The 288,358-nt window shown below is 40.2% G+C and overlaps 1 protein-coding gene across 1 annotated transcript; it reads right to left on the bottom strand.

The window, feature by feature from the left end:
* Positions 1-76,501: 76,501 nt before the first annotated feature.
* Positions 76,502-285,583, bottom strand: AGBL1 (AGBL carboxypeptidase 1). Its single transcript, XM_032994199.2, has 22 exons — positions 283,994-285,583; positions 264,059-264,122; positions 262,570-262,716; positions 259,796-259,927; positions 257,298-257,391; positions 234,327-234,364; positions 223,023-223,231; positions 216,832-216,997; positions 215,800-215,873; positions 212,939-213,055; positions 211,333-211,934; positions 209,252-209,335; positions 208,074-208,160; positions 207,556-207,704; positions 204,151-204,238; positions 195,999-196,143; positions 192,372-192,525; positions 164,362-164,542; positions 124,730-124,859; positions 119,796-119,927; positions 115,573-115,749; positions 76,502-76,798 (listed from the first exon to the last, which is right to left on the bottom strand). The coding sequence occupies exons 1-22, from the start codon at positions 284,042-284,044 to the stop codon at positions 76,502-76,504; spliced, it is 3,318 nt and encodes a 1,105-aa protein (XP_032850090.2). The 5' UTR covers positions 284,045-285,583.
* Between the last annotated feature and the right edge of the window lie 2,775 nt (positions 285,584-288,358).

The following is a 288,358-nucleotide window of genomic DNA, read 5'->3' as shown; positions in this document are numbered from 1 at the left end:
TTATTGATGACACTCAGCAGTCTAGCCACAGTAATACAGAAAGATTATTGGAATCCTTGTAATTGCTTTTGGGTGCTTCTAGTAATTGAGACATTGGCACTGTAGGAGGGAAAGAAATGTGGAAAGATTTTGTCTTAGATGCTGAAAATTTGTACTGCTGAGGATAAATAATATAAAGACATGCAGGTTCTCCTGGGTTCGTGTTTCCCTTGGTGCTGTTTCATATAATTCCACTGACTTCATCCAAATTTTGTAATTGATCCTATATATTTAATTTCAAAAGTCTAAGTTCCATATGTGTATATATATCCCTTAGTTCTCTCTTAATGATTTAAAGGAGGTAGGATTTTTAAAGCAAAATATTTTAAGATGGCCAAAACATGTCTAGACTGTCTTTTAGTTACATATCTGTTTCATGTACAGGGTATTTTTGGGGTCAGATAACTATGCATGCAAATATTTTCTTGCACATCAGATGACAGATAGACATTTAACTGCCTGACTGAACTAGTAACTGCTGTAAATTACTAAATTCTAACCCTTATACCCCTTGGAGGAGAAAGAAACCTCTTGGTTACTAGTTTTCCTTCATGAGAATCTATTTTTAGATGATAACCACCCTGATGTGTCAGAGACTGTATCTATGATAGAGGTGTATATGTGTGTGTATATGTAAATATGTCTCTACAAGCACACAAAGTAGATCACCATCCCTTATCTATCTTTCCTTAAAGACAGATAAATAACAGATACACATGTGTGTATATATGCATACACTCAGACACCCAAACACCTACGCATCCACACAACTGCATGGTTTGCTCTGTATTCAGAGCACAATTTTCATTACAAGACATAGGAGGTCTCAGGAGATACTCCTACAGCTAGCTAAGAGATAACAATAGATGATCATTGAACCTTGATGCTATGGCATTCAAGTGGAAGCAACCTCAGGGAAAGAGCTGGCTACTGACCAGGGCAAACCAGTTCTTTGACTATAATCTTCAGGTGAGTGTTGACAAAGCAGCAGGTCATCTGAAGGGGGATTTAGACCATCTGGGTAGGACTTAAGATATATTAGGATCAACGGGAAGGCAGAAATGGTTGTCTAAAACATAAAGTGCTATCATGAGCTACTTGAGAGCTTAAGCTAGAAGTTAAAAGCAATGCTCTGTGTCAAAAGTAGAGATCTTGGATTCTCAGTAAGAAAATATGGACATATTCCGATTCCACATTGAACCTGATTCATTCTTGTACCTTTTAAAGTAAGGAATGACTATTTTGGAAACCCTTCTGCATAGCCCTTTTTTCTTTCACAAACACATGTCTTCAGATGGGTAAACAATGACCAAGACTGAAAGTATTGAGCTCTGGTAAAAAGAATGATCCTAGTTCAGGAGTGTCCAGGGAGGGGAGAGGGTATGGCACCATGAGGGGATTCAACAACTGGTGTATCACTGAATTCTGCTTTTATGGAAAACCTTCAGGCATCTCAGATTAAGGGTCACAGAAAACAGTTTCTGGAGCATACTGAAAACAATTAATTTAAGGTCAACATGATGGCAAAGCACTGAAGCCTAAGAGGTTCCAGCTGATGGACATCAGTCAACATGGTCACCTCTCAAAGTAACTTCATCTCTACAAAGCCCTATGTTATCAAGGGTTTCTTGAAATGAATCAAAAACAAATCTGCAAATTCATAATCCCCTTAAAACCTATGCATCTCATTCTAGGGATGTTCATCATAACTGATCTCAGAAACTTCCTGTACTGTAAAAAGTTCTGAGGCTAGTATGAAACTTTTGTTCTCTCATCCTTCCCTGCAGAGAACAATCATGTTTAGTCAATATTATAATTAGGAAAAAGAGAGAGAGGTTCTGTGTGTTTGTGTACCCATAAGAGTAAAAGGCAGAGAAGGCAAGGACAGAGAAATCTATCTTGCCTTTAAAGCAAATTGAAGTGGAGTTTATAGCAGAAACATCTGATGAAGTATGTGTGATCATAGATAACCAATAATGGATCCAGGATAAAATTTCAGCCTCTGCCCTCATCCTAAATCTTTTCTCAGACATAATGAGATTCAGATAAAACAAATCTGAACGTTCATGCTCAATATATTACAAAACATTCTGATCAATTACATTTTTGACACCATATGGAACCAAATCCAAAACCTTGCTTAACCTCACTCACGATGCAGCTGATTTGCATATGTTTTGGACTCCATTAAGGACAACAAAAAATGTCAGCTACAACATAAAAGTAGTAACTCTTGCTACTTCCTTGATCTTGCCAAAGTCCTGCCAGATGTTTCATGAAGAATAGCCAATATTTCATTATGTTCTCATTGCCTTCTAAAATTTATCTGTCAGAAATTGCAAGGATGAATTTTAGTGGTTTAGCACACCAGAAAAACAATAGGCAAGGATGGCTGACACAAACATGAAGCACCATCTTCATCTTACTTCAGAACTCAAACAGTGTTTAAAGAGATTCTTTGTGCCAGAAGGACCTACCAGCCAGGAACATATGATTCTCAGTAAACAGAAGAAAGAGGAAAAAATAACAACCGTTTGCTCTGATCTAAGGAGACAGCATCGCCTTGCAAAAAGAACACAGTAAAGCACATATAAAAGTTGCCATTGCTGTTTGTTGCACAATAGATCTCCTAATGCTTTTCTGTGTTCCTGTTGTAGGTATTTAATAATGTTTCACCTGTATAAGTGAGATACTGTTTTCAAACTAATCCATTTGTAGCTTGTAGCATCTATCAATTCCCAGCAGGGAACAATTTTTAAAATCGCTGTTAACATGAGTATTTCCTGAATATTTTATAAAAATCAATTTTCAAATGCCTGACAAAAATGTTCTATGTGTTTTACCTGGAAGTTGCAATTACATTTTCCTACTTTTTCTGTATGTGTATGTATATTTATATATGCATACAAAAATTCCCACTAAAATTCTTAAAAAATCCTAACACATCACAGAAGCAAGCATATTCTGAGTGAAAGCTGAAGCAACATAAACTGACAAAAGTATTAATTTAATCAAAATAAGACATGTATTTGGATGGATGGGGCAAATTAGAGCACAGCGGAACAATCACTTCATAGAGAACCACCCTGAGCATTTAATGTCACTCTCTGATTTACAACAAGAAATGATAAAAGGTCAGTTCTTCTGTGCAGAGTAAGTGACTGAAAGGATATGTCAGTGTGCATCAAGGGAAAATTGAATCATGAGGTTAAAACACTTGGGTTTGAAAGATACGGGTTCTACACTCGATGGGCTCACAGTCACTTTGAGCAAACTGCTTTTCTCTATGTGCCCCAGTTCCCCAACAACACGGACCCAGAAGATTCCATCACTCTACCTGGCCGGTGAGCTCATGGTGTGGGGGGAAAGCCAGGTTGTGTTTAAAGCCCTCCATTGCCTGTCTAGTCTGAATGAGGGTGCAAAACTGTAATTGCCTCTTCCATGTAAATGCCTTTCTCTTTACTGAAAGCAGTAAGAAAATAGGTGCTCAAATACCAAAACCTCCTCTCAGCAAACCAAGATTTCAGTAAAGAAAATAGCAAGTTTCCATATCCATTAGGGAAAGAAGTGAGTGTTTATGATTCTGCCAGGCAGGAATGAAGAATTTAGCTGGAGGAATTACGAGGATGCAGGACTCCTGCTGACATCAGGGGAGAGAGGTGCTCAGTAATACCAAGGATTAGCTGCCAGATCATATTTCAAAGAGCAACGCTGTAATTCTTGCAGTACTGAAAACAACTGAAGTCATAAAAGCGAAGGGGAGATTATTCAGATGGGAAAGAAATTTTCATGACCTGCCAGATTATCTGTATCCAGTCTGGCCTCTGATTTTAAACTGTCCAGCTAGCCTGTCTAGCAGAAAAAGCCCTCCACGCAGTTTGAGGAAACAAAGGCTGAGGACTTGTGCATGCTGGTTCCACTGAACCTGAAAACCTCATTAGTCAGGAAACCCTGTATTTCCTGGCATTTGCCTTTGTATTTGTGTTTTCCTAGCTCCTCATTTTGTCTCTGCTTCAGGAATCTGCTTATTGCACCGAAATAAAGTGACATCTGCTCTTCTCATGGTGGATTCTTTCTTCCAGGAACTGACACACCAGGAAAAGACCAGATCGTGAGTTTTTCTGGCTCATGAATTGTCCCCCAAGGCATAGAAAAAGCCCACAAAAATTGTATTTGCCAGTACAAACAGCACAAATTCAAGCGCTAGAATATATACGCATACTTTACAGAGGGAATGCATTTAGGAAGGATATATTCATTAATATATACAGGGTTCCTGACTGCTGTTCACTGTGATATAATCTCTTTTCTTGTTCCTTCTTCTCCATCAAATTGTGATGGTATCATTTTCTCTCCAGGCTGCATCAGCTTTACATAGGTACCCCTGCAATAACATTTCTAGTGTCCATGACACACAACTCCTTAAAAAGCATTGTATGTTGCTGAAGAACCCAGGCTCTGGGAATAGTGGAGGTAATAGGATGGTAGAGAAGGGGCAGCCAAGCCAGCCTGTCACTGACTTTACTCTGAGTTTGCCAGGCTTATGCTGGACTTTCTCCTTTTCTGCACAGCCAACCTGCAGATAAACTGTGTCAGATTTAATGGTGCGTGGTACAGGCAATTCAGTATCAAGGCAAAAAACAAGCATCTCTGAGGTAAGATGGGTTATCAGCTCAGCTCAGAAAGCAGCCTATCAAGAAACACTGCCAAGGCGATTTCAAAAATCTGTAATTTAGATGTTACCTTAAGCCTAAAACTTTGTTTGAAAACTTCATGCTTCTCACAGGCAGACTAGCAAAGCCCAGAAGGATCAGATCAGCTATCAGTCCAGATGACAAAGTAATACACTTAGTTTGTATGGAGTGCTGTACACATGAAAGGTACCGGAAGGATGGCAACATTATACAGTTTTATCCTGCAAGGAATCAAAGCTGTTATTACACAGCAGTTTTCTCAGGGCTATTACACTCCATTGCTTACCCACCAATCAGCTTACCTTTCTGGGCTTCCCAACAATATGAATCACTTTTAAATAACAATGCATTTACTTTACATACACGCTTTGCAGCCTGAAACACCCCATACTGCTTTCTGAAAGGGAAGTGGTCCGATGATTTATCAGGAAAAGGTCTGCTGATGTGCATGGAGCTGTACCAGCGTGTCCCAGCTGGGCAGCTGAACTCCTGAACAGCATCATTCACCACTAATTTTGCAGCCATTTCTGAGGCAGGCAACAACACTGCTTTAAATCTTGTTGGTTTTAGAACAGAAAGTGAAGAATTCTAAATTCAGTGAACAGCCAGTGCAAAAATTTTAAGAAATGAAAGATATAAGAAATATGCCCTGTGTCAAAACTTGGCAAAAGTGCAAGGCCTAGATCCCTAATTCTTAATACTCAGAGCATTTTCAGGTTTGCTAGTGAGTAAGGATTGCTATGCAATGACAACCATTTGATGATAATTACAATGGCAGTGTGAGCCTGTGGCGCTTTTCACATCAGCCTTACACACTTACTTCACAGATGAGCACTATGGCAAGGCATGGTGAAATTGCAGGCACTCCTGGAAGAGTGGTGCCTGCTTGTGTAGCTCTGGGAAAGCATGGGGCCGTGGAAGTGGCAGAGCAAGGTCACAGAGGCTGTGTGTGCTGATTCAGAGTATGCCTTAGGCAGCCTTTTTCAGCCATGTTCCCAGCAACAGGTCTCAGTGAAAGCACAGATCCTGCTGGTTGCCTTTCTCTGACATACATATATTTACTGTAATTGTCTCCTATGAGTTTAGGAGAAAAAAGCACAGAATTAAATACAATCACACAATTAGGGTCATATTAACCTAAGTTGCTGAGAGTGAATTCATTAAGCAAAATGGGTAAATTATATGCCCAAAGATCTGTGATGACAGAGGAGCAATGCCAGGCATCACAAACCAATAGCTCTAGCTTCAGAGAGATGTTTTCTTCCACCTTCTCATGCTCTTCTAGATATTTCCAATGCAAGAGAAGTCTGCGGAGAGACAATCAAGGAAGAAGAAAATTTCCTAAACTGCCTAATCCCTTTCTGCTTTCAAGGTCTGCCCCCTCAGAAGCTTGGCATACCCTTCTCCCTCGCTATTCCTTATAGTCAGGAAATGCCTAACATTTCACTTTGTACAGAGGGTCTCCTTTGAGGTGGATTAACCTCCTTAAAATCAGACATATGAATTTCCTCTGTTGGAGACTCTGGATTTAGATATCTTTGCTGTACTGGAAAATATCCACTGATAACAAGCAATTATTATTACAAGATATATCCTTAGAGATAGAAACTGGCTGCTAGGAAAGATTGAAATGAAGGGGAGAGGGGAAAACCAAAAATACTATTCTCATTTAACTTGACAGGGTTTTAATCACTTTCCCAGGATGTCATACCCAAAAGCCCTTCGACAACTTCCCGAACAAGACTCAGTTGACACGTACCATGTAAAGCACTTGATTCTCTCACAGTGACATTAAGCATCATTACTGGAAATGAATGATAGAGTTCAATGTTAATTTCAAATGTAATTTAGTGTTTGAAGACATTATAAACATATATAATCTCCTCTTCTCCCCACAAACTAATATTTGGGCCCTGAAGACAACATCCTTAACAAGCTGATAGACAATTTACAGAGTTCTTTCTGGGAAACTTTAAAAGTGTGCATTAGATGGAATGATTTATAAAATGTATCTAATGTAAGACCTGTGATAGCAAGAACTGAAATCAAACAGTTTGTGCTTAGGACTGTTTTAATGCATTAACTGTAGTGGGGAGGAGGTGCTGTAGGAGAAGAGCAGAGGTTAATGTGCTTGTCTTTCCATCACTATGGACCTGTATGTTCAAGTCACAGAGGAAATGAACTGAGCAAACCAACTCTGGCATATACCGGAATGACTTTGAGATGCATCATAATCTCTCAGAGGGTTCAGAGCACGGGTGGACTGTGCTGGACAAGCAGCATCAGCAGTAGCCTGGAGGTACCTACCAGCGTCCCAAGAAGGAACTTGTCTGCTTCAAGGGCAGTGTGATAACACATCCTAAGCAGAGACCAATAGCCCCAAAGCAAGCACCCCTAACATGGGGCTGAGCAATCAACAAAAGGAGAGATCCTACAAAGCACAGGGTAGAAAGGTGGTTACGGAAGTGAACAAAACAGAAGCTGGTACAGAACTATTCAGTGGGAATACTGAAAAACCTTAGTCTAGAACACAGCAAGGAAATGGGTCCTTTGTAAGTCTCAGAATAGGCCTGAGGTGAGGTAGGACAGACACAGTGAGGGTGGAAAGATGTAAAGCCTGAACATACATTTAGTCCTCAGACACCCTGTACTCTCACAGTCCTCAGGACTACTGACCACAGGAACCATGATGGGATCTACCACCCTGGAAAGCTCTCAATTTGGTCAGCATCTGTCAGGTGTAGGAATAAGCCTGACAGCCTCAGCAGAAATAGGCATCTGTGTAGATGGCAACTCTTGCTCAAAGTCTATTACAGGAGAACAGGATGTTCGGCACTGATGCCAGGACACTCAGTAGCAGGACTTTTGACTGCTCGCTGAGGTCAATAAAGTAGCTGATGAGAGCTGGGAATGGAGCTCCCTACAGGGGCTTCTGGGGTTATAACAACAGCACGGGATGGACAAGACCATAAGGTCAGGCTTGGGCCAGCGTAACATAGCAGTGGAAATTATTTTGAAATGTGTCATCCCTGTTGAAGCCTGGATACAAAATGGGAAGCTCATACCCAGATTGTGGCCTATTTCTAATTCTGAAATCCAAACACTGCATTTTCCCATTTACTTATTCAATGTTGCTTCAGCACTTAATTGTCCACCTGCTGGCCTGGCCTTTTCTGCCATGCTGTTGCCAGGCCATCAATGTGTCCATCAGGGTGAAACGAGCTTTGAATCAGGTGATAAATTGCTGGTTTTGCTGCAGCTGCTAACATCTCTTAAATGTTTAAACAGTATGAATACACACATATCCAGTAGCTGCTTGGTTATGTTTATTTTGGATAAGGTACTATGCAGTTTCTTAGATGTGTGTGTCAAATATTCATAGATGGCAGGCTACTGAAATATCTTTCTGTAGTATTTATTTATAGAATTTATTTATCAACAGAATCAATCTTTATGTGCCTAGCTGCAGCATTACTCGTTGCTTTACCCATTTTTCCCAGACAGTGTCTGTCTATCTAACATCCCTCTTCCTGCAACATCTATTCACAGTATGTCTGTACAAGGTATCTTCCCATGTGTACTCATAGTATCTATCTCTTTAATTTTAACTATATATCCACTCCATCTGCTGCTCGTCATCTGTCTGAAGCACTTGCTGTAACTCTCCACACCATCTCTTTATCTAGTCAATGGTATCTGTCTCTCCATAGTGACTCTCTATCCCTTTCTCTTAGTCACACACAGCACTAGAGTGTAATTATGGATTTTGGACCACAACAATAGTTTCTGTGTTTTGCCAAATTGGGCTCACAAATCACTGATTAATTTATTTGTTCTAATGGAAAGGCTAGATGTGAGAAATGAGCTCTGGAAGGGTACAAGCACCTTTGGGTCAAAGACTCTTTCCCAGGCTTATTTGTTTCCCTGCTTTGTGTGAACTGTTCACTGCTGCGAGGGAGGGGAGCTGCACTAAGCTGCTGTTATATGAGAAACTCATCTTCAAACAAAGATGCTGCAGTGACTATTGCCTCCCTGTTCTCCTCCCATCTTTCCTATATTCCCTCCCCCAATGCTTTGCATCCATTCCTCTAGTTTATCCCTTCCCTTCTTTTGTCCACTTGGCATTCTAAGGATGACAAGTAAAAGTCCCTCCCTATTAAAAATTCACTGCCAAATAAATATTAAAGCAGGGGAAAAAATCCATTTAGCTCTGTGTGATTTATTGTGCTCTGCAACGCAAGCCCCAGCACAACAGGTTAAATAGGTTTTACAGATTATTTACCCACTTCACAGGGGTATGAAGGACTCAGTGACCCTCAGCTCTTAGAAAGCCTATGGGGGGGAATGATCTCTTCCCCAGCAAGAGCACCAGTCTGAATGAGATGGAGAGGGACACGCTCTCTGGGCCAGGAAAGGAAGGACAGTGAAAACTAAAACCTCTCCTTGCTTTTTTTCTTCCTACTTTTTTCTCAACCAGATCAATCATGACAAACAGTACAAAAGACGGTCAGGTCACCTGGAAGTGATCAGAGAGTCTGTTAAAATGTCAGGAGCATCCGAAAGAAAGAAAGGGGGGAGGAGGAGGGGAAAAGAAAGTAAGCAAGCAAGCAGAGCAAACTATGACAGAAAAGGAGGGAGGGGAAATCTTCTATGTCTCTGGTTTTGGTTCTGTGAGCAAAGACTCCAGCAGTTCCTAATTTTCCTTCAGGCAGGTCCAGTATGGTTCAATGGCAGAATAAAATATGCAGTAATTAATAAACAGCTTCACCATTTTATGGATAGGTTTAACTCTTTGCCTTGTTTAGAGCTGCTGGAAAAAACAAACAAACAAACAAACAAACAAACAAACAAACAAACAAACAAACAAACAAAAAAACAACAAAACAAGACAGATACAAAGTAAGGCAACATGAATTTACTGGCATTGACATGGAAGGAGCAAATGATGTTTTCACTGAAGTCAGCAAACTTGTTAACAGCTTATGGACTTCACAGGGGAACCAGATTTCACCCAGAGAGTAGAGAAACTCTGGTGACCATCTCCAGAATTGTCCAAGGGCAGTGACAGGAGATCCCTAAATGGAAGCAAAAATATTTGGGCCCCAGTGATAGCTGTCAGCTGAGGCAGTGGTAGAAATATGAATTGCCTGCCAAGGGCTGGCACTGTGTTGGACTGGACACCACTCCTCTGCACCAAAATGCCTAGTACACCTCAGAATTTATTCTATCTGTCTTTGTAGAGGGTCATAAGATTTCTCTAAAAGATGTTTGAGATAGTATCTGTATCTAGATATGTGATATATGTATTTCACAGAGTCAAGTGGAAATACTCAAATTTGTTTCAATTCAAAGCAATGTACAGGCAATAGGAAGAGAGTCTCAAGTAACAGACCAGAAAGGAATATTTTAATCTCTGCTCTTTTACAGACTCTTATCCCAGCCTAACCACCAGTTTGCCATGTGTTTCTGGCAAATTGCTGTGCATATTTCCTCTCCCACCACAGACTGCCGTGTCTATGTAGACTACCAGCTATGGTTAGTTGTCTGTGTCTCAGTTTCTTCATGGTGAAGGATGGGAATAACTGTGCTCTCAGAAGTGGCTATCAGCCACATGATGACTAACCCTTAGGGAAGAAGATGAGAGGAGGCAATGCAGCCCTCAGATGAGAAAGCAGAAGAATAACCTATCATTCCTCATTCCTATTTTATTTGGAACTGTTTAATAGTGTTTTAAGTGTGCAACATCCATGAAAGGGCTGAGTGCTATCATAATTAGAGTGCAGAAAGTTTTCATTCAGGAGCAAGCCACAAACATATTAATAGGTCCACAGCAGATGTCTGATGTTAGTGTTTGTCTCCTAAACAAGCAAGCTACTGCCATGCCAAGACTCATGAAAAGAAGCAGCAGTAGAAGAGGGAAAATGGTGAGTGATGAGATTGGGGGTCATCTGCTCAAGAGGTTTTGCCCAAATGTCTCTCCTCGTGTTCACCTAGATCATGGAGTGAAGACAAAGTATGTACTGATCGAAACAGGATGTGGAGCCACTCCAAAGGTAGATCAGAAAGAACAATCCATCTTGTCTGACTGGGCCATATAATTTACTCATTGTGAGCAGATGGGTTATGAGGTCTGCCATCAGTGATGAATTATATTCATGATAAGTCATTCCCAGCTAATGAGGATCCATTATCATTAGCTGCTAAGGAAGAATAACGGCTTGCCAGGACAGAGTGGGGCTTTCACAATTTCCAGGGAGAGAATTCTGGGCTGGTAGCCACCTGGCAATTGAATTTTTAGGAAACTGCAAACTTTCCAAGATGGATACCTTCTGCTTACTTCAAGCTTTGGCTTTTAATTTCCTTGGGCAAGTTCAGGAGAGGGAATGTAAGAGGAGGTGGAGGAGGAAGCGAAGGAAAATAGTAGTAACCATATCTGATAAGACTGTGATTAAATCAAGGTCTCACTCTAATTACACTGCATTTAAATAAACTTTGCCTAGTAAGTAATTGTAATTAAACTGCAATTAAACATGTATTTATATCACCATTTCCTCCCCTGCACAGCTGTCTGTTTCCACCTCCTGTTGTTGCTGCCTACCTGCCAAAACCTCTGAATTTAGCCCAAGGGACTTTACATTTCCTTGGACTTCCCAGAGGAGATGTTATGGGGGACAAGGTCTGAGAATCCCCCCATGCTCCACCAGTGCAATCAGCTAAAAGGAGCTTCTGTTTCCAAGATGTGTGTGGGAAGGGAGATCCAGCTGATGCTGTGATAAACTAGATCTGAGGAAAAGGTTGTGAGGGGCAGAGATATGAATAAAGGGAAGTGGGTGTCTCTTTTCCTCTCACAGGAACTCGAAAAGGTACATATTTCCCCCTTTTTGAAATTTCTTCACATTTGGGCTAGAAATGACGTTATCCTTCTTGCCTTCTATGGAGCACCTTTGATGCAAATACATATTCTAAAGCCCTAAATCTCTTGTTTACTGCATCATGTTTGTGCTTGTGCATTGTTGTACAAGACATGAAGCAAAAGAGCTCACTTACCTACACAGTACCTACCGGTGAGAGTCCAGAGCTGGGACAACAAGTCTTGAGCTCTGTTTTCAGCTTTCTAGGAGTATTTGCTAACTCTGCGTCTCAGTTTAATTTATTTGCAGCACTGAGCTACCTACACATAACAAGTCTACAGGTGATCTTTTAAAGTTTACTGCAGTTCTGAAAAATTGGGTTAGGGAAGTCTGTTATGGAAAACCAGGAGGTTCCAGCTATTTAAAATGGAAACTAGTTCTAATTAGGAATTTGAAGGCGGTAAAGAAGGGAAAGGAGTACAGAGAGAAACAAAAGAAGAAATAAACAGCTAAACAGTGCAAAGGATGCCTGGGGCTAACAAAAACAAACCAGCTTCTCTGTCCTACCTCCCTCCTCACCAGAGATGATGGAAAACATCTCCATTTGTGCCTCTGCTATCACATAGCTCTAATTAAGGGACTGGAGAAATACCACTGTCACCCTCATCTATTTGTGTTCAGTTGCTGAAAGGACACCATGCATCTCCCTGACAGCTAGTCATTACAGCTTCGTATGAGCACCCCTCCTTCGACCAGAAGTATTGAGCCCTCTGTTAAATATCTCAGACAAGACCCTTGCTACATTCCTGTTACTTGAGGGAGGTGAGACATGAAGCCCTTATCATGGGAAATCACTGCCAGGAGGATAAGGGCATCTGATAGAGGAGAGACTGAATGCTAGACATGTTGCTTCAAAAGATACACAGCAAAAGGAGAGAATCCATATGTATACACGTCGGGTGTCCAGAAGTGCATATGAGCACAATGTAATGTAATAATAAAAAAAATCCTTATTATCCCAAAGTAATCGAGTCTATTTTGTTGTTGGCAATTTCACCATGACTGCTGTGTTATAAGCTGTATTTTCTCCCCACCCTATCCTTCAAACATTTCTATTTTCTCCCTGAATAACTGGTCTCTGGAAGGTCCATATGTCAGTTATTAGTGAAAAAGGACAGAACAGGCATCTTAGCTTGATTTTCTGATGTGACAGTAGTCAACCTGATCTGCTGTGATCTGTCACGTCAGATAATATAGATCCCAACTCTGTGACTCGGTATTTCATTACAAACCTTTCTTTAACCTATAAACCTTAGTTCTACTTCTAGAAATAGAAGACAAAAGCAATACTCCTGGAATGACATTTATCAGAGAAAGGATTGGATGTTTCTTTCCCTGCAGACTCTTACTCCAGAATCACTATTTATTTATTGGTTAGTTCAGCAACATCATTCACTCATAAACAATCTGATCTAAATGGTACCCTTTCCACAAGTTGAATCCTCACTTCCTAAATCAAAGGGGTGAAAACCCCCAAAGTCTGTCATCACTCACAGTTCCCCCACATAGCTCTGTGGGTCAGATCAGGAACCAGTGAAAGAAATGCCACCTTTTTAAGGTACGTGAACTGCTGCCCTGTCGCCCTTTGGTAACCTGCAGCCCACAGAGATATACTGTTGAGTCCATGATTACTTTCAGTTTGATTCAGCTCAACTTAGAGGTGCAGTCAAAGGATGCAAATGACCATCACAGGTCAAAGTCCAAGCCTTCCCTTCTCCTTAATGGCTCTGTGAGTGCCTCGGGCTTTTGGTTTTTAATGGCAGTGATCTCAATTCCGCCAGTAATTTTGTTCTGCTATTAGGCAGATGGAATAATGTGAACAATTATCAGCTCTGTGTGCATTCTCTATCTTTCTATTTTAATATAAATACATCTATTTGCAACCAAGGATGGCCTTCAACCCCCTTAGGAGATACCCAAGACAGATCTTTTAGGAATGAGGATTAGACAACAGTCTTCTGAACACTTAGGACCCAGTGTCCAGCAGCATGGATGAAACTGCTTGTGTTAGTGCAAGACTTGACTTTCCTGTGTCTTTCCGTGCCTGTTTGTCACACATCCATCAGCCATCAGATCCAGGCTGTGCACTGCAAGTACTGTGTGCCCAACTGCACACTCATTCACTTCCAGAAGTGAATATTTGCAATGAATCCTCAATCTCATATTGGCTTTGGTTGACTTATTGGAATCAAAATGAGCCGTGGGCAGATTAAAAATACCAATGAGTACAACATCCCTTCCCTCCTGCATTCATTTGCACTGGAGTGGTAGACAACAACTAACAAAAACGTTTCAGTGCAGGGGCTATTTTCTTCTTAATGGCCTGTTAGACTGGTGATTTTACACTCTGGAGCATGACCAAGAACTATTGATAGAAATAAATGTTTTGTTGTTGACTTAGACATGGAAGGAATAAGGATGTAGTTACTAGAAAAAGCCAGATATTCTCTCTGAAATCCCAGAGTAGAGGAGAGCTGTGAGGAGGAACCGGGAAAACAGAACAGAAAGTCTACAAGGGTAGAGGCAGAAGGCTATGAGACATTATCCTTCATTCATCATGCAGATGAGTTTGCCAAGCAGGAAGCGAAATAGAGAAAAGGTATCTGACGCATCACATGTCATCTCTGCTGTCACTCACATACTTTAATTACCCTTAAATCAAGTGCAATAGCTTCCCCAGCCCTGAAGTACATGCTGTCTGTCTCCTTATACACATAATAAGGCCTGCAGGGATTTCAGAGACTTTTGCCTTACGTGTCTCATTGCTCTGATCCTCAGGCTTCTTTCAGCATAAAATCAGCTGAAAAGCATTGAAAGGCACAACACCTTATTTTTATAAATCCCTGTTCTTCTTGCCAAACCTAGCTGAGCCAATGAATGCCCAAGATTGTTCTTTGGATTCTCTTGAATAGTGTATATTTGTGTACTGCTGTTTCCTTATGTCATCATGTACTTGTTATGCTGCTTATTACTCCAGTCATATCTAGCCAAGGATGAACAACAAATGGTGAGCATGAAATATGACTGCTGACCTCCCATATGTACTCACAATAGAGAGTAGAAGAGATTTCCATGAAGCAGAGGAGGCAAATCAATAGCTCGCTTATGATGTGGAAAGCAGTCTGGTGTGGCTTGCAAGAACTCACTGAATGCATAGGCTAAATTCATCATCTGGCAGTGTCATGCTAGGTATTGGTTCTGAAATGCCGTCACCTAAGCACTGCACATGCCTACCATGTATATCAAATCCTCTGGTACATGACTTCAATACTTCTCATTTGTCTCTCCTCAAAAATGCTGAGCACAGCACATAAAATCAGCAGGAACAAGGAGTGCTCAGCAAATTTAAAAAAATGCCACAGGTAGGTAAATATCTGATGAAGGAATGAGCTGCCAAAACATCATCCCCTTGTTTCCTTTGAATATTTTTTTTCTTATTTTTACATATTCACATGCTGTAAAGCCTGTTTATCTGTTCTCTGCTTGCTTGATGAATCTCCAAAGCCTCCTGTGCCCTAGCTATGATTCATTTCTGAATAATTTCACAAAAGGCAAACAGCATGTTTCCAGTTCCACACACTTGTCTGATATTGCTGGGCACTTCATCATTTGGACGCAATTTTTTCTCACTTGTCTCAATCTTGCCTTCCCTTCCCCTTTCCTCCCTGTGCATGTAAAACCACTGCCCCTACATTCTGACCCCTCAGAGATTGCAAATCATTTTAAGTGGAGGAAAAGTTGAGCCCCAGCTTTGTGCTTGATGCATTTTGTTTAACTTGCTCGTGCTGTTCCAACATCTGTCATATCCTCCACAGCAGTGCAATCAAACTGTCAGGGCTGAGTGAAGTTTTGCTGATCCAATCTGCTCCTTCTGCGATTCCTGTCAAAAGCATCAGGAGGTGGTAGATACAGTTGTGTGCTCTTTAAACAACAGATCTTTATTTTTGCACATTAGAGGAACTGTTATTGTTTGTTTCTCTTAGGCTCACAAAGCACTCTCTTTGCTTGCAAAGTGTGTTCAAATGTGGTTACAATCACAAGCCATGCTGCATTTCCCAGATTCTGCTGCCTTCCTATGGCTTCCCAGTTTTACATCCCCTCTTCCTATGTGAAGTCAGAGCACATAAATATCTCTCTATCTTGCTTGTGTCTGCAAATCCACAACACATCTTGGAAACACCCGGGAGGAAGTTACTGTTTGGATCCTGCATTATTATTAATGAAGTAATTAAGCCAATGGGTTGTGGAGGAAGGGGAAGAGAGTCATATTTTAATAAGCTCCCTTCTGGATACTGCACTGTGAGTTGCCACATGAATGTTATTCCCTGTTAACGATAACAATAAGATCTGATACTAATTGATATTATTGATACTAATATAACTAATCACCTTGCCTAAAAGGACAGGATGTTCTATAATCATTTAAAAAGCATGTACCTTTGATATAATATAATAACTGAAAGAATTAAGAAAAAAATTATTCCATTTGTGCTCTGTTAATATGCAGTATGTATTTTTAAACAGCTTTCCAGCATGATGCACCTTTTTGCTTCTGACTGAAGCCTTAAACTCTTGCTGTGAAATGGAAACTTAGAGTTTTATCATTTAATAAAAGGAACCTGAATCTGAGGTGAATAGTATGGCTCTGCCCCATTTCTGTGTTGGCCTCATAGCCTATGGCTTTCCCATCAAGGCAGAAAGTCTTCTAATTACAGCAAAGCACCAATTGAAAATGGAACTTATGATGCCACTGTGCCCTCTTCTCTGATACTTATATTGGCTGGTGACTCCCGCTGTGATGAAAAAGCAGGTTCAGAAACACTTTGATTCATTAAAGAAAAAATGTTTAAAAAAAATGAAAAACCCTAAGATAACAGACTTTGGTTCCCTAATACATTTGCTTCTTTAAAAATTTCCATCTCCAAACCTAGCTGGTAGGAAAACGTTCAACTTTCCATGATCTGACTTTACCCTCTTCCAAAGCATCCCAGCCAGGGGACTGGATTATTCTCCCTTGAACAAAGAAGAAATCTGAAAGCCCAGGCAGAGGAATCCAGTTATGCATATGGGAAACAGAAAGGATTGGATCCATCTTCTAGGTTGGATACTGAACTTTGATACACGCACACACCAAATAAAACCATAGATTAATGACAAATAAACTCTTTTCTTGAGTCAAAATATGCAAGGCTCAGAGCTATGAAAATCCCCCTTGGTATGTGGCTGTCATCACTAAGAACTACCTTTTTCTCTTATACCTTTTTTGACTTCTACCATGGCTGTTCTCTAGCCCACTCTTTTCAGTTGAAGTTCACAATGTGAGTAAGATAGATCCTTAGATGACAGTCTCCCAAGCACTCTATTGAGTGAAAGGAATGGGCACTCAGATTGTGCTTCTGAAAATCTGTTTCATATGACCTAAACACCTATGGGAAAATAAGGAAGGGGATAGAAAAGTAAATGGCAGTGCTTCCATGAGACTGAAAACTTAGCAGGTTGGTTCTACCTGGGAGGGCTGTTGTAGCTACTGATTACACATCTTCTCACACTGTGTTAACAACTCATCCTGACTCCAGTTGATGTTGAAATTTCTTTTGGATTACATCTGTGTTGTGTGATGGAGTCCAACTGTGAGCTTTTTGGCATCTGTACAGAGTACTAAGTATCCACTAATTTGAATTCTTCTCTGAGAGTATGCATCTTTGGGGAATATACTGCTTGCTCATCTCTGAATTCAAGTTGCATAGCCCACATAAGAACAAAAATGAAGGATGGCTTATAACAGAAGCTGCAAACAAGAATTTTGCTGCTCACAGGACCTCTCATTATAAACAGGACCCATTAGACCAGCTGAAGTGAAAAAGTAGTCAGAGAAAAAACTGTTGCAGTCTCTGAGGAGTAACCACCCTCTGAGGAATAAAAAAGTATATTAACAATTTTGACTGAAACAATGAGTTCCCAACTGTTATCACAAGTTGAACTTTGAGCAGTGCACCCATCTTGCACTTTAAAGGAAATAGAGTTTGGAAAGTGAAATAGAAAATGGGAATCTTTGACTGGCAAGGACTGGGAAATAAGAATATCTCCACTATTTTGTTTTGTTTTGGTTTGTTTTTTTTTTTGTTTTTTTTTTTTTTTTTGTTTTGTTTTGTGTTTTTTTTTTTTTTTTTAGTTTGGAAAAAGAGGAAATTAAATCTGAGTTGGCCAATTAGTCCTCACAATCCCCAAAGGCAAGACAAGATCTTTTTGCAGGAAAGCCTTGAGGTGAAGCCAATTCAATTAGTTTCCACAGCAAAACTGTCAAGACCCAAAAAACTAGGTGGAATAATGAACTGATTAAAACCTGTAATTGCAATTCAATGGAGGAAATCATTAATCATGGAGATGGAAACATTCTCTCATTTCCAGACTGTGCTTGGATGAGTTGCCAATAAAAGGGACTGTAGGAATAAAGGGCTAATGTAAAGTGGGAAAGGAGCGTCCTGGATAGAAATTCATCTGGTTCCATGAGTAACCTGAGGAAAAGAAAAACTTTCTCTAGTCAATAACAGAGTGGTAAAAAAAGTTATAAACATTTTTTTTTTTTTACTATTCTTAAAACCTCAGCTCTCAGTGGTTAACACCACACATTAGAATAGCTCATGGCCTGAGTGTCACTGATGCATTGGACCACACTCAAATCAAACTGAAAGTAATTTCTTATACTGTTAATTTCTTGTGTTTCTAATATTTTCTCCTCTTATCTTTTTCTCTTTCTTACCCTTCCACTACAGGTGCTTTTGGTATCATTTTCATAGTGGTGACAAACTGCTTGTGATGTTCCCAAAGCAGTTAGTACCTGAAAGAATGGTGTAGCCACTTTGCCAACTGGCAGTTCCTTCAGAAATATTTAGACACCACAAGCATCCATAACCTCTGCTGATTTCTCAGCTGTTGTAGATGCTGTCATGGCACATGCTGCATTGCAAAGGGAACCAGAAAAAGGAACCTCACTTCTATTTGAACAAAAACAGTTTTTAATCAAAAGTAATATTTTAATCTAAGCTTTTGGAGCCAGGTATTTATGCCATGGCTCTTCATCTTCAAAACCTTCACCCAACACATTTCTCTCCTGTTATGCCTTCAAGATTAAACCATCTTGATTAAGCTCAAGAGGCCAGCAAAGCCAGTCATCCTCTCTTTTGTCAGCCTAGGTTTTTCCCTTAGCTGACTCCTCTATATTCTATATCTAAAGGGAAGGGTTAGACTGGGGTCACCACTAAGCCGCTGAAAGTGTCAGGCCAGGCTGAAATGAGAGCATGCAGGACGATTAAAAGAAATGGAGTGGTGACAGAAAGGGTGAGAAGAGGTCTAAAAAGCCAGTATTGCGTCAAGTGTGCGTAGCATATAAAACTGATCAGGAAATTAAATGCAAAGCATGATGGGAAAGGACTGCTACATTTACACCAAACCAGAATGAAACTTGGCAGAAGAGTTAAAAATTAGGCGTTACTTCATTTTCAGAACTGATTTGTCAGCTTGTAATATTTTCTGATGGTTGGATACCATTTAACCTAAAATTCCATTGAACACAGAAGGTGTTGTAATTAACAATGTTACCACTAAGTGGCTCTTTTACAAACAAGGAAGGTTCAAAACAGGGACATGAAAATTGTCCTTCTGGAAAGAAGGAATGTGAAGAAATAGGGTGATAATGAGTGAAAACTTCTCTTAGCCTAGTTGACTCTTCCTCCGGAGAGCTCTGAAGAAGAAAAGCTTAATTAATTGTAGCACCACTGAAGCTCTGCAAAGAAAAAGCTTATTAAGTCATGAGCTCCATCCTTCAGAATTCAGTCCAATTCCCACTGGGCTACCCAGGATAGTGCTCAGTGTCTCTAGTGACAAGGTTTCTGGGAATACTAACTCACTGAAGCAGTTGTGTATTGAACAGCAAAAGAGCTCAGATAACTTTGGGAAGGAAAAGGCAAATCTCATCGTCTGCAAGACCCTTCTCCAGTACTGGGTCTTTGCTTAAGGCATAAGGTAGAAGACATAGGAAAAGTAGAAGGTGGAAGAAGGAAGAGGGGAAGGTGGATTTTCACCTTCTCGTTGGCCCCATCTAAATTAATTCTTCTCTCTAAAAATGTGTTTCAAATCAGAAGAGTGACCTCCAGTTCAGACACGAGAGCTGTAGAGAGTGGTTACAGGTAGACTTTCTGTCTCTCACAGATTATTGTAGCAAGCAGAAATGCAACTTATTACAAACAAGCAAGATCTGAGCTGTTTACAAAACTTACATGTCTCACTGGAGACATGCCGAGAAACTCTGCCAACTACCTCACTTTAAGAATGAATAAATACAGCCTTGAATTAATGTGATGCTTTAATGGACTGGTTTGCTCCCTCTGCTTTCTTTTTTTTTTTTTTTTATTATTCTGGAGGCCAGCTGCAACTTCTGATTCTTGCTCATTATATGTATAAAAATCCATAATTTATTTATTATTAACTTATTTTGCCATTAATGATCTGGGTGGAGGTTTACCTGTCAACTAACCCATGTCAAGGGAGGAAAAAAAAACACCAACTTGATTTAAAGGCTGCAGCTTCTAAGCTGTGGGAGAAATGTGGGAGTTTAGAAGTGGGATACTAGCTCCAGAGACAGTTTAGAGGAATGAGGTTTTTAGCATGAAGTGAAGGTGAATGTATTCCTTTGCCATGGGGAAATGAAGAGCTACATTAAGCAATCCATACTCTGGACACAAAGATGCTTCCTGAAAGACCAGATGGGAGGAAAAAAAAAAAAATAGATTCACTCATTTCCATCTGGAAAGAGTCTTCCAAGCATTTCACTGAGTGGAAAACTTGCTCCCTCCAGGCTGCCTTGAGGTGTGATATTTTCAAGGCTCTCTGAATTCTTAGCCCTGTTATACTGAATAATATCAATGGGATTCTCAAAGTAAGCTCCCAACAGCCTCCTATCCCACAAAACTAATCTGATCTCACTTCCTGCACAGAAGCTTATTTCAAGCCTTCATTTCTTCTGACATTACAAGAGTAGGTGGGAACAAGCTACCTTATGTTCATCAAGGACAAGAAGATACACACAGGCAGTACCTTGACACACTTATGCTGAAAATCCACTGTCCTGTTCACTTGGCAGAAACTTGTTCACATAGCTAGATTGTATGGGGTACAAGTAAAGGGACCTGTGAGGTTAGACAGGCACCAGCATAATTCCAAGATAGCTGGGGAGCATATACTTAGCACTAAAAGATGAAACTACAGCACTGAGATAGATCTCTGGGGCTCCCAGACCATTTACACACCCTGGACTATCCCTGGCTTCTCTATTTCAGGACCCTGGAAAATCAAACAATTTAGAAGACAGCCAACACCAAGATCCATTTTTGAAGTCTCTAAACTCTGCTGTTGCTTTCCTAGTGACCTCACCAGTCTTTCTGAAAATTCTAACACTCCTCTGGGTCCCCCAGAGATCATACTGGCATATGTTTACACTGCCTTTCACTTTTGCTTTCAAGACCTTGCCCATGTTTATTGATTTATGCTTTGTTTCACAACACTGCATTTCTGCTGAAGGTGCCCTGTGTCTCCCCAGACTGGAGTGTTACTCTTTCGAGGTCATGCTCTAATGCCTGCCTGGCTCCTGTAAAACATCACTCTCTGAACTGCTCCTGATGGATCTTTTGGCCAAGAGTTCTGCTTATAACACATCAAACATGGTTCGAAAATGCGCACAGACTGCATTGATGAGGGGAAGCTGGGATTCTGTCAAAGTTCTTTGTGTTTTAAAGGTCAGCACATCAGCTTCTCCAACTGGCTTTCCTATGGCTGTAATTTGCTCAATGTAATCAAACAAATATATCTTGAAAAATCACGAGTTGGTGAAAAAATATCTACAGAATTAACATTAATGAAATGGAACTTTCTGCTTTCAATCACAGGAAGAAATCACCTTCTGCCTTTAGAAATCAGATGAATTTGTCATTTCTCAGCTCTACAGATGCCTACTGGCTACTGATAGAGCTCCACTGGAGCCAAGCTTTTAGAGAAAGTGTTCCTACAGATAGGCCCAGCAATTGATATTTGAACTCTTGTATTAAGCATGACAGACATGTCACCTTTATGTTTAGCATTTAAAGTTGAGATAGGACCCAAAGTTTATTCATCTGAGTCCAAGACGGACAGCAGTACTGTCCAGCAGACACCACACCTCAAATACCACTGTTACAATATGCCGTACATATACCCACTTCATACTTTTGACATCCTAATTCCTGTTTCTGAAAAACTTTTAAAACTAACTTAAACTTTTCCTTCAGTCATCCAAGCCATTGCTGATTGTGCTACTACATTTAGAAAGTAAATAATTCCCTTCCCCGAACAATTTGTACTGTTCCCTGGAAGGTGTTTATAGACTTCAGTCATATCCCCCCAAGTTCTCTCTTTTCTAGACTACATAGCTTTAGTTCTTCACATCTCTCCTCCCTCTGTTTCTCTAATCCCTCCAGGGCATGGCATTATATTTATTTTTTTTCTAGTTTTTCATATCTCTCAGAAACTGTGTAGGGCGAGAATCACACACTATTACTAAGTGCTACAAAGAAAGGCAGAGTAGCTAACAGTGCTAAACAGTGTCTATGTTTAGGACAGTCTGAATAACAAAAGGCAAGGTATTCCAGCAGTATAAAACAGTACAGTCCTACAAAGACAAACTGTCTTAATATATAACAGCAGAGGACCTGGACATAAATACATCTTTATACATCCTCACAAAATTTCATCATATGCTTTGCTAAGGATTGGGTGGGAATTCATGAAGAATGACACTGTCTTATTTAGAAATTATAGTAGAGAAAACAGACAGGAGAACAGGAAAATCCAATCTGGATTTTTCTCCCAGGGAAAAACGCTTTGAAGTATAATGGAGTCAGTGTGTTTGAGTCACCATTTTCATAGAGTAATGTAACACTGCATGATAGGATTACAGTGTTCATATCAACACATGACTTTCTGAAGTGATGTAGAGCCATCAAACTGCAATGCTGAGTCATGTATGCCACGGTGAATGAGATGTATGTATCTGTTCACCTGATAAATGGAAAGAAAATAGTACTACTTCACGAGTTTGTTGGCAGCCCTCCATGAAATGCCACCTCTGGCTGAGTACAGATTGCTAGGAGGAGACCAGGCCACCAGGCCAGGCAGACACTCAGGAGGGATGGAGTTGGCATGGATCACCAATTCCCAATGGGCATTGTCCAATACAGTCTTTCTTAGATGCATCTGCTTTTCTTCATAAAAGGAAACAGCAAACTTCACCCCCCTCATATTATCAGAAATGTTTTCAGTATTTATTTCTACAGGCTAGAGAGCTGTTTAATCTCCAAATAAGATAAAGTTTATTTATTTCCCATATTTAATAACATACATAAACTGTCAGCATATTTCTGGGATTTTGCATTTCTTGCATAAACTGACCAGATTCAGATTCTGCTCTGCAGATATTTCATCCTGCTGCCAAGATCACCAATGAGCTCCTGTGTCTTTGCAGCCATCTGAAAGTTTACCAAAATTGTCTCCTGAAGGCCCATGATATCTGATGATCCAGGCATCACTTTCCCAGTATGCCCCAGAACGTTACTCCATTTCTCTCCTTCCTTGAGAAATCACTCATATTTATCAGTAGCTCCTAAGGATTGCAACACCAAACAAAATGCCAAAGGAAGAATATGAAAAAGAGACAAGACAGTAATACAGATAACATTCTGCCATTCTGTGTAAAAGTAGGTTTCATCCTCTGCTGGAATAATGTGCTCAGGTTTAGTCACTAAAAAGGCCAAGCAGAAAGAAACACAGTGGAGTGCAGCAAAAGTAGATTGCATTATTATATAGGGGGAAGAAAGTAATCCATTAGAAGGAAAATGAAAAGCTTTGTGATGATGAGGGGTAGAAAGTAAAAGAGGGAGAGCAGATATATGAGAGAGCACTGCAGATAATATCTAGAAGGGCAATTACTTGTTCCCTTTCTCTCTACTCTTTCCCATAACACAAGACCCAGAGGGCAATTTGCAACTAAGGGCCACCTATTGAAGATGGACAAAAATGAAACACTATTTAACATGTAATTAACCTGTGGAACTCACTCCCACATGGTATTCCATGGACAAAGAGCTCAGACAGACACCAGGAAGGATTAGACACTACTAAGAAGAGGTAAGATAGCATTTCACGTTCCACCAGTTTGGATAAAAATAAAATAAAAAGAATATCAATCCTCATGCTTCAGGGCCTAAGTTGTTCATTGTGATCAGCAGCAGGTAAAGCTCAGCAGGATGTGAAAGATGCAGTTCTGCCAATGAAAGCTTTAGTGCACTGCCCTTTCCTATGTGCTTCTTGTTACTTATCTCAGATGCTTATATGGCTCCCACAGTTCCAATATGTGAGTTCATTACAATCAGTAACATATTCATCATCACAATAGCCTGAGAAGGTACAGAAGAGCTTTTCTCCCTATTGTACAGACTGTGAACAAAGACACTTAGGGACATGCTGGAGGTCACACAGGAGAAAGGAGCAGAGCACTGTATGGCACAGAACATCTGCTCCATGCATCCATCCTGATCATTGGGCCCTACTGCACCCCAGAGCAAAGAGCTAGCTGGGAAAGAAGACACTAGCTCCATTGTCATGCCCCTTTCAAACACAGGTGTCCAACACTAAGCACAATGGTAGTTTAATTAAACAGCATCCCTAGCAGGATCAATACAATATTTGCATCAACCAAACAGTGACCACTGTTTCAGGGACCCAGTCCTCAGGAGGTACCTCGCAGTAGGTTTCTCTGATCTTTTTGATACCCAGCATTACCCCAGCAGTTGGTTTGTCCTTTGGGATGAATTCCAGCTGGCAGTGTTGGATGGTATAAGGTCTCAGGATGTGATGTTTCCCTCCTGCTGTGACTTATCTATACAGTTTTTAGTACATGTAGCCCACTTAGGGTCAGGCTATGCAGCTGCTGCATGTTTTTTTGCCAAAGCAGTCTCAATGAGTCCAATGGAACTACTCCCATGGGTTGCACAATCTGACAATCTTTTAAAATGACAGATGTACAGAAGGTGTGACTTTCCTCCATGTGGAGATGGGTCACACACCTCCTTTTTCAAATAGTTGTAAGCGTACTATACCTCTGTGTCACTTTTTATATTATATTATTTATATACATATCTTTTTTTAATATACATTTAACAACCAGAAAGATTTATCAGTCAATCTCTGATAATAATAAAACTACAATATTCCTTTAACATTCTCATTTCTTTTTTTTTTTTTTTTTTTTTTTTTAACCTTTTCTTTTCTTGGAGCAGTTTTGTCCCAAGATAGAAACTTAAAAGGTCCACCATGATCTTTGCGGGAGAAAAGAGTCCACTTTGAAGCTGTGATACAATGAATACACAGGTCATTTTGAGAATAAAACATAAAGACATACTAACCATGAAAGTTTTATTTCCTTCTCAAGTGATAAGCATGTATGAAGGAAAGACTTTTTTTTTTCTACTTTTGGCCCGTTGTGGATCACTTGTTAAAAAATGATCCTTGATACTAATCTCCAACTGGTGTTTCACTTATCTTGAACTCTCAAATGTCACCAGCTTTCAACTGGTGCTGTGAAAAGACCTAACTTACATATCTATAAAAGGAAGAGCTCTATTTTGATCAATACTCTTTATTTCTTCCTCTCTTCTTCCTTTCTTTCTTTTTCTATTCTGCCACTGTGTTTCTGTTTTGATTTTTATATCTAATACAAAAAATGCCAAGAGGAGCATCTATACATTATACAGAATAAGGCTATTCTTAATTTGGCTGAACCCCCATTAAACAAATACATTTTCACTTAATCTGATGCAGCACAAATCTTTAACCAAATTTAGCTTGTAACAGGTTCTTCTACTTCACCAGGGACACAGCCAGCTTTTCTGAACTGGCTAGTGGATCCTGAACAGATACCAACAGCACCCTACACAGGTGAAGAAGGTCCTTCCTCAGAAATGCAAAGACATGGGATGGGAAGGGAAAAGTGGATGCTCACAAAGATTAGGAATTAACAGTTTTAATGTCACCTGTTCCAATGCAACTTGCAGATCAATACTGAAATCTTAACATAAACAGAAAAAAACCTGTCACTTACGCTGCATATGTCATGGCTGTGAACATGATATAACTTCATTGAACAACAAATTTCCATGGTGTCCCATTCCAAAGCCAGGTAATACAGGGGATTGGGATATGCTTCACAGAAGGGAAGCATCCAACAATCAAGAGTCCAACTCAGGATGCTACTGACAAAGATCAGTAGAAAATTGCTTCATTAAGGGATCTTGTTACAAATCAGTAGATCAAAAATCTAATTAAGCACATTCCACAACTCACATCACAGGGAGATCACAGGCAAATACAAGTTACAGATTGATTGATCATTGGGTTGATGGGCACAAGAGATGCACTGCTGAGTCATGCAGCTGAACAGATGGATTCAAGGATACTGACAACATCACCCCTTCGGGAAAGAAAGGACTCAAATTCCATGTTCAGCAAGACTGCCAGAAACTGTCAGCACTCCACATTACTCCTTAACCTGAATCAGCATTAGATTACTGCCTCTAAAGTTCACACTCTGAAAAAGTAATCTGGTTCATTAATAACACATCTAAGTACAGCACCAGTGAGCCAACATATTATAAGAGGATAATTATATGGGTAGTTCTTGCCTTTCTACTAGTGTCTTATCCCTTAGATCTAAACAGCGGACACACTTGCTATAGTACTGCTCATCTGAGCATATCAAAGTGCTTTATAGACGTTCATTATAAGTAATTACCAGCTGGCATGTGTGAATAATTTACAGGGTGGTAGAAGTGAAATTCCTACTACTCTCTCACTTTGTTTCTACTCCGCACTTTTTACCCTTTCTCTTCTTCACTCTTCCCTCTTTTCCTGGCCACTGTAAATTAGAAATGTCAGTAATTTGAATATCTTCTTAAATCACATCTTTAGGCGCCTATACCTACAAATACCCGGCCCTAAATTTGGAAGAAAATCTAAAGCAGAAGCCTGAGACAGAGATCCCTTCCCAGAACCCTCTGTGCCAGTGGAAGGATTTCTGCCTCCAGCTGCTTTTTGCTTACATGAACTGCTTCATCAGCACTAACTCAGCCTTTTATCCAGGTAAAATTAAATGGTAACCAGTAAGTAGGTGTGAACTACACGGCAGTAAGTGGGAGAGAATCTGACTCTGAAATACACCCCATTAATATGTTGAGAAAATCAGAGAAATTAACAGACCTGAACTCATTAAATTCAGTTAGAGTCATTTCTGAATGCGTCTCATTAAGTCAAATACAGTTTAAGCATCTGAAGATCCTTTAATGATCAACAGGAAAAAAAAAAAAAAAAGCTTTATTTTCAAAATTGTTGGGGGTTTTCCTCCACTTTATGCAGAGATTTTAAACAAATCTGTTCACTCAGTCTTTGAGTTTCATTTTACTCAGTCAGCTTTGGGATTCTGTCTCCCAGGGCAGTCTACATTTAACAGACATGAGCATTTAAAATGTAACTGTGAATTGTCATAATTGTCATTTTGAGCAGAGGCTGGGATTTCTGGGTTTTGTCTCTTTTTTCCTTCTTTATTTTTTTTTTTCCCTACAGGATCTTAATTGCCTTTTTCATCACAGATTTTAAAATAAAGTTGATGTTTGGGGGAGTTTAATACTTAAATAAGAAAAGAATGGTGACCACTCTCAGACACTCAAGAAAGGAAAGCGACTCAAAGAACCAGAAGTAGAAAGGTGTGGCAAATGGCTAAAGGTGTGACACAAAGCCCAGTGAAGTACAATGGCTGAACACAAAGGAGCAAGGAAAAAAATACAGCAGCTGTCTACCAAGCCAATATGAAAAGGTTGAAATGTTAAATAACCTGAAAAGAAAAAAGGAAGAGCTTTCATGGCAGGAAAAAGAAGGGGCAAAAGGGAAAGAAGCAGCACAATGACAATATAGTCTTATGCACACAAGAGGGAAAAAGAAAAGTGTCCAATGATAGAAGATACAGACAAAGAAAAATAACCCCGACCACGGATGGATAGCCAAGGTAACACACAGAATGAAAACAAAAATTAAATACAAGAAACTAACTAGGCAAATTGCTTAAAATCTCCACAAAAAAATTAAAACCCCACAACATTTTAGAAACAAGCAAATAACCTTTTCCAGCTTAACAAAAATATTCATTTTCTAAACAGGCCATTTTCCAACACAACTTTTCCCATTCAGCTAATATTAACCAGCTTTAGTTATGTATTGCAATCCCCCAGGGCAGAACATAATCTATCTGTGTTTGAAACGAGAACATCTTTGTTCAGACCTTAGGCCAACAGCAACCAAGGGACCCATCAGTGTTGTGGAGAAAAGCAACAGGAAGCGAACAGTAGGGGAACATTTGAGCACGTTTTGAATGTCAGATAGTGCCCAAGAAGTCAAGTATACCTGAGTCAAATAGTCATTTTTAATGTCCATAACTCATTGTGACACCTTCAAAATATTTCAGAACATCTTCTTCCATGCTAGCTGCTACAACAGCTTCCACTGGAGTAAGCTCAGAAGCTTCTCCAATATGCAGCTGTGTAGGAGCTGCAATGTGCTGTTTTGTAGAGCCCTTCAAGGATTTCCAGGTCTTTAGAAAGCTGATCTCTAGCGGATCAGCCAACTCACTGCAATGAGGAATGCATAAGCAGCCGGATGGCAAAGGTTCAGTGTTTCAGTCCAGCTCATGGAAGGCTTCACCCAGGTGAGACTTCCATCGCTATCACCATGATTGCTGTTTCTGCTCTGTACACCAAACCAGCATTCCCTTCCCAAGAGCCTGCACCTGACAAGGCAGCACAAAACATGCTCCGTGCACTGAAACACTCGCCCAGGAGAATGGCTGGAAATCTGGAGAACACTATACCATTTCACAGATTTGAGTGCAGGCTCTTTTTTTCTAGCTACCACAGCTGTGATTAGATGGAAGTATCACTCTGTAATCAGAGCCGCCAAATGGACAGATCAATAGAAAGCTATCAGCAATTAGCACCACTGTAACTGCCTGCCACATTTTTTATTTATTGAAGCGGGCAAGTCAAGATGCCTGGGGGATAAGCAGTTTCTGGTATATACAGATATAAGGAGAAAGGGAGAAAAGGGATAGCATTGTTCATATTGGAGACTACCCCTTTTCCCTCCCTTCACTGCTCTCACAGCTTCGAGGCACCTGAGAATGTGTGCATTACATATCATTACAGAAACACCTGATTTGTAGCAGAGGCCAGGTGGCACAGTGGACTAATGCATCTCTCTTGCACCTTTGGAGTCAGAGATGTAATAAGTTTGCCAGTCTCAGGGTATTCCCATGTGGATTTTTATTTGCTTTAGACCTGTATGTTCACTTCCCTCACCCAAAGGAGTTTTCACGACTGAAAGAACTGGCAATGTCACAGTCCAGGATTTAGTAGAAATGAGAATTGCTAGAGGGGCAAAACTGGGGAAAACAGATATAAATCAAAGACTTGGATGTATTAACAGAGCTACACAAAAAGGCTGTGATGAGAATGGCAGGAAATATCCAAGTTTATATTGAGGAGAAAAAGAGCTGGAGAGATCTGTGGAGTCCTGGGACAAGAAGTTGCCTTTCAGAACTGTGAGGTAGAAAATTGCTGTGGCCTCTGACCAGCAATATCACAGCTTTTCTTCACCTTCATAAACAACAGGAAAAACACCAAATATTTCAATAATAAAACAAAACACCTTAGAGCAAGTGCTGATTTTTAAAATATGGTTCTAACTGTATGATCTATCCCAGTTGGTTTTGCTCTGTTGGTATTAGCTGTTTCTTGAGGCACGATTGCTTCTAGTTTTGGAATGCTCTAGTGTTCAGCTCAGCTTTAGGGATCATCCTACAGGAGAGAGGCCAGGTGAATTTTTAAAAGATCCAGATAGTATTATTTTTATACTAGCAGTTACTATTCTTGCTCACAGGAATATGTTCCTGCTGGTACTGCTGATCCAAGACAGCCCTCACCCTGAAGGGCACTCTACTTCTAGTTTGCACTTCACATATAGCTGTAGAAGCTCAACCATGAAAGAAAGCAGTAGGCACATCCTATATCCTAGCTCTGCCTCTCTTCTACTTCACCCAGCTGGAGAAGTTTGGCTCCACTGTGCCCTGACTGAATTAACCCAGGTTCAGGCAAGCTCAGCACGTCTTCTCAGTCCCGATAATGAGGCCAGAGGGAATGATTTAGGATGCTGTCATTAGTGCAAACACATAACCTCTGAGTTCTTGGGGGTAATTTCAGCCCTGTTTCCATAGCTGATAAAGACTCTATTGTGTACTGACTCGAGGCAATTGCAGCAGGATATTTCAAGTCAATCTCAACTAAGTCTGGTAACTCCTCCACCTCCGCTTCCCTTATTTATACCCAACAACTGGACATTGCAAGTCAATGACCATTGACAATATGACACATGGATCTACAGACCTAGCAAGTCTAATATCAACTGAACTGACAGTTCTGGATACCGGATACCATCAGAGGAGAGACAAATGTTCCAGCTGCCAATAGATATGCCCTTTCATTGACCTTGTGTGAAGCACCCTGTCTGAGGGTGCAATAGAATTCAATTAAAATTCTTTGGAGTGCCAAATTCTCCATATCTTTCAAGCAGCTTCCTCTGCTACAGGTAGACCACTAATCAGAAACCCTCTTATATGTGTTTATACAGCAAACAGCTAAAGCTTTAAGGAATTAACAAGTTGGTAGGGTTTTTTTGTTTTCTGATAAAATCAGGGATCTCACCTCTTTCTCAAAACCCATAGGACCAAATGTTTGAAATCTTTCATTGATTCTGCAGTTTCTTTTTCCAGTCTTGTTTGCAAAAAGCTCTTGAAATTTCTCCTGCATTTGAAGAGGGCATTTATAGTTGTCACTTTTGCCTACTCTGAGCATTCATCCTCCACAAGAACAGCTTCTCCCTGGAGTCAGAGAGGACATTTGATACTTTCCAGGAGGCGGGTTTGCAATAAGGATCTGCTCACAGGGGAGGAGGAGAGACTGAGAAAGCGCACTCCAGCCATTCTGGCCTGCTTAAATGTCCCTTCAGTGTGCACTTCAGCTGACTGAGAGGAGCTCTGGCCAGACCATAGCTAACCCCAGAGCCTAGTGCTACCATTAGACAGAGGTTTAGCACAGCTGAGAAACTAGCCTCAGGTCCCAACACAGCATACCCCTACTACTCTCTAAACCCACAAATGTCAATTAGTAGCGAATGCAGACAATGGTCTGCTTGAAGCAATCAGAAAATGACAGATCATTTCCTACAGCCCACCCAAAAGCTACAAAACACCTACACTTTTGCATTAATGTGAGCCTGGCCTGCAGCTGAGATGACTGTCCTGAAGTGCAAAGATCCCAGATTTAGCTCTAATGCTTCAAACCATGAAACCTCCCATAATTCACTTTGTAGAATAGCAAATTAATTGTTCAGCCATGGGAAAGCACTGTCTTACCCCTTTCATCTTCCTAGAGTCAGACTCTGAGAATAGGGAGCAGAACATGGGAGCACTGTGAATGTAGACTGCACAATGGGACAAAATGCAAAGTGAGAAGAAATCTGCTCAAAATAACAGTAATAAATCTGAAAAGCACTTATTCTCTGTCTACATAGTTAGTGGTATCGACAAACCATATCTCCTTTGCTTTTTCCACAATTACACTATCAACCAGACTTCTGGAAGCAATAAAAACTCTTTATCTAGTATTGGTATACACTGAGATTTGAAATTACTTTCAATGACAAAATGCAAGTTTGAGTGCTCTCACTGGTATATAGTAGGTCTGAGACATTAGCATCAAGAAATGCTGTGAAATGTGTCGCAGTCCTTCATTGCTCTCAGAATAGCAGACAATCTCTGTTAAAAGGGCACTGTGATTTGCTGGTCAGAACCTTAGCTTAAAAGGTACAAAGTAGTCCCAAGTTTGAGACTGGCTTGTTTCTTCATTACAAGCTCTTCACCCATCTTCACAGACAGAGACATGTAACTAATGACTGCAACAGGCTCACCAGAGACACTGCAGAATTTGGTGTTTTAGCATAACAGCAACTGCTCATCGCTGAGCAATGATTATCTTGTCACACCAGCATTTCCTTCTCTTAGGCAGAGACAGTAAAGCTATCTGGAGAATGCCTAAAACACACGTTTTCGAGAGAGAACTGTGAGGTGATGGATTATTGGAGACTGCCAGCATAGGCACTGGAGCCATTAAGACTGACTGAGGTCTGATTACAGTTTTGCATAGCATAAGGGCGCATCTGAAGAGGTGTAATTTAAAGGCTCATTGCTCGCTTCCTATCCAGCGTTGTTCGAGAAGGAAAAACTGCGGGAGTCTAGTCCATTTGAAACCACCTGTTTGTGTTCTACTACAGCATAGTCTACAAAATCTCATGAAATACTAAGCAATGAAAGCACTTGGCTCATTCTGAATTGCTTTAAAGTGATCAGGCAACAATTGCAAAAATAGAGCTGGAATTTATGGAACATTCCCTGATATTTGCTTTTTGTAACTCCCCTGAAGTAGGAAAGCCTGCATTTCATTACTCTCACCTTCCTGAAGAGAACTAGCTATTTTCTTATGTGTTTCCTCATGCCGTTTATTTTCTGCCCTGCAAAGCTACCACTAGTGCGTGCATGTCTTGCAATACAGGATCTCTATAAACCAAGAACTGGATTAGGAAAATGAATGTCACCTTCTGCCACTGATAGAGGCTGGAAAGAAGCAGTTTTTATTTCCATAATGACCCTTGTTTCTGGCTCTGCTCTACTACTTAGGAGCAAACTCATTCAGACACAGCAGCTAGAACTGGCAGAGCATGTTTTTCCTATTAACTTAGATGCTGGCTCCATTCTGACCCAGATAGATTGCTGAACAGCTGATTTAGGCTTTCTGAGTTTTCACACGTGCGGGCCAGCAGGCCCTTTGGTTTAGCAATATATCATGAGGCAGGGAAATAGCTGGTTTTCACCTCGAAAATGCAATTCCTCACCAGGTTGTGATGATGGCTTGGGGTGGTTTTGAGGTGTTTGCTTTGTGTTTTTACTGGTGAAGCTCTTGTTAAAGAGAGAGACAATTTTTATTCTAACTAGCTTCCACATCCCAGTGCCAAACAACACCCACTCTGACAGCATTGCTTTCTTTTTTCCCACCAGGATCTACCTGCCAGTCTTTGTCATGTTGCTGTTCATATTCTTGTCTTTTGAATCCCTGAATCTCTTTTTTTCATTCACTACTGTCAGACATTTTGAGCAGGAAGCTGCAGACCTCCTAAAAAGACTTCAAGCCTAAAATATATACACAGCCTGGTCATCAGGAATACTACTGCACAAATAAAAGAAAACTGTCTTCAGCCACAAGGAGTAGGCTGAGTCCCATAGCCATCAATTAAAAAGGCAGACTGATTATCCTGGGTCAGTGTAATTCACGTGCAGACACACAGCATCATCCATTTGCTAGACAAAGTCTGTGTTTGCATGAGCAAAGCAGAAAAAGCCTCAAACTTTGTGACAATTTGTAAATTCAGTGAGCACTTGAAATCCTTGTTGAGGTGGCAAGTATCCATGGGACACTGGCGAGGCTTTCTGCATCCTGCCCCAGCTCACTTTGTCTTTCTCCGATTCGAAATCCAGCCCAGGAATCTGGAAGCATTTGCTCTCTTCCCCACCCACACAGTACAAAGTCAGACTCATTTCTGGACCACCAAAAAGAAAGACAGTTTCACAATCAGGGCAGTGATATCTTGACTGCTAGGCCAGGTAATATGAATTTTGCTTTGCAGAGGGAGCTGGTCCTCGGAGGTGATCAGGACCTCGCAGTGGCCTGGGCCACAGCAGAGGTGCTGGTCCTACCTGTTGTCCATACTTCAAAGATGGTCCTACAGCGGCAACCTTGGGAATACACAAAGTCTTCAGTCTTCTTGCCTGGCAAGCCCCTGCCTCTCAGCAGCAGGATATTCTCTAGCACTTACAAAGGGGTCAAAGAGGACTATCAGATTTAGAGTAAGAGACTAAATATTTTAGGGTTTTTTTGTTGGTTTTTTTTTTTTTTTTTTTTTTTTTTTTCCATGAAACACTGGATTTCCTTTATTTTTCTTAAACTCTAGACTTCTTGGCTGTTTGGAGGTGGCTGACTAATGTAATGAGAGAAAGAAACAGTAAACAGGTATTTTAAAGGTGCCATTAAAAAAAAATTCTAAAAATACACTGTGACTGGAATCATGCGAGTGCTGTTGAGATCAAGTGGAACATGCATCTAAAGAGGCTGAATGAAGGGGAGGAAGGAAAAATAAAATAAAATTAAAATAATTTCATATGGGGTAACATTTTCCTTAAAAAAAAACAGAAAGGCTGGGAGCCATAAAGGAAACACCAGGCAGTTTTGCATCAATTCCCACGGGAGTTGGTTGCTTTCCTGAGACTTGTAATTAATTATACATGCTAGTGAAGAGATATAACATGGCTTCAAATAAAATAAAAAAAACAAAATTTGAAATGAAAAAGGCAGGAAGAGGGAAGACAAAATTATTTTGTTAATCTATGTTTGAACTAATTTCACTTTAATCAGAAGCTGACAGGAAAATATTAAGCCCTACTGCTTGTCACATTCAGCAGAGATGTCCCCACTGTTTTTAACTGATAAAACATTTCATTGCCAATCTCCAGTGGGAGGAGAACATTTTCTTTAATGCTGTTGAGTGCAGTTTCAACAGATCCCGCTACTTATTACAATCTGTTCCATGGTCATCACTCCATCAGCCTGAACAAATGGGATTTTTGTGAGTCTAAAAACTTTTATTTTTTTTAGGGGAGTAGGAGTATCCGGCTCTTAAAAGCTGCAGTGACCTCCAAGACAAGGCCAGCCCAGGCAAATCTGGGTTAAAAAAATACTTCTGGCTCACCAAAACAAAAGTGAAAAATCTTTTCAGTTACAGTAATTTCAAATGGTTGAATATCAGATTTTTGTTTAATCTCAAGTGTTATGATCTATGGCCCTGAGTAATGTATAGAGTTCACAGAAACCATCTCCATCCTCTATATGGCCTCTTCCCCTTCTTTAGACCTTCTAGAATGTAGTCCGCAGCTGGTGTTCATTTATTGAGCTTTATTTGGATTTCTCCAATAAAACAAAACAAAACAAAACCTGGTTGACCTTGACTCCAGTTATCAAAACAAAAATAGAACTTCAGCATACCCCCCAGAGCCAAAAGGGCAGAGGTCCTCCCAAGCAAAACATAAAAGTCATCATACAAGCAATTCCCTCCTGTCCACACAGGCAGATGTGCTGTGTGCCTTGCATTCTGACAGCAAGTCATAATCCCAGCTACATCGGACCAAGGATAGAAACTTCTTCCACTGCCAAGGGCCCTTTGCAGAGAAGGCTTTTCATGGAAGCTTAAATGCCTCCACTGAGCAGAGCTCAGGTAATAAAGTGCAAAAAGACTGTCTCTCTCTTTTCTCAAGTAGGATATTTCAAACAAGATTTCTAGTGAGAGGCAATCTTTTCATTGAATCTGAATATAAACAGACAGGCAACTTGGGCCCTGGAGCACACATGATACAGGCTGCCATGGAAAGGGATACCGTCTCCACCGATGTTGATTATACTCTTTGACCGCATGTTGATGGCCTATGGGGTGTCCTACAACAAATTCTCACTGAAGGGAAAAAAACTAATCCAAATAATGAATCATCAGAACAGTCATTTTTAAATCTAAAACAAATGGTAACGATACCTAGCTACTATCTCTCAACATGCTGCTATAGGTTCATATGCCAACAACACAGTATTCAACATCCTTGTGAGACTGAGTAATTGTGATTTAGGTGGCAAAGACACCATCTTTTAATGGATTCCAGTCCTTTCCATTTATACTAGGGCACTCTATCTTCTGTCTTTATTCTATCAAACACTTCTTATTTAGGAGTCAGAAGTCACTTATTTTCTCCAAACACCACCAGCTCCATTGCAGGTTTGGTGGATTTTCAAAGAAGCATCTCTGAGACCCACCTCAGACTTACAAGGACATTAAAGACATCCTTCAAATCCCTCATTAACACTCCCTTTTGCTGTGATGGCTTGTGAAAATATGGAAATGACAGGCTATAATTTCTGACTATTTTCCTGATTAGTATTGGCAAATCACTTCCTCTCTCTTCCTTTTGGACCCACCAAAGGAGGGTAAGGCTCTCTTGCCTTACCCATAACCTATGAGCTTCTTGGGGAAGAAACAACCCTTCTGTTACAAGTTTGTACATTTCCTAGCAGAGCAGAATCACAGTTCACAACTCTAAGATGCTACAGATACAACCACTAACAACAACAGCAAACACAACCCATTTCTGCTCTGGATCACTTGCATCTGGTCTGAATGTCAATATGGAGCTGGCATGTTTGTCCAAATCCCATTTTACAGGAAATCTAGGGGCAAGAGTCGTCTCTTATCTGCAGAGATGTGATCTCTCTTTTCCCTGCCCATTTCCTCATGGCATAAGACCCTGGCTGCTCTTCACCAGTTGAAGACAAGATGTGCCACTGGTCTGATGCCAGTTGGTAACTCTTATGTCTCTGTAAAATAAGGACACTGAAAAAAGCCAGGTTAAAACCAAAGAGATTCTCCAGGACCAACTAGAAATAGGGCAGTTGGATACGAACAGTCATGTAAGGAGAGATGGATTGAAACCACCAATTAACCTCAAGTAGGTCAAAGAACTATTGTTGGCTAGCACATTCTAGTCACAGATGACAGGGGCTGAATTTAAAGCAATGGCCTAAAAGAGGAACTCATTGTAGCACATGCCCAAACTCCTGCGTCAATCTGCCTTCAGAATTAAGTGTTTTAGACTCTCTGTTTTTATCAAGCCATATTTCCATGCACAGCACTGTCTCTCACTGTGGGATCACAGACCTGAGATCTGCAGTTAAACTTCACTTTTTCAGATGTGTGCAGAGCTGTGCATTGCCAAGTATGAAACCTCTTAGTTTTCATCAATTATTAAGAACAATGCTGCTTTAACTTTCTTCCAACTCCACAAAAAAAAACTGATTGTCTGGATTACTGTTGCTAAGCTAAATTTTATAGTATTTAATGTTCTGTCTTAATAACTCTGAATTTGGATCTTTGCAGATGCACCTCCAGTTGTCCTGACAAGATTTGGGTTGGCAAAGCCATTTCTCCTTACAAAACCACTTCAATCTTTTTTCTTGTTTTAGAATAACTTTTCACTCTCACATTTATGGCTTTCTCATTTAAGGTACATGCTATAGACTGGAGCTCTCCGAGCTTTTATTACCACCAGCTTTTTAATGCACAACACACCACTGTTTTCTTCCTTTGTGTTTTGCTCAATGTACCAACATTAAAATATACACTGTGGGGTTTGTCTGCCTGTTGTTTGTGGTCTGTAAATTGCAACAGAAGAATTGTGCTACATGGCCCCAGGTATCCACCAGGACTGGTGCTGCAAACAATGTCTAACTGATGTCTAACACTTTCTTTACCCTGCCATCGCTCTACAGATTACACTATTTAATTTTAAAAATAACAACTCTTCTGCACTTTTCATAGTTCCAAATCCATCCGGCACACTTTGAAGAAGATGTCTATTGACATGTAGTATAGTTTCAGCTAAAGAAATAAAATCCTATAAAATGGGGGTTTTTTTGTACTATACTCAAAGTTAATGTCACTTCTCATTTTTCCAACAGGTGAATGAAACTGATGTTCACAGGGTTGGTGAAAACACATAAAGGGCTGGAACAAAAAAGAACCAAAAGACCAATAAATAAATGTCTGCTGTGTCACTCTTTTCCCGGTAGAGCTATGTGCAACTGCTTGTGCAATTCTTCTCCAGCACCAATCTCGTCACTCGAGTCAGCTCCACAGCTGTCTCATTTTGCACATGATGATGCCAGGCCAGTCACTGCAGGAACAGTGACAAGCTCTCTAGGTGACTATACAGTAGCACACAGAGAAGACTGCCCATTGACAAACACAACCGAGCTCCCTCCAAACCAAAAACAATGAGCCAGGATATTATTTTCTCTTCCCATTTACAGCAAGAATAGAAGATTGACAAATGCTCTGATGTTGTGCAGCCCTATTCCTGTAAGAAGATTTCTTCTCTCTAAAATAGAACATGGGGGCAATCTCTGCCAAATTTCTGTGCAAACCACAAGCCAGATTTACACCTGTAGAGTACACAGTTTCATTCAAATTTCTTCAAGGCTCCTTCTGCCTTTGATTCACATTCTGGCATCTTTTTCCCAAGCTGTCCCTAGTAATTCTGAACCTGTCAATAAGAGTTTTTGCTTCTTCTTGCGTGGCCTCTATTGTATGACCCTTGCATACCTGATAACGGTGTCCCGAGAGAGAAGGAGAAGGCTAGGAGTATAATACAGACTGTCATGCACAAGAGCTATGTTTTGCTTCCCACAGCTCAAGAGAGGTAAAAACCAGAGTCAGGACAAAGCTAAAGCTAGATTGTGTCTGTTGAAGAACAAAAAGTGCAACAGTGATTTACGGCCACTTTTACTCCAGAATCCCACACTTCAACTTCTAACACGGGACCAAGATAATGAGAAACACGGAAGAGGTTCCTGAGGACAGAAGCACTCTTCTTGAAACAGTTGATAAAAGTCAGGTGTAGGCTGTCATTACCTTCTATTGCTCAAAGAACCCTTTTCAGTTCACCAAAGCAAAATGGCATCAGGGCTAACACACAGGCACATTTTGATTGTTCTGTTTTATATTTCTTTCACTGTCTGACAAACAAGATGTTACTCCTTCAAGTATATTCTCTACTTATCAGCCTGGTTTCTTGTTTCATTGGGTTTTGAAGACACTATACTTTAAGGAGTCAGAGTGTGATGAAGTGCCAGCTAATGCTTGAATAAAACTGTCTCTGAATTCAAAGATGAAATGGAGAAAAGGAAAGATGTCTTGTACAGATATGTCAAACTTTATCCTCAAAGTGGTGTACTTCCTTCTGGGAAGCAGCTAGAATACATGTGAAAGAATTTTCAATCTGCTGCTCACAAGAGGAAGGGGTTGCTACTCCAGCTTTTCTCCACAGGCATTAGGTCACATATAGGGAAGCAAGGGAAATTTATATCATTTGGTACACTGATTCAACTCTCACAAACACAAGTTTCTCCTTTAAGAGGGTAAGGTAGGTTAGTCCATTTTCAAAACATAATAAACTTCCTTGAAGTATTTGTAAAGTAGAACTTGATTTTAACACCCACTCCCTGTTTTATAAGCTTATTTCTGGAACTATCCACCCTATATTAATTTGATATCAACACCTTCTCTGAATGCAATTAATCTCACCTGAGATTCAAATTGTGCACTTGAAGCTCTTTTTTCTCCACACCGACTGGACAGCCTGTTAAGGAAGCAATTAATTCTCCTACATATTCCTGTCATGGGCTTCGTGTTAGGTAGAGGGACACCAGAACACTGTAGTGCAAATTCACACAGAGCTGACTGCATCTTGCCTTCTCCATGCAGAGGTATCCTTAAATCATCCTCTGTTGATATGTCCAGACTGGGATGGGAAAGTGGTAAAGAAAACTCACAGGGATGCATGATAAGGAGCTGGACACAGTCTTCTTGTCAAATGTGGGCTGAACAAATTATCCAATAGTTTGAATTAATGATGTTATCAGGTTTTGGGAAGCAGAGAGCAGGGATTAAACTGGTCCCTCTGCATGGGGACAGGCTGGTCAAGGACATTTCCAGTAAAACACAGAACTGTGGACTTGATGTCTTTCAAGATCATAAGAATTTATCTTCATCTAAAGCTATATTATTTCACAGAAACTCACAGTACTTCCAACATGATCAGTATATAGCTCATACCTTTACAGACACTTCTTTCCTCTGCTAAAGGTTGCTATAGGATATTCCATGTCAGAGGCAGTCATGCTGACCACCAGTTAATGTGATTAGCTATACAGACAGAAAGTGACAGATGTGATGTCTAGAAAGCAACAGGAGTTTGACATGGGAACATTTCCTAGAAGCTGCAAACATGCATGCAAACAGATCAGCTCATGTGAATACATAATAAATAAAAAAGTACTTTACTAAACCATAGCTTACTTTACTAAACCATACAGTTACCCCAGAAGCTACAGAAAAATAATAAAACACAAAAATAATTCAAAAAGCATTAACTATAGTTCTGGGAAATGCACTGGAACTGATTTCTAAAGCTATCTCTTGCTTTCAAGCCATGGCAAATGTGGGAATCTGTACAGAAGCCTGGATTGCACAGGGCATCTGTGGACTGGTGGGCAAGGGACAGGGGATGAGGTGAGAAATGCAGAGAGGTTCATCACACAGCTATTCAAGTTGTCACATGGATAGCACACATCCACAGATGTGCACACTCTCCATAGCTATATGTATGAGAGTCTAGGAAACTGCCACACTAAATGTATCAGTTAATGCAAAGGGAGGTTAATAAAAGATAGCAGATTAACAACCCAAAGCAGAAACCCTAGCTCCACTGCAGTCCCCAAGAAAAATCACAGTGACTCCCTTAGGGTGAGGTTTTCATCTCAGTTGAGTGTGAGAGCTAGTTTCTTTCAGATCAAATAAAGAACTGGCAGTAGAAGATGAAGTTTTGTCTTAGCTTTTACAACTAAGACACACAGTTGAGTTATGGGACCTTTGTGATCTATGATATGCTGGCTGAGTAACACTAGTTTCATTTGACCTGAATTTTTAGCAAATAAATTGTGACCCAGTTTTTCTTTGGTGCTACTTAAGTGAAAAACTTAATCTCTGATCAGTTTTGCAGAAATTGGATCACAACAGCAGATTGTGCAAAAAGCCATGAAATCGACAAAACCACAAATGAGAACATACTGTAAATCTAATAAAAAAATCTTATTCTTGTCCATGTTACTACTAAATCTTGTGTTTCTTTTTATTTGGTGAAGGGGATAGACAGCCTTCCAGGCGATAGGTCACTTGTCTTTTAACTTGGTACATTTGTAATCGAGAGAGAGAGAACCTACAGGCATAAAGAAAAGAAAAAAAGAAAACAAACAAAAGACAGGCACATCCTTCAGCCTTTTGTTTCCATAACATTCACTGATATTTCACTACTACTGTGGTTTTTCACTGCATTTAGAAAGTCATTGAAAAACGTTAATGGCCTGGTGGCAAAGCAGCCATTGGGAATGAAGAATGAGCCAGTGATGGAATGAGGGTGTGCAGCTAATGATTTCCTACATGAGCTGATTAAACATTGCCCTTCCATCTCTTGCCACCTAATTCCCTCCACCATTGATTTATGGAAAAAACCCCCACCATGTATGGTTCCTGCAGTTTTATTAGCCAGTAACAAATTTAGCGTCACAAGAGGCATTTTCCCAGTTTCTGATTTTCTTATAATGAATAAGAAAAAAAAACCAAAGAGGATGGAAAAAAAAAAAAATATTGCAATGTCTTTGCTTAAAGAGTGGGGGGAAAAGAAGTGAGGGAAGTTAGTCCAAAAAACTTAATAGAAATATCAGAGGGCAACAGGTTCAGCACTTGGGATCCTGTTTATGATGAGAGGATCATTACTTCACAGAAGTCATTATCCTTTTCAAGGCACAGAAGAAGACAAGTACAAGTTCCTATAAATGGAATCTGTCTGGTGCTATTTCAGTGGGTTTAAAAATAGCTCTATACCTCATTTTCCCTAATACAGCAATGCCTGTTGCTAGGCCCTTTCCAGCAAAAGATTCATGACATTCATTTCTTGAAAAACTAAGAAGAGAGGATAGAGAAAAACTGCCTTAATTCTTTTTATGATTTTTAAGTTTGTCTTTTTCAACATTAGGTCCAGTTCTAGCAAGAGAAGGGTAAAGGCATCGCACTGTAGCTGCACTCCTCAGAGGAGCAGGAGTAGAGACATGGGGTATCCTTTGCACATGAGAGGCTGGGTCATTGCAGGAGTTCAGGAGGTACTGGGGAAAAACTGCACTGTGATGTCCCTGTGATTCCAAGCTGGGGGAAGAGATTTTTGTAGTAACACTTAGTAGAAAAGGATTTTCCACAGGTTTCTACCCTCTAGGAGGAACTAGAAGCACATTAACAAGGAGTTTACTGCAGTTCAGATACTATTTGCTCAGCAAACCTTTTGGCACCTTAAAGTCAGATGCTCATTCTAAGCTGGTCAGTTAGGCATCCTCTACTTTAAAGAGAAAGATTGATCTCACCTCAGACTGGTTCCTCCTGTTGATCTCAGTGGATCCAGCACTCGGACACTTCAGTGCACTCAGCTGGCAGATAACTACTCACTTTCTTTTGATTGGGTGGGTTTTCTGCTTCCCTGTCATGCTGAAGTTGTGAGAGTCAGTCAAAAGCCAGAGCCAGCAAAGGAGAAGAGGCAGAGATGTGCATCCAGGAGTGGACAGCAGTTAGATTGGGAACCATCTAGGTATGAGTTAATGTATCTCAGGAATGTAGGAAATGACGTACTAGATCAAACCCATACTTATCCTATCTCTGACATCAATCAGTGCCAATCATTTTAGAGGGAAATTCAAGATATCTCCTTTAGTAAAAGATTATTTGTTCTGCCCTGCTGATTTTTTTCCCATATTAATGGCTGTCTGGGTTTGCACTGGGGAAAAAAAAAGTATTATTTAAGCTCCTTCCTAAATGACTGGAAATTTCATATAGATTATAAAAGTTCTATGTAATATCTTACTATTCACTGTGTGAATATTTTAGAGGCACTGCAGCAAAGTTATTAGCGAAAAGTTATTTCACCAAAGTGAAGGATGCAGTTTGCATAGGTCACTGTATAGCTACTGCAATGGAGTAAACTTCAATCAAGTTGATTTAAATTCAAGTTCTGTATTATATTACTGGTATGATGAACTTATGACAAGAGCTGATGGAATGTTTCTCAGAAATTAATGTACAATTGAACTGTGGTACCTAAGGAGGAGACACAGAAAGGAGGGAGAAGAGATAGAACAGGGAGACAGACCTGGTGAGAGCATGGACTGAAAAGCCAGGCTGGCTGTACTAACTGGTGCCTTGAAGACAGAGGGGACAAGCTTTTGTTGGCTTCTGTGAGGGCATGTCACACCCCAATACCTTCCATGTGTTCAGAAAGCCTAGTTTTCCCCTGTACTTCAAGGAGAAAAGGAGTCCAGGCTACTTTTTCCCAGCAACATCTTATGCCAGGCAACTGCTGTGCTGCCTGTGCCTAGAGGTGGTCTCTGATTTCCTGAAACTCACTTAAAGTGATGGACTTTTGACTATGTAGCATCTGAAAACAGAAGACCATTGGAAACCAATCAACATTTTTGTTGCATTTGAGTATAATAAAAAATAATCAACATTCACATAGAAGCAAATCTTCAGGATTGAACTGAGTCTCACTTAGATTTGACTAGTAGCCCAACAACAGTGACCACTGAGGTCACTCAGTGACCTCAACTGAGGACTCTTTTTCTAACCATTCCAGTTACTTGGAGAAAGCCTTTGTATATGGATTACACTCAGTACAATGACTTTACCTTGGCCAGGCCTTTAGATGCCATGGCTGCAATGAGCCAGATCCTGAACAGGGAGAAATCAGAGAATTCCGTGAAAATCCATGGAGATGCATCTATTTAAATCAGACTTGAGATTAATGATTTCAGAAGATCAATACTGAGCTGTAATTGAAGACCAATTCAAGAAGAGAGGTAGACTTTTCTCTGATTTCCCTCTTGAGATCAATTGAGTATATCTATTTGAATTTTCAGAAGCAAGAGAAACAAAGTCGGCCTATCTATCTCCTCAATTATGGATGCCAAAAAGTAGTTACCTATACCCACATACTTTTTTAAATTCTTCTAACTCTCCACACACAAATTTTTTCTTTCCTTGGAACAGACACTGACACCAGAGTCCATCATTCTGCAGAAATATTTCCCAGTCTGCTTTTTCTTCCCCAGACATATATACAGATGATGCAATTTCCCCTGCCATCATTTCAGAATAAAAAGCTTTTAAAAAATCTCAAATTGCAAAGGCGTTTTTCCCTCTCATTCCCCCTGACTTGTACACTGAGAATATGCTACAGCAGAATGAAATCCAACAGAAAAAAGAAAATGTATGTACGGAGGAGAGAGAATGATTTAAACAACAGAAAGGGCACAGTCAGATTTCCCTAGAGTTCAAAAATTCATGTTGACTAAAAGGTCATCTTGGCATTGAAGGAAAATTGAAAAGTTCTAGGAGGAAGGCAACAAAGAAACTGTTTTGCATGAAGATACTAATTCCATTAATAATTATGTATTGAAATAAAAGGTGAAAAACTGTTCTATAACAAAAGACTCATGCTTCATGCACAGTATGCACAGAGCTTCAGGGAATCATGAATTCAGAGTGCAGTGTTTGTCTTTATATTTATATGATGTCAGACTATGATGTCCCCAAATCTTAATTGAGGTCTGCAGGCCCTATCATCATCATAATAAAAGCAGCTATTTAAGTCACAGCAAATAACATACATTAAGTGTAAGTCAATCAAAAGCCTTCTCAGCTCTGTATCAACAGACTGTGTGCAAAGGTAAAATGAAAAAAACGCATTATATACTTTCCTGGATCTGGTCCTGCTCCCACTGAGCCCAACAGCAGAAGTCTTGTTGACTTCACTTACAGCATAATAGTGTTTATAAGAAAGAAGTATTATTTCCCTGTTGACAGTTCAGTCTTTGGGCAACACCATAAATAAAAGCTTTGTATTCTCTTCTATGCCTTTTACCCTGTTGCCCAGAAAACGCAATTCTTGGATTTATAGTCTGTACAAGACAGGAGAAACATTTCTGGCACAGAATGGTACAAGCCCACAATTCAGATTATGTACAAGTGACAGGCCAAATGACAGGGGAACAATTTGCACTAGCAAAATTTCATGGGCAAAGTAAGGTAAGAAAGCCTTACTTTGGCATGTAAAATTGCATGAAGGTTCAAGAGAGCTAATCAAAACTCCAAATTTCTAGAATTTCACCAAATTAGAACATACAATACTGTGATTTTTTTTTCCCCAAAAATAGATATTTAATAACAAATTTCATATTCTGCATAATGAAAAATGGAGAAGAAGAATCAAAGTAACAGAAAATGAAATTAAGTCAACTCTTTTCTTAAAAAAAAAAAAAAAAAAAGAAGGGATTTCTAAAAGGATTTGTGTCAAGAAAATATCTGTTCTAGGCAGATTCTTGGAAACCAATTTGATTTCCTGAAAAAGATCCATTTTACTAAAGCTGTGTTTTCTCATGGAAAATGGTTTCAATTAAGTTTTCCTGAACAGCAATATGTCATATCCCATATGCAAGCTACAGCTGAGCACTAGTGATTCCCATGTTTGCTTAGATATTTATGGCATCATTTATAGCTACTCCATTATGGTGAGAAATATTTTGACTTTATTCTTTAGATACAGCGCAATGGGGCCTAGACAGCTGACAAATGACAAATCGCAGCTAGTCTGTACTTACACCTAGAATCTTTTTAGGATGGATTTCAACCACCTGGCTGCATTGCCTCCTCTGACCTGCATGCTGCACAAGGTTGCTAGTAATCATTAAAACCACAGGGCTAATCTGTAAACCTGAAAATCTCTTGTGACACAGATGACAAATATCAATTGTATCAAAACCCAATGCAACAGGCACTATGTAAATCCTGGCCTAGATTTCCAGCATGTCATTAGAATGTATTTTGATCTTCATATATCCTTCACATGGTTTAAAAAGAAATATTATGCTATTGTTTTCATAAATTGTACATCTATGTCAGTTTACAGAAGATGCAGCATTGCCTTCCCCTGTCCTCAAAGATCCTGTACCAGGTGTTCTTGCAGTCTTGAGTTATACAGTGAAAAGTCTGTAGGACATCCAGATTACAGATTCTTCCTCAAGTAAAATTTCCATGAATCAATGTGATAATGCTAATTACTTATTGAGATTTCAGAGAACACCGTGTTCAGAAGTGACTGCTGCCCTTCCCTTCATATATGCCTTACAAGAGTATTAAAGGTCTTTGTTGCAGTCAGCAGGTTTCTGCTGGCCTGGTTTGAGACACACTGACAGCTGGGTCAGGATCTCCAGCAGAAACCCCATGTGTGTTTCTATTTCTCTTATAAGTGTTACCTGTCGAACAGATCTTTCTTCTCCCTTTTCTCATCCTTTATCTCAGTGCAGCAGTCCTTAATCACTTAGCTCCTGGGAAAGTTTTGGACCAAAGTGGAAGTGTGGCTGGAGCAGAGAAGGTACAATCTGTGCACTCTGCTGTTATCTCTTTGGAGGGAAGTCTTAAAAGATCTCACTGTGGAGGCCAGGATTTATTATTCACATTTCTACAGACAGCAAAACCAAAGCACAAAGATGTAAGAACCAGTACTTTAGGCACTTTATAAAAAATGTACAAGTTACTGGCTTCCAGTCATTGGATGTGGGAGAGAGCTCAGCCTAGAACAGCCCATTAGTTTCATAAAAGATCATTGCCGAGTAGTTTTAGTAGCATTTTTTAAATGGGTAAGATTTAAAAAAAAGTTTCAGAAGAAGCAGGACTAGCAAATCCCAAGTTCCTATTGATTCATCTAAGCCAGTTCCCTGCTCTGCAGCAGCCCCAGTTCACCAGAAAAATCCTGCACGAACACTAAAGCATTGGAGAAAGTCCACAACAATCTGTAGGTTCACAAATATCAATATCCAACTGGCCAGTCAGCCTGCTGCTGTAATCAGGACACTTACTAGCCAAGTTCTGCCTTCCTTCACTACTGGGGGGTATGACACGGGGTCTCTCTGCTCTATTTTAACACCTGCTTTCAGTACAGCTTTAGGCACTTAATAAAATTTTTACCTCCTCTTCCACATTTGGTTGCAACTGGATGATGCATTCAAATGTTATCGGGGAAGATGAACATCACTGTCACCAAGATTTTTTTAAGCAAACCAAGTGATCAGCAATACTGCTGACAAACACCAGTAGCCCTGCTGGTTAGTAAGTCAGTGTGCAACAAAGGACCTTTTGTATTCTGATTTCGGAAACTGGTTAATAAGACTCTTGACTGAAGACAAAGCAGGTGGTGCTGCCCTGATTTAACTGTTTCATGTACCAGGAATTTAGCCTGTGGTATTTTCAGTCCCTACTTTCATTAACATTTGTTCAACCATTAACAGTAGATTCATCAGCATTTCCTTTAATTTACAGAAGCATACAGAACTCCAAACCACCGCTTCATTTACGTATCTATAATATGTCTGCCAAAATATGCAGGAAATAAAGATCAGGAGAAGAGTGCATTAAGAAACAAGGAGTGCCGTGAAATAAGGACAACTCGATGCTTACAGCTTTCTACTTAACAACACACACAGCCAGCCCAGGGGTTGGCCTTACTGCTTTTAGATCTGGCACTTGGGTTTTCTTGTCTCTATCTAGCCTGAATCTACAGGTTGAGATACTCTGCCAAAGTAGAATGATTGATGCTCTTGTGTTCTATCATAATTTACTGCTTAGTTTTTCTTGAACTGTCCCCTGATTTATCTGTTCTGTGGTTGTGACCCTCAACTGCTCATTAGTTAGGAAGGTCACTTAGGAAATTTTTCTGCCAGCTTCCACTATGTATCAGCTCTAAGTTTTCCTACTGCTCAAAGAGAAAACCAGCCTCACCTTCAGCTACTTGTCTCTGATAATTACTAGGTAGAGACATGCATATATATACATATATAATGGTATTTTTCTTAATATTATTTTGCAGTAGAGCTTAGCAGCCCGAGAAAGCCATGAAACCCACTAAGATAAAGTACAGACATGGAGAATTTTGACAGAAGAGCAATGTTTTCTGAGGAAACACGCTCCTGTGTTCTGCATGTGTATATGCCTGATTAACACTTGGTGGTACATGCAGGGTACTCTCTCCCTCTTTCACCAAAGAACAGGTTCTTTCATATGAACTCACCTGCACTAACACAACACTGTGTTCATCATAGAGCAGCAGATGTGTTGTAATTAGCTGTGTTGTGTTGATGTCATATAACAAAAAAATAAGAGAGGTATCTCCTTTCAAGCTCCCAAAGTGATCTTCTGAGTACTGTACACCTAATTTAGTTTTTGGAAGGTGAATATAGGCAAAGCAAATGCAGTTTTGATTAAGGGTAGTAAACCATGTAAAGAACTAATAATTAATACAGGATGGCCTTGTTTGTTAGTCTGTACTGAAACAGTGCCCAATGTAGATGTTTTTTGGATACGATATAAAATCAAGGTCTTGATAACCCTGTCCTTTCTTGCAAGCACAAAACTTTTAAAATCCAAGATTCTGGCCAAATTCCAGTTAAGAAAATTACACTCTGTCTACATAAAATACTACTGTTGTTTCTTTCTTCACCTGTTAACAAATTTGATGTAGTTCTTGATGGAGTAGAGCAGTTGCTGTGTTCCACCCCAGAAGTGTTGCATTTCAGCAGGGAGTGAGCAATCTTTTTGTATGCAGTGAGAAAAGCCCTCTGGGATTCTTTCAAATGAAAGGAGCTAAATAAATCTCAGTTATTACTATTATGACTTTCTCCAGCATTTATCCACAGAATAAATGGATAAGTAAGTTGATTTTCAGGCTGCTCTTCATTATTTGCTGAACAAAACTACCTGAAACTGCTTCACTATTACTTATACAAAATTTAATTTGGTGACTAATAGAGCCAGGCAACTAAAGCAGGCAGAACTCTATAATCAACATAAAGAGACTTGTATTTATTAGGTGTTGACTAGGGACTCCCAGGGACACAAAGATTCCATGAACTTTCCCAACTGCATACTGGGTTTTTGTAAGGTTCCCAGGACTCATCTGAATTCACAGAACTTTTCTTCCTCTGTAACTCATGTTTCATATGGTTAGATCCTAGTCACCGCTTTGACTGCCTTTGGTGTACAGGAAGAAATCCAATGCTGGCTTCTCTCATACCTGGCTGTCCACTCTTACAGATTTCCCATAAGGAAAAAAGTCTAAAGAAATAGCTTGTGCAGCCACGATGTCTTTATGGCCTCTGTTGCTTAGCTACCAGAAAGGTCCTATATGGCTACTGATAGCTAGCACAAATATGAGCAGCTTGACACTGCTTTTTTTTTTTTTTTGCAGTGGGGGCCTGCTGGATATATTCTTCACCCTGCTGGTGTTTTATTTATATTTCACTGGACTTACCCTTCACTCCTCTTCCTGGCTCCAATTCTCAAATGCAAGTCAGTAGAAAATGTAATCACAGATAGCCCAGTTCTAGCCGTAGAAGCTTCAATCTTTGAGACTATCCAGAGGAAAACAAACATGCCCCTCCTGCTTAATACTTCAGGAGAGGGGTTGAGAGCACAAGCCAGGAGAAGGATCATGTTCACACTACTTCTCACGCTTTGTCCCAGCAAAGGTAATAGTAAGAACATTCCAAAACCAGAGCAGTAAGGTTTTTGACAGTGGGATCAGATTACCAGAGATTCAACACTGGCCTTCTGCCAGACCGTGGGTAGTCATCCTTTCCCAGCTATTTCATGCCTAGCCCACCAGTGTTCTTTTCACTGTATGATAGTTTGCAGGATGCAGCTGACTACTGTAGCACAGTAATATCACTCTTTCAGACAAGAAGTCTATTTTGACCCAATGAGAAAGGATACTTAAATCAACTGCTCAAGAGAGATGCTTTCAGATCAGGTTACTTACTGCAGAATCACAAGACGAACCTCTAAGGAAAGTAATTTTTCTACAACCTGATGATCATTTATTACATACATTCCTAACCCCTGAAGGGTAATCCTTGCTGACTGAGTCTGTCTTTTCAAATACTCATCCTAGCATCTTTTGATAATTGGGGTCCCAAGTAAATCCATATTAATAATCCATGGACAACCTGCCCTTCCACATTAGATGCTCAGATAATCTGGCATGGGGATGAATAAAGATATATGTAGACACCCAAAGGGTGTATTCATTCTGTATTCATTCTGAATACACTTGGACTACTGAAATGTTAGAGTGATTTTCAAAGGTCTGGTGGACCTCTGCACTATAAAAGTTTATAGTATGTCTCATAAATCCTTGCCACAGAAGCAATACGCTAATATTGCAATGCTTACTTTACAAAGCCTGCCTGCAACTCAGTTACTGACTCAGGTCAGGTAGCTATCTATATTGATTAAAGAGCTCATGCAACTTCACTAATTAATTTGCATAATTAGCAGCTACCTTTTAAAAGTTTGTCTTACCTTTACAGCTCTCCATCTCCCTAAACAGCAAATAGGAGACAGAAGTATTAAGCTTCTATGGAAAAGGGCTTCTTTTATAGCCTTATCTGGACTAACCAAATGGAAACAGACTATAACAGAAACCTGTAAAACTTCCCCTTAAGTGTGGTGCTAAATTATTTGCTACTTCAAGTCCTTTTGTCAGAGAGGCAACCATAATTCTTTGTAGAACTAAACTTTTGAAGATGGTTTTCTATCTTGTTCTCGGACTGGGAAGTTAGAAGAGACCAATACGCCCCTCCTCCCTATTGGATTTGATGTCAAGCTGTTCAGAAGAAATCAGGCCTTTGTACTTCCAGGGGCACATAGAGATCCTGACCAAGTACAAGAATACAAGGCTTTAGGCCAAAAGATAAATATGAGCGAATCATTGTAAAGGGATCCACCATGACTCTGTTACAGGTAGAGCGCTAACTCCAGAGTGGTGATGTACACAGAGGGGAGCTTCCACCATACACACTGAGCCAAGCAGAAGGAAAAGGAATCACACAACATGAATTGTTAATTTGGTGTTGAAATCTGAAGCTGAGAAGTCTGTGAATTTAATGACTGGACACTAGCCTCTGTCACAACAACTAAAATGACAGCCAGTAGATGGAAGAGGTCATAGTTTAATCAATTCTCTCTCTCTTTGTTTTACATAACCGAGGGTGATAGGCAGCTAATACATTTCACAGCCATGTGATAAATTGCACTGTCACCTGCACTTTGTCTGATACTCCTTCTTTGTCAAGACTACTTCCACCATCCCTACTCTCACTCCAAAAGTCACAAGTGTGTCAACTTCTTTTCTCTGACAAGTGGAATTTTTCCATCAGTCATTCTTGTGCACAAGATCTAGGATGGGGTACCTGTAGTGTCAAACCATTGAGAACTTGCATAGTCCCAATCAGGAGCTCTGTTAGTGCAAAAAGGAATGTCTCAGCTTTGCCCTATGGCTGGCAGTGTTTGTTTCTTGTTTCAGAAGGGCCAAAGAAGCAGAGTTTACAGCCATGACACTTTTAAGTAGAAATAAAAATATTTGGTGGTGGTTTTTTTTTAGTGCTAATTTTCTCTTTCCCTAAATCTTGTATAAGTCAGATTCTTGTTAGCCAAAACATTCCTTTTTACAGGCCATGTGACAAAACAGTTGCCTGACACTTGAAAGTTGACTTTCCATATTCATTCATGTCTCTGTTATGCATGATAAATCAGCTACCCACAAAGCAAAACTAAAAATCTTTATAGTTAATTGAGATTCAATTTTAGCTCTTAACAGCATAAGCTGTAGGGATACTGCATGACAGGTGTATTGCCTGTAGTCCATCAGCCTCCTGGATCAGTCACTCTTCAGGGACATGGCTTCTTTGTAGCCCTTACTCATGGATTTATGGAAACAGGGAGTGTTGGTACATGCAAACACTGAACTGGTACATTGCCAGGGTCCTGAAATTTAGACATATCCATATAGAGCGGAATATAAACAGGAGCAAATTCTACTTCCACAAAGGACAATAGTCTACTTATATATTTGGTCAAATCATTACCTTTGACACTGAAGTAATAAATCTCAACTGTCTCTATAAAATAAAGTTCCTAAGCACTGAATTAAGCTTGATTCAAATTGTGGATGAGTGCTGCACTATTTTTCTTCTCTCTGGATTCAGTCATTGTGAGTAAATATAGCAGCAGCATGATTGGAAAATTGCCCTCAAAGGTGATAAAATACGGGATTTATCAGATTTTTATATGTCCCTGAAAATGGATAGTTGTCCCCTCTCACTTGGCAGTCTAGAAGAATCAGGGCTTGGAGACACACTGCAGGAAGCAGAATATATTCCTGGAAGGTCAGGAATTCCCACTTAGTTTTCTGCAGGCATCCTTCAGTGACTCCTGATTTCTCTCTTCCCTCAACTGCTGTGAGGTTTTCCTTTTTTGCTTCTCCTAAAAGGACTCCAAAGAAGGTGTTCTGCATTGCAGCTTTAATTAGAAGCCAAGGTACTACAGTCTCATTTCACAGAAAGTTCATCATCAATATGCTCAGAGTGTGAGCAAAATGCAAAGCTAGAGAAGCACTCTGTCAGAGTAGGGCAATGCTGTGCAGAATGAAGGCAGGCAGTTTCTATGCATTTGCTTCTGTTTTCAGAGTTTTGTTATCTCAGGGCACCAAAACCCTTCCCCCTCCACCTTGAGTGGAAAAAACTACAGTAAGAAGGAAAAAGTCTTTTTGCTTTACTTTGATTATTCTTCAGTGAACTTCCATGTGGTAGGAACAAGAAAGCTCTAGGATGGCTGACACTAAGAGGAGATGTCAAGTGCTTGCCATTTGATATTCAGAGAGGCATTCAGAGTATCTTTAACAAATTGTTCCCCTTCACACAGTCTTTTCTTAGAAAAATAGACATTCTTAATATTTCTTGATCTAATCCTTTGCTGAAAGAAAATATATTAACAAATATGATGGCATATAGATGTAGGGGAAGATCCCTTCTCATTAGTCTGCTTTTCCTAATTGCACTAATCTTCTACCCTTTAAGATCTGGCTAGAAATAGTCTCGATCAGCCCCTCTGCACCTGAGAGGATATTCCTCCCTGGCATTCACTAAGAGAGATGCTGAGTCCAGTTATGAACACAACACAACTGAATCTGTTGCCGAAGATCTGCTGAGTTATTTTAGTGCAATTACGTATACAAACATTCTATTGGACTAAAAGGTGATTTAGCTAAATTGGGAAACAGATCAATTTCAGCTAATTTAATTTGGATCACTGTTATTCAAGAATCTGCATTGTGCCAAAATTCCAAAATGGGCTACAATCTATGATTCTTATTTATTTACTTAACTTCTATCAGAGTTAGGGCATGGACATACTTCTGTAAAGCTGGAACAAAACTTTATGACCAGTTAAGCTAGAGGAAATAATTTTAGGTCACTAAATAGCACTTTCTAAACCTCAGAAAAGGAAGAATGTCATAGTTTTGTGACTCAGAAATGAGGACAATGCATGAATATAACACTTTTCAGGATATTGGACACAGCTGTTATCAAGTGCCACTCACCATCACCATTCCACATTTAAACCATTCCTTTTGGAATGATTCTTTCTACACTCAGAAAAATTACAAGAAGTAATAGTTTATCCTGCAACCTTTACCTCTTATCTGTTTGCAAAAATCTGGATGTAAGACTGAATTTTCTTCAATGTTTTGCCATATGTACTTGATTCACGGAAGATGAGCAGCTCAGCCTTCAAAATCAACAACGCGCACAACCGCAAGCTCTGTGTGTCCTTCCCCATGCCTGCTCTATAATCTGTTCTTCCATCTCCCTCTGTCCCAGGTCACCCCTAGCCAGGATGCTGTCAGAAAGCAAGACAGAAGGAATGCAAAGGTGGTCAAACCAAACACAAAGATTCAAGCCTGTACTTGTTGGAAATGTTTTGCAGTATTTAGCTATCTTTTCACAGTCATGAGACAAAGCCCTGGACACTGGGCAGATAAATACTAGATGTGGTGACATTAACACCATCAAAACAGTGGAAATATATTATTTGGTTGTAGTTCTTTACATCAAAAGCTCAAAGGCATATACTGTTTCCTTTGTATCATGTTGTACAGAAGAGGGAAAGAACTAATTAAAGCCATTTCATTTTGCTGGAGCTGCCATGACACTCATATAAGTTAAACAGTTACTTCACAATAACAGAAAATTCTACATAGAGGCTTTTGTTTTCATTTTCTCTATCGGTGTAGCAGCTAAGCAAATAGCCTGTTAGACTGAAAGATCTAAAGTAGTCCTCCTGGTGCCAGAGGTACCTACATTGAGGGGAAAAAAAAATCATCCTTTGATTTGTAAAGTGAACAAATTGGATTTGGGCATCATTGACAGAGATTGAATATGACACTCCACAAGGTAATCTTTGCTGCCACTTTTCTGAACTGTAACTATACTTTAAGCAGGGGTAAAAGGCAAACAGAAGTCAATGTAATAACCAGAACTCCACAGAGGTCAGCACTGTTCTGGCTTTGTCTCAGGCTTATCTGAGGGAGCCAGGAACTATTTTCTATTCTTATTTTAAAACTAATCTCCTCTTTGGTATGTATTACAAATGCAGATTAGAAAGCCTTGGCTTCATATACTATGGCCGGAACAGAGGGGAAGAAAAGAGACCAAAACCATAAAAGAAGAGGAAACCATTAGAAACAGGAAGCTGTTGACATGGAATAAAGAAAGCAAGAGAAAACAGAAATAAATACTCCAGAAGCTTCCATGTTGCATTCTCTGGAGTTTTCCAAAAACTTTTGCTTCAGAATTTATCTAAATTCTTGTACCAATCCTCCAATAATACATGTACTGGACAAAGAAGACAGGTTCTCACATACACAGTAATTCAATACAGCAATCAAGCCCTTGTTTCTCAGCACTATTGGATCTATTATCTGTTCCCTCACTAGGACACAGCCCTAACAATAGCATAGGGTTCAGAATGAATCAGAGTCCTTGTTTGTGCTTTCAGGGACAGGATGATGCCTAAACATAATCAGCATGTGCCAGTGTGAACCTGGAGCACATACCATAATTCTAGTCTAGGGCTGTCAAATAACTCTGCTAATGCACTCAGTCTTCAGCTGTTATTATCTCCCGTTTTTTCCAGCCCTGCCTCACTTCCCAGCTGCAGTCCTCTCTGTCCCTGTACTCACTCCCAAGCCCAAGCACAGCTCTCAGTGATTCACACAGAAGTTCAGCCTCAAAATTAGTTTGGAGTATATGCAAGGTGGAAGATCTCATTCATCAGTTGTGAAATGAAACAAACTCTCTTCTCAGAGTATCTGATGGACCTTGTAATTTAAGAAGAATACTTCTAGGTTTGCATAGTACTTCATACCTAACCCTATCCCTTAGTGCACGACCAGACCTGAGGAAATTTATTGTGAGTAGAGGAAGAGCAGTAAGGGAAAGAAAACAGAAATCCATATAAAAAAATCACGTTGTTTTATTTTTCCTTTCTTATTTTTTTTTTTCTTCTCTTCTCCCCATCTTTCCTAAGGTTATTTTTTGTTTTAAAACACTGAACCTTCAAATGTGTCTACTACTTCCCTGAAGTTCTAAAAACTAAGATCCCAAGAAAATTATTTGTCTGTTTTTCCTGTTATCTTCTTCTCCTTCTTAACATTCAGCTAAAAGGCTGTATCTCAGAAATAATTATTATTCTCCAGATTGCAGGCAGGACATCAGAGCGCCTTTGCTCAAAAAAAAAAAGATACAAAACATAATTAGATACAAATGTGATAAAAAAAAAATATGAAAGTATTGAAATTTCCTTGTTCAAGGCTGTATTCTCTCACACACTGTGCACTTGGGATCTGATTCAAAGCTCACTGAATTCAATAGAAAGACTCATATTATATTCAGTGGGCTCTGAATCAGCCCCTTTCACCTCATACCCACCTCAGTCTAAGTCTGTAATCACAGAACAGTTTTTGCCTCTTTGGCCAGACAATGGCATTTAGAAATGGTGGAAGCTCCTTTTCTTCTTTCTACCAGTGCAGGTGAGGTGTGCAGTTCAACTGAATAAGTGCTAAACACAGCTGGAAAGGACAAGTCCCTGGGTCACAAAACTCCACCTAAATTAACATCACCCCACATGGCATGAATTAAATACACTTGTCCCCCTTATTCTGTAACTGAAGTAGCCAAAAGTTTTGGGGTTTATGTCAGAATTTAGCTGCGTGGTTTTAAATACAACCACTTTAGTTAAAGACATCAAGTGATGTAAGCCAAACTGAGCACCATATAAAGCTGTTCTTACCTAAAATAGCACATACTTGTGTTTAAGTTCATACCTCAAGTGAAAACAAGGCAACTTTGTGTGTGGACAGTCTGGAACAAATAGAAGTGCTCAGCTGATCCTGCACACCTCTCAGGATTTGGCTGCCACTCAACTGGTATGTAGTATCAAAAATAAGGCTGGTGAATACTGTTAAATACCAAGAATCCAAGCGGCTGAGTGCCTTACCTCCCAAAACTTTGATGACAACCAAGAAATACAAAAGCATAATGAATTGCTCAGGACTCTGAAAGATTAAACTTGAGATTTTATTTAAGAGTTCTTATTAAGGAATTTAGAATCCAGTATATAAACCTATGCATTAATTAGGTTTATCAAGCAGTTTGTCCTTTAAACCCTCTTATGAACAGTTCTGGTCCACAAGACTCTGGAGCAAAGTGAATGCAGGTATGACCACCGTGTACTGAAATATTTCCTTGTTCTTTCAATTTCTCCCTTTGGTTTATTTATTTAAGCTCACACTTTCCTCCTGTCTTCCTCTGTAGTTTCCCCAGTTCAGATAAGGTTAGTCTTCATTTTTCATTGGTGTCTGTCCTGCCATATAATATTGCACATCATGCTTTCTGTCCTATGGGATACGCACTCTTCAGCAAGCTATAAATCAGCATGAGCTAGAAGTTGCTGTAATTAGAGGAGACACAGACCCAACAGAGTGCAGCTACAGATTTCAATCTTCAGATAATAAACACTAGGGAAAATTGGTAATACGCTCCAAAACACTGAGGCATGCACACTCCCACACCTAAACACACCCACCTCCATATGTACACACAGAGATGCTGTCTGTTCTATCCCAGTAAGCCTATAGTCTTTGCAAAAGAAATTTTGAAAGTTTAAACTTCTTGACTGAAGAGTGTGCTAAAGCAGAGAATTCCTACAGGGAGTCTAAGAGGCCTTCATTGGAGGGAGCAAACTGGCTTTGTGGACATGAGACACTCCCTGACCCATCACTGTTGAAAAGTCTTCTATCTACAACAGTTCTCAGAGTCTTCAGAGAGTGACTAAACACTCAGTGCTCTAGACCTGACCCCCATTTTCACCAGAAGTGGTGGAGAGGGACATCAGTAATCACGTCTTCAGCGTAACATTGACATACAGTTCCTAGGACAAAGTCTGCTGAGAATAAACCAACTACTGGATAGAAAAGAAGTGGGCTAATGGTCTTTGGAGGCAAGCAAGAGGATAATTCATGAGCAGCATATGAATATGAAGGTGTACAGCTTTTTCAGAATGGACAGTCAAGGTAATTAGAGGCTCATATGTTAAGGCGTTCATGCACTTCCTCTGAAATACTGATTCAAGTGGTAAGTAGATTTGCTGACACTGCTTGCATGATGATTAAGGACATTAAGTATATGAGCACTGTGATGATACTGGTACCCTGTATCACCAGTGAGATCAGTCATGAGGGCCTGACAATAAAGCTGCTTGCTTTTGAATGTGTCATGTTTAGGCTCTGAACAGTGCAGAACACCCATAAAATCATGAGGAAAACTTTAAATGTTTATCACATGGAACTAATAGGTTAGTGTAATCAAAATCTTAGCAGGGTAGCTGACAACCCTCACTCCAGCACAAGGTAGGGAATGGCCAATAACAAACGAAATAAAAAAGTACTTACATGTCAGTCAGCAGGAAAAAATAAATAAAAATATTTGATGACACTGACCAATGTCAACACTATTGAACTTACTGGATTACCCTAGATTCTACAAGGTAAACCAAGGGTACCCAGCAAGAGACCTGAAAGTAAATCTTCATGGGTTTATAGTCATCAAGCATCCAGATGGTATAATCAGATGATTCAGTAGGCTAGTTCTGGGTTATTATAGAGCATCAGCCAGACTCAAGGAGTGTCAAAACTCCAAAGATTGGAGTCTACCTCCAATCTACTTTTAATATCTTCAACTGACCAATTTTAATACCTTCAAAGAATGAAGAGACTTCAAGAAATAGAACTTGCAGAACGAGACATAAAGCCAAGGTCTTTAGATAAGATGAGCAAAGGTTTTGATTGTCATTTTGTAATGACAAGCATGTGATGAAATTTGCAATCTATGTTCGAGCTATACTTTAACAGAATAATGTGGGTTTATTCATCTTGTAACTTTGCCTGACTGCACGTATGATTTCCAGGCAAAACTGATTCCGAAAAGGAATTCTGTTTCCTTCAGAGGCAATGAACCCTGATATCTAGCAAATTTTCTCACTTTTAAAGACCTTGTCAACCCAGCATAAGACATGCAGTTCTTTAGCATTGAAGTATAAATTCACATTTTCCTTTCAAGCAGTGTCAGAAGAGAAAGACAACATAAATTCCAGAACCACAAAAGGTGTTTCAATAGAGGAGCTTCACCAAAGCTTAGTGAAAGAGTATATTGAGCAGACAAGGCTTTATGTAAATCTTCCACAGCAGAGAACTCAGTGGAGATGGATGTGTGGGGATCCTTAAGAATTTTCTTTCTATAAGAGACTTAAGAACTGTATATTCCTAAGAAAAATTACGTAAATGTAAACTATGTTATTACCAAGAAAGATACTGAAAGTGTTAAGAGACCAACCTGGTCATACCACATTCTTAATTACTTTAAATGCATGACGAAAGTACAAAGGAAGCTGAAAAAAGGTTTAATACTAAGGAGTGTAAAAGTACAGAAAGAACAGTTAGGAATAAAGCTTGAAAAATTAATGCACAAAGTGAGGTTAGACTGGAAAAAATTTCACACAGAAAAGGATACAATTCTAAGCTTATTAGTAGCATAATATAGCATAAATTTTTAGTAGACTTTCCAGAGAAGGAAAACCTATTGACAATAAGACTGAGAAGAGTGATTTTGCATCACTTTTCATAAAAAGGTCAACTGTGATGAATTAACATTGTTAAGAACCAACAAAGGAGTAAAGGAGGCCTAAAACACAAAAGGAATAGGTTAGAGATGTTACACAGCTTAGATCTTCCCAAACGAGCTGAATCTGCTATATTCCTTCTGTAGCTATAAGGAACTGACTCAATCAATCTCAAAGCTGTTAACGATTATTTTTTTAGAACTTTGGAAGGATTGGTGATGAACTAGATAACTGACGCAATGTAGTAACTATCTTTTGAAGACAGAAAAAAGGAGAAGACAGTGAACGATAGACCTGTCAGCTTAACTCCACTTCCTCAGAACAAAGAAACAATTTGGAAGTACCTAGGAGAAAAGAAGTGGGTATTGGTCAACACAGCTTTGTCACAAACAAATTATGATGACTCATTCTAATTTGCTGTGAGAAGGCATCAGGGGAATACCCATTGGACAATATGTCGTATAATAAAGTTTTTTAAAACTATGTCAAGTTCTCAGAGCAAATAAGCAGAATGGTCTAGATGAACTATTGTGGTGTAAATATATAAACTGTTCAGAAAACTGTGCTCAGCAGTTCTCAGTGTTTCACTGTCAAAATGGATAGATGTGTTGAATTAGCTTCTGCAGGATTCAAGTCATGGACTTGGTACAATTCTGTATTTTCATTAAAGATTTAGATGAAATAGGAAGTATGCTAATTCAATTTGCAGCTGAAAACAAAGTAAGACAAAGGTTGTATTAAAATTCAAAATAATTTTGACAAACTAGGAATGTAGCCTGAAGAAAACAGTAGCAATTCAATAGGGTCAAGTACAAGTTACTACAATTAGACAGGAATAATCAATGGTACAAATATACGAATGAGGAGCAATGACAAGGTAGCATTTCTACTAGAAAAAAACAATTTACATTATTGAATATTACTAGCTGAACATGACCCACCCATTCCTTTCTGTTACAAAAATGTAAATACAATACTGGGTGTGTATAAAGAAGGTAAACTGGCAACACATATACATTAATCTGTTCTCTCTCGATCTAGCACTATTAAGATCTTCGCTAGTGTTTTGCTTCCAGTTTGGGCAAAACAATTCAAGGAGAACTTGGCACAACTGAAAGGGGTCCAGAAGGCTCACTGAAAAGCCAGTAATCAGTTCTCTATGCCTAGGCTGGAGAGGGCAAAAAATAACTGGCCAGGACTTCCTGTATCAAGACAGGGCTCAAGCAAGATACCTGGAAGACATAAGGGTAATGGGAGCTGAAATGAGTTATTTGGAGAGAGTCTGGTAATTCCGTTATTAGAGCTCTTTAAGAAAATATTTGGTTAACATATCAGGAATGATACAGGTAAAGTTGATCCTCACTGGGGGAAACAGATGACCTGTGGAGATCCCTCCCAGCCCTTAACTTCTCCAATTTTATGCAAACATGAATGAAGAAAAAAGTTCTTTCCCCACAATGATAATATAGGAGGAACAATCTCCATACTAACTGCCAGAGCAGAGGTAAAGGAGCAGCAGGACTGTAAGAGGTCAGGTCTGCTAAAGCAGTGTGAGTTGACTTTCATCAATTTCCACCAACACAATCAGGAATAGTTTCATATCAGAAATGGGGTGCGCTGGTAAGATTGCAGATGGCACCCAAACCAGGAAAATCAATCACCACTGGAAACAACAGTATTTAAAAGCAAATCACTGTAAGGTCAAAAGGCAGGAAGATGAGGAAGTGCAAGTCTATATCAACATACATTGATTGAACTGTGCAGTGTTACAGGAAAGCTTGAATAAAACTTGTTCATGCTATAGCTAAACTTAGGGAGTATTGCAGGTCACTTTTATTGCAAACTCACTCGTCCCCACAAAAAGTCCATAGAAGATCAGAAGGAAGGGAATTAGAATGAGCTTTCATTGATGAGCTGTTAGGCACAAATCAATTAATGAAAGTTGTGTACAATGCATCAGCAGCAACCAGGCTTGGCAGGGCTGTTATCACTGGGTATTAGTTTATAGCAGTATAGATGAAGGAGAGAGACCACTCTGGGCAGAGCTGCCATGTGAATCATAACAGATCAGGACCAGAGGGCTTCCCTTCAGAAGGCTGAGCTGGCAACATGGTGCTGGGAATTCTTTTTCTTACCAGTTACATCTAATCTCTGCTTTTCTCTCTAAATCCTTTTTCTTTTCTAGGCTTTGTTTATCTGGAGCCACTTGCAACATTCCTTTGTTGTGACTGAAGGAAGGAAACACAAGAAGTGGCGAAGTATTATGACGTGTTAAAAACACAAAGAAGAAAAGTTTTGCTCACTGAATGTGTACTCTGCATTCTTAACTGCCCTGATCCAAAGCACAGTAAAGTCTTCAATTATCTTGGGACACATCCACAGTATAAACTAATATTTAATCAGTCTGGTGTGGATTATACAGAACTGAATTATCACAGCATAAACTCTGGATTGGATTTTATATGATCTATGGACCGGATATCTCCTTTCATATTCCCACCTGCATTTTAGCAAGGTAGTGGGTCACTTTCAGTAGGGTTTGAGAAGATGCATTTCCAGCTTTCACACTCTGATAGGAAGAGGTTTAGACTCTAAAACAGAAAGGAGAACAGATTATAGCAGTAAACTATGCCTTCTTTTTTTTTTTTTTTTTCTTATTCTTTCCTTGTCCTCTGGTGAGATAGCCTTCCGTGGTTAGTTATTCTGATAACTGATGGAAGGTGTGTAAGACAGATGGGATGAATTGCTCTCAATGTCTGTAAAGAAAGCTTGACAACTCATGTAGCCAGATTCTTAACTTTTAGGTGGTTAATAAAGTTGTTGAATCCCATTGGTGGGCCTGAAGGACTTTGCTACAGTTTTTCTTTGTGTGTACATGTGTTTACCTCAGCACTACCATCAACTCCAACTTTAAGTGTAATAAACTTTACCATGACAAGCTATAGGTGAGTAAAAATAAAGTGTGCCTTGTCTTTTCCAGAAATTAACTAACTCTGGTGCTATAAAATCTATCCTGTTGCAATTAAAGGCAGACTCCTCTAACACTTTATGCACAGTAGAATTACACGCTGTTGCTGCTGGGCGATTTATTTGCATTACAACCAAAATACTTTATGTGTTTAAAAACAGTAAGTCCTTTGGTTTTTACCTCATGACATCCTCAATGCATTAGCTTTTCCATCCACAGACTAGAATATATTAGGAATTAATACGGCTCAACAACTCAAAACACACAGATTGTCAGTCTCAGTAATCAGCCTGAAGAATTTTGAGGACAGTTGTTATTTACAGAAAGTGATAAGAGACCCAGAAGAACACTTAACTCTAAATAAACAATGTGGAAACTTCACTTCCAGAAAGTCCTAAGTGGCAAATAGTCATCTCAGACCTTCCCGAGTACAGTTTGATTGCATTCATGCTGAGAGATAGCAAACCCAGAAGATGGGAAAGGGTAAATCAGAATGCAGGGGGCCTTTCTCCTGTGGATTCACTCTCATTTCATCTAGTGTTTAGCTCTGGTTTGTTAGTTCATTAAGAACACGTCACAATAACCAGTCTCAACACACTGATCACCAGCTCTGTTGTGTAGCAGCATGGCACATGTTACAGCACACAGCTTGGTAACAGGGACCTTCCAGCATCTGGGCAGCAGCAGGTCCCGTTCCAAATCTATGGCAGAGCCTGGGAGGAGCTGGCAGAGCCTTTCTGCAGCACAGAGTAACAGGTAACTGCAAAGTGAGTTCTCCTCTTTCCTTCACCAGAGTATCTGTACTTGGCAACATGAAGGGTGATATTTCACTTGCATATCAGGCAAGCTTGTGGTAAAATGCCATGAACAAGACAGGCAGGAATCTTGCTTTAAAAAGAACACTGCTGTGTGAATCCTAAATTAACCCTGGGTCCAAGCTGCAGCCCAGACTAAGAGGGGATTGTGCAGAGAAGCATCCCATTAGAATGGCAAGGAGACCGCTGCCAAACCCCTTCTTCTTAGAAACATGAAGTAACTTACCTCCATCCCACCCTGCCACTGTGAATTTGAACAAAGAGGGCGAGCTGGAGGTCAGGAGAATTGAAGGATGGAGGACAGTGGTTTCACAGTTCACCTTACTTAAATCTGCATGTGGTTTCTGCTCACCCTCACACTGGAAAAAACACTCTCCAACAAGCTGCTGCTATTCACTCAAGGACTTGCAATTGGGCTCTAAATATAGCAGGGTGGCACAATAGAGAGGGCTCCCACACTTCTGTTAACACCATGAACCAGAGTTGAGCAATGTGAATGGGCTGATAATAGCTTCTATCCTTGGGCACTTTGCGGTTAGACCTTGCCAGCTGCTGAATTCCTTCCAGCAGCTTTTTTGATATACCATTATAACCAGGCAAATGTTGGGCTAAAATAAAAACTGACAGAGTTCAGAAATAAAATCGTATGCCTCCCAAGACCAACCTTTGCTGATCTTTGAACTCGGTTGTTATCTTGAAGGAAACCCTCTTATGAACTTTGGTATGAATCTAATTAATGAGTTAATTCCCTGCTAATCTATTCTCTTCTTTGTGTCTGTTTCATGATTAATTTAGTTCCAGTGAATTTCCTTTACTGACTGCAGAGTAGAAACACATTTCCTACCCTATTAATCTCCACTTCTGACCCATACACAGGGACTAAACAAGGGCATATGCCTCCATGCCTTTATTTTCTAAATCATTACAGAGTACAGGCAAATTCTAGAAAAGCAAGGTGTGAACAAGTAGGGAAATTCCCCAGGCATACTTGTTTCACTACTATAGAGGAGATTGAAGTAGGTTGGACACCAAGAAGGTGCAAAGGCTGTGAAGTAGTTGAAATCTCTGTCTGATTACATCAGCCACACATCTAGCTGAGAGGACAGTCTAGTAAGGCTGCAAACTGCACAGAGACATCACTCAGTGGGCGAAGGATCAGAGAAAAGTTCAGGGCCAAACTCTGGAAAAATAAATCTCTGTTGAGGGAGACACAGCAGAGATCTGGGTTTCACTACTCCTGAAGCTCTGAGGCCCCCTGTTATACTTCCAATATTATTTTCCTGTTGTGGAAGGGAGGGTCTTGTTTGGAGGATAGACACACTTCTCTGTGTCCCTCCACCTTCAATACTCTTGTTAAAATAAAATAAATTTAGCCTGTTCTCCTTCTACCTATTCATGTAATAATTACTCTTTCAGCATTTTAAAAAAATTTTAGAATGGAATCCTCACCATAAAAACAAAACACACATTATTTGCTGTTCAAATAAAAACAGAAAAAAAGAAACTGCAGGTATGGGAAATGTTACCTTCCTGGGATCACAGACCTACTTTCACAGCTCACATATGCCCTTCGGGGACACATTTTAAAATAAAAGAATTAAAAAAAAAGAAAAAAGGAAGAAAATCCAAATCACCCCCTTCCTCAAAAAATAAAATGTATTGGGGCTCTCTGTGCAACATTCTTGGTGGAACAGTGCTGACAACAATTAACATCACAAACCTTCCTTCTTATGTCACAGTGTGTCAAGGACATTTTTAATGATGGATCAAGGGCACCACTGTTTCTGAGGTGTCATGTTTAAAATGTTTTAATAGTAGCTTTCTTAACATGCAGATCCAGCATCTCACAAGGAATGCAGTGAAGGCAGGAAAGCACCACAAGGCAGGAGAGATCTCTATGCAAACAGGTATGCTGTTTTCATGGCTGTTCCTGTCATACCTGCAAGGGAAATAATCTCTGAAGTATCACAAAACACCTTTCTATTGCTTCTTTCCCAACAGCTGGTGACCTGGAGTCACTTTGTAACTGGATGAAAATGCCAGAAATGAGACAAGAGGAAAAATACTCTGAAAAGGGCAGAGACCTCAAGTGATCCTATCCCTTACCTCTTCCCTCAGATAAATTCCAGTCCCTCTGCCAGAGTTTTCCAGTTCTGAGAAATTTAAGGAATTAGTAGATGCTGCATTACAGAAGAGTCTGACACTAGTGAGGATAATCTCCTGATGAACCATGGTCACCAGGGGACCTCAGCTAGCAAAGACAATGAAGATCAAAAGTTACTCAAAGACATGGAGTACACTGCTCCCAACTTTGCTATATCGCCAGGTGCTGGGTCATGCATGACTAGATTTCCCAAACAGACTAATACACAGCCAGCAGCAGCACTGTGGGCTTAGCCTTCAGGCCTTGCTCTCCAGAGACTTTCTCTACTTGGAGAGGAGTCTTTGATCCTGAACAGTACATTTGCACAATAAGGGCTTGGGCATAATTTTAAAATGTGAGAGAGAAAAGTGAACAAAAGCAGTGCTTTTGCATCTCAGGTCTCCAATCTGCTCCTCTTTGAAAGGGGCAAAGACACCTCAGAGATGTTGTCATAGTGCTTAAACCAATTTTTCGAAACCTCAATGGCAAGACACATGGACAACACTGAAAATATTACAAAACTGTTACTTTAACAAATACTACACTTTCCCCAGCAAAACCATCTTGAATTCTTATCTTCCTATATCTTAAGTGTCGCCACATAAATAAGTAGGGTTCCAAAGCAGGTGGTAAAGGTAGCTAGAGGTATAAGGACACTAAAAATACTGAGCATCTTTCATGACCGGATGCACAAGAAGTGAGGTGATAGTTGTTTACAAAGTAACTGGCATTTTGGGCAATCCCAATTATTCTCTGTTATAGCAGAGGACAAAGATGCATTTGCAAAAGGGAAAGACAATCTGATGAATGGAAATACTTTCTGTATAACACACAGCTAACCTATAAAACTTATGACATAGCAGGGTGAAGGCAGGAGATCCATAAGATTCAAAAAGCACTAGGCACTTATGTAGAAAATGAGAGCACTGGAACATTTCATTAGATAGGATTATTGTTATTATAATTATTCAGAAAGGCTACAAATTCTTGTGTTTCCAGGTATAAATAAATCACTGTCTGAAGATAGAAAGGCATTCCTCCAGAGGGTAGGGGTATTCTGTAATTGTCCACTATGGCAATTTTTTGCATCCCTCTTTGAAATCTCCAATGCTGATCACTGTCAGAAAGGACAACTGACTGAATTAATGTTTTACAGTGGATCCTCTTTTCTTATGATTCACTTATTCATAGATGAAAACAAGTTGTGTGCTAGAACAAAAAAGTAGTATTAATACTAGGGAAAGCCTGACAAGATAAATCCAGGTAGCGTTACTTTACCCAAATTCTTGGCTGCCCCCTGCAGTTCAATGGAAGATGAAACACTGCTGTATTATTTGAATTGTGTGTTTGCTTTCTTTTTGAATTGGATTGGACTTTTATCTTTTAATGAGAAGCTGGTGCTTTTTGGAGGATGCTATAAAATGGTATCTTCAGAAACAATTCTGAAGTACAGAGTGTGATGTAAAAGCTTGTTGGGTAGACTAGACAGAACAGATTAGACAGAGAAATAGATAGAGAGCAGATGCTTTCTATTCTCCTCCTTATTCTTAATTTCTGATGATACTGGCCTGATAGCAGAACCTTCTTCCGGCATGCAGCTGTTTCTATTGCTCATTCTGCCTTCCACGTCCAAATCCTCAAACTCTAACTCATGTTGAAATAGGGATTTAAGGTAGTAAGTAACTGTTAACACTTAAAAGGAAGCCATTATAGTTTAAATGGAGAATAATGTGCCATAGATAAAGCTGCTGATTATGTATTTTTAAATGGTTAAGGATATATTTGAAACCATAATGCATGCTACTATTACTTTAAAAATTAAATTCAACCTTACAAAAATTAACTTTTCCTCCATTTAAAACCCACAAGTTTTAACAAGAACAAATGGAAATAGGAATGGGAGGGGTGCAGCAGGGGGGGAATATAGAGAGAATATCCCCAAGCAGATGCAAAAGGAGTGTTTTTTTCGTCTTTCCTCTTACACTGCTCTGAGTCTGCCTCTCCCTCCTGCTCCAATAGCATCCCCTTGCCCCAGCACATTGGCTTCGCTCCATACTCATGGTTCAGATAGCAGCTGCCTGAACCCTCAGTGTCTACCCACAGACATGAAGGCACAAGGAAGCCATAACCTTTCTTTAGGAAAGTTCACAAGAAAGAGGGTTATTTTGGCCATTGTATCCCAATCAAATTTTTTAGGAGTTACAATTTTCCACAGAGTTCAGACAATGCATCTCAGCATCCTTTCCCACTTCTCTACCAACACCCCAACCCCTATGTGCACACTGAGTACTTCCAGCACATCACAGGTTCATCTGCACTGTTCCAGGCCAGAATCAGTCCCACACCTCTTCCATTGTAGTGTGACAGTGATGAGAAAGTGGCAGTGCTCTGTCATAACTTCTCCCAGAGAAGATGCCTTTTCTGGGATGCATTGCTAAGTGCTACAGACTAGCCAGGGCTAAAAAGGGATGGGTCTCCATCTGTACTTGAAAGTGAACTTTCCTCACATTCATGGGAGTTGGATCTGGGATTTTAAGCTTGCGAATATTTCTGCTCTGCAGGCAAAAAAAAAAAAAAAGGTTAAGTATTAATTTCATGTGGATCTTCCCTCTCACATCCTTCTAGTCTCAGCTCCAGCCTCATTCTCACAAGTTCTTTTTGCCAACATCACATTTAATCTATACATCCTAATAAATCCATATGGTTTCTAAGAGAATACAATGAATTATCAGAAGCTACAGGGACTGGCTTTCACATTTGTACCTCTATGCATGAGCACTCATCCACACGGGTACATGTGTGTGATGAGCCCTGAAAAAACAACCTGCACATATTTATCTCATGTCTCACACAATACCTCTGCCATGTCTCTCTCTACAATATCTAGTGTGGCAGCAAGAGGCAGGGACTGTGTGTGAGTCACAGCCACAATACATTGAACAGCCGGAGCCTCTGACAGAATATATAATACAGCTGAGATGTCAGTGGAGGTGGTTTTGGAGTACTTCAAAATGCTGTTTAAGTGCCAACTTTCACCTCCAAATATGACACTTTGCTCGCCCACCCACTTTCCTTCCAGGCTCTGTGCTCCTTTTACTGCAACTCGACAGTTTTAATTATGAATTTCTCTGCCTTCTCTATCCCTTTAACTGTTTAGTCTCTCATTTTTCTTGCTAGGTTTTTTGATATGCTCCTAGACTCTGCACTGTCACCACAGTACAAGAGGCCTGGTCAGACTCTCATTTGCAGGCTGGGCACCAGACCAAAGGACTTGCAATATGCTATTTGCCTTGAAAGCAGAAATCTCTGCTCTTATGTTCCCTTTGCAGAGAAAGGATGCAGCGATGGGAACACAACGTGCCTAGGAGCATCGTTATATCAAAACCATTTGGCTTTCCTTAGCTCTTACTCTCTGAATAACTTATACCAGTACAAACTTCTGACCTGGTAAAAAACTGGATCCCACTGGTGGTTTTACAGAGAATTCAGCTCCTTCTAGCCCTGTATTTCACCCATGACAGGAAATCTACTTTAGACAGTGGCAGTGTATGCACTACTGTCACCACCACTGCTGTGAAGGACTGTGAGGATCTGATGCTGCTCATGGGTGGGAAGACATTCTGCTCTATCCAGTCTCACAGACCACTGGCATTCATTTCAGTTTGCTTCTAAACTCTGTGATCATTGGACATCTGGGCACCTATGGTAGAGCCAAGAGGTGAGAATTCCATATGGTGAAGCATTTGATCCAGATAACCCATATCAAAAAAGTCTCTTGTTCCTGTGATCTACGCCCCATGATTAGCTCTGCAACACATGGGAGAGCAAAGCCTGTTTTGACCCTCAACAGGTCTAATTTTCACCTGCATGAGTATGTTCCTCAAGAGGCTCTGTTAGGAGCTGTGGACAGATTAATTAGAGGTCACCTCAAGTGACAATTGCAATAAAGAGAATAACTCATCAGAGGCAAAATACATTACTTCCACAAAACTGTGTTTTCTTCTAAAGGTTTGGAAGTACATTTCACCTAACTACCATTCTACTCACTCATTCCATTGCTTCTCCTGCCTGAAGCAAGTTGCTGTAGTATGTATTAGTATGAAAGGTCTGTTTTCTGGTTTTCACAAGCCTCAAGTTCTTTTGGGACTCTGGGAACACCATTTGGAGAAGTTCCACAAGGAAACACTAAATCATCAAGATCCCTGAAATAGCCTCATTGTTTATCCCTGGTTCCCACCAATCCAAAAACACAAGGACTCCCACCACATTTATGCCTTGTTCATCTATATCCCCTTAATAATGTCAAACATCTGAAAGCAAAGGACAGAGATCATCAGTAGAGTTGCACTGACAAAGTTGTCTCCTTCTGTTACTGTGCCAGAGCCCCAAAGCTAATGCAACTGATGTTTCAGCTACTGCCACAGTATACATATAGACTATATAAGGCTATACATAGTCCTCTGAACCTGCCTCTTGAGCACTAGACCCATGACATGTTCAGTCTGAAATCCCACTTCTACCTGCATTCAGTATGACCAATAGTCTAAACAGACCAATCCTCTCATCGTCCTTTGTACCCTATTAGGAAAAATCCCCATCTATTCTGTTCCACTGTCAGAACTATCCTGGTCTATATGAAGGCCACCTCAGAGGATAGCGTACATCCCTCATAATGCATTCCTTTGGGGGACACTTCATAAATGGGAATAACTTCTGAACCCCCGATAGCAATCAGCTTTATTTTTCTATCCCAGCATGTGAAGGGCCCCAGTAGCTTTCATATTTCAAGTTAGATGTAAAGGGAAATGGGCTGCACCACAGAAATACAGATGCTCCTAATCAATACAAAAATGTCTAATACCAGGCAGTACTATAGCAATATGCCTCACAGAAAGGGTAATGCAGAGCCCATTTGTTCTGCTGGATATATACAAGTTCATTATCTGTAGTCCAGTCAGATCTGTACATGTATGGTAATTTGAATAACCTCAGACAGACAGGATAGCAAGCAGTGCTTTTGTGTATGTTTGAAGTTCCTTCTGTGATCTCTTTCTCTTCAATTTGCTCTTCTCCTCTTCTTCGTTTCTGTTGCTATTTAAATTGCTATTATTAGCTACTAAATGATAAATTAATTACCACTGAAATAAGCATGAATAATTGTACCCAGCCTGGCATAGCTGGGACTGGCATTTGATAACAATCAACAGAAGCTGTGCAGCTCACAAGGTATTTCATAATAATAATAATAATAATAAAAATCAATAGGAGGAAAATAGGGACAGTTCCAGAAAGTGTTAATGAAAAGTTGCTGAATTACAGTGGCTCACCTGTGAACAGCTACATGAAAGCCTTCTGAATACCAAATATATTCATTATATGCTGTATTGCTTGGCTGAACCTCCAAAGAATTCACTGGATTTGTATTCTCACAATAACAAAGGAGAGATGCTGAAGAGTGCAGGATAAGAAGGATGAAGGGGTGGATGGAAGATGGTTCACATTCTTATTTAGAAAACATGATTATCAAGGCATATAATGACAGAAAAATCTAAAGCCTGTAACAGATCCAAACTCAAAATCTGTTTGTTTTTGTTTTTTTTTTTTTTTTTTCTCTGAATAGCAGGAGCAGCAATTCTTTAGGTCAGACTCTTCCAGGGCAAGAAGATACCACTCTTTTGCAACATCAGTGTGAAAGATCACTGGAGAGTATTATAAGACAGTCAGGAGTTAAGGCATTTCCTGAACTCATTCTAAATGGTTACAGCAACATGAGACCACTCTCAAAGCCAAAGCCCAGCTTCAGCTACTCTCATACCTATCACATTTCATTAAAGTTAGACTGTGCTCTCACAAGTGTTATACAAAATAAATTAGAAACTCCTTTTGCCCCATGTTCTGCACCACCCAAGTGACATGGTAGTTTGGCTTAGGTAGGTAAAGACATTTCCACCACACTTTAATCTCCAGCCTCCAAATACAGAAATATTACATCTAGAGATACTCATAAAGCAGTAGAAATTTCAAATTCCTTTACCAGCAATAAAATCTGTGACTAAGCTAAAAAATAGAATCAATAAACGACCTCCTCTTCTGAAAGCTGCCACAATGTATTTAATGTCTACAGATGATCAAGGTTAAAAATGCACCGAATCTTTACTTAAAGAAAAATGAAGCTTCAATCAAATAGAAATCTGAATCAAAATGGTCAAATAATTCCTGCTGATTTTTTCTCCATATGAAAAATGATGAAAGAACACTTTCATCTTCATTGATATATCAGGGGACTCCCCAGAGTCCAACTGTCCAATCTGCCTCAGAGGACTGGATGCCACAGCTGCTTGGTACACCCTAATTGTGTATTGGGGTATTTTGCAGGTGAAACACTGTTGCATTCAAACCCTTCATTTGAAATTTGTTCCAGTTTGTATTATCAAAACAAATATAATGGCAAGGAATGACACCTGCATCACCTGTATGTATAGGAAGACCCAAAATACAAAGCTAGGGAACCATTTCCCATCACTGCACACAAATATAATGCTACATTTCTGATATTCAAAGATGCATTAAAGATGCCCCAAAAGAAGCAAGCATAGTTTGATCCATCTGTATTATTTTGTTGTTTGAATTTTCATCTTTTTTGTCTGCTTCATCTCCCCAAATTCACTTTAGTTTGATCTGAATCACATTTTGGCCACATAACTTAAAAGATGAGTGGAAATGCTTTCACAGCCATAATCAGAGGAAGGTACATTATAGTGAAAAGATAGGAAATCCAACAGTTCAATACAATCCAGGATCATGACGGTGCTTCAATGTGATATAGAAGAAGAGCAAGCGCAGTTCCAAACGATCTGCAAATCCTTCCTGTCAATTCTTGGATTTGCCATCGATACGCTGACCAATCTAACTCTGCTCAGTGTATGGAAGATGAACAGATTACATCTGGACAAAGGACCAGGGATGTGATTAAGCTTTCTGCTTTTGATTAATAGCAGAGCTAGACATATTTACCATCTGGGGTAGAGAAAGATTCGGCTCTGCTCAAGAAAGGTAAGAAACACAGGAGATTAATAATATCTGAATCAGCAGAAGATGCGTAACGACTTCGCAAAAGCCTGTCTCAACATGTAAGATCTGTCTCGTGAACAAATGGCTACAATTGCTGCAGTGTATGCAAAAAATTTTCTAGTGCAACCTAGAGGGCAGAGAAAAAGAAAATGAAGGAATGTGCCATCAGCTCAAACCATGAGGAAGAAGGGGAGGATACCTATAGTGAGGGTTGCACTTGCTTTCCCTCTTTCTCAAACCTGCTTTAAGTGAACAGTCATTTCCCATCCTCTTTCTGGTCATGACAAATGTGAAGCTATCTGGACAGCGTTTACTTAAAACCTAATTGCTTTTACAGCAAATGAGGCATGAAACATATTATCAAAAAACAAGATGTCCGAAGTACAAGCTGGCATTTCATTTTCCCAGCGGAGAGTTTCTGAATGCCAGAATTGACTACAAGGCACAGCAGGAGGCTGGAAATGCGGAATTAGTGATTCTTCCTGGGGCACGGCAGTACCATGCTTGTGAGACCAAGTTTGAGACGGCAGAACAAAGTGCCTGTATAAACAACTGATGCATTGTTTTGTTTTTGAAGGTGGCTGCAAAGTCCAGAAAATTCTCCACATTTTTGGCCTTTCACCTTGGCAGAGTAGTCCATAAAACCAACACTATTCAACACTGGTGGAAAAAGAGCTATCTGATGCAGAAAAAAACACCTAAATACCACTTGTGAAAAGAAAAGCCACAAACAATGAAGTCCCCAGTGTCCCAGGAGCAGAGGTTGCTAATTAAGAGATTGGCTAATACCTGGAACAATTTAATCCCTCCTCCTCACCATCACACACTGTAGCTCTAATGTATCTTATGTGTGTATTGCATTTTATATTTTATACACCTTTTGGCATGTTTGTGAGACAGCTGCCATATTGACATGTGGACAACCAGTGACACAGTGCTGTTAGGCCAACTTTCTTACGTCCAAGGATTTCCTGGTTTTAAGGGAAATACACTACTGTCCTACTAGAAGTTCAGCCCCACTGATCTAAGTTCAACCCGCCCTTACTTATTCTCAGATGCAGCCACTTTGCTATTCTGCCTCTGCTGCAAACCTATTCCAATGGTTATGCCACTCATGCTTGTAAATGTCTCTGTTTACAGTTTAGGGGAAAAATAGGCTACAGACAGGAAGAAATCTTTGCCTCTGTACCAAACCGTATTCAGTTAGGTCTGCTGAAGGTTCCTTCCACCTCTCTCTGACTCATTGGAGACAGTACACTGAGCACAATGGACCTGATCTGATGTGAGAAATCTCCCATTCACACAGGATGCCTCTATTAGACCAGTCACTTCCCCGACAGCTATTACCTTGCTCCAATTTGCTAACCACTGATTCTGATAGAGCTATATAAAGTGCACAGCAAATAGTTTATTCCAGGGAAGCAGGCAGGGTCCAGCCTGCTCCTTCATCCCTTTCACAGCAGTGATGAAAGAATAAGTCTGCAAAATACCTAGAGCAGAAATAGCCTGAAGAGGAAAATTAAAAGACACATACAGTTATAAACCTTGACAGGTGAAAACGTTTGCTGTCAGAGAAAGATGCTGAGATGCCAAGTCAATGCCACAGGCACCAGACACTGGGGCAAAGAGAGACAAATGCAGGACATGAACTGCAGGGATTTCACAACAGAAGAGACCTGTGGCTCCACAGCCTTTGATCTATGTACCTTTGCAATGAGACATTTCATCTGGGAGTCACCTATATCCAGTGTTGGATTAACTTCTTGTTCTGTGGCTTCACCTGTCACGCAGGGTACTACAGAGATAGGCACTCAGAAACACGTACTTAGAAAACACATTAGACCGAGATAGACTTATTTAATATGAGCACTGCAATTCATCACACTGCTTGCAGCTTAATTTCAACTTGATTTCTGCAAAACAAAACCTTAACAACTAAATAAAGCTTGCACTTTCATCAAGTTTGGACTATACTAATTATTTTCTTTTGATACTGGTGAATACTGCTCTGATAAGAATCGCTCATATTTGTACCTTTTTCTAGACATGTCAGCAGGACAGTCTGGAACACATTTTCCTTTGCCAAAAAACATTAGCTACAGTCAGAGTCATTGCTTCCCACTTAAATCCCTGTCACACTTATCATTTCCCAGGACCAGGACAGCAAAGGCTTCTGGAATAGAGATAGCCTGCAAACTGTTTAAAGCCACTGCTGTTCACAATGTAAAGTATACAAGAAAAAAATTGCACAAGGTAACCTCCCAGATTTTTCTTGTGTTGCACCTGAAGGATCCCCAAGTGTGACACTACTTTGGCAAAGGTAAACAAAAATTTGGGTATTTTCATTCACATCTACTCACGCTTTCAGAAGCAGTATAGAAGACATTTAACGATGCTGTGCATTTTTGTGGTAACAACAGAAGAAAACAGAGCTAGTTTTAAACTACAAATATTTAATTCTCCTTAAGCCCATAAAGATGGGTCTAGTCTAGGAAGAAGCAGAGTATCATTTCCATTAATGTAATGATGTACCACCAGTAAGTTGCAAGGCTCTGATTATCTTCTTGTGCTACCTAAAAGAGCTAGATTAGACTTCATCTTTACATAGTAATATTAGACTGAGTGGTACCCCTCAGCTTCCTCCAGAGAAATGTTTTGAAGGAGAAACATTTTTTTTCCAAGGTTGGTTTGTTAAGAGCAAGGTGTAGAAATAGTTGTCCTCCTGCCCATATCAATGTGCCTCTGTATTCTTCATTCCAGTAGTACTGGTTCCAGTAGAGTTCTTATTCCCACTAAAATCAAATCATGAAATTCTCTTGGCTAGACTCAAATAAACCCAGGAGTGAATTATTAATTTTCTGAATTGGAATCAACATACTGCACAATGATTTTACATTAATTATTTATTTTTTAAAAAATAATATGCTAGCAAACCCTTCGGTCCCTGCATCTCCCTTCCCCCAACAAGCTCCTGAAATAAGACATATCGAGGTAGGATTAAACATTTCAGTTGTTTACCTGGTCTGCAAACGGTAACACATTGCACCTAAGCCCCTAAAATTCCACAGATCTGTAATTATACCCAGTGGACTGAAAATGAACAACTGCCACATTGCCTTTTAGCTGTGATATTACATCCCCGGATGCCATGGAGGTACTCACTCATGCTGGGCAGATTTGAAGGGGTAGAAGGCTTTGCTTTCTGCTGCCACAGGAACATTTGGAACATTATGGCAGTTTTACAAAGTAAGAGAATTTTATTTTTTTTGTTAACTTCTTTAAAAATATTTGTAATTAGAGAAATTCTTATTATTATTTTGGCACTGATCAACTGCCACGTACAATATTAGGAAAATTGAATGAATTCCCATTAATATAAAACCAACTAAAGGAAAAAATAACAGAAAACTACAAAGATCAGGGGAAATGCTCACTGAGTTACTGTGACCTTTCTTTCAGTGTCTTTTTTTCAGTGTCTGAGGCTATTTGGGGTACGAAGTTTTTCTTCCAATAAGAGAAGTTATTTTCATGCAAAGGCCCTTCTAGCTTCAGTTCAAAAGTGAGAGTTTGATTTATATCTCAAAACCATCCACTTTGCCAGGCTTCAGTAGTTTTCTCTAATGATATACCAATGATTTGTTGGATGGCTGTCCACAACATGAATGGTGTTTAGCATACAGCTTAATTGCTTCATTTATATATTCACATGTACAAGAGAACACAGCTAAGCCAAAGGAACGTCTTCACGTTTTAGTCCTCTTTTTTCATTGTCCCTCATAAACATTAAAAACTGAGAACAAGCTTGTAAGAATGGTTTTCGGCATGAGGAACAGGTGGTGGTAATGTCGGTTATGTATTCCTGCAGGGGGAAGACTGGAAGCCTGCTATAAATTATGGGAGCATTTCTGCAACTGAAAACCTTGCTTTTCATTGATGAAGCTGAGAGAGCTCTTTGATGACAAAGCCATTGGGGACCTTCAAATCATATCACATCACTAAGTTTTCTTTCTCCATTTGTCTTGGAAAAACGTTATTGCAAGCATATGTGCTTGCACATAGCACTAACAAGTGATGGTGTCCTAGAAAGAATATATATATATATATTTCTGCTTCATCACAGATTCAAGCAGAAGGGTCCCATACTCTGACACTTATCCAGGTTAAATTCCCCATATATTTATAATGGGTCAACCTCACTTAAATACATCCTATTGAACGTATGAAGCAAATAAATTAATTTTGGAATTTGGAAAAACAACTCCTAAATAATAAGTGTGATCATGACTTCTTCCTATGCATCAAGAAGTCACAAATCTATGCTCTAAATGTCTGCAGGACTCAACTCAGGAAAAGAGAAATTTCTGGGAGTATCCTTGCAGAATCACAGGCCTACATTTTCTAAATCATGCTGCCAAAGTCCTTTCCTAATCTGCAATATTTGTTCCCTGCCCTGCAAATCTTGAAGAATATCTTCCTTGGAAGAGATCCTCTCCTCCATGGAGGATCTGAGGTGGACAAAACACCACCTGCCAATTCACTGAGCAGAAAAATATTTCCTGCTCATACATTTTTATGTGGCAGCACCATCATTATGTTTCAGTAATCAGTTTTGATAGGAAAATGGAAATTCACTGGAAAATAGAAATCAGGTTCTTTTCTTTTACCTTTTTTTATCCACACAGATAGCTGCAGGGCATGGAACCACTGTTTTAGCAGTTTCTTTGGAAGTCAATTGTATCTATTTCCAATTACTCAAAATACACTCCAATTCCCAAGATGGAAATCTCAATCATAAGGAAGGTCTGTTTCTGCAGATTTAAACCTAAAACATATCTCCACCAACCTGTCCAGCAGGAGAACTCTCTGAATACTACTATCACTGACCTTTGTGCCCGGTCTGTTATCTCCTCCTCCAGATCTAGCAGGAGTGCTGCCTGAGCCATCACCTTCTTGCTGCAGGGCAGAGATTTGAGGTGCAAAATGAGCAAACCAAGGCAAAACTTGCTTCCCATTTCCTCCAGTTCTTGAGTTCCCAGCTGCAGGCCCTGATGGAGAGAGGGAGAAAATTTCAGTTGTGTGTATTTCACAAGTAGATGGAAAGGGTCAGGCTTCCTTCACAGAAGGACAACTCTTAGCATTTCTTCTTCCATTCTGAATTAGGGGTTCATTAAAGTTTGCTACATGTGGACATTTCTCCTACAAAATAATATATAAATTAAATGACAGCACTTGGTCTACAGAAGCTATTTTAAAATAGCCTCTATTTTAAAAATGGGGAAACAGAGGCAAATACTTTAACTGCCTCAACTACATTTGCAGAAGTAGTCATTGTAAGAATTAGACTCAGATCCCAGGAGGATCTGACTGTAAAACCACTTTTGCAAATCATTAAGACTCATTTTTGTTTTCTTTCTGTAGGCAGGTCATCTCCATTTTTCCTAGTGGGGAAAAAAAAAAAAAATAGGTACTCTGATTGTAAACACCAGGCAGTGCCAAAGATAAAAAAGGCAACTGTGGGGAGGGAAGATGAGGAGGGAAGAGGGGAAAAGATCTTTAACAAGCTACGAATTGTTTTTTAAGAAAAGCAATTGCAAAGAAACTGCAAAATAACACACACGTCTAAGTAATTTCTCTGTCTATTAAAAGCTGATGTCTCTCTAGCAGAGACAGAGAAGCACAAACAGGGTTTGGATTATCAACATCATCTTTCAAGGGATGGCTCCTCCAAGCTGTGGAACCTCACTTGGAAGAATTCTGATTATGGATAGCCTGTGTTTTTTCCACTAATTAAAAAAAATAAAGATCTAACAAAGAAACACACCCAGGGCCTGCATAGGAGTAAGTCAATGTGATAGATGGCAGTTTGATGCAAGCGATGAGAGGGCAGGAGACAAACAAAGCTCATACATACCAAAAAGAAACAAAGAAATTGCAAAATCCCTCATCTTTGGCACTTAGTGACCACATCACGTGTACTCCTTAGTGCTAACACATCAGGGGTTGAATCAATCACTGAACAATTGCTCCCTCTGCCAATATCAGCCCTATGCGCTTTTGCAGCACAAACCATCACTGCAGCCAACCTCCTCATGAGCTCCAGCTCCATTTTCAAGACTGTTTCCTCAGCAGCTCTCAGAAGTCCACGCTCACAGTCCTGGTGCTAGCCTTATGCATGTTGTGAGCTTCATGCCAGCATGGCCTGCACTTGACTCTCTATTAGGTATTTGTTAGTGGACATCATATGGGTAATGAAGCTGTACATGTTCTGGTAATCCATGACAGGAGGCTGAGCTCTGATCTCATGCTGATATTTTTTTTTTTTTCCTGTATAAAGTTGTTCCATTTGAAAAGTACTTTGGGATCCTTGAGTCTGAGCAGCTCTGTAGAGCTGAAAGATTATTTATGAGACAAAACACACGCAAGTGGATGGAAAAAGAGATTTCTCACATAAACTCCTGCAGCTCTCCTGTAGAGATTTTTTTTGTGCATTTTTGTTAGAGGACACAAGCTACTTGGACAGGGTGAAAACCACCACTTCATCTCTAGTGAGTCTAGTAGATATGAATATCATATGGCATTACAAAACCCTATCTGATAACAAATACATTTCCTACATTAAAGACGACATAATTCTGTTTCCTTCCTGAGATTCCATGAGTGAAGCATGAATCTATAATTATGATGATGAACATGAGCAACACAAAATAATACAGAGCTCAAACATATACAGAATAGCCAGACAACTCGATAAGCAAAGGACCTGCCTAGGAGAGCACACAGACAATCTGAGAAAACATATCCTCAGTGCTAGTCACAGTCTAAGTTCTCTGGAAATTTGACTTCTGCTCTCAAAACTGTCTCTTTAATTATTCTTATCACAGTGGACAAATCTCTGACACTGTTTCTTCTCTCCGTGCTATTCACCTCCACTGCAAGCTTTGCCAAGCAAGATCCAGATACAATGAACTATAGTAATAATTAATAATAGTAAGAAAACAGAGGGAGAGGCTTATGGGAACCAAGGGTCATTAATGCAAAACAAGGAGAGTGCTTAGCAGTTCTGCATAGATTCCTAAATGTTTTACTATTTTACCTAAGATATTTTAGTGTGGCAGAGTTACAATCGGCAGGCAGAAGTGACATTTCTGAACAAAAATATGTCATTTCTACAGCAAAAGAGTTATCTTCTCAGGGGCAAAAAATACAAAGAACATCTCACAGGTTTCCCTGGGGTGCATCTCAGGGTCTTGCTTCCAAGATCAAGGCAACATACTAAATACCTATCAATCCAGGAGATGCGAATAGTGAGTGTGCTAAAACTCAGCCTGTGGCTTTATGATTCCCTGGAGCTTTATTCAGGATATGAAGAGGCCTTAAGAAACTATGAGCAGAGAAATAATAAAAATAAAACTATAATATACCTCAGAACCCTCAGACAGTAATTGCTCATGCACTGAAGTTAGCTGCTGTATGATGGAACCGTATTGCTTTGATACCAGACAGCTCAAGAGTAACAGCTGGAAACCTCAGCTAGAGGATTACTTGTTAACATACTTTATTCACTTCAAACACAGGCAGACTTTTATTTTTTAACTGGGATAATTCTCTCCTCCTCCTTCCTCCCTCCTCAGCTCTCAGCAGACGGTGGAGCTGGAGGTGCATAGCATAACTACCATTAAATTGAAGCTGTTGACAGAACTGACATATCAAACTAATGTTGTTGATGACATCTGCCAGCAATGCCAGGAGCTGGTGTAGTGGTTAATAATCAGTCCCACTTGCATTGCTGAAAGGGAAACCTTGTCTCCAGGCAATTCCCTTGTAGCTGTGCAGCACACACAGTTGTAAAAATTTTGAGACTGTGCTTACAACTCAAGAGTTGTGAAAATATTTCACAAGAAATGAAAGAAAGAAGGATAGAACAGTAAAAGTGGTGCACCTTGGTTTGGTTAAGAAGCTGGTAGGAAGCACAACTCCACGGCAGCAAAGCTGTCTTGCTTTTACACGTAGCAACAGTATATGGTCTGTTTGTCCCAGCTGTACAGGAGGAAGCTGCTCTGCCTGTCAGCACCTCCCCTGAAGTGTCCTGCCAGTCTGGATTCTCAGTGACCCCATCTTTCTCTCTAGCACAATGCTTTACAGCTCGGTTCTCCTTTGGGCATGTTCATGTGAACAATGGAGCATAGTGCAGTCTTCCAATATAGCAGAATCTAAGCAAATTCTGAAACAGGAAACTGTATTGCTGCACGAGAAAGTTACAGACAAGTTCATCAGTCCTAATTAGTCCAGCCTTAGAAACATGCTAACAAAATTATCCTGCTTTGATGATCAGCTCACATCTCTGCACAGTTTCTGCTCTCTGCTACATGAAGGTACCAGTCTGGACCAGCATCAACTTGATGCATCACACTCCACTGTGCAATACAAATTGGTCCCATGGGCCCCATCTTTTGCAGACATCATGTTAAAGGATTACAGGTTAATTGTTTCCTGGCTATTATAGAGAATAATGGAGTTAAACAACTTTTCCTAATATTTTTTCACATTTTCATACTGCAACAGACAATATGGGACGAGGTGACACTTAATAGGAGTCCAAGTTTTGGAAACGTTTATTTTTCATGGGAAGAAACAAATTCCAGAGGTAGGTGACATGGCCAATCAGATGAAAAAATCAGACACTTAGTCTATTGACTCTTAATCTAGATAAACCAATTAATTTCTTGCCTTTTCTGCCAAAACTGTTGCTAGCATAACTGCTGGGATAGCAGGATGCTCCCCTACATCCCCTAATTGGCACTATCTCTGTAATAGGAAACTGGGGAGCTGGAAAAAAAAGCTATTCCTTGACTTATTGTTAGGGCAGGATGTTGTCAATACACATTTTCCTAAACAAAATTGATCAAATCATGCTAGAAAAACAGTTCATTCATACTCAGCACCGATGCATCAAATAAATACCCACAACTAAATGTTTCCAATATCTCTCAACTTGCCCTCAAAATACTTTGCAAGCTAAATGACAGTGCAATGGAAAAACTGTTATTCATTACTCATATGCTTTAAATACTCCCACAGCCAAAGGCAGCAATAGTTTCATAAGACAGATATTGTTGAAGAAGGTGGAAGGACTCCAGAAGTTAAATTAGAAATTTATCCACAAGGGTAACTAGAGCTTACAGTAAAATTAGAGTTGGAAGATACTAATAAACACAAGTAGACAGGAAATTTCAGAGGGAAAAATTTTTTCCTAAAAGGGAACTTTGGCATGCAGCACAGCCACTTCAGTGGCCTCTCCCACTTTTGGTCACTGCTCAATAGTTGGGGCAACAGCTTTTACCTGCAAACTTGCTTCCAGTCAATACAGACACACTTACAGAATATTCTCTGCATCTCAATAGCTTTACACATGCACAATGGTTATGCCCTAAGGCTGGATATAAATAAATTGACAGTCTGGTTTCTCACTAATTCCACCAGTGAGCTCTCCCTCAGAATACTAATAGAAACCATTTGAGGGCTCTAGATGGTAAACCAGGGAGCTGAATGAAACATTTGGTGCCTGGCGTCTGCAGCTTTCAGCTTGGGCCAGCCCTGAAAATTACTGTCCTTTCGACCCCTGTGAATTAAAGGATGCAGGCACATGCTGGGGAACTGGCTATTTAGACAACTAGGACAGCAGGGAATAAGCCAAGTTTTCTCATGTCCCACAGATCCCTAAGCAGTAGGTATGGCATGCAAAAGAGATGAAGTGGAGGGGATGGGAGTGTGGACCAGAAGATTTCAAGATGATTAAGCAAGTGGAAGAGGCTGAAGATACAAGAAAAATATAGGCTAACAGGAATTTCTAGATAGAATTATGAGAAGGGCTGGAGTTAGAGACAGAAGATAAAAAGATGGGAGAGATAAAAGGATGAGAAAGAAGGAGGGGTTGTTGAGGTCATAGGACGCTTATACAGAGAAATGATAACAAGAAGAAAGCTAATGGAAACTTCTACCCCTTTCTTATCCTTGGAGAGATGCGCCTCTCTCTGAATGTCTGTCCTCATTACCTCTGGTACTTTGGCCACCTGGCAAGGAAACAAGGCCTAGCTTGTTTTGAATCCTTTCACAAAACTTTTGCTGAACTCAGCTGGTGTTTTGGCTGAGCACACTTCTCAGTACAGAAGCAAAGATGAGGTTATTGCTTTAATCATTCAAATAGAATCTTTCCCTGGTTAAAGATATGTATGTTACAGGGAACACTTTTCAAGGACTGGAGTGAAAGGGATCCCTCTGATCTGCTGGAGAAAGTGTCCTGAACAACCTGTTCATAGCAGGACTGGGGCTTTAGCAAACAAAAACCTGTGGCCAAGTTCTAAAGCAAAACAATTATTTAGATTACGAATTCTCCAAGTTTACAGTGGGGAAGGGTTTCCTCCTTCTTTCCATTGTGCTGACTATCCATTTGTCTGACACTCCCATCTCCATACCTTTCCCTCACAGTATTCCCACAGTTGTCTTCCTGTCCTTCTCCTCCATCTTTCTCTCCCTCCCTTTTTCTCCTTCTCTGCTCCTCCCTCAGAATCTGTTCTCCCTTCCTTAATCAGCTGCCATGAATAACTCCATCCTTAGTATATGGCAAGCTCATCATGTGTTGGAAAAGCCAAAGAAATGTTACTAATATTGCATTTATCAACCTCATCTAGCTACTTTGCTTGGCCCCTCCATCCCATACACTGCTACCTCATGTTTTGTGTCAAAAGATTGCAAACTATCCAGGATGGGGAAAAGGGTGGATTTAACTTCCCACATCCCCAAAGACTGCACACATACGGAGAGGTACTAGTTGGATAAGGAATGCTTCCACATCCATTGGATGTTGTTCTACCTGTTCTGCATTACTGTACAAGACTGAAGGCAGTACAGGGTACCAGAAAGTCCAGCTTTGTCAGACTGCTTCTTGAATTGTATAGGGACAGACTATACTTTATGTGGGCCATAATTGTGAAGGGTGGTCATGTCAGGAACAAATGATGAACAAAAAGAGAAGGAGAAATGAGGATATTTTTCACCTACACAGATAAACCATATAGGAAGATGTTAATTTTGCAGAGTTCTTGCTTTCCAATATAGTTGAGTAGTACATTGGTTTTCTGTCTCATTCATTACCATGTGACATGATAGGAACCTATTTTTAGGTTCTGGATGGACCTGGACTATCATCAACATATTATCCCTCTCTTTACAGACACTGAGCAATCTTTCACCTTGTCTCACAGTGTCTTTGCAAACAGAACTGAAGAAGCCAAGTGAATGATATGCCAGGCCAGAAATGAGCTCTTTGGAGGAATCTGCATTGTTTCACAGTGATGGGGTCAGGAGCGTCTCAAGTTCTGATGTAAGGACTGTGGAAAATTCTGGGGAGAAGAAGTCTGCCTGCACTATCCAATGAAGAAGAGTGTCTTGGAAGTGACATTTCAGAGGGCCAGCTTTTGATAGTAGAGCTAACAAAAAACAGGAGTAATGCTATTTTTTTTTTCTAATTAAAAAAACCCAAACCAACCAAACAAAAAAAAAAAAAAAACAACAAAAAATCATCCACAAAAAACCCCAACACACTAATTCCTGAAGCAAAATTAATGCTGCTCCAGGATACTTAATCCTCCTACTTGGCAGACAGGGAACAGAACTAGGAAACCATTCACAGTCACGTAGGGATTCTGAGGTAGTGTGAGGAAAGCAAGTGATTACCTTACATTCGTAACAATCAAGTGCTTAATTCAAGAAAGCACCTTTCTTCCCCATGCTCCCAGTATTTGCAACAGGTTAACTGGTATCATGTCATCTGATGGTGCCTTGAAAATTCATCAGCAGTCTATCCATGACTTTCTCTCACATACATACTTTTTCCTTTTATCTGATAACTGTGGAACCTGAAACAAGTCACAGACGGGTAATAGCCTGAGGTATCTGGAGATTAAAAGTGAGGTGGGGCTCTAAGTATGTCTCAGAATCTGTGTCAAATGAATTAGCTCTTAAAAGCAGTCTGGGAAAGCAAGAAGCTGAAATTTTACAAGTCCTAAATTGACAGCCTAATCCCTCGATCACATTTCTTCCCTCTCTACTTCCACTTAAAAGTTTGCCTGTATAAATAACTTCACTGTACAGAAAAGCAACCAGACTTGTGGCCCACCCAAGCCTTATTTTCAGTTATGAATTTATCTGTTTTGGCCATATTTCATCATGGGTGTGAAATAATTTTCTAATCCTGGCTGGTGATTACCATATGCCTTGGAACAAAAGGATTTATGATATTTATAATTTTATTCTGGCTAATGTAAACGCAGATGCTATTCATAAAGTGTCTATACCAGCTTTAAAAATTCTTAATAAGGTATTTGTCTTCATAATTCCATCCACTATGGGGATCCCCAGGTTAATTATGTGTTACATAAAGAATCAATTGTTGCATCTTAATTTTGTTAAATGGCCACATATGTTTGTATTATATTACACAATTTATTGGTTTTTTTCTATGTGGCTTTAAAGTAAAGTATTTAAACTAACAACACTAGGAACTTCCAAATTAGGTTTTATTGTAAAATTCACTGTCGTATAAATTGCAATGGAGGAAACCTTACAGACTTTCCCTCTTACCCCAATAAAATATATGCTATTCTTCCAATCACAGTGGTGTTGAAAATATATATTGCCCAAAGTGACAGAGCAAGGCTAGTGTGATTTTATTCCTCATCCAAAATGAGAGCCCAGGATCATGGTACCTCTCACTTTAGCACCAACACAGGTACTGATGCGCTAGAGCTTTACTTAGAGCTTAGTGAGAAGCCAATGCAGCATGACCCAGACATCGCCCCTGTTGCTCCAGCCTTGTAACACTCTGCCTTACGTTATCTCTGGCACTCTGCTCCCCCCACACGAGTGCATTATGGACACTAGCAAACCACAGTAAAACTGTGTCTTGGCCTGGCAGCAACGTTACATAGAGGAGAATCCAAGGGGGTGGAGGGCCTGCTTCCTGCTACGCTGCTGCCAAGCATCCACACCACTGCAAACCCTCTCCCCAACACAGTGCTCAGTGTTACTTCTGCACACTGCTGCGCTCTCTGCACTGTAACGCTTTATTCCTTTCCTTATAACTCAATAGCTCTTGTATCCCTAATGCTTCCCCCGTATTGAAGCTGCCTTCCAGGCCACTAAACACTTGCATCTGCTCCCTCTAGTTCCACTTTATCACTGTTTTGTCTTTTGCAAAAGAAATGACCCATAACAAACACAGTAGTCCGCAGGAGGTATCGCCATTCACAAATGTAGGGATATTATTACATTTTCCAAGTCTACCTCTGTCTTCACACATGCAGGCATCTTATTCACTTTTTTCTTTATTGCTGCTGCTGCACATGGCACAGACATCTTTATCAAACTGTCTTTATAATAGCTACTTATGTTTTCCTGAATGGTTAGAGCTAATTCAGAGAACAGCTATGTGTCTGGATGCTTTAAACTATTCCTTCAAACATGCTTTACTCTGCCACTGCCTGTGTTTCATCTTCCACTCTAGTACCCACAACCTTTCAGTCCTATTTCCTACTGTATAATTTGTATCAGTTACAAACAACAAATCTTATTCTCTTACTGTTTTCCTTTCCTTCCAATCATTACAAATATAAATATTGACCGGCACCAATTCACAGAGTGGTAGCTGGATCCAAGTTACTACCAATTTCTTTCCATCCCAGGGACACCTTATGTATCTTACTTATTTTGTCCAGCCTTTTAACTAGATTTTGACTACACAAACAGTCCTTTTGTATCTCACTCCATAACTCCCAAATTTTTTGATGCTTTTTTTTTTTTTTTTTTTTTTTTTTTTTTCAGGAAGCTCTCTTTTTATCAGCTCTGGCTCATCTAGGATGTCCAGCAATCCAAACTGCATGAAAATTAGTCTTGGTTCACCCTTGAAAGCCATGGTTGAAACTTCATATACCATTTCTCCATCATCCTCCAATTCTCATACCTCCTTCAAAAAATATTCACCGTATTATCAAGGCACTATTAACACTCTCAGTCATTGTGTTTCCTCATCCCTGTGTTACTCTAGTGCTTGTGGCTCTGTTATTGGTTGTTCTCTCATCCCATGGAGTAAGTTTTTAAACAAGATGAATCATAATTAGCACCTTTCAGGTAGACTATCTAGTCAGCTGGCCATTTTTAATTATTTCTTTTTAGTAGTTCAAATCCTCTGCTCCTCAGTTTCCTTATAACTCTGACAGAAACAAAACCTGGGCTTCATCTGATTCTCTGAGTTATAATCTTAGACAAATATAATAAACAGAGCAGACAACATGTAAGCATTGTCTTCCTGTATAAACCAGCCAGCATGGTCCCACAGCATCCCGCTCTGTTCTTGTCCTGGCTGCCTACCAGCTCTGCCAATGTACTTGTGGCTCCAAGGCAGCACAAATAGCTCCAGAATTCATCCAAATCTCAGCCTACACAATCTCTTATTATTCCAGTCCTGAGAGTCCCATATTTTCTTCCAGAGACTTTTGATCATGCCTTGAAGCATACTTCTTTTTTCCAGATCTAACCCTGCTTGCCACAAAATCATTAATTTCCTCCAAGATCTTCTGCCAATGGCCTCAGAGCACAGCAGCTTCCACCTGGTGGTGGTTTTCCTGCCCAGAACACATCACATGCCAGCTTCTATGGTGGAATAATTATGCGCATGTGTTCAGAAGAGATTATCCCAAGACTCTCTGTGTTTTGGCCTCCTTAAAAGTTTATTTTAAATAGGTCCTCACACAGAGATCCACAGGTGAGAGGTAAGGACACAGGGTGATCTACAGCTCTGCACCTTCCTCTCGCATTTCAATTTTCATTACCCAAACCTTTCATGCACTCTATGTCCATCCCCTTATGCTGATACAACTCAAGAGCTACCTGAGACTTTTTCCCCTAAATTATAAATTACTTCCCCCAGGCTAATTTCTTTTCTTCCTTTTCTTCCTATCACAAATTCTCTTTGGTTATCTTCAGCAGGCACCATCAAAGCTGCCTCCCCACCTATCACTCCCCTACAACCTCAGGATCAGTGACAGGAAGCAACTATGGTTCTACAATTTATTTTATTAACACTTCTGAAACAACAAAAGAGTCATTGATTTTCCAAGCCAAAGGTACATGGGAAAGCACAAAAAACATCTATGACCAGCTCGGGTCAGAGAGGAAAGAGACACTGTATAGGAGAGGGCTTTCCCCAGCCTGGCATCTGCTCCCTTTGAAGCTGAAGGATGGGATTACAAGCAAGGAGCTCGTTGGCTGTTTTCTTATAGGTGTCAGCATAATCATTATGACACAGAAACCTTCTTGCTGTTCATCACATTTAACAGAAAAATGGACAACAACAGTGAAAATGTGACTTTTTTTTTTTTTCTCTTTCTTTTGAGTACTCTATACTAGCCACCTAGAGAATGGCTGATAACACTGAGGGTAATTCAGGCAAAAGTACTGCAGGACCCTCTTTGATGTCTGCTCTGATTTAATGCAGGTTCATATAATGAACATGTAATACAATAATATCATATAAAGAGTTAAAGAATACATGAGAAAGCTGGGTCAAAGGGAGATTTTACCAGATGACCCAAGGGCAAGTCACTCATCTTTCCATTAAGAGGCTGGGTTAGGAGGGACATCCTCCAGTGAGTCCAGTCAGAAATCAAACATCAGGAAAGTTTTTTCAGGTGAAACAGCTGCCATGAACTGCTAACCAGGGTTTACATGTCTGCAGAGTCCAAAGGCTCATTTTATCACCAGCCCACATGTCCAGTGGTACAAAGTAAGCTGACAGCCACTAAATTGGCTGATGGATATTTTTACATTAATTTTGGCTGGAAAAGTTATTATTAAAAGGAAAACCAAAAATGGAGATCAAAACTGAAGCTCCTACTTTATTACAGGAGAGATGAAACTGTGGTGCTTGTCCATGAGGAATCAACCAGCAGCATGCAGATGATTTTAGACATTTGGACGTATTTACCAAGAAGAAGTATCAGTTAGACTTGGAAGTTGGATGCAGACTTTTTCAAACCACCTATAAGCCTTTTCCCCTATATAATCCCACCAGCACAGGCTCAAGTTTAACATCCCCACTTAATGTGCTTTAGGAGAGAAAGAGAAAAAGAAATCAGGTCTTTGAAGACTGTAAGGAACAGACTGAAGAAAGGGAGACAAGATCAGAGAGACAGAGCTAGGGTGAGGGGGAGGCAGCTATCTCTAGCAAGTGGGATAACTGATGTGACTCACACAAAAGCATCTTAAATTTCCCCTGGTTCTGCTGTGGATACTTCCACACTGGCTTTTTCAGAGATGAAGACAAGCAGGAAACAAATACATAGCAGCTGATAAACGCTTCACCTCCTAGAGAGGTGAGAAGCATACAGGTCTTGTAAAAATTAACTACAAGTCTCTGAGTCTCTGAAAAACTACTGACCATTCACAGCAAAGCATGCAAACCTTTGTCAGCAGAGAAGATGCTGACTCCAGATTACAGGCTTTCAGGATTTCTAATTTTGCAGCTGTACCACCTGAGAAAATTTGCATAAGAACAAGCTGCCTTTTTCTTAGTAGTCCTTTTCAACCTGCTTTTATGATTCCTACTGAAAATGATAATCCTCTGTTTGTGATATTGCAATCATTTCTACTACAATCAAGAGTTCCATCCAAAAGAAGGATTACTGCTTCAGTTTAGGGAAGTGTACAGAGTTTCAGAGGAACAAAGCAGCTAGTTTCCAAGCAAATGACCTTGGTAATAGAGAACAAAATAAGACAAAGATATAAAAACAACATCACATATGATCAGATCTGCCACTTCCAAGAGGCATCTGGTGCCCTTTAAGTTCATAAAAACTGACGTTTCCTGTAGATGTTTCTACAACGGAGTTGGGAAAAGTGGCAAGAGACATTTCTCTTTGCTGTGCCACTCCAACATTCAATCAGATTTTTCCTTTGACAAGATAGCAGTGTTTTAAAACTAAACATCAGACATGCATATATAGAAAATGCACTGCAATGCATAACTCCATTCTTTTAGCAGTGTCCTGTGAGAAGGAACATTCCTGCACATGCTGCTGAATGTCTAACAACTGGTTTAAACCTGTGACTATTGCAGCTGCTCTGAAATCCAAAGAACAAAGAGTTTAAAAAAAAAGCCTTTGGGTTTTTTCCTTTTTTTTTTTTTTTTTTTTTGCAAGAACATAATTTAGCATGACTCTCCACAGAAAAATTTGCATGGGATTACCCCCAATGAACTGCATTATGGTAATACACTTCAACTTCTGATGCATATTAGACTGACAGCATTAAAAATTTGTCAAAGGATGATGTAAGACAGGACAGTAAACATTCTACATTTGTGTGATTTGCCAAAAATTCCATCTAAAATTGTCCTGGAAAGAGAACAAGGGTATTGTTCACTCAGAACAGCTTTAGGGAATGTTCCCAACTCAAGCAGAAAACAATACCTGACCGAAACACAGATGTAATCATGAAGGAATGGAAAGTACAACAAACCGGAACTAAGAACTGAATAGAAGATAAGGGGATATTTTCTTAATTTCTTTGATTTCCCACTGGATAGCAACCTGGAGGGAATATTCCCTCTTGCTTATCCAAGGATGGTTTGGTTTACTGCTCTTCACCACATGCATTTGCTCACTCCACCTTCTGCTCCTCTCCAAGCCCTGCTTCATCTTCTGATGCTGGTAGTGATCCCTAATAGATCATGGACACTCTGTGTTTAAAAGCAGCTGTCCCAAAACACTGAGCCCCAGGGCTATATCAGCCACAGAATCCAAACTGCTGGCATCTCCTTCCTGCAGTCACAGATAGCTACTCAACCTTTCATCAGGCTTCACCAAGGGAACAAAGACTCCCTAACATTTTCTAGCATTGGTCTTGTACTTTCCCATAGAAAATAGCCACAGGAAAATAGTATCAAATTTAACTCTCCTCTTCAGTCAATTCCACCCACAGTTTTCCTAGTGATTCAAGTAATTGGATATCACTCCTCAAATCCCTAATTGAGGGATAAGTCTGTTTTGGTGTCCAGTGAAGAGTCATTTAACTGGCCAGGGGACTTTTCTGCAAAGCTCTCAGACAAGCAAGGGCAAAGGATGACAGGGCGGTAACTAAGGCATAGGGCTGGTTGAGGGGAGGAGATACAGTAAGAAGCAATATTTTCACCTAGGTCTTTTCATTAGTTGTCTCAAAGGTAAGTCAAAGAAAATAGAGCAAAACAAGGGACGAGGCCAAATTATATTTGCTGAAGAGGAGTTATAGAGATTAGTGTATTAATTAATCAAGACAATGATGTCAGCAAGGGCTTGACCTTTATTCCTGCCCTAGTAATAGTTTTCTCCCTGGTGACTTTCAACTTGCATGCTAAAGTCGTTTAGATACATTCCTCAATTAATCGCAGGATACCCTCTGGGAGGTAAGAAAACAGTACTGCAAGCAGGGATGCTGAATCAGAGGAGGAGTAACCTAGTCAAAGGCACCTTGTCAAGGGCATTGGCAGAGGTAGGGAGATAGCACAATTCTCTTCACCTCTCACACTTCACTTCTCACAGATAGAAAAAAAAATTGTTTGAGGTTATTAATCTGGAATTATGCCATAGTTTTTTCCTAAATTAAAAATCAGAGACTAACAAGAAATAAAGATTAAGTTTCAAAAAACCCCCACCCCGAAATCAAATAAAAGAGTCTATTTTAAAAAGAACTTGTATCTTTTTTGTAATGAAACAGCAAAACGTGAATCTCAGACAAAATGACAGATAGATGCTGAGAGCCGGACAGCAGTAGACCTTTAGTTACCCCCTGCTTCTCCCCTTCCTCCTGAGACTAAGCCCTCAGGAGGATTAGCTCCCTCAGGCAGATTAGCTGCCCATCTCCATACTCTGGGGAGCCTGGATTCCTTTACTTAATGTCTGTTGTACAGCAGGTTCACTCTCAGCTTCTTGATTACCAGCCTGAGGATAGACAGGTCCAAGAAGCCTCTGAGGGCCACTGTCACTGTAACAAAGAACCTCCAATCTCTGTAAGTGCAGCTAGATGGCAGAATACAAGGTGGATAGGGAGATGCTGCTAGTCCCACTCAGCAGAGACAGGGGTGTAATCTGGACAGGCTCAGGAAGATGACACAGCCACAGGCTTTTGGACAACAGGAAGACTAAAAAGCTGCATGAGTTCAAGAGAGAGTGGTGATGCTCAAGGATAGCAGCAGATGAGCACAACATTGGAATATGCCTGCTTCTATCAGAATAGATGTTATTACAGCAACTGAGAACCTGAATCTGTTTTTGCCTCTGAAGCAAAAGCAACAAATGTATCTGCCCATCAATCTTACCCACAGGCCTCATCAATCTGGACTCTGACAGACGGACTGATTTGCTGGCTTCACCTCGGACCTGCCTTGTCACTACGGACTTACCAGGCTATTTCTAGACTGATCCCAGTCACCATCACTGAACCTGATTCTGATTCACTGGCTTGTGTTCCTGACTTGACCTTGGACCCGCATCATCACCATGGACTTGTCTGATGACCTGGCTTCTTGGTTGAACCTGCCTATCCTTCACAGGCCTGGCCTGCTCACCTTTCTCAGCAGCAGTGGACAGAGCCTTGGCTGACAAGGAGAGATATCTGGTATTAATTCCATTTCTCCCATTGCTGTCACTGACCTTAATTATTTTCTCAGTACAGGCACTCCAAACTGTCCATCTCAGCCCCAACTGACCAATAGTGCAGAAGTTGTAGCTTGGACAGGAGAAATTAGTCCCTCAACCTGCCTATCTATCACTAGCTGAGCTGAACCTACCTGTCCCTTCCACTTCAGCTCTATAGTCCTTCACATTTCATCCCAATGTTGGGGAAATCTCAGACAAAAAGAGGCATGATGTTGATGGAGGCTGCACTGGCACACAGTCAGCTTTCTCTCACACTCCTCAATATAGAGGTTACAACATCCTAAACCACAGCTAGATTAAGACCAACTTCACTGCATTACATTACACTCGTCTGACACCTTCCTGTCCATAAGTAGCTAACACATATCACCTATAAACTATCATATTAGAATTTGGTCAAAAAGATTTCCAGTAAAAATAAACCTTTCAACTTTAGGTGACAAATTAATTTTTGTTAGAGCCAACAGGGTTACCTCATGTTAGAATCCAGCTACCAAAATAGATTTCTTCTCCTCTTCCCTAGCTATTGTTGGCAAACATTAGTTCTAGTGAGAGAAGATATTTCTGGACTTTTATTGGCAAGTCTTATGTTCAGAGACTAAAGGAATTGGCTGACAGTGAAAAAAAAGTTAGACATGATTTTCAAGAAAAGCCAGTTTCTGCCAAGCTCTTATGCACATTTCTCTGGAAAAACAAAACAAAAGAAACCCAAACAAAACAAAACAAAACAAACAATAGACCCCCAAAGACTTCATTAACTGCTGCTACTAGAGGTTACATCTGTGAGGATCAATGAGAGAAAAAGGCACATATGGAAAGTTCTCTGTCTCAGACTGACAATCAACTGCATGGTCACTGTTACAGATGCTCTTTTATACTCGTTTCATTTGTGACTTTTCTTTTGCAGAGGAAAATCCCCTGCTTCTTAGTACAAAATGACTTCTAAAAATGATTAAGGTGAAGTTCTTAACAGATTTTTGTACACCGTATTATCTCCTTCTTGGGCTGATGTGCACTCTTCAGACATGCTCATACCTCTGTGCATACACACAGATACACATGATCACAGATGCACAAGGACACATTCCTAAGGCACAGCTATCATAACAAACAGCACCCATTTATAAGTACACAAAATATGTTCATCAGACACACCAGTGCACATTTGTGCACGTGAAGGTCTGAAAGAACATGTTTTGGACTAGTTCCCACACTCACATACATGTACCTGCTTTCAATCGTAGTCTTCCACCAACACACTTCCAAGTTTGCACTCACAAATACTCACTGCACATAGACACCTTATCAGTACAAACACTCATGTAATGTGTGATTCAGGAAAATGTAGGCAGGTAGCTGAATGGAAACACACAGATATTCATTTCTGTTTCTCTTGTAAATTGTGCACATGGTCTTCATGTGTTTACTAACACCATGCTAATAATTTCTAGTAATTAGTGGTATAATAGGAAAATGCAAGAATGCAGATCTTGGTCCTTTATAAGTGAATTAATTACAACCAACAATATCTGTCACCCCCATTACATGCAGAGGGATAGCACTGAATTAATTTTCTATTTCCCAGGCACTTGCTTCAGTGTAACCGGGACTCATCCATCAATGAGCTAAGAAATAACATAATAAAAACAGCTAAATGGAAACATAAAAATTAAGCCGTTTTACACAGAGGCAAGTTGAGCACTACTATTACCCAGACTCCTAGTGAAAATAAAATATGATTAGCAAATTATTTGGGAAAAATATACCTTGTTCTTTTTCACTTCTTTGTCTGTGAACTTAGTACATTTGTCAGCAAGCAATGGATTATACAGGCTATAGTCATGCATAAGCATAAACCTGTGCTGTGCTTGCTGTGACTTTGCCCCTAACCCTGCCCCGGTCACGCTCCTCCCACCCTGCAGTCTCTGCCACTCCAGTTTCAGACTCGAAAATGCAACAGACCCCACCTTCAGCAGGCACAGCTCCACCACTTATGATTTTCCCCCTAAAGTCACGCCAAAGCCCCTTAGTCTGGTGTCAGTCTTAAACTAAGGAGTGAAAATACAAATATTCAACTACTGAAAACATTTAAATCCACCTGTGATTGAGCACATCCTCCCCTTTTGTTCTGCCCAATTCTGCAGCCTCTTTTCTGCATCTGAAACCCACTAAGGATTATGTGCAATCAGTAATGACAAAGCCTTAATTCAGTCCCTACAGGTTCTCTTACCAGGTCTGTAAGAGCTGTGGGCACATCCATTCCCAGGGACAAAACATTCACTCATAGGCAAACAGTAAGCTGGAAGAAGCAGGTTACACAAGTTATATGTGGAATTATCCTCTCCATGTGCACTGCTGATTTTCCCACCAAATGAAAAGCAAATTCTATAAAATCTTATAGACTGAGTTCTCTATATTTAACAAGTAATTTTGTGCTGTTGCACCCGAAAGTAGCATGCACTGTGGAGGAAAAAGATCTTAAGGCTTTTTGTTTTCTTTTCTTTTTTTCTCCTTTCCTTTTAAATTCAAACACATATACATAAATTAGATGTATTTTGGGGTTATGCCAAGCCTCTGTAGTACTGACACAGAAATGTTATGGGTAAAACACTTCTGGTTGTCTTGGGAGCATTCTGGCTGTCTCAAAGAGAAGGCCTTCAATTACTGATTCTGCCTTTTTGGAAGCTCTTTAAGGTTTAGATTTTGGATGAGGAGTTAGGAGATCTCACATTTAATTCAGTTTATCATAGCTGTATGCTCTCAAATGAAATCAGTGGAACTGACTGGAAAGAGTAGCATACTTAATGAAGCACCTCGGGGATTGAATTATCTGTTATTCAATGTTCATGAAATAAGCCTCTGCAAAATTTTACCTTCCCTTATTTCAAGCAGTCAGGATCTCCATCAATGCCAGCCTGAACTTGAATGCCATCTATATTGTACTTATGTATTCTGATCACAACTAGAAGAACCACATGCTTCTCATTCTTGGGATGTATGAGCAGATAAGAAGCCAAATCTGTACCACAATGAATTTCATCTTTCTTTAGGCTGTCCCTCTCTTAAGAACCTTTTCACATGAATTCATAAACCTACCTGAGCTTTTTCTCTCCCAAAGAGCATCACAAAAGATTATTCTAAAGAGACATAGAAAATACCGATTCTCCTCCTTTCTAGCAATGGACTCACAGAAGATAACATTCATCCTACACCAGTCAACAGCAGAGACACTAAAATACTAGCTGAATACCCCAATACCAAGTTTCTGCCCTTATAATTAGTATCAAAAGCATGAATAGTAAATCACCATTTACACATCTATGGGGTACTGACTATCTCTGAATCAACAGGTTGAGGGTACTTAAATGGGATCTGACTCCACGTCTCCAGTTGAAATGTTCTTGCTTGGTCCTGTCCTCCTCTGCCACAAAATCCATTCATGTGGTTTTAAGTTCCCAAATGTTTATGCTGAGAAAGACATTTCTAAAGAGCTGAAGATGACCCTAGAGAAAGTGGAGAAAAGTGAAGTAAGATACAGAACATTCCTTTCAAGTGTTTGATAAACACTGGATGAACAGTAAGGAGAAAACATTGCAAGGGATAAGCCATTTCCCCCTGCTCTACAATGCAGCAGGTAAAATCAGCTTAAAGAAGCAGTACTGACAGGCATTGCCTATGTTGGTTTGCTTTCTGCCACCATGGCACCCCTCACGTCAATAAGGTGTCACCGAACTGGACTGCAGAGTGTGAGGTGGCTGCCCTGCCCTTCTGATCCAATCTCAGCTGGAAGAAGGGATGGGACAGGACATCAGAAGGTATTCATCTCCTCTGCTGTCCTGTGGGCTACCATATGCAAACAACATATGCATAAATGCCAGTGTTGTGAGTCTGCTGTCCTTCAGCAGGCTTTCCTGCAATCCTAAACACTGCACTCAACACCCTCACTCTAATTAGTTACAAATGTAAAGGAACTGAAAGACAGATTTCCCCCCTAGCTTTGCATTTACTAAAAGGTCACTAAGGAAGTGTGAATTTTTTCCTGTGAACAGAGGTATCAGAAGCTAATGAAATCTGAACTCCATCATCACTGTGTGCATTTTTTTTTTTTTAGTCTTCATTTAGAACTGAGCTCCCTTTTCCTTTCACAGGCTACTACAGACTCCCACATGCACTATACAAGAAATATTTAGCAGGAAGGCTGAGTGTTATGCATGTCACATGACAGCAGTGTTGCACAGTCCATCATCATTTTAGCTGCACCTAGTCTAGTATAGACACAGAAGTAGCCCCATATGCTATTACACCCATACACACAAGATACACACACTCACATATTCCAAGAAATACTGATGCCAATTACATACATTTTGAGCTCTGCCTATAAGCAGAGATAAATGCACACTCACACACATGCACAAACCCTTGTGCTCAGCTTCTTCCAAACAGAACATACAAACACATCCCCTAATGTGCATATAAGCACACAGCCAACTACAGCATATACAAATCCACTTGAAAAGAATAATCATGTACATCCTATTACTCACCAGTGCTAACATGCCATTACAAACTTGCATGCTCATGTCTGTACTCAAATACCCACCCTTCTTGACCCCCACCTCTAGGAATGCAAGAAATCTGGGAATCAATAACCACTTACAGCCCTTCAATCCAACACTGTCAACTTTGTTCTCCCCTGTTTACAGTGACAGACAAGCAGACTAAAGAGATAGGACATCAGTATGCAGAGGAGGAGAAGTGGGCACTGTATCAGCATAAGAAGCAGGCAGATGCTGAATCCAGTAGAGGCTCTTCTTGCCTCCTACAACCAACTGAGCAGAGCTGCCACTGTTCCAGAAACCTTCTGCTTTATTCCCAGGACATCAGTGCAACCAGACAGAATAGAACAGGCCAATAACAACTGGCCATTTTCCTGAAATAACATAATTGTACATAGGAAGATTCAGAAATAATCCAATTCTTACTTGTTTCCAAAGCCCAAGCTTGTCTTGTCCACATAACGATGTGCAGTATGACCAGTATCACACCAAAACAACTTGTTATCATATCCTGCAGAGGAGATGTCATGAAACTAAATACAATTCAGGCACAGCAGATCCTTTAAAATTGTCAGGGTGCTTTGCTGATATTTTATAGTAAATGAGCATGCAAATGCAGTGCACCTGAGAAGGTCAATACCTGTGCCAATGAACTCCAACCAACTTTGCAGCATCCAGAATAACCAAAAGACTGTCACTATTCCTAAAGTCTGACATCAGCTCTAATCATGTACCTTTGTCACAGTCCACAGCCTCACCTGCACCACCAGCATCTGAACATCCCAGAGCTACTCAAACTCAGCCCACAACATGGCCTCATTCTCACAGTCCTGGGTTTCTCACTTTATCTATATTCAGAGATCTCACTTCTATATTATGAACAAATCCTATTATGCTAGACCTGAATCTCTCCTGGACAGAGCCCAGCATTAATATAATTATGGTTGTTTAATAAATGTACGTCTGTCGATCTATCTTGTTAAATTAACCACAGGAGTGAATTTTGCATTAGTCGTGACAAGGCCCATTTTCAAAGCTGACATTTAATACCAGGCCCCAGTACAAATTATACTTCAGGGTACGCAAATCAAAGGATTTGGTGAGTATCTGCAAGGACTAAGTCTGTAAAACCATAGAAGTTTTTGTGGCTTGCTGCAGGTATCCAGTTTATGCAACATATTTACCTAGAGCCAATCAGTCAGATAAGAAATTCAAGTAATTTTGGTGCATGTGGGGGGTTAGTGTGGTTATTCTTGATCCAGAAAAAGCTTCAATACTTTGAACCCTGGAAGCCCTTCCAATCACTAAGCATACTAGCTTGATCAGAAAAGTGACCTTTCTGTAGCTCTTTTGGAGCCAGCCTGAGCTCTGCTTTCAGATCCCATTTACTTCATTCTCCCTCACTGGAAAAGACAAAAGGGCTGCTCTTAAAGGTCATTGCAAAACTGGTGTCCAGCTGCCTACTGCAAAATCCACATGGACCATCAGATTGCAGGGAACATAGAGCCCATCACATAGCACACATTCATTGCTTTAATCTTTGGTGGAAAAGATCCTTCCTGTAGCAAAGGCTACTGTGTTGACTTCAGGTGCCTGTTCAACTGCGTGCAGGCCAGCTGAAGGTTGTGAGAAAGGTACCAAGTTACTCAGGCTTGTTTATGATGTACTATAGGGTTGTCTCCCTTCTTCCCCATCATTGCCAACCAGTGAGGCATATACGCTCTGGGCCATCATGACAAGGTTATACAGCCCTTCTCCCTAACCCAGACAACAGCCAGGTCCAAGCCTATTATTTCTCAAGGCTAGGAAGAAAAATATGAGAAAGGCAATAAAAATGGAATTGAAAGTATAGTATAATGGAAAAGGAGAGTGGCAAAGTAAGTGCCTTCAGAAGTGCTAGATTCCTCCTCCACCGTTTTCATGTAGAGATAGCATTTCAAACCAAATATTCTTCTCACTCGACTTTCAATTGTCTTGCAAGACAATATCATTTTATAAACTAACAGCTTCCCCTCCAAATCAAAGCAAGTCTCTGCAGTTGCAATCTGCTGACCAACAACTTTTAAAGGAATGACTACGAAAAACACAGTACCTTTCACTGAAATGGAAACTGCCCTTCTGATCCTGTGGCAAAAGCAAATCTGTATATCTATTTTAAACTATATTTTATAAAATAAATGGTCTCCATCAGGAAAAAGATACCATAAAAATGGACAACATTTCTGGTCTTTTTTAGCCCTGGTTGCACATAGCTGTACTTCTTCCTCAAACTCATTAACAATCATCTTTTTCATTGTTGATTTGTATGAATCTCTGATTCAATTTTATTGTGGAGTTCAGTCATTATTTCTAGCACCCCCAAAGGAAACTTTCTGTTTTATTCCAAAAGCTAAGAGGTGGGACACAGTGAGAGATTCAGTTAGAGTTCAGTTTTGAGAAATCTGTTGTTTTTACCTAAGCCAAAACTTCTTTGTGAGAAAATAATTGGTTAGAGGTGACTTTTCTCAGGAAGAGCCACTCAGCTCTCGGATGCCATTTTTGATCAGACCCCAAGAGAAAGATACCCTTTTCAGTTGAGCTCCCCTCTTCCCTATAAACAATTAAATATTAATTGAAGCCATGGTTGAGACTAGGGTGTTCTATTTTAGGTAAGTACCATTGCTACTAAGTTATAGAAATTAGTGTCTTTCTGGCTCAAGGAATATCTCATTATTTATACAAAATGTAACAACTGTTACCTGAAAAGCAGGAACAAGTTCAACAAAGAACCTTCTGGTGGTTTAAGTCCTTGTTTTAAATGAAGCAGACTAGAATCTGAGCTTTCTTCAGCCCAGATGAGTGTAATGATATATTCTGTGATCAACTGTTTTCAATTTTTACAAGTTATTTTAAAAGGCAGTGTTTTCACCCTAGTGCAAAATGGGAACATAGGCTTCAAATATCATAAGGTCTCAAAGACAACTATATATTGTTATTTTTCTCTCCTGAGATGAAAGGTGCTGAGGAAGCATTGCCTATGGCAGTGATTATGATGACAACAGAAAATGAGATAAATCATATTTGGAGATATATGTAAGTCCTATTATCAATTTGGTAAGACTTCAGTCTCTTTAAAACTAATCCCTAAAGCAAAAAAAATTGCTAGGACTAAGTGGACACTCAACAGAGTAGAAGATTTCTCATTTCTGGGGCAGAGGGAACAAACTGATTAGATATGTCTTACAAATGACAATCTATGGCAGATACAAAGAGTTGTCAAAAGGAACAGTGTGTTCCCTCTGCACCTAGCCCCATGACCTAAGAAATCCCAGAGGAAGAAGTGATAATCAGTGTTTCGCATCATCATTATAGAGAGCATGCAGACTATAACACACCATATTTGGAAAGACTAACAACAAAAAAAAAAAAAACAAAACAAAAAGAAACACCACTAAGAAATTTAAGGTATGACTTTAATAAGTATATCTGTTTAACTATACTATCAATACAATAATTCCTATAATAGTGTTCTAGAGCTTATTTTCTAGTTCTGGTACCAGATGCTTTCTTAGTGTTCACAGTACTGACTGCCATAAAATTTTACTTTTTAGCTTCTTAGATCCATTTCCCACGTTACATTGGCTGGTATCTATTTTCCCTGTTTTCTTTGTTCAGTGATAATAAATCTATGCTATTATCCCTCAGAAGATTATTTTCATCAGACACATTTAGGAAAATGACCTCTACTGTTGTTTACTCATTACATTCAGAAATACTAGTAAACAATTCGTGTTAACCAACAAGAAACCAAGACTGAAATAAATCTGTCTTACTATAATCAATCTATCATGTAGATTTTTCATCAATATTATGATTCACTGTCCTCTACACTCTAATTATTGCCTTCTCTCTTTGCTACTAAAGCATGATTGTTTTTTAACTGAATATGTCTTCAATTCTTGATTAGAGGATTGTGCCTTTTTGGATATGTAACAAAATCCTTTGAAAAAGGGACTCAATTTTTGATCATAACACTTCTGTATACTTTTTTCCCCTTGTGGTCTGCTTTACCTATAATATTTCCTCAGCTCTGGAAAATCAGCCCTTATTAAGGAAAAAAATATACAGGAACACATGTTAATAGGAACACTATTCTCTGCCCATATTAAGTGTAATTGGGTCATGATCACTGGTGTCTAGGTAACCACAAACTCCCACACCAAAGATTAATTCATCCTTTCTTGTTACAATGTAGTCCAAAATAGAGTTACACTGGATACTACATCTTTTGTGTTAGAAAATAGTCATCTCTAATGTTTGGAATCTTCAGTAGTATTTACTATTTACTATATGAAATTAATCCTCCTGGGGACTATCACAAATCAAACGAAGCACATGGTTGGGAAAAGCCAGCACAGATTCATGAAGGGCAAATTGTGCTTGACAAACCTGATTACCTTCTAACAAAGTAACATGCTTGGTTGATGTGGGGCAAACAGTGGACATTGTCTAACTGGATTTCTCCAGGGCTTTTGATACAGTTCACCCCAGCCATTTCCTAGAGAAACTGGTGTGTTACAGCCTAGAGAAGTTCTCTGTGCTGTGGGTGGGGAACTGGCTGCAAGGCCACATCAAGAGGGTGGTGGGAAATAGCTCTTTTTCCAACTGGTAACCTGTCACAAGTGGGCCCCCCCAGGGATTGATATTGGACACAATGCTGTTTAGGATCTTCATAAGTCATGGGATGATGGGATCAAGTGCACCCTGATGAAGTTTGCTGATGAGACCAAACTGAGTGGACACTTCAGAGGGAGAGCCACCCTGCGGGAAGACCTGGAAGAGGTGGCTAACAAGAACCTTATGAAATTTAATAAGGACAAGTGTAAGGTCTTACACCTGGGAAAACAAAATCCAGGAGTGCAGCACAGACTGGGATCTATCCATCTGAGGAGCAGCTCTGTGGAAAGGGACCTGGGAGTCCTTGTGGACAAGCAGCTCGGTATGAGTGGCCAGTGTGCTGCAGTGGCAAGGAAAACCAACAGGATGCTGGGCTGCATCAACAAGGACATCACCAGCAGAGATAAAGAAGTCATTATCCCATTCTGCTCAGCACTTGTTCAGGCCACACCTGGAATACTGTGTACAGTTTTGATCCCTACTATACAGAAAAAGATGTGGACAGGCTAGAGAGGGTCCAGAGAAGGACCACAGAGATGATCAAGGGACTAGGAAATTGCCATATGAGGAAAGGCTGAGAGAACGGTTTGCTCAGCCTTGAGAAAAGAAGGCTTAGGGGAGACCTTATCACCATGGTCCAGTATTTAAAGGGTGGCTACAAAGATGGAGACTCCCTTTTTACAAGGAGTCACATGGAAAAGATGACGGCTAATGGGTACCACTTATTCCTGGGGAGATTCCAACTGGACACAAGAGGAAAATTTTTCACAATGAGAACAATCAGCCACTGGAATAATCTTCCCAGGGAAGTGGTGGATTTCCCAACATTGGATACTTTCAAGATTCAGCTGGACATAGTGCTGGGCCATCTTGTCCAGATCATGGTTTTGCCAAGAAAGGTTGGACCAGGTAATCCTTGAGGTCCCTTCGAACCCAGTATTCTATGATTCTATGATCACTGCTGCCACATGAAATCTCAGGTGTATCTCATCCAAACTGAAATCCATAGCTACACTTTTACCTTTTGTGTATGGAATACAAGTACTTATGAAGTAACTTACCCTTTTTTCTAGTTTGATTCAGTGTGACAAGCAGGCTCGTTTCCTAAACCGTTATCAGCATGCTTGCAATATTTAGACTTGAATTATCAGTAAATGAAGATGTAACACACTGCCATTCCCCCCATCCTAGTCACACATGATTTCTGTCCTCCCCCAGCAGGGCATAGACCAGGACCTGGAAATTCTGAAATTCCAAAATTTTCCTAGCAGGTTTCAGTATAACCAATTACATTACACTTTCATTTGATCTTGCTCATTACTCAGATGCTTAGCAGCAATACATAGACATTTGGGAAATATATTCCTTCTTCATTTTTTCCCACACTAGTTCAATTTCTTTATTACAAGCTTGTTGAGCTTGTTTTTTTGTTTTGTTTTTTTCTTTCTTTCTTTCATTTTCCATCTACTTCAGCATTATTTTATTTTGCTTCATGAAAGATTAGTTCTCTTCCTCTGAAGCACAAGGCTCTCTCATCCATGTGTTCCCCATCACCATTGGAACATGTCTCACTTCTCCAAAAAAGGTCTGCTGCTTCACATTCATTTATGCAACCAGTGGTTATCTTTCCATCTTTCCTTCCTTCTTTTATTTACAGTTTTTAAAAGCTCTCTGACAAAATCACCAAGATTTCCTTTTCATCAAGAGCCTTGAAGAATCCTACAATGTACCACTCCACGTATTTCTCTGCCATGTGTTTCCAACATGCATCATTCAAACCTGTCTTTGCATCTTACTCTTTTGCTCTAGGCAGATAATGCACTGTCACATTACTCTTTTGTTTACTCCTGTGTCCACTTTTCCTAAATGAGGGTCATTTATGACAACTACTTGATTTAAAATATTTATTTTTTTTTATTTGTTTGTTCTACACCAAAAAGCATTCAAGAATACCCTTCTAACTCTATATAGAAGTACCTGTCTTAATGAGTATCTGAGAGAAGAATATCACACATCAGCACTAAACATGTCCAAATTCTTTCTTCTCTTGGCTATGAGTAACCAACATCTTTTTTGACTTCTACTATCTCCATTTTCCTCGTGTCTGATCCTTCTCAAATTATGTCATGTGTGAAAGTGATTTCTGTATTGTTCCTGATACCTGTATTTCCACAGGTTGTATGCTGTGCTGAGATGTCTCTTTCTAGACCATGCATCTTCACTTGTAGATTTCCCACCATGTGGTAATGCATGCATCAAAAATTTATTCTTCAGACAAAAATTAGAATATAGCACATCCAATCCAGATCACAGCAGTTTTTTTCTTCATCATCCATATGCAGTATGCAATATAGAGTCTTACCTAAAGATAAACGATAAATCTCCAAATTCCAGATGAAACTCTCCTGCTAGGCATACCAACTTCTGTCTCAGAGTTCATCCAGCATAATCATACCCTCACTTTACAAGTAACAAGTTTATCACATACAGAAGCACGTATTTCTTCTCTGTTATTCAGAATTAAAGTGTTTGCAATTCAGTTTGGCTTAATTTACTTCAGAAATGAGTTAAGCCAAATTTAATTAAGGCTGTCTTAATTCTGCTTCAGTGTTGACATGTAGCTTAATATGGTTTAGCACAGGACTTTCCACTTGCACTGTGAGGTAATTCAGAAGCACTTTCCTCCATGTTCTGATACAGAAAAACTTTTAAAGAATTCAGACTGTTTAATTAATTATCAAAAAATATTGAAAGGTGACTTGGTTGCATTGCGTAAGTACCTTTAAGAGAACAAACTGCAAGTTACTAAAGATCTCTCTAAACTAGCAGAGAAAAATAACAGGAATGCAGCTGAAAACATCAGGCAGATGAATTCAAATTAGAATAAGGCAATAATATTTAACAGTTACTGACCCCTCTAACAAAATATCAGGAGACTTAATGGATTTCCAATTATGTGATGTTCTCAAATCCAGTCTGAGTGTTTTTCTACAAAATATATTTACACAAACACAAGTTACCAGGCTTTTTACAATGCTGCCTAGGTGAAGCCCAAAGGCTTATGATATATAAGAGGTCAAATCAGAAGATCTAATAGTCTCTTCTGACAATTAAAACTCCATGAATCAGTTATTAAGATTCTAGTTTTAGCATCTAATACCGTTTCCAGGAACTGCAACCTTCCCTGCTACTGGACAGGCTGCATCTGGACATGGCAGATGAGCAGTAGAACTGAGTCCCCTTTGCTCTTACTATGACACTGGAATATTTGTCAAGTCTTCAGTCCAGACTTGAGGCTTCTGAGTCCTGCTTCATACGCCACCACATGTATATATCTCATACGTGTGCTGTGCAGCATGCTGGCCTCTCTACTACTGTTGATTTGGGATCCCTTACCACCTTCTCCCAGTGTCTGAAGTCACAGAAAGGGAAAGAGGCTGTGGAGCCTCGTATTCAAGGAGCTAATGATAGAAGCAGAATCTCAAAGTGTGGGGTCATGCAATACCCACCTTCTCCAGATGGAAGACCTTACTCTACTCAAGGACAAGCCTACCACATGGCACAGACTGCAGACATGCATGTATTATTTATGGTGTTTAGAGTACCAGGCGAGCACACATATTATGATTTAAGTAAAAAGAAATATCAGTAGTCTGTCAGTGAGGAAAGAGTTTAGTACTCTCAATGCAGAGGAATAACAGTCAGTCCTGGTATATTGGGTAATTTGAAACAAATTTTGTGGTAGAAAGAAAAATAGAGAGAAAAGAGAACATAATTAGTACAAGAGTTTAACACACCTGAAAAAATAAATCTGGATTGGAAACGAAAGAAATTGACCAGAGACACAAAAACTGAGTGGAACCAGGATGTATATACAGATTTTGAGACTGGAGAGAATGAATAGACTATCTAATTTGATTTTAGAGGAGACCAGACCAGAGGACCTGGGAGTAGATGATGGAAGCATAAGGATGGCAGTGAACATGGCTAGAGAGCTGACAGACTAAACAGACTGGGAACTACTGCAGCTGTGGTAAATGCATCTTACAAGGATATAGAAACCAGTAAAGGGACAGAATGGAGAAAGAAGGGAAATCAGATTTCAATATATAGTTTACGTTTAATGATGGAAAACATATACATATTATAGGCATAAACTAGCGGAATTCACTGCTACAGGAAGTCCTGACTGAGAAAAGATTATGAAAGGAGATAAAGTTCCGTAATTATTCATAGAGAATGTAGATCATTATTTCCAAGTTTTGATAATGATAATCAGGCCTCATGCTGCAGTGTATGAAGTTGAAGAGAGGCAGGTCAGGCTGGTAGGATTATTTCCTTTCCATGTTTTAGTGTAATTGAATCAGTTGAATTAGAGTCTGGTTTTGTTTTCTTTTGAGCCGTGAGGAACCAGCCTCTGTATAAGGCAGGATACCTGATTATATGGACCAGTGGTCTGATCCAGCATGGCAAATGTTGCTGTCATAAGAGGAGCACAATCAATCTCTGCAGAAAATCCTGTGTGTGAAAGACTTAGAAATTTAGATGCTTCTAAAAATCCATGCAGAGTGAAAGACAAACATGGCTCTTTTAGCCTTTGCTTTTGCCACCTCCCCATTCTTATTTTCTATGCCTGAGGGGTTCATGATTAGACTAGGAGCTTCATCAAAGGGCAATTTTCAGTTGCCAAATAGATTTGTACAATAAATCCACACGGGGCCAGATTAACAAGCAAGAGAGACATCAGAAATCAAAAAGCTAGCTGCTGTAATTCAGCAGAAAACTTTAAAGGATGATGTGCAATGATATTTGGACATTTAAAGGGACACCATTCAAATACTGCAGTTAGTTTTCATTAGGAATGTTGCTTCTCTACCCCATATCCTTCCCAAGGATTTTTTCTTAAGCAGACTGCAATCCCATTGTCATTCAAGGTCATGCCATTCAGGATTGCTTAGCGGGCTTCAAATAAAACAGTAACATTTCATCCAGAAAAATCACACACACGTGTGTGACTGCAATTGTCTGATTTGTCACACCACTATAATATTTATAATAGAAAATTTAAAATAATCTTCAAACATCTAGTTTGTTTCACTTCTGTAGTTTTCTGTTTGCTCTAATAATTTGTACTGTGAACGCAGCTAAGACTCTAACAAATCCACATCTGAAGTCAAACCAGGTCCTCAGCTATACTCATAAACTGAATAAATACAATTCAGAGATCAGCCTGACCACAAATTGTTAGTCATTTTCAGCCTTCTGGCACTACAAAGGACTGTTTGACTTCTGAGCATGGCAGCATTGATTTTAATAGTAGGAGAGTTTGTTCCTCCTTACAGCACGTGGAAGGACACTCTCCCTCGGTCACAAGGTGATAGAATTTGTTGGGTTTATGTCTCTGCATGAGTACACCGCTTTTGTGTGTTTTCAGATGAGGCCACAATAACAGTATCTTGTCAGCAGGGTGAAAACATGGGGGTCATCCATTGATTCATGTCTTGTTCTCTCACAAAATGCAATCTCTTCTCCATGCAACTGCAAGTGCAATTGTAAATGGATATTTTGCTTCAAGCATCTAGGTTGTCCAGATGCCTAATGTCAAAACCTGTGATTCTCCTATCTAATCCTGCTTTCTCTAATTCTGAAAGGTGGGTATGACAGGATACTTGCACTTCTGATTCTATGTAGTCCTGTTGCTCATTCTCTTTGTAGAGAAACAGTTGATAACCCCTGTCTGTACCTATCACTTCCTTTCTTGAGTACAGCTTTGGAATATGGAAAGACTGGGATGCAATCAAGTATTCTAGGGAAGTGCAAAAGCAGCTGAGGGAGAAAGATCCCATAAAAAAAGCAGAAACATCAGTTGTTTACAATACAATGGGGAAAAAAGAAATCTAGATGAACATCAGCATTCAAGACAGGAAAGAATCAAGATAATGCCTGTTTTCCATTCCTCAGCCCCTAGGAATTTGCTATGTCCCTTGGTTTAGTAAAAAAGCAAACTACCAACAAGGAAACACTAACATAATTAGTAAGTGAAAGGAATGTAGGAGATTGTAGGGATTTGTTGGAACAAGCACTCCAAGGCTGAGTCCCAAACAGAAGGTGTAAACAGCAGAGCTAAGGCAACTGTTTCAGTTGTATGATGGTGGAAAAGGGTGGGCCAAGGAGTTTGTTCATGATTGCTCTGCTTTGCTATTCTGCATGCCAACCATGTCCACTGAACCTCAACAGAACTGGATACCTCCCAGCTTTGCAGAGTCAGATCCATTATGATCTCATCCCTGTCATCATTCTTTATTGTGCTGTAATTTATCCATATGGCATGGGACCTATCCTCCAGTTACACAGCCAGTCAGCACCCAATAATCTATCAACAGTAGAGACAAAGGAGTTGATTTAAGATACTACTTCTGCCAAAAGGCTGCAGATTGGGCCAGGCTGTCTGCTTAGGAGCTGGATAAGCAGACATCCCCTTAGTGTCAACTTTGAAATTGGTTCCAAAAGGCAGAGAAGCTAGCAAATTTTTCACTTCCTTGTGGTTCAGGGCCATATTTTGCTCCTTTTGTAACATGCTTTTACCAACAAAATCTGGGTTACAATATAGCATTTATGTTCTCTGACAAGCCATGATTTGCATCCTATTTCTTATTTTGAATGACTAAGAAGGGGAGATAGAGAAATACGATTTGCATGATTCTGAGGTCCTAAAGTGGGACCTAAGATCCCATCTTCTTCTATCTACAGCCTTTTGTCTATTCCATTTTATGCCAATGTTATCTTTAGGACTCTTGTTTCTGCAGATATATAATGGGGTGTCTTTACATCGAAGGAGAAGGAAACTACGGAAATGTCCATGCACATGAAATGGCATGAAGAAAACACCCCTGAGTCCTAAATTAGCTGCTAGGACAACTCCATGGCATCTTATAGCATCACCCTGGAATGCCTGTAAAGATTTCTCATCCAGGACTAACTCATTTGATTCAATACAACCTAACAGGACCAGAAAACACAGGTTATGTGGCTACAAAAAAAAAGACATATAATTTCAGCCTAATTAATATGATGTTCTAACAATTAATTATCACAAACCATGTATTTTAGAACTGTTAATAGGGCTGCCCATTTCCATACAATAAAGATTCATCACTCCTGGGTGAAAATGCTGTGTCAAAAGCTAGGTTTGGCATTAAAATATATGGAAATGCCAGAGATTAGTACTAACCTACACTATACTATCCTTCGTATGCAAGTACTAACCTTGGTGGGAAAGTTCAGAATAGGATCACACAGCAAAATTAAGAGAGTAGTGCTGTGGGAGTAGACTGTGATATGACTTCCCTGTCGCTCATTCCCACCAGAGATGCCTCAAACTCGGGTTGAGATGTGTTAAAATCGCCACTGCGACAGCCCTTCTTTCCCTTCCATTTTCTTTAACTAAAGTTAGAATAACTTACCAACAAGTACATGACTTAGGATACAATCTGGTGCCTCTCCTGGCTTTTATCAGTAACAGAGCTGGCAAAGGCACATCTGTTTCCTTCCAGACAGGGTCCAAGAGGGAGGGAACACATTCACAAGCTATTCCCAGTGCACTGCTAACATGTCCTTCCTTCCAAAACTGTCAAGGTGTCTGGAATATCTTTCCAAAGCTAATTATCCAAACCTACCTTGATATAACACCACTGAACTCAGTAAGTCAGGGATACATCTGGCTCAACATCTCAGGAGAAATAGTCAAAATAAACCACAACAATTTAAATTAGTACCTTCATCCATGATCCAGCTAGCATCAGTGATCATCTTTTGTCATATATATATAAAAAATTCCAATATATTGTTCCCTGGGTATGCATCAATAATAAAGAGTAAAATACTGTTGCCCAGTGCCCTCGACAATTCTTGTGTTGGGTTTTAGTGCTTCCCAAGTGCTTTGGAAGCAAGAAGGCTAAAGAAAGCTACGTGTCCATTCTTCTCCATTAAGTGTCAGGAACAAAAAAAACCTGGCCTGATGGCCTAAGCAACAGCCAAAACCCACTGTAGAAGCTGCCAGGGAGGACTTTTTCCAAAATTGGTTTCAAGGCAGCATTCATGGGACACCTCAACAGATGGACTAGGGCACAGTATTTGGCAGGCAACCACTTCTATACTAACTTCTTGAAAGAGGTGAGGAATTATTCAGTCTCCTTGAAAAAACATTTGTTTATACAGCAGAAAACTTGGTCTATTGGATTAAGAGACCATTGTTTTTCCAGAGTCATTCACAAAATACCTACATTTGGCAGACATTGGAAGAGGGGCTGAGTGTTCTCAGCAAAAAGCTTCAAATCAGTCACCCCAGTGTCAGAAAAGGGCCATCCTATATAGGGTTAAAAAACAAAACAAAACAAAAAAAACACACACACAAAAAAAAAAAAAAAAAAAAAACAACAAAACAAAACAAAACAAAAAAACAGAAGTTCCCCTGCCCCTCAAAATCCCAAACAAATAAGTAATAAGCCTTCTTCCGAAATGATGACAAGAATAACCCTACTCAGCTACTGATCTTTTCAAGGCTATACTGACTGTAGAGTTGTTCGGAAAATGGGAAGACAAAACATGGAGCTCTGAATCACCTCCTGTCAAAATTTACAGAGTTTTAACTGCACATAAATTGCCCTTCCATATGACAATATTGAACACCTTCAACAAAAAATTAGTAAATAACAATAACATGAATGACTTGGGAACAGAGATGATATTTACATCTCGTGTGCTTTTGGTCGCACTTGTCTTAATACAACTGTTTTATTACACATCAAGAAAGACGAGACCAGCCAGGATAGTCCTACTGACAAACTCCAGTTTTCCTGGAGATATAAGGGCCAAGGAATCCCTACAAAATTCTCCCACTTCTGTGATTTGCTCTTCCAAACAATCTGAGAGCACCAAAGTCAGCACACATTCAAACTCCTATTGTTTAATGTGACACAAACCAAACAGATCTGAGCACAGTTAAGCATGTTATTTCTTATTTAGCATTCTGTCAAATAATTAAAACAAACAAATTAAAAACACCTAATGAGGGAAAATCTCAAAGCATTTCATACAAAAATCTACAAGGAAGACAAACACCCACCATATCTCCTGATTTGTTTTCTCAGAAACCTTTTCTTTCCTCTTCCCCCACACACCTTTCCCCCACTTCCTAAATGCCATTAATACTTAGATAGTTTTATGAAATGAGTCCTAAAAGCCCAAAAGGTACAATTAAAATATCTTAAAAAATGAATCACCAATCAATTAGTGCAAGAGGTTGGAGGAAATAATAGAAGCAAGAAATAAAGCAAATGGAATGCAAACTTTTGCCTTGAGTAACAACTTAAGAAAACAGAACAAACAAAACCCTGAATTTGAACCTTCAGTCCTTAGATTATTATTAGATAACTATTTTTTTCTATACTTTTCTTGCTGTTACAGCTGCTTCCAATTTAAGCCACTTTGGACCAGAACTGGAAGCAGAACTATCAGAAAGAAAATCATTCTTTCTTATTCTCAGCATCTGCTTTTGAATAAGATTCCCAGAGCACTGAGGGTCAGCTAAACACATACATTTTAGAGATTACTTTTTTTTTAAATAAACTTTTTAATGCTTTTGAGACTTACCCATACATAGGAAAAGTGTAAGCTCTGGGGGACAAAAGAAATAAAAAAATGAGGAAAAGTCTGTCAGACTTGCAAAGATGATGTAAGCATTTTCCAGAAATGTACACCAGAAAGCATATATCCTATTTCTTTACTTTTTCTTTCTGCAAGTTCTTATCTAATATGCTTTATGTCAAGAATATTGCTGAAACCATTTTTGTTGGCGGCTGAATACTGGCAAGATGCCAAATTAAAATTATTTGTAAGTTTGTGCACCAGACTTCCAATTACAAGGACAATATATATCTTACTGGAGAACAGAAGCAGTAGCATGTGACCCGCAAAATCCATCAAAACAACTCAGTTTCTGACTATTAAGTGTAATAAACTGCTTATGAATAAAGCATACATAAAAATTCCTCACAGAAATTTGGTACGTAATCTTCAATTGTAAGGAAGATGAAGAAAATATTTAATTGTCTACAGATAACTATAAAGAAATAATGCTGTAATTCAATGGGTAAATCATATATTGGTAACAATTTTGCTAGTGTGGACAGAAACAGGTCAAACCGGAGAAGTCCACCTCGGAAGGACTAGAAAGAAGAAAGACTTTCATCTTGGAATATTGCTTTAGTTCAGCCACACTTCCATGGTAAAGCACTGATTCATCACTCCTTTTTAAATATTTCAGACCATGTTAGCCAGGTGAAAAGGGGGATGGATATCACATCTTCCAATTAGAGTAACTCTCACCACATTTATTCAACAAAGACATTTTGAACAACTGTCAAGAATGTCTTATGAACTATTTGGCCACACTGCATGGTATTGATCTCTGTTTCCAGTGTCTCTGCAAATGGATGGCGTTTCCCTCTAACCAAGACCGATGAGAAAATTGGGGGTTTTGAATTCTTCTGACTTAGAAGCATTAAACTGGATAGAAAAAAAAAAAAAAAAAAAAAAAAAAAAAATTGTTCTCTGCTATCCCAAAGGCTTTCTTCAAAGAGGGATCCATATCACTAGTAAAATGTCCTTCAAAGGGCACTGTCAAAATATCTACAATAATTTTAAAACTCATTTGTTACTCCTTGTTGTTTAAAATCCCTTTGAAGCAAGAAGCTAAAATCTATTTCCGTTAGTACTACCTCTCCTCCACCAGGCACAACATGCCAAGGAAAATGCTTTTCCAACATAGCATGTACTCACAGAGCATGAAGCTAAACTTTTTAGATTCGCTATATAACCAAGACATATGGAACTCAGCTGTATACCAGGGCACAAAAGATATTAACTTGTAGGATGATAGATACAGTAATGAATGGAACAGCACAGTGCAATACCCTAAAGAAGTGTGTTAATTAGCAGGCTAGAGGTAACAAGGAATCAAGAAAAATTGTGATAGTGTAACATGATAGAATGTGGTAACAGCAAAGGCATATGGAAGTTTAAATATTAATCATGCAAGAAACTTGGGAAAGTATCAATATGTGTTACTGAACATTTGTTTCTTTCGGGGTCATGATTGTATCTGACTGTACCTGTATTCAGCAGAACTTATTACAGTACAGCCTTGTTCAGTCTTTTGAAAACAAAAGATGAGAAGGGGCTCTACAAGCCACAAAAGAGAGTCAGCAATAAAAATCACATGGTAAGCTGGAGGGATAAAAGCTCCAACAAGGGAACAACACAGACTGCATTCACATAAGCAAAGAAATATTATGCATGTCTGGGGTTTTTTTTATTGTTTTCTGTTTTGACCATAGGGTTGTAAACTGGCAGGAGGGAGAATTCCCTGCAGAAATGTGTTGCTAGGCTTTTAGCAACTTTTAAATGGAGACACTGCTCCTCTAAAACTAAATTGGGCCATCCAGACAAAATGATAAAGAGTTTGGATATTTTTTCCCCTTCTTTTCTTCTTACTTGAAGAAAAACCCAGGTAAGATCAATAGTTTCTTTAGTTTATGCTTTGCTTCATTAAGGGTAGTTGGCTAATTTTGTTTCCACTGATCACACAGACAGGAAGATTCAAGAGACAAACCACCTCTTATTTCTGCCCTCTTCCCCATTTGAAATTAAATCATTTTTAAACGAGGCTGGGGTCACTATTCTTCCTCATTTACATATCAATAGTACCAAATCCTACCTTATCTTTCAGTCACTAAACTATTTTAAAAATGAAATCTACATTTCAAACCAAGAGAGAACACACATATTCATTGGAAAAACTCTCAACGCATCTTTTCTGAACTCTTTATCAGAAAAAACTAGGTTCTGGTTTACCTCAGCCCTTCCTCGTCATGTGGCAAGAGGGGACACACCTACCAGCCTTGTTCAATTAATATTTTAAACTCTTGCAGCCTCTATAAGGCTTTCTTGTTCTTCCTAAATCCTTTGCACAATCCCTACCAGATATCTCTGTGCAATTCCAAGCACTGTATCTGTGCTTACAGCCAGCAAAGCAGCTACTTGAATGAATTACTTTCATCAGTTACAAGCAGGAAGAAAGCTAAAGCCCAGGATCCAGGTCTGCTGCGCTCTATTAGAACTTTGACCACTGATTCACTGAATGATGCTGGACTTGGGAGCCTCTGCTGAATATAATGAGATGTTTTAAATCCTAGCAGCTGTTTGTACTGTACTTCAAGGTATAAAAGTATCAAAAACATAAAGGCATGCTTGTCTGGGAGAGATTCTGGATATATCCCTACAGGGAGATCAATCCTGTGCAATTAAGAAACTGCTTCTATTCACAGTTAAACACAAATCTACTAATCCAAACATCAGAAAGCTCTAAATATAGGATGCTGACATCTTCTGACTGAACATTAGTCTCAGTCTATTGTTTACACACACATCAACTTGAGAGTCCAAGAGTGAAGAACTCAGGTTGAAGTCTCTAGAAAAACATGACCTCTTATGTGATTAATTTCCAGTTTACAGGAATAAATTCAGGGCTTCCAGATACTAATGAAGTAGTGTTGGCTTGATAAATGGAATCTGAGTATTAAATGGTATTACGCAATGAAATCTTCAGGTCAGCCTGTCAAGTCCATACCTAAAATAATTCACTTTTAAGAACAAGCAAACAAGCAAGCAAAAACCGAGAAGCAAGCAAGACTACTAAAAGAAAGAGGAAATAGCCTATTAATATAAATCATTTGAAAGCGATAGTTTATTATTTTATATGCAGTTCCAACATAAATGTCAACATAAGAAATTATATTCTGTGTTGATATTAACAAGTTGGGTACTTAGTGTACTTGGAAAAAATGAGTGGAAATAGTTTAAAGCTGCCTGAATCAGAGAAACTGCAAAAAGTGTTTGTATTAACTTTATGATGAAGAAATGCCCCCTCCAGGGAATATTTATGTATCCTCCATCTTTGAGATGAATAATAATCCTAAACAAAGAAAAAAAAAATATATATGTGACCTCATAAAAATAACCCAATAATCCAACTGGGACTCAGCTTTTCAGGGTGTTCAGAATGGAAATTGCAGAACTGCTTTACAGATTACAGACTTCCTTATGGGCCAGGAGAATACTGGATTCCGTTACCAGTCACAACCCCTCATATGTCAACTTGCTCTTATCCTCAGTGGCTGTCTATAGTCCCGATCAGTGATGAAAAAGAGGACAAGAAAGAATGGAGAAAATAATTTGACACATTTTAAAGGATTCCTTTAAAAAAAGAATCCTGAACCATCTGTGTTAGGTATTTCTGCTTATTTTTGTTATCTCTATTACATAATGCAGGGTCCCCGTGGGTGGCACAGTGCTTAAATGTAACATCTGAATGTGGCATTTAAAGTTCTATTCTTACTATTTCAAGCACCTAATGGCACGAATTAAGCAAATTTGAGTTAAAGACATCACAGATGCTGAAGAACAAATCATTAGATATTGATACAATCTGATGCATCACTGCTTTTAAGTCTTACTGCGGTTATCTAGGAAATCAGTGAAATCCTCCTCTATGGAGATCACTAGGAGTTATGTCACTGACTTCAGTTGAGGTAGATTTTTCCCCATTGTCTAAAAAAGATTCAAAACCTGTGTCTTGACCTGTGGTGCCTATTAAAAAAACATTATCTCTTCTCAGGAGTAGGGAGTGTTAGGTGTAATGCCCAGGGCAATAAAATTCTCATTCTTTAAACTGCTGTTTTTTTCTTCTGCCTTTCCTGTCTTGGAATTGATGTGTGTATAGTAGAGCGTGGCTAAAACAGCAGCTGAGTACTTCCTGGCTACATTCTACAGAGAGGTAAAAGAATTGACATAGAGCTTCCAAAGATAATAATTTGAATGTCTTATTAATTGTTATTTGTAATAATGGCTCTTTCCTTAAGGGTCTTTCAGAATCCTTAACTGCTTATTAATGCTGCATAGATAAGGATTGCTCCCTAGTGGGAGAAATGAAGTGGAATATGGAAGCCTTTCAATGAAAGAAACAGGTCTGGGAAAGGAACAAGAAAAAGAATTCACCATTTGAATGAATGGAGAAATATGGTCGCTCAAATGCAATTACCAGATTTCATCCTCTGTTCTTAAAAAGTGCCAGGAGATCTCACAGACCGATGTCTCTGATGCATTCTGTGTGATTAAATCCCTTCCTATCAAGACTGGAACCTCCTTTGGTGTGGAATTCAGGCCTGTCTAGATCACAGTCACAGGCATACCTTGAGCTCATGGACAGCTGTCAGAAGTAGCCTTAGATTAGCTACCTTTGGCTGTCAGTAACAGGCAACTCCAGATGCAGAATTCTCAGTACAGGCTCTTAAATTTAGCCAGGTCAATGCTCAAGGAGTTAGACTGTACCAAAAAGCTCGGTGCCACTAGTATTCAAGTTAATTACCTTAGAACTAGGCTCAAAGATGCTCATATGAACTACCAACATATTTTTTACAACTCTATGAATGATCTTATAAGGATACATGCCCTGTATCATCTCAAAATCACTACTTCCTGCAGCTCAATCCTTTTGGCTCCAGCCTGAAGTTTCTTTTTATTTCACTGTTGAATGAAACATCAGAGCATGGACAGTAAAAGAGTGAGAGATCATGGAAAGATTTCACTGAGATGAAACTCAGAAGCATGGCAACGAGGGTCTGGAGAGAGCAGACAATGCTAACCATCAAGACAATAAGTATCTCCTCTGCTTTACCCTTCCATGCTCGAGACGTGCATTGGGTGGAGGGTGGTACAAGGTTCTTTGAAAGATTTGCTTACTTTATAGAGTCCATGGCTGCAGCCGCAGTACGTGCTCTCCATGGTGTAGCTCCTCAACACACCCATTTCCTTCCATACCACCACCCGAGCTGTCGACTCCCGGGACTTCTCCACCAGGAAGCTGCAGCTGTTCATGACAAATGCAGGGGCCACTTTATCCAGGATTTTAGGAAGAGTCTATGAGAAAATATCAGCAGTGATGAGAAAATGAATTGAACAGATGCACATGTGTTTATATCATACACACATACACAGAGACACCTGTGTTTTATAATGTGTATATAATCAAATCTATCTGTAGGCACTGTTACTGAGATCTCCAACCAGTGCATTATGTCCATCCCATGTGAAATCCTCAGATTCTAACAACTGTTTCATCCAAAAGACTAAAATGCAAAATACCAAGTACACTTGGTGTATCCCACTCAAAATCAAACATTTTCACACCCAGTAATTTGGGACTGCTGCAGTCACAGAGTTTTGTTTTCAAGCTGCTTCAACATTAACCTACACCTCCCTGTTGTGCTGAGATGACTGCAGTCACAGTTCAGTACCTGATATTCCCATTCTCCCCTCTCCAGCTATATCTCCTCCCATCATGCATCCACAATTTGACAAGGGATTCAGCTATGGGAGGAGTTTTGTCTGAAGCTAGCACTGAGCAGAGAAAGGGGATGTGTATTCTCATGGAAGGTCGCACATAATTATATGAAAATAGACCTCAACATGTAACTAACTTTCATTGTGAAACAAACCCAAACATTTGCATCTGAGTCCAAACAATATATTTTATACGCTTCATTTAGAGAATCACAATAAAAAGTAATCATGAAGATCCAGCAAAAATTACATCTTAGCCCTGAGTGATTTTCTTATTCTAGAAATCATATTTCCTGTCAAAGTATATAAACAGTCCTAATACACTGCAGTATCAAATATTTCCATCAGTACAGAGGCAACACTTAGTCATTACACAGTGATAAATGTGTTACTTCTACACTCTGTAAAAATATATACTAGATGCATCAACACTAGGTGTGCTCTATGTAGAAACTGGACCTTTCAGTACACACTAAATTTTGTCTAAATTTTGGTGCTGGTATATTAACCATAACATAGGCCAAAAGCTCATTTGATCCATCTAGAGAAGAGCAAGTAAAATGAGGACTTTCATTATTTCTTTGACTACAGCTTTCTTAAACATCTGAACTGAATGGAATCATATAAAAGGAGTTTCCACTTACTGCTAATGGTATTTACTCTTGAATTTCATTCAGTTTGGGCGGAGAAAGCCAAGCAGATAATTTTACTTCCCAATAACAATCAGTTTCACTGACCGATTCTGAGTAATTGTAGTTCCATGCTGTTGAGCTTTACTTCATAGCACTGTTCAGGAATACTTGGTTTCATTGAAAGTGAAAGAATAATGTCTTCTCTTAAAACATGTTTGATGTGAATGATAAATCTTTGGCCTAAACTATTTTGCAATATCTTCTGTAAACAGCTTAACCATACATATCTCCATAACAAAAAAAAGTAAATTTAACTTTTCAGTATATTCTGGCTACAGCTGTCAATAGACTTTACCAGTTCTATAAGGTATAGACCTTAAGTTCTATTAAGGTTCATTTTTTCAGATTAAAAAAATGAGGGGGAGAAAACAGGAACAAAGCAAGAGATTCCATTTTAAATCAGAGACGCACTCTTAAGTCAAGATCTCCAGCATGCCACTAAGGGCTACAGCACTCCCTTTCCTGTGGGAGTAGTGAACTGAGGAATCTTCAAAATTGACTGTTTGCCCTAAATGACACAGCCAGCATTTCTGGGTTCCCTTCAATGTGTGACTTGCTGCATGGGGATCACAAAATAGTATACTTTTCATGCAGTGCTTTCAGGTTTTCCTTGTTTTGGGTTGAACAGGAATTAAAAAAATGCAAAAAGCCATATCATCCAGATGTTTATAAGCCTCAGCACAATCATGACACCCAGTTAAACTGCATTTGAAGGTTCAGATTAGTTTTTCTTTCGCCCTTATCTGAACAAATACACATTTTTTTTGTAAATACGTACTATCAAATACAATAATCAGATCCCTAATCCAGTTTAGCATTTTAAAACAATTGAAATTATATGCATAATCAATCTTTTATATTTAATTAAATAAAAATGGTGGCAGGTAATAGTAATGCCTCTGTACGCAGAAGTCATTTAGGGACATTAGCAAATCTTAATGTAATATTCTTTTCATTTTACCAGCGTTCACTAGATTTCACAATAATAGTTCTTTCTTCTCTACTTATTCTTCTCATTAATTATCTTTCAATAGTACATTATGAAAGAGTGAAAACACACCCTTTAAAGGATACTTTCATGACAGTGCAACAGTGTGACTGTGTTCCCTCTCACTCACAGCTGGATTTAGGAAGTACAACAGCAAAAGAAGCTACTTCCCTCACACAGGACCCTGTCCATAAACCTCCAATCCCGTTAGGAGAGAATGGAATTATATTACTTTACTGATGTCCCTGCAGAGATTGCTGTCAAAGGGGCCTGGAATGGCTATCAAAAGGACAAATCTTCAAGCTGGGCTTTGCAATGACAATGCTGTGCAAGTCACCCAAGGCCTACAAATATTAGAAGGTAATGAAGATTCTTACTCCTGTATATTGCCAAGGGCTACAGCTGAGTCTATGACCCATGAGGCAAAGGCTGTTCCAAAAAATAACATTTTCTTGAGGTATTTGTTTCCTGCTCCTGGGGAGAAAAATCAATCACAGAGGCTGGATTAATCTCCAACTACCTACAGGAGGCAGGAGAGAAACCTGTGCAAACAGTGCAAGGAAGCAGGTCTGAGACAGGGTGATTATCTGCTGCAGCTTGCAACTGCAGATGTGCAGATGTCCTACATACCTAGTTTCCCCAGCCTAAGAAGGAAGAGGGTGACCCATAAGCAGGAACAGCAGCAGGCACCCATCTCCTGTTTTGTGCAAAAGAGAAGATTTGAACCACAAAAGTCTTTCTTATAGGCCACTGTAGAGTATTCTCGGACAGTCTGTTCATTGCAGATTCAAGGCAGGCTCCAGATGCTGACAACAGCATTTGAATTCTGTTTGTGTAACAGTGAACTGTCCTCAGACTTTTCAAGCCCTCTGAATTCAAACACAGCAAAAGATGTCCTGACTGTAAGTACCCTCCCTGCTTTCTTAGTGAAACAGCGTGTTTGCCACAGGGACCCCTCTCACAACGAATGCTGGAGCACTTTCTTCCAGTAATTTTGGTATGCTGTGTACAATGCCATAAGATGAACATGAAAGATGCAGCACCCTTATGGGAGGATAATTAGTAGTTGTGCTGAAGTAGTGAAAATTATACAGAGATGTAAACTGAGACTTTTCAATCTTTTTCAGGTTGCAGTGAACCCAGCTATACCTTTATAATCTGTTCAAGGCCACAATGACTGTTTTGTGAAATTCACATTTTTGAGACTATAATTAGAGCTCATAAGATTCCTTTTGTCCATATAAATTTGTCATATAAGAGAAAAATGTCATCCAAACAGATGCACACACACACACACAAAAAAAAAAAAAAAAAAGAGATGGAGGGGAAATGCAGAGAAAAGTTTGATGAATGAGACATTCACATGAAGTAGAAATAAAACAGATTTTAGTATTTCTCCTTTCTAATTCCAGAAAAATTTCCCTAGCTATGACACCAAGTACTTGCTGTGGAGGTAACTCCATTACATTAGATCTGTTTGACAACCATTGAATTCTCTGGTGTTTTCAGTGGGACCAGAAGCTTTTTTGTGATGAAACAATTGAACTGAGTAGGACAGTGGCACACTGTCATTTTCTCAGCTACCATTACGTAATTCCTATTTATTTTCTTATTATGGTGGAGTGAGGGGACAAAACTGTATGTGTATTTAGAAATTATAAAACACACAAAAATATAGCTGTCCTATTAGTCTGTAGACAAAGATTATAACACAGCATCTTACTAAAGTGAAAAAAAATAGGGACCCATCTACTGACAATATTCTTGCTAATACGTGGTGCATGAAGATACTATGCATGATTTGAAACTCTCTGAACCATTACTCCTCTGGAGTAAGGGAAGCTTACACCTACCTCCAAAGTTTGTGAGCTGGCCTTTTCTTAGCTAGCTGCATAGCTGCACATATATGCCAGTAATTGCAGAAAGGAATAAAGTGGACCTACCCTGTAGCCAACATCTTCGGTGATAACTGCTGTGTCAACGATGCAGCCTGCTTGCCACAAGGTCTCCTTGATGCTGCAGCCATAAAGAAACACGTTCTTTTTCTGAGAGTGTCCGTGGTAGTCACAGAATACCTGGGGGGGGGGGGTGGGGTGGGGGGGTGTCAGGGGGAAAGGCAAAAATCTTAAACACTGAAAAAGAAAAGGTTCCCTCATTCTTAATCATAATAATCACTATAAGACTATAGGTGGGGTATATGTTTTTTTTTTTTTTCAAGTCTCTTCAGAGTAGCTTAGACTCTGAGCCATGCCCATAACCTGTGTCAAACTTTGTTAGTCAGTTGTATCTTGCTTTATTTATTTGATCTGACATGATCTCAGGGATCCAGAGTCAAGACTAGTGCATTTTTCTCTGCAGCTGAAATAAACGTGACATCTGTACAAGAATCCATGGTAACTCAGGAACCTAAGGGTTCATGGTAACTTATGATACAACAACAGAGCAATTTGTCAGGTTCTTTGTACTCCTAAACTCCAGCTTTATCCTCATGAGATTTTAAATCTATGCTTTCCCAAGCAATTAATCATCACTTTGTCATCTTTAAATTCAAAATGTGTGCTACACAATTTTCAGAAAACTGTAATTGTGCAACTGTATTGCACAATGCTGTCAGATCTTTGCATGAATTCCGGGGAGCCAAGCACAGAACATGACCTATCTTCATGGCAAATAATCTCATTCCACACTAATCTATCTGTCTATCTAATCCATCTCTCATGTCAGCTGTCAGATAAGCTAGGCACAAGGCACATTCCCAGTTTTAGCAGAAGTTTTGATTATCTTTATAGGCAGATATAGAAATGAAAATCATGATTTAATGACCCGAGGTAAATATTGACCCAAGTCTTAAAGAATAATCAATCTCAGTGCCCTCTGAGATATGAAGTCGATATACACACTGCTGTTACATATATTCTCCATGTCTTTAACAGGAATATTCAGAAATCTGTCAATGAAAAGACAAGAATTTCTAAAGAGAAGGAATTGGTTCATTTTAAACCAATATTCACCACTGAGTATAAAGGAGCTTCAAGATTTAATTGAAACAGTTTTCCATGGCTTATGTTGGAGACAAAAGAATGGGTGTAGGATGGTAGGGAAGAATTATGGATCAATATAAAGAGAGATGAGGGAGAAATATGGGGTAAAAAAATATACATATTCTTACATAAATACATATGCAAGAAGGGAGAAACAGATGGAGTAGATGAGCTTCTTCCACCAACTGTTAGGGCAAGATCTAGCCTAGTATGTTTATTTACCAGCTATACAGTAATTAAGTTTAGCTTCAGCAAGTCAGGAAGTTTAATTAGCTAGGAATCGAGCATGTACATACTTTCAGCTCCTCTGACAAAGAGTAGGTTGATGTACAGGAGAGACTAAGGCACAAGTGCATAAAGAACCATCTCACTGCTCTTAATTAGGTGGGCAATTATACATGTCTCGTAGCCTATATGCTGCTACTCTTGGTTTCTGACCTGTCAGTTCTCCTTCCTGCACCACCACTCAACTCCAGCTCTCTTTGTAGGGCCCTGAGTCTGCACATCCCCACCCCTGCAGCACACACTTGCCTCACCTGAAGCATGTGAACAGCAACCTACCCAGCAGCAACTGCTCCGACTTTACTTACACCTTTGCTACCCGGCAAAGGCAGAAAGGGGAGGACAAACAGGGCAGTCTGAGAGCTGCTCATTGGTGCAAACATACAACCAGCATAATTTCCAAAGGGAAAAAGTCAGTATTGTACAGACCTCAGTGACTCAGCTCCCTCAGGCTCTGTGCATATTTTGCAGGATTTGTGCAGCCCCTGCACTTGATGTAACTGTCTGAACCACGTGCAATTATCCTGTAATGTCTCATTCTGAAGAGTTGCGTTTATTGTTTCTCTTAATGACAGGCATTTTTCCAGTTAATGTTTCATCTAAGCTATCAACAATACACAACTATAGCTTAGGTTAACCACAGGTACCACCCTAGAATTTATTCCTATGAATATCAAAGAGGATTTTATAGCTTTCATTTTATTTCAAGGCAGAGAACCCAGCTCAATTGGGTATCAATTACCTGCCAATTCACAGAATTACCAGCACACAAAAGACACAATACATTATTTGTCTAAATTATTATTTTACTTATCAGAAACCACACAGGGATGAGCAGATACTGGGGCTGCCTGATCAGCAGGTCTATGATTCCGCACCTCAAGAAACTTGCAGATGAGTCTACAGTGATAGATCTGGAATGAGACTTCTTCGTTGGTAAAATATTGTCAAAGGTTCTGTAATACGGCTGCTGTTTCAGGCCATGGGAATTTTCACTGATTGTCACCAGCTTCTACAGTAGAAGCATCAGTGTTACTGGAAATACTTTTATTCTATTTGTAAGTTGCACAGAGCTACATTTTAATTAAGTTTGCTGGATATTGCAGTCACTGTGAATGTTTACACTCAATTATTCGTTATAATACATTGTTCTGTCTCACTTTCACACTATAGGGTAGCTTATGTCTCACTATTCAGCCAAGGCTAAGCTATATTTTGTAGATTGAGCACCCAATACAAAATTCTTGCTATGATATGTCTGGGCAAACACTAAGCAAACTTGGACCCTACCAGTCCTCTTTCTTCAGCCTATCCTTCCATATGATTAGGACACTAATACACACAATCTAGTCAAACTCCCAAGGCTTGCACTCACTGGGATATGACTCAAGACACACATGCAAATTTTTATCTATTTAAAGTTGTGAGCACTGATCATCCTTACCATTCTAAAGGTAAGGTTTTCTAACTAAAAAACAACCCTCCCCATGAGTCACAGAATCAGGCACCTTTTAAAACAAAGGAAAAGCAAAATAGAAAAAGGAAAGCAGGAAAAACTGTTAGAAAAGAGAGCACTAGAACAATTTGAAATTTTGTGTGTGTAAATTCTTATTTTTTTCCATAAAAGCATTGTGACAAGAATTTGAATCTCAGGGTCTTGAGGTAGACACGCCTATGTTTTTTCCTCACAATAAGCTACATCCACGCAGGCTGATGCTTGTTTCCAAGCTTCATACAATGCCTTTGAATGGCAGAAAACTCTGCTCAGTGCCTTGTTGTCCCTAGGAAGTACTTTCTGTCCCCTCCAAGGGCATCCTGCTCTTCACTGCAGCTCCGACTCTGTCCAAGCTGCAGGTTCCTTATTGAGTGCTTCAACAGCATCATCAACTATAATATCTAAACCATAGCAATTTCTCATCACAAATGCTCAAGGAGAGAGCAACTTCCCTCTTTCTATCAGAGACCTGGCTGCTCCCAGACAAAAGGTCTCCAAGACTCCCAACTTTGCTGCTCTCAGTTGAATGGAGATCTCATGCTGCAGAGGGTTGCGATGCCACGGTGCCTCCAGTCCCTGGTCTTATTAGGGGGTTCCCAAAGCCAACAAGAGAAGTAAAAAGAAAAAAGCACTTCACAGGTTGTTACCTATAGAACTAACCAATTAAAATGGCTTTGGTTTGAAAGGCTGTTAGCTTTAAAGTTCTTTCCTTTTCTCTTTCAAGAAGCTTTTCTTTGCTTTGAAGAAACTGCTTGCGCATCCCCAGGATAAATGAAACTAAATCACTTCAGAGAAATCATTTGGCTATCAGTGAACTCTGCTCCATGAGATCTTGGAGGTAAAAAAAAAAAAGGGGGAGGAGGGGGAAGAAAAAAAAGGAAAAAAAGAAACACAGCTCTCTTCTGGAGGAGGGAAAAGGCATTTTTGAGCATGTATAAACTAAAATCAATATACTCTTCAAAGGAAAAAAAAAAAAATCAGTTTACTAAGTCTGACATGCAGCCTGTGAGTGAGTGAGATGATAGGATCAATAGTCTGCCTTCACTCGGCAATGATGAAAACTTGCACTGAGTGTTCAACTTTATGCACCTAGATATGACAAGGATGATTGTGTATTTAAAAAAGCCAGATAGCAAATATCAGGGTAAAACAAGACTGATTCTACACTGCTCTGAACCAAAGGAAAAGGTTGGTGAGTAAATACACAACTGTGAAGTGAGTTTCCACAACATTCCTTGTATTGCAGATTTGAGTTTCAGAGCTGTTGGCATTCCCACAAGAATTCACTTCAAGTAGCCCACGGACATTTTCACCTTGTCCAGGCCTTTTCTCAACAAACCCAGAGCTTATTTGGTGTCTTTGGGCATTTCCTGCATGACATCATCAGCCAACCTGTCAGTCTGTGCATCCACATCTATTCATTATCATTTGAACCTCCCCATGATTTTTCTCCTGAGGCCTCAGAACTATCTTTTCATTCTGCTTGGCAACAAAATTGTGCAGATAGGGTGGATCCCAGCCCTATCCCAATTGAAGCTTTGACACTAGACCAATTTCTCATGAAGTTCTGGTATTCCCCCAAAACCAGCCATTTTCTTCCCATTACTAAAGCATCATGGAAGTTCAGACACTTTGAGGGCTGCTTCCTGTGCTTCCCGTGTTTGTGTAATTAGATGGATTGTTCCAACATAGGCTTTTGCACAGTCCATTCAGACTAAATCTTCATGGAATTTCTCCTATCATTGCCATGAAGATAGCAATAACCTACTCATAATATTTAGCTTCGTTGGAGCACTTCAAGGATATTAAAGAGCTTTCAGGAATTCATTTTCTCATTTGTATTCCAGGTGTGCAGAGATACTGAAATGTTGAGTTGTTGGTTAGAAGATTCAGTAAGTAATAAATATCCAAGACTTTCAAAACACTTCTGTAAGATGAAAGCATAACAACTCATGATGCTTTCCAAATCACTCTGGCTTTAAAACAAGACTGGTTTAGACACAACTACAGTAAACAATCCACGTAAAGTAACTCACAAAAGATCCTGGAAGAGACTCACCAGAGGAGCCCGGCCAATGCTATGCAGATAATAGAGAAGACCTTTGGTGTGGTAAATAGTTGGATGGAGCTGGGAACTGGGTGTCAACCACTGTCTGTTCAGATCATCCCCACTCAATGAACAACGGTGGCTGAAATAAGAAAGCAGCACATCACCAACTAGCAAAACAACAGATGATTCCAAAAAGTTTCCGATTCTGGCAAGCCCTGTCACAAAAACAGGGAATGTCAATTACAGCACAGATATACAGGTTTTGAACATTGGGCTGGAATGAAACAACAGGCTGTATTATATTTCAAAGGTGTTTATATAGTATATGCATATAATATCCTTTCCTTCCAAGGTTCACATAGTTGCAATCCTGAAAATAAAAGCAGTTTTTCCTTTACCTAACTATGTACAAATCAAATGACTGCTTACAAACAAAAAAATCTTCTGAAATGTTCTAAATGCTGTGCTATCTATGAAATTCACCCAGTTTACAAAGAGCACAGGCTTCTCAAAACCTCCACAGCAAACAAGTCCATCCAACTCCTACTCATTCTAATTGAAGACAGGCACTTGAATCTCTTCGACCAGTCTGAAATATGAATGCACTTAAATGAGATGAGCTGGATATCTCATTTAAGCTTCTCCACTCACAAGAAATGCCGCTATCGAAAGCGCATCAGGAAGATCTTGATGCATGCTACATCATTATGTAGAACAATTACCTAGCTTCACTGCAAAGGCTGAATAAAAAGCCAAATAAGGATCTCAGATTAGCACTGAAAAAAACATTTCCCTTAGTTGGTTTGAACATATTCTGTTACTGACTTAGTGATCACTGGGAGATTGTGCAGGATATTTGACTGTATGGATCAGTACATCACTGCACGGTTTTGAAAAATCCAGTTACTCTCCCTTGTTAGTGATTGTGTGTAGATCAGAGCCCACTCACACTCCTCAAATGATTTGCTGTAATTTGGTTCATGATTTAAAAATCACAGTGTGCTGATAAAAATCAGGAATCAACCCTCCAGTATATGAGATACTGTGGTAGGTCCTCATCACCTCCATACTATCCAGTTAAGCACTAGAATGATTCTGGTGGCATTTTAAACTTGGGCTGGCTTGTGCTTAAAAAAGAAAAAGAAGTTCTCAGGTGTGACAGGAATTTCTAGCTACAGTGTTGCATCCAGTTTTGCTCTTCCAGCCTCCTAGAACAAAATAAAATACATATGTATTCATGGGGATGTGGCCTGTTTTATTGGCAGAGCCTTGCACTGCAGCTTGTAACCTCTCTGGCATTATCAGTGCCTTGCAAATGATGCTTGAAGAAAAAGGATCATAAAACAGAAATGCTTTAAAAAAAAAGTATAAACAATGGAGAACTGGTTAAGAATGGAAGACAAAGAAATAATAAGTATCACTAAGAATATTTCATAAATTTTTAATGTAGAAAAACGAAGTCTCTAATGCCATCTTGGGGTTTCTAACAACATCACAGGATCCATTCCAAGTTTCCTCTAGTTTCACTGTTATCTGAATTCCCTTCTTTCCTCATAATCCATAGTTCCCATGTTAGTCATTCAGTGAATCAGAAAACATTAGCAATAGCTAACACATGGGAAGTCAGCAAATGTTGCTGTGATGCTTCTGCCAAAAATTCTACATGAAAACATGACAACTTCGGTTATGTTTCTTAAAGGATCTTCAGATAAAATTACCTTTAGGCTCACCTCTCCTGATCTTCAGGACAACAGCTGCTCAACTGAGATTAGCAGCTGCATTTCTGCCAAGAACTTGTGTTGATATTTATTGTCCAACATAGAAAACTAAACATGCATGGGAGCAGAAATATGACAACTGAAAACTACTCCTAAAAGGATTCAGTAAACACAGAGATTAATATCAAACCAACCCCAAGTTCAATTTTTATTTCACTATTTCTTAGACTAATCTAAAAGCCTCTGTAAAAAATTTTCTTATACCTTCAGAATGTATAAAGAAATCCCATGATCTGTTCGAAAAGCATGTATGAAAAACTCCTCATCAAGTCTATTAACACACATGAAAGCCAAGTAGACAGTGTGACAAGGCACTGGTGTTTCCTGCTGTGGAATCTGGTTCTGTTGTGGCCCATGGACTGCAGTGCATTACTTGTATACGAGCATTTCACACAGCATGCCAACATCTCTGCAGTTCACAGCACCCTCACTCTTCCGACAGGTTTCACTCTGCTCTTAAGACAATTTACCAACTCTGTTGCTCTGATGCAGATTGTGATTTTCCTTAGAGGTGACCCTATGACAAGCCAATCCCGTCCCCTGCAGTTCACAGATGAGGCTGGTTGCTTAGTATTGGTTTTGTAACTGTAATCCAACTCTAAAACAATAATTTGAAAGCTCTTATTTACTGCAGGGCAGGAAGGTAACGTCTCTGCGTGTTGACAAGAGCTGGAAAACAAAGTTCAGCTCTGTCCCTTCAATGGTTAACATCTCTGCTCATTTAAATGACCTTTAAATATTAGCACTCAGACTGGCCGCTCATATCCACAGCTCCTAAGGAGATACAGAAGTTTAATTAAATTATGAGAAGCTGATTTTTTCCATCCTGCTCCCTCCTCCCATCAAACTGTTCAAGTCTGTTTACTTTTGTAGATACCAGTTCCCTGCCAGGCCTGTTCCCCCTTATCCCTTCCTTTCTTCTCTTTCTTTCCTAATAGCGATGACATTCGCAGATAATGGTTTTGTCCGTTATGCTCTGCAACCAAGGGTGAAGGTAAAATATTAAGCTGATTTCAAGTGCTGATAGCAAATAAAGGGACCAGGAAGCTGAGACTGGCTTTGAATGTTTGGCAGGATTTAATGAAATTCACTGCTCAAATCAAAGGCTTTTCTTACAACACAGTTCCAAGCCATTATATTTGCTTTAAATGTTTTATGTCTCTTTTCTCCTTTGCAGCATTAGCAAGACTACCTGCCACCTTGCATGGGACCAGTAGCAGCTTGAAGGAAATTATGAAAACATTTGCCAAAAATAATTCCAATAAGAAAACCCCACTTCTGTGTCTCTATACAGATTACCTGTAATTCTGCTATTTGTTATATGTCTTCAGCCCAGATATATTCAAAACAATTAAAAGGTATTCCTTTTGTTCACAAGCCCGATGCTTTTGTTATAGCCCTGCCTCCTCTTCTACCTTTACACAGACAGGACATTCTCTGATGTGTATCAGCCTATGGGATAGCTGTCAGCTGTTTCTGGGGCAGTGCATGGCTACCAAGTAGAGCACAGTAAAATGAGACAAAAAAGAAAAACCAAACACACATTTGACCTTCTCCAAGCAGATCCTGCTAGTATTTCCAAAGTTATTTGTAGAATGACTCAAGAGAAGCTATGGAGCTGGTGAAAGAAGAGATCCTTTGACCTTTACCAACTAAACCTTTCTAAATGGACATGGACAGAAAACACTGACTGTCGCAGTGATACAGGGCAAGGTGTTCAGCACTTACTATTGCCCAAGTAAAGAAATACTTGGGCAGTCTGTGCTTCAGATATACTCCAATAGTGTCATGCAGTACAGCAAGATGAATAAAAACAAAGCATTCAAGCCATCCAGTCCCTGGAGAAAAGATAACTCATGTGACTGGTTCCAAGCAGAGTAAATTCATCCTTAGGTAAATTTGTTGTTGAGTGCTAGCTTCAAATACCATCAATATATGCCACCAAGAATGCTCCTATTTCTATGCAATCTTCAGCTCTAAAGACATATAAATGCAGGTAGTCATGTAGGAGAACTATTCTGTGAAAACTGGATCCCTGGCATCTGAAGTTAATATGCCACAGACAGAAAGATCAGGTGAGATTCCCCTTCTGAACCCATAAGAGATAACTGAACTTCTAACTGAAGCATTAGAATCTTGATGTGAAGACAGTGACATGTCACAGGGAGTTAATGAGAAAGAGGTTAAGTAGATAAAGAACAGACTTGTTCAGTTTAAGACAGAATTGTATTTTAAATCTGTTTGTACTTTTAAGATCTAGCTTTTAATCTTGTACCTCAAAGCCTGACATGAAGTTTTACTAAAGATGTGTTTTCTCTGTTGTCTTACTCTAAAGCCTGTTTGGCTTTGAGGTCAAATTAACCTCAGATAATGCATTAAACTGCACTAAATTCTGCATGAGCCATGTATATGGACAGAGAGATGGTACCTGACCCTAATCAAAGGCTTGATGAGGTCAATGGAACCTTTTAGTTGACTGCAATAAGCCTGGATCAGTGCTCTGCACAGGTACAAAAATGGGAGAGGTGGGGGAAGAGAGAGAGAAAAACATCAATACACAGGAAAAATAAAACAAAAGGGAACAGAAGGTGCAGAGTAAAGAGATTGGGGGATAAATATAATGCACAAGATATTAGACAAGGAAGAAAACAAGAAATGGAGACAGAGAAAAGATACTTTTTAAAGAAAATATGTTTCTGTACTTGGAAGATAAAATGATTCAAAGTCTCCTGTCCATTACAGATAAATGGAAAGATAGGGCCCATCATATTGAATGAATGATGTCAGGACTGATAAGAACAGCACCTGGGGCACAGGGGACTATAAAATCTAAAGAGATGCATTGTGTTTTATATGTAGAGAGCAGCATCACTATTCACTGTGCATCCTAAAAGCAGACAGCAGTACTAGCGTAGGATAAGAATATCTATATAAAAGCAAGTAGGTACATGTAAACATCAGGACACCACTGAGCATCACGAGGCAGCCTCAACCAGATACAGTATGATGGACTTTATAAATAACTACTGCCTAGGATGGAAGCAGCAATATTTACATTAAGATGTTTTGGTCTTGCCATTCAGAAAGCTCAAAGCAACCTGGAGGGGAAAAAAAAAAAGGGGATCAGGGAAGGGGAGGAAATCCTTAATTTCTCTTGATTTTAAATCTTTTCAGAGAGGAAGACTTGGTGATGTGAGAAAGCAGCAGCACCAGCAAAACCCTCCTTTATAATTTAAAAGAAGGGGTCAGAGATAAAACCATTATTTTCTGTCTTTGTTCAAGCCCATGTGCTGACACTATAATGACTATCACGTCCATTCCACAGAGATGCTCATCCAACGTCACCCAGGCACTGCATCATGGCATTGCCCTGTGATGCCAGTGATAATTTCAGAAACAAAATATCACCATAACAATGTAAATATTGGAGGCTTTACACTGAGAGCAATCCAAAGAAACAGTATGCTTATGTAACATAAAACAGTCTGCATTTTAAGTGTTTGGATATTTTTCAGAAGCTTTAGAATGACAGCTAACTAGTCTTCCATCCTCTGAAATTTCTGTGTCTTAATGGCCTAAGAGAAAATACCAAGTGCTGAGGACCTCTTTGTAAAGCTCTTAATTTAATCTATTTCATTTTATAGCAGACATATATACAGAGTTGTACTACAGCACTCTACAGCTGGAATCAAAGATGGGGAGATTATATGGCAGAATATTTTTCTTTCTGTGCTCTAGACTGCACCGTTAATTTCATGGTGGAGTATCTTTCCCACCATGAAAGTGGGCCACTTAAAGCTCCCTCTGGGACAGCTCACTTTTGTATGTAGGAAAGCCCCAGGGTTTCCCTGTGGTGAGGTGATCCCTTCACCTGGTTACTCCAAAGAATGCAAAAGGTAATGTTCTTCCTTTGTTCAGGGTGTGAAGTTATTAGATTTTCCCCTGTTTATCATGAAATACAGGTGAATAGCTGCAAGGCATACACACAGACACTGATGAATGAAACAGTTCCCATCAGCATTACTGCAACTAAAAATCAAGTTCTGATCATTCACTCTTTCCTTCTGACTGCGAGCAAGATGAATGCTAAAATGCCTATATAGAACAAAGATCAAGAGCATTTTGCCTTCCCAGCGTAACCTAATCAGCTGGAAGTTCAGGAGACAATTCCTATTCTATATCTTTCTTCAAGTGTGCATTTAATTCCTAAATTGTATTTACAGTCCCCTCCTCACTTACTTATGACTTACTGCAATGTTAATTGCCCTCAAGACTCATTTGCACTGCATCTATTACACCTGCTTTCATTATGAGTAAAGGCCACAGATGGTATTAGAGCACCAAGGCAGGCATGCACTGGTTAGCTAGATGACAAAAACCAAGGCCAGAAAGTCAACATCTCCTAAGAGATCCCCATAAACTTCCAGGCAATGGTGATTTTTTGATTGCACTAGGAACCCTTACTGCCTAGCTTATTTTATCTCTAGGCCTTTAAGTGGAAATTTTTTACTGCTTTCTTCTCTTTTTTATTGCACCTTAACCACACACACAATGCCAAATTTATCTCCTGAATTACACTCATGCTATCTGGATGCCAACCAATTTAAGGATGCCATTGAAAGGATCCATCTCATTTCAGACCGTGGCTGCTCTGCGACTCTTCCCTCCTAGCACTGACTAATGAATCTGTGATGCATAATGCTTCCTCTTGGGCAAACTGTATCCTGAAGTATCATTCTGCCAGCTTCTTCTTGCCTCCCTGCAGCTGAGCACTGATACTAATTATCGTAATGAGCCTTCAGTGTTTCACTTGCTACATCTGACTGATTTTGTCACAATGGACAATCCTTGCTTCCCAAGATAAATGATACAGTCTGTGCTCTTCCTGTTCGATGCATGTAACTGTGTCTCTATCCTTGCTCAGCTCCCTCTGTTATAAGGGTTGATTTTCTCTCTGTGGACACATTTCATTAAGTCACATTTGGTTGCAAACCAGTTCAAGATGCAGGATGAGATCTGGTTCACCCCGTTAATGCTGTCAATGTCATAATCAAATAAGCCAGGAGGTTCAGACAATCTACTGAAAAGCGGAGTTAACAGCATTGTCACAGATAAGCTAACCTCCCTCCCAGTTCCATATCAAAGGATGCCCATCAGATTTCTATTTTTCTAGTTGCAACAACAGTAACTATTAAATACCAGATAATTCCTTCACCTGCAGTTGCCCATACTTTGCATTGTAATTTATGAGAAAAACACGAGTAATAATGCTTTGTACTATTTTATGAAGGAGCAAATAAGGATTGAGGGAGGAAATAAAAACTCGGTTCTCAGTTTCTTGACATTGTCCATGAGATGGGGTCATCTCAAGAGTCTCTTTCTCCAGATCTCCAAATAATTTATATATAATTGATTTTTAAAGCCTTTAAAACAGCATTTGTAGTCACTGGTTTTGGGTGGAAAAGTCAATTTTCAGCTCAAGAAGTTTCTTACAACAAGTATCTACTTTCTGTAGGAGGTGCTGACTTTTCCTCACCAAACACATACCCTAATCTCCTCAAAACTTTGACTTTTCAGTCAAAACTCCAAATTGCACCATCCAAAACACAAGGACTATTTAAGAGAGATGTGTCAGCATATGTTAGAAAACATGCGTTTGAGGTTTCTTAGACACCTACTCCTCTCTGACAGAGGTTCTCTTCAGCTGGGCCACATGTCCTCTAATGCAACATCACGGCTCCATGACAGCAATTCAGTAAGAAGCAGAATTATGATGCAACATGGGAATTGTAGTTTGGCTGGGGGAGCCAGGACAACAGGGCAGCCAAACAACTCCCATATGGCACCATGATGACACTTCCAAATGGAAATACTGTTTTCAAATGGTAAGATTTGGCTCCAGTCTTGACTATTCATTATTCACAGAAAAGCTTGAGCTTTCCTTAGGGGTAAAAACACATTTTCCCAAACAGCTTCACTTATATCCTCCTACAAGCTATGTCAGCAAATCCTAATTTTGCAGGCAGGGATATTGAGAAATGAAGCCACTCATACAACAAAACAGTAAATCAGTGAAAAACTAGGAATAGAACCTGAGATCTGATGAAAGCATATCAAATTAACTAAAACTTTACTTTCAAATTAATGTAATTTAGCCTGTTTCTAATTCCTGTATACTTACTTTCTTATTTGGAATGTGGCTTATATCCATATAGCTGAAGAGGATTCTTAACTTACTTAAGCTAATTGCTCACATATGGGTTGCATCAAATTAACTGAGTTGATTCAAAAATCTGTTAGTTAAATCAGTGCAATCTCTGCATATAAATGAGTACTAAGAATTTCAATTTGGAGATGACTGTTCTAAAAATTAAATCAAAATAAATAATGCAGAAGGGTGAAGTGTGGCATCATAGATTAACAGTGAGAATCACAAGCAGAGGCCCAGAAAAAATACCATAAAAAAAGGAATGTACAGTGATGACTTCAGATCTCCATTAGCTTTTCCTAGAATCCTTACTTAGCTAAGTAGTCTGGGAGGTAGTACTACTTCCTGGTGTCCTCTGCCTCTATGGAGATGAAGAGATAACTAGAATGGAAGGAAAAACTCTCAAAGCAGTTGCTCTGAATCAGAAAGTTCATATTCCTCCAAATATTTTGCCAATAAATTACAGAATGATTGGACTAATACAATATTACTGCCAGTAAATAGTAAAATACCCTTGTATTTGCTTTTTAAGAATGAGAGGAGCCTTGCACAAGGAACATACTGCAAGATACAGTTCCTTACTGGACTATCACTAGATCATCCTGGCGTAACCCTGTCCAACTTCATCTATAAGGTTTTGTCCTATTTCTAACGTGCAGAATTCATGGTCTAAGCATTAGTTAGGGCATCGTCCCCCTATCCCAAGTGACAACTGTGCTTGGAATCCTGAAGTCCCTTTCCAGTCTGGGGTCTGCAAAGATTTGTATGGGAATCAGACTTGTTTCTGCAAGTTAACATCTCACAGCAAAGCAAGACAGTGACCTGCCAGCTGGCAATGAAGACAGGAAAAAAGAGAAGAGATTGAGGCCAAGAAGAAGAAAGAGATGAAGATAAGGAAGACTAAAGTCACTCTTCTCAAGCTGAGATGCATTATGTCTCCATTCTACATCCCCTCAGCCATCTTTCTTGATAAAAACAAGCAGCAGGGATAAGTCTCTGTGAGTCACACCTGCATGACAATGAGGTGGTGGTATTCCAAAATAAGATGCTCTTGAGCACATATATTTTCAGTCCTGTAGGAGGAGGCTGGAAGGTTGTTTTGCCAAACTTGTTCTGTTGTTTTCTGAAGAGAGGTTAATAATAAACTTAAAATTAAAAAAAAAAAAAAAAAAAAACAAAAAAAAAAAACCAAACCAAACCAAACCAAAACACCATGGCTGCTCTAGATTAGGCAGAGTTGGTTGTCCCCCTGCAATGCTGAGTAGGCTTACACATTCATCCTTCAATATTAATTCCCATTGCTCAGAAAAGATGCTGTCTGTCTTCTCTAAAAAAGAACTTATACAGGGTAGGTTTATTTTGTCACCAAGTTGCTCAGCTCAGCACAGAAGCACAAAAAGGGACCTCTGTAAATGAGGCTGTGGTGTGATTTATAGTGGAATTGGCCACAGGCTGACATACACAAAGACACATTATACTTCCTCCATTAGTAAATTATAGTTCTGACAAAGCAGCATTAACTGAAATATGCTGAGTGGTAGCTTACAAAATAACACAAGACCGTGTATGTAGCTTGTCAACTCCTTTCAGTTGCAAGGCAGACATGGGCCAAGGAAAGTAAAACTACATTGTGTTAACTGCTTTTGCTAGAAGGGTTTCCTTTTTTCCCCTCATCTCCCTATCCCCATTTTTTTTTTCCCTAGTCTTCTTGCAAATTCAATATGATTATGAAGATATTACTACTAATATCTACAACATCACTGGAAATTCTGACTATAGTGGGCTACAGTGTTATGGGACTTGACCTCTACTAACTTCAAAGGCTACTTGTATGGCAAATATAATCTCTCTACAATAAAATAATATTTCCTTACAGGTTACTCAGCAATGATACATATTAATCCAAGCTTGTTATATTTCTCCTAACATGGGATTATTAAGTCTGCCCATGGATTCTACTGAGGAGTCAGGAATTCCTATAAAATACTGTTTGCTTTCTTTTCAGTAAGCATTCCCTTCAGTGGAGATGAACAATATTTGTGTATCATCCCTGTTTGCGACAGAGCTTCCAAGTCAAACCAGAAACAAACAATAACACCCACAAAAATATACCATCACCACCAAAAAACAAACCCCCAACAAAAACCCAACAAAACCACCTTCTCTTATTCTCTTGTACATTCCACCTGACTTTGAAGGGATGTGGCTATTTTCCATTTCTCCAGACATATACTCCTGCATTCTTTCGTTGCCTGCACATACCTTCCTCATAGATGTTCCACTCCTACATAGTATTTCTCTCCAGTGCTGCAAACACCTGGCTAATGCTTTTCATGATTCCCTCATATATTCAAGGAATACCATTAAGGCTTTGAAAGACTTGAGCAATGAGTTAGAAATACCATGACTACCAGTTACTATAGATTGATTCATGAAATAGCTAGGAAGTGAAGCATTCCAGTTACTAAAAAAAAAAAAAAAAAAAAAAAAAAAAATTCCCAAACACCACTCACACTTTTTTTGACCCTCCTGCTCACAAATGTATGCACCAAGTCCCCTACTACATACTTCTTGCAAGATTCTCACATAAAGAGGAAAAGAAAGATTGAATTCTTCCAGTGCCCAGGCCAGAGAAAGTATGTGTCTTAGGACTGCTACACAAATGATGAATTTGAATTGTCCCTGTATGAAATCTGGAAACTACTACTAAGGCCACATCCAGCCTGTAGACAACAAAGTTTTACCAAGGAAGCATCTGTTCACCACAATGGACATGTCAAACAATAATTATTTAATAATGCTGGGGCAGGGGACAGGGAGACAAAGAGATAACAGTTCTGCATCCTGCAATTCTCAGCAAAACAAATTCAGTCCTCTGGTACCATGAAGCTAATCCTTCAGTGTATCTTCAGACATCATGCAACAGCCACTCTAGCATTGCTAGAAGGACATTTGAGGGACTGACCTGCCAGTGAGTAGAGCAAGCACTCAGGGAGAAGGCAAGCAGTTTAGGGTTATGTCTGTAGGTGTACTAAGCTCTGTTTTATTTGTTTACTTTCCCCCATGCACATGCATTATGAGCCTTTAAACCTCAGCCGAATGCTAATTCTGATGCTAAAAAACTAAAACAAATTGCACTTACATAACTGCTCATCCAAGCACAGTGTCTCTGGGCACTTCACAATAGTGAAGTTAAACGAAGCATTCAATACACACTTATTAAAATAAAGTATCCACTAGAGAAACCTGATGGGCTTGCAGAGCTCTGCAAAACATTCAGAAAAAATTAAAAATATACTCATATAACAAGCAGTTACAGATAGTATTGCTGTAAAACCAAAAAAACTGAACCAAATTCTCCAGAAAGCTCACAAACCCTAGCAAGACTTGGACAAAATGTTTAAGAGAGTTCATTTAAGTGCTAAGTAAAGCTAGCACTGAAAATTCAGGGTACATAGAAAGATTTAAGATTCCTAAGAGGCACTATCAGAATCTCAGGGGAGCTGAAAGACTTGCAATAGATACCATGCTGAACACATTAACTGTAGAAGTGTTGCTGAAAGTTTCTAGTAAAGAAAAACTAGGGCACCAGATAGGAACGAATGTATAAAAATGGTTCATATATACTTGTGTGAGCAAAAAATCTAAGCTGTTTTTGCATAGCAATTGACAATTTTTAATTGGGGACTAGTACGATCAAAAAATTCCCTCTTGAAACAGATTTGTAAAGTGAAGTTACTTGAATACTGAAATAAATGACCTGATTTTTCAAAATATGGAGCTACTCATCACTGCCTATTGAAGTTCAATAGAGTTGCAAGCACTTAACATCTTCCAAAGTCAGGAAATTCTTAACTCGTTTCCCAAAAAAAAAAATTGGATTGGGGCAACTAATTTATGGTCTTTACTGTTCATTTTTAACTCTGTTCTTAAATTGAATCAGGAAGCTTGAAGCATCAGAAGATATCAGCAATATTCCAGAATGGAGGATACAGTGCTTTATCCAAATATTTGGGGCTTTTCTCCCTTAGATCTTCCCTGACACCCCATCCCCACACACTTTTTTTTTAACATGATATGATAGAAGAATAAGCTCTTAAAGGGGAATGCATTGTGAATACTTGGGGATTGATGGGCAAGCATGAAGACACACATGAAAATAATCGATGATCAGCATCCCATCTTAGTAGAAAAATGTTTAAAAATCTTTCATGTAAGTGGCACTGTCCTTTTTCAGTGAATTAGGAATATTAGGTCCTGATCAAAAGTTGAAATATTTCATATGAAAGTAGATGACGAAGTACCAGGCTGACATAGCCCCTTATTTAGACGTGGAGAAAAGGAGAAAAGAAGAGAGCTCTAATACAACCTCTCGATCACTTATTGCAAGACATATAGAAGGGTAATTTACAGCTACAACTCTTCTACTTAAAAGGCCCATGGGTAAAAATTGACAGAGTGCTATTGAAATCTACTGGCTGATCTAACTCGGCACACTCAGATAATAACCAAAGAATAGGACCACGTTGTCTATCTTTACAGAAATCAGTGATGGAGGGCTACAGTTTTTCTCTATATAGCAACCACTTTTTTGACCTCCTCATGGGGAAAGAAAATTTCACATATCTGTATAAAAGAGCTGAACACATTTTAACTGATAATACACAATCAAATTCAAAAGGTGAATGACAGCAGTGATGTACTACTGCAAAGCCCATCATACAGAGCAATACGATATTTACCTCTAAGGAAAAACTATGCTAAGCTCCAACTTTGAAACAAGAAGTTTTCAAAATTATTTACCAAATAGAAGGGCAATATTCTGTCACCTCTAAGAAATAACCCTAGATGCAACTTCAACACATTGTTCTCAGTGGAGATGCACCTACAGTTTCTCTCTCAGTAGAATGACATAGAAAGGAAGCACAGAGGAATAAAATTTTCTCTATTTCAAGATGGATTTGAAAGGTAAACAAGCATGGTGCTTGCTTAGAATCCTAACAAAAGGCAGGAGGACTAACAAGTCTCTAGAATACATCTGATGATACCCAATAGTGTTTTTCCTTTTTTAATTTCTTCATGACACCTTCTTTGAGCTATCCTACCACTCACATACCCAAGAGAGATTAAAGACTCACCTGCATAACATTTAGTTAATATAGATAAGCTCACAGAAATATCCCCTATAAAAATCAATGTGTAAATTAAAGTAGGCCATTCTGATCAGCTGGAATAAAGGTTGCACAAGGTTGACGATTATTCTGACCAAGACTGTGAAAACACTGAGGAATAATGACCTTAAGATCTAAGCTGTCTTCCTCCTACGTCTATGCAACATAGCGCAGCTGTCACAGTTTGTGAGTGAGGTAAATTAGTGCTTTCTCAGTTTGATGGCTTCTCTTGTCTTTTTGGAATATTTATGAGCAAGTGAAGTAACTTGCTGCCTGCAGGATAGGGCCTAGCTAAAATTTCAAAAAAACAGTCTCCTACCCTTCTTGACCAGCTTCATTACAATAACACTGTGTGATTAATAACGCTATATGGTGCTGTAAAATGCTTAATAGTTTTAATTTTTGTTAAGGTATAACAATGTTTACAACCACCCTCCAAAAAGAGTCAGAGAGAAATATACAGCATTCTCCAGAAAACTCATGAAGTTTTTGTTCTGAAAAATGTATACCAAACCAGTCACACTTGTTGCAATCTTTGGATGCCCAAAATAAACACCAACCTTTTTTTAAAGAAAAAATTAATCATTCCCACCCTCCCTCAGAGTATGGAAAATGTAATTTTAATGTGAAATCTCCATTTCAATAGGACCATCTTTTTCAAATGAGCACTTATACATTGCGAACAATTATATTATCATTAAATTAAGCCCAAAGAGCTTCTTTAAGGTATTACTGCCATCACTGTATAAATAGATAAAGTAACTACAAAACAGTTTAATGACTTGTCTGAGATCACACAGTAAACATTTGAGGAAAGTGGAAAAATCATGATTCAAAGAGAACAAAACATTCATAGCCTTTTTTTTTTTAAAAAAAAAAAAAGCTGTTCACAGCCAGGAAAGCAATTACTTAGTGGTCCTTAAAGGTTGATGCCATGAAGGATGCTTATCTCTATTCCTGAGCACTGAAAATTACCAGTGACAGAGAGCAAAAAGGGATTGCAACCAGAAAAAGAAAAAAAGGAAGTACTAAGTCTATAGAGCTCATTTCTCTTCAGCTCACAAGGCAAATTTGTTGGCCTGAGAAGCACGCTCACTGAATTGCAGCACTGAATGTATTTCTCATGGTGTGACTCCACAGCTGCAAAATCCCAGCTGCAATTAGGTAACTGTAGGGCTGGATGTTTTATCATTTTTATACATGCAGACACTCCAGCGGTGGCTGTGGCAGGCTGCAGCTGGCCTGCCATCAGCCCCCAGCTGCTGTCTAGCAGAAAGGCAGTAACTGCAATTGTGGGTAAACATTAGTAAAACACATATTTTGCGGGTGTTGAAATAGGTTGAAATTGCTTAGCATGGTTTCAGTCTAGCACTTCCTAGCTCAGTCAGGTGAATATGACTTGCTTGGGAGAAATTACAGAACATGGGTTTTACACCATCAGACAAGGAGAGGTGATTAGGTGGCCTCTTAACCACTAAGTCTTCAAACAGCCAAAAAATCATCGAATTTCAAAGTAGAAGCATTTTAGAGGAAATATAAAACCTTCACAATTCCAGTTGTGAGCCATTCTCCAATGATTAATGATTAGGATAGTGCCTTTTCCTCGCAAGTGTCTGTAAGGAGGATTTTTGTGTCTTCTGTAGCATACAGTACTGGTTGCTGTCCAAAGGAAATACTGCATCGAATGGTTCACAGATGTTAACAGGGAATTAACAGCATGGAGGTTTACATCCAAAATCAAATACTCGTGTCTTCTTCACTATTAAAGTTACACCCTAGATGCTCCATGTTAGTGAATATTTCTGAATAAACCCTCTGGAGGGTACAAAAGCACAGCTCTTGTTCAGCTGGTATAAGTCTAAGATAATTTCATCAGAAGACACTGAGGAAATGAAAAGGACTGATTTAGTGCTTACGATACATTCAAGACATTGTATATTTGATAGATTTTCTTCACCTGTGGCATCTGGCTATCCCATCTTTCCCTTCTTTGATCCCCTAGTCAAGGCCATTTGATGTTTAGATGTATTCATACTGGCAATAAATCTGTTCCACAAACTCACAATGAATATGATTTAACCTCCAATTACTTATCTCATGTTATCTCCCATCAGCTGCAAAGTTTCTCTTCACCAACAAGTTCAGAAGTTTTGCAGAATAGCAAACGATATTTTAAACAGCATAGAAATAGTTCACTCTAGAGAAGAACAAGGTATTGAGACTCAAATTGGATCTCACAGACAACAGCAAACCAACAGAGCATGTATGACCACTGCAGTGCTTCCTTTTGAGCTTCCAGTGCTGCTCAGGATTTTCACGTTTCATTCTTATGTAAAGACCACCATCTTTCCACCACCCCAAGAATTAAGCAAGCTTTTAAAAAAAAAAAAAAAAAATTCAAAAGCTGTCAAACAACGTCAAAGACAAGACAAATCTACCAACCATCCTCTGCAAATATGCCTCCTCCTTTCTTGCAGTTTGTTCCAAGTATAAAGCTTCACTAGAGGAATAGCCTGCTCTGCTATAAACTGTTGTCCAAGTAACTTAAAGGCATTAACCAGGATAAGCGGTCTTTTGCAGGTAAAGATGAGAGTATGTGAGGAGCTGAAGGTTCCTTTCCTGACTCTTACAGGTCTGTTGTTTTACCTGCCTAACAGTAAGGCACTGAGGAAGAGTTCCATTTGGAAAGAGTTTTAATGTTATCACACACTGTTGGCACACACGATACAAGATTTATTGCCTATTGCTGCAACAGTTGGGAAAAGAATGCCAAGCCCTGTCATTATGAGCAGACTGTTTATCATTGACACCAAAGAGCTGCTGGAATGGGAGGACTTGAGCCCAGAGCTGCCAAAAGTGGATGTTTGGCCTGGCAATGAGAAGATAATAGGATGCCACAGGGCTGCCCTAACTTATGCTACTGGCACTACCCTTTGGGTAGAACTCACTATCTTGAATTGGCAGAAAGGCATCACAGTTCAGCCCCGCTCTCCCCAGATGGCCTTTCAGTATATCAGAAAGTACAACCAATATGGATACAGAAAGGAAAAATGTGTTGGGTTTTTTTTTTGGGTTTTTTTTTTTTTTTGTTTTGTTTTGTTTGTTTTTTTTCCACGCTAGGGTGATCCTCTGATATACAGTTTAAATTTTCTCTTTGCAAGAGGAAGAGTACAAGCAGGAATTAACCTAATTTAAAGTTCTCTGCTGTTAGTCTACAAATGAAACAGGAAGAGTCAGTAATCAATGACTGATTTGCTATCACCATTTATTCCAAGATCACTGTTTACTCTAATAAATCCTCATGCTATTGCCTTACTCCAGAGAACAAATAATCACCAGGTCTTGCTCATCGAACAGGGTCAGTAGGATACATGCACAAAGTCACTCAGCCTCACAGACAGCAACAGCTTTGGGCTTTCACGGTATTCCTTCACAGCTACTTCTGTTCATCATATGGAGTCCTCCAGGAATGATTTGTCATGGTCCATAGCAAGCTGCCTAACAGTTTCTCACATAATTCAGTGGCAGGTTACATCATTGTTTCTACTGGAGTGCCTCAGGGGTTCTCCACTTTCTTGCTGGTCCCTTTGCCAACTTCCACTTACATCTACTATCTCAGCAGGGATGCTATTTGAAGCAATGACAAAGCTTTGGAACAAGTTCTAAGGTAAATTAATTTGCATCTATCACAAATTCTGCTATAAATTATACTTGCATCTCACAAAAAATCTCCAGGATAGAAAACTTTTAAAGACAGGGGAGGCTCAGCAAAGATGACAGTGTTTATTATTGATATGAGCTCTCCCTTTAGAAGCAAAAGGAATCTTGCTGCAGCAGTGGTTTGGGAGATGCCACCTGAACAAAGTAACAATAGGAATCAATTCAGTCAAATCATATTTCTTACAAGTTAATAAATCCTCCTGAAGCAATAGCGTCAAGAATAAAGCTTAGGACAATGGATGGACAGTTTTATTTCCATATATGTAAAGTAACTCAAGAGCCTTGAAGGAAACAACCACTTCCCCGGGTACTCTGATTCAGTGAGCTGAGTTGAACTTCATTCCAAAGCATGTTTCCCATCATTGCAAAGGGACATTTGAGTGAACTATATTCTCAAAGTATTATTTACATCCACTTCTCAGGATTTCATCAAATGTAAAGTGACTACGCTGATCGAATGGACATAGCCCCTTAATCACATTCAGAGAAGAGAGCTGCTTGAATGTTATGTATTTATTTACTTACTGATTTATTATTATTATTTAGCTGTCTTCTTGCAAGTGCAAGTATGCCTTCACTGCTTCATTAACCTGATCACTTTTGTATGACTAGCCAGAAGAATACACTTTTTCAGGACAATCATAGGCTCAGATTCTAATGCCAAAGATATCACTACTAGCATGCAGTGCATTACGCTACATATTTTTTTTAAAAAAAAATCGTATTAATAATAGGAACAACAGATGAAAATAACTTTTTAGAACAAAGTCATAAGGATTCTTATTCCTTCTGTTCCTGAGCATAAGATTACCTCAGAAAACAGATCAAAAAGGAAGACTTTCCTTACCACCCATCTCCATTATAATGGTATGCTCAGAACTTAGTGCTGACACTCAGTGTCACCTATTGAATATGCTGATGAAAAATGTCAGGTTTTATCCTGTTGGACCAGGATTTCCATGTGATACTTGTCAATATTTTACCATGCTTTTCTACCTTCCTTTTAACTTTATCACATTGCATGGTATGAAAGAAAAGATGCTTTCCTTCTATCGACTATAAACATCTTTGCTACATTTCAAAGTTGCAGTAATGAAATGGTTACAAATGGTGAAAAACATTGCTCAAAAAGAGTTAAAAAGAGAACCCTTATCTTTAATGGGTTAATCCATCAATGACCTTCATATATCTGGATACACCACAGATATGTCACAGATCATTCTAAGTAAATAAGATGATCTTCCTCTCAAATGTACCCACTAGTAAGCCTGTGACAAAGTATTAAAAAAAAAAAAAAAAAAAACAGAAATTCTATATGAACACTAATTTTCTCTTTCCTACTGGACATCTATCTTTTTTACCTCCAGGTATGACAGTATAGAAAAGCAACTCCCTTCCCAAATCCCTACTGGAAGCAACAGGAACATTACATTACAATCAGCTCCACACAGACAAATGTTTTATTCATATCACACAACTAAAAAAAAACATATACTAGTTAATTTTACCTAAATAAAAAACATAATGTGGCTTTTAAATGAATCCAAGTTCTTTTCATACCCTGCTGAGGTACATTTTGCCTATCTGGGATGTGTGGCATCAAACGCAGGTACTGAGAGTGAAACCCCAGAGATGTTTACAGTACGTCATGGAATCCAGGGGCCCTTCCATATATCCCACAGACAAATGGAATATAACTAACATGATTTTTAGAACAAGTGAACAAACCCAACCCCACTTCACTTATCCAAATGAATTTCAAGGAGGAGAAACAGAGAAATCTGGTGTCATTTTAAGGTTAAGCTCTTCTCTTCTAGTTCTTCCCTGCCACCACCACCTGTTTTGCACAATATGTCATTAATATTATAATCACTGAATTATTAGCCAGAGTATTCACAATCATTGCTTGTTATTTCTTGGTGATGAAGAGAAATTGCCACAGAATGAAAGCTATGGTTTGGAAGATACAAACTCAGAAATATTTTTAATAGGATTTGAGTTGGCTCTAGATCCAAGGAGAGTTTAAGCTATGCTAAAGATTTCTGAATGCTAATAATGAGACTGCTTAACACTATTATTTAATATAAAACAGTTCTACATAAGTAATAGGGGAAAATATTGTAATAGCACAGGCCAACAGGGAGCAAAACTACTTAAGGAATATGATATAGTCCATTTTGCCGAATAGAAAAGGAAGAATTATTGTACAAATGCAGGAGAACTATTGGGTCAGAGTTTCCTCAGATGACAGCATAGATGGATTCCAGAGTGACACAGTTCTATCCACAGGTCAATATTGAGGTATACAGCCAGAGCAACAGAGGGGGGGCATAAAGATAAGCAAGACATGTTGCACATGAGACGGTGCTATGCTGAAGATAGCTGACACTAAGAACACACCTTTTCAACCAGTACTACATCTCATAAAACTGATAACATCCTAAACAATTCCCAGGATCTTGGATACCAAATCTATACAATAATCTGTTTACCTGAGAACAGCCAGAGTAACATAAGCTTTTCTATATGCTGTGTGGAAACTGACCTCTCTAAATTACAGTATTTTGCGATGTCCTTCTTTGAATCCATCTGATAAAAATGAACTATTTTCAAGCAGTCTCTCTACTAACAGGAAGCAACAGTAAACAGAGTTCTGTGAATGGTCCCCACCAGTAATGACACAGGTCACTTTGGTGTTTCTGTGGTTCTTGGTCCACATCATGCTAAACACGAACTTTTGGTAATTCATTGGGATTACATAAACAAAAATAAATAAATAAAAACAAGATCAGGAGAGTGGCAGGCAAAAGGCAGAAACAGAATTGCATGGGGAGAGAAAGACATTCACAGAGAAAGAAAGGGCAAAAGTAAAAGACAAGGAGAGACAGATTCTGAACTGAAACAAAATTAGGATCTAACTCCTTGTGGGGGTAAAACAAGGGAAAAAAACACTCTATGCTGGGATAGCAAGGAAAATCAACCAAAATATTTACATTTCAATTCACACAACTGAAAAGGTATAAAGCATGGGGAAAAAACAAAAAACAAACAAAAAAAACCACAACAAAACAAAACAAACAAACAAAAAAAAAACCAACAACACAACAAACCATAACCATCTTCATCCTCAGGGTGTTTCTCAGTGTTGTTTTGTTTACACACAGAGACTCATGACTTTGCTTAGAGCATCTTCCATTAGCTTCGCTGCTGAGAATTACAAATGAGGAATCAGGTCATTCACTGGAAAAGATGCTAATATCAGACTCTTATGGCTAAGAAGCTTCTGCAGTGTGGTGGTTCTGGCGGAAAGTTCATGCTGCAAATCCAAGTAGCACTGGATGAACATCTGATTGCACTCCTGGAAAAAAATGCCAAACTCTTGCTCACATCAAAAACCCAGAAAAATGAGGAAAACAGCACTCATTATTTGACAGTTTCTTTTCCTCTGTCTTCCACAAAGTGACACAAATACTGAAAAGAATCTCATTTTCAGTACACTCCTTGTTACCGAGAATCCTAACACAATTTATGGGCTATAATTATAAACCAGACAACGAAACATACAGGAACTGAAGACAACAGCTGTTCTCAAATCCAGGGCTAACAATACAATGTTATCAGTCCCAGAAAGCAATTACAGCCTACAGGGCCTTTAAACAAGAAAAAACTGAAAATCAAAGACAAAGGCAGTGCCTCAGTATCCAGCTTGAGATGCCAGCCCATTATTTGTGAGTGTAAACTATTGACAACCTGCTCTACCAGGTTATAAGATCGTGGTATCATTTACCTGTTACTGAAGTGCAGTTAAAACATTCAGATACAATAAAGTGACACCTCTACATCATGTTGGAAAGTAAGCAAGCATAGTGGTTATCAGCTGAAACTAGTGCTCCAAGGCAGGGAACAGCACAATTGTTTGACACATCATCAAGGATTACTTCCCTATTTAACAAGATGTCTCGGGTTACAGGTAATGACAACAGTGATAACTAGTATCTTAGACTAAAGCTTTTGAAGATCAAAGTGGCAGGTGCGATGTGGCCATCCTGCTCAGCTTCTGAACCCAGTGCATTGGGGCTCAAATTTTTAAGTATTGTCTGAGTCTAGAGAGAATTCAACAGACAGAAAGACTCAACAGATGAGATAACTGGAATAAACAGTAACTTTTGTAACATCTGAAGAGATATCTTACTGTCAGAGCTGCTTTGGATTTTTTTTTTTTTTTTAAACCTATTTTGTCTTAAGAACATACACCAAAACCAGAATACAATGCTAGTGTGTTACCAATGCTCATTGGAGTAAGAAAGCTAAAGGAGCGTGGAGAGATGCATGGAGGGCGGAGAGATGACTCCAATAACTAATTTTCATGACTTCTTATATTAAATATGAAACTAGAATTTAGAATTTCTCCCTGCTTTACTTGTTCATCTTTTCTCCCAGCTTGGCTTTTCTTTTTTAGCCCTACCCTTAAGGATTTCTTACCCTGGGTCTGCCATTCTAAGCACTTATTTTCTCTGTACTCAGCTGGGTCTCCCTCACTGTGACTTCAGCTGTAGGCGTTAACAAAATTGGCTGCTTTGATTAGAAATGTGTGAGAGGAAGGCAGATAATAGCCTGGTTCTCTACACCTGATCTCCCAGTGAGGGGTCATTGATAAGGGTCAACAGCTGAAATAAGTGTCTCATCACATGAAGAGCTTGTGAAGGAAAAGCTGTACTGTCAAATAAAGTGGAGCACAGCAGCATTGGGAGCTGTGTTATCTATATATTTAGGTTGATTTGTGTTTAACAAATTTTGTTCTGGGCAGGAGCTTCCAGCTCAATAGCCATGGAACCTGAAGTCTTGTATTAAACTACAGAACTGATACACCTGAGGACTTGAAACTCCATCCTCCCAGAAATGGGTTTGTTAGAGGGGCTACAGAAGTTGTAGCCATTCTTAAACCAAGACTATGCCCTTATTTCATATGCAAAAAGGCTGCAGTGATAATCTGGAAGCAAGGGGATTTTCTTAAAACAGTTCACTGATGGGCTCTTGATTAAATTATCTTCAGAGTAATCCATTTGTTGATTGACACTTGTAACATGAAGACCATCCCAGATCATTTGACATTGGCCACTGGTGAATCATCAAATTAAAGCCTTTACTTTAAATGCTACTATTATGAATGAAATGTCAAGTAGTGACATTTGATATTCTGCACCAATTATTATTGTGCATGTGGGCACATAAACACCACTTAAGCAGAGTCAGAATCAGGCTTTTAGGAGTTCAGGGATCAAAAGAGACAGACTACTTGTCTTGTCTAGGTTTATAGACTACATAGTTATTGAGGGTCCATTAATCAAGTAGGGGGGGGAAACAGCCATTACAGCTGATGAAGCGATGGACTAAAGGAGGTTGAAATGGACAAGTGCCTATGTTATGCCACACATCCCTTGCTCCTCTTGAACAGCCACTGGTACATGTGTCAATCTGAAACGAATGAAAAAAATACAGAGGTACTACTGGGGTAAAGACGACAGAGAGAGAAGAAATCTGAGAACAAAAGCCAAGAAATTTTCCAACAGTGGAAGACACAGATCTCTGAAAGCCTGCCCCATTATTTCTTAACTTGAATGGTCAACAATAGTAGAAAGTGTCCTACAGAGGATAGTCCTGTATCAAGTGTGTTGAGAGTCAAAGCCCTGTTTCTTCTCTCAAAAGTATTTTCTATTGGTTACATTTGTAACAGCAGCTGTACCACTCTGTTACTATGTTTGTCTTTCTCATGCCTCTCATGTATTTAGGAAAGTATAGATCATGACTTTCACTCTTCTGCATTTTGAACTACCAGAGGTGAAAGGAAGAGGAGGGAATGTCTGGGGATGTATCGGGGGACAGAACCATGCTTTCAGTACAAAACTTGATGCTAAATGGTCTTTCTTTAGAGAATGCTTAGCTGTTCAGCACTGAAAGCCTGGTGGGTTTTTGAAACCTTTTGATTGAACGATTTTTGAGACAACTGTTGAAGCTAAGGATCATTCTTGACAAAGATGTAAAACTGGGGTACCTCAGATGTTTAAACAAATTTTAACTTTAAAATTATGAACCCAACACTCAGAGGTTATTAATTCCCATGTGAACATACACTTTCCAGCTTTCTTATTTTTTCTTTTGAACACACCATTGACCCTACCTACAGCATCCCCCAGCTGTTTGTGTAGCTACTTCTCTTTTTAGTGAGAGTGTGTTTAGAGGAAGCCAGCATGATGGATAACAGAAGTCCTTTGACATACTGTGTCATTTATCACATAACAGCCTCAATCCTGCTAAGAGGGCCTTCTCCATATGTCACTGTCAGCTCCTGTGCCACCCCAATGCATCAAAAAGAAAAGTTTAAATATGAAGCACTGTAATTCCTAAGTCACAGCTCATTGCAGCTTTCCAGACATGAAGAACCATTCTGTCTATCTGCCAGCTTGTTTGTTTAATTTATACCCTGTCTCACATATGTGAGAAATTAAGTCTTCAGTGTAGAAGAAAACTGGAAAAAAAAATAATAAAAAAAAAAAAAGTCAGAGGTCTAGCAGAGAGAAGGAAAGATAAAAATCGCTAATTCCATCAGGAATCCAATGTGACATTTTAAAGTGGAAAAAGAAAAGGCAGCTTATAAGCACTAGGTATTAGAGAATTACTAAGAATCCCACCTCATTCCCAGTCTGGGAAAAAGGTTTACTAATGGGCTGAAGTGAAACTAGCAAGCTTAAAGCAATGCAGATAAGCTCCTGAACTTGGCTGCCTAATGGAGACATATCTTATCTCTTCAGCCTCTTTAAGGGCACAAAATGGAGACAAGGCTTCCAGGGAAGCCTCTTGAGATTATCCAGCAGGTCCTGCTCTGGGCTACCTAAAGTAATCAGAAATCACTCCCTAATGAAAAATTTCAGCAAGTTAGTTCCCAGGTGACACCTGAAAACACAAACAAGAGGAGACTGGAGCTACTGCTTGGGCCTCAGCTCTACTCTATTACACTAACACAAGTCTCTGTTCTGTCTCTCAAGTGTTAGCACAGATGGCAAACAAACAATGATCCATCCAGGCTCTTTTGCCATTATCCTGCAGGCATGTAGCTTGATCATGGTAGTGGCTCAGATTAACTGATTATATCAGCATGTTTGGGCTGCCTGAGCACAAACAGAAGCAGCTTGTGGCACTCACCTCTTTCTTTGCTTACAACATCCTGAATCACCTTCCCCACTCCAGTGTGAAATATCCAAAGCCACAACTCCCCACTCACACTTCCAGTCTCCCAAACATTCATGCAACAGGGTCAGACCCCCTTTCTCAGCTTGCTCTTACAAACCTCACTCTGCCCCACTCAGAGCCCAGTCTCTGCAGAGCACCCCCAGCATCCCCTAGGCATCCCCCAACTCTCCAGATGAGCCCAGAACAGACTCTTTTTAATCAAAGTGTCCTTGAAGCACCCATGATTGATCACAGCCACCACATCTAACCAGTCAAATTGTTGTACCATCCACCCTATGTGCCCATGAATTATTATTTAGAAAGTTGAAGTTCGAACTTTCCTTTTCATGTTATTTTAGCAACTTACAAAGCTTTCCATCATCATTCCACACCTAAACTTATATGAACATTTTCATAGACGCATTTTGTAATTGTTAGCATTTCCCAGGTCAGACAAACTTCCATATTACTTCAAAGGATTCACAGACTCCCCCAAAGTGAATGGTGTTAAATTCCAAAAATTAAGATGCCACTTTGGATCCCAATGAGTGATTTTAAAAAGTATGGTTTGCCACTTTATTAGGTCATTGTCATGCAGTCTTTGCATATTTCCATTTCATAGAAATATAATTTTCTTTTAAAAGAATCACAGGCAAATCACAGCTTGAAAATTAATCAATAAACCTTTATTATGCTAACCCTTAACAGTCTTATTAATATGAAGGAACTTAAAAATTAATTTCTTCCTCAGCAAAAGTTTACTGACGAAACTTCATACTTCCATGGCATTCACATTGCTACTATCCTTTGCTGATGTCTACTCTTTCTTAAAGGAGAACCTCAGGAGGTATATTAAACACAGTCATCTTTATAAGTGTTATTTCCATAAACTGAGTCAAGTTGGAAGTCAGCTGATTTAAAGGTTCCTAATTTTGGTGCAAATTTCAGTGTGGCCAAGGTCTTTGAGCAGCAGTTTAGCATCAACTCAAATAATCTTCCAGTCTCAAGTCAGATTGGACCTCTTCATCCTCTCCCAAGTGTTTGCAGTAGATGCTCTATACAGATATATTAAAGATGTGACAGAGGAGAGCCTGGTGAGCCTCTAGGAAGCCTATGGGCCAAGTCACCAAGGAGCCCTTCAAAGGCCTTCATACCCCAATAAGCAGTTCTCTCCCTGAAGCTGACAGGATGAAGCTCTGAATCAAAAATATCGCTTCTGATTTCCTTTGTATTTCAAAGTATGGCAAAAACACAGACTTGTTTATGTGTATGAAGGGAAAGAAAGAAGCAAAAGAATGATAATTCAGCTGGGGCAAGCCTTGGTCATTATTTGGACCACTAGGCAACAAGGTTGAATTATGGCTTGCCATGACAGTACCCTAAATAACTGTTAGCTAGAAATACTATCTTACATTACAGAAACAATTACGAGAGTTAACCATTTGGAAAAGGAAAACATGCTGCTGGAGAACTGCTCTTCAGCCACTGCAGTTCACATTCCACAGAATAGAAATTTCAAGGGGAAAAAAAGATAAATCAACACAAGTTTTTGTGCAATAAGGTACATATTTTCAGGATAGCATGCAATAAAACATATGCATATTTGTGCTGTTGATTTGTGCAAATCCATTCCTGCAGGATGAACATAATAATCAAAAATGAGAGCAAAAATGGCCACTTAAATGCCTAAACCCGAACTTGAGTAACTGTGCATGCAAACGCATATGTATTTTTCAAGCACAACTGCAGCTTTTCAATCTTTACAATCTGGATCAAAATGGATTCTATTACCATGATTGTAAATACATTTACACACATAGAATACTGTATCATTTGGACCAGAGAGTTTTTGGCAAACCTCAAAGCAAACTCCTTGTTTAGTCTCACATCAGGTTTAAATAGGAATTAGCAATGACAGAATCATACATGCACCACAGCTAGTTTGGGGAGAATTAATTCTTGCTAGATATCTGCTCTTTAGGGACCAACCATCCCATATGAGACTGTGAAAGTAAAATTATGGTTTCAGACCTGCCACATGTGTTTCTCAAAGATTAAAAAAATGCTTAGGGAAAAACACAAAACAGAAGGGGTTTGATTACACCTAAGTGATTTCTTTTCAAGTCACTCTGTAGTTTGCAACATCTGCTACAGACCTAGTTGCCACAATTTCTGCCCAATTGGCTTAAAACCAGGAACTCTCAGCATTTCTGAGGCAATGGGTTCAGAGTTTACAAGAGAGTTACTTTGCACCAGTCCAAAGGCGGTACCGTAAGCAATGCCTGAAAGTAGAGGAGGTAGTTTGTTGTGGCACTTCAAGACCTTTTGGGACAAAAGATATAATAAAAGTTCTATCATCAGTACACATAATCAGAACTGATACATATCAGTTAAAAAAGTATCAACACTGGAAAAGCTAGTTCATTATAAATAACAGCCCCAAACTGGGGTTTTGTTTTGGTAAAAAACTGTAATGGAAAGATATACTTGTTTTGGATTATTTCTGCTGTTTACCAAGAGAGGCTTTTTCTTAATATTCTCCTTTTTATTTACATTCCCAGCTGTATTAGTGTTATGAGCCTGAAAGCTCAAAGCCATTGATACAGACACTATTTGATTTTAAATAGACTGTGTACTGGATGGGATTACATACCATTCAAATCTGTCTAAAGATAGACAGAGAAGTTGCACAGTTCAAGGGTGCCCTCACCTGCATGTCAGGGAAAGAGACAGAAATTGCTGTGACTTAAAACACTTAGCTCTTCTCCACTTGAAAACTAGCATGTGCACGAGACCAGACAACGTATTCCCAAAACAAAGTTACTCCAAAGCAAGCTTTGTGCAACATGCATGTTCTGAAGGAGGGAAAACACTTATTCTCCTACTGCCTTCCACATTCAGCTTTTACAGGTGTTTATAACAAGGCACTAGACAGGTAAATCAGCAGGAGGCTTGGCTATTCCATGCAGAAGGCTCAACTCAAAGTGTCAGCTGCCTTTCCAGAGATCTTGGCCTAACCCCAAAAATGTTATTTTTGTCACCTTAAAATATCCAAGTAAAGCACAGCTTATCGTCTATAGCTCCTTCTACTTCACTTTCAGACCCTGCATCAATCCTGTGCTATCACAGGTATAATCTAGACCTGCTTTGCCTAATATTATATCTATCTAAGCATAGAATTCACTACTAGCTCAAATGTGGTACTAGAGATTTTCAAGATATAGACCAGGATCTATTAGGGACTTGGATGAGAGACCACCAATTTTTTTAATGTCAGCGAAGCAAGGATTTAAAACCATGATAGCACTCTGTAGAAGTGTTGTGGTTTGAGCCTGCTCAGCAGCTAAATGCCATGCAGTCTCTCACCCACCCTCCCCCCACTTGGGAATGGGGAGGGAATCGGAGGGGCAAAGGGAGACTCGTGGGTTGAGAGAAAAACAGTTTAATAACAGTGACAGAATAATACGCTGACAGCAGTATCAACGGGTAATGTACAATACAGCTGCTCATCACCTGCCTGCTCCCGGTCGGCCATCCCGAACACCAAGGCCCCACAGCCACACCCCCGGAAGTGAGAGCCTCTCCCGGCCCACTCCTGCCTTTATATAGTGAGCACAATGTCACATGACACGGAATATCAGCCAATCGGGGCCCATCCCTCCAGCTGTGCTCCCCCCGCCCCCGCACACAGGTGAGGGCTCTGGGGCCTGGGGAGCCCCTGGGGTCTCAGGGTGCTGCAGCACTCCTCCAGCTACCAAACCAATAGGAACTCTACTCCAGCCCGAACCAGGACAAGAAATGACTGATTAGTGCAATAAACTACGCTGCTACATAAGCTTCTTCCCCTGCTTCTTCTCATTTCTAAATGGTATTAAAATAGTTTATGAGTGTTCAGCTGCTCTGTACTTTACATCCTCTTATGTGCCATAACCGTTACTGGAAAGACAGAAAAATCATGACTTTTTTAATCTTTGCCTTTTGTTTTTATGTTAATGACCTTTTGTTAAATAACAGACAACAAATACAGGAAACATTCCTCAAGAAGTGAGTTTTCATTAGTGTTATTGCTGTTCCTTCTGGCAAAAGACATCATTGACCAGAGCTAGAACTGGGAGCGAAATTTCTGCTTCAGGCAGTGCTCAGTGGGAGCCAGTGTCCCTGGGAGACCTAGTATTTCCCTCTCCTTCAGAAGCTGAGCTCATTAATATTTTGGGAGAAAAATGGGGGAACTTGTGGCACAGAGAAGGAAACTACTACTATTAGAGATGCTATCATGGGATGTACACGGAAAGAATCCTTGCACTTTGTTATTGTCTGGTCACTTTACAAAAAAAGCAAAGCTACAAAACCAGCATTACATGAAGAAACTAACCTGATAGTTTTGCGTGCATGTTTAGAAATAAATCATTTTTCCTATTTACATTCTATAATATATATACAGTAGAACATAGCAGCTCTTCTCCAACTACTTTAATAATTATGCATTGTGTCCTTTTCATTTGTGACAGACGAATGAAAGAACTCCAAAAGGTGAATTTGGATCTAGACTATATTGTTCACTACCATTCCTTCTCTGTGTTCTACTTCCCCAGACCTGGAAGAGTTTTATGGGATATAATGGAACATATAATAACTTTATATAAGGACATATCCACTTCTGAAATTCAACAAGCCAAATCTAAAATGACATGGAGAAGTTTCTCAGCTCTATACAGTTCTGAACATAGCATAATTTCTATAGAATTTTACAGCATAAATCACCACTATTCCTATGCAGTAAAATATCATCACAATTACTCAAGAGTCCCTATCAGGGTTATGGTATCCCTGAGCTAGGGTGTGTTCAAATACTAACTTCAGAGTTTTGCAGTAAGCATAGACCCAAGGTACACTACTACTAGAGCTCTCTTTCCTTCCAATCTCACCCTCTGTTCCCCGCCACCTCAAACCTGGGCTATATGACTTCAGAAGCTCTTCAGTTTTATCTACCCCTTCAAGACTCACAGCTGCTTTGTAGCATTCAAACTGTGCTGCACTATTTTTCTGACTCCCAGCAGTGCTTCCTGTTAGGTTGCAGAAGAGGTTTTGATTTCTCACTCTTTGTCATTCCAACATTGACTCAATTTTCTGGTTTTCATTTTCTTGATGCTTCTGTGGGACATTCAGCTGGATTTATAAATTAGGGTGGCAATTTGCTGAAACCACTGGAGCAAAATTTGCCCATGTAATTACCCCAATTGCATGTGCAATCATATGAACCATGTGCACAGGTGAACAATTCAACTCCAGTTGGTCCTCTGTAGGTTCATTTTTGCACAAGCAATTTTGAAAACATAAGCTTTCAAATGAAGCTTATTTTTGTGGATAAGCCTCTTCATCCCATTTCTACAAACACTATTTTCAATTGCTGGTTTGTTTCTCCAACCCAAGGCCATTATATATCCCCTTTCCTATCACTATACTTTGCCTATTTTTATTGTTACATTTGAATAACAGATTCCAAAGAAAGGGGAGGGAAAAGTGAGAGAAATATATAAATAAATATGTTAAACAACATTAGCCAAGACACAGACCTAATCCAACACAATGTTTTTAAAGCAAACTCATGGAAAAGCAGCTTTATACTTGCATAACTAAGCTCCAGGTTTTTTTATTCATAGGCTTTCAATAAGAAATTCTGTGCATATTTCACAAAAAAATGATGTGTTTTAATAGTTAAGAGGGACTGAATGGTTATATAAAACGTGAAATGTCACTTGAAACTCCAGGGATGTCCAGTTTTCAGGGCTAAAGAAATACTGCCTGATTTATTACACAGTGTAATATATGAAGGTATATTACAAGAGACAATAACCTTCGTTCCCAGGCAATTTCAGCTTTCCAGGTAGCGTGGATATTGCAGTAAAATATCGGACATTCTTCACTGCATCTATAAAAGTGAAGTTTTTACAATTTCATTTTGTGGACTTCTCTTTTCCCATCCTATGAATAACAACTCCATCTCTGAATCTGTTGCTTCCAATAGCCATTAACTTGGATAATCAGACTTGATCTTGAGATGGGTGACCAAAACAGTCCCCTTACTTATGACATTAGCTCATCTCCAAAATATTCAACTTTGAGATCAGTATTTGATGCCTACCACAATCAAGTAAGAAGTAAAATACAAGTTCAGCAGTAATTATAATATTTCTCAGTGTAGGTTTGCCAATGCAGCCAGCTGGGTCAAGATTTACAGATACCTCCTGCAAATTCCAAGAAGATATAAAGAGACTCATAATTTTTAATACAATTCTCCAGTTCCTGCATTGATGACACTGAGGTATCCTTCACAAATCTTCATCAGGTGCTTGTAGAAATTGCATCGGGATGCTTTCTGTATCCCAGATTGTAATACTGAAGAACTGTAACTACAAAGCTCACACCTCCATGAAGTGCATCATGTCACCAGGGCTACAAGGATGGATCAGGCTGCATGTGAGCCAACAGCTCAGCATCCTCTGCATTCTCACCAATCCTCATGCACATGATGTTCCACTAATGCATCAGTTCCTAACGAGGGACCAGCTGCTCCTTGTCTGTATCTATACAGAGCCTAGCACAGGCACAATTGTTATGGGAATAATATAACACAAAGAGGACTCAAATAAGCATAATAACAAACTAAAGGGATAATGATACACAATCAAGCTAACAAGAATAATAATATAATTCAATCATCTCATTAACTTTACTAAAAGCTAGCTTTGTACACCAGTCTCCTGACTCCTGAAAATGTCTTCAAAGGAGTGCATAGATCTGATTATGAACTACCATTAACAGTCAGGAAAACAGACACAAATGCAGAACAAAATGATTCCTTTCTGTGCCCGTGGAACATCGTGTTCATATCTAATATTCATGCTAACTAGAAAATACGAGGTAGCACCTATCTAAAATGAAATAATTTCCAAGGCTAAAAGATGATGTGTTTAGTAGTCCAAGAAAGTAATATCACTGAACCCACAGCAAGTGATTTTTGTAGTGAAATTCCCAAGTGACCTTGCACCCCCAGCATAAATTGGGCATGAAAGATCCAAGGGAATTGCACTCAACTTGTGGGGTACCTTTACTGTTTAAGAGTTTTACAAAGACTGCACCTGCTTTTGCAATTGACAACTGGAAGACTAACGAAGCAAGGGACAATGCATTAGATCATTCCAGTTCTTAATATGGCCATTAACTAATTAATTTTCATGACCATTTAGAAGACAGACAGTACTGTAACCTCCATTCTATTGGAAAGCAACAATATGGTACTTTCATAAGAAACTTGCAAGCAGGAGAACGAGATATTAGACTTCAGATTTTAATAAACCCTAGACCCTGTCCATAGCAGACTTTCTGCTGTTGTTCTCTACCAAGGCACACAGACAGTTGTCTGGGCAATTTGTTAAAAACTAGCAGTTTTTTTGGTCAGTTATTAGGCTGGATACTGGGACAAGCAATTATAATACAGTAGATTAAGTGTACCCTCTGGCCCAAACTCCTGGAAGCACATAGGATAAGCTGGAAGAGAAAAGGAATGACAGCAAAGCACCCAAAATTTCAGCTATTCAGATTCTGGGAAACAAAAGCACCAAGCAATAAAGCCAACCACTGACACAAGGCTGGTGCCAAGTCCCATAGACAATGATATCACACAGGCTCCTGTTTTAGAGACTAAGCCACACAATAAATTAGGTGAGGGTGTTAGAACAACAGCTGGCTACTAATTAGTCACAGCCCCCCCTCAGCAGGGTATCAACAAAGTGGCAGAGAACATCTCAAGTAAATTAAATTTTAAAAAATCCTACTGCAATCACTCCCCCGACAGACCCTTCCTTCATCTCCCCTCTCAGATTTTTATTTATTGTAATTACTTTAGTAATAAGATTTGTTTCCTTGTTATTATATATATTACCATGCAGGGCAACAACAACAACAACAACAAAAAATAATAGCTGGGAAGAGTTATGTAGCTTATTTATCTCCTTGGCTGTTATTGGGCCACTGGGTGGAGAGAGCAATGAAGAGGTGGGGGCCTGGGAAAAGCAGTAAATAGAAGAGAAAGCATATTCCTCAGGAGCAGAGACGTATGGGGACATATTTACGAAGGAGGAAACACTGACAATGAGTGAATAGAGCTAATAACTCAGGAGGCCCAGCAGCTCCAGCTGATAAAGGAAGGAATAAACAATACTGCATTGGAAGCACTGTCAGACAGGAGAGTCCTGGGGTGCAGCCGCCTGCAGACGGATGTTTATCACAGAAGGAGAGCCAAGGATGGGCTGTCACATCAGCACAGTGTAAAAGGCCTTGGTTGAAATTGAGGCACCTCCCAGAGCACAGAAAGGTACTCAGAGAAGGGCATGTTGCAGGGCCTGACCCCACTGTTGGTTCCACCAAGGAACAGCTTACAGAGATAAGAGGTGAGGAATATTGCAGCTCATATTTTCTCTCATGCTGTGCACACACTAGCCACATTCACTAACCTAAGATCCCAAATCCATCACTTCCCTCTTAGTGGAGGGCAACAGAAGCAACACTTGAGGCACAAAAACAGTAAATAGCTGAGAAAATGTATACTCTGCTTGGTAAAAGTTAGCCCACACTTCATATGCTCCTCCCAGAGCCACAAAACAAGCCAGTACAGATGCTCCCAAAACTGGTATTTTTATCGCCTCTAAGGTCCTGAGGAAAGTATCAGTGCATGCAGATATGCCACCTTACAATGTGCAGCTCAGAGCACAGCCATTATAAACGAGTGATAGTTGAATCTTTTACAAAATGCTCTTTTATCCAAGTATACCTTGGCTTCCACACATCCAACTACTTTCAGCATGGTGGTGCCAATTTAGATGCAGGATCTCTGATGACAACACAGGGGACAGACTTATACAGCATCTGCCAAAGACCAGCAGCACACTAATCCTGTAGTACCTCTCTCTCCTCGAGACAAACTCTCCCACTGCGTTAATTAATGACAGAGTTCGAAAACGCTCCTTTCCCAGCCTTTCCACATCTCTGCACTATCCTTAGAGAAAAACACACATCGTAGATTAGCTAGTCAGGAGAGCGCCTTTGGAGTGTGTTTGCATAGTGCATGGCACCAATTTAGTTATGCAAGGCTAGATTCTGAGAATTAAACTCCTCTTCAGTCCTCTGACCACAGAGAGGCAATACAGAAAAGGAGGGGGAGGGAAGGAGGGATGGCTGCAGTTGTACAGCTTTGCATGACATCACCTCAAGCTTTAATCCTTGAGGATGTAGTTCTGGATCATAAACTGACTCCTTAGACTGGCTATTAGCTTTTTTTTTTTTGTCCTGTCCTCGATCATTTCTGCCTCTTACTGTCTGGAGAGTACAATATCTCAGTGCAGGAGAGTAAGCATTAATACAGGAGAGAAAATAAGCCACATATACAAAGAGTGGATTTGGGGTATAGAGACAAACGTGCTGTTTCTCCTCCTCTTAAGAGCATCCATCCAAAAATGAGCAGGTTCTGAAGAGTAAGTGGGAACACACTAATTTTTCCCTTTGTAATTTTTGAGAAGGTGCAGAGTATACCTGTTCTAGAACGGATTTTAGCAGACATTCCTATCTCTTCATTTCAGTATTTGTCAAAGTAGTAAAGCTTTTCTCTGCTGGATTTGAGGAGGTAATGAACAAAGCCCCATAAGTAAAATAGGATGGAATGAACAGCCTTAATAAAGTGGGAGCAAATATCAACAGAGACAAGAAACCTAGCACCTCACCTGCCTTACCTTTGAGTAGCAGAAAAGTTTACTCAGCCTGTGTTGTGGGAGGGCAGGTGCAGGAGGGAACAGAGTGTTTGTAAACCAGATAAAGAATAGTCCATGGCTATAATCCAAAATGCAAATCAGGATTTCCTCTTCCTAACTGCTACTATGGTTACCTCATGGCCTTGAAGAAATCATGCAGCTTCCAAAAAAATTTATCTTCCTTTACCAAGAAGAGAGTCATCAGCTCTCATCTCCACTGATTGATTCAATTCATTTATAAAATGCTTGAAGTTCTTTTCAATGAAAAGCTTCTTTGATTCAATAGGAGGGAGGGGAGAGTGAGAAAAGGGCAAACAGAAGAAAAGAAAGAGGAAACGTTAAAAGGAAGTAAAGGAAGAGGAAGAAAGTGACAACATAGGAGTGAGACATGAACTCAGAGAACTGTGATATTGGCCTGTTAGGGATTTGTTAGTGGGAAGAGCATTTCCGAATACACAAATTACATAGACATTCCATGAGCAGGTGCACGTGAAGTATTTTTTAAAACAAATTCACATCCCCAGGAGCTTCCATTTCTTGCTTGATCAATGATCTTGCAAGGCCGATCATTTTTAATTTAATACTTCTGGGAACTGGGGGGAAAAACAACCCTCATCAAACAGGCACAGTTGGCAAGCATCGAGTGTTAGCATTTGGCATCATTTATTACTGCTGTTTATGGTGATATAAATTAGGCTATACTGATATAATTAATAACCCTAAATTTAGGTGTAATAAATAGCAATATTTATCTAGAACTGCAGTGTCTGGAGAAGTCCAGCCAAAACCACAAAATGTTGACTACCATGTTGTGACTCTGAGCGCAGACATGTGAGTGCCAGGTGTGTGTAGATGGTCGGCAGGTCTGAGCAGAATCTGGGCAACGGCTGCAGGAACCGGCTGCTGACAGAGGGGTGTACAGCAGGCACGTGGGAAACGGCACATGAACACATTGCAAGTCAGAGTGCAACTGCCCAGGAGTGCATGAGCACACACACCACTCAATGCTCAAATGTGTGATAATGAGTTTGTGGCACAGTGTGGACAGCAGAGTTCCATTTCTTTATAAAAACCTCCTTTCATGGTTCTATGATCAGACTTTTCACAAGTTCCCTTACTGAACCCTGCTTTCCAAATTTTACAAAACTGTCATCATAATTGATCTAGTTTCAGTGTACTTGAACAGATGAAATTTTTTTAAAGCAATCCAGAAAGCTTCACCAAAGGCTACTCTGCACCATTCCTCAAATTTAGAGTTTTCTGAGAACAATATTTTCTACATTCTACAAGTTAAAAACAAGCTTAATAGTTAAAACAGTACTAGATGTAGATTGAGGAGAAAATGCTCCCAATATACATATTTTCGTCTTCATTTCAAACCAGTCAAAGGTTATGGTATGTCATTATCTTATTCTCTAAGGAAGAAAACTCAGCCAAAAAGAGGAGACAATGACCAAATTCTCATAATCCACTGGTAGCAGACCCAGGAACAAAGCACAGGGCTCTTGCTCATCCGCTGCACTTTATATCACTTTCATAATGGAAGTGATACTCTTCTTCATGGATTCTCCAAAACATAATAGAGATTAATTCCTTTTAAAGCTTTCCTATTTTACTGTGGTTTAAAAAGTGGTTAGAGGTATGGGTGAAGGTAGTGAGTCATAAGACCAAGCACTTACTATGGATTCTCACAGAACAACTCGTGCAAAGTAAAGTCAGGCTGCAAGAACGCTTTCTGATAAGTATGTGACTATCACTTTAGACTAATTTACACTACTGATCTTGGATATTAAGACTAATTTTTCCTTCTAACTTATATCAAAAGAAATAAAATTAAAACATAAAAATAACTATACCAGGTCAGTCAACAGGTCTAGATGAGGCAGCATCCCATCACCAGCAGCGGTCAAAGGCCAGATGTACCTTATGAAAAGCAGTTTCTATTTTTAAATTTTAAATATATAGCCATTATCCGATTAGCTGAATATTACTTGTCAAACCCTACACGAGTGCTATTCAGGATGGAGCAAAATACTCAGCCACACACAGCAAAACAATTGCTCCCCAATTCTCTCTGGATTAAACGAAGTCAAATTAGCTGCAATATTTGGTAGTGATCTCTATTTGTATGTGGTGACACTTGCATCACCACTACCTTCATTTAACATCAGTGGCAGGGCTTCAAGTCTCTTCATTGCTGACAGACAAGAGCGGATGTTTAGAGCACTGACTGAAGTGAAAGGGAAGGCGGAGAGCCGCTTCTCAGCTCAGCCACATGCAGCCAGAGCATAATCGCATCACTGCAGCCCTAGAGGAACATTCTCTACATGTAACTTTCAGATCCCATCAACCAAAGCAAATACCAAGGCCCTGATCATCTTTTTGCTGCATGAGGCTCCCAAAGTGCGATCACACGGTTCCCTGCTGGGATGATCACTCTCCCGCTGAGCTGATCCGGAGGCAGGGAGCCCAGCTGGGGAAAGGGCACAGCTGGGCTGCTGGAAGAAAACCTTTGTAACCATGCACTGGCATCCATCTCTGTGACAGGCAGGGAAGCATTATGCATACCCCAGCACAGAGGGCTGGGGAGGAGGGAGAGCAAGGAGATTCAAAGAGCTGCCAACAACAAAAAAAAAAAAAAAAAAAGTCCAACTCTAAGTAAAGAAAGATCCTGAGATACCAAGATGAAAGCAACAGCAGCACGGAAACAGAAGAAATCCTTGTTTCACAATAACAGATAAGATCACTGGTTACCACATGTAGGTATTCCCAGTGTCCATCACAGAGCCAAACTACTTGTTGGCATGGATAACGCATTTGATACATTCAGTATGTCCAGTCCTCACAGCGGGAGGAGGGAGAGCACAGCAACTTGTATAAAACTAGAAAAGAAGTTCAGGTTGGGATGTTGGCAGAGGGAACACCAAGAACTCTAGCAGTCTGTTCAGGAATGCCTGGTGAGGAATCCAGCAAAAGGGATTGTGAATCCCAGGGCAAACAAGCAACTGAAATGCATTGTAAAATGAATTTTACACATGTAAAAAAAATATTTCATAAGTATCCTCTTACAAGTTGTCATGGTTTGAGCCTGGTCAGCAGCCAAACACCATGCAACCGCTCAACCACCCTCACCCTGCACCTGGGAATGGGGAAGGAAACTGGAGGAGCGAAGGGAGATTCATAGGTTGAGATAGAAATAGTTTAATAATGATAATAAAATGAAAACAATGACAGTAGTAGAAAATATAAACAGGAAATGCACAATGTGATTGCTCACCACCCACTGACCAATAGCCAGCCCATTCCCAGCTAGCTATTCTGAAATACCAAGATCCCATAAGTGAGAGAGCCCCTTCCTGACCACCCCTCCTCTATATAGTGAGCATGATGTTACATGATATCGAATACTTCATTGGCCAATTTGGGTCTGGTGCTCTGGCCGTGCTCCCTCCCTGCTTCTTGTGCACTTGCACACGGGCAGGACACGGGGAATCGGAGAGTCCTTGAAATCTCAGCAGCAGCCAAAAACATCACTGTGCTATTATCATTCTTATACTAAACCCAATGCTGAATCCCAAACACAGCACTATTCTAGTTACCAAAAAGAAACATTAACTCTATTCCAGCCCAAACCAGGACACAAGTACTATGACTAATGATGGGCTATAGACCAGATTCCTCAGAAAACAGTTTCCCTTCAACGTTGACTTGAAAGATAATAGTGTTTACTAGATCATTTAGTGTTTCATCTCGTCCAAGTTTAAGTAGTCAAATAAATCTGCATGTACACATATAGACATTAAGGGCCTGAAAGATATTTGCCTTCTTCAATGTGCATGTTTATCTCCAGCAGACCACCACTAAAGCTGAGGCCCAGAACAGAAGCATTTATTTCAGTGTAGGAGGATCCAAGTCTACTAAAAAAGCATGTAGGAAGACGCAAGAATACCTGGGCCACTGGAGACTTCATGGGATAAAAGTATTTAAATTAAAGCATAAAGGAATAGTTCTTTCCCTTCCCCAGGCCTCACAATCAGTAACAGCCACGGCCAAATCCTTGTTCCCCTGCTCCCATCCCACATGCAAGGCTTACCAAACTTCTTAACTCATCACCAGATTTAACTATAGTTTAAGCTCATCTGTACCAGGGAAGGCAAAGCACCTCCCCATGTGACATGAGCTCAGTCAGCACACTTCATCCAGGTGTCACCAAGAGCCACGTCCTCCCTCCTGAGGGCCTCTCCTCTGCTACACTCACTTCTGACAGCTGGAGAAAAAAAAAAGGTCAGACATTCCCTCCAGTCCTCCATATGCTGGAAACTAAGTGCAGTGAAAGGAAAAAGAGCCACAACCTTCCTTTTTTTTTGCTTCTGCTCTCTGGAAGGATCAAGGAAACATTTGGTTCCAGCAGAGGCTTCGAATACTCTGGATTAGTATCCAGCTACACTGAACAGTCCTCCCAGACTACTGATAGCTCAGGTCCTGAGGAACATAGCACAAGAGCTATGACTGTTGGTGGTCACAGACAAGAGACTGTCAGAAAAGCCCAAGTTGCTCTCTGCTGAACCTCTCACCCCAAACTGAAATGAATTAGTTTAGAACCAAAACAAACTCAGTTGTTGTTCAGGATTGTTTTTCTGTTTCTGCAGCACTCGATCTGCACAACCTAACACAAAAGCAGATGGGAGAATGTACTGAAGTTATTCCTCCATGCTCTGCTATGTGTTTCAGGGCTTGTCTAACCCCATCTTTCAGTTTCAAGATTTGTTGCATCTTCCATTGTTACAATCAGAGGGGGACGTGTTGCCAAAGCCTGCAAGCCCTTCTCACCAAAACACACAACTCCCCAGCTACCAGTGTGAGGTGATCATCATGTCCTCCATCAGAGACAGGACTACCAGTTATGAACCTACAGTCGCTCCACAAACACTCCACAAAGTGAGCAAACTCCACTGTCTGTAGAGACACGGCAGATTTTTTACAGCAAAGTACAAACCTTCTTTATCTTAGTTCACTCTTCAAGCCTTCAAAGGGAATTCCTCTTTCACTTTCTGCATGCCAATAGTTATTTCATGTTAACAAATTAGAAGCAGAGTTGTACGTTTTCCACTCACGTAAAGGGAGAGGGAAGGCAAGTTAGTGTGGGTGAGCAGGGATGGTGTAAAGGCAAAGAATGCAAAAAGGAATCACTCTTTTCCAAGCTCAGATTCAGTATCTCTTAGGAAACATGTGGGAGGGAAGATTGAAAAGGAGGTGGGAGGAGGAGGGAGCTTCACTATCTGGAAATATTTCCATGAAAATGTGAAAAATTAATAGATCCTTACCCATATTCCCCCCCACCAGGTTATACAAAGCATTAATTAAAGCCAGTTATTCCCAAGCATATCTGTCTTGCAGGTAAAGTCTGTCCTGCTCATGTAGCAGAAGAGATAGATCTCCCTTTAGCAAGAAATATCCAGTTTTTCTGGCACCAATAGTACTCCATTCAGGCATCTGAGAGATCTTATGGCTACACAGAGTACAGAATCACATACATATGACAAATGCAAGACACCACACTGGGCTGTATCTCAGATTCACATTTTCCATACAGGATTGATAACAGGATGAATAAAAAACAAGACAAAGGGACTTGTCTTAACCTCAAACACTGAAGATGAGACCTGTTAAGTGCCCAGAGGTAAAGCCTGCAGACAAATCCAGAAAAAAACAAGAAGTACATGTCACAACTCACTTGCCATTGATGACTCCATCAGGATTAAGCATGGGGACAATCTTGAAAATGAAACATTTCCGTAGGAGATCAGCAATGGGGTCACTGCTCACAAGGAACTCCAGGGTCCCCTTCATTACCCAACTGGCATTACTTTCACCAGGGTGAACACGGGCCATTAGAAACACATAAGGACGATTGTCTGTAAAACAAAGCAAAAAAAAAAAACTATTCAGGACTTGTCTTTAAATAATATCTTTATAAGTGGGTTTTATTCCTTTTTAATTGGAATAACACAAGATGTATTTGAGGGAAAATACATCCCGAAATAGTCTAGACATTTCCTGAAGGTGCTGTTGCCAGTTGATCCCTGGTGTGGTACTCGGAACCAGCATGTGCTAGTTTCATCCCTATCCTTTTGCTTGTTTATTCTATGATACCTTGCAGATAATTATGTCTACTACTAGAGAGCATTTCACATGTATAGACTACTGCCTCTTAAAATGGCATCACTATACTTTCTGGTAATTCTTGAAAGTTTGACCCTGTCAGACGTCACTGAGGTTTAAAAGACAGATAGAAATTATTCAATTTTCTAAGTCCCTGCTCCACTTTCAGTATATCACCATTAAAAGTTGGGAACTTTCTAAATCTCTAAACAGATCTGTCCATCTGTAAGGGCTCCAAGGACATGCAAGCTGTCTGATCTCTGACAGTAATCTGTGTTGTAGGGTTAGAATCACAACTAATCAAGACAAACTGATATAATTAAAGAAAATACATTAATATGTTACCCAGATAAACTGCAGAGGTATAGTACTCAAAACTAACCATCGTTTCATATCCATCCAACAAAAGGTAGAAATAACGTGAATAGCTAAGACAGGCTGTTACTTTTGGTAGAAAGACAGTTTTCAGTTTCATGTAATATAGACATTCAGATTTGCAAAGCTGATTTTCAGAAGTTGCAACTAGAACAGTTCAGCTGTTTCTAGCAATACATTTGGCATTGGAGACATAAGCTGTAGGAATCTAAGGGAGGGGAGAGGGTTCAGGGGGTTCTTTTTTTAAAAAAACAACAACATGAAAATTTTACTGAACAGTTCATTGATAAGCTTTACTGAACCTGTTTCAAAGTAGACTTGCAACTTAATGGAGAAAGTTTCCTTGTTATCAGATATGTTATTTGCTGTTCCTGTGAAAAAGCACCCACATTTGGTCTAGTTATAAGTCTCCAAAAACTCTCACTATACATATGCTTAGAAAAGACCAAGTTTGACAGCAGATTCTTTGAAGATCCCATCTGTGCTGAGCATACTCCACGGATGGGCCAAGGAAACAGGAGAAGGCAGAGGAAGACACCTGCCAGGCGCAGAAAATAAAGGGAAAGGACAAAGCAATTATCTGCCTTAAAATGATCCTTTTGTGAGCATTCACAGTTTCAGGCCATTGTCACAAGTCAACCTGACAGATTTACTTTAGTGGAAACCATTATCTGTTAGGGCATCACAGCGATGCCAGGATGGGTTTGTCCTGCTCTATCAGGCAACGTGAGAGCTCAGGCTCTGTTCCCTCGTGTGAATTGGGGGACCCCAAATGACAGGCCTGGGAGTGGTAATAGGACAGTAAAGAAAACCAAGGGCATCAGCTGAGTGCCCTTGTAAACAAATGCTGAATTAACAAGTTATATGCCTTTGCCCTTAGCTCCCAAATCTGTCCGTCAATTTCCAAACACTTTAGAAATCATTAATCAGTTAATGTGAAAGAGGTAGAACACCATGCTGAAAAATATAGATGTTATTAAAGAGCTGTTTAAGGATTTGTCCAAATCAGCAAAGGATGTGTCTGAGCTGAGAATACAATGAAATTTCTCATTTCACAGTCAGAGAATAAACACTGATTCTTCCCCTTAACCATACATTTTGCACAGTTCTGCTCAATATGTGTATCAGTACAATTTAGTTACATCATTTAGGGATGCAGACTCAGATTTTGAAACAAACCCCCCTCCACACCTTCCTCTTAAGTACTTGGTGGGCACTATAAGAGTGAACTGGATTCTCAGCTCAAAGATCTTATACAGAGCAATCATATTCTGGTCCAGTAAAGCAACTGGAATTCTGTTTCTCAACAGCAGTATATTAGTCTTTTATTATTCTTACACCTTACCTTACTGTGAGGTTAGTATATTTTGATAAGTGCCTAAGGCATTTATGGATTGCAAAAGATCCCTTTAGCTCCTTCAGAACTACTAGCCATTCTGATTTTTGTTTTCCAAAATTAAGAGTACCCAATTTCTATTCTGCTCCAGCTAGTTGTGCATTACAGTCTACCTTAGTAATGCTTTAAAATAGCAACAAGCAAAAACTAGCTTTCACAAAGATATCAGCTGCATTTTAACATTTCCAAACATTTTCTTCTTTCTCCCATCACCATGATTTAGTGCTGCTTTGTAGGCTCATTGCTGAGCTAAACTTATGGGACTGTGCTGTTGTAGCTGAGAATGAGGCTCCTGAGGACTCCTAATGGACAACAGCTGTAAATAGCACAAAGCAAAATAAAACGTGTTCTCTTTTGCAATTGATGAATACAGCTTTAACAACTCTTATCTCTTCTGTATGTTGGGAGAGAGCACAGCATCTTAATTGAGAGGTTCTTTCCTCAGTCAAAATAAGAAAAAAAAAAAACTCTAAGCAGGGGCTTTTTCATCTCAGAAACACAGGAAAGTTTGCCATAATTCTAATTGCAAATAGCATGGGACTGGCAGAGACCTGAGCTCTGTTATTCCACTCAAGGCCGATCAAAGTCAATCTTGTTGTACTTAAATTCAATGTCAGAAAAGCTTCTGGAGTTTCCAGATCTTAAAACCCAGGAAATGGGGGGTGTGTGTGTGTGTGTGTAGTGGGTTTGGGGAAGAAACCAGATAGAGATCATCTACATTGTTTCCCTGTAGCCAACAATGGAGGGGCCCATAGCCTGTAGGTCCAGCCAAGGAAACCTCTCTGTTCCAGTTAAAGCTTCCTTTAAAAGCTCCCCTCCTGACAAACACATCCGCAGCTCTGACATCCCATCCACAAGAGAGTCATAAGGAAGGTACGTACCAGCAGGGAAACTGCAGAGCTTGCTAACTGCCTGTTCCCTTCACGGAAGTCATCATGGCCAAATCCCAAATGATGTGCTCCTGCAGTCTGCACCCAGCATGAAGACTAATGAAGCAGCAAATAGAGCAAAGAGCTAACAACATGGCCATAGAACTTGCTACCCTTGAAACACCTGGGAAACTAAGATTCAACTCTGGCAGTCAGGAGTCACTAAATCCTATGCTTTACAGCCTATCCAGTTATTTATCTGCCTTGAAATTATTGTGACAGCTCTTATAAACATTAGAGTTAATGGAAATAGTGGAGAACAGCACTGGCCAGCCATACTCAGCACTCCAACGGACAGGCACTAGTCAAGATTTCTACACTCAGTTCAGCTGCTTCACTTCATTCCTGACTTCCCACACCCCCATAACTGCAGTCCTGACCAGACCACCTACCCAGCACAGTTTACCGGTTTACACTGGTGCCCAGATGCCCTTCTGTCTGTGCTATTTCAGAGGCCCTTGTACTACCTCCTGTGCCCTGTTAAACTTATCTTCAGGACACACAACCACAGGTTCTCTTGTATACATCCTGCCAGGCCCAGAACTGAGCTTAAGTCTTCAAAGTCCTCAGGCCAACACTTAGGCCAATCCTCCCCAAGTTCTGGGGAAGCTGCCAGAAAGTGCAGGTTAGCCATTTATCTCTGCAAAGCCCACATGACACATAACCTTCTCCGGGAAGGTAAATAATAAAAAGAGAAATCAGAGGAACCTTTTCATGCTACATAAAGCCTTATCCAGCAGATCACGTCTCGTTACACTGTGTTACATTTCAACATGCCCAGAATATAACGTGGCACCAACAATACCCAAGGTGAGAGATGAAAGCATCACCAATTCCTCCTGCAAAACTTTGAGCAAAAACCCTTTGAGTAATAATTCTACTAATGTATCACCTACTTCTCATCTCCCCTTCTCTTCAGTCATTTTGACTGTAGATATATACGTTAAAAATAAGAGCTTTGTTCTTCCAGTACTGCTAACTTGCTGCTTAATCTCCTGCCTGTTATAAGGATCCTCCTCTAGTCCTGTCATCATCAAGGTTCACAAAGAGGTGACTTTGATGTCACTAATCGTGATATCAGTTGGGGAAAGAGCAGCCTGAAAGAAATGAACAAAACTCCATTAACACAGCAGTGTCCCTCATCAAGAGGAGCACAGAAAGAAAATTAAATGCAGTTCCAGATGCCTTGACCTGGGCTGATGTTCTAAATTATTTCAAGCTGAGATTTGAGCCATGCTATTTGTAAAGGGACAGGGCATTGAAACAACACAGGGCTAGGATTTTATAAGAAGTCAAAAGGGAATTATATACACAGCATGTGAGAAATTCAACCTAGATCCACATCTTGACTGGAATTTTTCTGGTTGTGCTTCTGCATACGTCTCTTCCCTTTACCCCAAGTCCAGGGCCATTAAGACACAGAATTAGATTTTAGCTTTATGGCTAAACACAGCATAACTTTGTCATGAGAATGTCACAAATCAAAGGGTCAAGTTTACCCCAGGACATAGTAGACAGAAACAAAGAAAGCTAAACTCTCCCTTCCAGCTTAATTAGCTGTGGCCACTACAGGGTATTACGCGAGTCAAATAATGGGTAAACAGAAGAACAATCACGTAGCTCTTCCATACATGTCACAGCTGCATCCTGCCCTGGATACATCTGATATGCCCAAGGCTTCATAGTTATGCAAAGCCAGAGAGAAGACAGGATATGGTGTGATGTACAATGAATATATTAAAGTATGTTTGTAAAAAGCATCAAATACTGAGATCACAGAAAACATGAGATTGATCTGAGGCAGAATCTGTGTCAGACACTTCACTCCTAAAACTTTTCCACTAGTTGTCAATCTTTGAGTTGCCTTAAGATAGAATAATTCTTTCCTCCCCATCTCCCCCCCACCCCAACATTGCTGTCTTGTTGCTGACCCTGCTTTTGGCCAAATGCTCCAAAAGCAGACACATCTTAAGACAGAGGCAAAATACACAGTCTGGCAGGACTAGTTGTTGTTTTCCAGAATTATAAATGAGCTATTCTTTTCTTAAATAGGTCTATATTATATGTATTATTACTGTTACCTGTGGTAAAGAAGTCAACATTACAAATTGCCTCGGCTGCCTGTTCTCTACCTTCATGGCTTGGTGGGGGAGTTTCAGGCTCCAAGTTGCTTGGCAACCTCCTTTTGTGCATGTGTTTTATGAATTTATTTGCCTCTGAATCAGAGATGATCAGGGAGCTGAATATGGGTACAGACTGCCCAGCCTTGGTGCTGCTTGATATCCTACCATCACTGGTTTTTAACTCCAGGAAATTGGTAAGCAAGTTGGCAAGTATGTTTTGGGCAGACTCCAAAATCCCAAGTTCTGAAGGCAGCAGAAACCACTACAATTTTTCTAACATAATCTTCTGTACAACTGAAGCCAAAGGAAACTCACATGAATCAATTCTTATTAAAATAAAAGTATACCTCTTGAAGAAGACTGGAGAGCAACCACATCTTATTTTCAGAATTGGCACCCATGGAAAACCTAATATAACCCTTTGTAAATTGTTTCAGTTTATAATTTCCCCATCTTAAGTGTGAACACCTGAATTAGTTCAGCAGAAATTTCTAACACAATCCATTTTTGGATATGCCAACTCAACAATCACTGGCACACCCTGTCTCACCCTGTACACCCTCTGAGCCACTCGGATAACACTGAGCCTCAAACTCGAAGCCACATACCTGTTACGGTGCACCCACCTTATCAGACTGACGACAAGCAAGATGCATCGCGTTTACCCCCTCCCAGAGCTCTGCCAGCGCTGTTCACTGCCGCCGGCCCGCACTGGCCTCAGGGCAGGGCCCACCCTGTGGCCTGGCACCGGGGTGCCGGCGCCTTCCCGCCGCAGCTCTGCCCGGGCAGTCACGGCGGTGCAGAGCTCAGAGAGGCCGTGGCTTTCTGCCGGGGGGGTGCCGTTGCTCCCTGGTGGAGCTGGCAGAGCTACAGAGCCCTTCCCGCACCAACTGGCACTAGTGATCCCAGCGGTTTCTTTTATAACATGGCGGGACTTGGCCGCCATTGCTCCGGGCCCTGTCCAGCTCTCCTCAGCCGCTGTCACTGGCTCCCGGTGGGTCTCTTTGCTCCCCTGAGGTTCCCCAATTCAGGAAACCCCCTGTGCACCATGACGGAGCCCTCTGCCACGGATTGTGGCGGCATCGGAGCTGCTCGCCTCAGCGACTGAGGGCTAGTATCAGTGAAACTGCCTTTACATCTCCTGCCATTGCTCCTGGCCCCAGCCAGGTCTTGTCAGCCGCTTTTGTGCGAGCTGTGGGCTTCTGGTGGGTCTCTTCGCTCTCCTCAGCCAGAGTCCGAGGGAATAAAATCAAGATAGGGGAACAGCTGGTTAGGAAGAAATACTGCCAAGAAGGATCAGAGGATTATAGCAGATGAGTTAGTGATGCAAAGCAGTTCCAAAAATGGCAGCTCTCCTGGGATGTACTAACAGGCAACATCACAGCTAAGACGAGGAATGTTGTTAGTTGACTCTGCTCAACGCAATGAACAAAACCAAATAAGCTGCAGTGTTGTGCCCACTACTGGCCACCATAGTTTACAAATTACTTCAATGAGAATCAAAGAGGTCATTAAGAATTATAAGAGGTTCAGAAGACATAACTTACAAAGAAAAATTAGAGAAAATGAGTTTCAAAATTGGAAAGGAAAGATGAACAGAGAGGAAGGAGATAACCTTTAAATTGCAAAAGGCTGCTATAAAAACAGATAGTAATCACTTGTTCTCACTGTACACAGGGACTAGGTTGCACAAAAAGAAATGCAAGTTAGTGCCTATCAGCTAAGACAATCTGTAGTGACATGACTGCCTTCGCTGGTGTGCTCGCATATTTACATTACCTCCTGTTAGGTCCTTATTCATAAAGTCCTGCATCAAGCCACTCTGGTACAGTGTCTAGAACAGTATCAGCATGGGGCCTATAGCCACATAGATCATTGTATCTACCCCCTTCAGAAATTTGGTCCAAGATTCCCCTCTAGTCCTCTGGAATTACCTCGGTGTTCAGATAGCTTCTGAAATCAATGTTCCAGTTCACAGGGCACCTCAGCCATCGCCGTTGGTCTCTTTGATGCATAGTGCCGGCTTACAACTTAATTTCAGCCACTTTAAAATATGTAAACATTAGTCACTAATTAGTGACTAATTAGAAATATTTTGTCATCGTGATATTTTGACATTGTTTGGTCTTCTTGCGGCATACCAATCAGAAATATTTATGGAAAGTTCTGTTTTGCCTACTCTGTTAATGACAGTCCTACCACTTTAACATTGTAGTAATATAATTTCTGGGACTCCTTTAAATCTTAATTATCTTCTAAAGCCTCTCTATTATCCTTAAGTCTACTGGTTCTCAGCTTCTATGTATGCAGTCTTTGAAAGTCGTGAAAAGCAAACACGAAGATCAGCTTCAAGAGTCCTCCCAACAGATTATCTAGCTAACTGATGCAGTGAGCTCCAGATTATCTGTCAAAGGCAGACAAGGATCTATCATCCCCCACTTCTATGACACGTACATTGAGCCTTAATTTGTTTTGTGACAGTAGGCAAATTTCAGATACTCAACTATTTTGTACTGCCACGGCCTGACCACCAATTCGTAAGTTTTTCAGCCAGCACGAGAAAAATGTAGATTGCCTTGCAGAGACACAGGACCTCTGAGACATGGCAAGTAGAAAAAGAAGTATTTTCAGGTTAGGTACATATGTGACTCTCTTACCTTCTGGGTTTTTCATATGAATATAACACTGACCCAAAAGGAAAACCAGCCCGTGGATGATCAGAAGACTAAAAGACACTGGAGCAGAGATCCATCAAAACAGACTGTACAGTGTTCTCATTCAGTATGATTAGAGAAGTGGCAGAATTGTCCTAAACTGTCCCATGCCTAAAAGAAGGAGCAAATAGAAGATAAGTGCAGCAGAGACCTACAGGATAACTTCTGTACAGGCAGAGTGCAGAGATCCATAGAGCTGTGAAATCCATGGGCTCTTTACAGAGAGAAGGATTTCATCTGAAATGAAATCAGGCAGGAGGAGCAGACTGAAAAAGCTTCCATTGTCATAAAAATATCTCCCCGAGTAATCCACAGTGATGGAAAAAGGAAACTCTGATAATTTATGTGACAGTTTAATGGGATTTTGGTGACACATGATACTTTAGAAAAAATTTGCCCAAATAGGACAGACAGGACTTTAATAAGACTTCAGCTCCAAAACAGCAATATTTTCACCCCTTACTTTTAAATTTCATTCTGTATATCCACTACTCACTCACAGCCCATCTATCTCATTTCCAAGTCACATTTCAACACTGTAAGAGCAACAGCTCTGCACTTTCTAGTTACATCCCTAGCCAGAGAGACCTCTGAGAATCTGATCCGTAAAAGGATCAAGCTGACTTTGCACCTAGAGGCAGAGCATCACTGAGCTGTGAATGAGCTGCCCTCCGGCCACATCCCCAGCTCTGCGGACAGTGCTAATAGCTTCTCTTCTGCAGAAATGAAGAGCAGCAGATGGACAGTCTGCAGCAGGAGTCGCTTGCAGAGGAGATGCCCCCAGAGCACACCCCAGGAGCAAACAGCTTTCACACCATGAGTAATGCTTCAACTCATGTCTCCTGCTTACAAGAGACACAGCCTTTACCCCAGTGTAATATCTCATGCCCTTCACTGCCGTTGCTTTGAGAACAGGCACAGCAGCAAGAGGAATTGCTTAGAGTACTAAACTAGGGTGAAGCCAGGGTTAATGGGATGAAACTTTGCAAAGGAACATTTTGGCTCAGTATCAGTGAGTTATACTGAAAAGTCTCCCCTGTGGAGAGGTAGAAGTTAACATTAAAACCATATTACCCAGAGGACAAGAAGCCATTCTGTACACCACAACCCTGCCATCACCGGGGACAGAAATAACCCAACAGGCATTAGTTTTCTTTACTAATTTCCAAAGCCCTTATTTTTCTGGAAGAACTCCTTCTGGGAATCTAGGCAGGAGAGGAATGGTAAAAAGCTGTGTGAAGATCTCAAAATTTTGTCCAGTCTTTCTGTGACCGCAGCAGGCTAAGATCAACTTAGGACCTGCACTGGGGCCTGTTAGCCCTAAAACGGGCATGGAAAAATGGAGCACCTGTCAGTGCTTCTTTCACCACTGGGAACAACAATTTATTCTCCTGTTAAATTTGGCTATTTGTTGTGTACTCCTTCAAGCTGTTCTGCTCTACAAAACCCACATTCTATAGTAAAGAACATTTTACCCATGAACTGTCTATACAGAACAGAGATTTAAACCCCACCCTAATGCCACCTACAGCATAAAGCAATGTTTATTCTTAAATATGTGCTGTACCTTTAAGAGGCACAGATCCATCTCTGCCTCTGACTTGAGGTCTTCCTCAGGGAATGACTTGTAAGAAATAAAATATATTAAAAAGAAGTTCAATCAGAGCCTCTCATTATCAAAAGGATAAAATATCAATTTTTGTTAAGATAAAAAGCATCAGAGATTGACTCTGATGGGAAAAATTAAATTCTCAGTCTTCACTTGATTTGGTATTTATCACTCCATTGCTCCAGAAATATCCTGGTAGGGAATGTTTCTTAAAAATATTATCCTGTATTTCTCCTGCAGTAAGCAAGCTATGAGAGTTGTAACTTGTGTGTTTTGTTACATATGAAAAACTCACAGAAAAAGGAAAGAAAACAGAGGTCTTTTGTAGACTTGTCTAACACATCACTATGTCAACAACTGCACAGTAAAGGACATTCTGCAGGTTCATCTCATTGACTCTTATGTCATTACTGTCCAAGTCTGTCCTAAATTTTAAAACTTCATTGCCCAGAGCTGATCCCAAAGGAAATTCTCTCTTTCCAGACAAGAGATTGATAAGGTAAAACTTTCTTTAAATTTTGAATGATGAATCTTGTCATGATGGCAAGTTCTTAGATGAACTCCCCAAACAACTGAGCAATGGAATGCACACAAGGGAGCAACATAAAAGGCCTTTCAATCAGATCATCATGACAGCAAAACTGGTGTTGTCCTAAAGATTCTGTATCATGACATAAGTAGCACCAATTTTCATATTCTAGACTATGTGACATGTTGGGTAGCAGACACAAAGCAGAGTTTGACTAAACTGGAGGTATTTAGCACGAGAACAATGCAGAAATATTTTTAAACTAGAAGACTATTCTACTGCCCACCCCTGAATAGTACAGCTTCCTGCCTACTTTAGCCTTGACAAAAATCCTGCTCCTATGTATAAAGCTTTATTTTGATAAAGACCAGACTGGGAGGCCCTAGCACTTTATGTCTAAAACACGATAAATGGAAAGCACTAGTACTTTATGTTTAAAACACAATAAATGGAACTTTATTATCTTCTCTCCCCTGGAATGTTTTGGAGAACTCATACCAGTAGCAGATCTAGTATTAGTGGCCAGTCCTAATCTCAATTCCTCTAGTGCCCTCCAGCACCTAGAAATAACACAGTGTTTTAACACCTTCTGTTCAAACCTCAGATCCAAAGCTCATGTTAGTTGTTTAGGCCATAGGCAGAACATAAGTTTTCCAAGATTCATCTCTTATCTTCCTTGAAGTTCATACCATATTGTTTTCAATCAGTTCTACTGTTGAAATACTTTAAGGATGAAGAAAGAATCAGGATCATTTTTATGGTTTAACCCCAGATAACAACTACGAACCAGACAGCTGCTTGCTCAGTCCCCTTACGGGGATGGGGAAGAGAGCTGAAAAAATAAAACTCATGGTCTGAGATAAAAAACAGTTTAATAATTGAAATAAAATATAATAGTAATAATGTTAGTAATTATAATGAAAAGGAAGATAACAAAAAGAGAGACACATAAAACCCCAAAAAAGACAAGTGATGTACAACGCAACTGCTCACCACCTGCTGACTGAAGCTCAGCCAGTCCCCAGCAATGATCAGCCCCTCCCAGCCAAATTCCCCCCAGTTTATATACTAAGCATGATGTCCTACAGTATGGAATATCCATTTGGCTAGTTTGGGTCAGCTGTCCTGGCCATGCTCCCTCCCAGATTTTTGCGCACCTCCTTCCTGGCAGAGAATGGGAAACTGAAAAGTCCATGCCTTAGGATAAGCACTAGTTAACAACAACTAAAACAGTGTGTTATCAACATTATTCTCATAGTAAATCCAAAACATAGCACTGTACCAGATAGTAGGAAGAAAACTAACTCTATCTCAACCAAACCCAGGACAATCATATAGCACAGAGTCTCAGAATACTTGACAGAAAACTAGGTAGAACAAAATTTGTTACAGCATAAAATAGATAACGTGCAGAAATTTCAAACAGTATGTGGTAAGACACTAAGCAGTCACTAAGGTCAGCAAGAAGTTCTTCCCTTCAGATGCTAGTGAAATGATTTCTAATGAATGATGTCTTCCTACATCAATCACTACAGGGAGCGGAACGCCAAGGTAGAAAGACTACTAGTGTGAGGAAAATTGTTTCTTCTTAGGAATAAGATGGTAGGAAGGCAAGGGAAAGGAAAAATCTTCTTTTTTTTCCCGCATGTTTCTACAAAACACAGAAAAGTGTACTCATGAATAAAGGAGTCAGGCTGCAAAACAGTCTTGGCAGTCCCAGAAGGAACACCAGTACAAGTGGAACATGTGATGTCCGTCCTCACCATTCCATGTATCACTGCAAAAGTGGGAGTTTTCACAGGAGAGGTTTTTGTTCTTTATTTCACAGTTTCTTAAATGATATTCATATTATTTTAAGAAGTCTTATCCAGAAGGTTCTTCTAGGCAAATAATTTAACAGCAGTAGTGATGGCTGCTAATCCGTTTGAATTTCCGATGTGTAGTACACAGACTAGCTTCATGAAGCTCATACTGTGCCATGTTTCCTCAGTGCCAGTGCCTTCCTGCATTTTCACCCCAACATTTCCCCAGCACAACTTTGAAATTTTCCAACTGATGCTGCCACAGAATCCTCCCATTGTAGCTTAGCCACTCTTTACAGCCTATACAATCCACAGCATGAGCTCCTCTCTATTACTTGCCAGAAACACTCATATCGAAACCATATTTCAGAGCATTCACTACCACTTCATCTTCTGCTCTGTAAACTATCAGAATGCTTTTAAAAGAAACACTTATTTAAATAAAAGAAAATCCCTGTAAATCATGGTCATGACAGGCTAATGGCTAGCATTACAAAGATGATTTATCTTCCTGCTATGTTTAACAATGCTTCTTATGCTAATACCTTGTTTGCAAAATATGAAGAGACTTCTAACTGATGTTTTCTAACTGCAAGAATATACAAGTAATAAAAAGCACCTTATATCAGAAAATAACCTCCACCTGCCATCTAACATACCCATCAACTCTCAAAATATCTCCTTAAATTATTTTTGTTTTCTGTATTACTTAGTGTGCTTCCTTCATGGATGAAGAAACCAACTATTCAGTCTCACTGCCTGTTTGTAATCCAAATTCATTTTAGAGTTTGCATGCATTAGCTGCATGCTTTATTTTGATTTATTTGATTCCTGTGACCAGCAGGTCACAGGAGGTGATTCCCCCTCTCCTTTACTCTGTTCTTGTGAGAGCCCCCCTGCAATGCTATGTCCAGCTCTGGGGCCCCCAACATAAGACGGGCACAGACCTGTTGGAGCAGATCCAGAGGAGGCCACAAAGATGATCATGGGGCTGGAGCACCTCCCTTATGAGGACAAGCTGAGAGAGTTGGGGTTGTTCAGTCTGGAGAAGAGAAGGCTCCGGGGGGACCTTATAGCGGTCTTCAGTGCTTAAAGGGGGTACAGGAAAGCTGAAGAGGGACTTATTACAAGGGCAGGTAGTGATAGGACAAGGGGTAACGATTTTAAACTGAAAGAAGATAGATTCAGATTAGAAGAAAAGAAAAAAATGTTTACTGTGAGGGTGGTGAGGCACTGGCACAGGGTGCCCAGAGCAGCTGTGGCTGCCCCCTCCCTGGAAGGGTTCAAGGCCAGGTTGGACGGGGCTGGGAGCCCCCTGGGCTGGGGGAAGGGGGCCCTGCCCATGGCAGGGGAGTAGGAGCTAGGTGATCTTTAAGGTCCCTTCCAACCCAAACCATTCTATGATTTCTGTCTATATAAATTACATTTGAGGCAGGTTACATGGCCTCACAAGGAACATCTCACCAGCACTACCCTTTGTGCAAACAGCAATTATTTTTTTTTCGGGCTGATCCTAATTTCAAGTTACATCTTGATAGGCTGACAAATAAGGTCATGGTATCTGCATTGCAAATGATATCCCAACTGGTGGGAAAGACCTTTGGCAAGCTAGAATGTGGGTCCTGGGAGCCTTCTGATTATAAGGGTGTGATAGAGGGTATGAAATCAGCAAGTCATCACTTATAAGCAGGAGCATTGTTTCAAGTCTATCTACAGACATTCTGCATAGCTTGCAGGCCCATCACCTAAGTCAGCACAGAGACTATAAGCATGTCACTACATTTTTATTGCTCATTTATGGTTGACAAGCGCTAAACACAGGGAGAATAGGGATAATGGGAGTACCACAGCCACTGAGAGCCCAGAGTCCTTCAACTGTCTCTTGCTTATTCTTTGCCTCTGGCCAGTTACTCTTTGTGAAGAGCAATTCTCTTGTGTTGAGTTGTGCCTCATGGTGACCCCTCTAGCTGTTATTTTTGTGCCCTTTCAAAACGTTTGACAAAACTGTCACAGAAGGAGTTTGACATCTGGAAGCTAGGACAGACACGATATGACCTGATTCATAAAACATAACTAAACAGCTTGGGCTGCCAGAGGCCAGGATTTACAGGACTGCCTTTCAAGAATGGCCTTCAATGCCTGCTCTACTAAATGCACTTTCCTACTCTGCCGCAATACAAAGTCCCAAGCTGTGTTAGGTTGACCTGCAACATTATGAAGTGACAAAGCAGCTGAGACCATAATCTTGTTAGAGCCTAGCCTGTCCGCTGCTGGTCAGTAAGGGGAAGAAACGACCTCAGCTCTGGTTGCACCTTTTACATCAGACTACAGAGGTAGGGAGCATTAAAAAAAAATAAAACATCATTTTTCAGAAATTCCTCCAGCACAATAAGTAGAAAGGAAAAATCAAGTCACAGATAGTTTCTGCTGCATTATCCACTACAACCTCATTTTAACAATAAAAGCCTCCCTGGATTTGTATTTCTGGCAGGTGCAGCCTCACCCACAAGGAATTTAGGGACTTCCTGCCTTCCTATCCATCCACCTCCTTTCTTCATCTCCACTTCAATCAACAGTTATAGTCTTCTGTTAGGTGCTCATCCCAGGACCTAAACGTCCTTTGGGAGACCTGTCAAAGTCACTCTCGTGCCAACAATAATAAATTCCAACTCACTCATCTTCTCTTGATACACTTTACAGACTGAAGATTCCATGTTTCAAACTAGGCAGGGATTTATAGAAAAATCATGTTGCCCAAGAATAAAATACAAATCAGTCACAGAGTTGGAAGCTCAACATCCATTTCCCAAGCCCCAGTCATGAAGTATCCTGTGCCATCCACGTTCACCTAAGAAGTGAATTTCTACATAGTCCATTACTTTAAAGCACTTCCCTCTCTTTTAATTAGACATGAAAGTCAATTGAATCTGCACTTAAACATCATCAGTAGAGGCCTCTCTGTTATGCTACTTGTCCTATACCATGACACCAGAACACAGCTGTCATCTTCATTTTGAAACCCACCCACACTTCCTAAAATCAGCACATGCATTTTCAGTGTGCTATGATATTCCTGCATCCATCACTATTACATCATGCTTTCGGACTTGGGGAGAAAATGAAAAATTATGTGAAAGTGGTAAGAAAAGAATGAAGAAAGAAAATGGGATGTTTTAGTAGGTGTCTCTGATTTTCTTGAAAAATAAAAAATAGAAGGAGAAGCCTAGAACATTTGGGACACTCAAAACACCATAATGTCTTTTAATGTTTACCTCAACTCATCCACAAGTCCTTCCTTACCTGTGGGTCAAGAAATACCTCCAATCCAATTCTGACTACTGCATTCACTCATCCTTAGCACCTCTTCCCCCTCATTGTTTTAATAAAAATCTCAGCCTATTTTATTTAACCTCATCTATTTCAAAGACACAGAAGCAGCACCCAGGCTATGCCAGAAAATCTTCCAAACAGTTCGTTAAACAAATTCAATGAAGAAAGAAGAGAAAAAGCTTGTAAAAAAAATTACAAAGTGGCAAGGAAAATTAGATTTTTCTTCCCACAGCTAAGTAGCACGACAATTGCAATTGATAGAATAAATTAAATTCTAAATGCGCTGGTGATTTGATAGATATCATTTTCTGAGTGTTACTGAAAAAATGCCTTCTTTTGGAAAGAGAGTTAAGATCTGGAACAAGTCCTGTTGGTTCTGGGGCCTGATTTGATTATGCAAAGTTATTAACATAAAGTTGAGATGGAGCAGGGAGAAAAAGGCATGGAACTTCTCTAAGGTGCCACATGCTTTAAGAAAAATTGTCCTGACAAAACCAGCGAAGTGATTCATTAGGAGGCCTGTTTACAGATATAATGGGTAGCTGGTAACTTCAAAATGTAACTTTCCCCTCCATACTTCTATTCAGAAGGCCAGAAGACAGAAGAGATACACTTACTAGTACTGTTCCTTCTGCTACCTAATTCTGCAAAATTCCATATCAAAATGAAGCAGGGGAAATCAGAGAAAACCCAAAATGAGCTAGAATGAAAGAGACTCAATGCACCTATTTTCCTGTCAGCTAGAAACTAATATCCAACAGCCACATAATAAATGCCCTGAAATGACAGAGAAGTTCAAGTTTAGCTCTTTGCAAACACTGGTGTACTTTGCAGTGTCTACCATGTCACTCGTCAACTAGTTGATCTTATCAGCACATTTGAAGTCTGAACATAGCAGCTGTCTCCACTTGTTTATTAGCAATTTCTATTTCTGCATTAGAAACAGGTGGGCAAGCTCAGAGAGCTAACAAGTTTCTCTTTGATGTGGAGATGGACAAATCCTGTCATTAACAGAACAGCATTTTAAAAATCATTATGGGGTATTTTTAGTCCTATTTCATTTTAGTATTGCTGTATAATTGCAGCCCATTAATCACAAATACTTGTTTCTAGAATCTGTCAGTTACAAACAACAAGAAGTGTCAGTCTGTGGTGTCTGCAAATGACTAGTTTCAATATATTGCTGTACTGCTGTAAGATTGGCTACATCAGTCACATAGCAATAGATCCTGTTCTCCAATTAGAGAAATTAAACTCACTTAAACAGGTCAGGCAGAAATCTACATAGACCCTCCCAGCAAAATCAACTTACAGGTGGTAATTAGAAATAGCAGGTGTTCAGAATTACACATACAAAACCAGGAAAAAAACAAATGCACACAGTGTATTGGGAAAACATGTCCTCTCTCACTAATGCTCTCAGGTAGATTAATATTAGGATCAACACAGAGAAATATCATTTGCTACATTACACATTAGCGTAGACCCCTCGCATGGATGTGGGCAGAGTAGCTGAACAAACTATCTGCTTGCAGCTCTGGCAAACATGGAGTGAAGCTGTTCCATACAATCCAAACAACTCCAATCATTTGAAATACATGACTAGCTAGGTCAGCCTTTATCAGACAGAAACGCGTAGCTTGGAACATTAAATCCAGAAATTGGATCGTTGTTTTCTAGAAAGTTTTCAAAGTCTTGAGGTATCAGGTGAATGACTTTAAAATAGAAAAGTGAGCCGCAGTAGACAGTCTCTCCAAACCAGTCAGCCAAGATTTAAAAGCACCAGGAGACTTCCCAATTTAGAAATATAAAGGTGAAAACAACATGAGAATTATATTGCCACCCACACTATTTCCCAAGTCTGTTAGTTCTGTGTGCTGAGGAAAGGTTTTGTCTGTGCATAGCAGAAGCCTATTGTTAGAGTGAGAAATGCAAGATTCACAGGATCATGGAAAAGCACATAAGAGCAGCAGGCTTCCCTGGTAGCAGGACACACTCTGGTTTCTGTCACAACCTAGCAATTCTTTAACCCAATCTGTGCAAGACTTGACCATCTTCCCCTAAACTGTTCCCAGACTAAAAGCAATGGTTTGCCAGAAGAGTGGCAGAATCCACTTTCTGCCTACTCTCCCCAATCTTACTATCCAGTACAAGTCAAAAAAAAAGCTTGTTCCCATGAAATCATCAGGCATCAGAAATCAATATGTATCTAGCTCAATCAGTATATCAACACACACTTTCCATTCCAGAAAGAAAAAAAAATATTGAACTGGAGACAAAAACTGTTCTCTATGACGGCAAGTGCAATTGTTTGGGTTTGACAGCAGCTGGTACACATGCCACGCTGTGTGAGCTTTCCAGCTACAGATTACTCTTTCCCAGGGCCAACCTGCCAGCTGTCCTGCCCCTTACTGCCTGACCACAACTTACCTAGTAGTTGTCAGCAAGGAGGTACAACCAGACAGAAATGAGAACAACTAGTCACTAAGACAGCCCAGCAACTCATTTTCTCTTCTTAGAGGAGTACTTCTTAATTGCCTTACAGACACCAGATAGGGCAGAGTAGACAGGAAAAATAAAAATCAGACACAAACAACACCTCTACTGTTGCAAAACTCCAATTTCTTACCTTACAGCAGATTTCTAACCCAGTGGCCACAGGGACCTTCTTACCAGGCTTTTATTCAAGGAGCAAGGGTAATCCACAGACTGCCACACCATCCATAACTTCAGCTCTACCAACCAGAAGCAACTGATTTAACACAGGTGTTGAGGGGCAAAACCAACTACCTACAGGCCAACCCACTTTATACCCTGCATAGCAAGTGCTCCAGACCTTATAATTTGTGAAAAACAATAACCTGTGCAGTAAGACACATGATCAGTTGGGCAATATTGTGACCAGCTGGAAGAAGCCCCTTCCTGACCTCTGATTTTACCTTGAGGCATGAGCATTAACTCTTTACCCCTTAGTAAGCATATTGCTTGCAACAATATTCAGTCTCCACAGTCAATCTGACCCTAAAATTATGTCTTCCCTCACAGAGCCCATCTCTGTCACATTGAAAAGAGATTTAACTCAATTCAAATGCTTCTCTGGCTAATTTATACAGTACCACATTGACCTTTTAGAGTATGCCCCACAGGACTGTGTGTGACTGGAATTTATAGCCAGGCATGGGAAACCTACAGCTCACTGAAACACAGGGGTTTTTTCATTCCGTGATTTGAAGTTGATAACAGAAATCTAGTAGCAGTTCAATGCTTGTTCACCATTTGAGGGAGCAAAAGCTGCCTGGGGGCTCTCCTGGACTGTATTTCAATACCTCTACCATATACACAGATTGGCCAGTGTAAGCACAGCGTCTGCAGGTTTTTCCCAGATTGTTTCCACCTAAGGGAGAGATGATGATTTTTTTTTTTTGTTTTAATTCCCCCTTCTTTTGAGGCAACAATTTAGGCAACCTATCACTCCTATAGAAGCTTGTACCTCCACTGCAATGAGACCAGGGCACTGGGCTGTTGTGAGACAGGTGTGTTCCAAGCAGCTGGCTATAAATTTCCAAAGCAGTAATAGAAATACATATGACCAAACCGTCTTCAGTTTCATTCATAATTTTCAATGCCTTATAACAAAAATACAAGTAGTACCATGCTCCTGTGAAAAGGCACTTCTGAGGCACTTGACAAACCAATCCAAAATGAAAATAATTATGACTAATGTATGTGTTGACTTAGAGTTTCAAGATGTTTAATTCATTAGTATATCAGAAAAGGCTCTGATATTCTGGAAAACTGGAGCATAACCAGTGCTAAGCACTACTGATATTCTAGCCCAAGTCTGTACCAAGAAGACATTGCTAACTTATGTTCCAGAAAATGCTGTGGTTAATCAGAATATTTCTTTGGAAAGGACATGCACAGGTTACAAGTCTCTCAGGACAAAGGTAAGATCATTATAATTCAAAGAAGGAGAGGTAACAGAACAAGTGCCAAAGGAACAGTAGAAAATTCTGTAGCACTATCCCCTAAGAAGAAGGGGTTTTAGAACAAATCTCCACATTTCAGAAGGAAGGTTATTTAAAAAAAAAATGCAGAAACCTACAGATGAATAAAGAGCAGCTACTGCATTACAAGTTATCTCACTTCAGATGACTGTTCTGCTAGCATGCTACATAAGGCAAAGGGTAGGAGAAAAAAAGAGATTACTCTAACATTTACTTTCTCCCTTTGCAAAAAACATTGTAGTTGCTTATGCTTCAAGACCCATTTTTAGCATCCTTGTTCAGTGTTTTCTGTGCATTGCTTGCTGCCTTGACTAATTGGATTCAATATATTAATATGCATTTTGCCAAACTCACAGAAGGCTGACCATAGGGTCAAAGCTGTGCTGGCTGAGTCAGTTACACCAAATGCTGGGATTCAAAGAGGAGTTTATACATCATGAAAAATATTGGCCTTGGTCTGAAGACAGCCATGTGTCTGTCTCAGATTTCATGTTCCATTCAACCAGTTTCCACCTTTATGGCAGTAGACTGGATACTCAAACATGAACATAGTTTTGCAGGTACTTGTCTGCTATTTTTGCTATGGGTTGCCACATTTTTGTGACTGGAATATCAGAAAGAAAAGAGAGATGTTTGAAATGGAAAGAAAATCTTGAGAAATTTAGAGCACACATCATCAGCCCTGCATATCTGGAGATCATTTCTTTGGCTTCAGATGCCTGATAAGCTGTCTATTAAGCAGAAAAAAACTACAAACATATTCTTGATTCTGTAATCATTTAGTACTGTAGAACACGTGACAATTTTATTCAGCCTTTCTTCATTACTGCATTAAAACAGGATCACAGTTTTCACAACAGCTGACTCTTCCTGTCAGCAAAAACAAAGTGTTTGGTACAAAGAAAAAGAGGAACCCGCACCTCTGCCTGGTATCCCTGCAAATTAGGAGCAAATCTTCAATTCAAGAGAATGCAGAGATACAAAACTCACTATTGCAGATGCAAGAATAAAGCAAAAAATGTTCTTTTCCACAGTTTGCTATAATCATCATCTCATTCAATCTCTATATGCACTGAAATCTGTTCACTTTTAACTATAATCACAAATAAGGAGTAGAGATAGAGAAGAGATTAAAGTAAAAAGCAGAACAGGTTCCGTAAATGGAATATTTTAAGGAAACTTAATGCTAGTGGACTCTTTCTGCATAAGATTGAAATTTGGACCACATTAAGTACCTAGGTATCTAGAAAAACAATGTATCTGAGACAACATCTTCTGTTCACATTCAGAGGAAATGCAGTCTAATAGGGAGGGCACCTGCGGAGCAGAGGCTTTCTTCTGTTCTTGGTTTCTCTCCTGAGACTTTCCATCAATACTAGCAGCAGTTCGTTCTTCTTGTATGATATTGCAGTGTAGAAATGGCATTATAAAAGCCTATTAGTCCTTTTCACAGAAACCACTCAGCATCCAGACAAATATGGGGAACTGGATTGTTCTATATTTGGCATACAAATGTGACCTAAGGGTTCAGCAGCATTGGTTATACTGTGTCCATGTGTGCTGGAGGAGGTACAGCACACAATGATGGTAGAAGAACAACAGATGCACTTGCTGTTGTGAACTGTTTCCAACCAGCACAATGCCAGGTTAGCACTCCAGATGAATTGCTACAGGCAGTTCTTCTGGCTGTTTGGAAGATCATTACCAATCAAAGCATGTCATTCTATCTCCCTATCTCAACATTATTAGATGAGACCTTCCCTTAAAGAGTGCATTTTCCTTTGGGGCTCACTAACTCCAATAAGGCGTTGATCTAATTTGATCCCTGTTTCACTAGGAGATATGTCATCTCCAGCTTTGAAAAAGTTATTCAAGAGAAGAGAGCTCGAGCCTTTCATAATTAACATGCAACACTGGTAGCCACGCAGGGAGCAGGCACAGTTATAATAACTTGGAGTCAATAATTCATAAACTATAATGCATTATTAATCAATTATTGAGGCCTGAATTACATTTAATGAGATTAAGCTGATTGGAGCACTAAGTTGTTTGAATCATATTGATTTAATCAATGTGTTTAATTAAACTGTGTACATTTTCCACATGATCATTATTTCCCAGTATCCTGCATAAGTGGCCTCTGCAATTCACATCCTCTGCTGTTCTTTGCACAGGAATTGCTCTGCTACAATTATATTTAAAGGTAAAGGGCTTGTTTCTTTCTGAAAAAAGATCAAAGTTGCAAAACAGTCATCTAAATAGCTTATACAGGCAAACTGAGAAATATTAGAATATTTCTCCCAACAACTGTGTGGTTCTAATTCTGTAGGCTTAAGATGAGACAAAGTAAACACACCTCATTAGTCTCACTTTATCCCTCATTCTAGTTTTAGGAGCAGATTCAAAGGGCACAGGCATTCTGCCATACCTGTCCCAAAAATGTTACTCTTACCATCTTTAGAAACATGCCTAGACTCAGTCAGAAAATGTGTTTCAACTGACCACAAGACTGCATTTAAGATAAGCAGGTGTCATTATATCTTTATGATAATGGTTTCCCCAGCCTTGCATAAAGAACAACTCAAAGTGACAACCATTAGAGATGTAAATCCATATGCTAGTGTCATATTTTATTTCATTTCCCTCATCACTGCTGCTAATTAGCTGAGACATTTAGGTTTAACTTTAAACCCCACAATTCAGCTCTATAACACTACACACTGCTAAAAGAACACTCATCAGGTGTGTTGATTGGGGGAAATACTCATAACACACTGAATAAACAGTATTATTAATGAGAATTACAACAGTACAACCAGTCATAAAGGGAGCATTGCAATTACTTTCTTTGTGATACGTAAACGACTGTCCCACCCCACTCTGCAGAGTGACACTGTTCTCAGTGGGTACAGGATTAAACCCCATAGCAATATATGATGCTCGTGCATTTCAGCTGAGAACGCATCAATGCTGGTGGTCGTCAGCTGAAGTGGTGCACTGCTGTACAGCCCTAGACCCATCGAATTCTTAATTCCTGTAAGGAATTCCTTTGGGACTGTTTCAGTTATTCCTCTTTATTAGCATAAATGAGAATGGCACCAACTTTACATCACTTCAGAGATGTTCTCCTCTTTGCCTTCTCTACTTAAAGGTGAGAACTAACCCACTGTAACTCAGTGCACAGCCAGGAAAACCTCCTGAGGCCATATGAGTGTTATATGGGAAGATCAAAACAGCACAGTGTAAACTGTCCTTCTCTGATGAGTCATTTTGCATTTGGTGGTTTTAATTCCATCACTCTGTTAACATTAGCAACATATTGGTGTCCTCTACTTTCTTAACTAGAAAACAATTTTTTATCATTGCCTGGGTATGAGTGTTTAGATCTTTTACTTACACTTCTTTGAAAAGTTAATCTGTCCATTTGGTCTGCCACTTACAACAGTATCTTACGGCTTTGTAGGGTCTAGTCAGCTGTCTGCCAGGGAGTTTAGTAGCACACAGTTAGATACTGCACATTTGCAAGCATAACACTGTGACCTAAGGGTTTGCAAACTATTATTGAGTACATGTGCATGCTGTTAACACTGCCTTCACTGGGCTGTGTGTGGCAAACCCCAGAAAATCAGAGCTCTGCAAGCACCTGTTAACTTAATCGAGCAGGGAGTTGGCACCAAGATTGAAAGCTTTATTGTTCTCACTGTTTCTGAATTCATTGGAGAATGTTCTGAAAGATGTTGAGAATTGTTCTCCCTACAAAAGTCCCTTTAACCCTCATCAGGCAATGCCTAAGGCTAGACCTAACATAATCAGGAACAAAGTGACCAAAGAGTAAGTGCCTACCCAAACATTGTTTCCTCTTCACTCTCCAACTTCTTTCCTTTTCGAAGGCTCACATATGATGATTCAATATCCAAGGCAGGCGGAGCATGCAGTCTCACCACACATTCAAGCTTGCAGAAAACTTTTTTTTTTCTTTCTTTTTTCAGGGTGTGGGGAGGAATTTAAATAATTGTGAGAAGAGCTACAGTCTTCTGAGGAAAATCTCTGAGTAATACAGAAGGTCAAATCTGTAGAGTCTAACTCTTTGTAAGAAGGAATAAGGAGGAGGGAAAGAGGAATATGGTAAAGACAGATAACAGAGAAGACAAAAAACGGTCACTTTGCCTCATCATCAGTGCTTCCCACACACAGTCAGAATGGGAAACGAATGGCTTTATCTTTATCACAAGACTACGGAGGATATTGCAGTTAGAATGAGTAGCAAAGACATCCCTGCTTGCTGGATGCAAAGCTTGCTGCTATGATGGCAGGAAGGGCAAGTTTAAGATAAAACAAAAACAACAAAAAATGAGAGACTCTCTCAGTTTCTATTTGTACAAATCTGTGGAGCTGCAAAGCCCAGCAGGGACCACTGACCAGCCTCAGACTTTCTGTTGCAGTCTTCAGGCACTCACAGATGTTGATCAAGTGTGAATGGAAGTTCTGCTGCTTGTAACTGAGCTGTTGCATGACTGAAATGCAAAGCACAAGGAGCCAAAGAGTTCCTGGCTCACTTATTTCTTTCTTCATATCAGTTTTAGAACTCATCAGTTAATAAAAATTATTCAGTACACCACCATCGCATGAAGAGGAGACAGAAAAAGAATAAGGAGAGAGGATCCTAAAGTGAATATCAAAGCCTCACATAAACAAGGCATAATGAAGGAAAACAACAGCCCATTTTTCTTCCCTTCAGTATGTAGTGAATGTGCACTGCCTGCGAGCGTGCATGGCTTGTGCTTCCTATTAACAAGGTGCACGTTAATAAATTTAACTCAGACAAATTTAACCATCCTAGGGCCACATTAATCAAAAGCCTGACAAGACCATTCCAAAAGAGTTAGGCAAGGAAAATAAAGCACAGCTGACAAAGAGGATGCCATGCCCTGATTGTCCCTGGGCTGTTCCCACACTACCAGCACATCCAGTACCACAGAAACTCCTTCCCACTGCAATCCTAACGGGGCTGATCACACTGTCCTCCCAACACTACTTACCCACCCAATATCTCTTCATCAGTGATGTTCCCTATTCCTTACGTGTCTATATTAGAGAAAGATTTAGAGTATTTAAGTACGATCATGTGCTACAGCTACAAAGTCCTGATGAGTTTTGTGTTTTACCTGTGCCACTGGTGTTATTGAAAAAAGTCTCTCAAGGTACAGATTAACAAATATATAAAGGAGAAATAACAAATTTGATAGGAAAACAAAATTACTATAGCTCATGAAAACTGTGAATTGACCAGAACCAGAAGGAAAGAAGAAAGGCTATCAATTTTTATTCATTATCCATGTGTCAAGTTCCTCAGCACTGGAGCTCCATCTCACTTCTCAAGCTGAAATTTGTATGCATGAAGACTGTACAAACCAATGGGAGTTATTATAAAACCTCCACCCTTTGGTCCCTTCATATTTAGCTCTAAGTTGTTGCTTTTGAGCTATGTTTTTAGTGTGGAAAATAGTGACAAATAGGTCCTTCCATCAGCCAAATCACTTCACAGAGAGAAGGGCATTGTCATACAAGTTGAAGAAACTGAGAAGTAACAGCTGATCAAAGCCACACAAAGCAGCACAAATTAGGCTAAGTGCGTTCCCAAAAGCCATAATTATCCAAGCTGCTTAAACAAAATAAGCACATACATGATTATTCAGATTTGCCTAGAGGCATCCCCACAGCATAAAACATGGTGTGTTGTCTTGCTGTTCTCCCACTTGATAAAACAACAAATATTTTCATCACCTAAGAGTATTGATGTTTACTTTTATAGTCATGGAACATCAAGAGAAACTGTGCTTCCTTGTCTTGACACTGTCTTTTCCCCAAACAACTTCTATTTCAGTTCAGACAACTGGGTTTTCTACATGTTCTGTTTTGATTGAATTCAATTAGTTCATGGATAGATCTAGAAAGTCCTAAATCCTATTGAACTGCAAAGCTTCAGAGGAAGACTTGTTCAGTGGCACATGATTTCATGGCATTTCAGTCAGAAATACAAGATCCCACTGAATTCACATAATATCACAAACCAGGGGATTATCTATTTCTCTCAAAAATAAAGAGGACTTCAGCCACGTAACTGGGATTTGAACCCAAATGCTGAATATTACAACAGCCTGAAGCATTTGAAACAAGTATCTGTCCAAACTGTTCATAGATCCTTTATGAAGCATTCAGCAAATTTGTGCTGAATAAGTTAGCCAAGCCTTGTCTTCACAGACAGGTTAATGACCTTTGAAAACCTGCCAGACTCTCTTTTCACACTGCAAGATGCATTCTGATACATGCTGGAGAACACAGTGTTCCAGAAAATTACAATGCTTCCTAATATTGTCACATTTATATCATGATACTCCCTAAAAGTGTGTAAATCCTGGGGTATTACTGCGCCGACCAGTACTGTGTTGTAATTTCCTCCTGATCCTCATTTCAGCATCTGTGCCTCTCAATTGTCTTGAATATATGCTGTAAGTCCTGCACACACAGAGGCCATCCATTCCCCCATGCTGTACCACACCTGGCATGATAAGGTTTCAGTTCAGAGCTAGCCCCAAGGACTGCAGATTGCATAAAGTCTAGTATAATATTAGCATATGCAATTATGTTTCCCTCTTGTCTCCGGTGCCAAAAATGAAAATATTCTTAACTATTCCTGCCTTAGTTCCATTGCTACAGGCCTGTGATTTTCTTCCAGATTTTTTTAATCTCAATCACTGTATCTGCATGACTGCAGACCTGGGCATGTTGTGGGTTTGGTCAGAAAGTAAGAACACTGTTTTACAAAAAAATCTGGAGATTTTGAAATTGCTTTTTTGCTTTCCTATAACAAAACACACCTTTCAGAAAGTCCTTTCAAAGCCAAAGGCATTTAAATTCAGTGTTTAGCACATTCACTCATCATGTGACTGATGATGTCTTTGCTTTGATAAATCCAAACTTTAGTTTAGTTTTTGCTTTGTACGTTCATTGGAAAGGCATACTCATTTGGGCAGAAAAACTTGTTCACTGCATGTCACTTCTGGATGGCTCCCATCCTCAAATGAAATATTCCAACTTACTTTGTTTCAGTTGCCCTATTAAGATCTTCTGCCATGAGGTTTAAAAATTGCTGCCAACAGCTAACATCTAACCAGCTGATCATCTGCAGTGTGCCAAAGGTTTCTTTATATAACCAACCTTCCCCACCACAACTCCCACCCAGTAGTTTTCTGTTCTAGATCATTAGTATCATGAAACAAAAGTGCTTAAGGACAGGAATTATCTCTTTGAGTCAAGCATGGTGGACAGCACCCACCACAGCCAAACTCCCTAATCATGTGTTGTATGCACTACTGCAGTGTAAACAATACTAATAATAGCAACACCAACAATCCAATTTTCTCTCTGACACTGCCTCCAATTTCCGCTACTAGAGCTGTGTACATACATGCACTGTATGAATTCCCATGTAGACCGTACTTGGCAATTTTTCTTTAAATTTCAACCTAGAAAAGCAAGTTCATGTTCAGAAATTTGCTAATTCAGGGTAAATGCTCGATTTATAATAAAATTATTATAATAAAAAGGTATGAGCTCAGGATGATTACACTGTAATGTCAGCATAACTGCAGTCACTGTACTCTAAACCCAAATCAGGAAAGATAGCAATAATTTTCACCAGCTCTTATATTTGAGCTTCCTTTTAGTTTATGCATGCAACATGGACATTATGAGGAGCCCTACTCACGTAGCACCACATAGCAGTGAAAGGACAATTCTGCAATGAGAAACATAGTTCATATCACCGAATCCCTTTGGATTCTACTAGCCTAATACGTCAGTGAGATAATGTTATATATTTGCTTAGCATCCAAAAAGATCTTGAGACAATTTAAACTTCCACAGTCCCTCAAAATTCTCAACCTGTGTTATAGATGTGTGAAGAGCAGAGGTAAAAAAATCAGTTTAGCCCTTGTTACTGACTCAAGAAAAAAAGTCAGTCTACATATAAATAGTTAGTCATTTAGGCTTTAAAATCAAAGCTAACACAATGTGATGCTAACCAGAATCTTCTTACCACTTGTTGTTGATTACAGAATATCTTAATCTTGTTAATCAAGGCCACTAAAGTTCTAAAGCTTTAACTTTCATAATGAAAAATAACTACCTCTAGATATAATATGGCAGTTGTAATATTTACCATTAGATATTACACCATCAGTTAGGACTTGGACAGAATGCAAGGAGCTATATTATGTCCAGATGAATCTACTGGGCATGTTGAAGGAGCTGGAATTTCACCAGAACACTTCAGTTGATGTCCGCAGCTGGGAGAGTGATCTTGTACTTTTTTATATTTCCTCACCAAAGTCTGAGACTTCAAAATACTTAAACCATTTCAGTATGGAACATCAACACACACACAAAAAACATGACATTTCTTGTTGAACTGGTTACTTGAACACAGTTTCTTGCTGTTGGAGATATTTGATATTGAACTTTGTAATTTTTTCAGATCATTAAGGAAAAAACTGAAGTAAAACCCAGTGTCAAATCTCCTCCCTCCTCCATGTAAATCTGTTATTTTAAAAAAGCATTGTAATTGACTCTTCCCCATATTTAGATTTCTTTTTCCAAAATGAGAAAGGCATGAAAATCAACATATTCACAAAACAGGTTGTCATTGCCACTGCTGACATGACAGAAATTCGCCAGCATCTTTTTTAATGCTTCATTTGGTTACTTACAGAATTGCTCCAAGTCGTCCCCTTTTTTAGATTCTGGCATGGCAGTGATTGTGAGCAATGGGCATAGATTTCCTCCTAGTGTCTGGCAGAGTGTCTGCTGCCTCCAGTAAACCTTCTTGGGGTTCATATTTTGTTCCAGGATATCAAGATGGGACTGAGAAAGAAGCAAGGAAACAGAGTTATAAATGCATTCATGGTCTGTAAAATCTGATTTCATTCCACTAGTTGTGTGTTATTATTGGTACTAATTTTGATCTCTTGCTAACTTCCCAGCTCCTCTCTTCTGCCAATTAATATCATCACCTTTTACATCCCACAAATATGAACAAGCCATTCAGAATACATCCCAGTTCACTGAAGCTGCGCAGGACTATTTACTCTTACATCATGGTCTAGTTAAAGATGTCCCTGCTCATGGCAGGGGCATTGGACTAGATGACCTTTAAAAGTCCCTTCCAACCCAAGCTATTGTATGATTCTATGATTTTACCAGAAGAGTTCCTAGCTGCTGTTATTAGTGTAAAGTAACTTCTATGCATACATGAAGTCCAAAAGAGAACTGCATACTCTTTATATTTTAATAAAGACTCTGTAGAAACATGAGAAAACTCACCATTACTGAGTGCTTATAAAACTGACTGGTTAGCTGTCAAGCACATGTCAACGGAACTCAGGAATGACTCCACACCCAAGGCAGCCAAAAAGTTTACATCAAAAAAACATTTTGCACAATTAGTAGTGAAAAATTTGAAGAGCATCTTTCCAAGAAGTTAGTTAAAAAGGAGATTTTCAGGCCTCCCTCCCCTTCCGCAAAGTTTATGGCAGTTTTAAACAATTCTGAAGTCCAAACAGCCTCTTGAGAATTTTGAGAAAAAGAATTGGCAGCTTAAAGAAATGACTTTTTGGAACAAATTCTGATCGGCTCATTAAACACAGCCACTTGTCACCCACGCACCAGATGACGTGTAGTTCTCTGTTTACATTGTAATTGCAAGTGGCAAGATTAGTGTAAGTAATCCCATTGAAGGGTGTTGCTAAGTGTTGTAGAACACCAGTTGTCTCTTGATTGGTAGAAATAGGTATAGTACAGTATGCACATTTGTCCTAACAGTACTTTAACTAGAACACACCAATTCATTGAACAACCATTACATGGTAACTTTCTGTCTTTACAGAACAGGGCTAAATTTTAACAAACGTTTATGGGACAAGATGTTCCTGTCCCTCAAACCTTGGAGCTCACTGTCTTTCAGACTTCATTCCCAGTATCCATTTGAATGCAAACACAGAACTGAAATTTACAGTCATCTATGTCATAAAACAATTACCATACTGCTCTATAAAGTAAATTCAATTATTAGATGCATCTAATGATCTTGCATAGATACAGAGAAACCAATATAATCATTTCCTTATGTTCCTGGTACCCAGTGAAACTTAATTGGGTATAGCTGCCATAGAGATTTCAGCTAGATATCCAAACAATTAACACTGTGATGTAAAAATAGATAAATTACTGTTCATAAAATAAATGTAATTACTAATGGACAAAAAGTAACGAACTGCAGAGTGCATCCAGTTCAAATATGATTCTGCAATGTGCATTTCCTGTAAGTATTAAGTATATATGATATTTAAAAACATTTTCAAATTACTAACTCCATATACAAATTTATCTTCTTCCCCAAAGCACTATGTATTTAATTGAGCCCTTGGGTTTGTAATCACTTTTAATTTATTACTGATATGTAAAACCAACATACTTCACCAGTGGACAAATGCTTTAAAATGAAATCAACTGGTGCACAAACCTGATTTAGTTTATTTACTGTGGAAATTAAAGTAATATGGAAATGTGTAAATTGCATCACTTTACATTTTAAATTAGTCCAAGCAAAGAAACCTTTTAGAATTATTAGAGGCAACAATTCTGCTTTGGCTAAAGAGTTGAACATGACAATCTATCAGTCTTTTCCATCCATAATTCCCATTTTCCAAACTTTATGGTCCTGTCTGAGTTCATTTAAACTTTTACTGGGGCAAAATTCCTTTTAACTTCAGTGAGCATTTTATTTGAAGAAGCAGTGAAATATTCAAGACTTGGCCCTGCAAGTCTAGGAACAACATCTTTTTCATCTCTGTTCTATTCATTTATGAGCAGGTGAAATATTCAGGGATTCACAGAACATACAAACTCTCCAAGTCTCTCTTGCTTTTGTGCCAGCAGAAGATAAAAATCAATAACAGTAAAATAATGATGAAGCACTGCACTTTAGTAATAAGTCCACCCAATTCTTCAGTATTGTATTTGCCTTTTCTCCTGCAGACTATAGCATATACATGCCTTCAAGGCTATAGGTCAAACCCCACTGTTGGAGCATACTCTCGTCCTCATTGATTTTGAGGAGTAACTGGTACCTATAAGCCTAACGAGAAGTGAGCTGGCAGGAGTATTTTGGACTGTAAAGGCTTGACTGGCCCTCTCCCAACTATTGGAAGCAGTTTCTTTGAACATCTATAATAGGATGCGAAGCAGTTGACAAGAGACTGTTTTTTGAATGGGAATTAATCTAAGCTTAACTATGCTGGCATGCTGAGCAGCATAGCTAGTAAGTGGGAGAGGACATTGTTTTTCTTGAAGAAATCTTTCATATCTGGTAATAGCAAACCGATATGAAAGACTTCTTGAAGAAGTCTTTCATATCTGGTAATAGCAAACAACATTTTTAAAAAAATAGAGCAAGCCCAAACTTCACCAATCCACAATGGCATTTGTTGCCTGGAAGAAAAAGGATTGACAATGGAAATTGAGGGAAGAAGAAAAGGGAACTGTTCTACCAGAACTGTAAATCTTCATTTTCAGTAATATCTTTCTCATCTTTAACAACAAAGCAAAGCTACTCCCAGAACTATTAATTTCCCTTCTTTTATCCTAGTTTCCTTTTAGACCTTGGGCTCTTCTACATCCATCACAAAGAAAGCACATTGGATGCATTTCCCATAAAATTCCCTTACCATTTGCCCCTGGCCAGAAATGGTTGTAGAAAACAAATCCTTCCTCAGGAAGCTAACTTGGTACAACTCAATAACATAGTTTATACGTTGGACTTGTAATCTTTTAGTATCTGTACTGACAGCACTGGTGGGGGTGTCACAAATGCCTACTGACACTCCAGCTGGCACAGACAAAACAGCTGAGGAAGTATTCAAATGAGGTCCAGCACTGTGGTATTGCTGAGTGCAGCTCTGAAAGCTGAGCTGTTATCCTCTGTCAGAAGAAGGAGCAGGCTGCTTTCACTTCTGAGTTGCCACTAGCTCTGCTTCCCAACCCTTCAGGAGGAGGATCCTGCAACCCTAAGCAAGTGGAGACATCTTTGGTTTGTGTTATGACTAGTATAAATGTTAATGGTTTTTACCCCAGCTTATCCCATACAGAAATTTATTTTCTTCTGCAACATTCTGGGCTTCAGAGCTGACAGGACTGCAGTTGCAAACAAGGCAATGACAGCATCATCATCATCATTAACTGCCTGTGAAAACAGTCCTCTATCCATCTCAAAATCTAGACATACACAAGCAGCTAATGTCAGGCCCATTAACTTATCTAGGTGGACATAAGAGTGTTACCATCAGTGTAGAGTAGGTATAGGGATAATGGTAGGCCAGGTAGCAGACATCATCTTTATGAGGGAATTTGATGTTGAAGGCAAGTGTGTAGTAGAATTTTCCTCTTATGCCTCCTCCTGCAGCTGTACTGCAGCGGTAGTGGTTTCTGGAAGTAGATAAAGAGGGGGGAATTAGATGGTTTTCACTTATAGATGCACATTTGAAGCAACCATGAGAGAACTACGCATTCAGAGGAGCATCCACCCTGAATGAGCTTTCATCTCAGGCTGTAGATAGACTCCAAACTCAACCAGTCATTGTACCAAGACTGGGAAAGCCCCATGCAAGTACAGTCAATCCAATCCCAGCAATGACCAGGTACAAAAATATAGCACAGTGTAAAACAACATCCAGTAACACAGCAACACACCTACAGCCTATATGAAAGAAGGAAGTTAGAGAAACCATGGCTCCACTAGACAGAGGTGCAAACAGGATCATGGTGGTAAGTACCACTGACCAAGGTGGGACACCAGTTTCAAGGGCATTTCAGGATTCACACAGTACGCAAAGACAAGAAGGGAGTTAAGAGGCAGAAGTGCATGTGGCAGTACTGGGCACTGCCAGTCCCATCTAGTCACATGCTGCTGATAGATGGGAGCACTCTCATAGAAAAATAACTGTTTCATTTTGTGAAGGTGCAAATAAGAAAGAAGCCAGCTGATAATAGTTCATATAACACAGTCCAGACATATTTAAACTAATGCATTCAGCTAATACTGCTGTACTGCTTCCAACATCCAAATTGTCTTGCTCAGAGATGGAGGTCCCTATTCACAGCCCTGAACAATGCCATGTGAAAATATTCTGTGAAAGCCTGGAGATTTGGAAAATACAAATACCCTACCAAACCAACCAGTCAGTTCCACCACAGAAAGAAAAGGAATATTCCAGGAATAAAAAAAAAAAAATAAAATAGGACATACATAAAAAAGGCTCTTTGATGAGTAGGAAGAGGAGGAGAGTGGGTTTGGGCAGAGACTGCACACAGAGGAGAAACGACCTCATACAGATTTATAGGTTGTGAGCTACCCAAAAAATTCTCTCTTTTGTATCCCTTCTTTTTGAAGGCTTGAGCCTCTCTCTGTCATGGAGCAACAAGGACCATTTGCTCCCTAAAAGACGTGGAGCTGAGCTTGATATGGAAGCCAGCAGGGCAGGGGCCTCACCAGCCAGGGTCTCCTCCCACAGTACCTGAGAAAGGCATGCTCAGGGATTGCAGACAGGTTCAACCACACGTTCAACCACACGTCCAGATCATCAGAGAAGTTTGTGGTGATGAGGCACGTCTGGGTCAAGCCCAGAGGTCAGTCAATGGGTCAAGATCCGGATCACCAGAGTTTATAGCAAAGCACAAGTAAAGCAGAGACTGAGCTGGAGTTTCACTGCAACAGAGCTCAGACAGGGACTGAGTGGCCAGGACTGAGCTCAACCAGTGCTCCTGGGCCATGGGCAGACGGTGTGGGTGGAGGCCCTGGGTGAGGCTGGTCAGGATCATCAAGGTCTACTAATGCACTCAGGCCCTTGACACTCTTTTCATTAAAACTACAAAACCTTAAAGTTAGCTTCTCAAACTAGTTCCAGGACTAGATCTCTTGCAGGACACTTATTCTGATAAAGAGAAGACTTTAGGCTGAGTAAGAAAGTTTTCTTTCAGCAGAGATGAAGAGACAATTCATGCACTTTAGGGAGAAGCCTCCCAGCAAATTACATTCATAAGTACATTTCAAACAATATTTTTCCCACATTGCACCAATTATGCTGTTGCCAAACCTTCTGATTCTGAAGGATTGTGAGGTTTCTTTGACAAATGTTATCATCAATGTTGCATTAAAATGCAAAATAGAAGAAGCAACCAAAAGATGCAATTTCAGCTCCTGAAATTTACAATACTAGTTTATTTTGCTGCTGTTCATTTTTATTCAAAGGGATGGAGAGAAAAGATAATTATTCTTGTCAAATTCTCCAAAATAATCAGCTCTTTTTCATAAGGAAGACACAATACAATGCTGCTGGGTTTTCACCTGAATTTAATAGTTAGGAATATGTGGGGTGAGTGATACTGACTGGATTAATAAATAGTACAGGAACACCAAGTCACAGTGGTAAGCTGAAAAACCTATGATTTTATTCTCAGCTGAACCCTTCACCCAAACATTTCTTTTGCAAATAAGCCACCTTAATTTTGGACAAAGACTCAAAAAAAAAAAAAAAAAAGAAAAAGCAATAAACCCACAAAGATAGAAACATCTACTTAGCTATTATGTATGTATTTTAGCAAATTTGGGATTTGAGTCTTTTTTATTATTTTTTAAGTCAGAAAAATGTCATTTAATCCAGTTCTTGTTAATTTTGACAGTGAAGGATAATTAAGAACTATTTCTTGTATAGTGCATAAGGAAAGTACTCATCTCCATAGCTTCTATTATATTCAGTGTCGCTTGGAAGGTTAGATGACCTTATTCATAAAGAACTGTCACCAAGTGCTGAGACCTTTTGAGTCCTCCCCTCTAAATTAATGTTTGTAGTTAGCAGTGTGGGAGGAAGCAGGTCTTTGCAGGCAGATCCTGCCTAAGTATCCTACATACACATTATTCTCACTTGTCCCCAGTGCTCCAGTAAAGACTTCTTCCTGTATAGTCTGTAATTCTGTAGACAAAAATGTCTATTTTGTCCAAAATGCCCACTGAACTGAGAGATTTTGCAGCACCAGACTCCTCTGATCTTGATGCTATGCTGGTGGTCAATGGTCCTTACTCCTGACAGTGCTCAGATCTCACGATCTTGAGGGTACCAATGCACAGCACTCTCAATGCACTGCGTAGCAGCATATTTCATTCTTGTTCTGAGAACCACTGCTGTTCCTACAAACTACCTACCCAGAACAGATATTTCCAGGCTTTTGAATAGCTTCTTGACACCTGCTTCAATCTATAGCAAACTACCTGGTAGTAGCAGGAAGTTTACAGGTGGCTTTGAGAGGCCTCAATGTTCTTCACTCATGCATTAAAAAGAAAAAACACCTGTGTGTAAGTAGCATAAATGATCATATATTCTTACTGTATATAATCTGGTCTCCTCACAATCCATCATAACATGCAGTGGTTCTGATTTTTTTTAAAAGAAACCTAAAAAATAGCCTTTTCTTCTTTTTTTCCCTCTCCTGCTGCTGCCAGCCCAAGATGGCTTTATTGCCTCCTTGTTCCTCCATCAGACTGATAGTTTTTCTTCCTCATCCCTTTTTCATCACACCACTCTACCATACCAGCATGAAGCTCAAATTAATAAGCAAGGAAGAGAGAACAAAAACAAAAAAAAACAAACCCTAGCAACATCTGGTCCTCACTACCTTATTTGTGTTCTCTTTCAAAAAAGGTTCAAAGTCTCACATGCTCTCTAGAAACTAATACTCTGATTATTGGAAAGAAAATAAGAGACCAAAATGAGAGGTTTTTTCAAATCAGCGTGCAAGCTGTATCTACTGTGCCTTTCAGTTACTTTGTAATAGTGAAATAATTTTTCTTGCTGTTCTCCTTCAGAAATAATGTACAGGTACTGTATTTCTAGCATAGCTGTGATGGAAAGTTAATCAATAATAATTATAATACTACTTATCACTTACTCTACATGATAATTTTTTGAGTTTAAAAGACCTTTGCAAGCATTATCTAACTAAAACTTGATGCCCATTTATCTATTCCTATTCTTTGGCTGCAGATAAGTGACTAATTTTCCATCCTTTATAGGTGGGGAAACTGAGACACAGACAAGAGAAGCCACTTGGCCAAAGATATAGGCAGGTTAGTAAAGGACCTGGTTTGCAACTCAGGAATTCAAAAGTTGGTACAAGAACAATATCTCTTGGTCATCTCATCTTTAGACTTTCTGTCTGCAGCATTTAGTGTAGTAAAAAGCACTGGTAGGTGATGGAATATGGCATTGTATCAACTTAGGTTAAAATGGCCAAGGAAAATATCAATATCCTAGATTTCTAGGCTATTTCAAAATAGCCTAGAATAGGAGTCCAAATGGAAAGTAAACTATTTATTATATCTAATCTGCTGATACATTCCCTTTGTCTAGAGTCATTCTAACACCTGGAGTCTGGTGTCCTCATTTTACATGACCGTCTTACATCTCTAAGTGTGGCTGCTAAGTGCAATATGTTTTAGTAACACCCTGGTTTGTACCATTAAAAAGAAGTATTTAACAATTTATGGGGCACGGCTGTTATTCTGGGGTCTGCCACATTGGAAACTGGAAAATGCCCAACATAGCTTCCTTTTCAAGGGCCAAATCCATGTTAAGGCAACTTTATTGTCCAGATTTCAGGCAGAATCCCAGCTGAAGCAGAATATTCCCACAGCCATCTTGCTATTAAGGCCTTCAGTTGTATCGTAAAGGTCAGGTGCTGTCAGACTGAGACTGGTGTCTCAGCCCTCTCCTGTAGATATCATTAGAACTCAGAGGTGGCCTGCTAATGCTATGATGATGATTTCATCTAACGTAATTATAAAGATGCTGAAGAGAAAAGAGAAGACCTAGTTCTGACACTGCTATGATCACCAAAGAGCCAAGTCTTTAGTGGTGAACTGAGAACAAAACACTCCATGTACCTCATTACTGTCTGTGAATGGACTATTGTGTGGAAAAGCTAAAGGTTAGATAATATGCTTAGAATGAGCCATGAAACTAAAGGCACAAGCACATTGTCACCAATTCGGCATGTTGCCATTGTTCCTTAAATAATTTGCCAGAAAGGAATATTATTCAGCACATAAAAGCTGCCAAGACAGCAAGTGAATTAGATGATCTTACAGTAACTGCAACTCTGTTTATCATGGGTGTATCCTGTCACTTCACGGAGAGGCAATAAAATAAAGCAGAAGTGTCACTCAGCTTCCTTTTGACAAGAGCACTGCTAATGTTCTCCGTAACATAAAAATTCTCATGAGGCATATGGGAAAGGTACGCAATGACAGAGCTGTGCCACAACATTCATCTTTATGAGTGAATGATCCCATCTTCAGTGAAGATGAATGTCAGCAAAGATCAGCCAACGTGCATCACCCAGACATCTTGTGAACGTGCCTTTCCCCACCTTGTTTTTCAGCTTAGAGGTTGCTCTCAATAAAGACCCTGCTGCAAAATCAATTAAGGGCATCTTTGATTTCCGCCTTAATTTTATAAGCATATCACTTTTTCTCGTATTTATGAATAACTCCTGGTAAAAGTAATTAGATGAAGTTCCCTTCAAAATGTGCCAGTCCTACCCCAGGATACCTGTGACCAAGGTGAATGGAAATTAAATGATCTGTTTCCCCAAAACACATGCAGCATTGTATCACTGTAGCAAACCCATCTCTTCCTTTTCTGAGGCAAAGTCTGAGGAACCCCAAACGTACTTTCTTCACATTCCCTCCCAACTACAGCTTCTCATGACCTGGAATCTCTTTTGTAATCACTGAAATAAAATTAGATTTTCAGTAGAGGTGAAAGTGCATCTATGTGTGTGTATGCACATTCTTACGTATACAAAAATGTGTAAACCTGGAATAAACAGTAAATGAGACAGATAAGGAGTTATCCTAGATTAATATGTTGACATATAACTCAATGTAGTTAGAAAACACAGAATATTCCAAATCAATAAACTCCATTCTCTCACACAGTCTGAACAAGAATCTGATTGCAAGCTTAATTGTACAATCACGGTTTAATCTCAGAAGTCAGCTGCTGTTTCATCACTTCACAGTAGCTGCCTTGTTAATGACATGGGAAGCCACTGCTATGGTAATCACCATGTAAAGTTTGAGCAATCAGAATCCCCTACTCACAGAAACCAGAAGTTACAGTCATGCAAAGGGAAGACACTGCACCACAGTACATTAGTTCTTGAGGCAGAAAAGGTTAGGTGAATAAAGGTTAGTGAAGAGTACTTGGAACATAATAAAATAGCTACTCAAATTGCTATGGAGAGGACACCAGGCTGGGAAAGGATAATCTGAGCCTTCAGCCTACCTTCCTCACTGACCACTTTCCCCAATCCTCCCACCCCCAAAAAAAGAATTTAAAAAGCAAGCAAGCAAGTATAGACATTACAAGAGAGATTTGGGATGACCTGGAAATTTATTGTATCAACATAAAATTGAGGCTCTGCTACTTCTGGAAGGCAGCCCACTGTCATTGTTTGGGTTTATTGTCTCATCATATCCACTTGTGAACATAGCCACCTCTGAACCTAACAATAAAATTTTGAACTACAACAGAAGTATAAATTTCTTACGAATAGAAAGCTCATTATTTCACATCCATTTCTAAAATCAGCCTCATTACATGAGTTCATGAAGGACTACCATTTAGAACATCAGAAATATTCAACTTTGTCCTGAGAGTGCTACTTATCATGCCAGACAACTATCATTATTGTTGTGTTAACACCTTTCTGTTTGTTTGTATTTCCCTGGATGTCTGCAGTTATTGGGTAGCTCATGCCCTGTGCTTTAACTGCAAGGTATTAGGGGTAAGGACCAGACTTTTGCTTTGGTTATACAGTGCCTAATGCAGCACCCATAGAATCTTGAAATACCGAGGCATTTTGGTGATGCAAACTGGTGAAGAGAAATCATGATAGAAAGAAAAATAATTAGAAGAACAATAAATAAATAAAAGGGAAAACTTGTCACTCAGGCATCCTCAGCCCCATTTTCAGGTCATGATAGGTAAACCCATGGTAAAATAATTAATTAACACCAAATGCTGCTGTATTTGTTTAAAAGTACGTGAACTTCACCCATAATGTGTGAACTTCTACCAGTTCATCATCTACACGTGACCTCTTTTTTCCAGTGCAGGGCTCCTCTTCCTGCTTGCACCACCCCAGGCTACATCATTCCCAGACATGCCACTCACAGGTGCTCAATCAAATACATCTACTCACACCAGTAATTTTCCTACTTGTTCTATTTTGTGCCCCATACTTCAACTCTGCATAGATTTTCTAATCCAAAACATACCAACTATCTTAGTCCTGAAAACCCTTTCAGCTGTCATCTTGAAAATAGTTAATAGATGTTGTGGTAACATTTTGGAAGCCTTGAGAAAGTAAAATAGGGTTCATTTAACCTACTGAAATCCCAAGATCTGCGCTTGTCTCCTTTGGCTGTAATAACCAGAATGAATCGAGGGTCAGTTTTCCGCATGGAAATGAGATACCCAAGCGAGAATGCTTCTCACATGAGCCAAACTCTAGCTCACATACAAGTTAAAGATGAGACTGATCTAGTGTTTCTCTTCTGAGGCTCTGACACAGTGCAGAAACAGGAAGCTTGCATAAATATCAGCAATGAGCTTGTCAGAACTCCTTTACACACACCACTGCTGCCCAGCCCCTGTAGAAAGACAGAAGTTCCCATAGGACAGTGAGTCAGGCTAATCCCTGATATTTCTGTTATCAGGACAAAGTCTATACAGTGACAGTAACCATGGTCCACAGAGCAGTTTGCCTTCTAGGATTTGAGTTCCAGCTTTTAAGAGAAGGGAAGATTATGAAGATACTAAGATACAGAGATAGATTCACAAACAAATAAATAAATGTGTATTTGTATAGGTCTTTTTTAACATATATATTTATACAGGTTTGTATACATACACACCACCACCATCCCTCAAACTCCCCTATGTATATGCTAACCCTTTCTTTAGCTCCTCAGTTCCTACATCTCTTACAAAATTCAGTGTATGCAAAAGAAAAATTATGATCCCATCCAGCTCATTTATTCCTGGACATGGGAAAAAGCCAACTACACTACTTCTGTGGGTTAAGCTTCCTTGTATTCTCACCTGCATCACCAAGATTTGAGCACTCCCCATTCCCTTTCCTCCTCCTCCTGGGGAAGTGAATTCTATCTGTTCCCTGTTTCTCTCCAGATATCTAATACAGAGCTCTCACTTGTAGCTGTTTTCTGAAGGTGGACGCATATAACACATTGAGCTCACACCGATTTAGAGACATTTGAAATAGGTGGTACTGGTGGTCAAAGGTTAACAACATCAATACAGTTAACAGAAGGGGAACAGAAAGCCACAAATTATTCACCAAAAATGCACTTACTTGTAGTAGCAGATATCCTGGCCTGCCCGAAGCCAGCGAGGCCTGCCCTGGAGAGCTTCCTTCACTGAATACATGACCAGCTGCATGCCTACATAAAACAAGACAGTTTCAAGCAACATGACTTCCCTGGATGGAAGACAGGGGTGGGGAGGAAAAGCCTAAACAAGAAGCATCATTATTTTGTCTGTGCTCTCCCTGCAAATAGTTCATGCAAAGTAAATACATTTCCCAAAGCCCCATGCTTTGTTCTGATATAACCATGTCTGTACAAAAAGCACCTCCAGAAGAGATGAGCTGAATTGAGTTCATTAAAAAGCAAATTATCCTACTGGCCTTTGCAAAGGAGGACTTCAAGCTGCCCTGTTTACAAACAGAAGAAGGGAAAGAAAATAATAGTAATCAAGGTATCAATAAGATCAGTAATTTTGTTAGTCCAATATTTTATGCTTGGCTGCACCATTATTGAAACTTTAATCCTACCACAGCATTAGAGATCTTCAGGGCATTCAGTACCGTGCTTTCAGAAAGTAGCAAGAGAAACTAGAAGAAGGTTTTAAACTCGCCATTAGACCTAAATAATACCTATGTGTCATAAATGCTGATAACGATAGCATCCATCTTTGTACCATATTATATCAGAAGATGACTTCTTCCTGACCTCCAAAATATTATCATTTCATGCCCCAAGGTATGAGGTTTTCTCTGATCTGAGCTGCATATACATTACTCACAGCTCCATGAAGCCAGCCCATCTGCAGGCATTTTTTGTAACAAATTCCTTTGCTCTACACACCTGCATGCTCTTTTACGGATATGGTAAGGATCCTGCCCTCACCAGCAAAGCTCGCTGCATGGAGTGTCCCTGGTGAGGTGCTGGCAGCTGGGGGCTGCAGGGGTGGTCTCTGCCCCAGGGTGGTGCCAGCCAGCACCAGCAGACCCAGCACAGCCACGGCTGAGCCCAGCAACGATACTGGTGGTACTTCTGTGAAAGCATATTTAAGAAAGGGGAAAATGCCCTTTCAAGTATTTATGCATGTTGATAAGTTGTCCCCTGAGCCTTCTTTTGGCTGTTGTTGTGCTGGGAGGAGGTGATGCCTGAAAATCATTAATACTGATGACATATTTCAATAAGAAGCTATTCATTTCCCCTTCCTTTTTGTTTCTCTGTTAAACGCTTCAGTGCTTGCTAAGAGCTGGCAAGTGTACTGGCAGAAATGCCTGTCCAGCTCACCTTTGGCTGTGGTGTGGGATAGCCCTAACTGGTCTACAGCTAGGAGTAACATCTATATTGCTGTCTCCTGAACAAGCACCATGAGCCATGTATAAGAAGCAATTCTGTGTTTGGTTCTAGGACGTGGGCCACAGTGAGTTTTGAGAGACATGGGCCTGCCCAGAAGCCCAGTTCATTAGATAAGAGATGTGGGTCTCAGGGTCTGCAGTGCTCTCAACATCCCAAATTCCAGCTCCTGCCCTGCTCTGAGTCCAAAGCACACACACACACACTAAACTGCCTCAGAGTGATGGTTGATACTGGTCTGCCATCTCATTTTAATTAAAAAAAAATAATAAATCAGTTTTTCCTTTCTACTTTCCCTCTGGAAACATTTAGTTTCCAAAACCAAACACAACTCACGCTTCTGACAAAATCCCATTATTTCCCACAGTAGAGAAAGTTAGTGGAAAAGGGGGAAGAAGAGAGGTGGACGATGCACTTCCTCACTTGATCTGCTCCTGGTCACAACTACTTCATTTAATATCCTTTTTGCTGATTTCAAAGTTACACAGTGCCATCTAACCAAGAGCAAAGGGAAGGAAAAAATCAAAACAGATCAGTAATCAGGAACTGTAAAGTATTGCCACCCATGGCACTTTGGCACCATATCACAACCGAAAGCTTTTAGCACTATAGCATGGGCATTAGCGCAGGACAGTGCAGAGGGAATGTAGCAAATAAACAGCATCTCATACCAACAGTCTGTGTAAATATTATGCATGTGCTGGAAGGGGTAGTGAGCCCTGCTCAGCCAAGCCAGATAAGCTAGAGCTTTACTGCCCTCTCAGAGCAGCAGAAGTAACCTGCAGAAGAATTGCTTTAACAGCCAATCCCACGTACAAGCTGTACAAAAGCAACCCATGTCTCTGCTCCCTTCTTACACTGATGGCATTTTCACATTTTTCTTCCAAATGCATTTTTCATTGCACACTTGAACATGTGAGTCATGTACAATTTCAGGTGCACAAAATGAAATTATAAATGCTGACAACAGCCAAACTAGCAGAAATAAGCAACCTTCTGCCAGTAATAGCCAGAATCTCTAGCTGTGAAACTACTGGTGGCTATATCAGAAGTTGTATTGGGGTTTACAGTAGGACTTCAACACACTTCATTTTCAGGCTGCTACCAGGCACACCATACTGAATTGTTTGGTAATTCAGGAAAGCAGAGTAAGATGACAAAAAAGAATTCATTTGGGATCTATATGAATACTTGAACTCCAGCCCTTAGGGTTAAAGAGCAAATACCTTATAATTCATTATGCCATTCATCCAGCCAGTTTCACAAATACAAGTGACAAGTTATTCCAGCTTCTAGAGCTATTTGTTTTAGGTACATTGATCCTGAGAGAGTTCTCCTGGTGATGTCAAAGGCTGTATCCACAGGGCTTCAGAGGAATGCAAAGTTTGATATGAGGGGCTCATTAAATATTCTGAGTCAGGTCTTGAGCTGGTGTAAATTAACATAGCTCCATGGAAACAAATAAAAAAAACAGCCTATGCCAGCTAAGAATTCAACCCACAGTCTCCACGCAGAAGAAATAATTTATCTTCTAAAGTGGGAATTGAAAGATGGGATTTGCCCTGCCTATTTCTGAGCAATGCCACCTTCTTCCTGAACCACAGAGTATGACAGGAGCTCAAAGAAAGCAAAGAACAGACATTTTTTTAATCATTATCAGCAGAAGTCTCAGCAGGTCTGAAGGCAGAGATGTCTTTCTGGATAAACCCAAGGAATCAGGAATATTTGTTTGAGGATTATCTACATTTATTTAAATCTTAGAAGCACTTTCCAATCCTGTGCCACATTCAATTCCAACAGATCATCTTTTTTTCCCCTCTCCCAACTCCAATGTCATTCTTCTGCAATTCTGGTCTCTAAACACAGAACAATGACATTTTTTTCCCCACAAACCCTCTCCCAGGTCTCAGTAGTCAGCTTAGTCCTCAGTTCTCCTGAGGACAGAGAAAGGTTCTTTGGCAAATCTGAAGTAACCCTTTCAGTGGATTTCACGGCAGATAAGATTAAATTTACAGTGTTCCTTACAGACATGGAAAGTTTGAAACCTTTATGGCGTTAAAAAGATGTTATTGTGAACAGACAACAACGTCAATTCCCTAGGCTCATACCATAATTAAATTGGCTATTGAACTTCTCACAGTTGATAATGTTGAAGCGATAGGAAACTGCTAATTTCATGTCACGAACTCCAAAGTAGAACCACTGGTGATGCTGGTTGCTGTTCACATCTGCATTCATAATTAAGTCATATTCAAACCTGTAAAGATAAGAAAAAATGGTGGCCATGAACACCTCATCAGCCTGTCACTGAACCTGCTGAGAACAGTAGAATATACAATCAAATTCATTAATATCCTGTGAGAGTCAAATAACACTATCAAACTAATGGTGCCTAAACACACCATTAAATACCCACATTATGTTAATCATGTCAAAATATTATGAGCCTTATTTTCTCACTCTTGTTACTTTCATGACATCTAGGTGTTGGAAGGCATGATAAGCTCTTTGTCATATAACCTGTTTCCCTGGCTGACCCTTTCCAAACTCAGGAGATCCCCCCCACTTCACTCTGTGGTGACAGCAGAAAGGCAGGCTGGGACACAGCCGCTGCAGGCGTACTTACTCACGCACTTGGATGGCTTTGCGAAGGTTTCCCGATTCAAACTTGGAGAAGAATGTCAGACAGCCTGGAGCACCTGAGCTTGAGTGACTGCAGTGAACCAAAGCAAGGAGAACTATAGCAGGTTGATTCAAAGACAAGGCATTCACAGCACCTTGTGTATGTTAAAATGGGATTTTATAATTTTTTTATAAGCAAGACCCTGCAAAGTAGCAAGAGGTGAACAAATCCATAATATTCCTATGCAGTACAGCATTTTGCTCTACTCTTGCTTAGTGATTCTAAATTGTATCTTCTTTTCCTTTCCCAATACTCCCTTTTGTCCCAGTTGATACTCACTTTCTTTCTTCTGGTTACTTCCCCACTGAGTTATCGCCATTAGTTTATTATTTTTCACAAGGCAGCTTTATACAATTACTATACTTTTACTCTTCCCTCACCTACATAGTTTTGTTCTCTTAAATCTTAGAAACCCTTAAATTCATCTTGAACAACTTCACAACTTCCTCTTACCTCAAACTATCCTTCACCTATTTTTGCTCTAAAGAATGTTCTCTGAGACACTCATTCTTTCTCTGAATGCAATTTTTTTTTCATATTTGGGACCCTCTCAACTGCCCTGTGCTACATCTTCTCAAAGACCACAATTACTGGCCATAGTCAAGCACTTAAAACAGTTCACAAGACTGGATGTATTGTTTCCAGAAGCCTTTTAGAAGTGCCACACCTTTCAAGGTACATCTACAGCCTGTTGACACCAGCTGTACGGGCTGTGCAGTGAAGCACACCCTCAATGGGAAATGCTGCTTCAGGGTGTGGAGAGAGTGCATCTGGATTCATGGGTACAATTCCCAGCGTCGGCCTGCATGCTTCTACTCCAAATCACTACATGCAATGCAGACATATCAAGGAACACCATACAGTCCCTTTGATAGATAGATTTTCTTGTTCTGCCTAAAAGGTTTTGAGGCTCTCTTGCTCCAGTAACTTCCACAATGAATCCTTTCCCCAGATCCATGTACAAGGAATCTACTCCTCCTCTATATTTTTTCTGCTGGGACTTTACCTCCTAGGTTATTTCTTCTAAACGTTCATCAGTACTGAAGAAGTAAGCTGAGCTCACTACCTAACCCAGCATTGACAATGCCCCCTGACTACAGTACTCAATTTAAGTTACCCACCTGGGCTCGTCTAAATCAAAAACAGTTCTGCCTATCACATCACATGGCTGGATTAAGCGGCGAATATCATCTAGTACTTTGTCCCTAGGGGAAAAAAAAAAAAGTAAAAAACAAATTGTAATGACACTGAAAGAAATCTCAGTATAGGGTAATCATGTAGAAGAAATATGAAGAGGCCTAGGAAATTCTTTTGAAGTACTCATAAGAAAAAGGACTTCCACATGCTGATTTCATGTGAATTTCATTTGTATATATATTTTTAATTTTTATTTTTACCATGAGAAACTCATGCTCCATTGCCATTACAACAAGTTGCCTTTTTGGGTTAAATGTGTGATTCTGTAAAATTTTTATTCACTACAATATTCTGCCAAGTTTGATTTATCCCCAATTCTTCCCAGTCAATGTCAATCTCCCAAATGGCCAGCCTTGCCCTGTGAGGAAATATCTGCCAGAACTTATAAACCTACTAGTCTGTCTCATAGTGAATCTTGACTCTAAATCAAGCTAATTTGTACTCATTATTAAACTGAAGTTCTCTGATCCCTAAAGATGATCAGATGTGGAATACCAGATTTTCTTCCTGACCTTTGCAGCAATCATGTTATGCCCTGAAGCATGATATGATTATTCCCATTTTAGCTCTATGGTTACACATGTTATTATAGTCATAAAAGCAAAGCTTTTAAGCAACAGTGCAAGGAGAAGATGGTAGAGTGATTTTGCCTCTAAATAATATTTTTAGCTTTTATATTTGCTGCAGAAAGAATCATTATCTTTCTAGAGGTCAGAAATTAGTGGTCTTCACAAATGCCATTTGATTAGCAGTGATCAACTTTAAAGTTTAGCATAAAATCTAGCCCCTTTGGAATCAGCTAAGAATTCCCTATACCACTAAAAAGAAATGTAAAGTCATTGCATACAGCCACACACAGAACAGACAAAATGGTAGTTATAAGAAGAGCTTTCTCTCCCAGCACAGCTTCAAAACACAGCTTTCCCCGCATCTGAACACCTGAAATAACATGAGAAAAACACCAGCACCCATAAGTGTGCCAGAGAGATCTGTGTTTATTTCTTCATGTTGTATGCCATATATGCTGCCTTCTCCTATCAGGCTGAGCAGTAGGGAGGGAAATCAGCTTACTTATCTTGTCCCCACTGCTGCTCTCTGGCTCATGGCAGACTTCCCAAAAGCAGATGCACGTGCTAGGGAAGGAGGAGAAGATTCTGGAGGACTCCATGGAGCAGGCAGAGAGCAAGAGATACAGCAAGAAGGGACACAGTAGCAGAAGGCTAGACAGGGAGACTCCTGAGAACAGCCTGACACAGACACACAGCACTGAGAGGACATAAAAGATTTTTCCTCAAAGAACTAGATGGGATGCAATGTTGCAAGCACTAAATATGGATTAAGAGCAAGACTGAAGGCAAAAATGTATCCTGAAAGGATGCAGAGTCTTATCCATCTCTAAAATGTACTTGTTCTTGTTTATGTTCTAACAAAGTCACATATTCACAGGTCATTCTAGGTCCTGGTCTGCTTACCTTAAGGAAAATCCACTAGAAAATCTATATCAGAGGTTTACCAGCTTAGAGTCCCATCACATACATAGGTACATCTATACTTTTATCAATTACTAGTTTAATAAATAACAATTTGGAATATGAGATGGGAGAGTCTTTATGAATTTACAGAAGTCATAAAAAACTCACTCCGGGTTTGCCACTACCACCGTGATCTACAAGACAACAAAAGCAACACAACAGGCCATTCACAACTCATCCACTGACATGGAGAAAGTCCATATCAGGGATAGGAAACAGGCTTGCTCATTCCTGATCCTGTTTGTAATTCAACTGGTACAATTGTAATCCAAATGATATCATTTTTCTTTCCTCAAGAGGAAAACACAAATAAGCTTATCCTGCTGTTTGGCCTTGTGGAAAATCATTGGATAGCCCCAATTTTTTTCTGTAACTTCCTAAAACATTCAGAGATGTTATAGTCAGAACAGACATAAACCAGTTTTGTGCCTGAGGGGTCTCAGCGTGGTAATCATATTATAAAGCACAATCACCTTTGAATCCCATACTTGCGCTCCAACATGGGCTTGATGTAAGGAGGTGGCTGGTGACCCCAGAAATCAGGGAATGCCAAGTCTTTGTAGTCTTGTATGGACTTAACACATTTGGCCCTGGCTATGTAGAAGCAAGGGTTGTGGAATGGGATATTCCCTTGGTGTTTCTCCAGAAGATTTGTCACTATGTCTGAGCTCTCCAGGCTCCCTCCAGGATTAGGACTGATTGAGGCCTCACATTCAGAGTGAAACATTTTTTTGTACCAAACAGTGTCTTTTGGGACAGGATGCAAAGCAAGCACGTGACTTCTGGCTGGATCTTCCTCTTCACAGGAGTCTGCATCTGGATCTGCTTCTGCAATGTCTCTCTTTTCATCAGCCTGATCCCATCTGCATTTCTCCTTCTTTGTCCATCTCTGCAGTGGGACTTTGAAATCCTTTTTCCCTGGATCTGGTCCCATCCCTCTGACACTTTGGTTTCTCCATCTGTAGTTTGGATCTTTCACAGAAGTAGAACTTGGAATGAAATGAGAGGGAGTAGAAGGAAGACTCTCAGTCCTGTCCTTCAAACTCTTCTCTTCCTCAGACTCTGATTCGAGCTCCTTTAAATTCAAAAAGCAGAAGAAATTATAAGAAACTAAAGACAGATTGTGCTCCCTTCCAGAGGAAACCTTTCAAGGAAGAAAGAGAAAATATTTACAAATCTCCCAAAACTACTCATCCAATATGACAGCCAGAGTGGAATCAGCCCATGGACCACCTGTCAGAATTTCTCTATCCACAAAGCTGTTTCAACAGTAGTCCTAGAAACTAAAAGGATCAGATTGAGTCATCTGGGTGAGTCATCTCCAACCAAAACTGATTGTTCTAACAAATTAGGGAGGATAATTTGCAAGGCATTTTTTAAAAATATAAATATTACAGCAGGGTAAGGGGGGCAATCTGTCATGCAAGACTCCACCCCTGCCTTCATGCAAGAATATAACTTAATCCCATTGGGCTATTAATGGTCTCAATAAATGTCACAGCATTGTGTGTACAGGAGATATATTAAGCCAGTGGTCCTTTCTAGATTCATATTTGAATCACGTTTTTCAGATTTCCTAAATGCCAAGACTTGTAATGAGCGCAATACTCCATTTCTTGTCCCAGACTGCAGTAGAACAATGATATGAACTGTGCATTTCACTCAGTGGCAGTGCAATCTTCTCCATCACTTCCTTCAGAACAGTAGTTGACAATATTTATTTTCCACATCTCATTCTAAGCTCGATATTGTCATTGAAATTGCCAGCAAGGATACAAATTTTTATCTGACAGATTTCTATTTGGGAACTGATTGTGTTTAAGTAATCCATACCCAGTGTTTTGGTAATACATACCCAGCCAAATGAGTACCAAACAACACCACCGCCTTTCTATTACTCTTTATTTTCACCAGTAAACTACAGCAAAAAGTCTTAATTTTTGTTTTCCATGTCCTAGAAGACATCTAGGTTTCCTTTTGCAATAGCCTTGTCTAGTTACCTCTTGTCAGTACTTGCTTTCAAGTATTTCTTAAACTCTTGAATATTCACAAATAAAGGAAACCACATTGTGGTAGTACCTGAAAATTATGGGAAAGTTCTGGACACATTACTTCATATTGTCTAAGCTCTTCCTCTGGTCGGTCAAGCACTGGCCTCGACCTCAACTTGTTCACATCTGTTTCCAAGTCATAGTCCTACAAAAGCAGAATTAGAAAAGCATATATATTCAACATGCCCCACAAGATGATTGTTAAAGTCATATTCTGCATAATACCCTTGATTTCTAATGACATCATACTCTTTTAATGAGTCCTGTAACTGTTCTTCCCATACTTATGAAGGCTGTTAAAGTAATTTTATGGAATGGAAAATAGAGGCACAATAGGAAAGACTACATCGTGAAAAACAGTAATTTGATATTTTAGTATTTGAATACCTAAGTAGAAATATCATGAAAAGATGGTTTCAAAAAAGCATCAAGACTGAAACTTGAACCTTTTTATAAGCACCCCCCGCTTGGCTGGTTTCAAAATAAGAGACAGCAACAACTACTAGTAATTTCTGAGCATATCATCCATTCCCTTCCTTATGCTGCAGAAACCAGTAGGCACAAGTCCTCAAGATGTAATTGGTAATATTCTGATTCAAAGAAACAATAATCAAATAAATGTATATTTAGCAAGAAAATTCTCAAAGTATGTCAAAGCCAAAATTTTATTCACAGGCCACAGCAAAATTAGAAAGCTTGACACTTCTACCTTTGATTCAGACAACCACATGGTTTCTCCGAGTGCCACCAATCAAACTGAAAGGCCCACATCTGTATCATTGAACTTGCAGTCACCAGGTGCTTATATTTTATTTTTTCTTTCAATGCTGCTTATAAAAATATATGAAAATCTTGCCCAATCCATCTTCTATACTCTACAACTTTGTTGGTATTTTTATATGAAAAAAGTTTTCTAGATCTCAACCATCAGTGAATCGGGGATAAGAACCATATCTGAAACTCTCACAGCAGGAGATAACTGCGCATTGATGTGCAGCCTCCTCCATATCAGATATGAGAACCAAAACCAAACTATGTCAAGCATTTGGTCATTGCACAAGAAACCAGGAAAAGATAGGGCAAGAGGCAAGCATGAAGACATGGCATTGATGACTGAGCATTGCACTACAGCATTATTCAAATAATTCAACATTAGTAAGTATGCGCCATCAAATTCCAGCAAAGAAGTGATTAGCTGTTGATAGAGTTGTTTCTGAAGCTGTTATCAAACAAACAAACAAACAAAAAAATGCCTGAATGCAAAGGTGTCAGGTGTCCATGGCATTTTAAACCCTGAGCCACACCTGTATTGCAAAGCAGTCTGAACTGCTGTTTGGGCCTAGTTGAAAAGGCAATGAAGAATTGCACAGAGTATGAGGTCAGTTCAGAAAGATTTGCCACTAACAGCATAACGATGCATAAGCAGTTTCAAACTTACTGAAGATTTGGATTGAGAAGGATAGACAGTTAATGTGATGCTTTTAGTTTTCATAGAACTGTCCAAAGTTACTGATGCAAGTGTAGAGCTAAGTTTCAGTTTGGTTGGTATTACTAGTATGTACAAATATGCATTATGCAGCTGTGAAAATGTTTGTAAATAACATCAATATGAGGAAACATTGTGCAAATGATATCTCATACAAAAAAAGGTAAACTGAAAGTTCATTATCGATTCCCTGCTTGCTTTCCCTTTAGAAAGATTTGTCATGGGAGATATACGACCAGCAGACCAAACAAACAGTATTTAAAACTCATATTCAGAGCAAGTTCTTAGGCAAAAAACACAAGCAAAAGATCTCACATCTACTTGGTAAATCGTTATGAATAATGAAATAGTTCAGAGGCACATAGGATCTGTTTCTGAATGAATAACTAATTAAAGGAGGAGATAAATTCACTATGAACCTTACTCCTAATGAGCATCTTGATGAGCTCTTATATTCAGATAAAACCAGCCAGACAGGGGCAAGTTAGGACACTGAGCTAATGTGTTGGTTTTTTTTTTTTTTTAACTTCCTTTTTTCTTTTGGTGACATCAGTTTAATTCTTGAGGAGAAAAAAACAGGGCAAATAATGAAAATACCCTTCCACAGAAGTCTCAGTCATAGATAATTAGGCTGTATTTGCAACTACATTTCTTTAATTTTCCTTCTCAAACCATTTTATGTGGATAAGAATTATTAGCATCATTCACTACTTCACATTTGCGTATGTGTTTGTATGTATTTTCACAACAAAAACATTTGCACTCTCATCCTCAGCTGATAGGGATTTTTTGTCAGTTAGGTCGTGATAGGAAAAGAACAAAGGGGGAAGTCAGAAAAGTATTGAATAATTCATTTTATTATTTGTCTGTGTGCAGCAGCAAATAAAGAAGGAATATAGGTTCAAATGCCCCAGCTATGGATTAAAAGAACTAACCTTTTTCTTAGGGTAGGTGCACAGCCCAAATATGCTCTGATATGGGAAGGAAAAGAGGGTTAGTCTTTCCTAGGTGATGGTTCATTTTTTCCCCTACTAAGTGCCATTTCTGGTCTACATCTAGAGGAATCAAAAATCCATCATTTATCCTTGACCATGCATGTGATTCTAATAGTCACTGGTCAGTCTCTCTGCAGAAACAGATAAGTCACCAAACCCCCACCATCCTGTGTGACAAACACAGCAATTAATAAGATAAATGCAGGAGACTCTCTTCAATGAAAGTCAGTGATTTTTCTATTTCTGCTTTCAAGTATCCTTCTATTATTCATGTAGTGTATTTATGTGGGACCACAGGCTTACCTACTTTCCCTCCTTAGACAGCTTATTAGGATTTCAAAATGGACAATGGAAAATTTTACTTCCCAGTATATGGATGATTAAGGAAACTATGGTTCATATACCTACTTCCTCCCTAGTCTCCACATCCTCATTATCCAGGTCTTTTTCATCCTCTTCCTCTCCATCACTTTCATAGTCACCTGCAAAAGTAGAAAAGAAGCAGAAGCAAACGTGTTCAACCTAATATCTCTCAGGCCCTCCACAGAGATGTGCAATCTCATATGTGTGTGCCACACGCCTTCAAACTACAACCCACACAACCCTCATTAAAGCAGATCCCATTTGTTAATCTAGAATAAACGAATTTGGCACTAAATCTCCCACTTTTTAAATCTCTGTTCTCTTGGACTTGAGCACTACCTTTCAAACCATGACAAATGTCATCATGATATGGATCCAACTCGTATTACAAAGCAATACAGAGATTTTCTGCTTGGCTGCAATGATGTTACAGGATGCTCTTAATCCATATTATCTAGATTACGGTGTTTTATTGCTATCATCATTATACTATTTGAACATCTTCCATATGAAACTGAAAGCAACAGAGAAACTGCTTGTGTGTATCATGGAGTCTGCCATTTCTCCTCTTCTGTGGAGTGCCTATCCTGCCTGTGCTTAAGTTCTGCTTTTTAGCAAGTTCTCACTTCTGTTACTCATGTAGCGCGACTGCTACATGCCTTTATTTTATAAATCAAAAAGGATAATGCTTCCTACAATTCCTTACTGAAAAGGCTGCAGGGCAGTGTTCCCCAAACAAGCAGCCATGCACAGGCACAACTGTCTCTCCATCTGTTGTGGAGCAATGGCATCTCCATCCTCTGCCATGCACACTCTGTTCCATTATTTTTTGGATAATGAATGATGACTTTTTTTTTTTTTTTTTCCCTTTTTCCTTGCTCCTTTTAATCTTCTCTCCTTTATTCTGCAAACAGAATTGCAAAGCTTTGAGAAAACCTGGGAGACACTGTAAGCCATCAAACTAATTTTAACTGTAAACCTCAGGACTAGGTTGCCAAGACTCCCTTTCCCAACCCACATTTAATTCTTATGTCATGCTCCTTTTCCTCCTACTGAACTCACCCTTCATCCATTTACCTTCAATTCCCTCACACAAAGGTTCAGCCTTGGCATTCCCAGGAAGAGGGAAGGAGTAGGAACTTTTCACTATCCCCACAGGCAGAGGCTCCTTGGGGTAGCATTTTCTCAGAATCTGAGTCACAGTGGTTACAATAGGATCCAGATTTTTGCAAGATAAACAGTCCTAGGAACCAAAGGAGAACAATGTTAAGAATTGTCACTTACAATTGTCCTGCTTATTACACATAATCCCCCAAAGCAGAGACACTCTTCTGACTAGAATATGAAATCTTTGTATTTATGGCTTTTTTCCTCACTTCTTCTTTTTTTTTTTTTTTCTTTTCATTTTTACCAATAAAGAAATATGCCTGGAACAACAAGACCTCAAGTTCTTGCAGTCTATTTCTTACAGAAATACAGACTAGCATGGACCTCAGGGGAATTTCACTGATGCATGTCATTTAGAAGACACAGCATCCCCTAGCTCTGCTCTAATACATACCCAAGGTATAATGAAAGAAGGCATAATAGCAGCATAAACTAAAATATCCTAGCTAACGCAGGTAACAGTAGCACTGAAAAGATACGTTCTTTAACATGGATTAAAAAATCCTGCAGGGAGTCCATGCATATATTTTGGCTGCCAACACATGCCAAGATCTGTGCCTCTGTGTCTTCACCATAGCTATACCCAGAGATATCATGTCAAAACTAACACAGGTAAGCTAGCACAGTTAACATTATTTCACTGTACTCAGGGTACACATTGTATACTCAGAGAGAGCATTCCCACTATACTCTATTCTATATGTTTAAACATTAGGCCCAATAGTTAGTCTGAAAGATTGCTATCTGTTACATAGTCATAAAATATTGAATTCCTGCAATATCACACGTTGCCTGATTCTATAATATAGAGCAGGAAATAGAAGGGTAAAGAGCTGAGAGCCCTCATGTACTTTGAAGACATAGAATATTTTTGTATTTTTATTACTGTGATATGCAAGTCAACTCCTCGGTCTTATATTGCAAAGAGAATAAACACACACACACTAACACATGCCCCCCTAAACCTAAAAGAAAAGACCCCCTGGGAGATTGTAGTAAGTGTATGTCTGACATCATCTACTTGGATTTATGCAAAGCATTTGACACTGTCCCACACAACATCCTTGACTCTAAATTGGAGAGACATGGATTTGATGGAGGGACCACTCTATGGCTGAGGAATTGGCTGGATGGCCACACTCAAAGAGTTGCGGTCAACAGCTTGATGTCCAAGTGGAGAGCAGTGACAAGTGGCGTTGCTCAGGGGTTGGTGCTGGACCAGTGCTACTTAACATCTTTGTTGGAGACATGGACAGTGGGATCAAGTGTACCCTCAGCAAGTTCACCAATGACACCAAGGTGTGTAGTGCAGTTGACACACTGGAGGGAAAAGATGCCATCCAGATGGACCTGGACAGGCTTGAGAGATGAGCCCATGCAAACCTCATGAAGTTCAATAAGGCCAAGTGCAAGGTCCTGTACATCAGTCAAGGCAATTCCATACACAAATGCAGGCTGGGTTATGAGTGAATTGAGAGCAGCCCTGTGGAGATGAACTTGAGGGTATTAGTGGATGGAAAACTGACTGTGAGCCAGCAATGTGTGCTTGCAGCCCAGAAAGCCAACTGTGTCCTGGGCTGCAATCAAGTATGGCCAGAAGGTCGAAGGAAGTGATTCTCCCTCTCTACTCTGATCTTGTGAGACCCCACCTGCAGTTCTGTGTCCAGCTTTGCGGCCCCCAGAAAGACATGGACCTGCTCTAGCAGGTCCAGAGCAGGCCATGAAGATGATCAGAGGGCTGGAGCACCTCCCTTGTGAGGACAGGCTGAGACAGTTGGGGTTGTTCAGACTGAAGAAAAGAAGGCTCTGGGGAGACCTTATAGCAGCCTTCCAGTGTTTAAAGGGGTCTACAGGAAGGATGGGGAGGGACTCTGTTTCAGGGAGTGTAGTGATAGGACAAGAGGTAAGGGCTTTAAATTGAAAGAGTGAGATTTAGTTTAGGTATTAGGAAGAAATTCTTCCCTGTGAGGGTGGTGAGGCGCTGGCCCAGGGTGCCCAGAGAAGCTGTGGCTGCCCCCTCCCTGGAAGGGTTCAAGGCCAGGTTGGACGGGGCTTTGAGCAACCTGGTCTAGTGAAAGGTGTCCCTGCCCATGGCAGGGGGATTGGGACTAGATGATCTTTAAGGTCCCTTCCAACCCAAACCATTCTATGATTCTATTTGATGTCTTCAATATAACAGACAGGGAGCTTGGATAAGCAAATTACAGCTGCTGCAGAAAGATAAATTTGCTTAAAACTGATAGCTGTGATGCTCAGAAAACCAAGCTTTCTGGTTTCCCCAAGTACAGTGCATCTATACTACAGCCTCCACCAGAGAGATTGACTAATCAATGTAATATCCCATCTAAGTTCACAACTTGTACCGTGCCTACCAGCATGTTATATTCAGTCTCTTGGGCCTAAGACTTAGCTCATCAGAAGAGGAATGCGAGTCAAATAAGCATCATGAATGTGCTATAAGGCAAAGGAGGAATATTACAATACATTCTAATACCATTTAATATTTCTGCATCACTTCAGCACAGATAAAATGGAACAGCCCGGAAGGCAGAATAGATATTTGGTGTCATTGTCTGACAGCTCATAGTTAGGAATTGGGCTGGACAGAAAAAATATTCAGCAGAACCAGGAAGATAGTCAAAGAACATAGCAAAGCACTTTATTATAATCAGAAACAGGAAAGCGACTGTATTGGGTTTTTTTTGGTTGTACAGGATTTTATTCTGTTCTCTCATGTATGATTGAAGGGCATTATAAGATTCAGTGGGATTAACCAGGATTCCTGTAGGGAGGCTAGAAAAACCATCTAAAGCTGACATGCTTACAAGACTCACTACAACAGTCTTAATATGTATTTCTAGATTTGTGGCTGTTAGGAGCAAGGGGAAGAAGAAAGAATTTTGAAAGCATCTCCAAGGAAAGTTTTATTGTGGTTAGAGCAAACACCAAGCAGAACTGATTTCTATTTCCAGTGTTTCAATCTATTCACTCTTTCACAGGGTGTGTGGTTGTTTTTGTTCACTTGTTATTAAAACAAAGCTAAGGAAAGTTTGTCTACATGTGGGAACAGAATAACATTGTTGAACAGTCTTACTATAGTTTACTAAAACTCTTCTGTTTTTACTAGAACAGTGAACACAGGAATGTATAAATGCCTGCTTTGGGCCAGCCATCTTAATTCACTGCCAATTGAATTGAGATAGTCAAGAACAGCGCGTGTTCATCTAGACAATGAACTTCCACACGTGAAGTTATTCAATGATGCTGTTTGAAAGTAATTTTTCTCTTTACAGCAAATTAGCTTACAAGTGCAAACAAGCCTTCAGGTACCGTACAGGGAATATGTGGGACTGTTTTAATTACTGTTCATAAAATGCCTTCAGATTCCAATACAGTTTACAGATGACTGAAAAATGTTCAATCACTGTGTTGAAAAAGCCTTTTTTATCGACACCTGAGAAATAGACAGAAGACTGCTCTGTATGTGTGTAAACTGTCCCACTTATTTTGCAGTAGGATATTGTGATTGAGGGAAGAGTATGAATCCTTAGCTCAGATAAACCCATGTAAAACTAACCTGAATTCAGGGAATCTGCTTTTTAGGCTCCACACTCAATCTTTTCTCCACTGAATCTGGAATAGTGCAGATATTATGATAGGTATGTGATGGATGCAAAAAAAAAAAGAGGTTTCAATGTGACAATAAGGCAAAAGGTAATGATGCTAATAGATGCTACTACTGGGAAATATAGAGTGGAGTATAGGGTAATATTATCCTAGAGTAGACCCTAGTACAGGAAAACTGAAGAGAAACCAGGCAAGCTTAAGAAATCAGATGGATAGATGATCAAATAACAAAATAATGTTCCATGCACCAGTCTCTTAAAGCAGATATAAATTTGTTTTCTTCTCTCAGAGTAGGAAGCTATCTGTCTGCATACAAAGCCAGCTAGTTGCTAATGTGAATATACCATTTAACTGCCATGAAAGTCTAAGTGGAGCTTGGAAAAAGACATGGGAGCAGAAAGTGCTTCCTTTTCACAAATTATTTAATTATATAAAATTATTTCTCATTCTAGGTAGGATCAGAACTCAAAATATCTCTAAATTCTCATAAAGTATCTCTAAATTATTCTCAAATAAAGTAGCAGTCCCTTCTAATCTATGTAAGTAGACAGTCTTTGAACTACTGGCTCTTTCTGTAAAGACATAGGCTTAAGGGCTATTAAAAGCTCAGGTATTTCAGCTGCCCATCAGCCCATACATTAAGCAGCTGGAGAGATTTCATTTGAAAACCAGCCTTGTAAATAGGAGTTCCACTGGAGGTTGTTAAACACATCTTGGCAAAACTGTTTCAACTTCAATAGATTAAAAAAATTCAGCAGAACTCTTCTAGCCAGATTTTAGCACCTTTAAAATCTCATTAGCTGCTCAGAGTTCGGTCAAGGCTAACCACTGCAGCCAGCAAATTCATAAAGGCACTAAAATACTGTCTATATCCAAGGAGACATTGCTTTCCCAAACAGGAGCTGTTTGTCTTGCCCCATCTCCGTCTCCTTCTCTCTTACTACAGCCTGCTGTTCCCCTCAGGAGAATAGATTTCCCATTTTCTGTCTATCATAAAGATTTTATTAGCAGTAGAAGCTTCTACCTCAGGTCAGAGTAGGCAAGAGCATGAGAGAGACCTCCTAGGGCTGCCAGACTCCTCCTAACATTTCATGTCTTGGAGAGACACTGTAAGACTGACAATATCCCAAAGAAGTAGCAAGGGAATGTTGAGCTTTGAATTTGTTAACCTCTGTAATTTCCCTTCCAAAATCTCTCTGCTAGTTCACAGTAGAAAAAAGGCAAACTGGAGGCCCCTGAAGCTGTCATTTCCGCTCCACTTCTAACCTTTAGAAGGATTAGCATTATCAGTGTTCACTGGAGTCTTATTATGTCATTCCTGTTTGTTCACGCAAGGTGACCCTATGTTTGCACTTTCCATGGTGTTGCTGCCAGGCTGAGCTATCAGTAGATGTTAGCTCAGAAATCTACGTGGGCTGTAGAAGGTTCTTGAGGGGGAATGAACTGACATCTACCCTTGAGTATCTGTTGCCATCCACCCTATTCAAGTTTCTGCAGATCAGGGACTTCTCATTAACAGAGGAAATACTCCCTTGAAAGACCTGCTGGTTCTGATCACCTCATTCCACCTGAAAAAATAGTCAAGTCCTCATGAGGAAAATTAAGTGAAAAAACTACCGTTCTACCATCTACTACTAGTAAGAAATATCTTTCAGTCACAGGACAATTGTTCATGACAGCAATGGGAAAGGTGAAGAAGCAAATACACTGGATCATAAGGCAATGGATTTTTCTGGAGGAGAAGGGGACAGGTTTTTAATTCTGTCTGTATGCTCTGGCTAGTAAGAATGACAATGGAAACACTCTATGTGGAATCCCATGGATCAAGAACTGAAGGTTCCTCCATAAGTGACTTCTCCAAAGAAGGCTAAGGAAGCATGTTTGCTGAGACACTCGGAGGAAAATGTTATTGTTCTGTACCTGCCTTTTCTACACCTTAAAGGAATCCCATTCTCAGAACTGTTGTCTTTATTGATGAATCCACATTAAAGTTTCACAAGATTAAAACTGGGCTTACTTGAAAACAGTTGGTTGATTTTTTCATTAGCAAAGACCTAGATAAAACAACATTTTTTTTTCTGTATAGAAGACTGATTGAGTGGAGTTAGCAGTCTGGATACCTGAAAGGAAACATCTCATGAAGCACCTAAGCAACTCTTATGTGGAGACACAGAACTGTTCTTTGGGAGAAGTCCAAGCAGACGTCAGGATCCACAAGGGAGGAGAAAAAAGCATCAAAAAGCCTGAACTACAATTCCCGTGATGTTTAGTAGGAATTACAATTAACTTTAAACTGAAAGTACTTCAGAAAAGCTGAAATGTAACTGTGAAAAAGTCAATATTTTAATACTATCAGTTTTTTCATTGATATGTTATATAAATTCAGGATAAGACTACAGAATTTCCTGCACTATGAGGTAGAACTCAGCGCTAAGTACCAATGCATCTCACTTAATCACAAAACCACCATTTACCTGTACACTTGTAAAGAGAATATCCATACCCTGGGAACCAAGGAAAGTCTCTCTGCCCAGCTGGATGTTGGTGATGTGCTTTAGGCAGAGTAGGAGACCCCTACGAATATAAATGTAGTTGTTGGAGACATCATTGTGATGCCAGTCTTGATAGAGTCTTAGCAATCCACCCAGGTAGCCTCTGTTCACTGCCCGTCGGCTGTTAGACTCTGAAAATGAAAAGGCTGAATTAAACTCTTTCCACTACTCATGCTGTCTGATAACCACATGGTTACTCAGTGCTCAAACTCAGACTTTAACACCTACTCAATCTTCTTAATGGTCTTGGTTTTCTTTTATTATGATTTAGGGTGTTGTTACTTGCTCAGCATGAGCTAGGCTCTTGGAATCATACATGAAAAAAATAAAGCAGTATGTCTCCTCTCTAGGTGGAAATGGCTGCTCCAGAACCCTCCAGAGAACCAAACCACAGGTGGGGAAACGTCAGAGCCCCTATCTCTTTCCAAGTGCTAATAAACCTAATTCCAACTGCAGCACCGTAAGAATTCCTGAAACTAAAGAAGTTCCTGAGGGGTGAGGAAAGTTAAAGAATAGTAAGATTAGTCAGTAGCAGATCATATAATCTTCACATAGTGCTGTACTTCAGTCCTGAGAAAACACTTTGCCAAGATCAACAAATCTAGAAACCTTATGGCTGTGCAATCCTGTCACAACCAGCGGAATTATGTTTAACTTCTAAATGTATTCTTACACATACCTGCACAACAGAAGCCATGAATCAAATGATTCTGAAAATCACAATATTTAAAAATTAACAAAACACAAACATGAACAACAACAGTTTGGACTTATTTTCTGGCTCTGAGATTATAAAGGTCACATTCAGGTAACATTTAAGGGCTTTACTGTATGGGCAAGGAAAAAAAAAAAAAAACTTTATAAAAATACAAAAGGAAAGCTGCAATGTTTCCTTAATCGTGTAGCTCCTGGATATCAGACTAACAGAAAATTATAAAACTTGTAATAAAATACAAATTCTGTTGAGTATTCTAAAGCACATCCCTTCACCTACTGCATTCCTTGTCCTGCCCCACAGGACCAGACTTTAGGCTCCCTCACTTCAACCCTGCCTAAGCATATTTTCCTGACTGGTCCTGACATTCCTCACTGTGTCACACATTAGAAGCTGTCAGGAGCTCAGTAATCTACTGAGGGGCCAGGTAGCATAAGTAAGACTGGAACTCAGTTCCCTGAATACCAATCAGCATTTGAAGCTCACAACAGATGGCTCTTGGTATGGGTTCTCCAGAGCTGGTAGGCTCCAATACATTTCCAGTTCATTAAACAAAGTGTCAGAGCCTCTCACACCTGGAATGTTAGAGTCATCAGTGGGGATTTACAGGACAAGAGAAGCTAGATGTTAAGAGAGAGAACAGAAAAATACTGCATGAAGAAAATCAGTAACAAGAGAAGCCATGGAGAGAGTAAGCAGGAAGCAGATAGTAGGCAGCAAACCTCAATCTCAGAGTTGAATTAGATGGAAATATTAGAAAGGGGAAAGAAGTCACTTGAAGTCATCTCAGTCTTCTTTCTGCATGCAGTACATTAGCAAACTCTTATCTGGAGAAGGGATTGGATAGTAATTCTACTACCCAGTCCTGTCCTGCAATTTTCTCTACCATTGGCACCACAGGGCAGGCAACAAATAGCACCCCTGGACCCGTTTGACAACTCATTTTAATACTGCTCTGCATCTTCACACCACCCTGTTGACATGACTCCATACTGACCTGATGGTCCCATAGCTATTCCAGTCCTACACAGCTCTGCCCAGTCTCGTACACCTTGGCCTGCAGTTCTCTCTAGCACTTTATCCCCTTGTTGTTAACCATCTCATGCTAACTCTGCCAGAACATCTTGTATTTCAGGGCTCAGTGATTGTCATCATGTAGAAGGTCATCCCTCTCATTTGACCTTCATTCTATGTTTCTTTTTCCTATTTGACTTACTGCAAGAAAACTTTAATTGCTTGAGAATCCCTTATCAATCCCAATGATTTTATTCATGATTTCCTGTTAATCCTCAACCAACTATCATGTTTACTAACCTGCACAATGTCTAACTCCTTAAATCAGTCAATCTTCCTCAAAGAATTACTCAAGAAGCTCTGTAAAAGTCAATAAGTATCTAAAATATGACAAGAAGAAGAGAGTCAGGGAGTGTAAAGTAGGGACAACTGGGATCAGACTCAGAGATTCCCTGAACTGTTCAGAGGCAGATGAAATTGGACTAGATCTAGGTATTTATAACCCCTAGCATTCAGTGCTTGAAGTCTAAGCTTTCTGCGTCAATGTTGATAGAAAAAAGGAAATATTGGAATGCACTGTGGGTAGAGATTCTCAGGGAATTTACTTTAAAAAAAAAAAAAAAAAGAAAAAAGAAAAAAAAAATAGAATTATCATAAAATGCATTTCTGATGTTTTCTTTCCAAGACAGACTTCCATGTTTAGATCCCAGCTCCAGAGGACCAGACCACACAACCGTCCCATGTCTCAGTTTTATCACTGGATGAAAAGCATGGAGGAAGCTGAGCAAAATAACTTCACTGTGTTTCTCCTCATGTTTTCTGTAGTACTTATCACCTTTAAAATCAAAACCAATGCGCTTTGAAAAGTGAAGCTGAGATATCCTGTTCTGAAGAGGAGATGGAAAAGGCAGGACTACAGATAGTTTCCTCAGCACCTTAATCAAAACCAATGAGTATTACTTGCTGAAGAGGCAAAAAACCCATTCATTTTGTTTCTCCTGTCTGATTTAATTGACTCTCCTCTGCTCTCCTGTGTTGTCAGGTTTTTTCTTATTTTTTTCTTCTATCTTCTCAGTTGTATAGTCAATAAAGTAGTGACTAGATGAAGAAGGAAGTATGCCAAGATCTCCAGAAGGCAGAATGGAAAAAGGAGGCCTCCCCACCTGTCTGTGTCTGTTGGTCTCTCCATCTATGGATGCACCTGCATGGGTATCTGTCTATACTGTGGCACAAATACAGATGGTGGAAATGAATCATACAGGTACAAACAGCACTGCACAGATTTGTAGGCAGCAAGAACCCACCCCTCCCATAGTGCGTATGGATGATCTGTGTGGTAAGTGGTAAAATGTCTTATATCTTTTGACCTTTTTGCTCCTATTCTTTCATTAGTCCCATCCCTTCTCCCTGGATATGGTCAGCATTCAGTGGAAATGGAAGTCCTCATTCCACACGGCTTTCAGAAGTGCCCAAGGATGATGCTTCCTATTTTGATTCATGCTTGGCCTGTGTGACGGGTTTAGTCCTCATGTTTGAACTAACTGAACTTTGCTCCAGGCAGATGATCAGCAAAGCCTAACTGAAGTTAATCCTATTTTGGGAGGCTATCAATGAGAACTTGTCAGCGCCCCCCCGCCCAAAATGGTTTGATTAGAAACTGGGCTGGTAAGTGGCCAAAACTGATTTAACAGTAGAAAATTTGATTATAAATCAACCACTTTATGCTATAAATATCTGCAGCCATCAGGGCCCATTGAGCTTTCCCCCCATAGCATCTAGCTGCATGGCGGTGATCTACCCTTGAGTAGGGATGCATCTCAAGGTTACCCCTCAAGGCTGAGAGATCTTCACCTGAACACAGACATTGATGGATTGGTAAGTGACATTTTTTGCATGCATGTAACATTTAAGATACCTATAGTAAGCTTACATGACTACTGTTGTATCCCATACTAACTTTAAGTGTCGTATACAGTAGAGTATTGACTTCCAACCCACCTCTACTTATTCAATATTTTACATACCTAAATTTACTGACTAAATCTCAATAAACTAACTACTGGATCATATCTAAGTGATCTCTGACTTCTCCTTCAACAGTCTGTCTTCCTAATCTTATTTTGGCATCTTGGAAAGTGGACACTGTCTTCACTACCTTCAAACATGTCACCGGCAGAGCATTTTCTGCCTACTGAGGCTGGGATGGGTGATGAGGGAATGTTCAGTGTCACCTCAGTTTCCCACACTTCTAGAATTGACCCTCCACTTCTGGCTTCCAGGGCAGTGCTACTAACCAGTGAAAGTTTAAGCACTACAGGACAGAATAGCTGGCCTGAATAATTTGTGCAGTTAGCCAAAAACATTTAACATGCATGCACAGCCAATGTGCAGAAGCATCAAATGATTAAAGATGCACCTCAATTAGCAAGGGCATCACACTACAAAGAAGTCCCCACTTTTGACAGAATTCTGATTTTGTGTTGGGGGACAAGGACAGACTCTAACACCAGGGTTTCAGTCAGGTAGATAAAAGTCTCATGACTGTCAGTGTTTCTATGGACATTTCTGAAGCCCTATTCGCATTCTGGTCTCCTTTGAAGTGTTTGCCAGAAATACAGGGACCACTGGAAAACATGCAGCATATTTAATCACAAAACTGAATTACAGTCAACCTGAAATATGATGAGCAATGCACTGCTTACCAGGCAGAACAAAGAGATATTTATCTTTCTGTCTATCTGCTTAAATGTCTTTGTTGATGCCACTCAGCAGATTCATTATGCCAAGAACATACATTGCTACAGTTTGGAGATAAGAATACTCTGCTAAATTAACCCTATGGCCCCTAAGACAGTGAAAGGAATAAGAAAATCACCAACTTCCCCATTCTAGTGATTACCTCTTGGGAATAAAAGATGCAAGATATCTCCTAAAGCAAAGAGAAAAGAGCTTTTTTATTCAGTTGAAAGGCCATTTTTGCTAGAGATAAGCGTGAGGGTTTCCTATAGAATCAAAATTAATTTTCCCCATAGAGAGACTTAGTCACCCACTAAGTGCTGGACCCAGTGGGCTCTACAGTTCCAGCAAGAAGCTAGTATTAGCTCAACTCTTGTTGGAAGCCAGACTACTGTAATTGTGCCTTTGTAAACTTCACAGAGTCCAGGAATTTATTCAGGCATTTAGGATAGACAAATGAAACTGGCACAAAGGTAGAGAACACAGGCAGGATTTACTAGCAACTACAAGTGCCATATTTTGCTCCTAGACCAGGAGTCAGACACAAGCTTACAGCTCATTCTTTCTACTCCAAAATATTTTATTTACTTCCAGGTGTTGGCTAATTCAGTGGCAGTCATACAAACTGTATTATGCCATGGTGATTCTTCTCTAATTTGCCTTTTTTGCTTTGTTTATATGTAAAAATTAAGATAGAGCAAGCCAACCCCTTCCAAAACTTTTGAAGTAACCCCAGGAGGAAACTGACTTTAAAAAATTTCAGTTTATATATATTCTTTATATTTCATATATAAATATTAAATATATATATAATATAAATATATATACTTTATATACATCCATAACATATTTACATCTATAATATATATATTTAATATATATTCTTTATATTTCAGTTTCACATCATCTTCTGGTCGTAACTCAACAGAAAGCTGGAAATCCACAAAAAACAAAACAAAACAAACAAAAATAAAAACATCCAACCAAAAAAAAACAACAAAATAACACAAACCAAACAAACAATATATTTGCACAAAATTTCCAGCTTGATTTGTCTGACCAAAGAGATTTGAAAGGGTTCAAATAAGGATGCTAGAATTTAGAAGACTTCCTCAAATTCAGCCACTGAATTTTCTGAAGCCAGATCATCACTGGAGGCACAAACATTGCCCATGCCAAAACCAAGGTAGTAAGCAATCACTAATAAGGATGTCAACAGAGAAAAAAATGCATTTCTTCAACACTTTTGATTCCGTTAAATGCACCCTGAGGAGCAAAACAGTGGGAAGCTGCCATGCCCCAGAGGACGAAACCAACCTTTTCCTCTGGAGCACTGAGTTACTTTCAGTTTGGGATATGGCTAAGAATGAAAAAACATCTTGGGGAAAGAAATATAAAGGATATTCAAAAATTTTTTTTTTCCCCATGAATGGGTCTTCTCAAAGAGATAAGCTTAGAATTATAGAATCAAGACTACTTACATTCTGAAATTCAGGAAGAAAGGGTAGACACAGAACTTGTTTTAGATGATTATGAAAGGAACTATTTGCAAAATTCAACTCTGATCACAGTACCCTACAGGTTGTGATGATAGATTTGGGGCCAGACTGTTAATGGAGTTTGAATCCAGAGCAGGTAATGAAGCCTTAAACTGATCATGAGAAATGAGTACCTGGTAAAATATTAGGCAAATCACAGACATCATGCTGTTGGCTACAGGAACTGACATGGTTTAACCATTGGACTATTTTGACACAAGGTCAAAGACCTGTGTCAGTAGATCTGTTGCAAAGCATTATGAACCCAGACATAGAGGGTGCAGGCCTTTTAGAAACCATAATCTGCTTATGTGCTAGAACATCTTTTTCTGTTTCTCACAAAGTTACATGTCCCTCCTTGATACTAACATAAAAGGAAAAGAATGACACTGATTATTTTATCCCACCAGCCACAAGATATAATCCTTATGGTTTGAAGAAAAAAAAAGAGCAGGTGAAAGGTTAAATAAAGGTTAGTTGACAGAAGATGAGGAGGAAAGAGCAGGAAATGAGAGATGAAAAGCTGAGGGAGGGAAAAGGGAAGGCAAGAGGATGACAAAAGGAGGGAGGAAGAGATATAGGAAGAGAGGGGAAAGGCCACTGGCAATAACTGCTGTTAGCACACAGAATTGGCTTAATGAAATAAGCATGATCGGGGATCCCCACAACCTGTCTTTTTAAATTGCTCATTACAATTTTACTGCAAGAAAGGCCTGCCCATTTCCCTAGCCTTTTCCTTCAATATCCGCTGAACAAATGCCTCCGAGATCAGCTCTAGCTAATTTCCTTACAGACATGCAAGCTGCTAATTCTGGGAAGTACAGATAGTCAGGAATATCAAATACAACCAAAATTAGATTAAAATAACCTGCTGATAAACAAATTACTCACCAAAAAAAAATACTGGATTAAGCACCGGTGGGAGCGGGGATCCCTATAATAACATTGCCACCGTGTGGCTCGAGGTGCCGAGCGGCAGCGTCCAGTTTGCTCTTTCACACTGCCTTCATCCTTCGAACCCTTAGATAAGGACTTGTCTGTGCTTATGTAGCAAGTGTCCAGTTATCTTCCACTCTTTCAAAACTAGGAATGGTTTGCCTGTTTTGTTTTGGGGAGGTGAGTTCACTAAAAGCAACAGGTCTCTTGGCTAAGAGTGACAAGGAGGGCATGCCTCACCTTCTACCCCTGCTCAGAGTCCAGCTGGGGTATGCCCCCTCCACACCTGGGCCTCTTGTAGGCAAAGGAGGGCTTAGTGATGAGCTCCCCAGGCCTTAAGACAGAACTGGAGCAAGGTACAAAGACAGATCTACAGAGAAATAGGACAAAGCCAAAGAACAGTGGAAAAAGTAGCAGGTGTACCCTGGGACAGAGAAAAGAGACTCTGGGCGGGATGCCATGCCTCATCCCACTTCAGTTTATCTACAGATATCGATGTCTACTCCCTTATCCCCACACTGGGCTGTAGTAAGCATCTAGGAGGAAGGAAGGACAGGTGTAACACTGGAAAGCTTGCCTGTAACATTCAAGAGTAAAAAAATCTCCTGATGCTCTCATGGCACTTCAGCACCATTATAGATATTTACCAAGAAACATGTTCAGCCTATATAATAACATAGTTCCGTCAGAGGCAGTTAACAGCATGGTGGAGACAGATATAAAAAAATGCAGCAAGGCAATGGAGGAAGGACTTGTTACAAGCTGTTTGCTGTGTGCACGTGGGCATGGCAGGTGGAGAACAGCAACAGGGAGAGTAGCATGCAAGGATTGATAATGTAACTCTGGGATGCTTAGAAATCAGCAGTGAGAGACTGGCTGATGATCAAGCAAGAAACAGCTCCATATTGCTAATCCGAGCTTCCACTGATTGAAAGATGCAGCACTGTCATTAGAAGATACCTAGACTTCTATTCCTCCATTATTCACCATGTCTATGACTATCACTGATTTCCACTATGTACAGGGGAACAGGACAACCAAGGTCACTTCCATTTTGCACTGGATTTCCAAGAATTTCTTCCTTGTTGTGGATGAAGCACAGTTTTGTAGTGTCCCATCACTTATTTCTTTGGACAATCTTATACTTCCCCCTCTGAAACATAGCAGCAACAATTTCCCAGGTACAACTGGAGCAGTAATTTTTTTCTTACACTGATGCCTTCTTTCTTGGCCAATCTTGCTGCTTCCAGTTATGCACCTGTTAAGTGGGCATTTAGCATCATCTTCCGTTAGGAAAGAGACAGAGGCCAAAAAGTTTCAGGCAGCCCCTGGCTCTGCAGGTGGAAAAGTCTCAGGTAGAGCTTATGGAAGCCTGAGGAGCTGAAGATGGATGTGTATGAATCCATCAGGGAGGCACACTGCCATCTGCCTGCTCCCTTTAAAATTACAGTGTGTTTTCCCATTGTGGATCTCTACCAAAAGCGAGAGACAGGTACCCTCCAACACAACTCTGTGTACAACCCTCGTGATCACCTTGGGCTGAAGCACATAAGGATACAACAGCTTTACAGGGAGACCCTCAAGAATTAGTGTGTTCTTGTCCTGTCTGTTTTATAGCCTTCACCCTCAGAAAAATCAAATTTAACCACCATTTCCCAGCAAGTGAGTTACTGCTAGTCTCTAAAAAAGCTCACAACAATCAGTCCACCAATTCAGTACTGTAGCACATCCCAGGATTCCTGCTTCCCATTTAGTATGTATCCCATCTAAAACATGGTAACGGGCTTCTGGGTGCTTTGCCATGTACAGTTTTACCCCTTGTTTTCATAAGCAGTTTTCAAGTGCTTTACTATTCACCAGATTTGATTTTTAACTAAGAACCCCTGTACCATTCAAAGGCACTAAGGTCATGGGCATACATAAGTTAACTGTGACAAACAAAGCTGTCCTGATGCAATCATGAAAAAAGAATTCAACTCTTTTTCCAGCCATGGTGAATTTATCTCTGGAAGAACCAGAGCTGTTTTTCACATGTCCTGACTCACACCTCCCAAAAGACACAGCTTGCTCATTTGTATGCAGCTACCAGAGCAGTCTACTACAGAAGCCTGGAGCTTCTTGTGTCCTGAGCCACAGGACAAGGAGAAAACTAAAAGACATTCTTGACCACTTAGCATCAGACTGAAGAACACATAAGAAAACACAGTTCAGGCTGACTTGTGGGCTCTGGTGCTCTATATGAATCCATAGTACTGGCAGCATTTCCCAAATCCCAGTTCTTAAAAGAACATCAGCTGAAAACAGATCATGTGTTTTCCTAAAAATCACTTTTCCATGGAAGCAGTAGCTGATGTTGCAGCAACAGTGTTGCTCATTTGTGAATAATAAAGGAGAAGAGGACACATAACAGCAAACTGGGAAAGCTGTCTCAAAATGAAGAAACGTCTCTCCCAAACAATGCCTTTGTTTGCAATGGTCAACAGTACAAATGAACATGAGAACCCTAATCTGTGCATCACAGTGATCAACCAGAGTGACAGTGTGTGGACTGCTTTGGTCAATAAACTAAACTCTCATTGGAGTTAATTTTTGGTACCTTCTGTGAAATCACCTGAAACAACCAACCAAAATGATTAGTGTATTCTTCCAGCACTGGAAAGTCTCTATGCTCTTCCTAAAGCAAAGAAAGTGTAAAGGGAAGAACCAACCAAGATGCCTTCACAACCTATATTGGCCAAAAAGAGTCACACAGAAAATTTTGAGGATTAAGTGGCTTAAAAAAAAAAATATGTTGCTTCACTCCAGGAGAAAACGGGCTTGTAGAATTTAGAAGCTGAATGCAATCCTTTTAGATTCCCTAAATCACTCTCAGCTCCCCCCCAACTTTCACATGTGTTTCCAACTCCCCAGGAGACAACATTTCACAGCTTTCCTTGGTAATTAGTCATCCACTTCTACATACTGTTCTCATCTCTAGACCTAGAACAAGCTTCTAGGTAGAAAGCTTACCCTATAAATATCTTGGGACAACAGAATTTCACTTTCTATTCCTAGTATTTACCATAAAACAGGAGTGCAGGAGAAAAGCTTAAACTGCCAGATGAACTTTCAGCTCTTGCTCCACTTTTCCAGCCTTCTCTGTAAATTTCTTTTTACTTTGAAGGCTAATTTTGCTTTTGTATTGCAAGCAGCTGTGGTGTAGCCCCACAACCAACCTTATTAAGATTTAGTGCCCAGACCAGAAGGTCTTTTCTTGTTGCAGTAATGTGACCTTTAAATCTAGGCAGCAAGGTTAATACCGAGGCATTATTTCAAAATTCATCACTTGAGGGGCTGCAACTCAGACACGATCCCATTGCAGCATGCTCATTTAAGCACTGCTTCCAGGGCTACAATTTTTCACAAATGCATTTATTTCTAATACTATGAAAAAGAGAAGGGGGAGGGGAAGAAAAAGGAAGAGAGAAGAACAATACGCCATTGTGATATATTTTAGAGTAGATTGTCTGCAATACTAGAGTGCTCTTTCTTAATCAAAGCTTTATTAAATTCTGGTAATAAAAAGCTAAGTGTTTTCAGATGGGATAAAGGCAAAAAAGGGTAGCACGTTCACTTCAGGAACAGTCACGCCAGCAGTGTGTGACTGAGAATCCATGTTAAGGTCTTCAACATCCACATCCAGCTGGTACAAATGTTAAGCACAGCCTGCCATAGCAGGGTTGTACCCCAGCAATCACTAGATCTCAGCACTGTCTGCATATTATCAGACCTAACAAGCTTGCAGGGGAGAATAAGGTCATCTCTTTTGGACTACAGAAGTTTTCCAAGCCTTTGCTAACAGCCTCAGGTAAGAACATAGTACAACAGCACCACAGCACAGACAGGTCCTGGCCTCATCCTCCAGTGATGCTGGAACAGAGCAATAATCATTCGTCACTGGATGCAAAGGTTCCCCATTTCTTCTACTGTACTGAGTCCCAGGACAAGCACTGTTCCCTAAATACTCAGAATATGGGTCTTGTTTGGTTCCCTCAGCAGCTTGCTCCCTGGGACTTAGGGCACCATCTCCCATAGAGCTGTGTGTCCACAGAGCCATGGGGCTCCAAGAATCATAGCTAGACTTATAGGAAACTACTTCATTACTGCCTCTCTTTTCTAGCAGTGCTCTTTGGAACTGAGGGAAGAGGGGATACCAGGGGAGAATGAGGTTCAACAGGATCATTCTGTCCAGCACCACAGCACAGAAAAGAAAGTCAGAAAGAATATGAATTAAAAAAAAAAGCTTACTTGATTTCAGCAAAGCTGCCAGAGCCTCAATGGCTGCCCTGGGGAAAGAAGAGAGATGGAGAAATAATGTTAATTGTTTTCAATAATTTTTGTGACCTTCATCTTCACAGTCTTCTGGGCCAGGCTTCCCTGCTGGTCTAAACTGACAGCTTATGATCGACTTTGACAGAACTGTGGTGTTTTACACCAGCAGAGAATCTAGTGTTTGCAGCTGACTCAGTTATTCTAAAAGGCTCTTAGCCCTCTAGCTTCAGTGTTACACTGATTTGTAGTGACCATTAAATTTAAAGCAACACCCACATATCCAAAGTAATGAAGCAAGTCTTTAAACTGTTGCTCAAGAGCTATTTCTTTCTATCAGAGACTCAGCACATGCCCACTCCAGATACCAATGCTTCTATCTACATCAGTAGATGATAACTTCTGCATCAAGATGGGACATCCATGTCAGTACTTCCAACCAAGTTCCATTCCCTTCTCCATTTTCTCAAAACAAGCTTTACCCCTGTCCTCCCTCCCACCAGCTTTAACTGAAAAGAAAATGTAATTCACTTTAATTACAACAATGTTTTGCATTGCAGCATCATGTAAAGGTCCCCACTCAGATCAGGACCTGTAAGAAAGATGCTAAAGCTCTGTGGTAACACTGCTTGCCCCATTGAGCTTAGAGAGTAAGTAGCTGGAGTGGAGAGATACACAGAGATTTCTATTGACCTTCTGCATCATTTCAGTGTGCAGATAAGCAACTCAACCTACCTGAGTCATCATAGTAGTGGTTTGAATGGGAGCTGGTCACTAATATTTGTAGCTTGAAAAGCTGTACTGAGACATCCTTGCTCCCCGCCACCTGGAGGCAAATTTCTTCCTCATGTGGTATAATCTCCATCCCACCAGCCCCACAGAACACTTTATTTTCCAGTCATGCTCTGCTGGAGCAAGAAGATCTATGTTCTAACATGGCTTACCGCTGTGAAGTTTCAAGTGCCCACAGCTGATTAAATAAATACAGCTACAAAATCCTCCATGTCCAAGTATTCCTTAAAATATAATCTCTTTACAAACCAATCCCCAAATAAAATCATATTAACTTCCATACTGAGCCAATTATCATCCTGCAGAAAAAAAATAAATATTCTTTGTCATCAAGCTGCTGTTCTTTGTGTGTCCTAAGAGTAGCTGAAACCATCAGAGATTTAAGAGCTGATTCCTGCTGATGTTGGGTCGACATCCTTATCTAATGTCATTTTGTCACTGTTGAACTTTGACAGATTCATTGCAAACAAACTGCAAAAGAAACACACACAAATACAGGTAGAACAGGAAATCAGTAGCTAAAAATCTCACCAGTGGGAGCACAGTCATGCTCTCATTGCTTCTTTAACTCCACCTGAACAGCAATCATTCAGCTGGTGGGAGGAATACTGTATTCCACCAGCTATTCAGCATGCTAAGAAAAGGAATAAGTTAAAGCCACTAATCACTCAGTCTTTCCCTGAATTTAAAGTTTGAGACAAAGTAAATGGCTGTATGCAAATTAAAATTCCATCCAAAGCATTGCCCCAAAGCTCACACTCATGTACGTGTCTTGTAAAGGAGACTACATTACATACCGACATTTGCAGGCTTAAGGTGATGTCTCAATCACATGTCAGAACAGCAGAGCAATGAATGAAGGACCAGAGAGTTTCTGGCTCCAAGCAGAAGAAATCTAAGGATCTCCCTCCTGTAGGCATCTAGTTTATTTTGGGGGTGCTTATGAGCATTGCAAAGAGTTTCAGTAGAGTTATGCCACTGTCGTAATACCAACACTGCCAGCAAAATTCCCATCAACCAATCAATCAGAAAATCCAGACTCTTCAATACTATTTGGGGGTCTGTAAACCAGATTGCATTCAGAAAACTTCATTCGTCTTCAGAGACCTCAGGCCTCCCAAACCACATTCTCACGTAGTGTAATCTATTCCTACTGTATTTGAGTACTCATTCTCTCTAATTCCTTATCACACTTGCTCCAGAAGACCTAAACTCTTCCTGGCCATACCATATAGCTGATCCTTCAACAGCCTTAACTACCCTTGATCACTTCTCCAGGCTTGGAGAGACCTGATCTGGTCTGAGTCAATGGATAAGACCTATTTGTGCTTTTGATGTGACCTGCTAGAACAGGTTTGCAACTGCTTTCAAACCGAAGACTATCACAAAGATGTAAGTCCACCCAGATGGTACTGAGGGATGGAAAATTCAAACATGTCCTGAAAAAAAAAAAAAAAAATTAAAGGTGGTATCACCCAGAACCCAGCACCACCACTCAGCAGAATCAGACATTTTCATAATCACCACCTACTTCTGAAGTGACACTACAGACTTACAGCTGTAGCTAGCTGGGTTTCCCACATCCCAGGCTAACAGCTTAGACATATGTCTCAGTCCATGCCTGTACACAGTATGGCAATAAAGTGGAACCAAACTAGAACATTTAATGTCTTCAAGTCCTGCAACTCTTCACAAGGATTTTGGCATAGGCAATATACAGTGTTCTGTATGTCCTACCGCATGTACTCTACAGTTAGTCATAAGTAGGTGCAGATCCAGTAGACTGACTTCAACAGTATGCATTGCATTAGAACAAATTTTGAAAGAAAATATAACTGAAGACTTGAGGGTAAACTGCAAAGCAGATAAAATAGGTTTAAGAGATAAAATGGACTTACCGAGAATAGATCAAGCCAGTCTAACTTGGTAACTTTATTTGATAAGATAACTGATTTTTCTAGACAAGGAAAACGTGGTATATCTAATTTATCTGTACTTCAATAAAGCATTTGATATGGTGCCACACTGGAAATTATTAGCCAAGCTAGATAACATGAGGATTAGTGTAAGAATTGAAACATGGGTTAGGAACTGGTTAAAGAGGCAATGACAGAAGTTGTGCCAAAAGAGGAATTATTAGTCTGGATAGAAGTTATGCGTGGAAGTCCTCAAGGATGTTTTGAGACTGATCTTATTTTATCTTTTCATTAATGACCTTGGCACAAAAAGTCAGAGCATGCTAACAAAATCTGCTGATGGTGTGAAGTCAGGAGCTGCTGCCAATATCAGAGAGTTTGTAATATCTTTCAGGAGTAACAGGATTTTCTTGAATTCTGAAGCAATAGAAGTGTGATGAAATGTAATAGTCAAAGTGCAAGGTTATGCATTTAGGGTTTAATAAGAATTGCTGTTATGAGCAGGGGCTCATAGTTTGGAAATGAGTAGAAGGACACCCTGGATATATGAGCCCATTAGAGGATGAGGACAAGCATGACCCAGCAGGGTGACAACCATGAAAAGGACAGATCAGGTCTCAGGAAAACCACTGCCAGTGGAGAAGGGAAAGCATGAATGTTTTCATAGAAGGCTTCACCTGAACAGTTGTGTGCCATACTCTGAAGGAACCATGCAGAAAAGTGATAAGGAAATAATTATGGTAACTGAGACATATCTCATGAGAAGAATTAAACATTACAGTTTTGTCACCTTAGCAAAATGATGGTCAAGAGGTGACTTGTTTGTTCTCCATAGACACACCGGGTGGGGGAGAAGTAAACACCAAGGCAGGCAGAGAGTTACTTCATCTAAAGAACAAACTTGGCACAAGGATAAATGGGTATAAAATGGCCATGAATAAATTTCAACTGGAAATTAAAGGATGGTTTTTAAGCACTGAAAAATGAAGCTCTGAAACATCCTCTTGGCAGAGATGGGACGAACAACCTAATGGCTTTGAAAATGGAGACTGAATTGCTTATAATGGGACTGTTATGGTCAGTTGCCAATGAGGAAAGGGTCTGAATAAAATGACCCAGGAATGACTATAGTCTTATATCCCTACATTTTAATCCTAGATAAATAGAAGTGAAATGAGAAACAGGTATTCTAAGCATAAAGTTGGTTTGCCAGGCCAGAAAAGAGCAGCTGCACCAGCTTGAACTGAAAGTCTAAATAGTCTACTATCCTGTGGCTAACAGTGGCTAAGGGAAGCATAGAAGACCACAGCAAAACCACAGTGCTAGAAATTCCAGAACAGACTTAGACTCTCTCAATTTTCAGTCCAGAGATTTCAGAAGCTAGAAATGGTGCCTTTGGGAGGCTTTTTACCTCTTAGATGATTTTGCTTCCATATATTTGCCTGGGCACTTTTGAACTTATGCAAACTCTTAGCATCCACAAATATCCTGCAAAAATAGTTCACACCTATCCTGTGTAGAATTATCTACCTGTATTTGTTTGAAGTTTGGACTTTAAATCAGCGTTGTAATTTACACTTTAAGTCAGCTGTCAGCAAGTGTCCCCAGAATATTACCCATCTTTGATGCTGGACAAATTCAAACATACAAAATTCCCTATGGGAAACAAGTAAGAAGACATAGAAGAGAATTCAGAATGGACTTCCACAGAAAACAGCAGCAAGTTGATGGATGCATCAATAGGCTTACATCAAGCCAGACAAATGGCGTTTGCAGTAATATCGGCATCTCTTAACACCATATGGCAAATCAACAGCATCTTTTCTGGCATCAGAAGATGAGATGAGTAAGCCTGGGACAGGATGACAGAGAGAAAGGAGATAATAAATTGTGCATGAGAGCAAGGACAGGGACAGGGAGGGGGGAGATGGGAACAGGAGGAAAAGTTTAAGAGAACAAAAAAGATGACTTGATGAGCCATATGCTAGACCAGAGAATTTGATAGTGCGCCCAGTGCAGAACTCTGCATTTGTCTCAAGAAGGAATGGGGGAGAGAAAAGAAATCATTAGAAAACCTGCCAAATCTGTCCAGATGCCTTCCTCTGATTTTCTGTTCTTTGTGGTAACGTTAGCAAAATCTTAGCTGTTTTGTCAATCCCAGTGTATCTCAAAGGAGACTCATTTATATATTTCAGAAAAAAAGACATATAAATAAAGTTGCCCTATATTAAAAGGCATAATAATAAATGCTGCTCCCTAATCAGAAAACATTAAAAACTCCCAGTAGTAGCAGTTGAGACAGCCACTCTGAAGAACGGAAATATTTGAAGTGTTTCCAAGTCAGCAGCTTGGATGTCAGGGCAGAAGTACAACTAGCAGACAGATAGACGAGCACAACTTCCAGATCCTGTGCGTAGAAAACAGGAGCAACAACAAAGAAAAACTCCATTTACCAAGCCAAAGCACAATTGCATTAACCAATAAAACTGGACTGCTAAAAAGCCTAAACAAAGGACTCTTCTGCCTAGGTCACCCTTTCAGATCTGAGTTACCAGGACAGTGTTAGCTGGAAATCACTGCAGACAGAGGAGACTGAAAGCTGGGGTCACTCTTGGGTTTTTTTCTCCACTCTGATCTCAGCTTACAGGTTGTAGCACTGGGCGGTGTGATGGACAACACTGTGCCTCTGTTTCTGTCTCTTGAATAGATCATTTACTTCTGTTCCACTCCAGTATTAAAACAGAACAAAACAAACAAAAACATAACTCCTGAAAATGAAAAAACCACTACAAAAGAGGTGCATGGTAGACTGCATGGAAGGATTTTAAGACTCACAGGACACACTGATGTTGGTGCCCACCTGTTTAGGACTATCTTGGAACTACGGATAGGGAACAGCAGAGATGCCAAAGACTGAACAAAGAAATTATCCAAAAGGGCTATGCTAATCAACCCCCAAATAATTTAACCAGCTTTCCTTCTCCTGTGAGATTGTACCTTTTACATGTTAAAACATGAAACATCCTCTTCAAATTATTGAATGAAAGCTAGTGGCTTGGTGCTTTATTAAATATCTCTCCAACTTGATGCCTGATCTCATTCCTAAAGGCAATCACACCTAGATAAAGATGTAAAGCACTATTTTTACAGAAATGTAAGAAAAGGTTCTGCCCCTACCTGGCAACCAGCATGGCTTCAGCCCATGTTCCTTCCTTTTGCCCTTCACCCTGCTATTTCACAGTATACTCACTTGTTGCTGTCATGTTTATTTATATCACAAGCAGTGTGGGGCAGGGACCATGCAATACATATTTGTACAGCATCTAGCACAATGGAAACCCTGGCTGAGGGCTCAAGGTATCATAGTTTACAGGCTTAAATCCCCTAAGCTTCCATAGCCCCAGTCTCTGGGAGGAATTAAGTGCCCTTGAGTGTACATATTGTCTGGCTGCATTTTGCCTCCAACCCCCGGGACTCGTACTTAACTAGTGGAGTTTATACAGTCACAGAGCAACTCACTCAAAAGACAATTTCACATTTGACAACTGAGACGCATTTAGAAACAACATGTAGGCACCACGGCAATAGGTGCTTTATAAATCCTACCAGAAGGTAGATCTGATCCAAGACAGATGCCTTGAATAGTCATTTCCCTTGTGGCCTAGAAATACAGATCTTAAATATGCAGGCATTTGCACAGTGATTTGTTTTCTTTTAATGGCTTAAAACCAGCAGCTTCACAAGTCTTGGAAATATGGGTGGGCAAAAAACTGCTTATGCTGCTGGCATTTTCATAGCACTGCTGGTCTAGGACTTATGCAAAAACACCCATCACGTCCACTTTAATTCCAGCTTGTTAGCTAGGCATTAAAACTTACGCTACAGGCAAAGCCTGCTCACAGTCTGCAATGTCCTACACACTGCCAACAGGTGGAGTCTGGAGATCCAGCTGTTGCTCACAGATGTGCTTTCAGTGTAACGGTGAAGGGAAAGGGAATACAAATCACACGCTCCTTTTCTAATGGTTACTTTAATTCCAGTAACCAGCACTTTTTTTTTATTTTCTTTTCTCTCCTGGAAAAGCACACACTGTGTTTAATACAAATATATATCTTCTATGGAACCTATTCTCTGTGATGCAATTCATTTTGCTGAATAGAATTAGTGAGCAAACAAAAAAATGTAGAGAAATTAAATGCATACTAAACAGTATTTCCTCACTATCTTTGGAGATTTATATGGCTATTAACACTAAGAGGAGGGTTGTGAGGGAAAAAAAAAGTGTGCACAGGTGCCAAAATCAATGCTAATAGCTAACAAGTCTTAACAGCAAAAGGAGTGATGATTCCCTGTATTTTAGCCCTACAACAGATCCAGGAGCAAATTTTGTCCTATCTTGCATTTTGGTGAGCTGAAGCCAATGTGTTCTCCAAAAGACATACTGCTTCTTGTAGAAAAGTTGGAGTTGTGTTGCAGAAGCCCCAGTGTGAGGTCTTCTCTTGCTCTCATGGTTAATACAATAAGCATATCTCAGTTTCCAGGTCCAGCTCAAAGCCTTCACTGCAGCATCTTCCAAACACCTCTGCTTGCCCTGGAGCCTGTTAGGTTAAAATCAGTGAACAGGCATATCCTTCCAGCCTCTTTCACCTCTACCTCCCAGAAAGAAAACTTACTCCAGGGTTATCCTCCAGACATCCTTACAAGTATCCTACTCTCTCTCATACACAAGTACAGAAGGAGAGACATCTGTATCCTAAAAATGCAACCTATTCTTTATAGCTTTAAAATAAATTATGTTCAAACTAGTAACAAAGCAGAACAAGGTACATGAAATGCACTTAAATCCTTGCCAAAAAAATGCCCAGGCATTTCTTACAGCATGGTGCAGAGCTGGCACTGCTTCCTCAAGCAGAAGCCATACCTCAGATTTCCCATTTCTGTCAACTCCCTCTCTAGGGTCAGATGTCACCAATATGGTTGAGGCAGGCTGTGACAGCTTGTCATTCACATCAAGATGAAGAGGCTGGAAGGATCACAATCAGACAGGATTCTTAACAGATTCATCACCCAGGCAGTTTCAGGTTGACAGTGTGAGAATCCAACTCTCCCACCCAAGGGACACATGTAGGGGGACTGAGAAAGGGTCTTGATGCTATCCTTGATTGATGAAGAGAAGCGGTGAGGATACTCATCAAGGCCACATCTGCTAACAAGCACCAGCACAGCCTTACAAAACATCACATACACAAATTAAAGCATGTCAGTGAGTGGGGTTAAAACCCCTCCTTTCCCTAGACAGATAGATGTCTTCTACTCCCAATTGTTACTAGGGAGAAAAAGCCCAGTGGTCTGTTGGTTCACTCCTTAGTTGTCAACTTTTTCAGAGTTTATCATTTCACTATGCCTGACAGCTTTTGCTCCAGAGACCCCAGGGATTGACATGAGCATTGTGCTCACAGCAAGGTAGGTGCGCAGAGCATAGAAGAGAGACCCAGCCCCATCCTGCTTGCTTCTAGGTCCTTCTGCCTCGAACTTTTCTGAGTGGTGCGTACACCCAGAGTAAGACTGGGGAGAGGGATGCAATCCACATGCCTGGTGAGACCCTACTTGCTGCCTGATGAAGCCAAGGACACTGCTTGGTGACATACCCAGGAACCCCCGGCTCAGATCTCAGGGCACCTGTGACTTCTGTCCTCATCAACAGAAATTGAATTGCAGGTGCTTTGCTATTAGGGTGTCTCTGATGGTAAACTTTAAAAGGGAAGGTAGAGCTTGGGGGTACCTAGGACTTTATGATGCCAAAAAATGAGCCTGCACTCACACTATATTGCCTGCAAACATCTGCAAGATTTTTATTTTATGGATACTATCAATTGCTGGCAGTGAGATATCCAAGGGCAGCTTGTGCTTCCGACAGTCCAGGTAGAAAGGTATCTAACATGTCACTGCTTGTGCCCAGAGCTATTTGAGAGCACAGAAAGGAGGCTGGTTCAAAGTAATCAAGGCTAAGAGCCGTAGTTCTCCCTGACTACTGGTTAGTACAAACCATCTCTAAGGCAGCAGTAATCTCAGGGTACAACAACTTTAAAAAGCATTTTGAAATGAAAGGTGCTCTTGAGCTGTAAAGCAGCAGTGTTGGAAATAGCAACCTTTACTGTATGTAAGTAGGCTGCTACAATGGATGGAAAAATCTGAGCTTTCATTTCAGCCATTGCTGCAGTTTCACTGCTTAGGATTTTGATGTTTGTTTTGTTTGGGGGTTTTGGTTGGTTGGTCATTTTAACCGAAGAAATTAATGACTTTCAGCATAACTAATTTTAAAAACGTGTATAATTTGAGAGACTTGGAAAGAGCATGAAATATGAATCTGAAGGACTGAGAAAGCACCATTTTCCTTGATCTTTACCAAGAAACAAGGCTAACTTGTGTGACAACCTTTTCTTTAAGTAAGTCAGATGCCTCAGAATAAAAGGTGGCATGACTGATGTTGAGCACAAGACAAAAAAAAACATGTGTTTTTTCCTTTTTATCTAATGGTACTGTTTCCATATTACAAGGCTCTAGAAATAGATCCATCAGTTTGCGTTTACATGGCACTTCTGTTTCCCCTCTGGTCCTATTCAGATGAAGAACATCCATAAAGTCCAGCCAAAGGAAACTTAAAGCTTAAAACCTCTAGGGAAGAGAGCTAGCTTGCAGAGTTGCTTTGAACATGACAGAGCAAGAAGCCATTTCATGCAAGTTTATCTGCTGGAATCATTCCCCCTGTGCTGCATGACAAGGTACAACTTGGGTGGTTGCAAACTGGCAATAGCGTCATAACATAACCGTATAGCCCTAGTCAGTTCTGCCTATGGATGAGTATCCAGTTACAGTCTGTCTGTAGTACTAAGGCCATAGTTTGAATGAGTGAGTAGCTGTTTACACATCAGCTGCAGCACTGACAGCACAGTGTTACAACCACATTTGTGATCAGGAGCAAGCGGAAAGAGATACTGATGACAATTAATCTTCTTGCATGCAACACTTTCCATTTATCAATCTCCATGTGCATCCCAATTAGGTAAGCATCATTTCCCTTGTTATGCACACAGGTGTCCTAGCTTCAGATGGGACAGTTAATTTTCTTCCTAGCACCTGATACAGTGCTGTGCTTTGGATTTAGTATGACAATAATGTTGTTAACACACTGATGTTTTAGATGTTGCTAACTAGTGCTTATCCCAAGTCAAGGACTTTCCAGTTTCCCATTCTCTGCCAGCAAGGAGGTACACGAAATGTTGGGAGGGAGCGTGGTCAGGACAGATGACCCAAACTAGCCCAATGGATATTCCATACCATAGGATGTGATGCTCAGTATATAAACTGGGGGGAGTTGGCCAGGAGGTGCTGATTGATGCACAGGGACTGGCAGCAGGTGATGAGCAATTGCATTGTGCATCATTTGTTTTTGTTGGGTTTTATTTCCCTCTTTTTGTTATCTTCCTTTTCATTGCAATTATTAGTATTGCTTATTTTATTTTAATTATTAAACTGTTCTTATCTCAACCAATGAGTTTTACTTTTTTTCCCCCAATTATCCTCCCCATCCCACTGGGGGCAGAGGAGGAGTGAGCAAGCAGCTGTGTGGCATTTAGTTGCCAGCTAGGGTTAAACCATGACAACAGGTTAGGCAGTTTCCATATATTGCTCTTACCTAAATCCCAAATGATGGTGGCCAGAATTAGAGCTGCTTGAGCAGCTGACATGCAAGTGAAATGTCAACAAAATATATTGAAGAAAATATGCAGAATCTGTCACCAATTTTCTCCTGTTTTCCAGCTACCCTCACTTCCCATCTCTTTCAATGATTGTGTTCCCTCACATACATACTTAGCTTTTCAGCGCTGAATTTAGTGGGAATTGGGCACTTTACAGTTTGATGGTCCCACCTGATGCTGCCAAATATGAATATGCTTGGAAATACTGGGGTATTTGTTTATAAACCATGAGTGTACAAAATACTGAGCTTAATTGGTACTATTAGTCTCAAATTGAGAACAATGCATAAACATGCTTGAGAAACATAGAGTAACATTCTCTTACAGATTCACATTAAGCTTCTTGACCTGAATTTAAAAGGCATTTTTATGTCTAAACATGCAGCTAGCACTCAGCAGGATTTTTCACAGCCCCTTTGTATACTAGGTCAGAACTACCTCTTAACTGTACAAGTTAGGCCTTTAACCTGCTGAGAGGCTTTCTGTTACAGTTAAATTCCCTTTTATCTTCACACATCTAAATATCTCTAGAGAACTGGACATTCTTTCAGAAAACTCAGCCCTCACTGACCCAAGTCCCTTCAGTCAACACCAACAGCCAGTTTATAAGACATTTTTCAAATCTGTATTGTATGCAAAAGAAATGCCAATTTTACCCACTGTGTGTTGTCAAAACAGAGGACTGCAAAACACCTGTAGAGCAGTGCTAGAAACATATAATATTGACTAGTTTTGCCACAGGCAAGTACAGTAAACATGAAGTCTTTGGGAAAATAGATGTTGCAATTGCAGAGCAGGGAGGAAAGCTTAATAACTTGCCTGGGATTTTCAATAAAAGGTTTAGCAGAAGAAAAACCAGCCTGCTATTCACCTCCCTCTGCCATGCTGTGGTTTCTGTCTTACTTGGCAGGTGGGAGGGGGGAATGGGGATACTGCTGTATTGTGTTGTATACACCAAGAGATACATCTTTGTGGGAAAGAGCCAAGGTGTGGAAAGTGAACAGTTTTCACACTGCCCTGCAGCAGCTTTCTGGACATAAGATCTCCAAGCTGCAGTACGAAAGGCAGAAGAGTTATCTGAGGACATGTGATCAGGTTCCAACTAAATAGGACAGATGTTGCAAATGAGGATGCATCTTCTGCAGAAGCTGTCTGTGCAAGTAGGCTGAGCCACCATCGCAAAAGGCCACAGCCTCAAACAGTAGCAGGTGCACCACCACTCCAGCACCCTCTGTGAATTTGTCCTTGTCCTGTCCTCATCTCTGCAGCTCAGGCACAACAGAAGTAAGACATCTTGCTGCAGGGAAAGCAACCTACAGCCTGCAGGTCAGAGATGAGACCCTCTGCAATCACAGAGCCTCAGGATATTTAGCATTTCAAAGAACAATCAACTACATAAGATGGAAATGGGAATGGCATAGGTAGGGGTCCTGAAAAAGAAAGAGAAGTATGTTTAGTTTAGTAGTATGCCCAAGAGTCAGAGGAATAATATTCTCTGTTAGATCACCCATGTTGCCTTCCATACAGCAATTTACCCAGCTGGTGACTGAGATCCAATGGGCAGGATGCATTAAGACTTCAGGATGAGCAGGAAGACCACACTATCACAAAAGCACCAAAGCACAGCCTCAGGTTTCATCCCCACATCTACAGGCAAGGAGATTTGAGAGCAGGCAGTATACACTACCCTTGAATGCAAGCTCCTTACACCATCATGGAGCTTGCAAGACTGGTTGAAAGCCAGCATCTGGCTATTGTGGCTGATCCAGCCAACCGTAGACTAATGAATTTTTTCAGTTACACATGTATAATTCCTTATTAAGCAATAATCCTGTCACATCTTAGTGCTGGTGCCTGTTCTTCACAATATTTAGCTAGAGGATTGATAAGGAAGAAAAAGTCAATAACAAGCCAAAATGCAGTAAATACTGGGACAAGTTCTCCTGGTATTAGCTGTTTGAAAGCTGCAATGTCACACTGGCACAACTGCAGGGGCTTTTTGAAGCAGTAATTTGCAGAAGACTAAGTAATAAAAGTTAGTATATTTTTTTCCTCTCTCCTTTCATTGGAAAGCTTCCATCTGATATAATCAAGCCAAAGTCTGGGATCTGAAAACAGACCATATCAAAGCCAAGGCTGGTAGAACTTGAGCTGTAAATATAAGAATGAAGTGATGGAGGTAAATAATTATAAAGCACTGTAAAAATTACGAGCATTATCAGGATGTTTCTTCCACATGCCCTTATTTTTTCTACACAGAAAAATCTGGAAGGTGGTGAAAGCTTTAATAACCACAAATATGTAAGTGTGACTTAAAACAACCATAGAAAATAAGAAGGAAATTAAGGGTTTGGATAGACAGTGAGACCTGTTGTGCCATTACAATGTATGTCCTATGGTCCACACAAAGCACAAACTATATCCATTTAACATGGGAGAAGAAAGAAACACATGGGGTAGATGTGCAAAGATATGGGACGATTTTCTCTTTTCTGTTCTGCAGCCTGACAGTAAAAGCTCATCTCAGAGTCATGACCTTTCCAAGGTTTACACTTTAGGAGGAGTTTCCATTCCCAGTCCCAGAGCTGCAGCTGTATTAGGAGTCAGCAGCCCTGGTCTTCTTCACCAGCCACTTCCTCAAGTTTTCAGGTTCTCCCCTTCATGTTCCAAGCCCTGTCTCTGAACACATCCCAGAGCAGCTCAACTCTGGGTTTATTTACAGATTTTACTGGCATTGCTGCCATTCCAAGTGTTGCCCTGTAGATAAAGAGACCAAGAACAGCCCTGCCAGTGTTACCAAGCTAGAGACCTGTGCTGCATCTATAGCACTGCTGTTACAAAATCTTCTCTTCCTAACAAAACTCATTTCACCCACGCTTGGTAAATACTCTAGTACTTACAATTTCTCTTTTATTCTCTATAAAGAGAACTCAATAACTACACAAAAGAGCCTGAAAGAAACTGTGAAGACTTTGGAGCCCTCTCACTCTCTATCCTGCCTGCTGGAAATGGGTCAGTTGCATTGCCTAAAGCCACCTAACCCGCTGCTGCTACAGCTGGTTCAGCTCCAGCAGTGCTATTGGGACAGGGAATCCTAGTGTAGAAAGGCTGTTGCTAAGGGCTTTGACACTGTGTCATATAACTCTGATCAGGACAGCTCTAATCACTGTTGTGCTTTAAAACCGCTGATAGTTCTAGAGACTGGCTTGCACTTCACCTGACGGCATTGCCAGCACTGGTAGAGCTGGAAAAGAGCCACAGCAATTCCAGGAAATTCTTAGGGCTGCTTTCCTTGCAGGAATAGCACCTGCTTGGTTCCAGCATTGTGCAAAATTGTTGCTGTAGAAGCTCTGCACTGAGGCTTCCTTTCATTGTTGTTTCCATCAAACTTCCCTTGTCTACCTTTGGACTGAAAGCTTTTGTGGGGAGGATTTCAAAACTGCTTTCTACCCCCTTCATAAGGGTAACAGGCTTCTGGGTAGGAGGAGAAATGGCAATAAATCAAGTGAAAGGCAAAGGAGAGGAGATTCCTGGGCTCTCACATGCACTAACACACTAGTGAGTGTCCTCATCTTTATCTACTCATTCTCTGGCCTCTACCAGAGATTCACATCATTACACAACTCAGTGATTTCTGAGGAGGATTCTTTCTTTGTCTCCTTGGCACAGGAAAATAGATGCAGACAGTCAGGGTGGGCACCTGTTCATCACCTCTATGAGCAAATTCACATAGGTTTTGCTTAGAAATCCCTTCCCTCCAGTCCCAGTCCCCAAGGGCTGTCTGGCTGATGCTTTCTGAAAACTGGCACTTAACATCCACCTCAAACATGCTTACAAGGCCACATAACCATGTTTCTCAACCCTTTCCTTGCTCTGCCAGCTCCACATTTATTCCATTGTCTAATTCAACTGCATCTTGGCTGAGCATAAAACCTTTCACAAATTCACTACTGCTTTTCTCTCTCCTTTCTCACTTTCCCCAACTCTCTCAGTCCTCACCAAGTGCTTCGGACACAACTGATCATACCCTCACTACCCTTAGGAAGGCATTAGAAAAGTGTGGGTTTAAGAGTATGCATTGAGCGTATGATAATTCTGATCTTGGGTGGCTAGCCCACAGTAACACACCATATCTCAGATTAGCACTTGAAACATGAGAGATCTTTTATCTTCTACCTTTTGCCTTCTTTACATTTATAGCCCTATCACCACTGGTGAAAGCCTTCTTTCTGCACCTCCAGATCAGGAGCGGCTTACCCACTCCTCATCTCTCAGAAGCCACCCCAAACTCTTAATTTCTTCCTAAGACTGCACAATATTTTGTAATAGTTCTAGCTCCATTCTCAATTTTAAAATTTTTATTTATTCCACTCTGTTTCTTCTGTGCTACTTATGAAATGCTTAGCATAACCAGCATGCACCATTCTTGACCTATCCTTCTACGGGACTATCACACTCAGCTACAAGGAATCATTGTTAACATTTTCTTTAACTCTGGGAAACACTTTGAGGTGCAACTGATGTATGAAATCAAGTCCTACCTCCCATTTGGATGGGAATGGCAGTGGTTTCTCCAGTTACATGGGAGATACACCTCAGAGAGATTCTAAGAAGCAATGCAATTTCAATGTAGTGAGGCACCTAAGTGTTAGCTTTAATCTAGTTAGCACAAATACCAACAGTGAGACAGATACAGCAACATGAATAATAGTCTCAGACTGGATAATATGTCCTCCGAGCCTTGGGTAGCCCACACTGGAGGCCCTACTGCAAGCCTTAACAGTTGTTAGCAGAATGAGGTAAATTAAAGCTAGGGTGGGGAGAATCTCCCACTCAAGGAGCACAGAGTTGCCTGCAGTATAGGCATACCCAAAGACATCATGTGAGGTCAGCCATGAATTACATCTGCCATAGCCACTGGGTGTGAAAAGTCAAGAACTTGAGAACAGCAGCGACTTGCCATCATACCGTCTTTCCAAATATAACCCTCTATCTCACCAAAGGGGAAGAAATAATGGACAAAGAAAGCCCTTCAGCTGAAAACATCGCTTCTTTTTCAGCCTGTTACTTCTACCTGAAATAGAAGCAAAATACAAACTAGACCTAAAAGAAAAAAGCAAACATATCTTTCAGAATAACAGCCTCACTAAGTGGGCCCATTTATAAACTAGTTCCTCCCTTCTCATGACATATCAGGTTAAGCTTAGAAATGGATTTCTCTTTATATGGTGTTCATTTGCCAATTTTTTGTGCCGCAGAGGTAGGCGTATCTGTGCTTGATCTTGCCATACCAGAGTCTACCAAGAGATGGCACCAGGGTTTCTGTATGCAACATGTTTGTCCAGCCATCTGGAACAACCTTGGTATACCGTATTCCTCTCTGCCTCATCAATTCTTCATCTATTTTCAAATCTCATCTGAAAGCATCTCTTTCTCCCTTGCCTCTACCTCTTAATTTTTCAATTTCTCTCATCTGCTTCTATTAACGGTACAATGCCAGTAAAGTATAATTCTGCAATGCAACTCTATTTACTCTGCAAAGCAACACTGAGATATCATCAGTCTGAAATGAGATTTTATAACTTATTATTAATATCAGAACAGATCATTATTTGAGAGAAACCACACAGACTGTAAAAAGAACAGAGGAGAAGGAACCACATAAAACTGGGACACCTTAGGTTCTGAGATCATTTCTTCTATTACAATGGCTCATTGCATTAAATTTGAGCACTAGGGTTTATTTACCTATCACACTGATGTACCTATCTATGCTCCATGTTTTCTGAGATATTAGTCAAGTTGAAAAGACACTTTATATAAACAAGAATTTTAAAGACAACTCTTTTTCCCTTGTTGCATGCATCATCTCATTGAGGACAGTATTTACCAATTTTATTTGGCAGAAATTCTAGGCTAAATTCCATGTAAATCAAGGCCAGATGGGAAGCACATCATTTAGTTGTGACACAGCTCAAAAGAAATATTTCAACCCCTCCAATGAATTTTCTACAGGGATCAAATAAACCAAATAGCAATTTGAGAATAAGCAGGCACTAAGCATTGATTAATTCTGACCACATTCCAATAGAATCGTGCGTTACTTTCCAATTAAGTATCCAAACTGCTCAACATGATTAATGGCAAAACACAGACTAACAAGAGGAGTTAAGGATGATTTGGTTTTGATCTTCTATCAGGAACCATTGCCAAATAAACAAAGGTATAAAGCTGTATGTGGGGCATTACTCAAAAAGACACAGTCACAACAGCTACCTTATCAGGTTGTAGAGGAACTAACCGCCATGTTAGCATGTTGAGTTTCTTCTTATTCTCAAAATACTGGCTGGCAATGGACATACAACATGTTCTTCTGTTCAAGTAGAGAGCAGCTGAAAGTCTAGGTCAATCCAGGAGATGAAATTGCAGCAAAAAATGTGTATGGTGGTCTACCAGCAAGAAATTATCCAAGATTAAGACTGAGGAAACTAGCTGCCTGCACCGAGTCTAGGATACATTTGCAGTTCAATCTCTTCCATGTGTCTCTCCATCATTCTTAAGAGAATTCTAGTATTCAGATTATCCCTGTGACACATCTCCTCTCTTTTTGTCTAAAACAGACATAGCCCGCTGTCATTCTGATTTCTTCTGTTGCTGTTAAGATCACAGGAGGTCACTTTTATAAGCATTTGTTGATGTGGCAGCTTGGTCACTTTTCAACACTGGGCTCAACACTTACATTTTATCTTGTGTCAGAAGTACCAGTTCCAAGATGAGAAAACAGAATCTGTTGTGTGCAAGCAAAACAGGTTTTATAGAAGAGTAATATATATATATTCAAAGTCTGTTTTGAAGCTATATACAGCCTTTTAACTTATATCTTCAGCATTTCCAGGGCCTTTGTATTCTCCTTGGTCAATCTGACACAACATCTGATTAAATACAGACTCGTCAGATTCAGGCTTTTAGCTTTAGATGTGCTTTCTTGATCACCTTGACATTCCTCTTCACTTGCATGAGCTCTGCTTTCAGTATTCCAGTACATTCCTCTCATCACATTGTGACAGATGTGACAAAGGAATCACTTTGACTGTAGCACCAGTGTCGTTGTTATTCTTGCATGTTTCAGATTCATGAGTCACTCCCCACCTCAAGTCACCCCTAAGCATATAAAGAGACATGCGGTGTTCTCATTTCCTCCCAGGTTTGAAGACCTGACACCAGTTGGAGAAGACTGCATTTTCCAACTCTTTCAGCAACCATCTACTTGACCCAACCTTAAATGCCCATCACACTACTTTCAAGTTACCCACTCCAGACTCATCCTCCACTCAGCAGAAAGAAATAAACACTGCCAGGCCACCTCAAGTTTCTAGAGGAAAACATTTGATACAGGCAAAGAGAACTTGCTTCTTTTTTCCTTTAGTATGTGACAAGTTCAGATATCTACCTCAGATAGAATAGAGTTACATGAGAGAATTTCCTCCCTTTAATGGAAAGGGAGATTACTGGCAAGTGTTTAAGGAGCTGGGACCATCCAATAAGTACCAAACATAAGAAGAATTGTGATCAGATGTGAGAAGTGGACAATGCTAGACATGAGCAAAGGCAGATAATTTCTACATATCACATTTTCTAGTGAATTAATTTGGCATCATTCCCAGACATTTTTTATTCGCTTTCCACTTTTAATTAAGTAGTCAAACTTTACTGGAACAACCTAGTGCAGAAAGCCAAGTTTTGTGAATATTCACAGAAAGAGGGGGTTTATTTCTGACAAATACTCATTCTTACTGCAATCTCTCACATGAGGTTTATGTGAACACTTAACATCAGCAAGCTCTGCTCTGTGTGGTAAATAGATGTACTCAAAGAGCCTTCAGAAACAAAGACATCTTAAAAGACCCTAAATTGCTTTTAATAAAATTGCATAAATAAGACTGTCTGCCAACATTTTAACAACAGAAAGAGATAATGTAATGGAGGGAATAACTCAGACATGATTTCATACCATCATTTGCTATTTTCTAAAACACAGGTCTTCTTCATATGAAAGAATGTAGAAGAGGCCTGCACAACATGTAGCCACAGACAACATACAGCCTCCAGAGCCTGACATGCTGGCAGCCTGCAGAGGATAATTGATGCTTAGTCACCTGGAGACAGAGTCATACAGAAGAGACCCAACTGAATAGAGAGCAAACATCTGCCACTGTCACATTACACATCCAGCTGCCTACACCATGTTCAAATAGCTCTTAGAACCAATAAGTTGAGAAAACGAGCAAAGGTGTTGAAAGGGGCATTGGAAAGTAGAAAGGTAGAAGATATGGGACACAATAAGTAAGATAGAAGGTGAAAGGAGCAGGGATCACTGCACTGTGTGGGGCATCAGGGATGTTGCATTAGAGAAGGTGTTGATGGAGGGAATGTTTGAGCATCCCACACAAACTCATATCAGATATCCCAGCTACTGACATAAAAAGAACTGAGAAAACCAGAACATTATCTGGCTTTATTTTAAACTGCCCCTATAAAGTGTATCAGAAAGCTTTCTCTGCAGCACAGCCTCATGAGAGATAGGCAAGACTCCATCTCACTTGGATTTCACAGTGCTAAATTCAAGAGTTCTCTAAACCTCAGTAAGTGTCACTCTTTTTCATGTGGTTTTCACTTCAGATAGAGGTAGTCCTGGAGAGATCTACGCAATTATGGCACCAGCAACCTGAAGATCTCAAATGCCTAAGACCAATAAAGTCCATGAGTCACAGTCGCAGGAGAATCAGAGCTACTTGGCACGCACCCAGAAGAGGTCAATTGGAGCATGGGAGACTATTTCTAAATAAACCTGAGCTTTGACACTGAGAAAAATAAATAGAACTATGTATCTTGTTTCCTCATCTTAGCTTGCTAAATAAATAGCTCTCATAGTGCATTCTCCAGGACAGATTCTTAAAGTGACCTTGGTCCTGCTGCTGCCCAGGATAGGAGAATGCGGGTGTACCCACGAGAGAAGCAATGCATTTTCGATGTTGCATTCCTGGCAGCTGATCAAAGAATAAGGGTAATCTCAGCCCCCGCAGTTGCCAGCTGTTCTCTCCCAGCAACAAGGCAAATTGTGGTGGCACATAGTTATGAAGTGGAGAGAAGGTATCAAGACTGAATACAAAGGGAGGATCAGAATCTTGCTGGGAGGACATCGGAGTTTTTCTCCATAGGCAGGTTACAGACTAGTGTTCTCTTCGAGTTCCATACTGACAGCCAGAAAGAAGCAGATGTTTTTGTGACCAACTAACTACACCAAAATAACTGACTCCAGATTTCAGCATAACTATAGCAACTTTGGGAAGAGCTATACCAGGAGCACATACTGAACTAGATAAAGCACATAACCCTTTTCTAGTCTTTCTCCCCATCTCAGAAAACTCATCCATAGGCTTTTTCCTCCAGTCACTCTACAATTTTTTAACTACAGCAGCTCAAAATATAGAATAACGCTTCCACACATACCCACCTTCATTTTCCTGATGAACTGTAAAGATGCTTGAGATTTCCAGACCATAGCTATCCCAAGCATTCACTAACGCTGGCAAAGATGATCTGTAATCCACTCTACAGTCTGGACTTCTGGTCTCAGGACCTAAACTCTCATAAATACCATCTCTTGAAGCTCTTTTCCCAGTAAGAGCAGTTTCCAAATGGACTGTAAGCAAACATAATTCCTACTAAATCTTAAGAAACTGGTGCCTTCAAATAGGCTGCAAGCATTTTTTAAAACAAAACAGGTTTGTGTGTTGCTTCTGATGTAAAACAGGCTGTCTCCACTGAGCCATTGACCTTCTCAGCTGCTTCTAGTTATTAAATGAAACAAGCAGCTTTGAGCCTCAGGCAGGCCAGCTGAGTGGCTACCAGGCTTCAGCTGATTTATGGTTCTTGCTCGTTAAGCCAAGTACAGGTAGGAGTCAAATCACCTATTTCTGTAAGCTAGGTCCCAGGAAAGGTTTTATCCTCCATTTGCACACTCATACAAATATGTTTTAAGAAGTGTACAAATACCTTAGGAAATAAAAGTAAATTAGAAAATTGCACAAGCAATGAGGAAGTTCAGGTAGACAATAATTAATGTACAAGATACCTTTTTTCAAATGGAAACAAATCCAAAAGTTTCAGCAATAAATAAAATTACTTATTAACAATAAAACTAGAGTTTTATTGAGGGAAATTTTGAGTTTGTATTTTCTGATGTGTGTGTGTGTGTGTGTTTCCCAATGGAAAAAACCATCCACAGAAGAGTTCAAAACAATTCTTGTACATCAGATAAAAGGAAATAAAAAACAAATATTGCACATTGACAATCTGGAATCATTGGAATCAAAAGCAGTGTGTTTATCTGAAGGCTATTTCTTTCCCTTTCTGCTTAGAAGTGATTATTCTAGACTGCAGTGTATATTACAACCACACTCAGCAGCACTAGCTGCTTTTCCAAACGAATCTCAGCAAAAATCCAGGCTAGAAATGTGTGACAGATACCAAGTTTTCCACTTCCCTCAGAGAAAACAGTGAACGGTAAAAGCAGCTTTACACAAAATTCATTTAAATAGTGTTTATGTAGTCAGTCCCATTGCTTAACAGAGAACTGATACAGGCCCAAGTCCCATTACACACAGATCCTGACCTATGAGGCTATCACAGAAGTAGAACTAACGCTAGTCTAATCACAGCTAACACGTCCATTGGAAGGAAACCAGGGAATTGAGTGGAATTTGCTTATTTAGTTAAGCACAGTCATGGACCTATCGGTTACTTTTGATTGCCTCAGAAATCAAGCCTAACTCTGGATCTAACTCATCCTGGACACCCCCGTCACACACAAAGCAGTTCTCAAGGCTCCCTGAATCCTGAAGATTCAGGTTATAACATGAGGCCTGAGGGGAATCTTGGAGAATGCTCAGAAATCCTAAGAATAATATCCTAGTCGTAATATTCTTTGAGTTGGGTAATATCCAAACCTCTGTGTAGGAAACATTCTGATATCCTACTTTTGGACAGACCATGTAGAGAAATCACAGGTACTCTGGCAAAGAGAGCACTGAAGCTGTGAAGCAGTTCCAGGTACTTGGCACTATACTAGAAAGCCAAAAATGCAGGCAAAAGTGAGTTGGCTTCCATTAACAAGGCAGCTGCAGGAAGTTGTGCGACTGCTGGGCCCACTCAGTATCCTATTTAGCAAAGCAAACTGTTCAAATTTTTTTTATAGTCCCAGACATGTAGGCAGAAGAACTGGAAGAATGCTGCGTTTAGCAAACAACAATACCATGTGTTTACATGTAAGTTCATCACTTATGGCTAGTGGAAATTAATTCAAACTCCTTCTAATACAATGTAGTGTGTAAATGGTAATATTGGGAGAAGTGGTATCAGTCTTTGATGGTAACAGCAGTATGGACTTTATTTACTGGTGCCCTCATCCAGAGTGACTGGCCTCCACTTCAAACACAGCCGAGCAAATAGTGGTCAGTGTTGTGTCACGTCTGTCCATCCACTTCTCACCTACAGGAGACATTCAACCTAAAGCTACTTCCTCAGTAATCATCAGCCATGAACTTCACGCATGTCAGGTCCATGCAGAAGCCAAAATTGATTGAACGTTGCCATGTCCTTGCTGAGATGTGTGTGAACAAGTAGGGTCTATGTGCTCCACAAGGCATTGCATGTCTAAGCAAGAGAACTGGCAAATTCTGTGTTGCTTAGGCAAATGTGATTGGGTCAGCACAGCTCATAGCAGTAAATTCTTCCTCCTGTTTGTAATGAGCAAGCCACAGAAACGTGTTATGTCCTTCTGTGGATGTTTTCCACATTATAAATTTTGCCTTGAAAGGCATCTGAGGAAGTGGTCAGAATGGACAACTTGGGGACTAATGTTCAGCATTAAAATGGAGGTACAAAATGGACTTGCTGTCTTCAGAAAAAAACTATTTGAAATATTTGGGATGAGTTTAAATACAGACTCAGATTAATACTAGTAAGAACTGTCATACTTCAAAAATATCATGGTAATCTGGTGACAACTGTCTGCAAAAGGAGGATGAGGCAGCACTACCATGATTCCACTGTACCTGCCCTCAGGCCAGTGGTGGCAGGAGATTCTTGCTAACGGATAGGCAGGAGCAGTTTGTCTGCTGCCAGCACATGCTTCTCAAAATCCAGTCCTGACTGGGAAATGAAGGGAGATATCTTGCAATCAAATTGCCATCACTGTGTAGGGTACATGAGAAATAAATGGTCAGCAGCATGAATCATATGGTGAATCATGGCATTAACCTGTCCTTCAGGGAACTATTTCTGCCTCTTAAAAAACCCTGCAGATTTAAAGTGAGTGGAAATTGTGCATCCATTTCTGATTTCTTTGCCTCTTCAAGTGGAACCAAAATTTTATTTCTTGCTATCCTGGAAAGATAAGTTCCCTTGGGGCTACTGCCTACCTGACTGTCCTGACGTGTCTCTTGGTGTAGGGGGTGATGACTTTGAAAAGCAGCTCCATGGCTCCATTGACGCCAAGCGTAGTTCCTGTGGTAACTAAGTCAATAAAAGAAAAAAGCAGTCAGATCTGAAGCAGGTGGTCTGCAACACTGTGTTTAGAGGTGATGCGTGTAAGGGAGTAGCTGCCCCTGGGGCTATGAGCAGATTTCTCTGGGCTCACAACTGGACTTCACAGGTCATTTTACAGACAAGCACAAAGCTGTCTGTGGACACAACCTGAGCCAAGATCAGATACAAATCCAGGTCTGCAGTTCTTCCATGAGTTCCCCAAAGCCCCTTCTCCTGTAAATAATGTACTCCCCAGAGAACAAAACATAGTTAAATAGGGTCATCTCCCAGAAAAAATGACAGGGCTCACATTCATCCCATATTTCCCACAGGCAACTCCATGAGGACAGCTTATTTCATAGGGGCATGGAGGGGAGAGTTTTCTTTCTGTGCTATTATTCAGCAGTATGAAAGTGGTTTTTGAAGGCAGGGGTGCTTCTGAATGCAGCTTAATTTCAGCTGGTCCAATTTTACCTTTAAACCTTCACTTGTTAACACACTAGGACCTTTTATAGATAAATTTTACAATCGATTCCAAAAATGCCCAATGCATAAACTAGGTGTTTAGCCAGACCTCTCCTCTATAAGACAGGATCTCTGTGTAAAGAAGGGATGAATACAGCCCTGAAATATTAAATGCAAGTGAACAGGGTGAAAGGATCAGTAATCAGCAGTAGCCAGAGGGAGACCTGGCTGCCTGCCCACTGCTGGGTTTTGGCTGTTTTGCAAATATCTTCCAGTGGTCATCAGAGAGCTGCCAGAGGGTCCATCATCTCCTGCAGTCCTACCATGTCCCCGCCAATTTGTCCTGTGATGGAAAGCTTTGCAAGGCTTGCCAGCTACTTTCACACTAGCTGATAATTCATTAGAGACAGGGTGGTGGACAAGGCTGCTTGAAATCCTCCTGCGCCAGAGCGGGACGTAGGCTGCCACACACAACTGGTGGCAGATTGTGAAGGGAGCGACCCAGAGCAAAGAACTGGTGCATGAGATTGTGACAAGAACTCATCTGTTCTGCTTTCATGCCTAAACACCCTCAGAGGTTTATATGCTTCTGGATCCTCTTTAGTTCCAATCTATAAAGATAATTTTTAAGGTTGGGAGCATGTAATCTCCTAGTTTGGTACCATCACCACAAAGATCTTCACCTAATTGCCCCTGCAGCTTCCCAGCTGGGTCACAGAGCCCACAGAGTCAAAGTTACTCGTGGAAGGGGGAAGCACACCTGGAGAGTTCTGGAGATACCTGGAGAGTAACAGAGATGCTCCAGCAAAGGAGCAGAGGTAAGGTTCTGGCGTCTGATATTAGCAGAAAGGAGGCCAGGCTGCAGTGGGCATCCTAAAACCTCTGCAAAAACTGAAGCTGAATTGGGATGCAGGTGCACTGAAGCAGGGAGCAGGGAAGTGTGTAGATCATAATTTTGGGTGGGAGGCAGCACAGGGTCACTACACAGCTGTGAAACCCAAATAAAGGCACGTTTCAGCTCCTGGCCTTGGCTGCGTTTTCAGTCACACTCAGCCTTTCAAACACTGCTTATCACACGGAGAGGGGTTGAATGTTGAGGCTTGGCTGCTTGCCTGAGAAAGCCCATTGCATGAAGCTAGCTCCTGTACAGATAGAAGGGACCTGCAGGGCTGGGTGCCAGGGTGCTAAATCTTAGGATGCATATAGCAGTCTGCAGACAGGATGGCCGTCAAGAATTATCTGCTGGGTGAGGGATGTGAGGAAGGAGAGGAAAGGGTTAGAATGAGCAAAGGGAAATTTGTGCTGACAAACTCAGTGCTCTATAGCAGAGAAAGCCTGTATGAATCTGTAATGATCCTGGGAGAGAATACTGAAAATCCCATTGCCTGAATAATTTAATATGAGGGCATTGCCAAGCAAGAAAAGCTGGGAGAGTGTGGGGAGGGATACTAGACAGAAGACCGGGATCTAATATGTACTTCCTTAGGGATATTGATTAACTGATTTCTCTCTCCCTCTGTTTCTCCACCCATATTTTCCTTCCTCATAGAGCCGCTCTGACAATCAATACAATCAACAATAGTGAGACGTTTTGCTATTATGGTAATAGCATAGAGACTTAAGGTACCTAAGTACCAGAGCAAAGGAGTTGACTGTCTATATTCTAGAATAGGAGACCATTGCCATGAATATTTTTCACTACAGCACTTCTATTTTCAGAGTGCACAGATGAAATACACTGTAAAGGCTGTATAAGCCCCTTGGGGAGCACGTCTATATGGTCGTTCTGGCTTTTGTGCCTGATTCTGTATATTCACAGTACGTGCAGGCACGTACCTTAGGAATGATGGGTTTTTGCACTGAAATGACTGAAAAAGAACTCTGGCAGCTGTCACATAGAGGAAAAGAGGAAAATCCAGGCACTCACCATTAGAAGCACAAACCTGCAGGACCCAGAGGCAGTGAGTGAGGTACAGGTGATGGCCCAGGTTTCTTCTTGCCAAGCTCAGTATTATATCAGTTGCTTCTGCCTTCTGCACTTTCAGCCCAAACTTCCTATCTGTAAAAAGTAAACAAGAATCAAACTATTACAAAGACCAGGTCTCTGCCACAGTGCTGATAAACATATTTGCACCAAACCTTATAACTCAAGATCTCAAAACAGAAACATTTAAATGTATCAAAGAGTAACATCAATATTATTCTCACTGAAAACAGGAAAACATGGGATTTGCCTAAAGTCATCATACACAAATCACAGAATCATAGGATGGTTTGGGTTGAAAGGGATCTTTAAATGTCATCTAGTCCAGCCCCCCTTCAATAAATAGGGACATATTCCACTCAGTCAGGTTGCTCAGAGCCTCATCCAATCTGAGCTTGAATGTTTCCAGAGTTGGGACATCTACCACCTCTCTGGGCAACCTGTTCCAGTGTTTCAGCACCCTCATCATAAAAAACTTCTTCCTTATAGCTGCTCTGAATTTACCCTCTTTTCATTTAAAACCATTACTCCTTGTCCTATCATAACAGGCCCTACTAAAAAGTCTGTCTCCACCTTTCTTATAAGCTCCTTTTAAGTACTGAAAGACTGCAATAGGGTCTCCTCAAAGCCTTCTCCAGGCTAAGCAACTCCAACTCTCTCTCCCTTTCCTCATAGAAGAGGTGTTCCACACCTCTGACCATTTCTGTGGCCCCCTCTGGATCTGCTCCAACAGGTCCATGTCTTTCCTGTGCTGGGGGTCCCAGAGCTGGACATGGTACTCCAGGTGGGGTGTCACCAGAGTGGAATAGAGGGAGAATACCCTCCCTTGACCTGCTGGCCATGCTTCTTTTGATGCAGCCCAGGATGCAATTGACTTTCATGGGTGCAAGAACACATTGCAGGCTCAACTCCAGCTTTTCATCCACGAGTACCCCCAAGCCCTTCTTGGCAGTGTCGCTCGCAATCTCTTCATTCCTCAGCCTGTATTTAACATGGTCATGGCTATTCTTCAGAGACAACTTTTCATAATCTGTTTCTTGACATAGAGGGCAACCCCTCTGCCCCTCCTTCCTTACCCGTCCCTTCTAAACAGCTTGTAGCCATCGATAGCCACACCCCAGTCATGAGATTCATCCCACCAAGTTTCAGTAATGGCAACTAGGTCATAGCTTTCTAGCAGCACATTGGCTTCCAACTCCTCCTGTTTGTTGCTGATGCTGTGTGCATTATTGTAGAGGCATTTTGGCTGGGCTATTGGCCGTGTGCCCTTTTTAGAGGAACACCCCTTGATTCCTTTGAGGTATTTCACCAGTGTTTCCTTGTTGGCTCCTATTACCTCAGAAGTTCCTGGCTCCTCTCTACAAGACTTCTAGTGGAATTTAGTGTACCCAGCAAGACTCAGGGCAACAGACTGAGGGCCCTTGTTAGCATCCCATCCCTCTAACCTTGATGTGTCATCCCACAGCTTGTCATGGGCTAGCCTGATATTATCCCCCTCCCTCTTCAAGTCTTTCAATCAGCCCCAGTAGCTCATAAGCAAAGACCCTCTTCCTCTTTTGAGAAAGATGAACCCCATCCAACACCAGCAGGACCGAGTCCATCTGTTTCTTCTAATATTGCTGCCCACAGCTGAAAGGATAGAGGAAAAAATTATCTGTGCCCCAGTTTCCCTTACCAACCGTCCCAAGGCCCTGAAGTCTCTTTTGATCACTCTTGGACTATGTGTTGTGGCTTCAACACCACCCACATGGAAGAACAATAATGTATACTAGTCTGAGGGCTGCACCAGGCTAGGAAGATTCCTAGTGCTGTCCTTAACCTGGGCCCTAGGAAGACAGCAGACTTCCCTAAGGGGAGGGTCTGTCTGGCATATTGGACCCTCTGATCCCCTCAGAATGGAGTCACCTACAACTATAACCCATCTTTTCTTTGTGGAGGTGGTTATGATACAGGGGAGTAGGTCTTTCTGATTTTGGCAACACCTCTGGTGTAGATGAACCATCCTCCACATCATCCATTGACTGATCTTACACATCTAGAACCTCATTCCTGTTGCACAGAGGCACCTGTGAAGGTGATGTAGACAAGGAGGGGGTTCGCCTACCGCTCTGAGCATAGACTTGTCTCCATTCCTTTTCTTTAAGCTACTGCCTTCTGCTGGCTGAGTGGAGGATACAGAATCCTCTTGATCTTGTGTTTTTCCTGATGAGTGTTCCTGGTTCTGTCTCAGGGGGGCCAGAGCATGGTTCCATCCGTCCAATTCTCCCACAAGAGCTGCCAGCTCCTGGTGGGTCTCTCCACTGCCCTGGTATTTCTCTGCCTCAGTTAACACTCCCTGTCTCAGGTAACCCCCCCTGTATACCAAGATCTGCCATCTGCAGCAAATCAGGCCGACAAAGAGAAATCATATTTTAAGATTTCACTTAGGTTAAGGGAAAACAAAGTAAAATTTCTGCTGAGGGAGCTTTCAGCCACAAGGCCAACCCAAAGCAGAACATGGACAAAACCTGTGTAAGAAGCAGCTCTACACACATGTACGCCCTCCCTGCCTTGCTGCAGGACCTTTACCTGGCCAAACCGTAAACAAACAGCAAACCCTAAAAATCAACTCACAGCTTTCTATCAGGCACATCCCAGTGCTGATTATTGCTGGGGCTGTCTGTTGCTTTTGAGCCGCCCCCCCCGCCCCCAAGACGTCCCCCACCACTCAGCAGTACCTCGTTGGCCGACCCTGGCTAGCAGGCGAAGCAGGGGCAGGAGGGTGCTGTGATCGGGTGGCTCGGTCCGGGCAGCGACGGCGAGAGCCTGCAGCAGTGCCTCACTGCCTCCTTTGCTGATCACATAGTGAATTCGCCGGCCGGTCCCTGGGGAAAAGAGGAGAGACTCTGCTCAGAGCATCCCTTCCCTGAGCCACAGCTATGGCAAACCCTCACCCTGCACAGAGCACACAAAGCTCCCGTGGCTTTCCAACAGTGTTTTATTGCTATAAACCCAAGGGCATTTGCAGAATTGACCATGGATCTCAGGTACTCCTGGCTTGGAGACATGGCTAATGGCTGCAGGGTGAAACTATGTGCTCTGCTGCCTCTTGCTCCGGCAGTCATTATCTTTACAAACCCACATCCTGCAGAAGTTTTTCATTGTGCATTGAAATGCAGCAGAGGGGAATAAGCAGAGACACCAACAGGTTTCAAAGGAGCAGAAGGCTCAGTGATCTTTTCTTAGATACTGGAAATTAAACAAGCAAAGGACTAAAGCTGCAATGGGCTTCTGCCAAATGAAAAGGAATCCTAGGGAAGCTTTGGAGACAGCTTTCAAACAAATCTAGGTCTCCAAAGAAACCACACGCTAATCCTGTGAGCCCTACTGTGCCAACAAACATCTATCCATGGGCAACTTCAGCAGTGACTTCAGGCTCCATGGTTGGAGGAAGCTGCACATTCAGCTCCTGGAGAGGAGAGAGTAGCTCCTATCCTCCAGGTAGGCAGTCCTTCCATCCAGCTGAGGAACAGCACTGCAGGGCTTCAGAAGAGAGGCCCAGCAGGATGGGCGATGTCTGTGGTGGGGCTCTGAAAAGTGGGGAGTGCCAGTGCAAGCAGCCTATCAGCTCAGCTGAGTTGACAATTGTTTAGCAAATGAAATTTTTGAGGTGGAGCAGGAAGGAAAAGAAGCTGAATTACTTTTTCGGTTCTTTTGCCAATTCACTTATTTTTTCACATGGCTCGGGCACATGCAGCAACATACCTTCCCTGCAGCCCTGAGGTAGAGGTGCCTTTTGGGGAGATGCTGAACTCTCTCCATTAAAGTCCCTGTGCTCTGGGAAGTCAAGCTCCTCTCCCTGTCTCACAGCCCTCTCTCAAATGGCACAGGTTAATATTTCCAGTGCCTGACTAACAGGGATTATGAAATATTTTGAATCTCACAGAAATCTTTTAAACTAAAAAAAATGGAGACTTTCTCTAGGTCTTCTTTTTTTTTTTTTTTTCTTTAACTTACTGAAAATCTCAGTTTTCCAAACACAGCAGTAAGGACTGCTAATTTACAGATACAATTCATGTTTTGTTCACCTTGTAAAGCCCAATTTATGCAGGTATGAATCCACCTTGTAAAGTCCAAGCTTATGCAGATATAAATTCCCTGACCTATTTGAGGATTCCCTTTCTGCCCCTAGCCCATAGGTATTGCCCCAGAGCTCTGCTTCCTTACCCAGAGAGAGCAGGTCAGTGAGGACACTGAGAATATTCTGGATGACGTCCTTGTCACAGGAGCTCTGAAATGGAAACACACCAAATTTAGGGATCAATTCAGAACAGTGAATTTATGCTACACAGGGCTGCAGTGCATTATGTGGTGATGAGGCACTGACATTCTTGTTTGGATACTGAGTATTTTTTGTGCCATCTGGCCAATGAATATGTGGAACCATATTGATAGTACATTTTAAAAGCCTCTGACAGACATACTGATCATAGTACATGATATTTAATACACAATAGCATTTCTGCAGAATTCACATCTAAATTCTAAATTATCTCTCTTGTGGTTTGATCTGGCTACTTCAAAGTTGAGGAAATTCTGTATCACACAGAAATGTTAAATGTGGGGTGGTTTTCCATGACAGCATCCCTTATTACTGACAGTTGAAGAAGAATACCTTTAAATTATATTAATCTCATTTACAAGGAAATTCCCCTTTCTTTGAAGCTTTGCAGCTACAACCACATGGAACCCTGGAATATGGGGAGCAGAAAGATGCCCTAAACTTATTCTTAATCAAAACCAAGTAAGCACCACAACTTGACATCACACATTCTGTTTTAAAATCACTTAAAATTTTGCACTAGAGGAAATAAGATATACTATACTAGAGGTGAAGTGAACACGATACCTACCATCCGTGTGATACACTAGGCCCCCTCTCTAACCCTTCTCCAACCATATTTCACTGCTGAGACTGAAGAATTAATCACCAGACTGTATTGCTGTATGAGGTATTTGGGTTAAGTTCTAGATCTCTTTATTTTTGTGCAGATACAATACAACACAATACAAATTGCCAATGTAATAGAAAACTTGCATTTGTGTAGCCTTGATCCTAAAGAACCTCAGGATCACATAAACTATAATGGAATTACTTTATCTTCCATTAAATTACTACAGTAGGATAATGTCTTACAAATATATGGCTCCTATATTTCTAAATGTTGAAGTGCTTCAGAAACTTAACCTACTAATATGTATTCTGGATATATGGAATCATTTTACCAGCCAAATTGATTCAACCATTCTCTGACTTATTTAACATTATGCAACTGAATATTTAAGGCAAGGAATTGAGAACTAACACCTAGCAAAAAGAAACTCTAGAAAGAATATTAGGGAAAACTAATTCAGATCTGCAGTAATGACTATTAATGTAAATAGACCTTTTTTTTTTTTCAAATAGATCCCTGCTAAAGTCACCGCACAAGCTGATATGGTGCTGGGGATTGTGTAGCTAATCAGAGCTGAGTATCATAGCTCTTATTCCTTTGTTATAGCTGGGGAGGGTACGCATTGAGAGAGATATGGGAATGAAGAAGGAAAATGGTCAGTCTTCAGTCAGAGCTGGTCACTGTCAACCTGGAGAATCAGGTTTCCACCTCTGTCACAGAATTCCTGTAAGATGCTTGGCAGCTAGAAGATCAAACATCTTCTGTATTGGTAAATTATATGTGTTATCTTCTGTATGCAATATCCACATTAGAGCTGATGTTTTCTATCTTCTGTATCTTTAACATTATGTATTCTTAGATTTTGATTAAAACAAAACAAAACAAAACAAAACATAATTATTAACAAAAACAAACTCCAAATCTCTGAAAAACAGAATTCCCATCATACTGGTTTTGGTCAATTACCAGTGTTACCAAACTTTAACTGTTCAATACACATTTCATGCTGGCATAAGTGAGCAACTGGGACAAGTGTATCAGCAGGGGAGTGAGACAGAAGAACAAGATGTAGTCAGGGGAAAGGGAAGGAAAAAAGAGGAGTCAGGCAAGGAATCACTTCTGAAACAGGGGACTTGGGATGAGGGTCTCTGAGCACTGTCACCTCTCTAAAGACTTACCTTACTTTTATTGTTAGCAAAAATCCACAGGAAAAGTGCCTGTCTGATCCCCATCTCAGAGCTGGCCCATGCCCAGAGTGAGAGCTTGCTGTTTCTGTTCATTACTACATTAACTCAACAAGCAGATATCTCTGCACAGAACATAAAAGTTCAGCCATTTCAGAACCATGTTGAAATCAAAAGGCTCAGTATGATAGGATTACTGCTTCCTTCAGACACAAGACAAACAGGATACATGGTTTTAATGAAATCTAGTAACTCTCAGTTCACCAAGTATTGCCACCCTCATCTTAGAGAAGGGGTCCAAATTCTTGTTACTAGTTCAAGGGACCACACAGAGAAGAAAGTCTGCAGTGGGGTCAGAGCACTTCTGAAGTATTTCTTTATAACACATATAGTTTCAGTCATATGTTAATCTTTCTAATTCATATCTTTGTTCATCCTTCCACAGTCCTGAGCTGTCTCAAGTCTCCCAGAGCAAACAAAGAACAATCAGAGCTCTCTTCCCAAGAATTTCTTGGCATTTTTTAGCATCGGGACTTAATAGTCAGGGGCAGGCTGTCAGGAGTGATGAGTATCCACCAAATTTACGGACTACTGGAAGAGTTACTATTCTCAGCACCTTTTTAAATATCAGGGTTGCCTAAATCAGACTGTCCTCTGGTTTTGTCTTGCTGCCTCTCAGTATCCCTTTCCTCTGTAGGTGGATGGATTACACATTAAGATTTCAGTAATGAAGTCTTCATTGATTTATGCTCCTATTACACTGGGTTGTTTATTTTAACTGATTGGATTGTGGGTTTCCTAAGCCATTAACACAAATAGTGATGACATAAGATATCCTCTGACTTTCCATGTGCTTTATCCAGGGACTCAGCGAACAAAGAACTTGAGGGGACATGAAAGATCAACCTTTAAAATGTGCAGATTAGAGCTGGGTGATATTGTCAAATATTTTACCTGGATATTTACTCTTGATATTTTAACACTAAAACCCTGACTGTGTCATAGTTTAACACTAAAACTTCCTCCAGCACACTAGTGAGGGAATTGGATGACTTGTCTGTTTGCTAGAACAATGGATAAAATCCTATTCGCATTACAAATTTTAACATATTTCCCACTAACTTTAGTGACACCACTGAATAATACAGAACACTGCAGAAGAACACAGCTCCAATTTATAATAGCAAGACAACACAGAAAAAAACAACCCTAAAGTTGATGTTGTCTTGCAAGATGGCAATTTGCCTGTTGAAAAGAAATAGCTCAGATTTTGACTAATTAGCTTGAGATTTTCAAAGTCATCAAAGATATTTGGACATTGAAATCTATTAGAATCAATTGTTTAAATTAATACCCATACCAAACTGTTTGTGGATGAATTGCCAACAAATTCATTCATAAAAAATATTCAGTAAATCCTTCTGAACAGTAAGTACAAATGAGAAAATCACAACTTGTGCCTGATCTAAAAAAGATGAATAGAGTAATTTCTTTAATGCAAATTACTTACCCAGCTCTGGTTAAAATAAACACATTAGTTATTTTTATTGAAAGATATGTTTGACGGTTCAAGAACAAACCATAAGCAAAGAAAGAAGTAAAATTCCTCTTGCTAAATATTTTCTATTCCTGCCAGCACTTATGAGTGTTAGATGCAACATCTATACGCGCACAGACTAATGAAGACGCATTCATGGCATATAGGTGGAATGAGAGCAAAGAAAATTTCCCAGAGGCTCAAGTTAGATTACAAAATCACCGATGCCCTGCAGGATTTCATTGAAAGGATTTAAAGTTAGAGCCAAATTGTTACCTATGAACAACAGCCTGTAGTTGCCTTTCATGGCTTGCAGCTGGACAAAGGCTGAAGTAGCAAAAAACTTCACTTAAAATATCAAGCGTGGCTGTACATTTTGGCCAGAGCCCCTCATCTTAGACTTACTTCAGCAAAGCCTGCTGTCTTTCTCATCCAGCCGGGAGTATCAACAGGGCTGAGTTCAGATGCATTTAATCAGCTCCCAGCTCATAGTTCCTCTCTGAGTTTTTTCTGGGAATTAATCCCTGAAACACCAGGGCTTTGGTTAGCTTGGCTGAAGCTCCTCATAGATAAGGAGCAGGAGGACAGAGAAAGCCAGGAATAAAAAAATACCCCAGTGCATAGTCATTGATACATTACAGGCAGCAAGTGATTAGTCAGTGACATTGGGGTTTGGAGGACAACAGCTTGATCCCAAGATCCTTCTGACTGGCAGCTCAGGTTATTTTGCTGACCCACGATTAAGCAGGGAAGAAGTTCCTGTCTCCTTGTCCTGCTCCTGGGAACACACCAAGACAAGCTGTTATTTACTCAAGATGAGATTATAAAATTACAACTAAGCCACAGTAACAGGTAATCTTGGGATGTTTTCTGCAAGATTTGAAGACCCAACAGAGGTAGGATTTTTCCTGTTCCACCTGAAGGACAACAGCTATCAGCGCGGTTCCCCTTTTAGCTCTGGCTTAAAATGAAGATTTATCATAAACTGTCTTTTGTGTAGCACTCAGGCTTTCATGTCTTTTGCCAAAGGCAAGTATTTCTCCAAATGAGACATGAAAACTACTGAGATTGTTTGCTGTGAGTCTAAGAATTAATGCTGAAAAAAGGAGGATGCCCAGAAAGAAATCAAAGAGCATTAATTTGTGCAGTGCAATATTTACTAGTAAATATTTCATATGTGGAAGGAAATACAAAGCAGTTACTCCACTCACAAAAATAATAAATGCAAAATTGAAGAAGTCACTCCTGCAAGACAATGCATAACATGATTTCTACCAATACTCCTATTAAATTAATTGTTGAGTATAGTCTCACAAAGCTATGTGATTGCTTAGGAATAAAAAAAAAAAAAAAAAAGAACAAAAAACAAAAAACAAACAAACAAAACAAAACAAACAAAAAAGCAAACCAAAATAGCCTATTTATAAAGAAAAGCTATTGCTGCACTGGGCTGACAAACTTCCAGACCTGTCTTTTTTTAGAGAGATCAAGGAATATGATGTCCAGTTCCAGGGTAGTTTTGTTTACTTGTTTGTTTGTTTGTTCATTTTTAAATAGCCTGTTTCTAAATAGAGAAGCGTGATTTGACATGTTCAAAATACATCCTTCTTTCTTCCCCTACCCTTAATAAATTTGCTCACACAAATAGCAGCAGTCAGAAGCCTAACTGTCTGTGTAATGAGACTTGCGTCTGACAGTAAGACTTCTCACTCTCTGCACTCAAAGCCTATTGAAGAAAAATCCTGGTGCAAAATTAATACCAGCTAAAATCAAGACTAGGTTAGGAGCCAAGCAGCATTAGTCCTCACTCTCTCCTGAGACCTTTAGAAACTATTGGGCTGCTAATAACTGTATTAACACTTAAATCAGAAACTCCCCTCCCAACGTTCTGCCTCCAGTAAGGTAGAGGTGCGTACCAGATCCAGCTGCTGGGCACAGCCACTCACCGCAGGCATTATAGATTTCCCAGCTGGATATCTTCTTCCCTCAGCTGACTATCCAACCTTATGATAACTGTGAAGCCAGTTTTGGTGCCTTATGTTCTGTGCCTTGCCTGAGTAAATTGCTTTTTCTAATTTAAGTGGAGCTAAAAATTCACACTTAAATAAGAGAACAAAATACCCTGGAGAGTTTCTTGTCTGTGTGCTCCCATCCTCAGCATCAATATTCAGACAGCTAACCGTGATTTCTTCTTGTTGGAAGGTTATTATCTACAGTGTTGGATACATGGAGGTTTAGAAAAAAAAAATAAAATCATTATTTCTAAGGGGAAAAAAGTGGTTCTAGGATCTCTGAAATATCACTACGCAACCTCAGAATAAGGGAATATTCAAATTAAAATGATTACAGCCTGAATTTTGTTATTACTGAAACACTTTGTTACAACACTACCATTATCCCCCTTCAGAAGGATCCCAAGAATTTGTGGTCCTGTTGCCCCTGCTCCCAAAACACCCACCCAAACTTCCTCAGCACCACCACAGACATCACCATCCTCTGTGGTAAACAATGAGTGCATTTCTTTGGTCTAATCTGGATTTCCTCTGCTGAGGACTCAGATAAGCCTGAGCAGGCCAGGGAACTCAAAGGGGACATGGAAGGGAAAGGAGCTATTTAAAGACTCCAAGAGGAGGACCTTACCGCTCGGGTAGTGTCCTAATTGACCTCTTTAATCCTGCAAGAAAGGCGTTCGCAGCTGTGTGGGATCACGTAGCCCTCAAACTGTACACAGAGCAGCCAAGGGGCCTCCCAGAACAAGACACGTGGTCTGGCAAGTTCTTGCTCCTGTTCCCAAGCCCTAGAGAGGAGTCCCTCTCACTGGCTCCTGCACACCCCTGTGAGGCATGGCTAGCACCCCATTTACCCAAGCACCAGTCATTTTCATTCCTGTTGATGCCTAACACCCAGCCAAGCTCTATGCATAAGCCCAAAGCAGCAGTTGTGGATTTTATACCAGGGAATTGAGCAAATACTCATAAAAAATGTCCCTCTCTCTGGCCTGCTGCAATCAGGTGGGTGGCTTTTTTTCATGGCCTGCAGTGACCTGAAAGTATGTTTTTTCTCATCCTTGTTTGCACTTGGGTGTGATAACTTGCAATATTTTTTTCAATAACACACCCCGTCACTGCTGGGTGTAACGTTTACATGTCCTTCACAATGGATGGCAGCTTGTCCAGGTGACTGGACAGAAAAAGTGCCTCAAAGCCAGCTTCTAACATGATGTTATACAGGGCTCTTCTATTCACAGAGCTTCAGGGATTCTTCTCAAAGGATATATGCTACACTCTGTGGGACTGAACTGCTTCAAGGCAGAGATGGGCAAATTCCAAACTTATATCTGAATGTCTTCAAAACACTGAAGGTGTTGAGATGTAACAGCTTGGCCTGAGCTGATCTCTAGCCAAAATAACTTGCTGAATAACATGGTGGAAATCATCTGTGCCAAGGAATCTTACTATATTTAATGCAATAAATTGCACTAACATAACACCTTTCATCACAGGATCACAGATTTCTTCACAAATATTAATTAACACCTGCCCAACTGCATCCCTCATCAAGAAGATCAGATTCATTGTCCTTTATTTCACTGGTGGGAAATATCGCCCTGTGGTAGGAAATTCACTTAGTCAATACCTAAGAGGATTGGTGGCAGAGCCCGGATAGCTATTCCAATAAAATGCAGCAGAAACACTGCCTGCACAGAAGTATTACAGCTCTCAATCACACACTTCCATTCGTTTGTGGGAAGTTCAGAGCTTTCCTTCCCTGAGATCAGTGTTTGCTCCCCAACCTCCCAGGAGTAAAAGCAGCAGACCTATGCCCTGCAAGGAATCCTAATGCCAGACTGGGAGAGAAAGGGCTACTCACCACCAGTGGGTCCTAGCCTTATTTATGAAGTGATTCATCTTTGTGCCCAAGGATGAGAGAAATGCTACATTTAATTAATCCATATAGGAATTAAGAAGCACATAGACCATGACTTGACCGTATTCCAAAGATATTTTCCCTGCTGTATCAGAAAGACTCCAAGGTGCTTCGCCTAACTTCAGAGCAAGGTTGTTCATCACCTCTGTGCCACACCATTAGTGTGTCACACTAATAAAGTGTATTCACATCCAGATATCTGCAGGAATTATGCCCCGATAGACTGCAATTTCTTCAATACTGTTGGCAAAGTAAATTGCTTTTTTCTTTCTTTCTTTCTTTTTTCATGCCAAAGTTCTCTCTATGTTCTCAAAGAAAAGATTGTCCTTCTGCAGAAGTTTCTCCTGATACAAAGTTCTTTTGTGTCACTTGCTCCTCTCACTAATGCATCTCTAATAGAGCAATTACTTTATTATGCAGAACCGGTGGTAAAACACATTATTATATAACCTTAAAATGCTTCTGTCAAATTGGGAGTGTTAAAAGAATGAGGAAACTTTGAGATAAATCAAAACACGTGGTATTCTGCAAAAGGCTTTTAGACTTTCCTTTGAATATTCTAATGTTCTTCCTGTAATTTCTACTGCAGATAAATTCTCTCAGGTTTCATCTCTTATTTCACAATAAGTTACCTATGACACCTAAAGATTCTGACTGGATTTAACGTTATATTGTTCACTTTTTTCCTCTTTTTAATCTATTTTTATTTTAATAACAAAATTATCCTAGCATATGTCTTTCACACTCTCTTAGTAAGTTTCTATAAGGCATTAACCATTCTTGAACAATGATCTCCATTATGCATGTTAGCATCTACTGTTTATTGCTGTTTCTTAGATTTATTCCTGTATTTTATATTACTTCAGCTGTTGGTGAACCATTTAAAAATATTAACGTTTCATTCAAATGCCACTTTGTTACAGCTACTTAACAAAACTTCCACCCAAACTTAATAGGGAGGGATCTGTTTTTTCTGTTCAGCTGTAATTTTCTTTTACACTACTAACACGAAAGAGCAGCATGAAACATGCTGCTATCTTTCTCTGTGAGGCTTTATGGGTGCCAGTCCAAAGAACACTGTCTTTCAAAGAAGAAGAGCATTTGGGAATTAATCATGTTTTTTTCAAGCAATGACATTTCTCAAAGTACAAGTGAGTCTGGAAGATCCTTGGAAAATTTCCAGATGTACTTGCTTTTTAATAAAACCACAGATTTTGAATACTATAGCAAATGCGAGGATGTGCACGTGCAAATAAACAGCCATAATGAAGGTGCTGCTATCCTTGCCTTCTCTGTGATGTTCCTGCTTGAGCTAGGCATGATAAAGCCACAAGCGTCCCTGTGTCTACTCTCACTCTGCCCTGGCACTCGCCTAGGATAACTCTGTGTTCAAGTCTGGGCTTCTCTCTGTATTCCAGTGCTAACACCTGCATTTGCTACACATTAGTCTGACATCGGCTTGTACAAGCTGAAGAAAAGGATCAGTATAAGGTACATTTTGGTTTAGAAAAGCACCAGTCCTTTCTCTTGCCAAGACAAGTCCTTATGTGTCAATCTACCCTACTTTCAAAAGTGCTTTCTGGAACAGCAATGGAAATGCCTTTAATCAATCAACACTTAATAATGATGATTGAGGTATGGGTAGTGGAGACAAACCACTAATAACTATTGTTAGTCACAGCTTATTTTCTTAGAACCTGAAAGTGAAAACGATGAAACTATTTTTCCCATCCAGTCTAAGTGAAAAATCAAACAGCAAACACAACTCGGCATCCATAATGAATAGCAAACTCTGTTTGGAAATTCTAATGATTCAAAGTATTATTACTAGTAATGTAAAGCAGAACATCTGTTTAACTGCATTGCTGAGACCCATCTGTCTAGATTTAAATAGCAGTCTCTTAAAAGCAAAGCCTTCAGCTCTCTGAAAAGGCTGCCAAGTTTTTAAAGGTATGACAGTTGTATGTCATTTTCCATCCAGAAGGTAACAAAGCTTTTTATTATCTTTAGTCTACACACTGTGCGAGACACTTAGAAGCAGCAAGCCAATGCCATCATGTTAAAGAAAGACATGTTTGGGGCTTTATTCAGCCCTTGTTACTTCAGTTCAGTAGCTCAGAAGCACTTGCAAACTAAGTGCTGGTCAGTCAAGCTAAAAGGCATTTTATTAGCTCAGTGAATGAGCCCACTGCTGCATTTATGCTCCCGGAAAATGTGACAGGAGTTAAATTTAAAAATACTATCTCTGTGTCCTCTCAGAGTCTCCTGAGCTGAGATCCAGGCTAATGTAGATCAGGGACATTGCAAAGTGAGAGATGAATGAGAACAGCTCTTACTCCTGCTGGTGCCTTTCCCTGCGCAGCAGACTGCGGTGCTTCTGTGACAGAGCAAACGTGGACACCTGCTGTGCCCACGGGTGTCTGAGGGGCAGCACTGACCTGGCTCAACCTGTCCCAGGGGACAAGGAGCATGGTGTCTCCTGATGTGCTGTGCTCTACATGCTCCTTAGCTTCACTCTACTGAGATCCCCTGTGGACCTCACCAAACCAAACTCCATGGGCTGTCTCTCATAAGACACTCTCCCGTGGGAGTGAGCTGAATGTGTGGTGACATACGACCCTTGTGAAAAGAGGGGACCTCTGTCAGGAGCCACGTATTCTTCTGCTGCTGGCACAGCAATTGGGGAGGGACCTCTGATCTCTCCATAGACCCACACTCATCTCACTGTGATCTGAGTAAGTGTAGTCTTGATGCCATTGTGCACTGATCTCTGAGAGAAAGGTGAATTCTGCAGTGAATACCCATAGACTTGGTCTATGACAGAGTCTACCTCCGATGCCTGCATCCATTGCCAGCATGGAGAGACCATCAAAAAGTAGTTGTATCCTATTTTATTTAAGCATGTTCTCAAGGAGGCCTGTTGATGTAACAGTGCTCTACAGACTTTGTTAGGACATAGCAGGAGAACTCAACTAGGAAGATTTCCAACCAATCAGCCAGCCACTCGGACAACCACCTCTTAGGCAAAACCCTCCAGAGTTTGCAGTCAACGAGATACAGCCACTGCTATGGGAGCTTTTGAAACAAACCACTAATAAGCATGGTTTTCATCTCAGAGAGCAAGTCATTTTAATGCATCTCTGCTTCCAGCTGTCCCCTTGAAAACCCTGTGCACTATGGGGAGATCAAATGACCTTAGCCCTACTGGAAGAGAGACTGTCAAAAAAACCCCAGAGCCAGGCATACATTCTCTTTCTCATTTATCATCTCCAGCTCTCTTCCCCACTTGCAGAACTTTAACATGAGGCAAGAGGCCACTCAAATGCAGGAGATTTTCCCAAAGAGGAGGCCAGATAAATCAGGGCAGTAGTGCTGCTTTCCCCTAGCCTCTCCAGAAACTGTGTCCATGTGGATGGTGCTGGCTTATTCCTGGAAAAATGAAGGGTTGAAAGAGGCAGTTCAGTTTATTCCTCTGACTTCATCAGATCAGCATTTTAATCATAGGGAAAGGTCAGGTGGACCATTCTCGGTCCTCCCCTCCTTTGCAGTGCAGACAGGTGGGCATTCACCATGCCAAGCAAACTGTTTATGGACAGATCTCTTTCTCTCCCTGTCACGCTCCTGCTTGCCAGGTTAATCCTGAATAAAGTGGAAGGCCAATATTATCCTCACCTTAAGTCTGCTGTTTTGGCCTTTCATCAGGAATCCCATAGAAAACCAGAGGATGGCAGAGGACCACAGGCCTTGAACTCATTTCACCCAGGCTGTATGAGTGCCATTTGCTCAGGGAGTAAGTTGTTCCACCTTTTGATTTGAGAAACAATGTGAACTAAGACTCCTTTTGCCCTAAACTGACAGATGAGTTTTATCTCAATTTACTGACCAAATGGGAAAATCTGGAGGCACAGACCTTAAATGAGTTTGATGGAGTTTGTAATGGTCCTGAAATAAAGCCCAGGACTCCAGATGGGCCCAGGGGAGAAGAGTCTGTCTCTGTTTACTACAGGGATCAAATTCCCATTGGGCACAGTGGGAAGGCTCTGTCTGTAAATTACACCAAAAATTAATGTGCATAAAATGCTTCACAGAAGTTGATTGCAGTAAAACACAATGCTGTGGTGCTTCCATGGCTCTAGTGTCAGAAAAATATATGCTTAGGTTTCAAAGCATCTGTTGTCAAAAGGGGAAAAAAGCCAAGATTTCTTTGGTATAGTAGTTATTTCTCCCACAGGACTTCTGTGTCAGAATTACTCAATTTTCTAATAAGAATCATCATGAAAGTGTTGCTGTACTCATTAATTCCACCTCAACCTATAGCACCTTTTGAAAATAAGGCTGTGTTCTTCCAGGAGAACAGACCATGAGGAGAAAAAACACAACCTTGTTCTCTAAGGGAAAGGAGGTTTAGCTTTGCCCATGTAATTTCTTGTCAAGCAGATGTTATTCTATCAATCAATAGCTGGTCTAAAACATTAGTTCTCTTTTTTGTAGCTTAGTAGTGCCTATGTGCTGAAGAATCTTTACTATGCTTTCTTTGACCTCTCTAGAAGATACCTTTAAAAATCAATGAAAATTATTCATTTCTGAAACCTTGGTTTCTTTATAATATAGTAGGTCTCCACTCAGTAAAACCAGGGTCGTAACAGCACAAGAGATCAAAAGGAAATACTCAGTCATGGCTATGAATGTGTCTCCATTGACCTGTGGAGAATGACCAGGTTTCCCTTATTTTAAAGAGAAATCTTCATCACATCAGACTTTCCTTCCCAAAACTGTACTAAGATAAATTGTTTTCCCTGTATGAAAAGGCAAAAGATTATCCAGTTCTTGGAGATTTGAATCCTCACCCAAAGCATGCACCTAGATTTTATTTGGGTCAACTTCTCACAAAGATAAAACATTCAGAAAAATGCAGACTTTTTTTTTAAGTTATAACAGAAAATATCTACAAATATTTGAGGGTAGCTTGGACTCGTCTTCTTGCTGCAAAGTCATCTGTAACTAAACTGTCTTCTGAAATTAAACTGTCTCTTCTGAAATAGCAGTACAGTAGTGCTTTCTGTTGCATACATAGCTTCCAGGATTGAAGGTATTGATGACCCACCAACATGTCAACTGAACTGGACAATTTAGTTATACAAGAACTTACCATATGGCATCCCCCCTAACAGTCATTCCTCACCACCTGCAGCAAACTAGGTTTTCTCAATGGGGAGGAACGAGACTGTCCTGTGAGATTACTTTGTACTGTTCCTGGTCTCCCTGGAGAAGGTTGTAGCTCCCTCTCAAGGAGCATGTCTCACCAATTTCCGGGCACGTTCTGGCCTCACAATCCCCTGGGGATCAAAATCAGCCTGTCTTGCCCAAGAATTACAGCCCCTCATCCCTTCCTGAGGAGATGAGCAGCGAGCCCAGCACGCAGAATGGCCCCGGCTGATGGATAGGCACTTCTATCCCATGGCCCATCAGGCCCTGTAGGCAAACAGGTGCAAATAGACTATCTGTGAGACAAATGTTTATTAAAAGGACAGGGAAACGCAAGAGGGAATTATTTTCTATCCTGGTCTGGTGAGAAGAACATAGTCACGAGGATGGAGTCTGGCAGATCCCAATGACATATGTGGGCACATGGTATGTCTATGGATTTAGGATTTTCAAAGACATGTGAAAGCCTGAGGTTCTCAGGTATGCATACATCAACCCTAACATACACAGAAAAGGGCCACCTCTCCCCAGGAGCATGACTCGTTCCACAGATTGCTAGTAGCCTTATTTTCTGCACTTCCCACTGATTCCCCCTGGAGCCCTGCAGAATGAGGGGTTTTTACCTGCACTTCCAGAGGCATAAATCCCCTCCAAATTTCATTGCAAGGGTAATGATGATACATACTGTGTTACCTATCCTGGCACAAACAAGAGTGATCACACATACACAGCGTCTCTATGATACCAACAATTCCAGGAGCAATTTTCAACCCAGCTATCCTAGACCAAGTGACATAAAATCCCTCCCCATCTCTTAAATTCCTGGTACATTTATGAAATATCTTCTCCTCTGGTTAACACACATCAGTAAACTTTCTGCCGTTGTCAGTAGGCACTGCTGAAGTTAACCATTATCAGCTTACATGTTTTTCAATAGACGTAACTTTTTTGAGATTTTTTGCTAAATGTAATGTAATAAACTTTAAATCAAAGATGTCCATAAACATATTTTCTACCACAGACTTTTTTTTCCGTTATAGATAAAGCCAAGACGACTGGACCAATGCACTGGACAGAAAAATTGTGTTGAAAAGATCTCTGAGCCATCACAACAAAATGCAGCATAATGCACTGAAAAGAAGATTGTGCTATACAAAAAAAAAAAAAAAAAAACACAAGCAAGATCTATTCAAGCAAAAATCTCCCTGTATGAAAACATCTCTTCATATATTTTACAGAGAGAAATTATTGAAACCTCAGAAAATGAGAAGGTAGAAATTTTCCATTGACAAAAATATTGATATAATATATAAATGTATCTGTAGGCATACAAAACACCTATGAAAGCTAGATAACGACCAATAATTATTCTTGACTTACAAACAGATAAGTAGATGTATTTAAATATATTTTATACTGTATGTGAAAGATAAATATTTTAAACAAATACATATACTCCTTATATAATGTAGTTTAATGTATGTTTGTGTCTATAATGCAGCAGTGTACAAAAATATACAATATAAAGCTGCTTGACTTGGTATAATATTACATCCAAATAGTCTAAGTTAAACAGCCTGGCTATGAACACAAAGTCAGGCCCTCAACAGCTAAGAAGCACTGGTTTTAAAGCATTCATGATGTTTTATTTGGCCCCTTGGAGTAACTGCATTTTTTAATTTCATGACAACTTGTTTTATTTCACAAAACCTCTGCTTCAGGATGAACAGTGCCTGCTGCCTGGAAAATCACCCCATGCAGCTTTTTGTCCTCATCATTTAGCATGTGGTTCTGTGCATTATTTATTGTGCAGAAGCCAAGCCCTGAACTGAAAACAAATTATTAATTTACTCCTCAATTTTTGTTTACTGTGTTTTTACCAGAACTTCAGATGTTTTTTTTCCAGTGTTCATTACCTGATGTCTCAAACACGGACGTGAGGCATGGTGGGATTATTAGCCATTTTATGCATGATTAACTCAGATGCAAAGGGTTGTAATACATTTCTCCAAATCTCCATTCACCTGATTTAGCAACATGGTTATCCTCTTACATTTGTGCTACTGCAGGAAGGGAGAAAGGAGTCTTGAAGAACATTCATGACACAATCTCATTTGTCCTCAAAGCACAAGCCATCCTAAGCAAGGATGAGGGACAGCAGAAGACAGACTGAAGCCCACTTTCCTTCTTCAACACAAAAAGTTCTGCTGAGATTCAAATTGCAACACACTCTTTTGATCAGCCCAACCGTAGTTCCTGCCACTCCGATCAGTCTCTGGGTGCATTTTGCACCCTGAGGTCCTGAATTCTCATTAATGCAGTCGTAGGAAATTATGGATAGCCCAACTGGAAGCATTTTCAGAGGAGCTGGCCGTGTGCTCAGAGAAACAGCTGCAGTCAGCCTGGGGACAGAGAGTGAAATTCTGGTCCCAGCTCAGTTGGTGGAAAGGTTTCAGCAGAATCCAAAATGTGCCTCAGCTTCCTCTGAGGGATTTCAGTGTTCTGTGCTGAATCACAGGACTGCCAAACCTCAGTATTTCTTCCATGGTCTGGCAGGAATTTGAGTTAAATGACTGGATGCTAGTCTCCTTTCTTCTTTCTTGCTTAGCAGTGCCCTGTGGTGCTGAGCCAGGGATTGTAGGGAAGAGCTCTGGGTTACCTTTAGGTTCTCCTTGGACAGCGGGGAGATGACAGTTGAGGTGGGAAGAATAAGCAGTGACTTTGAAAGATGGGGTGGGGACCTGTACTACCTCTGTAAGATTGTTTGCAGAGAATTATTCCTTTTCTTCAACGGTTAAAACAGAAAATAGGCTCATGCAGCCTAAGTGGCATGGTCAGTAGAGACACAAAAGAGCTGCTGGAGCACCCACTATTTCCCTGTGAAGGTTTTCCCCTTGAACCTTGTAGCTGAGTGTCTCACTGCCCTAACTGCACTATTTTTGAAGCTCCAAAGCTGGAATGTTTTTTGTAAGGAATAGGAAGACACTAAGTCCACTGCTGTTCACTTTAGGTACAACAATCTCAGTAAAATTCAGTTAATGAACCACATAAAATTTGCCATCTGGTTTTGAGTTGATTTTTTTTTTTCCCCTCTAAGGCTATTCCACTAAGCACTGCCTGCCAAGCTGTCTCCCAAAAACACAGATCCAAACTTCGAGCTCCTCTAACCCCAGCCTAAGCCAGTGAGCATTCTGCTTGCTGAGCAGTTCCTGGAATTTTTGCATCTATTTTGCTCAAAGACAGAAATCTCAGCAGCTCTGCTGACAGAATAAGTGCAAGGATGCGGAGGAGACAAAAGCATTTTGCAAAATACGTTTATATTCATTGTCACTGGAGCAGCATAGATATCTTCCCACTTGTCTTTAGGATAACAATAGAACTGCCTTGTCAGCCAGCCAGCAAAACAGCTCGAAAGAGGTAGCACAAAGGAGTGGAGAGGTTCAAGTTAGCAAACAGTGGGCCCTGTATCTGTTCCCTGCTGGGCATTACAGAGTGAGAATCCCTTTACACAAACATCCTCCATCAATACATAAGATTTTCACCTCTTACCTTTCAAACAATAACATCTGGGAACCTGTGCAGTCCAACATAGTAGGACACAGTTTGAGCCAAAGATCTGCCAACAGCCCCAGGGGTTGCCAGCTTTGCAGAATATGTGAACGGGGACTGTGGCTTCGGGAAGCATGTGAAAACCATGCTGAGAGCCAACAGGAAATCTGGGACTCCTCAGGCGACACGATGTACGCTGCCATGGAATAAGGAGATGTTCTCAGGGGTAACCAAAGCAGGCTCATTTCTGGGCCTGGCAAGTGAGGAAGAGAGCAGGGAGAAAGCAGGGGAAGAATCAAAATCTTTAGCTGGTTGGTTAGAAGATGGAGTGACATGAGGGTCAGGACAACCAGGAGTAGGAACTAGGATGCTCTACGGTCTCAAAGGATTCAGTAGTCTGGGACACAATGAAGGATGCTGGCTTCAGTTTTCTATTGTTCTTAGCAGCTAACAGCTGTTTTTAACTAATACCCAGATACCTCCTCCTGGCATTAAAATAGAGAACTAATCCCAGATCTCTCTGGGATTTTGCACTGGGGAGGCTGCCTGTAAAATGGAATGTCAGAATTTTTTCCCTGGTCATTAACTGTACGTGGGGATGATGTTTATTTCTGCCACATTGTGGCTGGGGAACAGCACGAGGAGTAGTAACCAGCCCAGCCTTGGTCTAGGTACTGCATTGTCCGTGTCTGAAAGACAGAGCAGTGATGGATGTGAGATGAGGAGGTCGATGTCATGCAGTAAGAGATGCAAACAGAATGTCCAAGCCAGAGGGATGGTAGGTAATAATTGTAGAATCATGTTGGAGAGGGAGAGTCAAGAATAGAGAGCAAAGAAGGCAGCAACAGGATTAGAAGCAAAATGAGAAACTACAGTAAACTCCGAGGCACTTGGCTCTGTCATACTGACATAAAACTTGTGACAGGTAGAGGTTTTTCTTAAATTTGAAATTCACATTTTAAAGCTGTACCTTGTAAGCAATGAAGCACTTTTTACCTAGAGATCTGAAATATCACGTCTTCCCTGCAGTGACATTTTGGTGACAAAATGCAGCTGCACTTTGAAAGCAGTTTTTGCTTTTCACCTTGTCACTTTTCAGAACATCTGTAATACATTGCACTTTCAGGGGTTTGAGCTGTCTTTGGAGGATCATGCTCCTTCATCACACTGGGAACAGTTTTGAAGAACTCAGAAATCAAATGTGTTTCTTTCCTTGAATAGAGCAAGAGTTCAGTTACAAAGTGCACAGTGTTCTGGTTTTGTTCTGCTTGATACCATCCTTACGAAAGCCAAGCTGTGAGACTAGGAGTAAAAGAGGCTGTGCCAGGAGGAGATGGGATAGATCAGTCCCTTGGCTGAGGGCGATAGACCCTATCTCAGGTGGGGACATTCCTCTAACTGAGAATAATCATCTGTGCCAGTGCTTGGAAGGGAAGTAGAAATTTAGCCCTGTGTGACTGACTGAAGGAGAAATTATGTTTTTATTCTGAGGTTCATAAAGACTGGCTTGGTGGCTTAATGTTCCCTCATTCTTCACCTGAAAGCTTTCTGCAGACAAAGCAATATTATGTGCTAACAGAAATGGAAAATACACAATAATATCCTGCAGAATAGCCTGCTGTATGCAGCAGACATGTTCTTCGTGACCAATAAAAGAATATGAACCAGCACTGACAATCCAGCAGGACACCAAAACAAAGTAACTATGTATTGGACAGCTGTTGCAGAAAATAACAAAGTGTGGAGAGATGTTATTAGCAAATGCAAATATCAACAAAAGTTATTATTTCCCAGGCCAGAGCTTTCCAACTGTGTCAAGTAAAGGTCTTTACTATCACTCGATTTTTGTAGCAGAAATAGGTGATGGCGTTACAGAGTTATGTTGGTAATGTTTTGGGTGGAGGTAGGGGAAGGAGATGAATCAGAACATACCAGTGTTACAGTTGTCATCAACCACTTTCTGTCCTCTAGCACTCAAACCTCTGTATTTAACTGAAGATATAACAAGAAAGCCTTTTGCTCTTCTCTAAGTTAATACAGAAGTTTTGGAAACAAGGGCCTTGTATCAAAGTTAGATTTTGTAAAACTGGGGATAAATGCTGTGCTACTTTGCGATTTTACCAGTACCACCACCTATTTTACCTCCGCCGTTCCTATTTATAGTCTAGCCCTCCATGTAGCTTTGTCAATGAATCACATATGTGATTTTAAACTACAGCTTCCAGTTTAATCCTGGGCCTTGTCCAGTTATGCTCCCAGATTATGCAGAGAGCACCGGAACTGTTAATGGTAGAGAACATAAGAAAAAACAGGAGATGTACACTCAGCTCTCAATTATCCAAAGTAATGGGGAGAGGACCATATCTTAGCTAGAGCAAAAACACGGTCTAGTATAAAATATGCATTAAATAAACTGTAAGAACATAAGGCAAACAAGTTACACTGCCAAAAAAAAACAAAAGGACAATAGGACATTCTTCTTCAGTGTGCCAGTTTACCTGCAGAATTCACTGCCACAGGGTGTCATAAAGGGCAAACCAAGGTTTGAAAATTATATAAGAAATAAAAGTTGCTGATAGTTACATAAGCTTGGATACAAATGTCAAGGCTGGTCAGCCCTCACAACTATAGTCTCGAAGCCAGTTGCGTACCATGGGGTTTTATAACCTCCTCTACACACTTGCAGCTGGTCACAGAAACCTTCTGCTGGGAGACGTGGATCCTTGTGCTGAACCAGAAGGGTAAGTCTGTTATACACACCCTATCCCTCATTTTATGCTTCTGCAATGTGTGAGGTTTTGACAACCTCACACCTTGACAAGGATGCTGCTGCCTCAGATGTGAAAGTCTTGTCCCCATGGGGCTCTGACCCATGTCAGCACAGCTGCACACAGGGGCTCAGGGCACCTGAGAAGTACAGACAACTGGCATTTCACCATAACTATCTAAAAGATGTTTTTTATGCAAGCAGCTTGTCTTGGCAAAGCAATTCCCACCCACCCCTCATGACAAAATGATGGTTCATGAAAGCACAGGCTCCCTCCCAAAACGCACAGCCCATTTCGTAAAGTAGCTCATGCCTCAGCTTAGACATCTTCTCCTGCAAGACCAGGAAGAAAGCATCCATGCTGGAGGAAAACAGAACTGAGGGGATTGCCTACAGGCATAGGAAGAGATACCTCTCCTTCATCCCATGGCCGAACTTGTGCAACAAGTATGATCCTGGACCGGGATGCTTCCCTTCCCTCTGCTCCTTGGGAGAATTTACTGAGCACACCCAAAGCCAACGCCCACCGATCTCAGCCTCAACTTTTTGTCACTTCCCTGTGAGCGCTTAAGGGTCCTGGTGAAGACAATTTGACAAGGAGGAACTTTCTGCTTCCAGGCAGATCTGTTTATTCGTCCCCTCAGCCCTCAGAGTAGCAGCGTGAGCTGCTGGGGCTTGCCGAGCTCGCAGACTGGCAGCGCTGTCAGGTCCCATTCATTGCAAAGCAGCCGATTCCTCACACCTCCCTTGCTCCCCGCTGAACACAGTGAGATCTTGGGAGCTGAGGCTCTGCACTAAGACAGGGCTCAGTGATTGATGCATAGCAGTAATTGCCAGCGTTCATCTCCGAATAGTGAAACTTCATTTCGTAAAGGTTTTTTAGGGTGGGAGGTGCCGGTCAGGACTCCTGCACGCTGATGCTTTTAGAGACAAGACAGCAGGGAGCTCGTACGAACAACCTCAGCCCAAGTCACTGCTGGTGAATTAAAGAAGAAAACAAGCCCAAGCACCTCTCTCGTTAGTTCAAGCTGTTCTTACCTGGAGGGTGGAGAGAAGGACTTGCAAGCCACTGGCTTCTTGCTCTGCCATGCTGCTCCCCACTCACACTCCCTCTTTTTAGCAGCAGACACAATGCAGCTAGAAAGCAAAGCTACCAAGTTGCCTTGCTGCTGCCCCTGTGCTGTTTAAGAAATGAAGAAGCTAAACACAGATCCCCAGACACATGCACACTGCTACCACCAATAATCACAGCAATGCAACTCTAGACCTCAGCAGGAGAGATAAATGTACCCCCCTCCCTCCGAGCTCTCCCACTGTGACGAGAAGATTAATTCCTATATAAAGAATCCTGGGGATTAAGTAAAGTGCTTGGGAAAGGTCTGGGTGCTTGGTGTGTGGCAGGGGGAGTGTGGGGAGGGTGGCAATAGCAACAAGAAAGCAGAAGAGCTACAAACCTCAAAGAAAGCCAGGGAGAAGCGAGGGAGCACACTGGCTGCCTGACAGGCATTCCCAGCTGACCTGCTGATCTGTTCCAGACCCTGCGTGGACCCATCTCCGTTTGACTCTGTTCCAGTGAAACAAGAGACACGGAGAAGGCAGAGCAAGTGAGAGAGATGCCCTCGGTCTTAACGAGCGCTGACAACGAGCGGAAGATACACCCGGCATGAGGGACAGGTGGAGCGGGTTCACCGGGGCTTGCAGAGGGTTTTTGGCTTCCAACCCTGACGGTTGTCCCGAGTCGCAGCCGCTACGGCCAAAGGCAGTGCCCTGCAGGGCAGGGAGTGCCTGCAGACGGGCATCTCGTGGCTGCACTGCAAAGGCCAAGGAGGAAAGCCACCTCTGCAAGGTGCAGTCTGGGGGAGAGTTTGCTCCAGAAGCCTTTACAGCGATTCACATGTGCCTGTCGCTGTATATAAGTATAGTAACTCAGAGCCTAGTTCACTCCCAGGTGTACAAGACACGCTGTAGTACAGTTGTAGTTGTAGCTTGAATTCCTAGGAGGGCACAGAGTCCACCGTTAGCTTCAGCTGAATGACATCAAAGGACTTGGCAAACAAGAAAGAGAAGGTAAAGAAGTTGAGCAGAGAGTTAGATGAGGATTTCCCAGTAAAATGTTTTCAATGTGAAAATGGTCAGTTAATCCAATGCAGATATTTTTCAGGGATTCAGCAATTTCGGTTCAGGTTTCTTAGCACTAGAATGGCATTTTTGTTCCAGAGAGACATCACTCCAGGGTGGTTTGAAAACTGACAGTGGAAACAATTTCTTGATATGCAGCAGGTGAAGGTTAGATCTTGTCTTTCCAATTTGGGGACATTAATTTCAGTCTTCTAGCTCTTGAATAAGTACTTTATTCTGGTGTAGGTCTTCTTAGTTCCTCTATTAGGAGCTTTTCCCCTTTGAATTAAGGATTTTTGAAGCAGTAATATGAACCTTGGTCTCTGGGCGCAACGCAGATGCTTATAGAACTCAGGACCACACAGACATACTAGACAGCCAGTGTGCGTATGATTTTCTTTGATGATGTCAATGAAGTAATCACAGATTGGAGATAAACCCCTAATTTTCTAAGAAGCAGTTAAATGAAGAATAAAACACTCCCTTCTTGTCCAAGGACTATTTTCACGTGATGATCATTACACCCTGCAGAACCTTCACTGATCAAGTGCTTTAGGCAAATGCTAAGACAAATCCTCTCCAGCTCAGCCCAGCAATGTGTGAACAAGTGGCACAAGCATGACATTCCTTGGTTTCTGCATGTGCCAGCAGGGTTCCAGGGTGTCACTACCAAGTTATAAAATAAACCAGATTAAAATACCTTTCCCATAATTATGGACACACATCAGTCCCTTCAGAGAGAATGCCATGGGGATCATTGATTGATGAGCAAGATGCTCTACAGATAACTAGGCAGAATAAGAAAAGAAGGTATATTCACTCATTTCCTGTGGAAATTCAGGTTCAGAAATTTCAGTTTTCTTAAAAAAAAAGTTTTATTTCAATTTTAAAAAGTATCTTCTGCATTCCATGAAATATCATATTTTGGATACAGAGATGGTGTTCTGCCACTAGAACACTGAATTTTTGGCCATTTTGGGTGAGCGCTATGGGTATTAAAAAATTGACGGTTCAGGAAGTACACAGAGGGATCTCTCCATCTTTCTCTTGCAAAAAGATTCATCTGAAAGGCAATGGAAACATCCAATGCCAGTCTTAAATTCTCCAAGAGTTAACACACTTGATGAGTGACTTTGAGGCAAGGCTTCTGTGGTGGGATGACCCTGGCTGGAGGCCAGGTGCCCGCCAAAGCCACTCTATCACTGCCCACCTCAGCCGGACACAGGAGAGAAATATAACAAAAGGCTTGTGAGTTAAGGGTGGGGAGATCACTCAGCAGTTACCATCATGGACAAAACAGACTTGACTTGAGGAAATTACTATAACTTATTACCAATGAAACCAAAGGAGGATAATGAGAAATAAAACCAAATCTTAAAAACACTTTCCCCCTACCCCTCCCTTCTTCCCAAGCTCAACTTTACTCCCAGTTTTCTCTACCTCCTCCCCACCAGCCCCACAGGGTAACAGGAATGGGGGTTGTGGTCAGTTCATCACACGTTGTCTCTGCTGCTCCTCCCTCAGCGGGAGGACTCCTCACGCTCTTCCCCTGCTCCACCGTGGGGTTCCTTCCACAGGAGACAGTCCTCCACGAACTTCTCCAACATGAATCCTGCCCACGGGCTGCAGCTCTTCACAGACTGCTCCAGCGTGGGTCACCCGTGGGGTCACAAGTCCTTCAGGCACAGACTGCTCCAGCGTGGGTCGCCCGTGGGGTCACAAGTCCTGCCAGCAAATGTGCCTCAGCGTGGGCTCCTCTCTCCACGGGTGCTCCGGCTCAGGCTTCCCATGGGGTCAGTCTCCTTCAGGCACATCCCCCTGCTCCGGCTGCTTCCCTCCTTCCTCACTGACCTTGGTGTCTGCAGAGTTGTTTCTCACATATTCTCACTCCTCTCTCCAGCTGCAGTTGCCCAGTTGCACAGCAACTTTTTCCTCTTCTTAAATATGTTATCCCAGAGGTGTTACCACCATCAGTGATGGGCTCGGCCTTGGCCAGCGGTGGGTCCGTCTTGGCACCATGTGGCATCAGCTCTACTGGACATGGGGGAAGGTTCCAGCAACTTCTCACAGAAGCCACTCCTGTAGCCTCACCACTACAAACCTTGACACACAAATCCAATACAACTTTGGGGTCTCTTTCACATCATCAGGACTCAATAAAATCTACTAACAGACCATATATAAGGAGGGGAGAGAACCAGGGGAATGCAGGCACAGTGTCTTCAAATGTGCTGGGTAGGAGGAAGGTGGGTAATGGGTTTTATGAGCGGTGCCAACACACTACGCCTTTCACAAATGAGTACACTGACAGAAAATTACTTCAGAGCTAATTAGAAGCTGTTTAAAGGAGCTTTTCCACACTGTCACTTCATTTTCTTTCTTGTGACAATTGTACCTGTCACTAGAGCTGTGTGGAACTATTAATTCCTGCTGTGTGGATTTTCAGGAGGCAGTGAGAGCTGATGGATGCAAGCAGACAACGGCTGCAGGCAGCCTGGATGCCCTGGATCCTCTCTCCTACCACCTCACACAACCAGATCCCCTGTCCCTCTAGGGATGACTCATAAATATCACATGGTGATCACCTCTCATTGCGTCATGAGATGCTAGATGAGTATTTAGCAATCTGCCCTACCTAAACCACAACATTGGCCTCTGTTGTAGGATTCTATGTTCTGTAAGACCTTACTATAGCCCAGTGACCTGCTTCTTCCTCTCTGTGTGCAGAAGTTTTAGAAACAGTTGCAAAAATTTCACTGCAAATGTCAACCCAAAAGGAAGGGAACACCAACATCAAAGTTTGGGGAAAAAAATCTCTTATATTCTCCAGAATTTTGGGGTAGTTAGATTGGTTGTGCGAAGAAGAAAGCACTGTATAACAGAACGTTCTGGAACTTGTATTTGATTTGAAAGCAAGGTACAGTGAGAAGACTGATAAACACATAAGATGCTAATAAAAGGCCCCAAAAGTGACAGTGATGTTTACATTGATGTAAAATGTATTGCAAAACCCCTTTGAAACCAAATTCTCAGCTATAAGTCTCAGAGGCTTCTAGTTATTCACCTTTCCACAGCCATTTCTTCCAGATTTTGTTGCATTTCCAATTTTGTTATTAGTTTCTAAGAATAGGAGGTCCCCCGCCTCAACACACAGAGGCTGAATAAATTAGGAAACCTACGCAGGGATAAATGCCAGAAGTTAAACATACAGATTCTTCCTTTCCATCCATATTACATTGTCAACCCAGTTTGAAGATGAGCTTGTTAGTTTATATTGATGTCAAT

The sequence above is a fragment of the Tyto alba genome, unplaced genomic scaffold, assembly GCF_018691265.1.
Source record: "Tyto alba isolate M040663 unplaced genomic scaffold, T.alba_DEE_v4.0 Super-Scaffold_41, whole genome shotgun sequence".
Taxonomy (NCBI): domain Eukaryota; kingdom Metazoa; phylum Chordata; class Aves; order Strigiformes; family Tytonidae; genus Tyto; species Tyto alba.
The sequence above is the reverse complement of the archived record's forward strand: the minus strand, read 5'-3'. Positions and strand labels throughout refer to the sequence as shown.

Coding starts and splice junctions, on each gene's coding strand:
- AGBL1 (XM_032994199.2), bottom strand. CDS start 284,044: ATGGCAGAGCAAGAAGCCAGTGGCTTGCAAGTCCTTCTCTCCACCCTC. Junction 213,056..215,799: donor ATGTGGAGACTAGGGAGGAA/GTAGGTATATGA, acceptor CTGCTTTTGTAG/GACTATGACTTGGAAACAGA. Junction 119,928..124,729: donor GCATTGGCCGGGCTCCTCTG/GTGAGTCTCTTC, acceptor CCCCCCCCCCAG/GTATTCTGTGACTACCACGG.